At 39.9% G+C, this 288,358-nt stretch overlaps 4 protein-coding genes and 3 pseudogenes across 16 annotated transcripts in view; 2 read left to right on the forward strand and 5 right to left on the reverse strand.

Moving 5' to 3' along the window:
- Nucleotides 1-2,942: 2,942 nt before the first annotated feature.
- STRN3 (striatin 3) lies at nucleotides 2,943-71,174 on the reverse strand. 2 transcript variants are annotated; one of them, XM_080928147.1, is made up of 17 exons: nucleotides 70,690-71,174; nucleotides 45,535-45,638; nucleotides 45,065-45,138; nucleotides 42,611-42,692; nucleotides 39,870-40,043; nucleotides 37,987-38,113; nucleotides 36,323-36,464; nucleotides 25,024-25,164; nucleotides 20,978-21,111; nucleotides 19,383-19,558; nucleotides 19,186-19,233; nucleotides 18,786-18,907; nucleotides 14,551-14,718; nucleotides 13,139-13,279; nucleotides 11,440-11,547; nucleotides 4,698-4,784; nucleotides 2,943-4,617 (listed from the first exon to the last, which is right to left on the reverse strand). In XM_080928147.1, the coding sequence occupies exons 1-17, from the start codon at nucleotides 70,966-70,968 to the stop codon at nucleotides 4,448-4,450; spliced, it is 2,277 nt and encodes a 758-aa protein (XP_080784273.1). In that variant the 5' UTR covers nucleotides 70,969-71,174; the 3' UTR covers nucleotides 2,943-4,447. The 2 variants fall into 2 exon arrangements, with proteins under 2 accessions (XP_080784273.1, XP_080784274.1); XM_080928148.1 differs by lacking the exon at nucleotides 25,024-25,164.
- On the forward strand, nucleotides 70,263-114,360 carry AP4S1 (adaptor related protein complex 4 subunit sigma 1). Its single transcript, XM_080928164.1, has 6 exons — nucleotides 70,263-70,591; nucleotides 97,512-97,723; nucleotides 100,775-100,861; nucleotides 103,247-103,315; nucleotides 108,129-108,140; nucleotides 113,962-114,360. The coding sequence occupies exons 2-6, from the start codon at nucleotides 97,586-97,588 to the stop codon at nucleotides 114,088-114,090; spliced, it is 435 nt and encodes a 144-aa protein (XP_080784290.1). The 5' UTR covers nucleotides 70,263-70,591; nucleotides 97,512-97,585; the 3' UTR covers nucleotides 114,091-114,360.
- LOC308417140 (U6 snRNA-associated Sm-like protein LSm2) lies at nucleotides 93,123-93,414 on the reverse strand (annotated as a pseudogene). Its single transcript has one exon. The product of its transcript is annotated as a U6 snRNA-associated Sm-like protein LSm2 (transcript).
- Nucleotides 101,393-101,966, reverse strand: LOC308414872 (large ribosomal subunit protein uL22-like; annotated as a pseudogene). The gene has a single exon. The product of its transcript is annotated as a large ribosomal subunit protein uL22-like (transcript).
- Nucleotides 114,361-121,214: 6,854 nt separating the features above from the next.
- On the reverse strand, nucleotides 121,215-205,024 carry HECTD1 (HECT domain E3 ubiquitin protein ligase 1). Of its 7 annotated transcripts, none has more exons than XM_080934537.1 (43): nucleotides 204,893-205,024; nucleotides 203,244-203,405; nucleotides 182,724-182,958; nucleotides 179,775-180,002; nucleotides 178,610-178,891; nucleotides 178,241-178,511; nucleotides 177,036-177,112; nucleotides 176,856-176,954; nucleotides 174,689-174,803; nucleotides 173,724-173,898; nucleotides 170,749-170,887; nucleotides 170,428-170,598; nucleotides 167,281-167,503; nucleotides 166,426-166,689; nucleotides 166,229-166,305; nucleotides 163,813-163,947; nucleotides 161,887-162,033; nucleotides 160,416-160,510; nucleotides 158,666-158,771; nucleotides 153,415-153,549; nucleotides 152,329-152,468; nucleotides 151,666-151,989; nucleotides 150,063-150,229; nucleotides 149,792-149,968; nucleotides 145,612-146,307; nucleotides 144,766-144,987; nucleotides 141,255-141,382; nucleotides 140,125-140,247; nucleotides 138,023-138,179; nucleotides 136,032-136,254; nucleotides 134,622-134,676; nucleotides 132,218-132,400; nucleotides 131,549-131,756; nucleotides 131,377-131,462; nucleotides 131,075-131,202; nucleotides 129,217-129,418; nucleotides 127,484-127,621; nucleotides 125,877-126,484; nucleotides 124,186-124,264; nucleotides 124,007-124,100; nucleotides 123,272-123,422; nucleotides 122,246-122,390; nucleotides 121,215-122,140 (listed from the first exon to the last, which is right to left on the reverse strand). In XM_080934537.1, exons 2-43 carry the CDS (start codon nucleotides 203,381-203,383, stop codon nucleotides 122,003-122,005), a joined length of 7,686 nt encoding a protein of 2,561 aa, XP_080790663.1. In that variant the 5' UTR covers nucleotides 203,384-203,405; nucleotides 204,893-205,024; the 3' UTR covers nucleotides 121,215-122,002. The 7 variants fall into 7 exon arrangements, with proteins under 7 accessions (XP_080790663.1, XP_080790662.1, XP_080790661.1 ...); XM_080934536.1 differs by having other exon boundaries at nucleotides 141,249-141,382; XM_080934535.1 differs by having other exon boundaries at nucleotides 145,612-146,448.
- Nucleotides 205,025-253,370: 48,346 nt separating this feature from the next.
- Nucleotides 253,371-288,358, reverse strand: part of HEATR5A (HEAT repeat containing 5A) — a gene marked incomplete at its 5' end in the record, with an annotated part of 91,344 nt that continues 56,356 nt past the window's right edge. For 2 of the 3 annotated variants that reach the window (XM_080931569.1, XM_080931567.1), the window contains 15 exons: nucleotides 253,371-255,021; nucleotides 256,239-256,452; nucleotides 257,893-258,047; nucleotides 260,769-260,993; nucleotides 265,787-266,059; nucleotides 266,497-266,644; nucleotides 268,659-268,786; nucleotides 269,574-269,819; nucleotides 273,430-273,652; nucleotides 275,585-275,764; nucleotides 277,927-277,995; nucleotides 279,023-279,204; nucleotides 280,255-280,491; nucleotides 284,613-284,792; nucleotides 286,360-286,495. In XM_080931569.1, coding sequence (XP_080787695.1) covers nucleotides 254,717-255,021; nucleotides 256,239-256,452; nucleotides 257,893-258,047; nucleotides 260,769-260,993; nucleotides 265,787-266,059; nucleotides 266,497-266,644; nucleotides 268,659-268,786; nucleotides 269,574-269,819; nucleotides 273,430-273,652; nucleotides 275,585-275,764; nucleotides 277,927-277,995; nucleotides 279,023-279,204; nucleotides 280,255-280,491; nucleotides 284,613-284,792; nucleotides 286,360-286,495 — 2,901 coding nt within the window. In that variant the 3' untranslated portion in view covers nucleotides 253,371-254,716. The remainder of the gene's footprint in view (nucleotides 255,022-256,238; nucleotides 256,453-257,892; nucleotides 258,048-260,768; nucleotides 260,994-265,786; nucleotides 266,060-266,496; nucleotides 266,645-268,658; nucleotides 268,787-269,573; nucleotides 269,820-273,429; nucleotides 273,653-275,584; nucleotides 275,765-277,926; nucleotides 277,996-279,022; nucleotides 279,205-280,254; nucleotides 280,492-284,612; nucleotides 284,793-286,359; nucleotides 286,496-288,358) is intronic. The other variant, XM_080931568.1, reaches the window with a different exon arrangement.
- On the forward strand, nucleotides 277,256-277,590 carry LOC308436552 (small ribosomal subunit protein eS26-like; annotated as a pseudogene). Its single transcript has one exon. The product of its transcript is annotated as a small ribosomal subunit protein eS26-like (transcript).

A 288,358-nucleotide genomic window follows, 5' to 3' on the forward strand; every position in this document is an offset into this window, starting at 1 on the left:
AAGCTTCTTTTGTAGTGTTTTCATAACTTAATGGCTGAAATATCACACTGAGTAAAGATAGGATTGCCTGGTATTTTTCTATTTATATCCTTAATTTTATGTGTATAGACAGGCATGTACTCCAAGGACTAAGAAAATGTTTAAGTAAGTAACTTTTTTTTTGTTTTTGAAAAAGGATGTTACAATAGGAAACATACATGGCATTATAGCTTGGCAACGTTAGCAATAAAACTGCTAGTGACTAAGTGCCTATTTATTAACACTAGTGTTTTTCCTTTTAAATTTATATTTACTATACATTGGTGTTTTGACTGCATGTATGTCTGTGTGACAGTGTCAGACACTCTGGAACTAGAGTCCAGACAGTGTTGAACTGCCATATGAGTGCTGTGAATTGAACCTGGGTCCTCTGGAAGAGCAGTCAGTGCTCTTAACCACTGAGACACCTTTCTGGAGTGTATGACAAAAATCCTACACTTGTTAACTTACATGGAATGAGCAATCTGAATTAAGTCATGCAATAACATCTCTTTCAATTACATACTGAATGCCTAATGGAGGCATCACCGCAGTCACTACCAGGGTAACCACTAGGGCATGCTTTTGAGTACTGCTTCAAAAGAAATGTAAATAATACTATTAAAAACTTACATGTCTGAAGCTGATGTCAAGCCAAATCCAACTCCTGAATTAGAGATCAGAGAGGGACAGATCTTACTTTAGGGATCTATTACCATATCTTGCCTACCTCTCCTTACCCAACTGTGGATCTATTTACTACCAACTGACTTGGTAAAAATACTGGTTGTTGATTTGTGGTTACTCATGGATACCCAAATGTCAAGACCTTGCAGAAGGATTGTGTGTGTGAAAAGACAGAACCTGAATATCTCAAAAACTACATAAAAATTGATTAAAACATTCCTTTTTTTAAAAAATAAAACAATTTGGGAAACAAGCTTTGACAGATCAGGAATTAAGAAACAGAAAATCCTACAAGTTTAGACAAGTTTTATATTGAACCTAAAGTTTTGAAATAATCACCATGAAATCAGTCCTTTCCTGAGACAGTTTCAAACACTGTTATCGTCATTTTTTTAAATTAAAACATCCCTTTCCCCCCTTACAAAAGGCTGCAAATGATTCATTGTAATCCAGAAAAATCTTACCATAAAAACAGATTTAAATTAACCCGACTTCAGCTCTCCTAGGAATAAATGAAACCCCCAGCATCTCTGTAAGTGTACCAAGTATTAATAATAAGGATATACAATAAAAAACTTAACTTTTAAGACAGACTAACCTTGGCCTCGACATTCTCCTCCTCATCCTCTTCAGTACTGACTCACTGGCATATGCCACACTACACCTAGCTTTAAGAATGAAGTTTTAAAAAGACATACTGCAATCCAATTTCAGCCGACACATCTGAATTTCAAATGTGCTAGCTTAATTTAATAAGTTTTGCTGCACTTATTTTGAAGTAAAGTCACACATATCCCAGGCCAGCCTTGAACTGAGGATCCTGCTGACCTCACAGGCATGAGAGCCAAACTACCCGTGCCTGCTTCAGTTTGTAACTTTCAATGAGTCAAATGTTGGTTTTCATATTTTAAAAGCTTGAAATTATGAAAGTAAACACAATCATGAGAGATGCAATGATTAAAAATCAAGAGAGGAAAAAAAAACACTAACATTAAAATACCATTAAAACTTAAAACATTGAGCCAAATGATTTTTTTATAAATCACAAATGGAAACTCAGAACAAAAATAGGACATTACTTTATTTCAACCTTTTAGTGTTTTCTATGTTAACCATCATCAAAAATAAATATATATATATATTTTAAAGTCCATCATAGGTTTAGTACAAATATTTATGGACCACAACGAGTTCATTACAGTTAAACGGTTATTCAATGACTTCAGAATGTTGCCAGAAATAGAACTAGCTTTGGGGGAATGTTAAAAACAGGGGTATGGGAGAAGAATATCCCTTTCGTGTTTTCATTTTTCAGCTCAGAAACCAGGAACCATTTAGTGTCTCTCTGGCATAAGTGGCACATGCAAGTGTGTTTGTGTGCCCCTGTGTGAATGCAGAGGCTGGAGCAGCCCATTTCCCTCCAGTACTTTTCCAGTGGGGAAGGAGGTAGAGAGGATGCTCTCACTCAACCAGAAACTCACCATTTAGGGCTAGGCTGGCTTGTCAGTGAGCTCTCAGGATCCCTGTCTCTGCCTCTACATTGGGGATGTATACATGAACAGTCATACCCTGCTTTTCACATGAGTGCTAGAGGTTTAAATTCAGGTCCTTATACTCACTCACTAAACCATCGCCTGAGGAACAATTACTTTTTACAAATTTTAAGTCTTAGTTGTGTTTTGCTTTTTAAACCAGGTGCAACTGAGTCATCTGAAATTTCTCAATGTATAATTTTTAGAGCAGGAATCCAAATAGAATTTGCATGTAAGTTCTGAATTGTCTAATTTAATTCCATTTTACACTTTCTTTTGAGAAAGAGAGTGCTAATATCTTGAAACATTTTCTACTAGTAAATCATGCAGTTTATTCTTCGCTAAACGTGTCTGTGGAAACAGGTCTAGCTAAACAAGACAACTACTTCTTATGGAGTAAAACTCACATTTTAAAGCAACAGGCTATCTAAACAGATTATTGAAATTCATCTCTGAAATCTGGGGGATGGGGACGACACTGGATGCGTGTTTTAATAGCTAACCCTGGTGGTGCAAAGTACTTTGAAAAGTATCCTTGAGTGTTTCTGCTGTGTCCTCACTAGAGTATCATTAAGTACTACAACATATAAAAAGAATAACAAAAAAATAAAGAACTCACTAAGGAAGCACCTCCATTTTCTAATTTAATTGTGGAGAGTATTGCACTTTATTATTCAACATGAAATGATGTGGCCAACAGCAACATACAGGTACACAATTTAATATTTATTATATGCATTTTATATACATTATTTTTCAACAGCTGTATGTTTGCTCTGTGGTACAATCTTAAAAATTTGCTGATTCATAGTCTGTAAAACAAAAACCTTACAAAACTCATCAAAACTTGCAAACTGATCAGAAAAGGCTTCTGGAAGACTAGAAAAAATACTTTATTGTCTTAATCATGCATTACACAAAGAAAATGTTTAGTTACACCATAAAAGTAAGCACATCTAAAAAAATAAAACAGGGGAGACTAGTCCAAATCCAGCAGACTTCTGTATCCTGATTCAACTGTTTTAAAATATTTGTAATGGTAATAAAATATCCTCCAATTTTTTTTTTTAACTAGATCATTTTGTTTTGGAATCATGGTAAATCAAGATAATATCTTGGGGAGAAATACCTTGGTTTGTAACTTAACTACAAAATATTCCATTTTTTAGTCTATTTTAGACTGTTCAACACGAACAAAATAGATTCCAAAATAGATATACAGGTTCCTTTAGCACATTAATAAAAGGATATAAAGACCAACAAAAAGGTAAAATAAATAATAGGCCATTAGCAAGATGGATAATCCTTGATAAATAAACTTGTAAATACAGTAAGATGTACAAAATATCACATAGTGATAGGATGTCAAGATTAGTTTTAAGAGTTCATTCGGAGCACTAAACTCCACAGCTTTGCTTTAATACACTGGATAGTCCTTGGTTCATGAAGACATGTAGACAGAGGTGATTTATCATCTTTAGGAAGGACTTAGCTGAGCTGTATTAGGCAAAAGGAGGAAAGAAAGTGGTTATAGGTGGCAGGTTAGTGAGATCTCTGTGTTTTAGGGTTGTATAATGCAGAAAAACATCAATATGATCTTGAGCACTGTTGTGACAGGCTAAATATATAAAAAGACTTAAAAAACTAGAATTTTATCCAAACATTTTGTGCAACTAATGCTAAAATATTTTAAGTTAAATTTTCTTTTCTTTCTTTTTTCTTTTTCTTTTTTCTTTTTTTTTTTTAAAGCAAAATAAGTTTAAAAGGGAATCTGTGGCATTCAACTGATAAACATAAGATCACTAAGAGATGAAAAAGCTACCCTTGGAGCTTGCTTCCCCACAAGAGCACCACATTCCTAACCCTAGGGCAGCACACAGAGCCCAACAAAAAGTCCTTTTCCCCCCTAGGATCAGACTCCACATTGGCTTAAACACCTTAAAAACAAAAACAAAAACTGCTCAGTTCATATCCAGTATAGGGCAGAGATACCGGAGTCCTTTTTCTTCCTGTCCCACAAAATACAGTTAATTACAGTTAAACTAATAAGCCTGACATTATTAGGATGTGATTCCCTTCTGCCTGCCCCCAACAGCTTTCACCAGGCAGATCACGTGTAGTGTCATATCAGTAACCTTCGTGATGGCAGTGATGCAGACCCCCTTTCTGACCAAGTACATCTTTTTCCCACGACGTGAGTCTATGTTGGTTCACACAAATACTTTGGCAAGAGCATCAGCTCCTGCACTGGCGATATATGCCTTTGATGGATGGAAAGCAACATCATAAATTGACTCATCCAATTTCTTCCTATGAGCTGTTATTTCTTGTACACATGTCTTGCTGTCCAAATTCCATAATCTAATGGAACAGTCATGGCCTGTAAAAGACAAATAAGCTTGTGACTAAGGAAAAATTCTTTTTATAAACTTTGTAGGTTGTACTGAAGTTCAAACTTACTTCCAGACATCAAATAGATTCCATTGGGATCTACTGCCAAACTTGTAACAGCATCCAAATGAGCTACCATAGAATGGATCATTTTACCTATAAAACATAACAGAAGATTAATGTTAAGAGGCAGAAGGTAAAATGCACTACCACATAAAACAATCACCACAATATATAATATATAGAGTTTGGAAAGTATATTTACAACATACAAGTTAGTATTTAATTATTTAGAAGCATAGAATTCACAGTGGGCAACCACTACCTATATCATCAGTGAGAAAGAAAACCTTGTTCCAAGTATATAACCCTTGCCCAATCCCTATCAACAATAGTCTTTTTTCTAGAGACTGGCTAATTCTAGATGCTTTACACTAGATTCTGAAAAGGCAGCTTTTGTGTCTGGCTTCTTAACTTTTTTTTCAAAATGCATCTACCATATTAATAATCCAAAAAATGTTTTTAAAGATTTATTATATATAAATACACTGTCACTGTCTTCAGACACACCAGAAGAGGGCATCAGATCTCATTATATGGTGTGAGCCACCATGTGGTTGCTGGGATTTGAACTTAAGACCTCTGAAACAGCGATCAGTGCTTTTAACAGATGAGTCATCTCTCCAGTCCCAAAGAAAAATTTTAACATTAGTTATTCTTAAAAGATTTTTGCTCCTAAATGAAGCATTCCTCTACAGGGGAGGTATGGGGAGGAAGGCTCACTGGAGTCAGTAGATGTCTGAGGAAAGTAGAAACTTCAAGATTCTGGAAATCCTGTTCCATCTTCATTTCTTTTTTAATTAATTTTTAATTGCTGTAAATGCATTGTATGTGTGTCTATGTATATGCAGGAAGTCACAAAGGTGTCGGCTCCCTGAAGCTAGAATTTCAAGACGTTGAGAGGTGCCTGATGTAGGTACTAAGATGTGTTTCTGTAAGAAAAGTATGGGTTTTTTAGCCACTAAGCCATTCCTCCAGTCCTTAGTTTTCTAGAAGCTGTAAACAGCTGCTTGGGAAGAAGCCTCTTTTCAGAGATTTCTCCTATTTGCAAACCTGTCTACAAGCTGTATAGAGAACTCTACCCTCACTCACACTGGGGTGAGCCTTTCTCTATTACAGCTGGTCTTTTTGATCTATTCTGTAAGTAGCTCTCACCCATCCATACTCCTGTTAGGAAACTGCACTAAAACTTTACTAGTTCACCAATTAGGACTTAGCTTTCATCATCCACACTCCTCTTAGGAACCCTAATAAGACCTTTTTGGATCAAAGATCTCCATATTAAACCAGGTACACTGAAACTATTAGAAGAGAAAGTAGGGAAAACCTTAAAACACATAGGCACAGGGGAAATTTTCCTGAACAGAACACCAATGGCTTGTGCTCTAAGGTCAAAGATCGAGAAATGGGACTTAATGAGACTGCAAAGTTTCTGTAAGGCTAAGGACACTGTCAAGAAAACAAAACAGCAGCCAACTGACTGGAAAAAAATCTTTACCAACCCCACATCTGATAGAGGTCTAATATCCAATGTATACAAAGACCTCAAGAAGTTAGACGCCAGAGAATCAAACAATTCTATTAACAAATGGGGTACAGAGCTAAACAAAAAATTCTCAATTGAGGAATATTGAATGGCTGAGAAGCATCTAAGGAAGTGCTTTACATCCTTAGTCATCAGGGAAATGCAAATCAAAACAACCCTGAGATTACCAGTCAGAATGGCTAAGATCAAAAACTCAGATGACAGCAGATGCTGGATAGGATGAGGAGAAAGAGGAACACTACTCCACTGTTGGTGGGGTTGTAAACTGGTACAACCACTCTGGAAATCAGTCTGGTGGTTCCTCAGAAAATTGGACATAGTCCTACCTGAAGACCCAGTTATTCCACTTCTGGGAATATACCCCAGAGATGCTCCAACATGCAACAAAGACACATGCACCACAATGTTCATAGCGGCTCTATTTATAATAGCCAGAAGCTGGAAAGAACCCAGATATCCTTCAGTAGATGAATGGACACAAAAATTGTGGTATATTTACACAAAGGAGTACTACTCAGCTATTAGAAACAATGACTTATCAAAATTCCTAAGAAAATGGATGCATCTAGAGAATATCATCCTGAGTGAGGTAGCCCAGTCACAGAAGAACAGACATAATATGCAGTCACTGATAGTTGGATACTAACCCCAGAAAGTTCCGAACACTCCAGAAATAACTCACGGGCCATATGAAGCTCAAGAAAAACAAAGGCCAAAAAACAAAAGCCTTGGTTCTTCTTAGGAAAAAATAAATGCATAGCACCTTCTCAGAGTGTGGTACACCTGGACTTTAAACCATTAATAACCCTAGAGCTAAGAATATAGCCTTGTGGCAACTTTTGGCATTCAAAGATCATTATGCTTAATCTATACTCACCAAGAAAACTGTTTCCATGTTATGTCCTGTCCTACATGTACTTTATGCTTATGGTAACTAGTGGGATTTCTATGCCTGCTATCAAACCTCTAACAGAATTAAGTACTGACAAAAAATATTCATATAGTGTTATGCCAAAATGCCTTTACAGGCAGAGGAGAATATTTTATCAGAAGGATTAATTTCCATCATTATGGGATGATGTAACTCAATCAAGCAATCAAATAAACAGTAAATTGAACAATAAACACACACACACACACACACACACACACACACACACACACACACACACGACTTTTTTTGTTCACCAAGTAGGACTTAGGCACAATCAGTATTTTGGTCTGTCCTGTATTCCTTTCCTGGGTTTAATGTTGTATACCGTTTTATCATAAAAGTTCATTATACAATAAAGATTCACTTATTTTGTGTGTGTGTGTGTGCAAGTTTAAATTTGGGGACACTGTCAATAGGATAAAATGGCAGCCTACAGAATGGGAAAAGATCTTCACTTATCCTACATTCGACAGAGAGATCATATCCAAATTATATAAAGAATGACCCCAACAAACCAAACAACCCAATTAAAATTAGGGTACAGAACTAAACAGAATTTCCAACAGAAGAATCTGGAATGGTCGAGAAGCACTTCAAAGGAAATGCAAAGAAAAATGACCCTGAGATTCAATCTTAAACCCTGAGAATGACTAAGATGAAAAGTTCAAGCAACAGCACATGCTGGAGAGGATGTGGAGCAAGGGGAACACTCCTCCATTGTTGGTGAGAGTGCAAACTTATGCAATACAACCACTCCAGGAATCAATCTGGAGGTTTCTCAGAAAATTTTGGAAATAGTTCTGCCTGAAGACCAAGCTATCATTCCTGGACATATACTCAAAAGATGTTCCACCATGGTGCTCCACAGTGTTCATAGCAGCTTTGTCTATAAGAGCCAGAAATTGGAAATAACCTAGATGTCCCTAACCAAACATTTGATACAGATCCAATGTGGTTCATGTACACATGTAATACTATTCCGCTATTAAAAAAGACATAATACTTTTTGCAGGCAAATGGATGGAACTAGAAAATATTGTTCTATGTGAGATAATCCAGACCCAAAAGAACATGCATGATATGTCCTCGCCTCTAAGTGGATATTAGCGACAAAGTAAAGGATACCCACTCCACAGACCCAAAGAAGCTAAACAAAAAAGAAGGTCCAAGTGAGGACACTTGAATCTCACGTCTAAGAGAGAATAAAATAGCCATAGGAGGCAGATGGAAGGAGGGATCTGGGTGGGAGAAGAAATGGATAGGAGAATGGGGAGCGTGTTTTAGAATCATGTGTGGGGAGAGACAGGACAGAGAGCCAGGAAAATACATGGTACTCTGCAGCTGATAGGGTGGGGGTCATCTCTAGGATGTGCCAGAGACCTGGGATGGGAGAGGCTCCCAGGAGTCTTTGGGAGGTGAGGTTAGCTGAGACTCCTACCGTGGAGACATGAAACCTGAAGAGGCTACCTCCTGTAAACATGCAGGACTCCCAGTGCAGGATACCAACCTATCCAAAAAACTTTCAATCCAAAATTTGTCCTCTCTACTGTAGCTGCTTATATTCTCATGCTAATTAGGTTTCCCCAAAAACCTGTTTGCAGTGCCCCATGTGTAAGACTGATGAACTCTGCCCTCAGTTGGTTTTGATCGGTAAACAAAGTTGCTGGCAGGCAATGGTGGGGCAGAGAGAGACAGGGCCAGGACTTTAAGGATTCTTGGGCAAGGGCCTGAGGAGGAGGGTGGAGAGTTCTGCCACTCCTGAGAGATGCAGAACAGAGAACACAGCCATTACATAGATGACAGGAAATGTAGCACATCTGGGTCTGGGGCAACCAAGATGGAGGTTTTAGTAAGTAATAACTTGGAACATCAGAGAATGGATTAGCCATGTGGAGGTTAGAAGCGGTCCACCCATTGAGCTGTTTAAGGAATATAAAAATATAAAGGTTGTGTGAATGTATCTTTCATTTAGGAACCCAGAACATTAGGGTGGGCAGCAAGGATCGAACTGAGTCAACTGGGTACATCTACGGCCTACAAGAAATACAGGGATGGGGGATGGAGCAGAGATGGAGGGAATGGTCAACCAATAACCAGCCCAACTTGAGACCCATCCCATGGGCAAGCACTCATCTCTGACAGTATCAACGATACTGTTATATTTGCAGATAGAAGCCTAGCATAATTGTCCTCTAAGAGGCTCCATCTAGCAGCTGACTAAAACACAGGCAAAGACCCACAGCCAAATACTGGACAAAGCTCATGACTCTTATATGGAAAAGTTGGGGGAAGGATTGGGGACCCTAAAGGGGATAGGAACAGCACAGGAAGTTCAACAAAATTAGCCTGAGCCCTTGGGAGCTTTCAAGAGACTAAACTACCATACATGGGCAGGACCTAGGTCCTTTCCATGGTCACCAAAAATGATATACACATACATGGCAAGCAAATACTCATACATATAAAATGTTTTTTCTGTTTATTTTGCTTTTCAAGACAGAATATCTTTGTGGAGTCCTGACTGTGCTGGAACTCTGTAAACAAGGCTAGCCTCAACCTCAGAGATCTACCTGCCCCTGCCTCCCAAAGACATGCACCACCACTGCCTACCATAAAATACAAACCTAAAAAGAAAAAAAAAAAATACGGTAGATAAATGTTTACTCACAAACAAGTTCCCAACCAATTCAGGCCCCTTCTTCCTCAAATTTCTCCTCAGTTCTCCCTCATACAACACCCTTTCCTAGTATCACACTGGCACAATATAAGAAACTCAAAATTATTTTTGCAGCACTGATGACCGCGCCTAGGCCCTACTCATGCCAGTCTATTCTCTGACCTATAAAGCTATCCTTCCAAATGCTCCTTCCTCCTCCTCCTCCGGAGTGGTGGGATGACAGGGATGAACCATTGCATTCAGTTTATGTCATGCTGAGGACTGAATTCCGAGTGTTGTGCATGTTAAGATAGTATATATTCACTAAGCTACATCTGCAAACCTGCACTTACTTTTTAGTGTGTAAAATCTTATCAACTCATCTATTGATTTCTTCCCCCCCCCAAAAAAAAAAAAGCTCTAGAGACACTTTTTGTTCACCCCCCTGGGGTATTTTGAATTAGGCGCACATAGGGTAGTGTATTTGAATGCTTAATTACCAGGGAAAGAAACCCTTGGAAAGGATTAGAAGGACTCTGTTGAAGGAAGTGTGTCACAAGGGTGGTTTGAGGTTTCAAAAACCCACACCAGGTCTAATCTCTCCCTTCCTCCCTCCCTCCCTCCCAGTTGCCTTTGTCATTGTGTCTCTTCACAGTAACAGTGACACATCCCCCTAAAATATAAGTTTCTCTTAGGATAGTTACTAAAAGCAGAAACGTAGGCCACTTTGTCAGACTTCCTGAAAGGCGCAGTATTTTTTTTTTTAAAGACTTTTTTTGGGGGGGGGGGGCGTGCCTACAAGGGGAGCGGGTGTCAAAAGTATTGGTTCCTCTGAAGCTAGAGTTACATGTTACATGCAGTTGTGAACAGACCCATATAGGCAATGGGAATTGGACTTTGATTATTCACAAGAGCAGCACTGAGTCATCTCTTCAGCATCCACAAGGCAGTATTTTATGTAATATTCTACACGGCAACAGAAAAGCAGTCCTTAAAAATAAATACAATGGTTCAACAGGTAAAAAATTTGACAAGCCTGATGGCCTGAATCTGATACATATATCCTATATAAATGAAGGCCAGAACACTCCACAAATGTCTCCTATGACTTCCACATGTCTGCTGTGACACTCATGCATTAACTACATATATCATATACACAATAGATTTTTAGAAATTAAATACTGTATATACATCTATGATTCAACTATGAGCCAATCAATAAAGATGACAACAAACAGTACCCACTATACCGGCATTTGATCCCCTGAGAATGTTTTAAGAACATACTTGAAATGCCAGTAAGTAATCTATTTTGTTATATTAAAACATAATATAAAAAATTTTCAAATTAAAGAATGTATATCTAATGAAAATGGCAAAGAATTATGTATAGTCAAAAATGAAACTAGGACATTTGAGAGTGCTATATTAAGTAAGTAAAACTGAGTTATAGTAGCTTAGCAGAAGAACAGATCTGTGGTGGGGTTATGAAGCACTTCATGAATCCCCAGCACCTCAATAAAAGCTTAACTTGATTATTTCATAAACCAAAAGACAATATGCTTTACATAAAAGAACAGTGCTTTCAATAATCTATAATCAACAGTCTTACCCGTTTTATTGTCAAAAAACTTGATGTGTCTGTCTTCATGAGCAGTTATTGTAACAGGAAGGGTAGGGTGACTTACTACTCTGTTAATGTGATTACTAGATTGTAAACCTGAAAAACAAAGGAACACATTACTTTAAAATACAAACTACCTGGGTTGAGGCTCTATTAATAACAGCTCAGCAGACTACCCCATGTTTGGATCTTCAGCACAAAACTGACCTACAATTCAAACCTTCAAGTAGGACCTGGAACTCACTGTGAATTCACATTAAAAATCCTCAGACACTAAATTTAAGCACCCATCTATCTTATTCACACTGGGTGATAAGGGAACCAGGAAGGACAGTGGCTATAACATGGAGTGTGTTTCTAATTGTCATGCGTAACTGAAACACTTCGTATTTTAAAAAGCAATAAACTTAATCCAGTGAACTGGTGGTATAATCTCAAAAGAGAAGTATTTCAAGCATCATAAAGTGTAGTGACTACGAACACAGGCCCACAGGGAATATATGCTAGGTACGGACTACTGTTGAGCTGCTGGAAGTTGCAATGCTGACAGCTGTGTGGGAATTAGAATATGTATCAAATGAGAATGGCAACATGAGGATTCTGTGAGAATCCTGAGTTTGAACCACGAGTCTTTTACAGTAAAGACAACAACAACAAAAACATGTTTCCTAAGTCTGTTTATAAAAAAGACCAAACAGTGAACACTCCTAGAAGGAGAAGCCAGAAAGACTTCTGATAGAAGTGAGAATGATAGGCTAGGGAACCAGCCTGTTGCCAATCATACTAACACCAACAACAGTTTCTTAGGAAAGTGGATGAACTCAGACCTGAGGTACAAAGTGGGCAAGATGAGCTTACACTGTTTTGTCATCCTGAGAGAGCCACATCAGAGACTGAGGAGCCAACCTGAATAATAAGCTCCCACGGGCTAAACTGAGACCATCTGAACAGTGTACTAAAGGGAACACTTGAATGAACTAAAAACAAATACATTTTTAGATATGAGATATTTTAATACTAAAAATACTTTGAGAAACAAAAGAAAATTTCTGAGAATTTAATTAACAAATAGGGAAGAAATAAAAGCCAATTTTCCAGTTAATGTAATTAACCTAGACAGAAAATCACAAAAAGATAAACAGATAATATACATCTATGATAAGAAGAGCCCTCTAAAAATATTACCACAGGAATACAATCAACAAAACCTCCACCGGGAAAAATCGATAAACTGCCCCCCAAACTTCCACTTAAAAGGTAACTTGTAGGTAAACAGACTTATAACTAACCACAACTCCTAGACTCCTGTGGATTCTTTAAAGAAACTATAACATACATCGGGTGCAATACTTGGAATGCTGCTTGCAGATAACTTCAGAAAATGGGTAATGACTCTTCATCAGTTTCCTACTGGTTTTGTTTGTTTTCTTGGAAACAGGGTCTCTCTATATAGGCCTGGCTCTTTCTGTGTGTGTGTGTGTGTGCGCGCGTTTATTTCCTTTGCTTTCAAGTTACATTTTTGTTTCCATATACCCACGCTATTTGAGCAAGCAGCAGAAATGATGTTCAATAATATAACAAATTATTTTCTAACCTAAATTCATAGCATGAAAATTAGCTAAAAGATCATCCTCCTTCATGTAATAATCTTTTAAAAGAAATTTAAAAGAAATCCAAGAAAACTTACCTGAATCTACCTGTGAGTAAAGCATCACTAATGACTGTGACGTTTCTAAATCATAAATTACCGCACTACCAGTGTTGAAAGAGGTAACCATATGAGCTGGATCACAGCCTAGGAAGTCAACTGATGTAGGTATTCCATGTTCTGTAAGGGCCCAAAATAGATTCATATATATTTATCTGAGTACATAAATATATATATTTCTCTACTACTCCTCACTTGTTCGCTCGCTCGCTCGCTCACTCACTCACTCACTCACTCTAATAATGAAAACGAAAGCAATGTGTTGGGGTAAGGTGGTAAGAAACCCGTCTCAGCTACTTAAAAAGTATAGAGTAATACGTATCCTGTGATGCATTTTCTTTTAAAGAAAAGAAATTGGTTCATTTGAACTATCTGCCAATTTTAAGGAAAACAAAATTTAAAAACAACCAACCAACAATAAAACACAACCAAAAAGACAACCAAAAATACCTCAAAACATCCCTTTCTCCTAACCTGGCACTCCTATATGATTTTCTGGGGAGACTCTTGCCATATGTGTAAGCCCTACCAAGGAGTTAATACAAGTCAAATTCTGGATCTACAGAAATTACACTTGGACCTGGTCCTAGCAGTAGACGACTTTAATCTCAGCATTATGGAGGCAGAGACAGAAGTGTCTCAGTGAGTTTCTGGACAACCCCATATATAAAGTTCTAAATCAGTTGTCTACCTTAGTGTTTAATGCAAATGTTTATTTTAAAAACAGAACATGTTCTAAAAAGTGCCAAAAAAGCATTGAGGTTCATTGTACATCTTCAAGATACTTCCAATTTAAAAAAAAAAAAAAAAAAAAAAAAAAAAAAAAAACAACTCAAAACAGGACTAAGTAAAAAGATCAAAGTGAGTTTTATAAAATTCCTTAAATATTTCTCTTAGACTCAGTAAAGAAATATTTTGTCCTTTTCACTCTCCAGTTTTTAATAAAATCTTCTTGGGACAGCAAGATGGCTCAGCAGGTACAGGAGGTCCTTTCAATCACGCCCAACAATCTGAGTTCCACCCCTATGACCCGCATGGTACCCACATGGTAGAAAAACAGATCCCTGCCAGCTGTTTGATAACCTTCCTCCACCTGTATGCCAAGGCATTCCTATATGGGTACATACACATACATAAAATATATGTAAATCACATATATTAACTAAAGGCTCTTTGGGCATAGCAGTTAAGAATGTCTGCTACTTAAGACTTTTGTTCCTAGCACTTGTCAGGTAGTTCACAACTGTCTGCATGTAACACTAGCTCCAGGGGATCTAAGGCTTTGCCGAGGGCACCTGCGATCATGTGACATAAACAAGACACATATATAAGTGACAAATCTTAAACAAAAACAAAAACCACTGCTCTTGGTAGAGGCAAATTTGACTTACCCTTGTCTCCATTATAAGTGCAAATACATGGCAATTTTTCTTGTGGATTCCATAACCTAACAGTGCCGTCTGCTGAACAAGAGAGTAACTGATTTTTTATGCCACTATAGGCAAGACCCCAGACTGCATCTGTATGAGCAACTAAAGTGCCAGCTAGAACATTTGACTCTGTGAAGAAAGAAAATATTAATTAAAAGAAGTCTGACAAACAATCTATAACTTACCATGTAACAAAATATAAAAATACATGTAAAGCTAGGCATAGTTGCATATGCCTTTATCCTAGCACCCGAGAGGTCCTGAGAAAACAAAGCACAGATAGTGAATATCTCTAAGTATGGAATTATGGTGATTCCTATCATTTATTCCAACCACCCTACAGTAGTTTCACAATTTCTATAAGTTGTGTGCAAAATAAATCAGACACATGGAGGCATACTTTACATAACATGACTGTACTGAGTTTCACAATATTTTAATTAATTAATTTACTGATTTGTTTACTTATTTTGGTTTTCAAAACCCGGTTTTCCTGTCTAGTCCTGGCTATCCCGAAACTCATCCTGTAGACCAGGCTGCTCTTGAACTCAGGAGATCGGCCTGCTTCTGCCTCCTGAGTGTTGGGGTTAAAGGTGTTCCAGCACGTCCAGCAACTTTCAGCATACATTCTGATTACCTGTTAGCCATTCTGCTTCCAATGCACCTTTACTTTTCTAAAGACTCTGACTATGAATCCAGTGGACTGGTGCAAATATGCCTACTTTCCAACATGATGCATGAAGAGAATCCTACAGAATGGGATTTTTGCCTAGTTTCTTGTTATCAAGGTCATCGACTTTATAGCAAACATCAGTACTTCATTATTTCTTTTTACTGCCAAGTAGCAGTCCACTCTGTTCTAACCTTATCTGACCATTCACCTGAGGGCTAATTATGAGTATCCTATTAGGCCATCCTCCATTCCAGTTCACTCTTCATTTTATTGCCATTCTCACAGCTCCCAACTTTCCTTTTCTACATCTTAAATGACTACATCTTACACTATACCAAGAAAACACATTCTAAAACAAACAAGCACACAAACAAACCAAAAACCCTCTTCCATACTATATCCAATTTCGACCAATGTCAAAAACCATCTTTTCACTCCCATGAGGACAATGAGACAGCTAAGAGGGTAAAAAACACTTGGCACAGGAACCCAGAAACCCCCCACCCCGCCCCAGAATCTGTCTCTGACTTCCACAGGTACACCGCATGGCACACATGGATCACAGACACAAACAAAATTAAGCCCTATTTGTTTCTGGAGACAAATGAAGAATTATCCTTCCTATTAAGAGTAAAATCACCCCAGAAACAACTCACAGACTGTGTGAAATTCAAGAAAAAAAGAAAACAAAACAAAACAAAAAAAACATTATGCTCAATCCTTACACACCAAGAAAACATTGACTAATTCTGGGTTACATCCTGTTTTACATGTACTTTTTGCTCATTGTAACTAGTAAGACCTTAATGCAGAGTATCAAACCTTAAAAAAAAGGAAAAAAAAAAAAAGCCAAGCACTGACAAAAATGTATTTGTATACATTTGTGCAAAAATGTTTAAATTTTTTTTCTTTTATCTTTGTTTTTTAAAATAAAGTTTAAAAAAAATTTAAAAAAAGAGTAAAATCTACCAGGTACATTTTAGAATTTAGTCAAACTCATTTTTTAAATTTCACACATTCTATTAGACCAATTCTTTGCCATAGAATAATTAATACAACAAATTAATACTTTTAAAAAGTAATGTATGTACCAGATAAACTCTTTCAACCTAAACAATAAAAACATTATCCTTCTCACCACCTTCTGTAAAACTGCTGAAAAGTAAATAATCTTTCATCTCCCATGTATCCTTCAAATCACTACAATGAAGTTTCTGAAACTATTACTACACCAAAAAGTTCATGCCAAAATCAGCAATGACCACAATTCTAACCAAATACAGTAAGTACTTTTCTTGGATAATGCAAAACACATATTCTTTCTGGTTTTAATACTGCTTTTTATTCATAAAATCAAATGTTATTGTGGTTCCTTCAGTGGCCAGTACTCTGCCATCTGACTTCCAGACATCTGTCCATGAATGAGCTCAGTGACCTATATTTAGTACTATATTTAGTATATTTTATAAACATAAAAATATTTAATGATTTTCTTCGGGTATGTACCCATAATGCGATTCTACTGAATATCCTACTACTTTCAGCCAGTTAGGTCTAAGCAAAAACTTCAGTCTCAGGTTATCATCTCTTGATTGATGCATCCATAGGTTAATCTCATTCATATTCTTTCTCTCTCTCTTTTTAAAGATTTATTTATTATGTATAAATACACTGTAGCTGTCTTCAGATCTCATTACAAATGGTTGTGAGTCACCATGTGGTTGCTGGGAATTGAACTCAGGACCTCTGGAAGAGCAGTCAGTATTCTTAACCACTGAGCCATCTCTCCAGTCCCTCATTCTCTCTGATAGTCTATCACTATTACAATGAGTGCTACTATCTACACAGTACGTCTCATGTCAGAATTCTTAGATTGGTGGTGAAAATTATTCAATTAGAAAATGCTGATGACAGTACAACAATAGAGTACACAGTAAAACTATTATATTAAATACCTTAAAACAACCAATTTAGTCAGACAGCGGTGGCACATGCCTTTAATCCCAGCACTTGGGAGAAAGAGGCAGGTGTCACTGTTAGTTCGAACCAGCCTGGTCTAAAAAGTGAGCTCCAGAACAGCCAGAGCCACACAGACAAGCCCAGTCTCCAAAAGCAAACACACACAATTTTATGGTGTCAATAAAACATACTAAGCCCACTCCCTTAAAAATTATTTTATCTATATGAGTGTATTGCTCACATATATGTATGTATACTACATGTGGGTCTTGTGCCCCTGGAGGTCGTAAGTGGCCATCAGGTCATCTAGAACATAGGTTATGAATACTTGTGATCCATTAAGAAGGTGTTGAATATTGAACCTAGGTCTTCTGCAGCAAGTGCTTTTAATTCCTCAATCATCTCTGCCAACACTTACCCTACTTCTTACCCACTCTACTGTTATTGTGTTTCCAGGTAACGCCTACTTTTTCCTGTCACTGCAGCTTTTATCAGCCCCTTTCTGCCTCTGTAGGCCTACTATAACTTGACTCCTTTACCCTTTAGCTCTTAGCTTGAAAAATCATTGTTGAATACAAACCACTCTTGAGTTTTCATGTAAAAAAGGTCATAACTGATTATTCTTATAGAGTACTATACTTTATTATTACTTAGCAAAAAAAAAAAAAAAAACTTTTTTTAAAAAAAAAGAAGCATAACCCCTCCCCTAAGACCTTGCTTATTTTACATCCATCTTATTTCTTTGAACAAAGTATTCACCATTACTCCTTACATCATGGCAATGTGGGCACCAAGCATGTTAACCAAAACAATGAGAACTCATTGTTTTAACAGTCACGTACAATTCCCACATAATGTATTTGAATATGCAGTTTTAGGTTTTAAACAAGAACAAGTATGTGAAAGTGGCACTTATAGAAGTCAAAGTTTTGTTTTGCTCTTCATTTTGAAATTAAATAATTTTTTGAATGAAGTAATGAATCAGATCCTGGCTATTCTTACTGTTTCTGTTGTAGTTTATTTAATATTAATTAAGTATTAATCATATTGTCTTTTGAATTTAAAAATGGTCTACTTCAACTAACTTTATCCTCTTCTTTTTGCTAAATAAGATTAACATTTAAGAAATATGTTTTAGGCTGGAGAGTTTGCTCAGTGGTTAAGAGCACCTAGTGCTCTTCCAAAGGTACCGAGTTCAATTCCCAGCAACCACATGGAGGCTCAAAATTTGTAATGGGATCCAATGCCCTCTTCTGGTTTGTCTGAAAACAGCTAAAGTGTACTCACATAAAATAAATAAATTAAGCTTGGGAGGGGGGCAGGGGAAGTGGAGGAGGAGAGTAATTAAAAAAAAGACTAAGTTTTAGACCCGAGACAAAGTACCAATTGATGCATTAAAATACTCCTAGCATGACACTTCTCTTTTAAATAATGAAACTTTCTAGCAAGTAGAAGAACTAAATGAACAAATTAATACATGTTTGAACAACTTTGTAGTAACACCTGAACTACAGAATTCTGTCAGTTCTATTAACTAAAAAGATCATTGTGCCCATTTACTTACCATATGTATCATAGGGATCCACATTAGGACTAGGCATATTCCACCACTGAATGGTTGCATCAATACCTCCACTAAAACACTGTTCTCCATTAGAACTAATAGCTAATGATAGGACAGGGCCACTATTAGAGAAAAAGAGAGAAAAATTATTTATAAATTCTAAAACACTCAAATCCGCCATTCCCCTCAATCCATTCATTTATGTGTATCTAAAAACAATTTTAAGTAAAAGTGTACAACTGAAAAATACTATTATATTCAAGTATAACTAATCAAGTGAGGCATTTTTCAACTAATTTATCTTCTCTAATGTCAAATGTTGAGAAAATTAGGTTTGAAGGCAGACTGCTAACTATAAACAATAACTGTTGCTCGTTAAATACTAATTCAAGAAACTTACATGTGGGCCCTAAATGTGTAGATAGGCTCTACATCTAAAGAGGCACTCCTGAAAAGAGAGGAAAGAAATGGGGAAATAACATTAAATCATCATAAATCATTAGATGCTATTGCAGATATAATAAACATACAAGATACTAAAGAAGAGTGTTCATATGAGCAAAACTAGAAGAAAAAGGTCAATATTAAAATACTTGCTTTTTGGCAGGAACTGTCTTTTGCAAGTTCCAAAGTTTCAGGGTGTGGTCCTCAGAGGCAGTAACAAGCACGGGTTCTACAGGATGAAAAGCTAATGCTCTCACTCCATCAAAATGACTACGTAGTGTATATTTGGGGTTCCAAGTCTTTCGAAAGGCATCTTTATTGGCAGGCAACTAAAACAAAAAAGTGTACTTTACAGGTAAAAGTAATAAACTCAAAGGCATGTGGACTTTTTCTGTTTTCTTTTTGATGTGTTTAAAAAACATATTTAAAACTGTTTCACAAAAATATCCAGAGGCTTTTAAATGTACCTTAAAAACTTCAGAGCAAGTTTCTTTATATAAGGATTCAGAAAAATAATTTTGTTAGACTTCCAAATACCTAGATCAAATAAAAAGTTCCTTAATGTTTTCATCTTATTATCAAGCTAAATCCAAAGGTTATATCAAATGTTAAGATGAGAACAGAAAATTGCCACTGCCATAATAATTTACACGAAAGCAAAACAGGAATATAAAAATTACCAAATACAAGGGTACAGTAAACACAATAGTTTCCATTTACAAAATTACCAGCACATAAAAAATTTCAAGGCAAAAAGTTAAGGAACTTTTAAAACAATAAATTAAAAATAAAAACCCTTTAAGAATATTTTCCTACTTTCTTTCTTTGTTTCCTTTTAAGAAGAGTCTTCTGTCACCTATTCTGGCCTTGAACTCACTATGTAGTTATCCTGAAGTTACAATCCTCCCGATTCTGTCTCCCAAATGCTACGATTACAGCACTGCCTACCAGGCCCAGTTTATGTGGTGCTGGGGATCAAACCCAGGGATTCGGGCGTGCTAGGTGAGCACTATTGCTAATTCTTGATATTAATAAAGGTTAATCTTTTTATCTTCATCTTTGCATCAGAAAAGATAGGCTGTAAAAACAGTTCTAAGGCAGTTAAGAGTTTACTACAATTTAGCTGAAACTATGCTTTAAAATTAAGCCCACCAAGGCAAGTATCTTTTAAAAAGCATCCCAACTTTAATATAATTTTTAAAAAAGCTTAAAAGAAATTTGCTGAAAAATTAAAGTAAATGTTAAAATATCTAAGCAGTTAGCTTTCAATTGAGTGTTTATGCTCAGAAAATATTTAATCAACACTAGTCTAATATTAACCAAGTTCCTCCCATGTCTTTTTTCTAGCCCTCAAGTGATGTTAAACAGTTGGGAAATGATAAAAGCTATTGTGGTAGACAAGAAAAAGCTCAAAATCAAAACATAGCTTTTTTCTTTAAAGACTTATCCTGATAGCAAAACCCAGATTTCTATTTTGTTATCTGCAAAATATGGCTTCAACTGAATTAATAAAAGTTAACAACAAAATGTATTCATCAACCAATATTTTGAATAACTTCTGCCTAATTCACCAAAATTCCTAAAATGTAAACACAAAATTACAGCAAAACTACATGTTACTACAAATCAACACAGACACACTTATCTTTTCCATGCACCTTGACATTAATTCTCTTTTACAAATGATTCCAAAGAATAAGGAGCCTTCTATTAAATCATTAAAAAATTAAAAATAAAACTGCACTTACATCATAACTATAGTCTGCATCATTTGTTACCGTCAAGTCTGCAAGGTCTCCAAGGCCCAGTACACTTAACAAAACATCATCAGAACCCATAATAAATGACTTGCCTCCTCCAGATGGAAACGTTATTGGTTCAGCTATAAAGAACAAAACCGCTTCTTAAATGCTGAAAAATCATACAGTACAATACAATATTGTGGGGAATTTAAGCACCAAACAGTTAAAAATTCAGCAATATTATGAATTCTATTCCCATTTCCACACACAAAAAAACTATTACTGAATAGAAATAAACAAATGTATTCAAGCTACAATGTAGTAGTTTTCGTCCACAAACTGAATATAAACTGTATATATATATATATATATGTATGTATATATACATACACACACACACACACATATATAATCCCATGTGGAGACTGAACACAAAAATGTTGTCTATTTAGATCTTTTACAAGTTTGGTAAACTGTGACTGGACAGTTTTGATTAAAAACTCAGATTTCAGCCACTTTTGAGGAATAAATGCCTCCCAACATTGAGTTAGCTCATATAGTACTTTTTTTAAGTTAATAAATGACTGCTAAGTCCTTTAGTCAATGAAGAAGTGAAAGAATACTCATGAGTTTCCAGACACTGCCACACCTCCTATGAGTGCAGTTACAGTCTAGGAAACAACTCTACCAGTAAGTGTCCTAAGGGAAAGCTTTTCAACTCTAAAACTTTCACTATGGCTTCATTTTAATGCCTCCTTTTATTTATCATGATGTTGTTAAAGTAAAAAGCAACTACTTGACATTAAGTGTAAACTGTTAAGTTCTGGGTCAGAATGAAAGGAAAGCTTTAGCCACCTCAGCTGTCTTGTGGATGACTGCATTTCCTATACTGATACCACAGTTCGATTTCCCAATTCAACTGCCATCACTTGTATAACTGACTGTAACAAGACAACTCAAAGTGTAAAACAATTCTCAATATCATTTTAAGTATTTGCTTTGGAATCATAGTAGAAACATTAAGATGGCAAGAAAGAAATAATTACAAAATGAGTTAACCTAAACATTTAAAATTCAGAAACTTAAAAAAATATAAATTCAAAAACTCATGCTAATGAATTATTAAAAAATCCTACAAAATAGTATCTATTTAATAACTACAAGTAACAGGTGTAATAAAATATACTAACACTAATTTACTAATAATACTGAAAATAATTCATTCAATTCATATATACTATTGCCAAAATAAATTTGTTAATTTAGAATTTTTAAGATTTTATTTGATAGTTTCTAGACTCAAGTGGTTCCTTAAATGAAAGTGTAATTCAGCAACTAATCTAATTTGAAAATACTTTATAAAACATACACAACATGCGTTAAAGATGCTAAGTATCTCACACATTAAACCATTTGTCAGTTACTGCAATTGTTGAGCCATCAATCAATGGTTATACTTGAATATGAACAATACATAGCACTAATCTCTATCAGTATTAGTACTTAGTTACTGATAATGCAAGATGCAGCTAAGAACTGTAAGATCAATAGTTTTAAAAATCACATTAAAACCAGTAAGCAAATTTTTTCATAACTTTTACCAGTACAAAAAATTATTTAAGTTCGTAATTTGTTTCTAAGATAATTTAAGACAAAATGCTACAATGCCTTTCACTACCAACTATACAAATATTCACGAACACAAACTTAAAAGTGCAATAAAAAAAAACTTTACCATCACAAACCAACTGATTTTTTTTTTTATAAATTCTTTTTGTGAGATTATTTCTCATCAACCACTGACCAACTTCAGCTGGGTTATTTAACAAAAAATATTATACTCATTTCTAAAATTAGTAATATAAACTACATTTCTGAATCTTTTCTATATAGACACACACGTGTCTGTAGCAAGCTATACTAACCTTGATACTTATTTACATGTCTATATGCAAAAGATATTTTAAGTCATTTCTTCTTTCCCTATCACTGCAGCATGCAGTAATCACAGTAAATTCTTAATTTTTTGCTCTAGTATCTCTGCTGAAAGAATTATTTATTTAAAAAAAATCAACCTAAATTTATATGTAATTACCTACAGCAGTACATAGCATAACAATATAATCATCAAATTAAAGTAAAATTAAAATTATTAAATGAATAATTTATTGTACTTTTTATTTTTATACAGGGTTGTTCTATACAATCCCGGTCAACCAGGAGCTTGCTATGTACAGCAGGATAGCCTCAAACTCACAGAAATCCTTCTGCCTCCTAAGCACTGGGACCAGAGGCCTAAGTTTTATTTTAACGACAGTTTTTTATTAAGCAGAATTGTCTTTTATGAAAATCCTAGGATCCATAAAATAGAATCTTTCAAAAAGGTCCTTTTTTAAGAATTCTGTAACTAGTTCTCCTTTTAGACACAACCAAGGAGAGCTGTAGCTCATATCAAACTCCTTTTTCTTTCAGAGTGGTGTGTGTGTGTGTGTGTGTGTAAATAACATTGTTAGACAAGCACTCCTTCACTGAGTGCTTCACTGAGTATGAAAGGGACGTTCACAGTCCCTTTCCTCCAATTTTATCAGACCTAAAGAACATGCAGGCCAATAACTGATCCCAGTTTTGCAAGTGACAATACAGAATCGGAGAATGTAATTTGGTCTTTAGTAATAGTAGTTTAAAATGCTGTAATAATAGACAACAGGTATTTGTTCTTTATAAACTGAAATGTAACATTTTTTCCCCAAAAGCACCAATTATTTTGTTGACAAAGTCACTAAAATAGACTGTACGAAGGTCAATCAGTTCATTTACCCCACCACTATGACAGATTAGTGACTTACTTTCATCCAAAAAACACACTCACACTTGACAAACACACGGAGAGAGTTCTACAATAATTTTATACAGAGTAATCCTACTTACTGGCTTTTCCCCTAAGTTGGTTTTAAACATTAAAAAGGGTTCATATCATTAATCTGACTTTTCCTTAAACTGCAAATTCTGCAGTCTAAAACACAAGTAACAAAAATTTTTAGTAAAAAGCACCATACATTACTCGGAAAAAGAAAATCCCAAATCAAAACAATAAAAATAACAGAGCTCGTATCTGTATTTTAGAAAACAGTAAAAGAACATAGCATAGTAGAAAGTACAGAAAAAAAGAGATTATTTTAATTTCCATTCTTTAGCATTAGTTTTATTACATGATTTTAAAAAATTTTCTTAAAATTCCGTGAATTATAGAAAAAAAAGAAAAAATGGCAAAATTGTTAAAACTTCATTGTAAGAAAAGTATGTCCAGAAAAAATTAAAACATATATGCAAAACATAGATACAAAAATGGCGAGTGAACAAATTCCCTTGCAAGCATAAATAAAAACAAACCTACATAAAATTACTAATGTGTTATTATACATGATCATACTAAAGTAATTTGGATTAAAATTGAGATTACTTAGAAGTACATTTTCACCTAGAATTATACATTAGTTAACTATATCCAAGTATCTTTAGGTAAAATCAGTTTTAAAACTTAGGGAGTATTTTCACTGCCTATGTACTTCTGGCCTGGATTAATTTTAGAAACCTCTTACTAGGTCATGAACACTTGCTACAAAGTTGAAAAATGCTGTTCCTTATCCTAATATGATTAACAGTTACATCTACTTTTAGGAATAATGTATGAGATTAAGTGGTAGTTACTAACAGCTGCTACATCTGAATCACACTAAAAAGAATTAATTTAAGTCTATTTATTAAAGTGCTCTTTTTTTTTAAATACTAGATTGTAGAGTAAAGTTAGATTTAAGGAAGGTGCCCTGATGACCTATGATGGAAACAACTGCATCTACAATGAAAACAAAAATAAAAAAACTAGAAGACACATTTCATCCCTGAGCAATTATACCAAGAGCTTGCCCAACACCTCTAAAGATCATGTGGATGATCTTCAGCATTTTCTATAATAGCATGTCTGCAATATGAAGAGGTGGTTTGGCATTAAGGAACTCTGCAATACAAACAAACATGATAGCTAAATGCTGTACCTTCCTCTGCTCTTGCACCTTCATGATCAGCCATTCTAGTAGAGGCTGACCTAGACTGATTAATGATTCCTGAAGGGATGTGGGGCAGCTCATCATCTCCCAGATCAGTTATCATGTCGCAGAGGTTTGTCCTGTTGACCCCTGTAAATTAACGTCAGCAGTAGAGATTCATTTAATAGCTACCGCCTGACTTGCTAGCAGCCTTATGAAAGCAATTTACTAACAAAGCAGGCTTTTAAGAAGTCCAAGTTATTAACTATCATCTTATATACAATTTTTCAAAATACACTAAAAACATTTAAATATGTTGTACAGTCACTATTTTGTGGCTCTTTGTGGATTCTGGATAGATTAGTGAATAAGACTGTATTTGAAACATATAGGGGGGAAAGAAAAAAAGAAAAACTATTACTCAACTTGGAGTTTTTAAATTCAGCCACAGAAAATGCTATTAAACCAATGGAAATAGTACTTAAGCTGACATTTACTAGTCCATAAAACAAAACATGGGCCTTTCAACTTTAATCATTGTTTTAAAAAGTCAAAGAAATACATACAAAATGACTTTTATGAGGGTGCAACAAACAATCAACTTTCCCTGTTGTTTTTAATGAATATTTCTCCACCATATTAGTACAAATATATCATTCACAATTTAACCCAATTTGTTAGGACTTGTTTCTTAGAATTGTTTACTTCAAATTTTCACCTTTCCAAATTTAGAAACAGATTGATACTTGAGTTCTTTGAAATTCTTGTAATGATAGAAAAAGTCAGCATTGTCATAGACCATAAATTTAAAGAATAATTTCAACTAATGCCTAGATAATTTAGATAGAAAACACAAAACTAAAAAGCTTCAGCAGCTATAAGCTTTTTAACTAGGAATTACATAACTGAGTTACATAGTATACTTTTATAATGAGCTACACAGGATGAAACTTAGTTTTAAGCATGTCAAAGAAAAAATTTAAAAACCCATTTAAAGTTAGTATAAGATAAAAGGAATTAAAATAGATCCAAGGTCAAATATCATGTGCTCATATTAATTAGTATGAACACTAATGAACTAACTAAATAAGGCTGCTTATTAAAATCACTGGCAGGTATCTGAGTATTAGGTAGTCTACAGGGAACACCATTTATCTAGGTATCCCAAATAGAACGAGAGGCAACTAGAGGCCAGGATGGAAACAAATGAAACTTTACACATTATTTTATAATAGTACAAAAGTCAATTTTTGGATGTGTGTAATATAGGATATCCTCTAAATTTTCCAAAAGAACTATAATGGAGAATCTGTGATCTGAGCATTTTCCTTGCCAGTGAAACAATAGTAAATTCTCTACATAAATGAAAAACACAAGAAAAATGCTGACCAGATATCCAACAACTGCATATTCAATGTGAAAGAAACATATACAAAACACTTCATTGTAACTTTCTGACTTGTGACTAGTATCACTACTGATTTAATTTCTACAGTCAAAACTCTGCAATCAAATAATTCTACAACTTACATGATAAAGAGGAAAAAAGCTATTTTTTACAAAAGAACTTTCTTTTAAATTTTCTTTAAATGTACTAGACTCAATTTTTTAAAAAAATGAGCTTCACGCCCCATTTACTATCTACCAAACTTGAATACTACCAATTAAATTAAAGCTCCCAAATTCTTGTTTATTCTACCGCTTCCTCACTCAGCAGTGCCAACTTAGTACTTCTTGAATAGAGACTCCTAAAATTATCAACTTAACCTTATCCATGCTTCATGATGTGAGTTTTTCTATTCCATCCTTTACCTTGACCCACAACACAAATTTTCTTAACGTTCTGTATAGTAAGAGTTATTCTGCATTCTGCTTTATTTGATTGAATCTACCCTCTCCAACTCTCTCTCGCTCATTCTCTCTCCTTCCCTCCTGCTTGTTCACATGCACACACACACATACACACATGCACCACAAACATACACATGCTTGAACTATACAAGACCTATGTATTTCTCTAACCAAATATTTTATTGATTTTTTTCTGCTTTAAGAATTTAGTATGTGTCTGTGTGCCTTAGTAAGTGCTTAAGTATGGTTTTTAGTAAATAAGTGTATGATAGCTAAAAACAAATTTCTAAAGCTTTGTTTTAGAAAATATGGAAAGTAAATTCCTAAGTAGACTTGGAAGTACAGAAGGGAGCAGAGATGAATATTAGAGTCATTGCTTAAATTTAGGATCCAGAATTACATAATATTATCTTTACATACTTACAGTTAAACATTAGTCTTTAAGTAGCACAATGCCAAGTTTAGGCCTTATACTTTTCAATTAAAGAGGCTGCCCCTTTCCCTCTTCATTTCCTGTGCATCCATTCATTCTTTTAAGACTAGCCAATCAAGCAAGACTTCAATCGGACACAGTCACCACCTGCGTTGAAATAAAAACCAAGTATACTTTCTGTCTCAGTGTATTTTGCTCTTCGGAGAATTATCCTCTTGACCAAGAGTAAAGCCTGCTTGTCCAGATACTTCACTTTGAATGGTGGTGGTCTCTTCCTCTGCAATACCCTCAACTTGTTTCTAACATTAGTATACCTGAGGTTAACTAGGAAAATTAAAACAAGTTGCTCTGTTTAAAAAAATAAGATTGCAAATATATGTACAGTCTCAAAATATGAATCCATGAAATCCAGAAAGGCTACAAATCTTTTGAAGAAAACAAGTTAGAGACAGGATCTCATGTAGCCCAAGTGGGCTTGAGACTCTTGCCTCTCCTTGAGATTGCAAATATATTATACCACACTGTGTCTATGTGGTACTGGGAGCAGAACTTAAGACTGCACAGATGCTAGGGCAAGCATTCTACTGCCTGAATTACATTCCACCCCAGTATGTTCTCAAGTCAACACAAACTTTATGTAGCACAAAAGTAACAATTGGCTAAGAATAAAGACAATAATAATAGAGTTTCATTCTTTTCATGTTCAAAGAGAACAACAAAAAAATGTTTGAAAGACTTTTAGTTCCTCTTATATTTTAAATAAAAGGTTCCAGGTTTTTTATGTGAAACAATCAAGTGTATAATGCTCCCAATGCTATAAACCATATGCTCTTTAATCATTATCTGTTTATATAGCTTTACTGAGCTAACATATGAAGCAAAAAAATAAAAAGTGTCAAATGCTAGAAAATTCTATGAAACTGAGATTTTGTTGCTTTTTTTTTTCTGAGACAGGGTTTCTCAGGTAGCCCTGGTCATCCTGGAACTTACTCTGCAGACCAGGCAGTCATGGAATTCAGAGATCTGCCTGCTTGGGCTTCCCTTCCCCCAGTGCTAAGACTAAAGGTATATGCCGCCACCACCTGCCTGAAACTGAGATTTAAAATAAAACTATTTTCTCACTCTCCCTCCACTCTCAGGTACACACACCACTGACCTTAGCTCTTAAGCTAAGCTTTCTGCAACTGCTCTTTGGTATATTTTGTCATCTCAATAAAAAACTGACCAGCAAAAGTGTCTATATAAGTGTGTATCTTTAAAAAGATATACCTGCAATATACGGGGTTTGGTGCTATTCAAGGCACTGGGTATCTACGAGGGGTGGGGGGGTCTTGAAGCATTCTCTAGCTAGGATACTACTATCTTTCCTTAAATCACATCTACATGACAGATTTACAGTTAATGTTTTTATAATGAACTCTGGAATTCAATTTTTAATTTATAAATAATCTCATGAAAAAAATATGGAAATTAAATAATTTCTTGTAGAAACCTAATTCTTCTGCTCCCCCAAGATATGTAGCTGATATTTATAAAACATTTAAAAATCAGAAAGAACATTAAAGTTGAACTAACAGAGAGCAGGTTAAATGCACAGAAGTATTACATGAGCACAAAAGTTTAGAGTTCAGAATTTAGAAAGTAAAAGAAAGGCTAAGGATGTAGCTGAGGAGCTACATCTACATGTGTAAATTTAAGGTTCTATACTCAACATGGTGAAAAGCCAGAGGTTTCACTTTGGATGGATGTGGAAGAACACATCTATAACCCTAGCACTAGGCTGAGAAAGAGAAACAGAAGGAATACAGTTCAATGATAGCTTGGGCCAACTTGAGGTCCTGCCTCAAAAGAAGATTCTCTCTTAAGAGAAGCCTATGAGCAAACTCTTAGGTATTTCCTACTTTTATTTCTGAGCACCTCCCTTTCTCTTAATCCTCATGCTTAAATTAAACCTATATTAAAATACCTTTGTAAAATCCCAACTTCATGTCTGTCTGGATGGATAGGTAGATAGATGCAAACAACAAAAAAATAATAAATTAAAACACATAAAATTAAAAAGGCTTATATATAAAAGTATTTCAAGGTTTTAGGAAATATTATTACATGCAAATATTATATGCAGTTAATTTCTGACCAGTAAGTAACAGTTAAATTTTACTTTTGCCTTTATATCTATAAACTTTAAACAAAACACAGTCTCACTAATATAGCTAGCTAGACTGGACTTCAACCCCTTATATAGTCCAGGCTGGCAGTGAACTTGTCAGGGCTATACATATAAACCCTGTCTCAAAACAAACAAACCAAACCAAACCAAACCAAAAAACTTTGAAAGGCTAGATATATTTCTACTTACTCTCAAAAATATCTAGGTCTATTCAGAGTATATAGACTCTACATCAAAATATTTAGTAGATTAGCATATGTAATATAACCTGAAATTATTTTTAAATAAGATGTTTTCTTTCACTCTTTCAATTTTTGGTTACTGTTGTTTAAAATAAGGTTTCTTTATGTAGCTCTGGCTGGCTGTTAGCTCTTTAGACCAGGCTGGCCCTAAACTCAGATCCAGTCTCTGCCTCCCCTGTGATTAAAGACATAAGTACTGCCCAGCTATCTTATTTCTTAAAAAGAGTGAAACATAAATCCTAAAATTTAAATGTGATCGTATCTAAACTGAAGTCAACCATGCAATAGTGCCTTCATACTCAACGTACATATACCATAGGTAAATGGTGTTAAAACTCAACAGTACTCCAGCCTAGCACTTAATGTTTTAAAATATAAGTAATTCATAACACAGTCTGAAACTTCCTTTTATTCCCACAAAGTTATAAAATAGTCAGAAGGTGGGGATTTAGCTCAGTGGTAAAACACTTGCCTAGCAAGCATAAAACTCTAGTTTCAGGCCCCAATACATACCAGTGAAGAGAGGAAAGTTAAGAAAAGGATGGAAACAAAGGAGGGAAGGAGAAGAAACTAATAGGTAAAATCCTCAGAACTCCATTTAACTCCACAATAAATTAAATGATTCAAAAACTGCACTATTGAAGAAAACACTACATCTGATATCCCTGCTATTTCATAAGCTAACATATCTGTCACTAGATACAGGACCAGGAAGAAATGTCCCTGTCCTTGATACATTTGTTACTTTACTGTTTAGATTTCATTCATTCACTTACTCACTCATTCATTCATTCACTTGAGGGTCTGTCTCATGGCAACCCTGGCTAACCTGGAGCTCCCCAGGTAGAAAAGTCTGGCCTTGAACTCTCATAAATCTGCTTGCCTCTGCCTCATGAGTAAGATTTATTTTTATGTGTATGAATGTTTTGCCTGTGTGTATGCTTGTGCATCACGTGAATGCAGTACATCTAAGGGGCATCAGATCCTCTGAGATTTGAACTCTGTAGCTGGTTGCTAGCAACCATGTACATGTGGAATCCAACCCAGGTCCTCTTCAAGAGGATCAAGTACTCTTTTAACTCGATACACTTAAAAAAAAGTTGGACTAGAAGTCAATAGTCAATTCTAAATAAAAATTTTCCAAACAAAATTTCAAGTTTATTAGTATCACAGGTATGAGGATTTTCCCTGTGTACTCTCAAGTATAAGTCACAAAATAGAAAGTTACCTGTCTGAGAGGTTCTACAAGTCATACTTGTACAGAAAAGAACACATATGCAGGCATCCAAAGAGAGCCAATTATGGACCAAACAGCCCTTATGATCACTACCTTACCTCTGCCAAGTGTAGTCCAGAAGATATTACCCAGAAAAAAATATGGCTGCTAATTAAACCAAAAGCAAAAACCTGGGGAAGGATTACCTACCCCACTTCCTTACAGATTCTCAAACTAAAAAATGCTGTAATAAGGAATACCTTTAAGTAGAAAATAGAAGAATTTGTATTTTTTTTCTTCTGAAAAATCTCTATTATTTAGAATTCCAAAGTCAATATTTTTTAATTTGACAAATCTTTAAATTTTTAAAAATCTTTTCACCTTTATCTTACATATTTGAAGTAATTTTCTATTTTACCAATTGCAAACTTTATGTTTCAATTACACAACAGACAAAGTTTAACGTTAGTTGCTCCCTTTATGACACAGAAGGTAAAATTGCATAAAGGCCTTGTCATCAATATCAGCATACAAAAGTGGTAATAGTCATAACTGCACTTACTCTTCACCCCTTTCTTCCCCTTTCGCTCCTTCTTGTACTGTTCCTTCAGTTTACTTATTAGCCCCTGGTCTACATCCCAAACCTCAGCAGTTGGGGAGAGGTCATCTTTATCTACATGCAGCATATTATTAAAAGAAAAGAAATCAGCAGTTGGCAATGCAAGCTGTTGGCAGTAAAATGTTAAAAGCTTTACATCATAATAAAGATATTATAATAGCATATACTCAAAACACTTTAAAGGTGCAGTCTCAGTTTGGTACTCACAACTCAAAGTAAACGTTCGTAAGTTCCTAAGCATTTCATATCAACAGATAAACAATACTTCATTTTTTAGCTGACAAATTTGAGTATTCTTTCATAAATGGACTAACATTAAAATCTAATATTAAAAATAGATCACTGCATCTTTATAAAAATGTTAATAAAAAGTATTCAGCCAGCATCATATAAGCAACAAATGAATTACATGCAAATTAATAATATAAAGTGCAAGCTATAAATGTCAGTGCCATTTCCTTGATGAAATTAGTCATGCATCCTTGTCATAATAGTTCTGCATGCACAGGGTAACTGTACTATGACAGAAAGGTCCAACATAATAGTTTCCAAATACAATGTTTCCGATAATTTACACAAAGCATTCAAAGACCACCACCTGTCCCATTCCTTTGTGACAGTTCAACATTTCATTACCTGTTCTCCATTGGACTACAACTACAGATTAACAAAATAACAGAATAAAAATAATAGAGTAAAAATAAAACAAAAAAATTTAAATTTTGCTTAAGTTTTGATTTGAGCTGATTTTTTTTTCAGGGTAAAATAGTGACAAGCACAGAGAAATTAAAACACACATTGCTTTATACGTGGTAGTATTTTTCTTGTGTGTTTTCAGCAATATTTAAGTAAATATTTATGCTGCAGAGGGACAGATCAACTCAGAAAATTAGAGAAGTCTTTAAATAATGTAAAAATAATTTTCTTTATTCATGAGAATTTCCCTTCATTGGGTTTTAAGGCAACCTAATTATTAGATTTAATAGTTACAAAGTAATTGTTTTAGAGTCTTGTTAATAAATAAAAAACTATATCCAAGCTCCTAGTTCTTATATAAATTACACTAAATAATAAAATTTTAGCTTTAAATTTTGGTAACTAAGCATATTCTGCTTTCTAAGTTTCCTAGGCTCCCTAGGCCTCAATCAATCACAGAGAGTAAGAGGCCTTCTTGCCCCTCTGGATTGATGTGTAAAGCAAGCATAACACAGTCTCATGTTTTAATACCAGAGAGAAAAAATTCAGAGTTCCTATACCTTGATTCTTTTCTATGGTTGTTATGCATTTTCACTATCATCATAGGTGGGCTGGTATATGAAAAGATGTTAATTTGCTAAATTGTGTTGCTTGAAACATTAATATTTTCATGAATTGTCAAATATGTGATTATAGCAGTTTCATGAGGTTTCCCAAAAACTATGCTATATCAGAAATCTTGTCCATTTACTGAAAAATATGACCTGAGTCATTTGTTGGAGGACTGGGTCTAGGAATATATCACCAGAGAGCCTGGACTCATGTTCCTCCTGTCTCAGTCTTGCTGTGAATTATGGACTTGTACCTCAAGACCTCATATAGTAATCTTAATGCAACTAATGATTTCTGTTGTCAACTACATACAGTAAAACAAACTGACACATCTTAAAAGAAATGTTTTACAACCCACAGACTAAAAGTAAGTAAGTAAACCTTAGGTCTTAAGTGGCACAATACTTTACATAGGAAAGAAAACTAATTATAATGCAATTTTCTAAAAGTCCTGAGTAGCAAAAATGAAGCTGTGAATGACTATGTACAGTAGCAAAGAATAGAGTGAAAAAGCAGAGAAAAAAAGTTATTACTTGCAAGATAACCTCAAATCTAGAAAACAAAGTAAACTAAGGAGGTGCAAAGAACAGGTTGGTGGATGCATATGTGCACAAAAACATCCTGGAACTTGCCTGGTAAGCAACAGATGATTTGATATTGCTTATAAGAAATAGGTAAGAGCAAAAGGGAAGAGGCAGGATAATCTTCTATATATTAATTCTGTTTTAAAAAATCTAGGAGGGGAGGAATACCAAGAAATGAAGTTGAATCAATTATGGGAACCTTTTTTTTCCTTAAAAGAAAACACAAACATGCACAAAAAGTTGGTTCCTAACAACATGAAACCAGAAAACAGTAAAATTCCATTATGGTAATTCTATTACCAAAGTAGAATGCCTATTAACCATAGTATAAATTTGAAACTAGTTTTACATCATGAAAACAGCAATACTTTATCACTTGTTTGTAAATACCAATATTCAGGTATTAATCATATTTTGTGATCCTTACTAAGTCCAGAGATCATAATTTCAAAAGCTGAAGACAATTAAGTAAATGTTTTTAAAGATTTATTTATTTTATGTATGTGAGTACATTGTCACTGTCTTCAGACACACCAGAAGAGATAGGATCCCATCACAGATGGCTATGAGCCATCATGTGGTTCCTAGGAATTGAACTCAGGACCTGTGGAAGAACAGCCAATGATCTTAACCTTTGAGCCATCTTCCCTAACCCCTAAGTGAATATTCTTTTTTTTTTTTTTTTGTGACTATTCTTAAAACACCACATATCCATCCCCATGAGAAAAAGGCAAATGACAAGCCTGCTAATAATTGTAATTATATAAGGAACATAAGCTGCTAAAATTAAGCTATATTACCTAATTAAATAACAGAGAAACAAGATTTAACAGCTTCTTTTAAAAGCAATGGTTTCATAAGATAACAAGACTGAAGAGTATGTTTAAGACTCTTTGAATTAATGTGAATATAAAAACCTTCCCATTTAAAAAACCATTATAAATTTGACTAAATGAATTAAATATAATGGTAGTGATTTTTACATGAATTCTTTTAGTTTCAGAAAAAGTGAACACAATAGCTGTTGAGTAAATAAATTTCACAAACACTGCATAGATCCTTTTTGCTTTTATACAGAAACTGCTTAGATCACCAAGCACAGAACATGGTTTACAGTTCCAGTCTCATTTTGGTACTAAAAGGCTTTCTTGGTTATTTCAACTTAAGTAGAAAATGAAGATCAAGAACTCACAAAGGTCCTCTTTACAAGTGCACAGCCAAAGTCTCTGAACAAAGTACTAATCACTTGAATATGACATCATTAAAAAATAATTCCACTTCACATCAATTTCTTAAACGTTTGGCCTAAAATTATAGTAACTTTAGTTAACAGATGTTCTACAAACTTTTAACTAATAAGTAAATCATACATACATACATATATGTATATATATATGTATAATTCATATACTTAATGTCTCTGTAATACTGTAGGTGATTTCTAATTTTATATCTGACATTTATGGTCCCTAAAATACACTTATGCTATAAAACATTTGTATAATTTTACATTTACAAATTTTCTGAAGAAAAAAAAACCTAGTACTTTTGAAGTTATAGGTATAATACAGTCAAAAATTTAATGGGCTGGATATAAACTTAAAATTTTTTTCTTTAACTGTAAACAAGCAATCTCCTAAAATATAGCATTTCAGGAAAGTAGACAATAACTTTAGCTTATATTTTCAATTAATGTGCCCCCTCTATTTTCACTTAAAACTAGAAATGATGCTTTGAGCTATATATGAAACACAAGTAAATAAAATCTTTTAAGTAATTTTTTTTTAATCTTAAGTCAATAAATACAGTTACTTTCTTTTTAGGTTTGTCTCTATTAGTAATATTCCCCTTCAATACATAAAAAAGAATCTCTAAAAAGGTTTACTTTATTTTTATTTATTTGTGTGTGCATGCATCCATGTAGGTCCCTGCAGAGGACAGAAAAGGGAGTAAGATCTCTGAAGATTAGAGTTACCAGATGTAAGCCAAATATATGTACTAGGAACCAAACATTGATCCTCTAAAAGTTAAATGCTCTTAACCACTAATGTTAGTCTTAACATTAAAAAAACAAAACAAGCAAAAAGACCTGAAGTATTTGTTTTTTCTGGTTTACTGAGACAGGATTTTTCTTGGTGTAGCCTTAGCTGTCCTGAAAATCCCAGGCAGCCCTGAACTCAGAAGACCTGGCGTCCCACCACCCCATCCAAGTGTTTTTCTTAACACATCTATATAAAGTGTATTAAATAAACCCCAGGAAAGCGCTATAAATACACTTGAGTTCTACCACCTACTAGAACTACTACCTTGAACTATTTTAACTACTGACAGAACTTTTCTTTCCTTTGATTATGGATGGTCTACTATTAGCTTTATATATCACTTTCAAAATTTAGGCCCCTAACATTCATACAGAGAATATTATATGCAGTAAGTGTAATATCCTCACTAAATCTTGCTCATTGTTAGGACTATGAGTCAGAATTAATAACTTTATTCCTACCTAGCACTTAAAACAGGTAACACCATAGGAACATACAAGGAAGTAAGTTCTCTTAAAGCCTTGATTACCTAAAATCAAATGATGAATATAAATAAAAATGAATGATTCTTGTTTTAAAATAGTCTGTTAGAAGAAATAAACTTGTAAAGCAACAGAACACTTCAAGATACACTTCAGAAGTCAAAAGCTACATAGTGAAAATCTCAGTCTCAAAATCTAATAAACTAGAACCAAATAACTCTGGTTTTTAATGCCACTTATCCTTGCTCTTAATTTGCCTGATACCATACACTCAGACACACAGAGCCCACACAGTATTTAGTAATAAGCCACCCGAAAAGGCTAGATTTCCCCCCCACCCCAGATTTCTTTGTCCCCTTACCCCATTCTGTACCATCCCCTGAACTCCGTGCTTCACCAGCCCCTTCACCATCTTCTGCAGTCACTAAAAAGTCGAATTCTTTCAGTGCTTCCTCAGTATCAGGATCATCAGTTAAGTCGGCAGCTAAACCTTCATTACCTATCTGTAAAGAAATAACAAGCCAATAATTAATACTTTTTATTCTACATTTTAAAGAGGTCCTTTAGAATTTCTACCCAACAAAACTTACAGATCTACTTTGAAATTATTCACACAATTGTCCTTTTTCCTAGGATTGATAAGTCTCAAACAATTTCCTAGCTAAACAGTTCAACACTGTTGTATGAAGATTACTTGTAACATGTGATGCAAGTGAGGAGGGTGCTGGAAAGGCCAAAGTTTCAATCCTCAAGCGTTTTCTTTAATTAGGTCCACAGATGATCCCTACTAAAGAATTATCTAAGCTATCTTAAATTAGCTGAAGACACTGAGAAATGTGTGCTAGCTGTGATTCACAGAAACAGATAATAACCATCAATAAATTTATGTTAGTTGTACAACAAATAATAAAAGCCAACTATCTCTCAAAACAAATCAGTAGAAAAAAGTCAAAATCTCAGGTTTCTGAAATGGCTCCGCAGAAAAAGCAGCTGTCTGAGGACCTGAGTCATCAAGTTTATCCTTATAAACCAAATAAAGGTCGAAGAGAAAACTGACTGCAAAGTTGTCCTTTGACTTCACATATGTGCTGTAGCACATATACACTCCTCCATACACAGTATATAGCACATAAGTTTAAAAAAGTAAGCCTCTATCCAACAGAGAATTTCATACATGTAAAAAGCTGGAGAAAGGTTAAAACTTCTTTTGTAGGCTGGAAGCTTCTGACAAACACGCGTTTTTTTCTATATTGCTACAAAATCTCCAAGTAGTGTAATTGAATTTACTCACTTTTTTTTCCTTTTATTGATAGACAGGGTATCAAGGGTACCAAGAAGCCAAATGACTTCAAACTCACTATATAGGTGACAACATCCTTGAACTCTCTATCTTCCTGCCGGCACCTCTCAAGGTCTGCACCACCACATCCAGTCTATATGGTGCTGAGGCTGAATGCAGGAATTGGTGCATACCAGTCAAATGCTATTACATACAACCTCAGTACTCATCATTAAACACTTGTAGTATTCAACATTACTACTCTAGTTGATTACAAATGGGGCACAGTCTACTTGTGGTCCAGTAGAGTCAAGTCCCGTCTACTACTAAATTACACCAAGTCTGTTTCTTAGTGCATGAGGAAAAGTTACCTTTTATTAATCCTTAGCAAATAACCAGAATGCTGGCACATATTGATAATCCATATATCAGACTTTAACCCAAGGTGGGAGCATCTACACTGCGGTTTCTGTTCATTTACCCCCCCATGTGATACTAGACATGAAAACAAACTTGGGATAGGATTGAGGAATGCTACTTAAAACAAACAAACAAAAAAAAATTGCTGAAAACCACTGAACAAATACTTTAAAAACAGACCTTCTCTCAGATCATTTTAGTGAATAATACATGAAATGAAAATCTCTGCCATGCACATCAACTGAATGGGAGATGGCAATATTATAAACCTTTTGAGGAACAACTAAAGAAAACTGCGGTGTACAAGAATAACATAAATCTCCTACTTTGTGCTTATGGATCCGAAGTTTGTCTTTTCCTTCTGGGACGCCCTCAATCATGTCGTTTTCTTCTTCATCACTGTCATCGGCATTTTCTAAGAAATTGAATGTCTCAAGAACATCACCAGAGGGCCTGTAAAAAAGGGAAAAGATAATTCCAACTATTTCAAAGATTGACTCTGATTTTTCTTCCTAGTTCCTGGATCCTTCTTGTTGTCTAGTGATACTATGACATGAACCCAGGATGTCGCACAATACTATACACGTGTTAAATCAATAAGCCACATCCTCACCCTTCTAATTCCTAGTTTAAAAACTACTTGAAGGTAACATTTGCAATTCAAACACAACCTAATTTTGTTGCTGTGAGACAGATCTTTTATAGTTCAGATTAGTCTCCATTAATTATGTAGATGAAAATAATTCCCGATCCTCCTTCCAGTAGGCTCCTGGTTCAAGACACCTTAATTATAATGTACTGCCAAAAAGTTTTATTCTAGAGTATCTTTAAAAATTATTTGTGGTATACAATTAAAATAAGAACTGTTCTGTACTTAATAAGTTTCATCCAAAGCTTTTTGTCTAACATTTTAGGTAAATGCTATAAAAAATAAATAAATAAAATTTGGGGACTGGGAATGGCTAAGCAGCTGATACTACAGGTAAGGGATCTTTCAGGGACCTGAATTTGGGTTCCAAAACATCAGGTGGCTTACAATGGTGTGAAACTTTTTGCTCTAGTGGATATAATCCCCTCTTTGGACCTCTGCATGCACTTACATTTATATGTGCATAGCCCAACACACACAGCAACATAACTAAAAAAAAGTCTTTAGAAAGTAAAACAATCTACTAAGATTAAATGATCAAATATGCTATCATCTCTAAAATTACCAGAAAAGGCAATTTAGAATTTTTTTTACTACAACCACTTATATTTTAGTCTAAATATTTGAAGACTAAATAGTAAAACACAAAAGCTAAATTTATTAAAGCTGTCTATATTTAAAACTATAAAACATATATTACACAAGATACACCAGTCTGTGGGTAGCAGAGAAGTTCGGAGTAGATGTGCATTGTTGACATGAGCTGGCCAGGCTTGGTGCGCTCATAAACGCCTTTCTTTGATCCCAGTGGTTGGGTGGCAGAGGCAGGAAGATCTGCAACTTACAGGCCAGCAGGGCCACCTAGAGAACCTTGTCTCAAAAACAAAACAAAAAGCCAAATAATAAAGACGCGAGTGATGTCAAAAGACCAAATCCACAGGATGAGGCTCAGTGTGGTCGCAAAACCTTTTCTGATCCAATTGGTAATGTTGACAGTTTGTATAAATGCCCATAGTAGCTTTCTAACCTCCAAACCCAGAAATGTATGTCCTAAAGACTGCTCCCCATGGAGACTGCTCCTTGATTCAGCTGCACACCATAAACCCCTGCTCCCTTGTTCAGTTTTATATCATAAACACACCAAGATTCCTGAGTGCTGCACTTCTCCATCAGAGTCCAGGAAGCCATCTCAGTTTTCTGTGTATGTGTCCAATGTCTGTAATTTCTTCATTCCCTCTCCACATCTGGTTAGGGTTCTGGGACCCAAGAGGTACCAATCCATTTTATAAATTTCTTACATAGCAAAAAAAGTATCTTTAATCTGTTAAAATGTTTTCAAGTATTTCAAAACTACTCAGGTAACAGGTAATAGCAACAATCTATTTTACTAAAAGTTAACTTTCCATATTTAAAAAAGTAGATTTCCTAGATTCATTTAATATCTAACAATAAATACAACCATAGAAAATCTAGCAAACGTGAGACTCCCAATGAAAAGTCTCTGCTGTACCACTGATTTTGATAAGTTAAATGGCGTTAATCAACAAATACAAATCATACCTTTTGATTTCTTGTCCTTTTTGTTTAGGAGATTCACCACCATTCAGGATCTGTTCTAAATTCTTTGCTTCTACGGATCCATTTGGCTCTGAATTAGACAGTCCAAGCAATGACCTTACCCGCTGAGATCGTACATCTAATATTGTATCTGTGTATCCTACTTCCTGAAGATACCTATAAAGATACAATCAAACACTAAAATTTAACATACTGTCAACATCTGCCACCTTCAAATCATATTAAAATTTTTTTAAGTCCACAATCACACAAATTGCTTTTTGTCTCAATAGTTTCCCTATAGCCTAATTCCAGGTCTAATTCCAGTCAAGATGTCAACTTTAAGTCAAAATTGAAATGTGGGTGCTGGAGATATTACTCACATGGTGGTTTCTAACTATCCATAACTCATGTTCCAGGATATCCTTTATCCTCCTCTGACTTATGTGGGCACCCAGCATGCATGTGATGCACATGCATACATCCAGACAAAATTCATATACATAAAACAATCTTTTTTAAAAATAATTTAAGGCAGATGTAGCGCACACCTGTTATCCCAGTACTTAAGATATGGAAGCCAGCCTAACCCATATGAGTTCCAGGATAGCCAGGGTTACTCAGAGAATCCCTGTCTTAAAAAAGCAGAAAGAAGGAAGGAGAGAAAGGAATGAAGGAAAGGAAGGAAAGAAAGGAGGGAATCTCAATACCTATAAAAGCCTCAGAGTGTTGAAAAGATTTTGAGATACATACACACATGTGGCATGCCTCTATATAGATGCACATAAATATCTTTTAAAGAATAAATATGTGAATTTATACAATACATATATGCACAAATACATAATTTTCAGATGTTCAAGGTATGAGAGAGAATAAGTTCTCAGCTAGGGATTGATAGATTAATCCCCCTTCTAGGATCTCAGATTCCAGACTGTTCAACTGGATCTGTGGTTTTCAAAGTTCACTCATCTGGTTTTGTGTTATCAACTTGACACAAGCTGGACTTATCACAGAGAAAGAAGCCTCCCTTGAGAAATGCCTCCATGAGATCCAGCTGTAAAGCATTTTCTCAATTAGTGATGTGTGGGGGGTGGGGGGATGGTTGTAGGTGGTACCATCCTGGGCTAGTAGTAGTCTTGAGTTCTAGAAGAAAGCAAGCTGAGCAAGCCAGGGGAAGCAAGCCAGTAAGTGACATCCCTCCATGGCCTCTGCATCAGCTCCTGCTTCCTGACCTGCTTGAGTTCCAGTCCTGACTTCCTTTGGTGATGAACAGCAATGTGGAAGTGTAAGCTGAATAAACCCTTTCCTCCCCAACTTTCTTCTTGGTCATGATGTTTTGTGCAGGAATAGAAACCCTAAAACACTCATCTAAACCAAATACTTAGCCTAGGATCTAGTATTGGATCCTAGTAAATTGGAAAATGGTAATACATAGATAATATACTATGACTTTAATTTTACCAGGGTTATCAGTAGAATACAAGTAGCAAAATTAAGTATAAGAAAAAGAACCGTGCTGGAGAGATGGCTCAGTGGTTAAGAGCACTGACTGCTCTTCCAGAGGTCTTGAGTTCAAATCCCAGCAACCACATGGTGGCTCAGAACCATCTGTAATGGGATATGATGCCCTCTTCTGATGTGTCTGAAGACAGCGACAGTGTACTTATATATAAAATAAGTAAATCTTAAAAAAAAAAGAACCACTAGACAAAAGGCAATAAACAGGATGTGCCAGTCATCTCTACATTTCTAGTACATCAATAAAGAAGTATCAAAAGGTTTCCTCAAAAATTTTAACTAAGGTCTAGAGCAAGAGCTCAGTGGTTAAAAGGACTTGCTGCTCTTGAAATGGACCTGTGTTGAGTTTCTACCACTCATTAGACAGACATACAGACACACACACACACACACACACACAAACAGGGAAATATGCAAAAATACTCATATACAAAATAAAATATTAAAAAAAGAATTTCAACTAAAAAAATTTGGCAAGCCATCTCTGAAGAGTTAAATGATCAATTAATACTTCTCTATATCTTTCATACACTGACTTAAAAGAGAACCCATAGTGTAAACTTCATAGTAAGAGTGTGTGTGCCTTACACAAGTGTTTATTTTCATGTATGAGCATTTTTCCTACATGTATAAAAGTATACCAGGCACACAGTTCCTAGATTAAGACGACCAGTAGTGGCCAGATAAGGTTACCTAATATCTCAGAATTAGATTTATAAATGTCTGTGAGCCACAATGTGGGTGCTAAGAATCAAAACTGGAATCCTCTGCAAGAGCAACCGGTGCTCTTAAATGCTCAGTCATTTCTGCAGCCCAACTCCATATACTCCATACTACTTTAGTTGAAGCCTTCATCCAGTTTTTTTTCTGATTTTATACCACATAAGAAATAAAAGAGAGGAGAGGGGAGGGGAGGGGAGCGGGGTGGGGCAAGGAGAAAAGAAGGAGGGGAAAGAAGTCAAAGTCATCCTTGAGTAACAGCCGAGTGTGTAAAGTGACCTAACAGCCAAGCCTGATGCCAGGGATCCTAACCCTGTGTCCCAAAGGTGAAAGGAGAGTCAATGCTGAAAGCTCCCTCTCATCTCCACAAGCAGCTGTGCTCATGCCCACATACATACAAATGCACTATGAAAACAAGATGGTAAAGTGAAGTATGTTTTACTTATAAGTTGACTCAATATAAGAACTTTCATAATTTTTTTAAAGTTGAAATCATTACTCACTGTCTTAACAGCTGTCTGCCTTGCTTCCATGTTAGCTGGCTATTCTGGGGTGCTGGAGGAGCCTCTGCATCTTTGGTTTCCTCTGGAAATGAAAGAGGGGAAGTTTTGCATTCATTATTTCAACTGATTATTAGTGTTCAAATTATTTCAAAAATAAATTTACACATGAAAATATTTTATGTAAGACAGGAAAAAAGTTAAAGATTTACTAAAGATCATTTCTTCTTTAATGTTTGGTCAATAACTCAGGTACTCTTGATTTTTAAAGACAAGGTGAACGACAAAGCCACTGGTGGCTTATTCTACTTACTTGTAGTCAAAGGTTGTCTGCTTAAAAAGCCTAGCTGAGGAACTTAGACCCAAGTCAGAGACAGACTTTTGGCAGACATCCAAAAGTGAATACTTGTCTCCTCAATCCACTGATCCCTTATAATTTATAGCTTAGAAATAAATATCTTTTATATGCACAAAAACAGAAAATGTGTTTATTACTTTGGAGCTTTTGTCTGCTTACTGAGACAGTCTTATTTGTGGATATAGGCTGGCTGGCATCAAATTGCTCTTCCTATTTCAGCCTCCTAAATGCTAGGATTAAAGGCATGTGTCACAGTACTCAACTAGCACTATACAACAGTTTATACAACAGGTAAAGAGCCTCATTTAAGTCTCAGATAATAAGTGTTTATCCACAGGTTTAAGCATAGCAGCATGCTTCCCATGTACAAAATCCTAAATCCAATCTTCCTCATTGAATTAAAGATGTTTAGTAAGCAGTTTAAGTTCAGTTGAATTAAGTTTTCAAAAACATTCCTATGTTTAGAACATGGATGGCATCTAAACCTCAGTTTGTGAATCTGAAAGACAAAAGGTTCTGCTGCTAAAAGCAATAAATAAATAAATAAATAAATAAATAAATAAATAAATAAATAAATAAATTCAGGTGGTATTCAGTACTTATTATTAAACCAAAGTCTAACCAGTATTTTAAAATTTTACTATTAACATCAACACCTATGTAAGTTTTATTAGGTGTAAGTTTTATTGTCTTACTATACACTTTGAAAAACCTAAAGGAAACAAAATTATATTGAAATAAAGAAAATATGGTTGCTTTAGGAACAAGCTACTAATAACGTCACTGGCTTCTATTCGACTGCAATGTTAAAAACGTCTGAAAAGCTGGGTACTCTCATCTGTTTCTGTAATCCCAGCACTCTGAAGGTGGAGTCAGGACAGGCAGATGTTCAAGGTTATTCCTATGGAGTTGAAGGAATCCTAAGATACACAAACCCCTGCCTTCAAATAAGAGGAGGAAATGGGATAACCAAGATCCACACACTCAAGAAATAGAAAACTGCTAATACGGTTCCCAAAGTCTGCTTACATTAAAATATTCTTCATTCTTTTATATTCTATAGTTATATGGACCCCTAAAACTAAACTTTTTCCTATATCCAGTCTGCTCCAGGGCACACGTTTATGAACTATTTTTCTCATATTTACTACTTAATACAGAAGAAAGCTAACTGGAAACAATTTTCCTCCTCTAAATTTTACATAGCTGCTAAAAAAGTCCAAATCTAGCCAAATTTCCAGTATCTTAGAACCACAAGCTACTTAGAACTTCTCCCGATAAAAGGACCTTTTTAAGTATTAAAAATTAGGCTTGAGCTGATGCTTGCTGCCACAAACAACCTGAGCCCAAAACCCACATGAGAGAAAGTCAGAAGAAATTCCCAAGTGGTCCTCTGACTGCCTCCCCACACACAAAATAAATACAAATATAAAAAAACACTGGAGAGGGGACAGGAACTCATTATGTAGCTCTGGCTGGCCTGGAGTTCAGAACAAGTTGGTCCTGAACTCAAGAGATCTGCCTGCCTCTGCCTCCTGAGTGTTAGGATTCATGGCATGTACCACCACACCCAGCCAAATATAAATACATGTAATTATACATACATAAGGGACAAAATTGCTTATAGGTAAAAAAAAGTTAAAATAGCATGTTTTAATTTTAATTACTAGCAAAATCGTAACCACAATTTTATATAGGCTTCACTTTGGAGAAAATAGGATTAAGAGGAAGATGAGACAGTTTTTATTTGTTTAGTATTCTCACCAATGGCTGCAGAGATGGCTCATGGCTCTTGCAGAGGATCCAAGGTCAGTTCCCAGAACTGATACTGGGTAACTCACAACTATCTGTAACATCATCTCCTGAAAATTTAATGCCCCCTCTTCTATACTCTGGATACCAGCACTCATGTGCACATACATGTATACTCATGCACATATATATACATAATTTTAAAATAATAAAATTATATTATTAAAAATGTTTCCATCAAACTTTAGTTTATTCTAATCATTCATCTGATGTTATAAAGTCAAAATCATAATAAAGAATACATGCCTGTTACATAAAGATAATTTTTTTAAAAGAATAAAGTTTACCTGATTCAAAGGTAGGCATTTTCAAATCACCTTGGTTCAGTTCTGTGCCATATTTTAATTTGTGATACTTTGCCCTGAAAATGTAACAATTGTCAAAAAATAATTATTTTTTTATAACTGGGTACTGATATGCATTACTCTAATAACAAAGCAATGTGTCCATTTTAAAGGTTTTTTTTTTTTTTTGCTAAAAACACCGAAAATGTATAAGTGTAGATAAAATATACAAAAAAATTACCCAAGTAACAAATGTGTAAAAAGATATTTAGGTATGTAAAAAGATAAATTTCTCCTTGTGCTTAGAGAGAGAAAACATCTGAAATATATGGCAATATTACTTCTACTTCTCATTTTTTTGTTTTCTTCTTCTACACACAAACTAAAATGTGAAAAAGCTTTCAATAAAGTGTACAATGAATGATATAAATGGGGATAGCACTGTTCTAGTCACATTAATCGCATATACATACCTTTCTTGTTTTAATGCGTACTCTAACATCTTTATTCTTCTCACTAAATCCTTCTTCAAGTTCTCTTGACCTTTCCTTTCTCCTTGTAAAAATGCAATTCGTGCCTAAAAACATTAAGATGCATTTATTTCATTTTTCTTAATCAACCACAAAAAGCGAATTAAAATATGGGGAAAAATCATAAATGTAAAATGCAGTATTTTTATGAATGACCTAAGACAAAACTCATAGAAATGGTCAACCAGATTTCCACTAAGATAACATAATTGCTTGAATATAAAAATAAACGTACAGAGGCCATTTCCTTACGTTTAATCTTTAGAACCCTGCAAGAAATTTTATGGGTAAAAATTAGCATAATTAAAAACCTCTGCGAGTAGTAGAAATGCACCGTAGCCATGGAGAAAGAAAGAGGGTTATAGAGAGAAGTTCTCTGGACAAATGGAGAGGACCTAACATCTACTTGATTCTGTTATTTTTTTTTCCCCTATGACTTAATTATAAATTAGAGATCTGAAAATAAGACTGAACTAAGGCTGTGGTTTTACTCATACTCTCCTGAGAGTGATCAGTAGCTTAAAACTAAATAAATAATATTAAAAACAAATTGATCATGAGGTTTAATGTAGAGCTAAGGACAACAAATAAACCAGCCACAAGGAGATGAGATAAAGAGAAAAATGAAATGACTAAGTGTCTAAACATCAAAGTATAGTGTATGTGTGTTTGTGTGTGTGTGTGTGTGTGGTGTATATGTGCATAATATAAAAAACTAAAATTGTTCACACATAAGATCGTTCAGAACAATAAGAAACTTCAAAGTACAGAAACATCTCAAAGCATCTTTTCTGAAATAATTATAATTTGATTTTGAGATAGGGTCTTATTTTAGACACCAGACTGTCTTTAAACTCCATTGGCCTGCCTCTGCCTCCTGAGTGCAGGGACTGCAGGCATACGCAACCACCATGCCCAGCCAAAACATTTCCACTCTACCATGCCATTCCAAATGTGGGTCAAGTCTTGAAAATAAATCCAGCTAAGTTCAGCTACCATTTTTTGGGGTGTCATATGTTTTTGTTATCACTTCCTACTATTTTTTAAAAGTTTTTCTTCTTTAAAAAAAATTCGAAGGCACCGTGGTGAATGCCTTAAACCCCAGCATTTGGGGAAGTAGATGCAGACAGATTTGAATTCAAGGCTTGCCAGAACAGTCCTGGTTTCTGTCACCCCGACAAAGCTAGAGGTATCTGGCTACCTGTGAAGTGGAACCTCAACAAAGCAACTGCCTCCATCAGACTGTGTTTTCTTCTTAATGATTAATGTGGGAGGACCCAACCCACTGTGATTGGCACCACAGATGGTTGTGAGCCACCATGAGGTTGCTGGAAATTGAACTCAGGATCTCTGGAAGAACAGTCAGTGCTCTTAACCACTGAGCCATCTCTCCAGCCCACAAAGTACTTTTGTAGAGGATAAAATATTTAGGAATTCATCAAGTATATACAAAAGATTTACACTTTCCCTGGTGAATGAAATTACAGAGGATATAAACACACTGTGTCCATGTAAGGCAATTTTAATAGTTAAAAATGTCAACACCACCCAAAGTGATCTACAATTTTGTTTTATGTACCTTCTGTACATACAGTCTGTGACCTTTTTATTTCTTTGAGGGGTTATCTCACTATTAGAATCCTGCCTGGTCTAGAACTCTTTATCTAACCTTTCTATCTAACCAGTTTGTCTGTCCTCAAACTCAGATGTCCCGCGCAACCGTCTCGCCTGCAAGAACGACACGGCACACGAAATAGGATCCTTCTGCGGTAAACTTTAATATTCTCGAGAACCAGCACTTGCTACACGTGACGAAGAAGACGAAGAAGACCAAGAAGACGAAGAAGGAGACGAACAAGACGAACAAGACGACCAAGACGACCCGAACTATCTAGCCCGTCCCCTTATAAAGGGATCAGTCCTTGCCTTGGACGTGGAGCCCCCTGATTGGTTGAAACTCATCAGGCCCTATGACGCCACGGGAGAGGCAGAGCTCAAGGAGTGGAAAGTTACCCAGCACGTGCGCACATGACTTGTTTACTGCTAACTCCAGCCGGATGTCAGCGCCATCTTGTAATGGAGAATGTGCAGGCGGCGCCCCACACTCAGAGTACTCTAAAAGTGCATATTAGCATGCCCAAACTTGTATAAATACCACCACCACAATCATCATCATGTTTATAGAGACAAGGTTTCTCTGTGTAATGGAGCCCTGGCTGTTCTGGAACTTGTTGGTCTTGAACTCACAGAGATCTGCCTGTCTCTGCCTCCCAGGGGCTGGGATTAAAGGTGTGCAAGGTAAGAGGGATAAGGGTTTACCTGCCTGAGCCACATGATGAATTCCAAGTACCAAGACCTGTTTCAACAAGCTAAAAGTAGGGGAAGAGTGCCCTACAATAGAATGTGTGATTGGTTCAATGAAGGTAGGCCTTCCCATTTCTTTTTAACTAGAGTGTGAGGTTTGAGTCCAAAGCTTCACATTTGCAAGGCAAGTACTCCAATGAAATGTTTTCCCCAACAGAAAAACAATTGTTGAGCACCAGCAAAATTCTTTATGTGTTGACATCGATTGATGTTTTTAACTACCCTGATCTAAAAGTAGAAAGGTAAGCCATGCACAGTGGTGCATGCCTTTAATTTCGTCACTGAAATCAAGGTCAGCCTGGTTCACACAGTTCCAGGGCAGAAAGGGGCACACAGAGAGACCCTGTCTCAAATGAACAAAATAGAAAGGGAAGTAGTTAACTCGACACATTACCAAAGCAAAAATGTACAAACTTGTTTTTCATCTATCCAATTTTAGTTAACAACTCAGCATAACCCAATCTTGTTCCTGAATTTCAACATCTGGTACCATGTTTTATGTATCTCCTGAATTCATTCAACATTAAACAAAAGAACTATTTAGTATTTGCTGATGTTTGGTGACAACCACTAGAGGTCACCAGCATAAAACTTTCAATATTGATTCAAGCAGAATCAATCTAAATGATTTACAATTACTTGTTTCCCTTTCTAGTATCCTTTACTAAAACAAGATTCAGTTATAAATAATTTCAGGATATTCGGGTGAACCACTAACATATAAAGTGAATACTATTCTCTCTTCATACACACACTGTATATGTGCATATATATTATAGATATCATTCAAGGGCTGAGAAAAAATGATTCAATGGTTAAGAGAGCTTGCCATGTAACTGTAAAAACTAGAGTTCAGATCCAATACCCATATCACAAGCCAGGCAGCTTGTGCATGACTTCAATCCCAGCTCCAAGAGAAGCAAACACAGGATTGCTAGGACTTGTTGGTTTCCAGCCTACCTGAAAAACTTAAGTTTCAAAAGAGCCCCTGCCTCAAAGGTCAAAAGAGACAGAGAGACAGACAGACAGACAGACAGACAGACAGACAGACACACACACACACACTTGGGGGGGTAACTAGCAGATTCACCATTGAGTTGAGATTATTTCTAAAAACCACACATAAATGATTCATTCCAAAATTCAGTGTTCTGAGGCAGAACATAGAAATCTTTGTATAATATATCATGTAATAAAAGTCAGTGTCCAATTCATAGGGAGGGCACTCTATTTTTATCTTTTCAAAGAAAATACATCAACAAAAAGCTGTGTTCAATAGCTTACAACTTTTTTATTAAAATATTTTATTGATGGAAAAGAATTCCAGGGAAAAGAGAAACACCAAGAAAAAAACTAAGAAAAAAACAAACAAAAGCAAGTAAAACTTGAATCCCCCCCCCCCCGCCCTTGGTTTGAGACAGGGTTTCTCTGTATTGCCCAGGCTGTCCAAAAATTTTGTAGACCAGGCTGGCCTCTAACTCAGAGATCAGCCTGCCTGTCTTCTGAGTGCTGGGACTAAATATGTGTGCTGCCACTGCCTGGCTTCAATCTTATTTTTTTAACCCTTCTATGCAAAACAAAATTTAATGAATAATCAAAACACCACCACCCTCTGTGACCAGTGATTCAGAGCAAACCTGAGAATACAAGTTCAGTTTCCCATGCTGAGCAGCAGGTCTACTCTTTACAGAAGAGTTCAGAGAAGTGCACTGTTAAAGGAGATTCTTCTGCGTTTCCCAAGAGAAACAGCACCACTAAGACCCGAATCTATATAACTTTACTTCAGAGTACACTCCTTTGTTTATGAAACAATAAAGCATCTATAACTAGTAGGAAACGAAAATCAGTTAAAGTAGTATGAGTTGGCTATCTCATGACAGTATTAATTACATTCACATCTAAAAGCCTACATTAACTTCATTTCTGAATTAGAGAATTTTTAATTTTGTTTTGTCTGTACAGGGATATGGTGACTATGCACATCACTGAGTACAAATGATGGTCAGAAGACAACTTATGGGGGACTTGGTTCTTTCCTTAACCATGTGGGTTTGCATGTATATAATTCATACCAACCTTGGCAGCAAGCACCTTTTCCTTGCTAAGCCTTCTTGCCTATCCTGAATTAGAATTCTTAATATTAACAAGCTCCAAGTCAGTATAACAAAACTAACTGAATTAGCAGGCAGAATAAAAAATACTTGCCGGCTCAATTTCAGGCCAAAAATATTGGAATCTAATCTTTTTTCATCATTAAATTATGTGAGTGCCACCAGAACATAAGTTCAAATAAGTTATGAATTTTCTATCTTTTGTTCAGTGATATAGTATTATACAATAACAATGCTTGACATGCATGAAATTATTTAAGATTTATTATTATATGCATAACTATTTGTGTGCACATATGTGATGCAGCTCAGAAGGCAGCACTGGATCCTCCCTTGAAGCACCAGATACAAGTGATTTTGAGTTGCTTGGTGTGAACTTGGGCTCTCTTAAGAGCAGTAAGTGCTCTTAACCATTTGACCATCTCTTTAGGTCCCATTTTTGTTGTTTTTATAAGACAAGATCTCAAGAGCCCAAGCTGACCTCAAACTTCTTATTCTGCCTCAATCTCTCAAGTGCTACAGCTGTAGATTTATAGCAACACATCTAGTTTGATATGTATATAGAGGATGGAACCCCCTTTGGGCTCATTCATGCATGCTAAGCAAGCCAGCACTCACTCTATGAACTGAGTTACAACCTCAGGTGAACACCTTTTCTCTTGTTGAACAATGTTATAAATTACAGTTCTCAGCTTTCTCAATTATTAAATATGGGAATAATCTTTTCTCAACTACAAAATATGGGAATCATCTTAAAACTATAATTCATTTGCATAAATTTTTTCTTTAATTTTATTTTTAATTTTATATATTTATCTTTATGCATATGAATGTTTACCCAAGGGAGGGTGTAAGATCTCCTAGGAATTAAACCTGAGTCCTCTAAAAAAGCAGTCACAGCTCTTAGCCACTGAGCTGTCTCTCCACCCCCACACGTACAATTCCCAACAATTTTAGCCTAAAAGTACTTATTCTAATATTTGATACTTTACTTCAAAATAAGGCAAAATTGTTTTATATGATTAAAAAGAAATTCATTTGGTCCAAATAAGTATGTTCCTAATTTCAGACTCTACTAATCTACTGCATACTAATTCAGAACACTCATGATCAAATTAAGAATGTATTTATTTAAAAATCTGAACATGAATAAGATGAAAGAACTGTAGGTTTCAGGAACTTGATATTTCAAAAAACTTATACTACAGTATAATCAACATTTATTCATGTAACCTACTATTAAAATGTCCAAGGGGGCTAAAACCTGAACACAATCTCTAAACTTTACCTTAAGAAAGTCAATGAAAAAGAAAAAGAAAAAAAAGTCAATGAAGAAGAGAACCATGATGATGTACTCCTGCAATCACAACACTAAGGAAGATGAGACATAATGAATGCCAGAAATTTGAGGTCTAAGCTACACAGTAAACAAGCTAACTAGAGCTACAAACCCTACAAAACAGTTCCTTTCACTTGACACACAACCATCTCAAGATAACCTAGGCTTTAAGTTTCTTAAATTCCAATAACCTCTTCCCACAAAAATTGCCCAAGAAAAGATATTTAAATCTAATTCTTTTCATAAAAAAAGTATAAGACTTTAAAACTTACCAATTAATAAAGTCACTGTCTTAGTTACTTTTCAATTGCTGAGATAAGACACCACGAACAAGGCAATGTATAAAAACAATGTGTTTAATTTGGACTTACGTTTCAGAGGGCTAGATTACATAATGAAGCATAGGAATAGCAGCAGAAACTGCTAGGCGCTTATATTTTGATTTGAAAGTAGGGAGAACACCAGCAGCCTTTTAAAACCTCAAAGCCCAACCCCAGTGACACACTTCCTCTTCCAAGACTACACACATCTAATCCTTCCCAGTTTTACTAGCTGGGGACCCCAAGTCTTCAAATATATAAGCCTCTGAACAGTTATTCTATTCAAACCACAACAATCACTTAATTCATTTTGTGAGGAGTTGGTTTTAAATAATTCAGGAAGAAAATATATACTGGTAAGTAACTAATTTAAACCACTTAGAAATTAAATTTTTATGGAGTACACTGTTTTCATAACTTTGAGAGATGAATTTGAACCAACCCTTCAAGAATTAACAGATACTTAATAATCTGAACAGCCATTTAGAAAAGTCCTATAAAGACAGGAAGCAGAGACACTTGGGGAGTTGGAAGCCAGCCTGGTCTACCGAGTGAGTTCCAGGACAGCCAAGGCTACACAGAGAAATCCTGTTTCAAAAAAACAAAACAAAACAAACAAACAAACAAAAAAGCATAGAGTCTAACTCACAGAAAACAGTCTGTTCCAGTTCAAGTTATAGAACAGCATCATAAAACTTCTTCCTTCGAGACCCAGCCTGGCATCTGGTATACACACTACCCACAAGCCAGACTGACCAACTACAATTTGAAAAGAAATGTCCTCGTCTTTAATATAACAGCATGTATACCAAGAGAAGAGACCTCGACCTGCCATCAAAAGCAACCTTCCTCATGGTAGTCCAAGGAATTCAGAGTATGGGTAAACAGAATGGTAGTACATGAAACAAGAACACAGGATTTAGCTAGCACTTGGGGGGGGGGGTGAGAAGCAGAAGGTCTCCAAAGGGAGTTTCAGGACAGCCAGAACTACACAGAAACCCTAACCCCATTGTAACTAAGATTAGACAGACAGACAACCACATAATTTACAAACAGATGGCAGATTCCAATTCATATTCCAATGCTAACTAACATTTAGAATTGACTCTAGGCAAATTATCCTGGAATACCAATAGAATACCAACACTAGAGAGTATGCAAGGATCTGTGGACATTACAATTCACAAGAATAAATTTGGAACCATGAATACACACACCTATAATCTGAGAACCTGGGAGGCAGAAGAACAAATTAGGGTCCGTCTTAACTATATAGCAAGTTTGAGACACTCAAGAAAAGAGAAGAAGAATCCATTTTCAAAACTACAAGTATAAATGAGCTAGTCTTTCTGTGCAGTGAAATTCCATTAGTATAATAAACATGGGAGTTAAACTATTTGTCTTTATTACTAGGTTATAATCAATGAGAGTAGAGAGATTATATTGACCTTCACAGGCAACTCTAAGTAACTAAGTTGAAAATATGGACACTGGTCTAAATATTATTTAAATGAACTATCGTTTTTAAGGAACTCTGAAGTGATACAGAGTTGAACATACATTATTCTATTTGGGTAGCTTATAAGTTTTACCATTTTTTAAAAAAAAGATTTTTGTTTTGTTTTTGAGGCAGGGTTTCTCTGTGTAATTCTGGATCTCAACAGGCTGACCTTGAACTCAGATATCTGCTTATCTCTGCCTCCAGAGTGCTGGGATTAAAAGCATGCACCACCATGCCCAGTTAAGATTAAAAAAAATAACCAAATTATATGTGTGTGGGGTATCTGCATCTGAGTTTGGTTGCCCATGGAGGCCTAAAGAGAGTTATAGTTAGTTGTAAGCTACCTAGTGTGGGTACTGAAAGATAAATTTGGGATTATAACCTTACTAAACCACTTTCATAATTTTTATGAGGGTTTTGCTCCATTGTATCTATGCACCACATCTATGCTTAGAATCCTTGCAGTACAGAAGAAGGTATTAGATCCCCTAGAACTGGAGTTATGGACAGTTGTGAGCCACCATGTAGGTACTGGTAAGTCAAAGGACAAATCTCTTCTGCCATGGGATCCCTTCTTAAAAATAGCCATCTAGGGAACAAGAGAGATAGCTCAGTAGTCAAGAGCACTGACTGCTTTTCCAGAGGACCCAGATTCAATTCTGAGCACTCACATGGCAGCTCAGATGTGTGTGTGTGTGTGTGTGTGTGTGTCCATCATGTCCAGCCCATCTAGGGGATTCAACACTCTCACAAAGACACACTCTAAATTACCAATGTATACAAAATAAAAATAAGTTATTTTACAAAAACTGTCATCTCTCTAGCACCTTCTCAAAAATACAACTACCATGTGACCCAACAATCCTACCCCTTGGCCTTATCCAGAACTGAAAACACTCTCAGACAACTGCACAGTTCATAATAGCACTAATCTCAAAAGCTAACAAGTAGATCTGAATGTCCATCAACAAACTAACAAAGAAGCAAAAAGTCATATATACATACAATAGATTATTTGTGCAAAAATAAAATTATGGGCCAGTATGGTAGCATAGGTCCATGATTCTGGCCATAAAAGAAAAAAGGATCAAAAGTTCAAGGCCATCTATCTTCAACTATTTGGTCATTTCAAGTCCATTGGGCTACATGAGAATCTGTTTCAAACTTAAGCTTGAGTGGGTATACACACAATCACAAAGTTGGGGGACAGGCCGGGGGAGCATGAACGAATAAAAGAAAATTTTGGAATATGACACACAATGCACAATTGAACCTTAAGGATAGTGTAAGTGGAAGCAAATGTCACAGGAAAAATATTGTGCCATTCCACTTGTATGATGGAGCTAGAGTAGCCAGATCTGTGTAGACACAGCACATTAAATAACTCAAAACAGAATGTAAAATGAGGGCTGGCAGGAGCTTGAGAAAGAGGAAACTTTCTGGACACTGGTTGTATAACAGGATGAAGTATTTAATCCCACTAAACTGCATATTTATAATGATGATAAATTCTAACTGTTTACAGGGTCATATGCATTCCTGGAGATGCAAGGAAATCATTAGTTCAAAACCAAACTGGGCTACATGGGCAGACCCTGTCTCAGAAAGCAAAAACAAACAGTAAGAATGATTCTAAGGTTGGAATGTTTGTAACTCATAACAAGACGTCTAATCTTCTGCCTTTTATTACACAATTATTCCATTAGAAATAATTTCAACTTCACTTGAAATGTCTTAAAACTACCTCTACGATTATCCTTAATATGAGTCCTTAACTATCAAAGACCTGTTACTTGACATGACCATGAAGTAAAATGCAAATTGATAGAAGCAATAGTAATGACATAGCTGATCTGAGGCCAAACAATCGACCACTGATATTATAGTACTGAGTCACTGCACACTGGGGCTTCTTAGACTGATTCTGCCAGCAAATGAAGTTTCCATTACCTGCTAACTCATCACAGTCATTACAAGTTTCCAAAGTTAACTGTGAAATCATCTTCCTGGAAAGTTAAAAATACATCAGATCCATCTGTCCAAAATGCTATCCCTCTAGAAACTACTTGTTGTTACTAAAGTATCTGTGTACCGTTTAACATTGCCCCTACGAACAAGATGATTCCAAACGCCATTTTTAAAAAATGACTTAGTTTTAGAACTCCAATAATCTTTTCTTAAGAATTATAAAAAAAAAAAAATCAGGTGAAGAAATAGATATTGATCCAAGCACACTAGACTAGCCTGGATATCTAAACAGGCTATACATTTGACTCCCTCTTGTCACTAACTAGCTTTATAAATGCCCAGTAGCCTTGTTCCTAGCTTCTTCAGTTCTTGAATGTAAAGGCTGAATTGGACGTCTTCTTAAGATATACTAACTCTAGGGCTAGAAAGATGGCTTAGGGAGTAACACCAAGTTTGCTACCTGAGTTTGGTTCCTGGAACATATGACAAAAGGAGAGAACCAATTCCTACAGACTGTCTTTTTTGTCTGTCTTTGCTCCTCCTCTACACACACACAATGTATACGCATTGATTATTAATTAGTTGATTAATTAATCTGAGAAAAAAACATAGTCCAGGCATGCAGGATTTGGAACTTTGACTAACTCATTAGTTTATTCTTGTACCACGTTCACCACACTACACAAAGAAGTCAGTGACTGCACAACAATACAGAATCAGTTTAGAAAACAAGAAAGAAGGTGAGCCTGACTTTCAGAGTCTCTGTTAGTAAAATATTATTTTAAGCGAACCAAAAAGAATATAGAACTAAGCATATAATGGAGTGCTTGCATAAAACTCTGAGTTCAATCACCAGCAATACAAGTGAAACAAAAAATTACTAAGTATGCAGCAAAAAGTATAACGTGAATCAATATCATAAAACATAGGTGAGAAAGCAAAATAATTTAAGTGATGTTCCCCAAGAAGGCTCAAACACAGATTTTATTCAGTATCTCAGTTACATTTCTGTTGCTATGACAAAGTACCATGACCAAAAGTACTAACTTGGGAGGAAAAAAGTTTATTTCACTTTACAGCTTATAGTCATTCATTCAGAGAAGTCAGGGCACGAACTCAAGACCGGAATCTGGAGACAAAAACTATAGCAGAGGCCTTGGAGAGAAGTTCTGGTTACTGGCTTGTTTTGCCTGGCCTGCTTTTATTCATCTGCCCAGAGATCCCATAATGAATGGATTCGTTCACACTCTAGCTGGGTTTTGCTACTTTGTGGGTTCTTCTTTTTCCCACTTTTTTTTTTTTTAAAAGATTTATTTTATGTATGTGAGTATACTGTCATTGTCTTCAGACATAACAGAAGAGGGCATCAGAACTCAGGACCCCTGGAAAAGCAGTCAATAGTCTTAACCTCTGGGACATCTCTCCAGCCTGGTTTCATTCCCTATCATTAGACAAAAGAGAAAGGATAGAGGAGAATGATAGAGATCTCTGAACTTAAATTTCTTGCTTCTTCTTTGAGCATGACTATGACTACTAACAAACATCAACCACCAACCACCAATCACCAATCCTGACTCTCATTGCCCCTAGCATTTAGAAACCCTCTAAAAAGTTCCCAGAATTCCAAATGTCACAAAATTGCAGAAACTATCTGTACCTGGCAAAACTACACCTCTGCCATAGCATGAAACAAATCATACTCAACTTCTGCAGACAGTGCAAAGCAGCCCCATATTCTCACACCTAAGATTAAAACAAAAACGCTTTCTTGTAATATTTCTGTTTTTTAAAGAAACCAATTTTTCAGAATTTTCACTACATCCTACCATATCAATCATTAATCAAGGAAATGTCCTACTGGCCAATCAATCTTATAGAGGCATTTTTTTAATCATTTTTTTGATGTTTTTGTTTTAAACTGACTAAAAATCCTAGAACTGGACTGGAAAGGTGTTATACCAAAGAAGTGCAATCTCTGATACACAGAAGTACAGAATAAACTTCCACATACATGTCATTACATTCACACATATGTACACACTGTAGCTCAGTTGGTAGAATGCTTATCTGACATGTATACAAGGCCCTAGACTGGCTCCCTACCCTACTGCATAAAGTGTGTGTGGTGGTGCACAGCTGTAGTTCTGGCAGTGGGTGAGGAAGCTAGAGTATCAGAAGTCCAAGACACAACTACAGAAGTTCTAGTGTGATATATAAGGCACTGTCTCCAGAAAAGAAAAAAAAAAAAGCGGATGACTGAAAAGTGACAAAAAAGAAAAAAGAAAGAAAAACTCAATAAACTGATATAAAGCAGATAGAATAATCAATTTGAAATTTTGTATTCTGAGAAATGAACAACAAAAAAGAAAATAAACTAAGCCACAGAATTCAGTGGGGGAACAAATAAGCCAATTACTGGACAAGAAGAACAAAGAAAAGATATGGCAGAATAATTATTTGAAAAAAGTAAGAAACGTTCTACATGTGATGAAAATCTACTCAATGAATTACTAATAGAATAAACTTAGAAATTATCATGATATACCAGAATCAAACTGTCAAAAGTCAATGAAAAACAGAAACTCATAAAAACATCCAAAGAAAAGTGACTCATCACAGATGAATTCCTACCGGAAATAATGAAGTACAATGATGAATTAAAAAAGATGAAAGAAAAGACTGACTGCTTGCCCAGAGTAGTTTCAAGCCTTGGCTTAATATGAAAACAGAGAAAAAGACTGTCTAGGGCTGGAGAGATGGTAAAGGTGAGTAAAGGTGAACCCAGAATCCACTCAACATGGAATGAGAAAGATTCCATAAAGTTGGTTTCTCACCTGCGTACACACACACACACACACACACACACACACACACACACACACAACGATAATAATAACAAAAATTGGCAGGGTAGGAGTGGTGCACACCTTAGATCCCAACAAACTTAGGAGACCGGAGAAGGCAAATTTCTGTGAGCTAGAGGCCAGCCTGCTTTACAAAGTCTGGGCTACACAATACGACTCTGGTTCAATCAAGAGAAGAAGGGGATGGGAGAGATGGCTCAGTGGTTAAGAGGACTGACTCCATGGCAACCCATGACCCCAGTGTTCTGTAACTCCAGTGCCAGAGGCTCCAACATCCTCACACAAATATGCATCCAGGCAAAACACTAATGTAAAATAAAACAAAAAGTTTTTTTATTAAAAAGGGGGGGATGAGCTGAGTGGTGGCACCCCACACCTTTAATCCAAGCATGCAGAAGGCAGAGGCAAGTGGCTCTCTAAGTTCAGGGCCAGCCTGATCTACAGAGAAGAGTTCCAGGACAGCCAAGGGCTTCATAGAAGCCCAGAAACTGAGGGGAGTGGTGGTTTGGGAAAGGGGAAATGGAGGGATGGAGATGGCATAGCTCAATGGTTAAGAGCTCTTGATGTTTCTGATGTTCCTGTAGAGGACCCACATGACCAGCTCACAACTATCTAACTCAAATTCCAAGGAATCTGGCACCCTCTTCCAGACTCCTCAAGCACCAGATACATAATTTGGTGCATAGACATACACACACCAAAATACTTATACATAAAATAAATAAAATGAATAAATTATAAATAAATAATAAAGCTGTCTTTAAACAAACAAATAAAAATAGTAAAAAGTCGGGCATGGTGGCACATTTTTAACCCCAGTGCTGAGACAGAAGCAGGCTGATCTATATGAGTTTGAAGCCAGTCTAGTCTATATAACAAGTTCCAGGCCATCCAGGGCCACATAGTAAGACCTTGTCTCAAAAAACAAACATGCCTTTACTTCCAGCACTTGGGAGGAAGAGGCAGGCAGATCTCTGAGTTCAAGGCCAGTCTGATCTACAGATCCAGCTCTAGGGAAGCCAAGGTTGCCTGGTGAAACCCTGTCTTGAAAAACCAAAAACAAAATCGCAAAAAGAATACTAAAAAGGAAGTGGACTGGAGATGCAAATTAGGAGAACAACATTTCCTTGTCTAGCATACTTGAAGATCCTGAATTCAACCCCCAAAACAAAAACATCCAGGCACCCCCTCACTAAGGAGGTTGAAGCACAAAGATTATAAAAAGCTAAATTGAGCTACATAAGGAAAGTATCACTTAAAACAGCCAGGGAAGGTGACAGCGGCACAACTCTTATTTTTTCAGTAGTTGGGAGGTTCAGACAGGAGAATTGAAAATTTAAGGTTAGCTGTGTAACAAGACCTTGGCACTTAATAACTTAGACATACACACACACACAAACAATACTCAAAGGAAAGTCAATGGTAGTAGTAGCACACACCTTTAATCCCAGCACTCAGGGGGCAGAGGCAAATGGATCTCTGTGAGTTTGAGAACAGCCTGGTCTACAGAGTGAATTCCAGGACAGCCAAGGCTACACAGAGAAACCCTGTAACCCTATCTTGCACAAACTTACTCCCCACCCAAAAAAAAGTAAGAAAAAAGAATGGAGATTAATGGATGTGGGGAGCCAAATTCGGACGCCATTAAAAGATGGCGCTGGCTCCCTCACCGTTTGAGGTAAACAACTCCATATATAGTAATGCTCTTGTCAACTAAGGCGCTGCACCCTGCACCCTGCTCATGCGCAGTACATAACCTATCTCCGGCCAATCCCGAGGCCTCTGGTGTCAGCAGACTGGTGACAACCAATCATGGCAAGCCCGTATGCGCTTCTCCCTATATAAGTGGACAGCTAGGGTAGTTCAGGGCCCCTCACTTCCTGCTCTCCCCTTCAACCAAGAGGCTCCCACAATAAAGCGTGATCTGAGAAAAATCCTCTGGTGGTGGTCGTCTTTCCTCGCTGGTCGAGGAGCACGCAGCAAATGGAGATTGAAAACAAACATCTATTTTACTGTGTTTGCTCAATCATTTTTAGTAAGGAAAGGAAAGTTAGGTTGCCAACCTGACCACCCAAAAAGACTGCTTTTTTTAAAAAAAAATTTTTGAGACAGGGTCTCATGTATCCCCATCCTAGCCTCAAACTCACTGTCTCCTGTCTCCATCTCTCTAGTGTTAAAATTGAAGGCCTGTGTGGCATCCACCCAGTTGATGAAGAAGACTCAGTCTAGGACTTTGCAAATGACAGACAAGCACTCTACTAACTCAGCTACATCGTGGCTGCAAAATTACAAACTATTTTAATTAGTATTTTCCTGAATGTAGTTTTTCTTGTAGATGGTGGGGGAGTACTAGCTAGTGAATCTAAGCTTTCCCAAATGCTAAGCTCTACCACCAAGCTATATACAGCCCCAGTTTTTTTTCCATGTATTTTTAGAAATATACTTGATTTGCAGCACATAACATGGACTATTTTCAGTTAAGTGCCACCTGCTACTCATTAAGCACTTCAAAAATGTTTATTTTCAAGGGAGAAAAGCTCTTGCATTCAGTCTAAAGAAATATATTCAACTGTAGGTAAGATTCCTCTGGCACTCAATTTGTCAGAAAAAGGAGACATACATAATTTTAAATCAGGATTGGTGTCATCCTACACCACTACCACTGATACATTATCTCCATTCTGTGGACTTCCCCAGTCGACAACACCAAAATTACAGTTTAATGAAATACTCTCAGCACTCTATTCATTTAACAATAATTTAACCAATGCCTGTTATCATGTGCCAGGTCCTTCCTCCCATAATGAGTATACAAGTGAATTAAAACACCTAATCCCTTCAAAGAACTTATAAACAATCTACTAAAGAAAAGGACAACAAACTTAAAACGACAAATTTTATGAGGTGCCAGAAAGGAGTAGCAGAAGGTAACAGTATGTCCAAACAAAAACACACACATACAGAGGTGTTACAGAATCTTGGGTCCTACTTGTAGTGGTCTGAATGAGAACAGCCACCACAAACTCATGCTTGCTTAGTCCCCAGCTGGTAAACTGAAGGACTGGGAGGTGTGGCCTTGTAGGAGGAAGTGAGGTCTTGTTGGGGGAGGTATGTCATTGAGATGTTGGGGTCTCAAAAGTCCACGACAGGCCCAGCACCTATGTCTGTCTTCATCTATCTGCCTCTTGTCTCCTTCCTCCCTCCCACCTCCTCTCTGCCTGCTGATCAGGATGCAGCTCTCAGCTTTTTCCGGCACCATGTATTCCATCTGTGCCATGTTCCCTACCATGATAACAGACTAACTCAATGAAACCATAAAAAAAGCCTCCAATTAAATGTTTTCTTTTCTAAGACCTGCTATGGTCATGGTGTCTCTTCACAGCAATAGAACAGTGACTAAGACTCTACTCTCACCTGCTTTCTAAATGTGTAAGCTATATATGTCCCAGTGTTAATGGTTCTGGAAAAAAGCAACACAATGAACATAAGTATTTTAAGAAAAACTAGGTATGGAGGCACACAACTGTAATAACAGCACTTGGAAGGCCTCTGAGGCAGGGCTTCAAATCACCTGGGCTGCATTACAAATACCAGGTCAGCCTAGTGAGACCCTTACTCAATAATGACATAAAACCATAGTCTAGATCACTATAAAAGCTTTATCTGACATAACTCATACACTTGAATGTTTGGTTCCCAGATAATAGACTATTTAGGAAGGATTAGGAGGTGAGGCTTTGTTGGAGATGTGTCAGTGGGAATGCCAGACAGGCCCAGTTTTACTGTCTCTTTGCCTCCTCTTTGTCTCTTACACTCTGCAGATCAGAATGTAAGCTCTCAGCTACTGATGCAGAACAAGCCTCCCTGCTTGCCTGCCTGTCACCATGCTCCCAGCCATGATGGAAATGGACTAACCTACTCAAACTATAAGCTAATCCAATTAAATGCTTTCTTTTCTAAGTTGACTTGATCATGGTGTCTCTTCACAGCAACAAAACGTAAAAACATCAGAGCCATTACATCTCCATTAACAAGTAGCTTCATGAGTTAGACAGAAAAGTTATAATAACTACCCAAAAAGTGCATTAAAAATAACGATGAAAATGTTCTAAATATGTGCAAGGCAAGTCGTTGAAATTTCAAAAAAAGTAATATGATGGTTAAAACTTCAAATGCCATTAGAAGAAAGAAAGTTAAGAGGCTTCTTTAGGAAGTTAAGTAAGACATGGACCAAAAAAATAAAATAAAATAAAACTTTTAACTATACACAAACTTGTAAAGCACAATTATCAAACAAGGATTTTCAAAATACAGATTTTCAGACTGGTGGGATATTCAGCAGACAAATGAATTTGTCACTAAACCTAACAAGCTGAGTTCAATCTCCAGAGAACTGACACCTAAAAGTTCTTCTTTAGGTGTCACATGAGCCTTAACACACACACACACACACACACACACACACACAAATATAGATTCTATCTGAAATTCAAAGAATGAAAGCAGACTCTCTTAAGTGACTTACTATAATAAGATTACATCTGGGAGCCAATAAAAGTTTCATTCTATTAGGAATTTTACAAATATCCTTAAATCATGTATCTGTTGTCTTTGGTAACAGCATCAATAGGAGAATGATAGGCAAGTTGATATTATCCATGCCTTTAAATTAAGTCATTAAAGAAAGAACATTATAAATACATATATAAAGCCAGGCATAGGTCTGTAATCCCAAGGATTTAGAAGACCAGATACACAGTAAACTTGAGGCCTATGTGACCTACATGAGACCCTATCTCAGAAAAGAGGGAGGAAAGGAAGGAAGGCGGGGGGGGGTCTTTTTATTATTATTAACAAGTAGTAACTAAATATTACCACTAACATTTACTGAATACTTGCTTGTAACTGACTTGTAACTTGTAATTTAAAATAAATACACAACAATATTCCATCCAAAAAAATCAAAGCAAATGTCAGAAAGAAATTTTCTAATTTGCAAAAGTACTGAATAGATACTCCATCGATACAAATAAGCATAAAAAAGATTGTCTAACTTAAAGACTGAGAAGGTGAGTGGCCTGGGCTTATTACGCTTTAAGAAAAAAAAAAAGATTGTCCTTATAAATGACCATTTCTAAGCCTTAATATCAAATAGCTGGTAACACCACAAAAATAAAGCTTATGACCTACGACATGCCTTCTGGTCAAAGACCTCACCACCACTTGGAAAACTGGCTTTCCTTCCTCACATTCCTCCCTCCATGAAGAGAAGGAAAAAAATAAAACAACTCTGATCAAGCTCCTAGAGCCAACAAATCAACTTTTCAGAGCAAGCAGGGCAGGCAGTACAAGAGACAAGAACTACAACACAAGGGTAGTGCTAAACAAAACCCAGACACTGGAAACCTTTAAGACACAATGGATCTGCGTCCTTTCCTCCCTCCCTCTGTGTGTGTGTGTGTGTGTGTGTGTGTGTGTGTGTGTGTGTGTGTGTGTGAGAAAGAGAGAGAGAGAGAGAGATACATGAGGTCAAAGAACAACTTAAAGCAGCCTATTCTCAACTACTATGTGAGTCCCAGAGATTGCACTGTCTTAGCAGCCAGTGCTTTTCCCAGCTGAACAATTTCCCTGGCCCTTGTCTAATTTCTTGAACAATAATGACTGAGATGGAGATGGTCCTAGCCACAATATGGACCCTGATTCAAAGAGACACCAAAATATCTAAGTTGGAAATCTAAGTATGTATTTGATAAAACCAAGGAACTAATAACCTATCTCAACAATACAACATACAGTAGTCATACTCAAGCTGTGTTTACTAGCTCTTATCTTTAAAAATATATATTACTTTCTTTATCTTGTTGGAGACAGGCCCTCCCTATCATCCAGTATAGCCTAGAAATCATGAGCTAACTAACTACACTGGTCTCAAATTAACAGTGATCCTCCTGTCTCAGCCCCTCTCTCCAAGTATTAGGATTACAGGCATGAACCAACATACAGGCTTTATATTAAAATGTCATGGGTGAAACTGCGTGGTTCCTACTTCAAAATAATGACATGTGAGCAAATGGACAGAAAAAAGTTAAAACAAGATTGATCAAGCTAAAGGCTATAAAGCTCAGTAGGCTGAGTGCTTACCAAAAAGCCCTGAGTGCACAAAGCCCTGGGTTCCATCCCCAGAACCATGTAAAAACCAGGCACAGTGTTACACTATAATCCCAGTATTATCACGAGCTCAAGATTATCCTCCTCTACACAGTAACACAAGCCAGCCTGGGGTACAAGAGTCTCCGTCTTGGGGGAAGAGACCAATCTTGGGTTATACTTTAAGATGAGAAACAGTATGTGGGAGATAACAAATTGTATTTTCTAAGCATATATTTAAAACACTCCACAAGAAAACACTAAAGCAAGTTTATAACAATACAACTGTAGTTGCAATATAAAAGATAAACTTAAAAGATGGGTCACATAAAGAAGAAATTTTAGATTACATTAGAGAATTCAGACAAGAGGACCACTATGAACAAAGACGATGGTAACAGTTTAACGGAACACACAAAATAAATCAGGGCTATTTCCGTAGGCTAGTGGTCAGAAGCCACAGGCTAACCAGGCAAATTTCCTTACTCTCTTCCTTTTTAAGCCAAAAGAGATCCATATCCTTGTATATGCAGAGGACTATAAGCCACTCAAATGAAATATTAGTCAGATAGACATTATTTTAGAATGAGCCTGTTTTTACCTGGCCCTTTCAATCTTTAGTATAGTTCTCTTTATTTCCAGTAGACTCTTTCCTGCTTCAGGACAGTCTATTAATGGTGCTCCTCCCAGGTGCAATGTTCTTAATATGATTCAGTATTTCTTAAACTTAAGATCTAAAAAGGAAGGGGCTGGAGAGATGCCTCAGTAGTTAAGAGCACTGATTGCTCTTCCACAGGTCCTGAGTTCAATTCACAGCAACCCACATGGTGGCTCACAACCATCTGTGATGAGATCTGATGCCCTCTTCTGGTGTGTCTGAAGACAGTGACAGTGTGCTCACATACATTAAATAAATAAATAAGTCTTTTAAAAAAAAAGATCTAAAGGAAGATTTGGCGCAGGGGAGTTACACAAACAAACAAACAAACAAACAAAAAAAGGACTAGGGATACAACTCAGGTAGAATTCTTGCCTACTCTGCATGAAGCCTTGGAGCTTGGGTTGGACTCACAGTACCATACAAACCAGTTTACACCTATAATTCCAGCACTGGGGAAGTGAAAATGAAGTTTAAGGTACAACCTTGATACAAGGGACCCTACTCATAAAAATAAAAGTAGGGATATAGTGAAAAACTTAATATCCAGAGTTTTGGGGAGAACAGACTGTATTTTTAAGCATATTCTGAAACATTAATCCAGCACACAGGAAATACTCAATAAATATTAAATAAAAACTCATGTTTCTTTAATCTCATTATTTAATTTCATTATTTAATCTCATTAACTTTCTAAGTTTCCTTTAATTTGCCACTTGAAGCATTTTATCACTTCCAAAACAAGCTCTCTAAGGTAAAGTCTTGGTTCATATGTAATTATATATCCAGAGAGCAGCCCAAAGCAGCACACATTTTCTGAATAAAGAACTGGGGGGGAATCAGTAAAATTCAAGAGACTGAATACACTATGAAAAGGACTCAGTGACTAAAGTCTAATAACAACATAATCGGAACAGGTTTAGTGTGGTTATAGGGAGAATAGGGATACACAACCAGCTGAAGGGATTAACAGTTGAATTTGATATAGAAGAGTTAAACAGGAAATTTACAAGTAAGTCTGGAAGTTAAAAGCATGGCCCTTGATTAAAGTTTAAGCCCCAGCTCTGCTTTCTGCTGTCTTCAAATGCATATTTGAGCACATTACTTAAACTCCGGGTGGACTCCAGTATTTCAGGGTCAGAAATTTAAATTCCACCAACTTCACAAACCTGTGCATTAGAATAACAAATAGTAAGACTGGGTACTAAAATGGTAAGCAGGAGCTTAACTGGATTATGTCCCTGGAGATGGCTCATATTCGCATCTATCAACTACTATACCTGCTGGCCTAAATTCAGTACCTAGGTCCACATGGTCCTCTAACCTCCAAACATATGCTTTACCCATGCACATGTCCACATAATACCAGCACACAGAAAAATAATCAAAATATAATAAAAACTGTTTTTGGTTTTAGTAAAATACAGTGAAAACACAAGGGGCTGGAGAGATGGCTCAGCGGTTAAGAGAACTGACTGCTCTTCCATAGGTCCTGAGTTCAATTCCCAGCAACCACATGGTGGCTCACAACCATCTATAATGGGATATGATGCCCTCTTCTGGTGTGTCTGAAGACAGTAACAGTGTATTCATATACATAAATAAATAAATCTTTAAAAAATAAATAAAAAAAAACACAAAACAATTAGAACGTCAGACAACTAAAAACAGAAGAATCTATTACAAAAAGTGGGCATGAATGGAGGTGCCCACACTATTCCTTTTACTGAAAAAGGTAAGGCAGGAAGATTGCCATTAGTTGAGGCTATCCTAAGCTACAGTTGAGCACCACACCAACCAGTAATGCAGAGCTAAGACCTTGTCTCAAAAACCAAAAGAAGATGAAACAGAAAATGAAATAAGTAATGAAGAGAACAGAAGCCAAAGAAAGAGTCCATTAAGACAGTCTCTATATATCTCTGGTTGTCATGGAAGTCAGAAGGCGGCCACCTGCTTTTGTCTCCCCATTCTAGGATCAAAGCCCCAAAGGAAAGAATTTGGGGGAAGAAACAGTTAACTGCAGAAAATGTAGTTTAAGCCCAATACAATGTAAAAGCCACAAGATTTGGAAATCTGAAGGCTAATCATAAAGGGAAGGGTGGGACTTGTGTTATTTGATGTTGATAAGGGACAACACAACAGACCAAGGATAGCAGGTAAATTGTATGATAGTGAAATGGCTGGGGTTGGGGATTTAGCTCAGTGGTAGAGCGCTTGTCTAGCAAGCACGAGGCCCTGGGTTCGGTCCTCAGCTCTGAAAAAAAAAAAAAAAAAAAAAAGACAATAACAAAAAGACCACAAACTAGGGCTGGAGAGATGGCTCAGCGGTTAAGAGCACTGACTGCTCTTCCCAAGGTCCCGAGTTCAATTCCCAGCTACCACGTTGTGGCTCACAACCATCTGTAATGAGATCTAATGCCCTTTTCCAGTGTGTCTGAAGACAGCTACAGTGTACTGATATATAATAAATAAATGCATCTCTAAAAAAAAAAAAGTTACATCTAGTGAAATGGCTGAGGGGTAAAGAAGCTTGCCAACAAGCCTGACAACTGGATCCTCAGGACTCTGGCGGTGAAAGCTGACTCCCACTAGTTGTGTTCTGACCTCCATCTGTGTGCTGTGGGAGATCACAAAGCACAGACACACTAAATAGAATGCACAAGGCTCAGGGTTCAATCTCCAATACAGCCAAAAAGTGTGTGTTCCCATCTTAGTCCCCACTACCTAGAAGGTAAAGGCAGAAAATCACTTAAACCCAGGAGTTAAGGTATGGATAAATGTAGTATATTCAGAACTAGATATAAAAAATAGAAGTTGTCTTGTTTTTAAGAAAGTAACAAATAATTTTAAACTTACAGCTTAAGGACAACACATACATTTTTTTAAAAGATACTTTCAACACAAAACTTTTAAGTATGTACTCACAAGCAGTTTTAATTAAAAACTAACAGCATCCAAGGCCAGTGTGAGCCACCTTCCAAGGTCCAGGCAGCTTTTGCTAAACAGTTTTGCCCCCCACCCACACAGAGTGACAGCACTTGAAGCACATTCAATATTCTAGAAACAAATCTGAAATGCTATTAATTAACCCAATAAAACAATTTTAAAAATATACAGCACACACAATCCAGTCATAAACATTTTATTCTAAAAGTATCAGTATAAAATAATGAAAATGTCTCTGGATAAAACAGAAGCAGAGAACACCATATAACATTCTTTAAAATGAGTTAACAGGCTGAAGAAATGGCACACCTCCAGGGTACCTGAGTCCCAGTCCCAGCACCCACAGCTGGGAGGCTCACAACACCTGCAACTCCAGCTCCGGAGAAATCCAACACCTCTGGCCTCTGAGCACCTGTACTCACGTGCACATGCACATACACACACAATTATAATAAAAGTGTTTAAAAGAAAAAAAAGGCAAGTTAACAAAGACTATCAATCTAAAAGAAACCAAGCTACAGAATCTTTTAAAATTCTTTTCTGTTGCAGTTAAGATCAGGAACAATGAAAGAAAAGAAAATGGAAGAAAAACCATGTATTTCAATAACGTAAAACTTAATTTGAACACAAAATGCTTTCTTAGCTAGTTACATTAACCATGCCTCAGTGACAAATTCAATCGCTAACTGAAAATCAAAACAACAGTACAAGGATCACATACTATATAAGGACCTAGTGTTTTTATCAATCCAGCAAAAGCCTCAAAGCAATTTTGTAATTGAAAAAGTCAGTATCACAACATACTAAAACATGAAAAAGTCAGTATCACAACATACTAAAAAGCTGTATGCCAACAAAACTCTAAATCCAAGAATATTAATTAAAGTAGAGTCTACAAATTTAAAAGAAACCACAGGCAATTTTGACTATAAGCTTTTTGAAATTTGTAATTTCTAAAACACAAATGTATTTTTAAGCACAATTTTAAGACTACCAAATCAACTAAAGGTGTCATAATAAGTATGTAGAATTCTGTTGTTTTAAAATTTAACTTCACCCACTTTGTGGAGTTCAATAAAAGTTTATTGGCTGGCCAGGTGAGGTGGTGCAAGCTTTTATTTATAATTCCAGCACTTAAAGAGGTAGCATGTGGACCGACAAGAGATCTAAACCAGCCTGTTCTATACAGTGAGTTCCAGACTGATCAGGACTCTCAAAAGCAGCCTCAACACTAGATGGTGATGGCACACACCTCTGATCTCAGCACTCGGGAGGCAGAGGCAGGTGGATCTCCGAGTTCAAGGCCAGCCTGATCTACAGTTACTTCCAGGACAACCAGAGCTACACAGAGGAACCCAGTTTCAAAACACAAAACAAAAATTAACAAAAGCCCATAACCAAAAATGTTTACTGGCTCAGTCAATTATCTTGCAATGCTTTTGGCAGCGAAACAACCTTATTTTTCAATTTTTTACTTTTTTGTTTAAGATGAACTCTATGTAGCCATGATTGTCCTGGATCTCTCTATTATATAAACCAGGAGGGCCTGAACTCAGGGATACCAAACCTCCTCTCCCTTCCTGATCAATGGGATTAAAGATCTGTGCCACTACACCTGGGTATTTTTAATTTTTGAACAAATTTGTTTATATTGTTTGTAAACAATCAGGTCAGAAATAAATTAATCTATGTAATTAAAAAGTTTACTATTCGAAACCAAACTGACGATTCATATTTATTTGAGGATACCTTTTCTACATTCACTAACCAAGCTGTTGTTTCAACATTACTTCTTCCTAAATTCACCAAAGGAGTTCTATGTGTGTATAATAACAATACTGCTTATGACGAAATTTGTTAGTCTGAAAAACAGGTGCAACGTTTAACCCACGCTTTTTTTTTCTTCTAAGCTTAAATTATAACCTGAAAAGAAACTTAAAAGCAAATGCAACTATCCTACAGCTTGAATAATTCTTTCAAACAGATGCAGCAATTTAAAAAAAAAATCAAGGCATGAAGCCGCAACTGCCACCTTCCAAAAGTTAGGATAACTCAAGTCTGTCAGAGGTTACATTTAATGGACATTTAGCTCCGTTTTAGCTTGTACCCAAAATAAGTAGGTTCTGCTTCAAATTAAGACCAATTTTTTCCGCAGACGTCTCATAAATACAGTACAGATAGCCCAGTTTTGCTTTGTACCAGTAAAACCATGAATATAGAAGATAAATCTAGTGAAGCCGACTCTAAAGAGAAATATTCAGTTAAAAGTTGATGAATTGTTAAAAGCGCTAAAGGAAGTCCAAGTGAGTAGAGCCGCATCCTGGGTACTTAAGAGAGTTGAGGATGGAAAGGCAAACTTCGCCGGGCGGCCGCAAGCCATTGTGCCCGGTCGTAGCCCGAAGCGGCGTGGCTGTCAAGGGGCAAGTGCGTACCGAGGCGCGGGGGAGGGGGCAGGACGCCACATCGGAAGGGGGTGCGGGAGCCAGGAGCAGGACGCTCATCCCAGGCCCTCTCCGCGTGTTCTCACCCTCAAGAGGACCAACAAGCGCAAACTCGGTGCCCAGCGGGCCCACGCCAAACTCTCGCTCAGAGGCGCTGGGCCCAAACCCGGAGGCCCAGTAGGTGCCTCCAGAGGAGCCCTGCGGACGCCATGCTAAAAGCCAAAATGGCTGCCCCAAGGATGCCCGCAGCGCGCCGCCTGTGAGGAGGGAGCGGGCCTCTGCGGGAGCGGGGGAGGGGGCTCCGGGAACGCCGTCACCGCTGGCCGGCCGGAGCCGCTCAGGTAGGTCCCCTCCGCCCCTTAGGGCACGAGCTTCAGTCCCGGCCCCACCCCCCGGCCTGTGCCCCGGCCACAGCCCGCAGTCGACCCGGGTGAGGTACCTGCAGTTCGGCCCGCTCCACCTCCCAGTGCGCCCGCTCCATCTCGAACCGAGCCCACTCGTGCTGGATGTAGTGCAGTATTCCCGGGATGGTATACTGTTGCGGCCGGGACAGCTCGGGGCCTGCCGGGGGCCCCGCCGTCTCGGCGGCCGGAGGACCCCCACCGCCGGGCGCTCCGTTCGCTCCCGGCGGAAGACTCAGGTTCCCCCCGGGTCCCTGCTGCGGCCGGGGAGGGGCCGCCATCCCCTGGCCGCCGCCGCCTCCGGCCAGCTCGTCCATTGTGTGCGGGGCCCCAGCCGGGGCGCAGAGCGAGACACCGACAGCTGCGGGAGGGCCGGGACGGTGGCCCCGCGCTGACGGCAGGGCGGGGGTCCGGCCGGGAGAGGGCCGGGGAGGGGGTCGCTGCCGTGAGCTTGCTGCGGATCAGAGCAGGGAGCTGCCGGCCGCCGCCATTACAGTCCCTCCTCCATCTGCCCGTCTCACTCACTCACTTTGGGGAAAGGGGGGCCGCGGCAGGAGGGGGGGGGAGGGACGGATGAGAAGGGACGTAGAGCCGCCGCTCGCGCACAGCACGCTGGGTAGCGAACGCCGCGGCAGCCGCACTCCGTATAACCAAATAGAGGCCGGCCTCACCCTACGCAGGCGCACTAAGGAAGTACTGCTGCGGGGGGGGGGGCGGGGGGGCGGGGAAAGGCCTGGGTCCGCCCCCACTCGGGGGCCGAGCCCCAACTTTTCTACACCCGTGGAATCCGGAATGCTGCGGTGACTTTGGGGAGCGCGTGGGCGTCGGGCTTCCGGGTCGTTTTGTTCACGCACACATCCTTAGGAGCAGCCTTAGGAGCAGCGTGGGGGTCTCAGCCCAGGGCCTTGGCTTTGGAGCTGGGTTCAAGCCGACCTTCGTACTGCCCTGGAATTCCTGACGTTTCTCTAGAATTCTTTGCGCGTTTTGCTCAGTCCCAGAGGGTCGGGCTTGTCACTCACTTGACCTCTGGTTTCGTGGCACCAGTCAGTCTGCAGGGTTCGGGAGACGTTTACTTTTGGCAAATAGCCCAGATTCTTCCGGACATTCTCACTGGTTCCTGGGCTTCGTCGCGACCTGCTTCTTTGGTCCCACTTCAGTGCTCCTGGCTACCAGTTGTAACTTGTCTTAAGTCTTTATTCTGAGATAACCTGTGTTTGAGGGAATTTGAGCTATTGCTTCTTCTTATTATTTTTTTTTAAACTGGTAGAAGTAGTGATGTCTTCTTGAATCTTGAGAATAGCGGATTGAATGGCAAACAATTTTCAAAGAGACTGATGTTTAAAAGTGAATGAATGCAGATGTTGTCATTAGTGGCAGAAACTTTGCTCGAAACAAAAGTATTGTGAGTAAAACTTTAAATTAACTGAATCAACATAACGATATCTTCATCATTAAATGGTTTTGGGGTAAAATACTACACACATAAAAGGTCAGTTTTTTAAGTACTGTAGTGTGCGTTTTTGTATGCTTGGTTTCACAGGAATTATCCTCATAAACTCATAAGTTTTTAAAGTAAATAGAGCTAACAACCTGGCTGCCGGGCTTGGTGACCCATGTCTTTAATCCCAGCACTCGGGATTCAGAGGTAGACAACCTGATCTCTGAGTTTCAGGCCAGCTTGATCAACAGAGTTCCAGGACAGCTAGGACAACACAGAAACCCTGTCTGGAAAAGTCATAAAAGGAAAGAAAAAAGAAAACTAATAACAATTTGGTAGTACAATAAGATAAAAGGAATATTTAACAGCAAATGAAAAGAAATATATACAGTATTTACAACTATACAGAAAATAGTATATAAGATTGGATGTGTTTTTTAACGTTTATTTTCACTATGAAAGCCTATAATTTTTTTTTTACTTTGGAGCATATAAGTGACCACTCAGTATGTAACTTTGGAGACAAAAAGAAACACATTTGATTTTGTCATGTCTGCTGTGTTATTATTTTGTGAAGAACAGGTTGGATCTGTTATACTTATTCTTACTACCATATTTATGTATGAAATGGGATCTTTATTAATATGAAGAAATGGGCTGGAGAGATGGCTCAGCAGTTAAGAGCACTGACTGCTCTTCTAGGGACCCTCCCTGAGTTCAATTCCCAGCAACCACATGGTGGCTCACAACCGTCTGTAATGGGATCTGATGCCCTCTGCTGGTGTGTCTGAAGGGAGCAGTAGTGTACTCACATACATTAAATAAATAAATCCTTTTAAAATATGAGGAAATAGTATTGTTATTTAAGAATACTGTTTTCTCAGATATTGACAATCAGCATACAGCTGGTTCAAGCAGTCCCATTCCTTGAGGGAGGACACATGGAAAGCTCAGAAATACACACATCCTCAGGACCATTTTACAAACACACAAGGAAGCATTTTTAGGGTGAAGCCCACTTGGTGATTATACCAAAAGAGCAAGGTGCACATTTATCTCTTTCACTTCAGCTCAAGGTAAGGTTACCCTCCACCTACCCTGCAAAAAGAAAACTGTTGGACTTTTATCTTCTGTCTTAAGTGGACACAGGCAGACCTGAGTTTGAGGCCAGTTTCTACAAAGCAAGTTCCAGAATAGCCAGGACTGTTACACAGGTAAACCCTGTCTCAACAAACAAACAGAAAATACAAATAGCAAAGTTTTCTCCTCTTTTGAGATGATGTTTTACACTGTTAACATGCTTCCTGCCCACTACTGAGAATACTGGAGTGAGTTTCTAGAACTTTTGGAGAGCGAGTTCTCCAGGTTACATTGTCACAGTTGAGCTTACCTAACTGGAATTCTCTCTCTGATCTCTGGCTGAGTCACTTCCTCCCTTCAGCCCCATTTGAAGCTTCTATTTGTTCTGTGTTCTCACCAGTCACTCCTCCCTGCTCCCTGCCCGGATTCTCCTCCTTCACAATGGTTTGGGGTGGGCGGAGGGTGCAATGATGTGCTGCCCTTGAGCGTGAGAATCTCCTGTTCTGCTACCCAGGTGCTGGGATTGCAGATGGACTTCAGCTTGCTTAGTTCATGATTATCTTCATGAAAGTCTATTTAAGCCATGTATGTCGGCTCCATACTTTTTGCACTGGGGAGGCTGAGGCAGAATTATTGCTGGGAGTCTGAACCCTAAAGTACATGATGAATGCCAAGCTAGCCTAAAGTACACAATGAGACCTTGCTTTGTTGTTTGTTTTGTTTTTACAAAAAAATGCCTATATTTTTTTGATAAGCTTAGTTTTTAGGGCACTTGTTGTTTTCTTTCCTACACGTAGAATTTGAAACTATGTTTATTCAGGTTTTACCCAGCTGGACTTGTCATATTTAATTTACATATATTCTATAAGCCAAAGTGTATCAGGGAATTCCTGGCTTTTAAGTAAGTTGGGAATAAATAATACTCAGATACCTTCTTATCAGTTATTACATATACGGCTACGAAGAGTTTGTACTCTACTCTGCCTTTGAGAACCAAGTAGAGACTTGTCATTAAGCACTTTGTCTTGGTGACCACACACCTGTCATCTTTCCACTGAGAAACTCAAGCAGGTTCATAAATCGTATTTTAGTTGTTGTTTTTCCTCAGCATGAAGGATATGACAAGAATTCTTATTTTCGTGGCTGGGAGAACAAGTCACAACACAGTTCCTGATGACTTTAGCAAGTCCTGTATAATAGGAAGTGGTCCCCACCCCTCCATATCAGTGAGTGTGCATTTGGAAACAAGGAAATAAAATCTCCCTCGACAATTTGCTCACTGTCCTATGACTAGGCTCAATATTCATCATCAACATGTTTGAAATGACAGTAATTTCAGGTGATTCAGTTACTCTGGGAAATAACAGGGTATTTACACCTATAAAGTAAGAGAACAAACAAATATTACAACCTACAGAAGGTTTGATAAGAACTGACATGAGTTCACACCAAAGCTACAACCTTATTACATAGCTACAACCAAAAAGAAGAAGGCAGCTCTAACTTGCACTGAGACCTAGCCTGCCAAATGAGATCAGATAATTGATTCATTAAAGAAGTTGCTTCTGGCTAAGTGTCTTAGTTTGCTTTTTACTGCTAAGAACTGACACCATGACCAAGACAACTCTGTAAACACATTTAATTGTGCTGGCTTACAGGTTCAGAGGTTCAGTCCTTTATCATCAAGACAGGAACATGGCAGTGTCCAGGCAGGCATGGTGCAGAAGGAGGTGAGAGTTCTGCATCTTCATCCAATGACAAGCAGAAAAGACTAGCTTCCAGGGAGCTAAGAAGAGGGTCTTAAAGCACACACCCACAGTGACACACTTACTCCAGGGTTACACTTCCAAAATGTGGCACTCCCTGGACCAAACATATTCAAACCATTACATTATGAAAATTACAAATATACACTTTATATATTATGCAAGCCAAAGTACCAAATACTAGGGAATTCTGGGCTTTTAAATAAATTGGAAGTATGTAATACTCAAATACCTTCTTATATATTTGCAGGGTACTTGAATCAGGCAAATAAAATATTGTGTGTAAAAGAAAATGAACACCAAACCTTTAAGAAACCCATGATACTATATAAAATTCTAGTCCAAATTTGTTCCGCAATTGTCTCCTGAGTATTATGAGTCAGAAAAAAAGTAGGCTGTGGCAATATTGTATAATAGCTATCTTACAGAGATATCAAAATTGAAGAGAGAGGGAAAAAAAAACCTCCTGGAGCCAAGATCCTCCTGTACATTGGCTAAGAGTGTACAACCAAGTCTCTAAACATGAGAGCAGAATAATTGGAACATATGGGCAAACAAGAAACTGGCCAGACTCTCCAAGGTGATAATTTGACAAGCTTAAGAGTGGGGCTTGTCTCCCAATGGAGCATCAGGGTATATATATATATATATTTTAAAAAATGGTGCCAAGCAAGGGGCCCCTGTGCTGAGCAACCTGTGTAGGACGGTGCTCTCCTTTGGATACTGCTGTGGTTTGGTTTGGTTTGGTTTGGTCTGGTCTGGTTTGGTCTCACATATATAATGCACACCACTGAGGCCATACCTTCAGCCCCTTGAAAATATATAACAGCATCTTTCAACCACCTTTAATTGTGTCTTTCTGTTAACAGCCTAACCTAAAGTACATAAAAGTTACCCCACAGAAGAGGATGGAACTCTTTTTTTCTTCTTCTTCTTTTCCAGGACTATCTTACAGAGATGAAATTACAGTAATTTTTGAACCCAGGGCTTTGTGCATGCTAGGCTGGCACTGCTGCTATCTTCCCTACCTTTCTTCTTTACATGTATTTATTTGTGTGGGGGGGGAGGTAGTACACATGTTCACACACACAGACATACGTCAGGGCACACATGTGCAGGTCAGAGGGCAACTTAGTGGAGTCATTTCTTCTGCCATATGGGTACTGGGGTTGGGGTCAAATACAGGTCATGAGGCCCATCAGGCTTCACCCTCTGGGACATCTTGCTGGCCCTTCTTCTTATTTTGACAGTGTGTGACTAAGCTGCCCAGACTGGCTTCAGACTCTCTCTGTGGCCAGGACAGGGCTTTTATTTGTGAGTCTCTTGCTTCAGCCCCCCCCCCCCCCATTAGCTGAGATTGGAAAATTCTTTAGAGACATTTAAAATAACTCTTACTGAACTTAGTTTCTTTTTGTTGTGGGTAGCAATAAGAATAGTTTGTTTTTGTAATACTGAAGATTAAATTCATGTCTGCCATTGAACTAGACACTCAGCTCATGACTGATATTCAAACTTATGTCGTAATGGATTGGTTTTAGATGGTTTGGGGAATGGGAGTTAGTTCGGAGGATTGAACCTACTTGCATATAAAGCACATGCTCTGTCACTGACTGTACCCTACCCTAATAACGTGTTAATAGTTATCAAGATCTTGCTACTTTATTGCATCTATTGTATTTTTCTTTCTGAAATCTTAAAATATTTCACTGGTATATAAAAATCTCCATATTTTCCAAGAATCTCCACATTTGCCAGCCCCTGCTTACTTAAAGTGTCCTTGCTGTTTCCATACACTACCCTTAACCTGCCCACCTCCCTCCCACACATGGACTGTTCTCCTATATCTTCACTCAGACTTTTCACTGGCTCTTCTTGAGTGTGAATATGTTCTTGCTCTATTCTGCTGGCTCCCCTTGGTTTCTATAAAGGGATCCACTCCACTTCCCCAACCTCAGCTCTCCTTGTTCTTTTAGCTTTTAGTGGGGGATGGAGAAATGACTTAGTATCACAGATGCTTAATGCTTTCTACATGAATCAGTGTTTAGATCCCAGCACCAATGATGAGCAGCTCATAGCCCCCTATAACTTCATTTTCAAGGAATCTGATGTCTTTTTCTGGCTTCCACAGGTGTGCATACAAATACACAGATAGCATATAAATAATAATGAAGATAAATCAGTTTATGTGCTCTGCTGACAATTGACAGGCTCTTACTCTGATAACTTTAATTTCCTCTTTACATTTCAGCAGGAATTATATAACATTGCCACAATTTATTATGAACTACAGAGTAGCAATAAATGAGCTGCACAGTGCAAGTGCCTTTGATCTCAGCACTCAGGAGGCAGAGGCAGGTAGATTTCTATGAGTTGGAGACAACATGGTCTGCAGAGCAAGTTCCAAGACAGCCCAGGCTATACATAGAGAAATCCTGTGCCTTATGGTTTTATTGCTGTAAAGAGACCATGACCAAGACAACCCTTATAAAGGCAAACATTTCATTGTGGCTGGCTTACAGTTTCAGAGATTTAGTCCATTATTGTCATGGCAGGAAATATGGGAGACTGGAAGATGTGGGAGTACTGGAAGAGCCAAGAGTTCTATATCTTAATCCAAAGGCAGCTAGGAGGAGGTGTCTTGTGTATAGGGCAGTGTTTGAGCACAGGACATCACAACCAGTCCCCAAAGTGACACACTCCCTCCAACAAGGCCATACCTACTCCAACAAGGCCACACCTTCTACTAGTGCCACTTCCCATGGGTCAAGCATATTCAAATCATCACACCCTGTCTCAAAAAATAAATAAACCAGGGGGGTTGGAGAATGAGATGATAGTCAAGTCAAATACATGGCTAAAATCTTCTCGGTCAGTTTTTACCTGCTAGATTTTAATTTTTAGAAGTAGAAAGAAAGCTGGGGATGATGACACACAACTTCAGTCCCAGCACTTGGGAGTCAGAGCCAGTTCCAGGACAGTCAAGGCCACATGGAGAAACGCTGCCTCAAAAGACAAAGAGGGTATGAGAAGAAGAAAGAAGAAAAAAGACGGAAGAAGATGAAAGGAGGAGGAGGAGAAGAAGAAGAAGAAAGATAGGTTAGCTCAGCTTTCTCAAGGAGGAAACTAAATAAGAATTTCAGAAATATGTTAATCAGAATATTTGAGGATTTGTTTCAGTTGTTTGTGACTGGGTTCTCTGCAGCCCAGACTGAACTTCAGCTCACTATGTAGCTGCGAACGGCCTTGATGCTTCAGTTTCCACCTCCCCAGTACTAATAATACTGGTGTGTGCCACCACATCTGGCCCTAATCATGGATGGAAGCACACTCTTACATGGCTTCAGAGGAGAACCTAACTATGGTATTGAGGCAATGAAGAAAAGTCAGACACAGGGGCAGAAAAAAATGGGATCAGGTGAGCTGACCCCTCAGCTGGAGAAACCATAGCATCCCTGAAGTACAGTGTGTTTTGAGTTGAACAGAGATGCAGCATTAGAGCTTACAGCTGGACAGGAGGCAGAGTTGTTATGCAGATAAACAAGGGCGGGGGCTTATGGCACAGCTGGATAGAAGGGATAAGTTTAGGTAACCTCAGTAGGAGCAGTCTATGGCGGGAGCTGTGTTCAAGCAGTAGATATCTAGGTGGGAGAAAACTTTGGTGGACATTTTCTGCACACTGTCAATATCCACACTTGGACAGGAGGAAGACTTTAGCATGTCTCTGCATGACTTGTTCCCGCCCCCCGTGGGAGGGGGTTGCTTCCCCATCCTCCATGGGTCTGAGGCTCCAGGGTCCTTGACATGCCTACGCCTGTGTCACAGCACATTCACTCAGGACTTACACCACTCAGGGTTGCCTCCTCTCCCTACACTGGCAGCTTTGGCTTTACTGTCCTAATTTTCTCATTACATAATTGGGTCACTTCTTGGACATTTTAGGTTTCATACTGTCATTTTTTTGAAGTGGATAGAGAAACTGTCTCAAAAAAATAAGTAAATAAATAATTTAAAAAATGGCCAGTTATGGAGGTACACATCCTGTATATCATATACAATTACATTACAATTCACAACAGCAAAATTACAGTTATAAAGTATCAAGGAAATAAATTTATGCTTGGGGTCACCTCAACATGAGGAACTGTATTAAAGGGTCACAGCATTAAGAAGGTTAAGAACGAACCCAGAGATAACAAATTCTGAAAGGAACACATAAATTGAAGCTAGACCAGCAGAGATTGGATCCTTCCTCCATTATTTTATGAATAACTTTGACAAGCATATTTCCATATATGTAAAAGGGAGATGGGGATCTTTAGCTTACAGGGCTTTTAAAATAGAAGGAAGAAGGTAGATCAAGTGTTCAAAATGCCGCCTGGCACCTAGTAAGCCCTGCATAAGCCCGGTCTGTTTCATTTCCTGGGTTAACTGTCTATTTATCCTATAATGTATTTATATACATATGGATTTCAGATTTTGTGTTATAGCGTGTCTCAGTAAAATTTCAGTTACTCTAGTTCTTTTGGCCCACAATTTGAGGACATCCTGGCAGAAAAGGCCTGATGGCAGAAACTTATGAATGCTGATCATATTGCATCTGCAATCTGGAAGCAGACAGTAGTGAGTGCTGCTGCTGCTGCTGCTTCCTCCTGTAGTGTATGCAGGACCTCAGCCCAGGGAATGGTACTGCCCATTAACCCACACAGGATAATCCCTTTAAACTTCTTTCTTTGATTATTCTAGATTCTGTCACATTGACTATATTAACCACCATATAATAGGTATAGCTTTGGCCATTGAGAGATCTTCCAGATTGTTTGGTCAATCTATAACTTCTTAAATAACTTTATTTAATAGCTTTATTTCACATACTGTAAAAGTGAATGGCTTTGACTGGGATTACATATTTATATAACCACTACCCTATATCCCTGCCTTTAAGAAATCACCTTCCATCTCCCTCTGGTGGTCTGAATGAGAATAGTTCCTAAAGGCTCACATATCTCAATGCATGGGTCTCACTGGAACTGTTTGGGAAGGATTGGGGGTATGGCTTTATTAAAGGAGATGTGTTACTGGAGGTAGGCTTTGTAGTTTCAAATGACTGCCCCAGGCCCAGTGCCTTTCTCTGCCTGCCTTCCTGCTGCCATGCTCCCTGCCATAATGATCATGGACTAACCTCTGAAACTGAAAGAAAGCTTTTAAATGCTTTTATAAGAGTTGCCTTGATCATGGTGTCTCTTCCCAGCAATGTGACATTAAGACACTCCCTAACCCCTGAAAACCCTGAATCTTCTGTCTCCTTAGATTAGCCCACATTGGATGTTTCATGTAAGTGGAGTTTTATAATAAGCCATCCTGTTTACTAATTTTCTTCACCTAGTGATTACAAGATTCATCTGTCTGCTTTATTTTTAATCTAGATATTCTTTTCATTTAACTGTTATGTATGTGAATGTAAAATATGGTATTCTGATTTTATATTTTCATTATCTTTATTCATTTTTCCCATCTGGTACCAAACCCAAGGGCTTGCACTTTCTAGGCAAAAATGTTACCTCCAAGCTAAATCCCCCAACCCCATTTTTCCTTTTTTTTTTTTTTTTTTATTGGCTATTTTATTTATTTATATTTCAAATGTTATCCACTTTCCTGGTCTCCCTTCCAGAAAACTATTCTCCTTCCCTTGCTTCTATGAGGGTGTTTCCCCACCCACCCACCCACTCCCAATTGCCTCCTGCCTTGGCATTCCCTGACACTGAGGCATCAAGCCTTCACTGGAACAAGGCCTTTCCTTCCATTAATGTCCAACAAGGCCATCCACTGCTTCATATGCCACTGGAGCCATGGGTCCTTCCATGTGTACTCTTTGGTTGATAGTTAAGTCCTCTGGAGCTCTGGGGGATCTGTTTGGTTGATGTTGTTCTTCCTATGGGGTAGTAAAACTATTCAGCTCCTTCAGTCCTTTCTCTAATTCCTCCACTGAGGTTTTCATGCTCAGTCCAATGATTGAATGTGTGCATCCGCCTCTGTATGTCAGACTCTGGGAGAGCATCTCAGGAGACCGTTGTATTAGGCTCCTGTCAGCAACCACTTCTTGGCATCTGCAGTAGTGTCTGGGTTTGGTGTTTGTATACGAGATGGATCCCCAGGTGGGCAGTCTTTAGATGGCCTTTCCTTCGGTCTCTGCTATACACTTTGTCTCCATATTTCCTCCTGAGAGTATTTTGTTCCCCCTTCTAAGAAGAACTGAAGCATCCACACTTTGGTCTTCTTTATTCTTGAGCTGCATGTGGTCTGCTAATTGTTTCTTGGGTATTCCAAGCTTTTGGGCTAGTATTCACTTACCAGAGAGTGATAACCATGTGTGTTCTTTTGTGACCTCACTCAGGATGATATTTTCTAGTTCCATCTATTTGCCTAAGAATTTAATATAGTCATTGTTTTTAATAGCTGAGTAGTACTCCATTGTGTAAATGTACCACATTTTCTGTATCCATTCCTCTGTTGAAGGACATCTGGGTTCTTTCCAGCTTCTGGCTATTATAAATAAGGCTGCTATGAACAGGATAGAGCATGTGTCTTGTTACATGTTAAAGCATCTTTTGGGTATATGCCAAGGAGTAGTATGTACCAGGTAATAAATACTATGTACAATTTTCTGAGGAACCACCAGACTGATTGTACCAGCTTACAATCCCACCAACAGTGGAGGAGTGTTTCTCTTTCTCCATATCCTCGCCAGCATCTTCTGTCATCCTAGTTTTTTATCTTAGCCATTCTGACTGGTATGAGGTGGAATCTCAGGGTTGTTTGGATTTGCATTTCCCTGATGACTAGGGATGTTGAGCATTTCTTTAGGTGCTTCTCAGCCATTCCATATTCCTCAGTTGAGAATTCTTTGTTTAGCTCTGTACCCCATTTTTAAATAGGGTTATTTGATTTTCTGGAGTTTTATATATATTGGATATTAGCCCTCTGTCACATGTAGAAATGGCAAAGATCTTTTTCCAATCTATTGGTTGTTGTTTTGTCCTAATGACAGTGTCCTTTGCCTTACAGAAGCTTTGCAATTTTATGAGGTCCCATTTGTTGATTCTTGGTCTTAGAGCATAAGCTATTGGTGTTCTGTTCAGAAAAATTTCCCCCGTACCTATGTGTGCAAGGCTCTTCCCCACTTTCTCTTCTCCTAGTGTCAGTGTATCTAATTTTATGGGGAGATCCTTGATCCATTTGGACTTGAGCTTTCTATAAGGAGATAAGAATGGATCAATATGCATTCTTCTGCATGCTGACTGCCAGTTGAACCAGCACTATTTGTTGAAAATGCTGTCTTTTTTTCACAGGATGGTTTTGGTTTCTTTGACAAAGATCAAGATACCATAGGTGTATGAGTTCATTTCAGGGTCTTCAATTCTATTCAACTGATCTACCTGCCTGTCTCTGTATCAATATCATGTAGTTTTTATCACAGTTGATGTATAAAACAGCTTGAGGTCTGAGATGGTGATTCCCCCAGAAGTTCTGAGAATAATTTTGCTATCCTGGGTTTTTTTTTTATTCCAAATGAATTTGCAAATTGTACTTTCTAATTCTATAAAGAACTGAGGTGGAATTTTGATGGGGATTGTATTTTAATCTGTGGATTGCTTTTCCAAGATGGTCATTTTTACTATCATGCCAATCAATCCATGAGCATGGGAGATCTTTCCATCTTCTGAAATCCTCTCCCATTCCTTTCAACAGAGACTTGAAGCTCTTGTCACACAGATCTTTCATTTTCTTGGTTAGAGTCACATCAAGATATTTTATATTCTTTGTGACTATTGTAAAAGGTGTCATTTCCCTAATTTCTTTCTTAGCCTATTTATCCTTTGAGTAGAGGAAGGCTACTGATTTGTTTGGTTTAATTTTATATCCAGCCACTTTGCTGAAGTTGTTTATCAGCTGTAGTTCTCTGGTGGAATTTGTGGGGTCACTTAAGGTTATGACTGTAGCATCTCCAATTAGTGATATTTTGACCTCTTCCTTTCCAATTTGTATCCCTTTGACATCCTTTTGTTATGTAATTGCTCTGGTTAGTACTTCAAGTATTATATTGAATAGGTAGGGAGAGAGTGGGCAGCCTTGTCTAGTCCCTGATATTAGTGGGATTGCTTCAAGTTTCTCTCTATTTAGTTTGATGTTGGTTACTGTTTTGCTGTAAATTGCTTTTACTATGTTTTGGTATTGGCCTTGAATTCCTGATCTACCCAAGACTTTTATCATGAAGGGGTGTTGAATTTTGTCAGATGTTTTCTCAGCATCTAATGAGATGTTTTTCTTTGAGTTCGTTTATGTAGTGGATTGTGTTGATGGATTTTTGTATATTGAACCATCCCTGCATCCCTGGGATGAAGGCTACTTAATCATGATGGTTGATATGTTCTTGGATTCGGTTTGCAAGAATTTTATTGAGTATTTTTTCATTGATATTCATAAGATAAATTTGTCTGAAGTTCTCTTTCTTTGTTGGATCTTTGTGTGGTTTAGGTATGAGCATAGTTGTGGCTTTGAAGAACGAGTTGGGTAGTATTCCTTCTGTTTCTATTTTGTGAAATAGTTTGGAGAGTATTGGTGTTAGGTTTTCTTTGAAGGTTTGTAGAATTCTGCACTAAACCATCTGGTCCTGGTCTTTTTTTTGGTTGGGAGATTGTAATGACTGCTTCTATTTCTTCAGATGTTATGGAACTGTTTAGATGGTTTCTCTGATTTTGATTTAACTTTGGTACCTGATATCTGTCTAGAAAATTGTCTATTTCATCCAGATTTTCCGCTTTTGTTGAGTATAGGCTTTTGTAGTAGGATCTGATGATTTTTTGAATTTCCTCAGGTTCTGTTGTTATGTCTCCCTTTTCATTTCTGATTTTGTTCATTTGGATACTCTCTCTATGCCCTCTGGTTAGTCTGGCTAAGGGTTTATCTATCTTGCTGATTTTTTCGAAGAACCAACTCCTGGTTTTGTTAATTCTTTGTATAGTTCTTTTTGTTTCTACTTGGTTGATTTCAGCCCTGACTTTGATTATTTCTTGCCATCTACTCCTCTTGGGTATATTTCCTTCCTTCTGATCTAGAGCTTTTAGGTATGCTGTCAAGCTACTAGTGTATGCTCTCTCCAGTTTATTTTTTGAAGTCACTCAGAGCCTCTTAGTACTATTATCATTGTGTCCCATAAGTTTTTGTATCTGTTGAGGCCTTTTTTGTGACTGATTATGGTCAATTTTGGAAAAGGTACCATGGTGTGCTGAGAAGAGGGTAGGGTATATTCTTTGGTTTTAGGGTGAAATGTTCTATAGATAGCTGTTAGATCCATTTGGTTCATAACTTCTGTTAATTTCACTGTGTCTCTGTTTAGTTTCTGTTTCCATGATCTGTTCATTGATGAGATTAGGGTGTTGAAGTCTCCCACTATTATTGTGTGAGGTGCAATATGTGCTTTGAGCTTTATTTAGTAAGGTTTCTTTTATGAATGTGGGAACCCTTGCATTTGGAGCATAGATGTTCAGAATTGACGGTTCATCTTGGTAGATTATTTCCTAGTAAATCTGAGCAGTAAAAGGTGTCTTTCCTTATCTTTTTTGATAACTTTTGGTTGAAAGTTGATTTTATCTGATATTAGAATGGCTAGTCCAGCTTGTTTCTTAAGACCATTTGCTTGGAAAATTCTTTTTCCAACCTTTTATTCTGTGGTAGTGTTCGTCTTTGTCACTGAGATGCATTTCCTGTATGCAGCAAAATGCTGGGTGCTATTTATGTATCCAGTCTGTTAGTCTAGGTTTTTTTATTGGGGAATTAGATCCATTGATATTAAGAGAATTAAGGAAAAGTGATTGTTGCTACCTGTTATTTTTGTTGTTAGAGGTAGAATTATGTTTGTATGGGTATCTTCTTTTGGATTTGTTGAAAGACTATTACTTTCTTGCTTTTTCTAGGATGTAGTTTCCCTCCTTTTGTTGAAGTTTTTCCATCTATTATACTTTGTAGAGCTAGATTTGGGGATAGATATTGTGTAAATTTGCTTTTGTCCTGGAATAGCTTGGTTTCTCCATCAATTTTAATTGAGAGTTTTTCTGGGTATAGTATCCTGGGCTAGCATTCTTTTCCTTAAGGTCTGTATGACATCTGCCAAGGATCTTCTGGCTTTTAGAGTCTCTGTTGAGAAGTCTGATGTAATTCTGATAGTTCTGCCTTTATAATTTACTTGACTTTTTTTTCTTACTGCTTTTAATATTCTTTCTTTGTTTTGTGCATTTGGTGTTTTGATTATTATGTAAGGAGAGGAGTTTCTTTTCTGGTCCAATCTATTTGTAGTTCTGTAAGCTTCTTGTATGTTTATGGGCATCTCTTTCTTTAGGTTAGGGAAGTTTTCTTCTATAATTTTGTTGAAGCTATATACTGGCCCTGTAAGCTGGGAATCTTCACTCTCTTCTATACTTATCCTTAGGTTTGGTCTTTTCATTGTGTCTGAATTTCCTGGGTATTTTGGGTTAGGAGTTTTTTGCATTTTGTATTTCCTTTGACTTTGTGTCAATATTTTTATGGTATCTTCTGCACCTAAGATTTTGTCTTTTATCTCTTGTAGTCTGCTGGTGATACTTGCATCTATGACTCCTTCTCATTTTTAGGTTTTTTGATCTCCAGGGTTTTCTCTTTTTTGTGATTTCTTTATTGTTTCTATTTCCATTTTTAGATCCTAGATGGTTTTGTTCAGTTCCTTCACCTGGTTGGTTGTGTTTTCCTGTACTTTAAGGGATTTTTGTGTTTCCTTTTTAAGGGCTTCTACCTGCTTACTTCTGTTCTCCTGTATTTCTTTAAGGGAGTTATTTATGTCATTCTTAACATCCTCTATCATCATCATGAGATGTGATTTTTAAATCCTAATCTTGCTTTTACGGTATGTTGGGGTATCCCGGTCTTGGTGTAGTGTGAGAACTGGGTTCTGATGATGCCAAGTAGCCTTGGTTTTTGTTTCTTGGGTTTTTGCACTTGCCTCTCACCATCTGGTTATCTTGGTGTTAGTTGGTCCGGTGTTAGTTGGTTAGTGGTCTTTGACTGGAGTTTGTCCCTCCTGTGAATCTGTGTAGGTGTGTCAGCACTCTGGCAGGATTTGGGTGTGGAGAGTTGTGTCACAGGGTTAGCTCTGTGATGCTGATCGAAACCTGAAGGATCCTGTCTCCAGGTGCTCCGTGGTTTCTGTGTTCTGAGATTTCCTGGCAGGTCCCTCTTTGGCCAGTTATTAGAGCAGAAGTGTTGGTCTCACCTGTAATCTCAGGAGTGATATAGCACTCCTGAGACTAGCTCTCTCTGGGTGGGATTTGGGTATGGAGAACTGTGCCCTAGTGTTAACTCTGGGCACACAATGAGACCATAAGGAGCTGATTTCTTTTTTCATTCTTATCTATAACCTGTATATATTCATTTTTATTTTCCTGTTTTCATTTTATTTATTTATATTTATATGGTTCGTTGCTGCTGCCACTGTTCTTTTGAGACAAGATCTGATTCTATAGCCCCAGCTTGCGTGTCACTACTTATGTAACCCAGGCTGGCCTGGGATTCACGACAATCCTGCCTCTGCCTCCCCAGTGTTAGGCATATAGGGATGGCCTGCCATACCTGCCTTGACTACTGTTATTAAATGGTAAAAGACACCAAGATTGTGTTCACTTGATTAACAAGGGAGACTTCTCCCTCTTTTCACTATCATAGTATTATAGACCTTCAGGCACACTGTTAATTATTCCTTAGATAAATTCTTAGGATTTGAATGCATGACTTCAAAGGCAGAAAATCAGTTTCATATTTTTGTTGTTTTTACATTCTATCAGATCACTCTGATAGAAAATATAACAATGTAAAAGACTACTGAGTTTTGAAAGTATAAATGTATACCTTTTTTCCATCTTATTAATCTTTTCTGACTTATTCCTCATGAAAGGAGGAACTTAAATTCAGCACAGATAGAGGCATGGTGCAGCCAGCAGTAGACACAGGTCTGAAGCAGGGGGATATTGAATTCCTGGCCATCATAAACTAAACAGTGCGGCCTTAAAAGAAGTAAACATGCTACCTGTGTAAGAAGAAATTACCCCATTTCATTTAATCTTTGTCTCCACTCTGTAAGATAGCTGTTTTCCCTTTGATAATGCAAGAACTGGTCCCAGAGGCTCCACAGGTTATATATAGCCAGAGCTAAGTGAGGAAGAGCCCAGGTACTGGAACCGGAGAAGACAAAACCACAGGAATGCCTGAGAGGGTTTTTAGATGAATCCCAACACCCATAGACCACTCACCCTTTCCCTTTGTTGTCTGTTTGTTGAGACAAGGTTGCACAAATTGGCTCAAAATTCACTGTGTAGCCCAGGCCGGTTTCAGCTGTCCAAGTGTTGGGTTACAAATTGTGCCACCATCTCTGGCAGCAGTGGCAGCTGGTGGTGCCTTACTGTTCCTGATTCTTCTTCCCCTCTGCTGGCCTCTCCCCCTCTTTTCTTTCTTTCTTTCTTTCTTTTTCTTTTTATTTATTTATTTTATGTACGTGAGTCTTCAGACACACCAGAAGAGGGCATCAGATCTCATTGCAGATGGTTGTGAGCCACCAAGTAGTTGTTGGTAATTGAACTCAGGACCTCTAGAAGAGCAGTAAGTGCTCTTAACTGCTGAGCCATCTCTCCAGCCCCTTCCTTTTTTCTCCTTTGTTATTTTTCTTATGAAACAGGGTCTGGCTGTATAGCTTTGGCAAAGCTACAGACCAGTCTGTGGCCACACTGGCCTCTTTCTTTCCTTTTTATTTTTATTTTATTTTATGTTTTGAGTCATGGTCTCATGTAGCTCAGGCCTACATTTGTATGTCAGGCTAGTCTGGAAATCATGGCAGCCCTAGCCTTTCACGTCCTGGATTCTAGGCATGACCTACCACACCTGTCTTCAACTACATTTTTTTCCAAAATAAGATGCCATTTGAATAATCAGAGTACAGGCCTCTGAGATGGATTAAGATTCCACAGACAAAGCAGGGGGTACGGGGAACATGTCTTTGATCCCAGAAGCAGGAAGATCTCTGAGGCTAGCCATTTCTCCAATCCTGGAAGTTTATGCTCATTAACTTTAAGCAAACATTAAATGACACTAGTCCATGGACTAAGGCAGAGTAGCATGGTGGTCAGTGCACTCCATGGCAAGATGGTCTCTGCATCTCTGATTAGAGTTCCCCACGCACAGACTGAAGGCAGTGCTTAACAGGAAGACAAACACAGGACTGTCTGCTGCCCTCCCTGCTCCACTCCCACAGACAGAGCTCCAGGAGTCATCCCAGGTCCTTTGTCTTGAACCTGAATACAACTTCGTCATCTTTAGTAAAGCAGGAGTTCAGTTAGTCAAAACTGACTGCCAACGGAAACCTATTTGCTATTTGAGAGCCCGACAGTCTGTGAAGTCTTCAGTTTGGTCCCTCTTCTCTCTGGGTGTCAGTTGACATCCTATAGGACATGGATGTGTTCAGGCAGCTATGAATCCACCTACTCTCACAAGTCTTGAACTCCAAAGCTCGTCTGTGCTAACTTAAGGCAACATCTTTTTCAGGAACTGGTGAGAGGGCTCAGTCAGTAGTGTCCCCTGAAGGTTAGCTCCAGGTTCACTGAGATACCTTGTCTCAGAAAATAAGGATGCAAAAAGCACTTGCTGTGAAAGCCCACTGAGCTTAATTTGATCCCAGGAACCACAGTGGAAGGAGAGTACTGACTTGTGTCTTCTCACTTCCCCAAGCACTATGACAAACATGCCTTCACACACACACACACACACACACACACACACACACACACACACACACACACACACCAGTGATAGTAACTAACTAAATAAAGATAAGTTGAAAGCAATTGAGGAAGATACCCAGTGTCATCTTCTGACCAGATGTGCACACACAAGCTACACAAACTTTTTCAGTCTTTCTTCCTCTTGAGCTCTTCCCTGTTAGGACATCCTGGCACCTCTCTGTGTTGTTTTTACAGTGGAGTTTCCATTCTCTGTTCTTCTTGGTTCACACAACCTTTTGTGTGTGGAACCGCTTACCTTTGTTTCCACATCAGAACATCCTCCACAGCTTTGTGTATTGTCGAACACAAAGTTCATAAACACAGAAAGTTCATCCCTGTTCCCTGACTGCGCCCATTATTTGTCTAAGCATGTGTGCTTTATTGTCTTACTTCAGTTTCATTAGGATTTGACCTCCTTCCTCCCTGATGACTTACCAAGGATCAGTGCCTACTGCATGCAGGTTTGCTTCTCAAACACATTTTTTAATCTTGTTTATTTAATGTCTATGAGTACACTGTAGCAATCTTCAGATATACCAGAAGAGGGCATCGGACCCCATTACAGATGATTGTGAGCCACCATGTGGTTGCTGGGAATTGAACTCAGGACCTCTGGAAGAGCAGCCAGTGCTCATAACCACTGAGCCATCTCTGCAGTCTTCAAACACATTCTTATCTCTTGAGTCCCACATTCTTTGTTCTTGCCTTGAACAGTAACAGCTGAGGGCTCTGCTTTGTTTCACGGTCACTCCTACAGTCCTGGGATTGCGAATGAGCAAACAAAGAAAGCAAGACCTCGTACAGCTTCAGTGGTCTTGGAAAACCTGCATGCTGACGAGTATCACTTCCATTGTCCTTGTGTGCCATACCTTACTGAAGTCTGGAAGGGAAAATCCTGGTCTGGTAGAAAGTAGCTTGATCTCTTGATGTGAATCTCAGCAGGATCTGTTTTTCATCTCATTTTACCACCTGATGCAACCCGGACATTTAAAGCAAAATGGTAATCATGGGTATCCGTTTGAAATATTTTTTTCCTTTTGCCTGACCATGGAAATGCAGGTATATGTTTATAATTACTAAAAATTTCAAAATTGTCTTTGTGTGTGTGCAATGCAATATACATATGCCATATCTTTTTTTTTTCCCTAAGACAGTGTTTCTCTGTGTAGCCCTGGCTGACCTGGAACTCACAGTGTAGACAAGGCTGGCTTTGAAATTCAAGATCTGCTGCCTCTGCCTTCAGAGTGCTGGGATTAAAGGTGTGCTGCATCCATACCTAGCCATCGGCCATCTTGAGTATAAAGGTCAGAGGACAACCTCTGGAAACCAGTTCTGCCCCTCTTCAGAGTAAGTGCTAGAGATTACACATAGGACATCAGGCAAATGCCTTTACCTACTGAGCCATCTCTCCACTACATGATTACAATTTCTAGCTATTATAAAGTTGGCTTTCAAATAACTCTGGAGAGGTGACTCAAGAGCACTTGTTCTGGCAAAGGACCTGGGTTCAATTTCCAGTACCCAAGTTATAGGTCACAACTGTCTACAAGGAGGGCATCCTCTGCACAGGTACACATGTGGTGAGCAAATGCACATAAAATAAAGTAAGTCATCTAGTTAGTTAGTTAGTCAGTCAGTCAGTCAGTTAGTTAGTCAGTTAGTCTTTTGAGATTGGGTCTTTCTATGTGGCCCTGGCTGTTCTGAAACTCACTATGTAGACCAGACTAGCCCTGAGCTCACAGAGGTCCACCTACCTCTGCCCCTCAAAAGCTGGGATCAAAGGTGTTCACCATCACTTCTAGCCAAATAAAGAAATCTTTTAAAGATAAAAAGGAATAATTTTGCTGAGTAATAACCAGACTTAGGAAGACAAGTACTGGGTGAAGGAGAGATGGCTCATTACTTAGGAGCACTAGCTGCTTTTCCTGAAGAACTGGGTTCAATTCCCAGCACCCGCATGGGAACTCACAACTGTTTGTAGCTCCAATTCCAGGGGGCCTGGAACCTTCACAGACATTCACGCAAGCAATGCATGGAAAGGAAAGGGAAGGGGAGAAAAGGAAAGGAAAGACCAATGCACATAAAATAAACCTTTTTTAAAAAGAAAGATAAATACTGCAATTTTCCATATACGCAGAATCTTGATTGTGTGTGTGTGCATTCATGCACATGTATCACAGGGGTAGAAAGAGGACTGAGAAGGGAAAAGTCAATCCACAGGGTGAGGAGGGGACAGAAGATGGTAGTAGAATGTGTATGTGTTGAAAGCCGGAGAGCTTGTCTGGAGGAAGGACTCGACTAGCGAAAGTGTGGGGGAGGCACAGTGGCAAACAGGAAGTGCAAACAGGAAGTGCATTGGTGCTCGGGTGAGCTCATACCTGTTTCTTGCTCACTGGAAGTACTTTTCCTGTCTTAATCAACTGTTTCTATTACATTAAAAACAAATCACAATTAATTCTATGTGTCTGTATGCTAATCATTATTGTTGTTTGAGGTAAGGTCTCATTTAGTCCAGGCTAGACTTGAACTCCTAATTCTCCTACCTCAGCTTCTGAAGTGCTGAGACTGTAGGTGTGTGCTCTCACATTGGGCCCCAATTTATTTTAGTTACTCATTAAAAATAAAAATAAGGATGCTTGTTACAGGTATAAAAAATAAAATAACAAGGCTGGGTGGTGGCACACACCTTTAATCCCAGCTGGAGGGAAGTAGGGGCTGAGGGGTGGGATTTCTGTGAGTTCAAGGACAGACTGGTCTACTGAGGGAGTTCCAAGGCAGCCAGGACTGCTTCACCGAGAAAACCCTGTCTTAAAAAAACAATAAACAAGCAAACAAAGAAAGCAAGGCTGCTGGAAGGATGATAATTTTTTTGTTATTGTTACTGTTTTGACCCAAGGTCTCATGTGTCCCCAGCAGGCCTTGAACTCACCACGTCACTGAGGACAACTTTGAGCTTCTGATCCTCCTGCCCCCGCCTCCCAAGTGCTGGGATTCCCTCCCTAGTGTTGGGATTACAGGCATGCCCTGCCACACCCTGGCTACTGGCAATATTTTGTAAAGAGAATAAAATTTAACACCACAGCCTGTGTGATAGTTCCACCCACCAGAGAGTTCATCTCCCTGGACAAGGGGGTGAGTGAACACAGCCTCCCACTGGGCCCAGCTGTCATATTCCTGGGTATGACCTGTTCTAGATGGCATCCTGTTGTTTCTTCAGTGAATGAACACTGCATCCCCAGGCTTGCTACGCGGAGCCCAGCCTTTCATAGCACGATCTCGGAAGTGACTGAGGTACCCACCTGCCTGATAGGGCTTAGGAAGGAAGAGGTGCCCTGGGAGAAGACATGAAGCTTAGCACGTGCTCTCGGGATGAAGCTCAGAAGCAGAGTGTTTGCTTACCATGTGCAGGGCCTGGGGTTCAGTCCTTGCACTGTGGGTGTCAGGGAGCTAAAAACACAGGGACATAGTAATAATCGCCAGTCATAGAGTGAAGAGTTGTAGTAGATGAGACCCTTTGCCTCTGTAAGCAGCCGGCAACTGGGGATCAGATCCGGCAAACCAGAGCAACACTGCAGGCATGTGGCAAAGCCACAGCCTGAGAGCTTTGTCATCCAAAAACTCAAGCTTTTAGGTAATACAGTCTCTTAATCTCAAGTGGATAAAGTCCCCAGTAAAAAGTACTTTACTAGTGTCTAGCTTAATTTAGCAATTTCACCTAAGCTGCAGCTAAGTAGAGTCTTTGTGATGGTGTGTCTCAATGTCTGTCTGTCTGTCTGTCTGTCTGTCTGTCTGTCTCTCTCTCTCTCTCTCTCTCTCTCTCTGTGTGTGTGTGTGTGTGTGTGTGTGTGTGTGTGTGTGTGTGTGTGTGGTGGTGGTGGTGGTGGTGGTGGTGGTGGTGGTGGTGGTGGTGGTGATAGTGGTATGTCTCGGCCTCTAACTTGTCTGAAGTTCTGATGAGTCTTAGTGTCAGAACTGCTCATTTGCCAAAGGTAGAATCCAGCCTATTTCAGAAGGGCTGAGCTTATTGTAGAGGCCTTTTTTTCCTCCAGTTTGCATCATACGTTTTATTCCCTCTGCGGGGCACATCTTGACATCCCTCAAATGTATTGCATGTCACCGTGGAAGGACCTAGGATATTACTCAGATCTCCAGGGACAGTGAGGAAAAGGTACAGACCGGGAGCCAGTCCAGTACTGTTCTACAGTTCCTGGTTCTCTTACCCTCCCTCCTCTCATCCATTCAGTTAAAAAGAAAAAAACAATCATTAACAAACAACACACACTGTACTATTGGGCAGGGGTGTCCTTGTCCTTAGTTGGACATCAAGTTATTGGTCACCAGTGGGGAGGTGGGGGGGTGCCATCACTGCTTCTGCTGAAGGCTTCCTTCCTTGCTGCACCCTGTAGCGCTGTGTGGCCTCCTCACCTGCTGGCTGCACATAGGGGACAGCGGAGTCCCTGCTAAAACAGTTCTCCATTGATACCGTGTGAGGGTATTTCTCAGGGTCTGTAACACTGATGCCGGTTAGATTGATTTTGAGGTACTGGTCCACAGAGGGAGGCGTCCACAGATGCTCAGGTCATTCTTGAGTTCCACAAGGGACTTGAAAAAGGAGTAAAAGAGCATGGTGCTGGCGCCACGTGGGGTGGCCTGGACCAGGAAGGAAAGTGCCAGGGAATGTGGACCAGAGGCATGGGGAGAGCTGTAGTGCAAACCCAAGCTTGGAGCAGGACAAGATCACACAGGCACTAGGGAACCACAAAAATGTCAGCTGAATCAGGGAACAAAGAGCTAAAGGCCTATTATTATTATTATTATTATTATTATTATTATTATTATTATTAATCATCATCATTTTATTTAAATGTGTCTGTGTGAAAGAGAGATTGGGTGTTTTATTTGAAGACAGCTACAGTATACTTATAATTAATTAATTAAAAAATATTATTTACCTTTAACATCTATGAGATACAATGGGATGACAAGGGCACTTCACTTACTTTGTCGTTGGTTTTATTTATGCATGAATTTAATTTGTATGTTTTATTTTGTGTATATGATGTGTACATATGCATATGTATAGATGTATACATACATATAGTGTGTGTGTGTGTGTGTGTATTTGTGTATCACTTGTATGCCTGGTACCCTGAGAGGCCAGAGTGGGTGTCAGATCCCCGGAAACATGGTTATAAATGTCATGTGGGTGCTGCCAGTCCAACGTGGATACTCTAGAAATACAGTAAGTGTTCTTAACTGCTGAGCCATCTCTCCAGCCTATCATTCTGTCATTTTGGTTTATTGAGACAGTCTCACTGTACTCAGACTTGCTTTGGTTTTCTTGTCTCTGCCCACTTAGTACCGGGACTAGGACTCTAGGACTATGCCACCAGGCTTCATGCTTCTGTACTTTTGTGTTTTCAAACATCTAATCAAAGAAAGCATCAGGCAAATCTAAATTGGGAGCCTGGATTCATTGCTTTTTGCACTGCCATGATGAAATAGCCAACAAAGTCAATTTAAGAATAGAAGATTTATCTTGGCTCACAGTTTTTTGAGTCCAGTCTATCGTGGTAGGGAAGATGTGGTGGTGGCTTGTGGTTCTGGCTATGTGGAAGCTGCAGTCAAGAGTGGAATGCAGTGGTTGCTGAGGTCGCATCTCCTTCCTATTTGGCAGACTCGAGTTCATGGAAGCTGCCACCCACATATAGAGCAGGTCCTCCGAGCATTTAGCCTCAGCTAGGACTCCCTCTGAATGTAGTCAGGGTTGTTTCCATAGTAATTCTAAATCTCATCAAATTGGCCATTAAAATTAACACCACAGGGACTTTCTATTGGGCAGGTGGCCGTATCAAGATTATCAGCCATGAGTAACAGTGATTGGACGCCATAATGAGCGTTCCAGGTGGATACAAGAACAAAAGGAAGTCTAAGGGAAAATGGGTGAACCCCAAGGTGAGCCTGTAGTTAATCACCATGTGTCAGTCAGTACAGCTTTCTTTAAGATCTTTGGATTTTATGTTGGGGAGGTGGGTAGTGGTGGTGCACGCCTTTAATCCCAACACTTGGGAGGCAGAGGCAGGTGGATTTCTGAGTTCAAGGACAGCCTAGTCTACAGAGTGAGTTCCAGGACAGCCAGGACTACCAAGAGGATAAACAAGTTACTGGATTTGTAAATTATGAGGTATGTATATCTTTGGGTGTAGGAGCACTTACACGTGGTGGTTGTAAGCTGTCTGATGTGGGTCCTCCAAGAGCTGTGTGCATTCTAACTGTTAAGCTATCCCTCCAGCTACCTAGTACTGGTTTCTTAGTGTTTTAAAAATATGCCTTGATCATGTCTAACAATAACTTTGTGTTAGAAACAAAGAAAAAAGTGAAAGTAGTTCAGCAAGACAAGTCCATTTTACAAAAAAAGGATGTACCAGCACACAAACCAGTTAACACACTGAGACCAACATAGCTCCTGGGTTTTGTCTGTGATGTAGGTGATGACTGAGTCTCATCCCACTGGCAGGAGATCAGATTCACAGTCTGAGGTGCTTGGCTAATGGGTGCAGAAGATGAGGAAGACTCAGGAAATATGAGCCCTCGCAGGTTAACTACTTTAGATTAGGGGAAAAAGAGCTCCTCACCTGTGTGGCTTCTCTACAGCTCTAAAATTATGCCAAATTTCAAATGGTGATTAAAAAATTGTTAAGCCCAGTGTTTTCCTTGATTTTTTTTTTTTTTTTAGTTACTACAAAATGTAAATGAATGTGGTATTTTCCAGGGACCCCATAAACAAGATCTGTTCATGAAAGAAAGACCAGCTTTGGTCAGTTGTGTGGTCCTTGGCATTCATTATTTCAGAATCTCTACTGAGTGTAAGGGGGACGGACAGTTGTGAGGCTCAGTACAAATGGCCGAGAAACATCTGAGGAAGTGCTCCACATCCTTAGCTATCAGGGAAATGCAAATCAAAACAACCCTGAGATTCCACCTCACACCAGTCAGATTGGCCAAGATCCAAAACTCAGATGACAGCAGATGCTGGTGAGGCTGCGGAGAAAGAGGAACACTTCTCCACTGTTGGTGGGGTTGCAAGCTAATACAACCACTCTGGAAATCTGTCTGGCGATACCTCAGAAAATTGGATATAGTACTACCTGAAGACCCAGCTATTCCACTTCTGGGCATATACCCCAGAGACACTTTAATACACAACAAAGATATATGCACCACAATGTTCATAGCGGCTCTATTTATAATAGCCAGAAGCTGGAAGGAACCCAGATGTCCTTCAGAAGATGAATGGATACAAAAATTGTGGTACATATACACAATGGAATACTACTCAGCCACCAGAAACAATGACTTAACCAAATTCTTAAGAAAATGGCTGCATCTAGAGAATATCATCCTGAGTGAGATAACGCAGTCACAAAAGAACAGACATAATATGCAGTCACTGATAGTGGGATGCTAACCCCAGAGGCTTGCACTCCCCCAGAAACAACTCACAGACTGTATGAAGTCCAAGAAATAAAGAAAACAAAAAAATATATATATATTTACAAAACAAGAAGACTTTGACTATTTCCATGTTGCATTTTGTTTTGCATGTACTTTACACTTATTGTAACTATTAGGTTTTCAATGCATACTGTCAAGCCCTTGAAAAAAATCAAGTACTGACTAAAAAATATATTCACATGGTTTTATGTAAAAATTATTTTAATGTCTGAAAAAACAGTACTGACAAAAATGTATAATTTTAAGCAAAAAAATGTTTAAAATCTTTACATTTATGTTTGTTTTGTAAAATAAAGTCGTTAAAAAAAAAAGAAAATATCTTCAATAAATCATGCTGATTAAGCTTGAAAAAAAAAAGAAATAGAACCTCAATCACAAGCCCCTGACTGACGGTGAGTTAGGGAGTCGCAGCCTCTGGCCCAGTGTGATGCAGACTTCTGTAGTCCTCACACTCCTGTGTCCTCACTCTGGGGTGAGGGGATGACTTCAGGCTTCAGAGCATAGTCAAAGGAGCTTGGCAACATTCGCTACTACTTGTTCTACTGAGAGAAGAAGCACTTTAGATCTTCTCCACTGCCAGTAATAAAGCTCAGGTTCCTTAGCCTGACCTCTGGTTTGTTTTTTGAGAGTTTCTCACTGTTAGTCCGGAGTGGCCTTAGACATGTGGCAGTTTTCCTGCCTCAGCCTCCTGCACACAACATCCAGCTCCATCGCGGAACTACTAAAGCTCTTTCTATCCTCTGAGAGCCACTGAGAGAATAGGTCATCCTTCAAGATACTGCTACTGTGCCCCTTCCCTGGGATGTCCTTCCTAACCTTTCTGTGATGGTTCCTCTGTGGGCCCTTGAAGTTGCACCCATCACAGTTATGATTTATCAGTTTGTACTTCTGTTATTGACTTCTCAGTCTAGCATCTTTTTTCTGTATATAAAAACAATGATGATCGCGTCTTCGTGTCCTTCTTGTTCTGGTGCTTGGCATACTTGGAACTTAGTGAACAGGTTGGCTGGGCAGGAATAGGACTGGGTACGTTTTGTGGTAACTGATGAAAATTGTGTTTGGCTCTTATTTCTTTAAACCTCGTTTCATTCTTAGAAATGAGCTGAGTGTGTCCAATATTTTCTTTACTTCTGGCTCATGTATAAAACAGACCCAATGTGAATGTGAGAAATGTAATCTTGCCTTTCGGTTGTTTGTTTATCCCCCAGGTTCTGGCTACAGTCATCCCTTGCCATAGCTTTTAAATGATATTTGGGAAGAAACTGGCCGAAGGTGAAAAAAAATGATAAAGTTTTTCCTTATGGTGAATAAACAGGGGCAGACCCGACTGTCCAAGTACTATGAGCACGTAGACATTAATAGACGTGCGCTTCTGGAAACCGAGGTCAGCAAGAGCTGCCTGTCTCGATCCAGTGAACAAGTAAGTGCCTGCTGCTCTTTGCTCCCCACGCAGACAACTCTGCCTTCACTGGTTCACTGTTGCCATCTCAAGAGCCAGTATTTTCTCTGAACTCTATTCCATCAAGGGCTGGTGGGAAAGAAAGATGAAAGAGAACAGCAGATGAAGTGTGGCTATTACCATCTGTAAGAGAACAGGAGGCAAGTCTTGGGTTTTATTTAGGTTATCTCAGTATATCATAGAAATAGCTATTATATTTACTCTTGCTTGAAGACATAATCTGTTTTTTTGTTTGCTTGTTTGGGTTTTTTGTTTGTTTTTTGGTTTTTGGTTTTTTTTTTTTTTTTTTTCATATAAATCCAGCCCTTGGAATTCTCAGCACTGTCTGTAGCTAGTGGTTTTCTGTAAGCCAAACGTGAAGGTCAGATGACTATCAGGGCAGCGCCAGTCAAGACCCATGTGGTGCTAGAGGATATTAGTAATGCGGGTTCCATGCGCATAGTAATTCTTTTCTGCTTGCCCTCTCTCACAGCTGTAAAAGCAAATTTTGTTTTCCTGAATTAATTGTCATCTCAAAAGCTTTACTGCCTCTGTCTGCTAAGCTAAGCCTAGTCTTGGAAGCCTCTGTTCAATCTTATCTAGGCCTAGAATGTTTTCAGCCTCTGAGACTTACTGCTGAATAAGCTCACCCTTTCTTGTTCTTTCTGAACACTGGCTGGCTGCTTCAACTCAGCTGTTCTGACTCAAATCCTCTCCAAGATGACTGGTTTAATCTGGCTTCTCTCTGGCCTCAAAGTAACTCAGGGACTCTGGAAATCCGTTCTAATCTTCTGGTTTCTTCCCACTCTCTGGCTCATTCTGTCTTCACCTGTGTCTAGCTTGTTCTTTCTGTACAACCTGTCTCTGTACAACTGTCCCAGTAAAACTGCCTCCTTTCTCCTCTGCACTATGGACATATCCTATTCTGTCAAATCTTTCTCTGATTTGTCACCTTGTCTGCCACTCAATTAGACATCACTTTTAAATAGGGGTGCTTCCTTCTACAAACTACTTTTACCTTTATTGTTTGGGATTAAAGCCAGGTCTGTATTCCAGGCAGAGAGATTAAAGGTGTGTGCTAAGGGCTGAGCCACACAACTAGAAACAGATTCTTTTTTCAGTAAATATACAGTGTTATTAAATATTCTACAACATACAATCAATATAATGCCAGATCTAGTTATTTAAAAACAAACTTGGTTTGAACTTGCTATTTATTATGTAGATAAAGGAGATGGAAGTGAACAGATCATATAAAATAACAAATCTATTACTCTTGCCAGAACCCCGAGGCCAAATATGCTCACTAGCATAATAAAGAATGGCTTTGTGGTGCTGGAGTTTGAGCCCGAGGCCTTCTGTGTGCTTAGTAGGCACTTGTGCTCTGCCACCCTGTTGCACTTGTAGCCATCTTTAAAGACTGAATCCATTCTTTCAAAGAATTTGGAAAATTATTTAACCTGAGTCCTAACTGTCAGCTCCGTTAAGAGAGCACTGGACAGCTGTTGCAAAATCAGAATCACTCTTTTTATTTTTCTCATTCTCCATCTCACTGCCCTGGAGAGGGTGTCATACCAAGTCGCATCAACACTCAGAAGTTGCATGTTGACTTGAAAGTCGGTTTTCCAGTCGCAATCTCTCCTGGCTCCTCTTTGATTACTACTGTGGCCTGCTGTGAGCACAGGCTGCCCAGTGGCATCAGATGGAAACAGGAACTATGAAAGAACTGTGTTTGTCACCACATGTGAGAAACACACTGAGAGATATGCCTGTTGGAGCCTTCAACCATCTACAAGCCTGCCATAATTTAAACAGAATTTTTATCAGTTTACCCTTTGGAGTAAAGATACTGGTAGAGTTTTGTTATGTCAGAAACCCTTGTGAGACTGAAAACTGTTACTTAAGCCAATCATGGTGATTCCCAACCCCAACAAGACTGTATAAAAAATCCACACAACCCAATTATTATATTTATAAGCTATATGCCTAGATTGGGAAGATTTAGTACATGACCCCTCTCGAGGAAGCAGAATTAACATCAAAATACAAACAGCATCAAGGCAACTCACAACATATTTGCTTTTTAAATTTAAGGCAGTCCATATTCTGAATCCTGGGCTGTCTCAGCCTTGGATTAAAGACATGATCCACCATGCTTGGCTCTATTCTAATTTAAATTAAACCCTGAAAATTCCTCCATGGCATATAGAGTACCAAGAACCCTCCCCATGAAGGGATTTACATTGGGTGTCCAAGAACAAAGTTACACTATGTGTTCAGCCTTACATCTCTTGCCTCTGCCCTGTGTACAGATGCTGAAGGAGACAGATGAATGAGAAAGGAGTGTTCTGTCTTCAGGCCAGTAGTGTAAGCTAGTTATTAATTCATAAGAAGCAGTGTTTACAGTGGAAACTCTTGTCTAGCATATGCTGCACAAAGTCCACTATTACATAATTTATAAAATAATCCACACATCCTGGAAAGAGAGGTTACATATAGGTTGATGATGGGTGGATGATAGATAGATAGATAGATAGATAGATAGATAGATAGATAGATAGGTAGACAGACAGACAGACACAGACAGAAAGACACACACACAGACAGACAGACAAGACTTCTTGTGCTGGTTCCCCCATGAATATTAAATAGTACAGAACTGAGCAGATCTAGTTGCTTCCCTAGAATTCATGGGAAGCTAGAACGAAGCTGGTCAGCTTGCTTGTGCTTTCAATCTCTAACCATGCATTAGCTGTGCTTGCTGAGTTCCACAGGGAGCCAAGAGAAGGAAAGGCAGAAGGGGACCCAAGCAATCACTCTCTTTTCAAGTCTTTTTTTCCAGTTTACTTTTCCTCCCGGTGATGCTTCTAGTAGCACACTGGATGTTGTCAGAAACTCTTAAAGGCTGTTTAACATTTTAATGTTTAACAATTTAAATTTCTAGGTACTCAAAATCATAACCTAGGAATTCAGCATGCTGTTTGAAGATACCTCTGTCAACCAGACACTAACATCTAACTATCTTTCACCTAGTGCTCGTTCGTTGAATACAAGGATTTTAAACTGATCTACCGACAATACGCAGCTCTCTTTGTAGTGGTTGGAGTTAATGACACAGAGGTAAGATGCTAACTTTTATTCTCGTCAAGTTGGAGTTTCTTTCGTAAGAGTTAGTAAGCCTGTTCCAGAGACCTGAACTCTCAGCAGAGCTGAGAGAACGGCATGGAAAGAGAAAGAACTCCAGGTGCTCACTGGTCCAGATGAACAGGTGACAGTTAGAGGGGCCAAAAATTACAAAGTGCTTTCCTTTTTATGTGTGTGGTTTGTTGTTGGTTTTGGTTTGTCTCATGTGTCTGAGTTTTTTTTATTTTGTTATTATTTGTTTATTTAGAGTCAGTCTCACTGTGTAGCCTTGGATGACCTAGAATCTTACAAAGACCAGACTGCCTCGAACTCATAGAGATCTGGCTGGCTACGCCTCCTGAGTGATGGGATTAAAGGCCTATACCACCATTCTCAACCATTTTATTACATTTTATTTATTTGTGCCACAGAATACATGTGGGGGTCAGAGGATAACTTGCAAGAATTGATTCTCTTTTTTTTTTTTTTTTTTTTTTTTACTTTAACTCCATTTATTTTATGCTGAATTTATTCCCGTGCCATGAGCTTTTGCTTCTTCAGTTTCTTCTGGGGTATCTTTTTCTTCTGTGCAACCTCCTCTTCTGGCTTTGGAACGATCTGTTCCTTCTCAGTGAGGATGTCTCACTGTGGCAGGGGGAGCTCATGTATGGGTTAATTCGGCATGAGCTCTGTAGGTTCGCCGGCGCATCTTAGGTGCCTTGTTCACCTGGATGTGTTCAGTGACTAGAGAATCTACATCTAAACCCTTAAGTTCAGTATCACTCTCTGCATTCTTAAGCATGTGCAGCAAAAACTCAGCACTCGTTTTTGGCCACCGTCCCTGTGTCCAGCCCCACTGTTTGGCCTGGACGCACCTACCAACGCCACCATTGTAACGCCGGAATGGCACACATTGCTTCTTTAAAGTGACATCCTTCAGATACTTGGTGGCTTTACGGATATGCATACCCTTGATTGCCTGGGCAGTTTCCCGGGTGTTCTTAAAATGAACACGAAGGTTTGAACCTCTGGATTTGCATGATTTTGTGGGGTTTTCTGGGTCAAGGGAGTAGCGAACCATCTTTACAGGTCACCTCTGGCCGCTTACAGGAAGAGCTGATTCTCTTTTTTTATTACGTGTATTCTGGGGAGCAAAGTCAGGTCATCAGGCTTGGTGACAAGTACCTTTACCCACTGAGCCATCTTGTTTGCCCTCTTTGTGTGAGGGGTTCTCTTGTTGTTTGTTTTTGTTTTTTGTTTGTTTGTTTTGTTGTGACAACCTCTTGCTGTGCTCCCCAGGCTGGTGTCACACCTGGAGGCTCAGTCTTCTCAGCTCAGCCTCGAGTTGCTGGGACTAGTATGTTCCACCAAACCTAACAAGGATTGCTTCCTTATCGTCAGCCATACTGATGCCCTCCTTTTGTCCTCTTACACAATGGGGCAGCTTACACTGGAGCCTGTAAATCATAATTTAAATTTGGGCTAGGACTTGGGATTCATTGAATTAAGTACTTGTCATATAAACATGAAAACCTACACCCTACATAGAACCCAGGCAGGTATGGAGGCCAACCTGTAAGGTTAGCAGTCATGAGACAGAGATGGCATTCTGGAGGTTAACTGATCCTACCTTAATAAATAAAGTGTAGAATAATTGAGGAAGACATCAGAAGTTAACTTTGGTCCTTTATGTGTACACACAGATGTATATGCTCATGTGCACACTCTACACATGTGGGAAAAGACATGACTGCCGTGTCAGAAATCACAGCAAGATCTAAGCGTGGCTGTGCTGGGCTTACATCTCCTCAGCTGTGGTCCACCATTGAGTCCAGGGGAAAGGGCCTCATTTGTAAGAAACTCTGAAGTCTCAGTGGACTGCTATCCATGAATCGCTTTGAAGTAATTTCTCCATCCTCACAGATATAAAGTAACAACCATAAAGAATCTGCGAGTTGCTTTCAGAGGTTGATTAAGGTCAGGAGTGGAGCTCTTAGTTCTAATCTATGCTCTGAAATTTCAGTTTGTCCAGATTTATCATGGACTGAAAAAGTCTGAGTGGTTAATATTTTTCTATTTCCTTCATTAATCAGCATTTGTACTCACATTTCTTCTCTCTTCCTTTCTTTTCTATTTTAAGACAGTGTCTCATGTAGACCAGGCTGCTGAGATTACAGGCATGTATCACCGTACCTGGTTTATATGGTGCTGGGGAGTAAGCCCAAGGCCTCATGCATTAGGCAGTGTCTTACACAAGGACCCTACCAACTGAGCTACATCTCAGCCGCAGCACTGTCGTTACAGGAGCAACTGGGATGCTGCTCTGAAACCTTGGAAAACACTGGGCATGATAAAATTAATTACACCTTTCTTTTATTTTAGAATGAGATGGCTATCTATGAATTCATACATAATTTTGTGGAAGTTTTAGATGAGTACTTCAGCAGAGTGGTAAGTCTTAACTCACTTTTCTAGAAATCGAGTTATTTGGGGGTATGTTAATATTATGTGATAATAAAATTAACATGTAAAAGCTAAAATAAATGTTGTTGTATTACCATCCCTTCTTGCTGATCACAGGTTTTACAGACCTATGTGTGCATTAGATCTTCATTTTAGTTTATATTTTAGTAATTATTTTTAATTATATTAACTATATTTTAGTTTACTTCATTGTTGTAGTAAACACTAAGCAACTTGGGGAGCTTACAACTCTCAGGTTGCAATGCTAAGGGAAGCCAGGACAAGAACTGAGAGCAGGATCCCTGAGGCAGGAAGTGAAGCAGAGGCCGTGGAGGAATGTGGGGACTGGCTTGCTCCCTGTGACTTGCTCAGCCTGCCTTTTTATACAACTCAGGACCACCTGCCCAAGGATGGCAGGCATGTACATACACACTCTTGAGAGTGTGTGCGAGCACACACAAGCGCATGCACACGTGTGGGTGGACTGCTATTTCTACACTAATCATCAATCAAGAAAATGCAATAAAGGATTGCAGAAAATGGATGCATTTTCTCAATTGTAGTTCTTTTTCCTAAACAATTTTGGCTTGTGTCAAGTTGACAAAACATAAGCAGCATAAAGTAACTCTCAGAAGGCTGAGTCCCTCTGAGCACTTCACTGTCTGGACATTTTCCCTCTACCTGCTGTTTTTACATTCCTTTGTCTTTCTTTCCTAAGAGAACCCTTTTTACCTAAAGAATCATTTCCAGCCAGATGGTGGTGGCACATGCCTTGAATCCCAGCACTTGGGAAGAAAAGGCAAGTGAATCTCTGAGTTCAAGGCCAGCTTGGTCCACAGAGTGAGTTTTAGGACAGCCAGGGATACATAGAGAAACCCTGTCTTGAATAAAACAAAAAACAATGAAAATCATTTCTAAGCCTGTCATGGTGGCACACATCTGTGTAACCTGCACTGAGGAGGTGGGACATAAGGATCAGGTTATCATTGATCACGTAGCATGTTCAAGATCAGCCTATCCAAGAAGACTCTCACGAGGAAAAATGGTCGGGGCATGACACTAGAGAGATGGCTCAGCGGTTAAGACATGGGTTCTGGTTCCCAGCACACACACAGAGGCAACACAGTTATTCATAACTCCGTTCCAGAGGATCTGATGCCCTATTCTTCATGGATACCAGGTACACATGTAGTACAGATGAGTTATACCACAGACATGCATGCAGACAAAACACCTGTGACATGTAAGCTAAAATAGAAGGAGAATCATTTCTATCTAAACTTTTGATTTATTGGTCAAAAGTCAATTTCCCTATTTAATATATATACTCATGTCTTAATATTTACAATCTTACAGCTATCATCACTGTCCATTCCAGAAAGTCATATCACATGACAGATAAACGTAATCATAACTCTCAACCTGCTCTAGGCCCTAGGTAGCCACGGATCTGTTCTAGAGTCTGGCCTGCTCTAGATTCATCATTGGAATGGAATTTTATGAGTTGCCTTGGTCATGGTATCTTTTCAGAGCAATGGAGACCCTAACTGAGACAATGATTTTCCTGTTGCTTATGTTCTAGTGTTGTGTTTAGAAAGCCTTTAAATCCACCCCCTTGTTTTCTTTCAAGTGTTTTATGATTTCTAAATTTGTCTCTGATTTTTAGGTAATTTTTTCTATGTTGTAAATTATAGATCCTCTTGATTCATTTTGTTTGTATTTTAATTTGGAGAGATATATGACTCCACGCTAGCCTTGAACTCACAATCCTTCTGTGTCTGCTTCCCAAAGGCTAGAATTATAAGCAGGCAGCATCTTATTTTTGTGTATGTTGATATCTATTTATCTCAGAAGCAATTGTTGAAATAACTGTCCTCCCCACCCATGACTGTTTTAGCTTCTTACTCTGAAGCAACTGCTCATCAGAAAGGACTGAGCTAGGCATGGTGGTACATGTGTGAGGTTCAGGCAGGAAGGCATTCTGGGTCATCAGCTGCGTAGTAAGTTCAAGGCCAGCTTGGGATGCAGGAGACCTCTTCTCAGCAAACAAAACAACAATTTTAATTAAGTCAAATGCAAAAGCGTGTTGCTGGTCTCGTTTCTATTCCATTGAGCATAGGGTTGCTAGTATCATCCTGTCCTGACTAATATAGCTCTACAGTAAGTTGGAAATGAAGCCATTATATTAACCTGCAGAAAGGCATGGCGCTGGAGAAGGAGCCAAGAGCTCTACATCTTGATCTAAAGGCAGCCCAAGAAGAGACTGTCTTTTATAGGCCACCAGGAGGAGGGACTAGATCACACTGGCCAGACTTGACCATATATATGAAACCTCAAAGTCCTGCCTTCACAGTGACACACTTCCTCCAACAAGAACACACCTCCTCCAATAAGGCCATACTTTCTAATAGTGCCACTTCCCATGGGCAAGCATATTCAAACCACCATGCCAGGTATCCTTGAACTTCAGATTTCCTCCTGCCTCTACCTCCCTAGTTCTGGGTTATAGATGAGTACTGCCACACCCAGTTGGCACAGTACTGAAATCTTTGTGCTTACTGAGCAAGCACTTTCCCACCCTAGGCTGGACATGCTAGGAGAGAGGAGAGGAGCCTTAAACCTATGTCTGTGTTGACTGTATAGACAGAATCATAGGTAAGCAATGTCTATAACCCTTTCCCAATGCTAGAAATACTGCGAGCCTACCAGCTTCCACTGTGGTCAGCTCTGAGCATGTACAGTGCATTTAGTGTGACTTGGAAATTAAAACGTTATTGGATTGTAGTGAGTTTCCATGCAAATTCATATTGGGCTGGTGGAGGCCATTATCAGCATAGCTCTGGTGCCTGCTCCTCCAGGAGATCCGTCTCATGTTAGAATAGACTGGATTCATGCCAGGGTCTGTGATACCCCAGGTAACCTCTTTCAAGTGACACTCACCCAGAAAGAATATAATTTCCAAAATGTCTTAAAGCAGGGAGGACCAAAAAGGAGGCTCAGACACTGTTACTGCAAGGTTAAGCTATTGCTATATCCAGTCACTAAAAATAAACAGCACGTGTGGAATTATAACTGTAATTTTAGGGAGAGAACCAGTGACTGCATGAACCACAGAAGTGAAGAGTCAGATTTAACTTAGTCCAGGTGACAGTGCAGGGCTTGTGCACCAGGGGTGACCCCGTCAGGATCTAACCAGAGCAGAGGGACAGGAAGAAGGAAGAGCATGGGGAGGAGCAAGGCCCCAGCCCTCATGGAGGGTGCCTTGTCAGCTAAGATTTATTTTTAGCTTTGTGAGTTTTGAGCATTCTTTCTGGGATATTTTTATCTGAGAGAGTTTCAGCAGCTTAAATTTGTAATTCATTTCATGCTGTTGCACCAAGAAAAGCATCTCTGTGTCATACTTTCAAAAACAAAAGCCAAACTGGTTAGTCTCTGGAGGTTCCCAGTGAGCATTGCCGCTGTGGAGAGAGAACCCGGGCTTCCTCTCCCTCCCTATCACATATGATCTCATTTCCATTTCCTGTTCCCTCTGCACGACTATTTTATTGACAAAAAAAAAAAAAAAAAAAAATCAGAACAGAGAAGCAGGAAAACAAAGAGGATAGGTTCGTGCATTATCCACTTGTTAAGACTCAGATTGTATGCCCCCAGAGTGGCGCCTAATGCGCTCTCTGTGGGAGTGATCTAAGCAGAAGGTAACAAAGACCCTTACCGGGAACAGTGATCTGAGCTGTGCATGTGAGAGAGTTCTAGCCCTTCAGCTCACGTTTACTGTGAATCTCAAAGGAATACTTTCAAAGTGGATGAAAGACTGTCAGCTCGCTCATCATATAGGGACATCTGTATGAGGTACACGCCCACCTGTCACTTTGAAACTGGACATCTCTATATACATCTGTCTATAGGATAATACTGACAATTCTGGGAGATGAGTTCCAGGCCCCATCACAGCCCTGTGGGTACCAAATCCCTATAAGCTTAAGTCCCTTACATCCAGTGGTTGGTTGGAGTCAGCTTATAGCTGACACATACTCCCATAAACTCTAACTCATCTAAGTTACCTTTAGCACCTAGCACATGAGCAGTTGTTACTCCTAAGAAATCATGGCAGAGTAAAAGGTGTCTATGTTCAGTACAAGTAGTTTGTTCCAAGTATTTCACAGAGCGCTTAGTTAAATTCATGGATATGGAATTCATGAATACAAAGGAATGATTACATACCATGTTTCAATTTTATTTATTTTTGTGGAATGGAGATCAACCCCGAGCTACATCTCCCCGTGTGCATAGTGCATAGCAGTTAGGTGACCTGTATCCTAGTTTACCACCGCTTGCTAGGAATTAGACATCTACACCATCGTTTGGTGATGGCTGTAATTTACTGACCTGATCCCCCCTTGATAGTTTCTTGGTCATTCTCAGTAGTTGGCTGTTGGAGTAGCTCCACTTTGGCTGTCCTGTCAACATCCCCTCGCTGTCCCTCGGGTAAGCTCTGGAATTAAATCAGCGGGTGCAAGGAGAAGGCATATCCCGAGGCTTCTGACACTGTATCACCCCATACTCTTGTTTGCTTTTGCTTTTGTCTGGTGTTTTGAGACAGGGTCTTACTCTGTGAGCCCAGGCAGGCCTGAGTTGGGGGCAGTCAAACTTTTTGTCTTCACCTTTTTTTCTATCTCAGTTCCCAGCTCTTCCCACTCTGGGCTCCAGAGGTGTAGGAGCCACACTAGCTGCTTCCAGGCTGGGAGTGCTGTCTGCGGTCATCTTCTCACCACATATTTTGTGTTCTTGTTTTCTTTTTCAGAGTGAGCTGGATGTATCCTTTCTCTGTACATTTTCCCTTGGTGTGTGGCAAAAGCACATGTAGGATGTATCAGGTGTTATCACAGTGGAGGACGACTCGGCAGAATCTGGGACACTAATCTGCAACTGCCAGGCCAGTGCCACAGCCAGTGTGCCTCAGAACCTCCCTCCCTCCCCTTCAGAGGTGGTGCTTTGTAAGATTCCTTTTTCTTTCTTTCCAAAGCACTGAGGTGGTGGTATTTCAAAATAGCTGTTATCTGGGGCTGGAGAGATGGCTCAGTGGTTAAGAGCACCGGCTGCTCTTCCAGAGGTCCTGGTTCGATTCCCAGACCCGCATGGCTGCTCACAACCATCTGTAACTCTAGTTTCCAGAGTTTCTGACACTCTCACACAGACATACATGCAGGCAAAACACCAATACACATAAAAATAAGATTTTAAAATGTGTGCCCCACAGATGAAGTGCTTGGTTTTCTCAGAAAGACTGAACTTTCAGGCCTCTAGGATAAATTCCCAGAAAGCTACTCATGAACAGAAGGAGGCATTCTGGGAGATGAGCTGGAGGGCTAAAGACCTTTCCTGGCTTATGTCATTTCCTTTAAAGTTGAAAAAGTTCTTTCTCTTTTACATCTAAACTGTCTGTGTGTGCTGGATGCAGCCCAGTGGTAAACACCTCAGAGCATGTGCTTAGCCCTGGATTCAGACCCCCCTCCTTATAACAGAAATACACCAGGCTCCCAGATGGAGGCCAGCACTCCCTGGGCTTTTGTAAGTCTCCAGACGGATAATATGTTCACTTCTAAGATTATCTGCCTGCTTTGAAGCCAGAGAGAAAGCTCAGTGGTTCAAAGTGCAAACTGCTCCTAAGAGGACCTGGGCTTGACTCTGAACACCTAGGTCAAGCAGCTCACAACTGCCGGTCCCTGCAGTTCTAGGGGTTTCAGGACCTTCTTCTGGACCCTGGATACAGAGAGTGCACATAAATGCACTTCAGACTAGACAAGGGGAACACACCTTTGATCTCAACACTCAGGTAGATCTCTGTAAGTTCGAGGCCAGCCAGGTCTACACAGTGAATTCTAGGCCAGCCATTGCTACTCAGTGAGACACAGTATCTCAAAAAATCTAAATAAATAAATAAATAAATAAATAAAATAAACCCACTCATGCAAACAAACATAAGATAAAAGATAAAAATTTTATTAAAATATGCCTATTATTTGAAAGTAATAAAGACAGCTTTTGAGAACATTCAATATTAAATCTAAAATAATTACTATTAATTTATGCATAATATTAACAGATAACATATATGAGTATAACATGAAGTTTATACATGCATGTATTTATGTGAAGCCACTGCTCGAATCAGTATATCTGTGTCAGCACAGTCTTGTGGAGAAACAGCCATCATAAAATCATTGGAGAACTTTTAAAATCAAGCAGAAAGGTGATTGCCCCCTAGTGGTGAATGACCCAAGCCTATGATCCTTTTGGTCTGAGAGCCAAGATTAGGCTGTGCATGTGACAGTCTTTTTTTTTTTTTTTTTTTTTTTTTTTTTTTTAAATTAATTAATTTAATTACCATGTGGAGGTGTTCTGTGTGTACCTGTATATGCCTGGTGCCCTTGAGGCCAGAAGAGGGCATCAGATCCCTCAGAACTAGAGTTAGAAATGGTTGTGAGCCACCAGGTGGGTGCTGGAAATTGAACCCAGGTCTACTGGAAGAGTAGCCAGTCCTCTTAACCACTGAGCCATCTCTTCCGCCCCATGGCATTTTATCTTAACTAAGCCATTTAAAGCAATTCGGAATAAATCTGCTTCTAACTGGACAGGAGATCAAAAAAGCTTTTTAAAAATATATTTGAAAGTCACTAGGAAAACAACACGAGCTAGCAGATACTTCTGGAGTTCAAACACTCAAGATCCACTTTGGCCTTGCCACTCACCACCCATGGTGTTGAGCAGGACACACTTGTTTCAGAGGGTAATCAGATCAGAGAAGCTTGAGCGCTCTCTCAGCCTGGCCTGGGGTCCTGCTGGGGCTCCAGGGAAGGAACTGAATAACCTGCCATCTGAAGAAGGGCTTCTTCCAGGCCCAGCTATCCGAGACTGGCCTCAAAGCAGCCATGTATGCACTAAAGTTGTTGCCACATTTGAAACCTGTTTCTCACAATCCCCAGGGTCCTAAGTCTTTGAGAAAGCCTTTCTGTTCTTCTCACACAGAGCTGGTATGAGTCTGGGTGTGGCAACAGGAGAGGGGTGTTAGAGCCCCGGCAAGCCCTCCAGAAGCCCCCTTCCTGTCTATGCTGTTTAAGGCTGAGGTTCCCTGCTCTGAGCTTTGAGAAATAAAGCAGGCCATTTACATTTCTCCTCAGTACGCACTACTGTTCTACTTCCTGCTGAGACTTACAAAACCAGACAGATGGGATTTAAACAGAAATGACCCATGCACAAGAAATCAGTTCAGGAATTCTGGCTTCATTCCAGTATGTGGAACCCCCTTGGCGTCCAGTGAGCAAACTGTCCCCTTGAGACTGAGCACCACAGTGACCAAGTCACCCCTATGGAGAATAAGTGTCTCACAGCATCCTCCCACACTGTGAGTCACCACTTCCAGCTCTACCTTCTCTGACCTCCAAGGCACCATATCCTTCAGCTTCCATCTTGCAAACCCCTCTGTCTTACCCAACTCACTTGTCCCTTGTGGTTTGGTTATTTTAGTCAAAAGTAGTAACAAGTTACAAGAAGCAGCAGGAGTTAGGGCTCATTTGTCCTAGTGCTGAGCCTGGGGTGTGGGTCATTGGGAGAGCACTAGCCTAGCATTCTTAAAGCTCTGGTTCAATTCCAGGAAAACATGCTAGAAAGAAATACAGACAAGCCACAGCTTACATTCATAGTTTTAAAAAGTTTTTTTAGATTTATTTTGTGTTTGGATGTATTTCTATGGGTCACATCCATGTCTTAACACCCAGAGGAGTTCAGAAGAGGGTGCCACATCTGGACCTAGAGTTGTGGATGGTTGTGAACTGCTGTGTGGGTGTCCTTAACTGTTGAGCCATCCCTCCAGCTCCCTAGCAAAGCCACTTTGGCATCTAGGCCAGGCTGTGCCTTGCAGTTGTTCTGAAATTCCTTGGACCCTGGCTTGTTCCATTTTCTCACTAAAGATGATGAACCCATCATATTCATATTTAAAATCCTGTAGGCCTGAGTATGGTTTGAAGGCACAGGGAGGAGGGTCAGGAGTTCACAGCCATCTTCAACCATAACAAGGCCAAGGCCAGTCAGACTACCTAAGATCCTGGCTCAAGGATAATAAAACAGAGCATATACGGAGCGTGTTTTAGGAGCTGGAGATCAGCTCCTTGTGTAGGTCACAGCTAGTGTTCCATTACAGTTTGCCTTCCATAGAAATCCATACGCTTTTGGGTTTCCATGTTGAGAAGCAGGATTTAGTGAGTGTCCTTCATGGAAAGTTGTGTGTGAAGCCCTTTCCCTGCGTGCTTGAGTTAATGGAGCACAGTCCAATTCCTTCTTGCTTCTTTCTGTTCAAAATGTCAGAGCTGAAGTATTTGCCTGTGTTTATTGCCTTGAGGCTTGGCATATAGGATACATCTTTGGTCCCTGGCATATGGCCCAAATGCCACTAATTTTGGCTCCACCAGTGTGTACAAGTTGCTCATAAACCAAATCAAGATACGAACAACAGCTGGATTCCTATTTTAAAGGAGGCATGTGATTTAAGGAGCCATCAGATTTCAGGCCTTCACTTTGCATTGGGAACTGGTCTAGGTTTGCTCATGTGGTGCAGAACTGGGTGATAATTAGGGTTTGAGCCAGATACACAGATAGCCAGGCAGTCATGAGCCCACAGTACATGACCTCACTGACTAACTTGTGTTTCCAGGAGGTTGGGAAAGTCAGACTTGCCAAAGGACCTTGTGGGGGTGCCAGTGGTTAATATGATTCAGCAATAAATTCTGATTCGAATTTCAGAGCAGTCGGCAGTTGCTCAAGGGGACATCCAGACAACAGCTGTTTATTTGCTGAAGATGTAAGTTTGATCAGTGAAACAATTTAAACAGATAAAATGCGGTTTTCAGATTCAGAGATCAGGAAAATAAGTCAGTAAAGCCCACGGCCCTCCATACCTACAGAGTCCAAAGATCTGTTTCATTCAGCCACCTGTGCTGCTTAAGTCCTTTTCATTTCCGAGGTCGGCTGCTATCTACTCCAGGCAGACCTCTAGCCTGCTTCCTAGTGGACGATGACCTTGAGCTTCTCCTCCTGTCCTTCCTCCCGAGTGGAGATTAAGGGTGTGCATTCGTCCCCTTGTTCACAGGTGCTAGAGAAGCACTGCCCACTGAGCTGGCCCACTCCTGACTTCAGCTCTGTTTGCCTGACTGGGTTTCCATTTTGTCTCAGCTTGTAAACTCTGGCCACCGGTTCTGATGAGCAGGGTGGAACCTAACTTCATTCCAGTCCTACTTTGGCTGAGGACAAAGCAATCATCTATATAATTGGAAGACATTATTAATAGGTATATCAGAGCAAAGGGTTGGTTTATTTTTTCTGGGTCACTTAGGGACAGTTCCCATCGGCTCCTGAAAAAGTTTGTTCTGCTTGAGGGCTATTTGTGCAGAACTTAATGAGATGTTAACAGAGTCTAATGGAAACTGAAGTCATTCACAGACTGTCCCATTCTCTGTAGACAGACTTCACTGAACAAGTACAACAGAGACTTTGAATAACATGAATTGAACAGTATTAGGTAGTGATTTGTTTTGCAAATATTCACTCATTACAAACTCACTGGTGTTCATAATCACCTGTTTGTCAAATGAAGTTTTTCCATTTGAAGCAGCTGTTTCTTTCTTTCCACACAGCTCCTTAAAAACAGAATCTCAGGTTTCAAATGTAAAATTAAGAAACATCCAGCCATGGCAACCATCTTGCTCCATATTTAGATGCTCAGATGAAAGAATTCCCGGGGAGTCTGGCATTCTGGCTCCTCGCTGCCAGTTTGCTCTTCCACTATGGAGACTAGCTCTCCAGTGTGCACTTCACCATGTTAAGGCTTCAGAATCTGAAAGTGAGTCCACTTAGGAAACTCAGAGCTTGGGTCCTGGGGGAGTTTAGTCAGCCTCTGCTTTGTTCTTTTCTCTCTGGGCTGGCAGAGAAGACAGCTGATGCTGCAGGCTGAGGAGACATTTGTGGGTTGGTAGAGCCTGAGGCTTCTGGAGAACAGAGCACTCAGTCCAGCCCAGCTCTAGCTTGTACCTGCCCTGGGATGTTGGCCAGACTTTGGACTGTTTACTTCTGAATGAGGATTGTAGAGCAGACTGAAATATACAATAAGGCATTCATCACAGTGCCTGGAACCTGAGCTTCCAACAGACATTGCTGCTGTTCCCGAGGCTGAGCTGTTACTTGCTGTGTTCTCTGACACTTAGACATTCTGCCCCGTGTGCTCTTGTGCATTGGGATGTAGCTCAGTGCTAGAGTGTTGCCTGATATACAAGGCCCTGAGTCCTATCCTAAGCACAACATACACTTGTATGTGGACACACTCACAAGCACATGTTCATGCACACATGCTCACAGACACATATAATTTAAGTAGCTGTTTCATTTTAATATCTTATCCCACTTTCTTAGCCAAGATGACTATAGGTATGTATATGTACAAGGAGGTAATGTTTACTAGGATTTAAAAAAATAAAATAATAAAACCTTCATGTTTAGGTTTATTTACACCATGAGAATTTCAGGCTAAGCCATGTTACTATTTATACTTATTAAATTCTACGACTAATTTCCTTAATGTGACCTAGATAATGTTTAATTTGGATAAAGTCCACATCATTTTGGATGAGATGGTATTAAATGGCTGCATTGTGGAAACTAACAGAGCAAGAATTCTTGCCCCTCTACTGATTCTCGACAAGATGGCGGAAAGCTGATGAAGACTAAGGAGGTTGGAGTGATGTGAAGGCCAAGGAAGACATCAGAAACAGCAGCCTTCTGAAAACTGCTCTAGCTGTCTCCCGTAGTTCCTAAAGAGAAAACAAAGGAGTCCAGTTCTTGTGTACAAACAAAATGCTTCTCTTAACAGAGAACCACAGTTTACTGGAAACTATAAGCTTGGTTTTGCCCCTGCGGGAACAGCAGGGTTGCAGTGTGAAGGATGCACGGCAGTTGTCCATCAGCCAATAAACTTCACATTTACTTGACCACATGACGTGGGAGTAAAGTCCTTCTGCTTGCTACCTCTATCCTTAAGGCCCTGAGTACTCTCTCTTTCCACCGTGCTGTATGCAGCCCTAGGCATACCACCATCTTTCCTAAAGAGTGTGTGTGTGTGCGCACACAGAGACTAGAGGCCAACCTTGGTGCCTTCCACAATTGCTTAATTTGTATTTTAAATTGTTCTAATTTATTCTTTGAGAACATATGTGTGCAACACCTTTCACTCTCCATTTTTTGTTTTTCTGAGTCTTTCATTGAACCTAGAGCTCATTGACTGGGCTAGAGTGGCTGGCCAGCAAGCCTCCAGGATCCTGTCTTCAGCTTCTCAGGGCTGGGATCACAGACATGTGCTGCTCTACCAGACTTTAAGTTCTAAAGATCTGGACTTGGGTTCTCAGAGTTGTATAAGCAGGTTTACCACCTAAGCCTTCTCTTCGGACCTATTTGATTTGATTTGATTTGATTTGATTTTACAAGGTTATTTGCAGTGCCTCTAGCTTGGAACGAATAGAGGGAAGACCTTGTAAGTTCTAGGCCTACCTGAGCTGTGTTGCAAATTTTCTCAAACAAACAAACAGCCAAGAACCTTATACACACCTAGGAAATTCAGTTTTATTTGCCAGTTTCTGGATGTGTTTGATACCCAATTTAAGGATATTTAGCAATTAGGATGCCAGCATGTAATTAGCTTCATGGTGCTGTTAACACCATTAAACATTATACAGTCTCCAACAGCTATTATGATGCCACATTTTACTATTTTTTGCATATTTAGGCAGGGTCTCTCAGTGTAGCTGGGGTGGCCCCAAAATTACTATGTAGCTGAGGATGACCCAGAGCTCCAAATTCTCTTGCCTATACCTCACAAGATCGGGGATTACAGGTTATGGCATATTCTAAAGTGTCTTCCTACTAAGCTCATTAATAAAATTTACTTTAGTTCCAAGAAATAAAACAAGACAATTTTATCAGGCTAGTGCAAAATAAGCACTTTCCTTCCTCTTATTCTATAAAAGTTTTGTTTTTAAAATGAACACACAAGGTATTTTATAGGAACTGTCGTGTTGTCACAGGCTATGCTAATCCCTGCACCGTTCCAGTTTCAGTATGTGTGCTGGCGAAGTGAGCACAAGACATGTCTATGTTCAGGGTTTTAGAAACAGTCTAGAGAAGAACCCCTGCTCCCCGTACCCCTTCAAAACCTGCCACACAGAGTTGTCTTACCAAGGACATATGTGTGCACATTGGTGTGGAGGACTGCATGGGGCAGGGAGGGGAGGACTCCGAGAGCTCTTCCACCTGAACCAGTCCTCCAAGAGGCATGGAGGAGACAGTTCTTGGTCTAAAACTCTACATACAGATTGTAGAGTTTTAATCTATAAAGACCAGAAAACTAGGCATACCAGACTGTAAAAGCAAACATGGATTGTTCTGAATTCATTTGGAAAGGCATAGAGAAGGTTTCTGGCCCATGGGAACAGTGCACATTACATGTACTAAGTCCTCAGGATTTGGGGAAAGCCCCATCTAAATCAAAGACTTCGGATGTCCAGCAGAGATACAGCAGCAGGAAACGCTGTCCCAGTTGGTGGGCACTTAATCAGCAGCATGTGGAGTAGCTGCAGAAACTGGTGCACCACGAGCAGCTGGGGAGTGGACAGAATTAATTTCTGGGTCACACTAAAATAGTAGATGAATTATATCTTGGCACAGATTCTAGTACCTTTAGAGAATATTAAAGTCTTAAAAAATATTAAGTAGATACCATAGCCAAATACACTGAAGAGTTTTAACTGTACTTGGAGACCCTGGAGTGTCTGACAACACCTGACTCCAAGTGAACTGTGATTCAGCTGTCGGCTACATGCTGTGTGACCACCTCACTTCAGCTAAGTGCCTGCAATAACTTTGAGACTGATCTGAAAATCACAAGATAACCCACTGGAGCAACTTGCTAGACTAGGTAGGTCCTGGCACAGCGACTCAAACAGGCAGGGGTTGAATATTTTATGGTATGTAAGCTATCCAGTCTCGGCTATCTTCCTCACTCTGTTGTGCAAAAGCAACCACACATGGTCCATGACTGTTCTATTAAGACTATGGACATCCCAGGGCTGGGGGTATTGGTAGGATGTTTTTCTAGAATCCATGAGGTCCAGGGTTTGAGCCTAGCACTGCAAAAAGCAGGCATGGTGGTATCTGCTGTGATCCTGACTCTGGGAAGACAGAGGCAGCAGAGGAAACAGAAGTTCAACATCACTCTTGGTTAGATGGAGTTTGAGGCCAGTCTAGGTTAGAGATCTTGAAAAAAAAAATTCCCGTCATAAAATACTACCTTTACTTGTATTTTTAACCATCTAAAAACATGGGGCCAGTGAATAAACACATTTGTCACATAGTCTGGTGGTCTGAATGTGAGTCCCAGCACCTATATGGTTGGAGACCAGTTCCTTTTTCTCTTTCCAAGACAGAATTTCACTGGCTCCCCTGGATGGAACTCAGAGATCCTCCTGCCTCTGCCTCCCAAGTGCTGGGACTGACTGTGTGCCACCACACCCAGCTGGAGGAAACTGCACTTCCAAGTTGTACCTCCATCGGAGTAGGGGCGGGCATGCCACTATCTACCCTCCCAACCAGTGTTTGAAAGCAAGAGAAACCATTTAACATCACACTTAAACGATGGCAGTCCTGGACACAGAGTTCCGGTTCTAGTACGGAGTGTTAGTTGTACAGCCATGACTTCACTGATAAATCAAAACAAACAATAACAAAATCCCTTTATTTTTCTGATTCAAACAGTCTTAACTTTCAGTCTCACAGTCAAGCATAAAGTATTTTAATACATAAAGGCGGGCTCTACACGTTCACAATACTGGTTCCATGTCCAGGGATTCACCGGAGAACAGGTTCACAATCTCTGGAAAACTGCCTGTACTGAGAACTCACAGGTGTTTCCTTAGGGGGCGCTGACTCAGTGTTGGATATAGTAACATAGAATGATTTCTAGCCTCCAAGAGGATGTGGGCAGGACATACGCAAATACTATGGCATTTATGTAAAAGACCATCCTGCAACCAATCCTCTGAGGCTTCTGACACACAAATAAGAGCACTGACCGTAGTCTGGGCTATCCCCTATGGTATAGTGTATCTAGTACTGAGCAACCTTGAATATGCTCCAAATGCCTTCTAAAAGCCACTGTGGGGAGCTGGCCTAGTAGTTAAAGCATTGCTTACTCTTCTGAAGGACCAGCACCCACAAAATGGCTCACAACCATCTGTAACACCAGTCCCAGGGTAATCGTATGTCCTTTTCTGGCCCCCACAGGTATTACACTCATGGTACAATCATTTGTGCAAGCAACATACACACACAAAATAAAAAATAAGGGTTATTGTTTTTATTATTATTGGCTAAAGGCACTGTGGTAACTATTGAGTATGGAAATTAGAAATACGCTCCTTTTTTAAAAGTTAAGACTAGGGGCTGGAGAGATGGGTCAGCAGTTAAGAGCGCTGACTGCCCTTCCAGAGATCACGAGTTCAATTCCCAGCAACCACATAGTGACTTACAACCATCCGTAATGGGACCTGATGCCCTCTTCTGGTGTATCTGAAAACAAATGAAAAAGGGTCAACACTAGCTCGGCGTGGTAGCTCATGCCTGTAGTCCCATTCAGGAGGCACAGGCAAGAGGAACACCAAAAGTCTGAGGCCAGCATGGTCTACACTAGGAGTGCTAGACTAGTCTGGGCACTAGAGTTAAGACCTCAAAATAAAATTAAAAATTAAATAAACATTCATTTCCGGCTGAAGGGTATATTATAACCAAACATGGTAGGTGTTCCATATACTTCTCCAGGTTTACCAAGTATCTTCCCTGTAGAAAAGTCTATTTCTTCTCGTATTTTCATATAACTGAGTGTCTTAGTCAGGGTTTCTATTCCTGCACAAAACATCTTGACCAAGAAGCAAGTTGGGGAGGAAATGGTTTATTCAGCTTACACTTCCACATTGCTGTTCATCACCAAAGGAAGTCAGAACTGGAACTCAAGCAGGTCAGGAAGCAGGAGCTGAGGCAGAGACCATGGAGGGATGTCACTCACTGGCTTGGTTCCCCTGGCTTGCTCAGCCTGCTTTTTTAAAGAACCCAGGTCAACCAGCCCAGGGATGGCACCACCCACAATGGGCTGGACCCTCCCCCCTTGATCACTAGTTGAGAAAATGTCTTACAGCAGGATCTCATGGAGGCATTTCCTCAGCTGAGGGTCCTTTCTCTTATGCCCAGCTCTGCAGCAGAGCACTTCCCCCTATCCTGTCCTTACCTCCTGCAGACTCCACAGATCTTTCCCTTCTAGCTTTCCTCCCCTATCCACTGCTTTGTCCCAGCTCCCAACTCCAGCAGCACCTCCTTACTAACCCAAGAGCTGTGCCTCCTTCTGTTCATCCAGTCTCAACCCCTACCGCTGTCCCATCCCAGTTCTGTAGCAGAACACCCACTGTGGTCACCCACTTCCTCTCTGACCCCATGCCCAAGAGATCACAAATATTTTCTCCAACTTTCCTCCCCTACCCCAACTCTCCTCCTTCCAGCCTCCAACACCAGTAGGAATTCCCTGCAAACATAAAAGCTGAGCGGGCCAGGGAAACAAGTCCACAAAAAATTTCCTACCAAGTAGTATGCAGCAAACACACTCTCTTTAAATCCAGGGGGGAAGCAGAAGCCATGGAACAGAACATTAGCCCAAGAGACAAAAGCAGGTTAACAGTACCTCGATCTGTAGTCATCCCAATCCCAGATCTCTGATGCCACAGTAAAAACTCAGTAACATTCTGGACAATATGTCTCCACTCAAGCCCAGATATCCCCACCTCAGCAGGCCCAAGTCGTCCATATAGCTGAAGCATAAAAAGGGCTTAAAGCAGTTTTATAAATATAGCAGAGGTCCTTAAAAAGGGAGAAGAATCCCTTCAGGAAATACAGGAAAACACAAATGCACAGTGTAAGAAAATAGACAAAACTGTCTACGACCTGAAGACAGAAGCAGATGGGTGAGAAAGACTCAATCTGAAGGAACTGTAGAGTCGAGAAGTATGAATTCACACAGAAACCGCAGACAAGCTTCACCAACAATACAAGTGACAGAAGAATCTCAGGTCCTCACGACACGGTGGAAAAGGTGTGTGTGTGTGTATGTGTGTGTGTGTATATATACATACATACATACATATATATATATATATATATATATATATATATATATATATATATATATATATATATATGTATGTATGTATATATGGTTAAATCTAAAAAACTCTTCTTGCCAGGCAGCAGTGGTGCAGACCACTCATCCCAGCACAAGGGCAAGCAGATCTCTGTGACTGAGGCCAGTCTAGTCTACAGATCAAGTTCTAGAACAGCCAGGGCAACAGGAAGAAAAAAACCTTGTTTCAAAAAACAAGTAAAATCAAAAAAGTCTTCCAACCAAAAAAAAATCTCAGGGCCAGATGGTTTTAGCACCAGACTTTCAAACAAACACTCCTCAAATTATTCCACAAAATAGAAACAAAAAAAACATTGCCCCCCCAAAAGTCAAATAATCCAATTTAAAAATGGTGTACAGATCTAAACAGACTTGTCAAAAGAGGAATCACAAATAGCCAAGAGGCTTTTAAAGAAATGTTCATCATTCTTAGCCATCACCCTTCAGAATGGTGACAATCAAAAACACAAGAGCAGGGCTGGAAAGATGGTTCAGCGGTTAAGAGCACTGACTAATCTTCCAGAGGTCCTGAGTTCAAATCCCAGCAACAACATGGTGGCTCATAACCATCTGCAAAGGTTGTGATGCCCTCTTCTGGTGTGTGAAGACAGCTACAGTGTACTTACATACATAAAATAAATCTAAAAAAAAAAAAAAAAAAGCCTACAAGAAAGACAGCTGAGGATGTGGAGCAAGGGGAACACTCCTCCATTACTGGTGGGTGTGAAAACTTGTCAACTACTATGGAAATCAAAATGGCAGTTCCTCAGAATATTGGGAATCAATCTACCTCAAGATCCAGCTGTACCGCTCCTGAGTATACCCAAAGGACACTTCATCCTACCACAAGGACACTTCCTCAACCATGTTCATTTTGCTGAAACAGCCAGAAACTGGAAACAACCTAGATGTTCCTTAACAGAGGAATGGATAAAGAAATTGTGGTACATCTATGCATTGGAATATTACTCAGCTGTTTAAAGGAAGGAAAAAAAGAACACCATGAGATTTGCCAGCAAATGGACAGAACTAGGAAAGACTCATCCAGTGAGGTAACCAGTCCCAGAAGATAAATAAGGTGTGTATTTGCTTACATGTGCATATCAGCCATTAAATAAATAATAACCCAGCTACAATTGGCAGAGCCGGAGAGGTTAGGCACAGAGGAAGGAACTAGGGAGAACACGCACAGATATCCTGGGGAAGGGAAAGAGATTCTATGGCTGGACTGGTGCCGCACAACCCATATGAACTCACCAGGACTGAAGCAGCCTACACAGGTCTGCATCAGGTCCTCTGTATATCAGCTTTGCATTTAGTGCTCTTACAGGACTTGGCAGTGTGTTGATGAGTGGGTTCCTGGTTCTCATGCTTTCTCCCGGGGCTCTTTCCTCCTGTTGGTTTGCCTCATCCAACTCTGATTTGACAGTTTTTGTTTAAGCTACACACACACACACACACACACACACACACACACACACACATTTTTTAACTGTGAAGAGTTAAAGCATCTGGTTAGTTCTTAGGTCTGGTGGCTGCAGTAAAATTGTGACAGGACACAGTTTCCTACGCTGCAAACATTTTAATGATTATTGTTGAGCATACATTTCAGAAATTTACTTCAAACTGCAACAAGTTAAATAAATGTTTATAATATACAAAGAAAATACAACCAAACATAAAAGTTGCTGTGACTGTGCCTTGCACCTAGACCAGTGTTTGCCCCTCCCTTAATATATCTTTATTTTTGAGCTGCACAAACACACTTTAGAATTTCATCTTTATAGAATGGTATTTATGAAAAAAAAATATACTCCCACCGTAAAGAAATGACAAGGGTGTGCATGATTATATGCCGGACAAACAGAGCACTGCACACTCTGTAGTGCAGGTGTCATTAAAGAGAAAAGAAAAGGCTGAGATGCTCAGTAACACTCTATGTTTTAAGGAAGCAGTATTTTTGACCAAGTAGCTAGAAAGCCAGCAAAACGGAGGTCAGTGATGGCAACTGTAGTGTATGGAGTATGAAACGATGACAAACTTGATACAAACACGGTTACATTTACAGTGAGCACTGAAGATCTGGGAGGCTGCTCTGTGGAAGAGTTAGGTAGAACCACCTTTTCCAGTCACATGAGCCCTTGTAAAGCAACACAGTGTCCTGTGCTGGATACCTGCTGGCTGGGTAGTTAAAGGATTTATTTTGTCATTAGCAGCTAAGGAACTTATTCCACGTGTTCTCAAAGCCTTAATGGTGGAGAACAAGGCAAATGTCATTACTGTGGAGAATCATACACTTTTCTGCAAACAAACTCAAGAGGCTTCACCCGGACTTCAGTCTCTCTTCTGCATTTCTAAACTCAGTTGAGATGAAAGCCTTTCTCCATTGTAGCAGCTAACAAGCGCTCTCTCATGATTTCCTCAGAAGAATATTCAGGTAACTTAAGATAGTGGACACAAGTGTTGACGGATGGATAGCTCGAGTCAGTAGCATCAACCTACAGTAAGAAAGGGAAGACATAACAGCATGAGTTCATCGTGGTTATTCCTCTTATCCTAATGTGGTTAAGTTCCCGCTGGATTCTCCACTAGCTAGTGTATACCTTTCGTACAACTGTGAGCCTCGGATGCAGGTTAGCCAGTCCACCTGGGGGTAGAGTTGAACAGCCAGTGGTAAACTGCAGGAATGCTTTCCTTTCATCTGAGGACATGCCACATAAAACCCTCACAAACCTAAGGAAGCCAGGGCTGAGAGAACAAAAATACAGCTGTATTGATTTGACCATGGACTGAAATGAAGACAAAGCTCACAACTACTGCTGCTCGTTAAGTCAACAGTAACCTCCCAAACAAATGTGCATGCCAGAAACAAGACTGCCTAGAAAGTGAGTTAGGAAAAAATGGGCTGGCACAGCTCAAAGTTCAAAGGCTGCCTCACACACACAGTAAGGATGCAAACAATGAGGAGAGTAAACAGGCTCAAAACCAGACTTTTAAAATACACTTGTCTACTTAACAGACAAGGCTAAATTTATCAGAATATATTTGATCTGTTTTCAGTCAAATCTTGTGGTACCTTCTACTAAAGTATAATGGAATGCTACCTATCAGTGAAATACCACTACTACTGTATATCACAATGCAGATGAATTTTATAATCATATTGTTAAACAACCAGACCAGAGAGAGTATATATACGATTGCATGATTTCACTTATTAAAATTCAAAACCAAGAAAATGAATTGATGGCTGTTTCAATGACTAGAAACGAATATAGTTAAGACCGAGGATGTCTACAACTGTTTTTTATTCAGGCTCCTGTTACACAGGTGTGATTACTCCTGAGAATTCCTCAAGCCAGATAAAAAATCTGGCGCTTCTCAGTTACACTTTAGTAAATCTAAGGGCTTACAATTTTCATGGTTAAACTCAGTGAGAAAAGGCGTCTGAGCAGTGGCTGCGACCTGGTCACCTGTAATCTCCTTAGCCTCCTCAATGCACTACCTCACAATCCCTCTGCTTGCCTACGTATTATAAATGTAGTTATCTAAATCATAGTTTTTTAAAAATCTGTCAGTTGATTTTTAGACATGAAAAGGTCTGTACCTTAGAAGTTATGAATACATACCTGTCACGTGTATAGCCAAGCTTAGGTTCAGTGTAATTGATAATGTCCTCTGCTGCCCATGACGGTGACTGATTTCCACAAAGAATCATCTGGACTTCCTCATGGCTGAAGGAACTTAATTTCTCCATTGGAAAAACTTTATTAAACCCATCTACATTACACACACACACACACACACACACACACACACACACACACACACACACACAAAGAAAGAAAGAAAAAAAGAAAGCAAAGCACAGACTCAGTTCCTAAGTCATGATTCCAAAATCACAAATACAAATCTTTGTAGAGAAAGATGGGCTATGAGATCAGTCCCCAGCACTCCACCCCTCAAAATGCAAAGAAAATCAATGCTTAATATCACAAATGTGAGCAGAAAGAATATTTGGTCTCTATAGTCAGTAGCCAAATTCTCATTTATTGTAACTATTAGTCTGACTCTTTGTCACAACAGCAGCCAAGGTTGTATTCACGTTTTCAAGTGACCTACAGTATAATTAATTCACTCTCACTGTGTTATAGGTTATGTGGATAAATTTATATCCACTTACAAATGAACAAATGAGGGTGAGAAGTGTTCATTCCTCCAGAGCAGGAAGAGGAAAGAATAATACAGTGTGTTCAAACCTGTCCTGACTACTCTGCTAGAGCAGAGCCTAGGGGCAAATTTGATGATACGCAGTAGTGTTGTTGTTAGTCAAAGTACAAGGAAATGCAGCTCTTTAAAATTACCTCGAAAAGCCTCCATCTGTTTCTGAATACCCGTGTGCATACAGAAGTCAAACATCAAGTCCACATATTCCTCTGCATTATCCATTGTTATCATCTGCAAAGCAAAGTTTGGCAGTATTAGTGCTTTGCTAAGAGGACGTGTTAGAGCTTAGTGACTGTACAAAGATCAAACGCTTTACCTCGTCTTCCCCACTGGGCTTGAGATCCACAGCTGTGAAACCATATATTCTTGAAGATGGGCAAAACTGGAAATTTAAACTGGAAGTTCAGAAAGATTTGATTACTATTCAGCAGCTGTCTGAGTTTATAACGGTGCAGCCCAAACCTCAAGTGCTCTCACACTCCACCAACAGAAACCGGCATACCAGTTTAGAGTAAAATCAGCCTACTTATGCTTTCTTACCTATTTATTTGAAACACTGGGCTCAAACCTTTTATGAGAGTTTGAGTTTTTAAGGGCAAAACCTTGTGCATAAAAACTATTAAGACAACTGTTGCAAACTTTTTGGGCTGTGCAAAGACTACATAAAAACATAGCCTGCCATGAATCACTTTTTAAGGAAAAAAATTATCCAACTGAAAATTTCTATATGACTTTTTATAGGAGAATGTTTATAATGCTTTTCTCCCTCAGAAGAAATAATTGCTTTGTTATTCACAATGTATACAAAGTGTGTGTATATTCAGAGGGAACAAAGAAATCCCTTAACATATAGTTATCTCATACGTCTTGGTTTTTTATAGCATGTAACTATGTAGCCCTGGTGGCTAGCCTGGAACTCACTATGCAGATCACAGGCTTGCTGAGCTCACAGAGACCTTGCCTCAATTCCAAGTTCTCAGTTGAAAGGCATGCACCACCACAGTTAGCTCACATTTAATGATGGAGACACAATCTTAGAAGTGTGTCCATCAGGCAACTCTTCTGCTATACAACATGAACTGTACTTAAATCTAAATGACACATTTTACTACACATTCAGATGCTATTACAAAGCATATTACTAGGCGGCCTCAAACTTGTACAGCATGTTACTTTGCTGAATACTGTAGGCAGGCGTATTACAATGCTAACCGTTCCTGCTTAAAAACAGGTAAACAGAAGCTTGAGACAGCACTGTCTGCTTTTCTGAGTTCAATTCCCAATAACCAGATGGTGGCTCACAACCATCTGTACAGAGATCTGATGCCCTCTTCTGGCATGCAAGGGTACATACAGATAGAGAGCACTCATATACAAAAGATAAATAAATAAATTTAAAAGAAAAAAACAGGGAAACATAGGAAAGATTCAATGAAGAGATCAAATGGCAGAATTTCAAGTCCATGTTAACTGTATGGGAGCAACCTTGTTCATGTGGTCCATCTAGGACTGAAACACTCATGTAGCATATGAATGTATAGCCAAACACTGTTTCTTACAATTACTAGCAAACATTACAAAGGATATATGAAAGTACTTAAGTTATGACAATTATATATACAGGAAAGAAATTTATCAATGGCTATAGTATTGGAGTTAGCTGATACAGCCAATGAAGGTTTTTATGCCAATCATTTCTGACCTTTGCATGATAAACTGGCCTCAAACTTTCTGTATAGCTAAGACTAACCTTGAACCTCTGATTCTTGGAGACCCAACCCAAGACTTTATGGACACTAGAAAAATGCCATACCAATCAATGTTACATACACTTGACACAATACTATCTTTTATAATAACAATAAATCAAAGGTTCAAACAGAAAACCAGCATTTTCTATAGACTATATAGACTTTACTGATAGACTACAGATCTACAAGGTCAGAAAAACAGAAACCATTAACTTTCCCCATTTGTTAGGTTGAAGACTGTATACAAAAATCTTACCCTAAATCCTCTATGCTAAGTGGAGGTCCAGAACCTGATGGATTCTTGAGCACTAGTTCCTGTAACTTTGTGTTCTTCTCATCTTCAGAAAGACTTTTATTGCCTAAAATCTGGCGCCTCTTAATAGCAAGGTCTTTAATTTCTTTTAAAAATCTGGCCCTGTGTGGATTTACAAGTTCAAAATCTTCCCAAGTTAAAATTCCATTAAACCAGGCTGGGGGTTTGGGCTTAGGGGGATCAAGGATAAATTCTGATTTTGAATCCTCTTCAAAGCTTCCTACTGAGAGGGAATCATGACCTTCTTCCGTAGAAGCTTCAGACTGACTTTCAGTACAGTGCAAGTCTCTGTCGCCTCGGGACTCATAGATCAGTTTGCTCATATTGCTTTTAATGTCGCCCATGCACATAAGTTTAAAGAAAGGCTTAGAAATAGGTAAGTCCACCAATCTATTGTCTTGGATACATTTGGCTAAGAAAATCCCAAGGAAATGGAAGAGTTTGGTGATCCTTTCAAGCTCATCACTGTCTTGTGGAAATGGTGCTGTGAACAGTCCACATGATCGCTGCACATAATATCCAGGAGGCTTCAATCCACCTCCAAGATCAACCTTTAGAAGGAAAAATGACAAATCAATAAATATTTAAATAAATATAATAGTAACCAAACCTTCCATTGCTTTAACAAAGAATCACAAACATGAAACATCTTTCAAATTTAGTCATCAGAAGATGCATGCATGTTAATTAATTTGGAAACCAAATTTAATCCTTTAGAAATATTTCAATGGCACTAAAATTATTTAGTAATTAAAAGTAGAGGCCAGCTTGGGCAAAATAGTAATACCCTCTCCAAACACAAAACAAAATAAAACAAAAAACAACAATTGTCTAACTGGCTAAGAGCTATTGTTCTTAAAGTCAATCGTGACCTGTAGAGTAGAAGCAAGGAACAGACCCTTCCCACAAGATGCTTTTGACATGCAACATGGCATGAGCGATACAAACATACACTTGTACACACAGATGTAAGAGAAAGTTTAAAAGTGAATAAAAAAGTGTTTAAGGAAACAAAAACCTGGCTGGCAAGATGACGGTAAAGCACTCACCATTAAACCTGTTGGCCTGAGTTTAATCCCTGGATTTTACAGATACTAGCAGAGAACCAATTTCTGCAAGTTGTCCTCCTGATCTGCATCATGCTTGCCGCCCCCACACTCTCACACACGTTTAAGTTAGAAAAGGGCTTTCCTAGTGGCAGTACTGGGGACAGGGATGAGATGGGAATGGAGAGCTGGCTCAGCAGGTGAAAGAACGGCTCCTCACTTCAGTTCCCAGCACCCACACAGCGGTCACAACCGCCCATATCGCCAACCTCAGTAATGCAATGCCTACATCAGATCTCCCCTGCATAAGCATGCATGTGGTGCATATGCATACATACAGAAAATACACTCATACACATAAAATAAACTAGATATATTCAAAACAAACAAGCAAGCCAGCATGTATAGGCAGAAAATCTGGCTCATGTTCTAAAAGCATAGCCTATTTTAACATTTTGTGAAAGCAGTCATAACTCAAAACACAAGACAAGAAATCAGTCTCACATGACGAGATTCATCATCTGGAAAATTATCATCACAAAGCCAAGTCCCCAAATCAGTCCTCTGGAATTCTGCTGCCACAAGAGCATAAAACTCTAACGTGGGTCCCAAGCCAGTTCCTTCTTCTCCGAGAAATTCAACCTACAACGACAAAAGAATGATAAAGAAAGGGTCACTTAAGTGTAACAATTTGAGGTTTTTGGCTGGTGCTTTTATTTCAAGACAGGGTTTCTTGACCCTGTCTTGTTGTAGTCATGGATGTCCTAAAACTCTCTGTAGACCAGGCTGGCCTTGAACTCAAGAGATGTGCCTGCCTCTGCCAGTGCAGGATCAAAGGTGTGTGCTGCCACCACACCTTGAGCATCTTGTCACATGCACCAGTTCACGGCATCTGGTCAATAGATCAAGATGGACTATGATAAGCAACACAGACCTAGGCTTCTGTGCTTTCATAAAGTTTCTCATTTGATACTATTGGGCTGTCAGGCACTGCACCGAGTAAAGTGCAAACATTAATTACTTCTCATAACTTTGGAGAGTATATCTCACACCTCAGCAGAATAATTAAATCTGACCTTTCCATCAGAGAAAATCAAATCTCTTTTGATAAAGATAAAGTGGTTCTGTTATTTTCTTGAAGAAAGGATGATATTTTTTTTCTACCTGGGTTTTTGTGACCTAAAGCCTAAAATTCTTCCAGTTATTGTGACTTTAAGCAATTATCTTGAAGGTTTCTACACTCTGATACAAAAATGATAAGGAAAATTTCACAAAAACTAAATATAGCACATCTCAAAACAAAAAAGTTAAAAAGCATTTAATAAGGAAAGATGTGATGAAAGAGTAGGATAAAAGCGAACAAAGTCGTATATAAAGGAAAAGTAACAGAGCCGTGTACATCAGACTTAGCATCTGATGTAAAGGTTAAAGGAGCTCCATTTTACACTAGGTGCCCACACTGGTACTCACCAGCCACTGGTCTCTGACTCCAGTCCCTGGAAGGGAAGTTCCCAGTAACCCTGACTCAGCAACTCTCACCCAAAAATGTACAAGAACGACGTGTACTTGTTATGAGGTAACTGCTTTTTTTTACTTCTGTAACACAGTTACACAGATAGATGCCCAGAGATTGTTTCAAGATACCTTATCACTTACCCTGGGAGAACAGAGCAGCTTTTGCTGGCTGGCATGGATACTGAAGGTCCTCATGTGCTCCCCTTTAAAATCCCTTCCCTATACTTGTGCTGCACAGCACTGTCAAACTTGGCTCACGGGTTGTCTGTCCTACTAGTATCTAGCCAATAAGTCTTTAAATCCATAACTGGATTGACTAGGGTCTTTCCTCAGGGTTGAAAAGCTCCATAGCACCCCGCAGCGGCATCTCTGCAGTATGTGATGCGTGCCAGTGCAGGCAGCTCGACCTAGCACAACTTAGGGGAAGTAATACTGCGCACCATCTGCTCCCAAACTAGATCATCTAACAGCACAGCTTCATAGATGGGTAATGTTCAACCGACAGAAAGAATTCAGCCCGAATAAGGTAAGTCACAACCCAGACTTTGATATCAAGAGAGGTGGGGAAGCATTCTGAGACATTCTGCCAGGGAGAAAGCATCTGCAAAGATCACAGAAGCCCTCTCCTTGTTTTTCTGCCATGGTTTTACACGGATTACCAGGTTCCCATGCATCTTTTTCCATAAAACCAAAAACAAGACTCCACCTCCAAGGGAGGGTACCTCAAGAACTGACTTCCGGTCTGCGTGTATCTGCATGGCATTCTCAGCCCACTCCATCAGAGACTCTCCACGGGGAACTTTGACTCTTTCGTGCTTGAGTCGACCAACCCTAAATTCCCCAGGATCATCTCGCCTCACACTGCTCGTGGTCCTCGTTCGCTCCACGGTGGCTTCCCGTCGGTTCTGTAGCCACACTATGGCTCTGAAACACAACACCACAGTCCTTAGAGCAGCTGAATGGGCTGCTAAATTATCAGTAGAAGAAAATGTTGGGAGGGGTGGTTTTCAATTTTTTTTAAGTGTTGTTTTGAAGCAGGCTTTTCTATATCCATTTCCCAGTTCCCAGGATTACAGTTACATAATGCTGTACTCAGACTCTTAAGAATGTGTTCAGTTAGGTAATTTTTTGTTTGTTTTCTTGATACAGTGTCTGATGATATCCCACGATGGCCTGGAACTATGTAGCACAGGCTGGCCTCTTGTCCATCCTCTTGCGTTAGACTCCAGAGTGCTGGAATTATAGCTGTAAGCCAATATGCCTAACTAGTTAATTTTTTAAGCAACAATTTATTTTTTTTAATATTTATTTTATATATATGAGTACACTGTAGTTGTCTTCAGACATACCAAAAGAGAGCATCAGATCCCATAACAGACAGTTATGAGCCACCATGTGGTTGCTGGGAATTGAACTCAGGACTCTTAACTGCTGAGCCATCTCTCTGGCCCTAAGCAACAATTTATTTAGACAGGCACTAAGCAACCACCATTATGGTAGTTAAAGACCTTTTTTCCTGTGTGTGTGTGTGTGTGTGTGTGTGTGTGTGTGTGTTTTCAAGAATACGTGGGGAAATTAGCGAGCACCTCTCGGAAGTCAGCTCTCGGGTTCTCAGGTTTGGTGCTGAGCATCGTTACCTACTCAGATAACCTGTTCTTTTAATTTAATGTTATTAACTGCGTGTGTGAAAGTCAGAGAAGGTGCCTGTGACTATGAGTGCAGGGAGAGCATGTGCACACATGTGCACATACATGCAGTGGCTAGCAGACAACTAGGGACTTTAAGAATCTGCTTCCTTACCTACTTCATTTTCTAGAAATCATAACCAATGCCATTTATCACAGAAGCCCATAGATTAACATGTATAAATGCTTTTTGAATGTTATTTAAAGGTAGAAATTGTAACTTAGTCAGAATAGAGATACAATCACATTTATGATTTTATATCTACGTTTCCAAAATAGGTGAGCTAAAAAAAAATCATTCCACAATATATCATTACACAAACATCTGTAATACACCCTGTTTCAGGAAATTCAACTACAATAGATAACAAAAGGGTGTAAAAAGCCCTGCCCTCGCGAAACTGGTCTAGAGGAGAGATAGAACAAAATTAATAAAAGTACATGGGGCAGTGGAAAGAAACAGTGTCAGTTAGATCCCAACAGTATCTGCAAAAAGAGGGGCTGCAGCTCAGTGACTGAAAACTGCCCAGCGGGCACTGGCTGGGCCTGGGGGAGACTCTAGCACTAAAATAAAAATGAAGGGCCATTTGCCAGCATTCACTTTTATGTGGCTAAGAATTCTGACAATTAATAATCTATGTAAGTTATGAAGAACCTGAAGTATTAGGAAATAAAAACTGATGCTACAATCTACACTGTATCAGTTCGTGCAATCCATGTTGCACCAACAGCATATGTATTCACCTGAAAACAGAACTTTTAGGTGTCGATAATGCATCACAAAAACTAAAAACACTATATTCCCTCCATCAATCTTAGCAGTGTATTTGCATATTTTAAAGTTTTATAATGAAAAACCTCTTTATTCTATAAACGTAAAAGCTTCATTTCCTACCTGGATGCACCAAATGCAGTACAGGTGAAGTAAAGCTGTCTGGTTTCGAATGGGATCAAGAAAGGACACTTGCTGGTTAACTGCTCACACCAGTCTGGCAAGGCCCCACTTGCCAATGCCAATGGTTCCTGCAAATTAACATGAAACACAGTAGTGCTAAGAGGCATTAAATATACTTTATAGTGAACACAAAGACTATGTGCACTCTATTGCTAAAGAACAAATGAAGACATAATCAGAGGCAGAAGAGGAAAAGGCAACCCAAGAAAAGCACACCAAAGGTCCCCATGCAACTACATTACCTCAATCTGCTGTAAAATTTTTGTGGTAATTTTTTTACTAGTAAATTCATCAGGTGGAAAGGTAAACTGAGGCTGCTCATCACCATCTGTAAAATTAATTAACATCATTAATAAAAATTAAAAGTTACTGTTTTCTATCTGCTATAGAAATAGAAGATGGTTTCTTACAGACCTTCTTGGGATATCCTTGAGTAAGGATCACTTGCGACTATATACAGAATGCGCAGAAGCTGAAGGACATCCTCTACTCCACAGGGGTTCTGTCCGTTGCCTGCTTTAGCCTGAGGCTGCTCTTTTGTCGAATTAAGAATATCACTACTTTGAAGACTAGAAATAGCCCCCTGGTTTAATCCAGACTTTGTTCCATGCTCACAAAAATCCTAAACAATTAACAAAATTAGCAATCAATCACTTTTCAAAAAAAACATTTATTATTCTTAGTATTAATACGACTGTTGAAGTTTTTTCCTTTTTTGAAATAAACATTATTACACAAAACAAAATTTAAATTATATTCAAACCAATTCACAGTACCAAAGATAATGAAACTAACATAAGCTTTGGTCTACTCAGACCCAAGGCCACAAGCAGCATTTGTAATTTTAACACTGACACATAAACCATGCTCATTCAAACTTAAAAAAAAAAAAAAATCCCAAGGACCATTCCTTTATGCTGTTTTTCTTTTCTTCTTTCTTTCTGGTACTAGGATCTAATCCAAGGCCTTATGCATGCTGCGTAAGCACTCTATCACTGACTGTACCCTAGCCCCTCAAGTTTTCAAACTCAAACAACGTTCAGAGCCATTCCACTGAAACCAAGGTTTTAATGCAATATATACCTTATATGCAGCTATAAGCTGAGAACAATTTCTGTTTTTCCTAATACTTTTATTAGTGCCAGTTAATTTCCAGTGGCGCAGGAAAGCGGCGTCAGCATTCTTCTGCAGGTAGGTTATCAAGTCATTCTTTGGTAATTCGTCAGTGCCAAGGTATTGTTCCACATGCTCTATAGACCAGCAACCCTACAATAGGAAAAACCAAACATTGGCCTTTCCCAGTGATGAGGTCTATGATGTGTCACATGCATTACATGACTAGCTTTAAGATCATGCACTTAATCTATCTTCAATAACTCAGTGTTAGCTCCTTTCCTCTTCAACTGTTTCTCTTTGTGTTGGTTTGAATTAAATGGCTCCCATAGGTTCCTATATTGGAATCCTTAGTCAATGGGGAGTGGACCTCTGGTAGTATTAGAAGGATTAGGAGGTGTGGCCTTGTTAGAAGTATGTCACCAGGGATGGGCTTTGAGGTTTCAAAAGCCCATGCCAGGCCTTATATTCATTCTCATTCATTCATTCATTCATTCATTCATTCATTCATTCATTCATTCTCTCTCTCTCTCTCTCTCTCTCTCTCTCTCTCTCTCTCTCTCTCTCTCTCTCTCTCCCCTCCCCTCCCCTCCCCCCACCCACTCCAGTCTCTCAACTCAGGAAGTCCCCTTGAGGGAAATAATATTATTAAGTGGAGCACAGACTGTTTTGTGATAGTTTGACTAACAATGTAGCTGCTTTTTGTCCTTCTCCTTAAAATCTGCCTGAGGCAAAATTAAAGTTTTAGATTAATGCCTTCCCAAAGGAGATTTCAATCTAGATTACAATCTAGCATTGAGTCCGTCCTATAAATATTAGTAATCATTCCTATGCATATCTAGAATGAAAAGAAATAAGCTGGCCAAAAAGAAATACAAAAATGTACTGTTTGAGAACAGGAGCATCAGGAAGTATAACAGGGCTAAATCCATTGCTCAAGGAAATAAAAATGTAAAGAAAGTCTGATGCTAAATGGAATAAAGGAAGTGGTGAGCACAAGGCAAAACCCCACCCTACTAAGTTTCCAACCTGTGAAAATGAACTAAAAGCTTAAGTACTGAAGAAAACAATTAATAGAAATTTGATGTAAATGTAATTGGACCAGGGGGCTAAATTCCTGCCCATCAATGATCAGACCTTGGCAACTTCAGGTATATGGTTTTAGAATCTCAAGTACAAGAAAGGGGTTGTGGATCTCCCTCACTGACTGAAGAAAGCCTCGAGGCCAGGTGTGTGTCCAACGTATCCCTGCATGAAGGTTCAGAGAAGACACTGAATGAAGCCTGGATTGCCTTGGAAACCTCAAGATGTGGGAGATGCCAGCGCTGTGAGATACCCGCCAAGGAGAGCTTCAGACTGGGTGTGGGACCAGCCCAACAGAAACAAGTATGTTGCAGTCAACAAAGCTGAAAGGAGTTAGAGACCTGAGGACCACTATGACATCAGACATAGACATACAGGATTTGAACTCTGCCCTGCTGGTTTTCAGCCAGGCTTTGGTCCAGAATTTACTCACTATGCGCTTTCTCCCTTTCCAAATAGTAATATATAGTCTGAGCCATTGTATGTCAGATGTGGCCTGTATCTTGACTTTCCAAAGGGTTACAGTTAAGACTGTCACAAGCCTCAGAGACTTTAAACAGTGTGGAGACTTTTAATAGACCATGGGAACTTAAAAAAAAAAAAAAAGATTTATTTATTTATTATATATAACTACACTGTAGCTGTCTTCAGACACACCAGAAGAGGCATCAGATCCCATCACAGATGGTTGTGAGCCACCATGTGGTTGCTGGGAATTGAACTCAGAACCTCTAAAAGAGCAGTCAGTGCTCTTAACCACTGAGCCATCTCTCCAGCCCCCATGAGAACTTATGTTGGACTAAATGCAGTTTTGCATTACATTAAACAAAGCTATGGGGCTGGGGAGTGGAATGTGTTGGTTTGACTAAGATAGCTCTCATAGGCTCATATAGTTGAATGCTTTGTCACCAGGGAGTGGAACCCTTTCATAGGATTAGGGGGATTAGGAAGTGGGCTTTATTGGATGAAGCAAGTCACTGGGAGTGAGTAGGTTTTGAGGTTTCAAAAGCCCATGCCAGACCCAGTGTCTCCTCTTATCCTGCTGCCTATAGAACAGGCTGTAGCTCTCAGCTACTTCTCCAGCTCTGCTCCTGCTAGATGCCATGCTCAGCGCCATAATGAAAATGGACTAAGTCTCCGTAAGTGTAAGCAAGCCCCCTCATAAATGCGCTCTTTGTAAGAGGTGCCTTGGTCATGGTTTCTTTACAGCAATGCCACAGTGGCTAAGATACCCTTTTACTTTTTTTACTAAGTAACTAAAAACAGAACCCACTTTCTAAAAATAACTTACCATTTTCCCATTTTCCTTTTCTTTATCCGAATCCTTCATTTCTCTATACATGATTCTAAACATGAAGACATTATTCAATTAATTCATAAATCAAATGATTTAGTTATTTCTAATAAAGCTATAATCTTTAAAAATATATGTTAAAAGGTGATTCATTAGTTATATACTAATATTAAACATTAAACTCAAGGAATTGCTAGCAAGTATTCTACCACTGAGATAGCTTCGACCCTTGCTCTTTGTAACAACCTTTGCTGTATAGACTAGGCTGAACTCAAAACTGATTCTTGTGACTAAGATTCTGTCTCTACCTCCCAAATGCTGGGATTATAGCCACATGATACCTGGTCTGGTTCAAATAGAAACTTTAAGACAAAATATCCAAAGAAAGCACATATCACCAGGTGTGGTGCCAAAGGCCCAGTACTCAAGAGTAGGAGAGCAGGGGCAGGAGGGTCATAAGTTCAAAGTCACCCTTTGCTACATAGACAGTTGGAGGCCAACTTAGGCTACATTAGACTCCACTTTAAAAACAAAAATAAAACATACAAAGGACAATGAAAATATGTGTCAATTCTAGAATTTTTAATTTAATTTTTAAAAATTGCTATTATCTGTGTGTGCACACACATGTGCATGTGTGCATGTACATTCACATGTGCACCTAGTAAATGCACATATACCACAGAAAGCATGTGGAAATCAGAGCGCTAAGAGTCAACTCTCTCCTTCCATCGAGTAGGTTTGGGGATAGAGCCTAGGCAGCCAGGCTTGGCACCAAGCACTCTTTAGCCAGTGTCCTATCTTCATCCCCAAATCTAGAGGGTGAGGATATGAATGCTCTCTATCCTAAGTGTTCTGGCCTCCTTTAGGGTTCCTGTGACTAGAAAGGATAGGACAGCAGTGATAAGAAGGACTTTGTATTATCTGTCTCAGAAAGCTCTACTCTTATCAGTTATCATCCAGGATTAGGACTATTAAAAGAACATCATAAGCCAAATTAAAATGTGAAATTAAATATCAATCTCTGTTATAAAATACTGCACTTAACTATGCCTCAGAAACAACACCTTTACATGTTGTTATGTGTTATGAGAAATAATACTTTATATAACTCACTAAAAGAACAAATAAAGTATATTTAGTGCTTCTGTCACATGAAATTATAAAAATCCAATTGTCATTCTTTTCGAGCCTGAACCTAGATTAGTATGGACTATTTCTCAAGGTTTTTCTAGCTCTGAAGCTGAGCCACCCTGCATCTGGACTCAGAAACAACCTCATTGGCTCCTGCAAAGCAACAAGCAAACAACAGCACATCTTTTAAGTTCCTGTAATCCAAAATACAAAGACTCATTGTTCCTTGGCTCAGAGATAATTTTGCTTAAATATCAAGTTGAAATCTCTTACGTGTAAGTTGGCTCCCAAATACGCCTAAGTTTATCTGACTTCACATTGCCATTACAAGACAGCTGAAGCAGTTTCTGTACATAATAAAAAATGGTTGATCTAAAATTGGTAAGTGGCAGTTCAACTTCTCGAGTTGTTCCAAGCCCAGTTACTTTCAATGTGAGAGCCAGTCGAGGTGATGGAGTACATTCAACTTCTTCCAAGAGCTCTGAGTGAGGAGTTCCTAAGGATATCAAAGATGCAAAGACAATCTCACAAACAGCATTGCACTAGGAGACAAGGCCATACATTCACTAATCTATGTCTACTTCAGATTCTCCTGGTGCCAAGATCTGACTTACTATGTCTGGTTTGTGAGAAAAGGTCTTCTCAGTGGGGATCAGGACGCCCTGAATGATACAGCATGCTGCAGGCTACCCTTTGAACCCATCACAATCTTTTTCCTGAGCCTCTCAAGTACTGAAATAACATAATCCCTGAATGTTTTATTTAAAAATAAAAGTAAAGGATTAAATTCTCTTCAATTCATAGCCTGCATAGATATGTGTGTGGACCACGTATCCCACACGGTGCCTGTGGGGACCAGAAGAGGACATCAAGGCCCCGGGGCCACAGCTCCAGAGAGTGCTGAGAACAAAACCAGTTTAAACTGGCGTGCCATTCTTCAGCCTGCTTCGTTTTGCTTTTCAGTGGGAATTATTATACCTAGGTTACTTAGAAACAGAATAATAGAACAGGATATATTTAAATTTTTACTTAATGTAACTATGAAGACAGTTAATGTTTAATTTTATAAATTATACACTAAAATTATCACTGACCTAAACTCAGGAAATATCATTTACTCTAAGCCGATGATCTGTCAAACTTTTATTTACAGTAAATAGATATATTTTAAGATCAACACAAATATAAATAGACTGATGACATAATTAGGAAAAACTCATCTTTTTATTAACTTATCATTTTTCTTCTTTATAGCATACAACTCTTTCTTTTTTTATCATTAGACACTCTGTATTTACATTTGAGATGTTATCCCTTTCCCCCGCCCTGCTTTTATCCCCCTCCCCCTCCAGTTGCCTTCACAAAGGTGCACTCCTTCTGATCCCCCTCTCCACCCCATTGCCTCGTCATTCCCCTGCATTGGGATTCATACAACTCTTGAAATAGTTTTTATTTGCTGTAGTGCATTCCACTGTACCTTTTGTTGTTGTTTTTTCAGGACAGGGTCTTACTATATAGCTCTGGCTGTCCTGAACTCACTCTGTAGACCATGCTGGACTCAACACACAGAGAACCACCATGTAGAAAAAATACTGATAGAGCTGATCGATACAGAAAGTCTATTGCTGTGGGTTCCCCATTAACTAACTGTTCTTATGTCAAGTTCAGAACATTTTATTCAAGCTGTATCTACCTTCGCATAAAATATTACATTACAAAAATATGTGCCTTTGTATTGGACACAGTATCTTTATATCAATAAAACATACTTAGTGACTAATCTTCTTCAAGGAACATAAACTAGAATACTTGGCATTTACTTACTGAACCACAATCAGGTACCATGATAAACTACCTTAAATGTCTTACTTCATTTAATCTTTTAAATGAGAAGTGAAGATTCATTATTACTATAAAACAGATGCTCTTACAACACAAACTTATTAACTCATAGTTTCTGAGATTTGAAGTTTTACTTGGGGTGGGGATGCCACAGAGCATATGTGGAAAGTGTGGGATAATTTATTAGCGCTTTTCTTCTACCAAGTGGATTCCAGGTTTGATCCCAGTTTGTCAGACTTCGCAGTAAGTTCCTTTACTCATGAACCCTATCACTGGCCCCAATATCAATACAACTTAGGGTTTTAAAAAACTGTTTTATTCATAACCTACAGATACAAGTGGCCCTTTACTTTTCAAACTGTATATAATCATCTCATTTGTTTTCAACTAAAACTACAACACAACACTTAAATATACTGTACCTGGGGGAGGAATTTCTAGGTCAGTTGTCTGTTGGACATTCGTACGACCAGGTCTAGGATCAAAAGCGGGAACCAGTGCAGAGAACTGCCGCTTTAGCACATAGTCATCATCCCAGGTTCTTCGGCGACCTCCTTTGGTTTCATACTCTTCTTCTTCCTAGTACAAAAGGATTCCACAGACAGTTGCAGTTGAAGGAAAAAAATTCTTCCTAAATTGACTAGCCATCTACCAAATAAGGTAGTTACATGTTAAGTAATTCTTCAACTTCTAAATTACACTTATTTATATGTCTATTTTTATGTCTATGTGGAGATCAGAGGACAACTTGTGGGAGGCTGATTCTCTCCTTACTACTTGTGCATCTCACGATAAATCTTGAGTTTGTCACACTTGGTGTCAAGAGCCCTTTTTTTTAAATTGGATATTTTCTTTACTTACATTTCAAATGTTATCTCCCTTCCCGGTTTCCCCTCTGGAATCTCTCTAACTCATCCCTCTCCCTCTGCCTCTATGAGAGTGTTCTCCCACCCACATTCCTCTCACCTCACTGCCCTGGCATTCCCCTACACTGGGGCATTGAGTCTTCACAGGACCAAGGGCCTCTCCTCTCGTTGATGCCTGACAAGGCCATCCTCTGCTACATGTGCAGCTGAAGCCATGGGTCCCTCCATGTGGACTCTTTAGTTGGTGTTTTAGTCTCTGGGATCTCTGAGGGGTCTGGTTGGTTGATATTGTTGTCTTCCTATAAGGTTGCTCCTTCAGTTCTTTTTCTAACTCCTCCATTGGGAACCCTGTTCTCAGTCCAATGGTTGGTTGAGAGCATCTGACTCTGTATTTATCAGGCTCTGGAAGAGCCTCTCTGAAGACAATTATATCAGGCTCCTGTCAGCAAGCACTTCTTGGCATTAACAATAGTGTCTGAGATTGATGACTGTATATGAGATAGATTCCCAGGTGAAGCACTCTCTGCTCCACATTAATCCACTGAGCCAACTTACTGTTCTTTAGTTCTTTATAGGGACTGTACTTCCTTTACTTGAACTGACTGCTAAAGCATAAAATAAGCTAAAACTAATGCAAACATGTAAAATCCATGTTTATCAAATGTATACTGTTCGGTTGTTAGAGAAATCCACACTATATTCAACCTCTATTTCCTAGCTTTGATATCACAATTTGATAGTATAGTACTAACCACGGGGGGAGGGGGGTGGGGGGATGGTAAAGTGGCACATGCAATCTTTTGTAGTACTTTACCAATTTCTATGAGCCTATTATTTTAAAATAAGTTTTTTTTTGATGTCACCTTAATTTCATTCTGAACTATTCACAGAAAATAGATGAGTCACTTGTGAGGTACCTTAAATTTCTACACTACAAATAGATGAAGTGTTGGCTGTTAAAATCAAAATGACAAACATGCCTCTCAGTTTAAACACTTGACTGACATAACTTTTTCAAAAGATAATGTGACACTATATACTTATGGTGTTAGAATATCTAGGTTTGCATCCTGAACCCCAAGCTACTACGGATGACTTCCAGAGATAGTTCTCCTGATAAACACAGTGAATAACAACACGTAAAGGGCCCTTAGAAAGAAGAAATAAGGTACTTCATGTAACAGAATAACAACTATGCCTACCCCTTAGTGGTCAGTGTTTGCTAATAAGATTACTACTATAGGGCTGACAAGATGGTTCAAAAGATAAGGGAGCTTTCCACCATATCTGATGACAAAATTCGTTATCTTCAGACCCACAGTGCAAAGAGAAAAAGCAACTCCAGGACTTCAAGAAGAAAGAAATACTACTACCTCTATGAGAAATGCCAGAATTACGACTACTATAAACCTCAGCTGTTTTAATATATGCTTATGTTTACTCAAAGGCCAAGATGAAGCAGTTTCAAGTAAGAAACTGTTTTATAACAGAATAATCGGAGAGTCTCTGTAAAGTATAGAACGTAAGCATCAGGGAAAGTTGGTTTCTGTAACCAAGAGCTTCCCCTCCTCCTTGTGGCACATAATTATAGGCATTTTGGCTGATGCTTTCCCACGAATGTAAAACATATATGATAGTCTTGGTATACATGTTATTACCTGTTCCCCAATAGGTCGGCTCCCTGCCCCGGAAGGAACCTGTGGTAGCTGTGAAGTGACAGCATGGTGTGTTACGTCAGAGCGAGAGCCAGCTCGACGTTGCAGGGATGGACGTCTCAGAATCTAAGATTAAAAAGACACCAAGAGACTTATGTTCAATTATTTGATCCACACTCTTCAATCAGTCCAGCCCCCCATAACTGTTACTTAAAAATCTCCTTTAGCCAGGCAGTGGTGGTGCATGCCTTTAATCCCAGCACTCAGAAGGCAGAGGCAAGTGGGTCTCAGGGCTCCAGGACAGTGAGGGATACACAGAGAAACCCTGTCTGGATGAAAAGAACATAAGAACAACAGTTCTCTTCATTGGCCATCTTCAGCAAAGATGGAGTGTTTGGGGTTTTTCATTTGTCTTGTATTATATATTAACCTTCTTGTGTTTTTTTTTTTTTCTTTTTCACTATAGTAGATATTGAACCCAGAGCCTTTATATGTGCTAAATAAGTACTCCACCATTGAGTTTCACCCCCAGTCCTTTTAGTACAAACTTTATTCTGAGATCAAATTTATTATATAGCCCAGTCTGGCCTGGAGTTTACTATGAATCCCAGACTGCCCTCAAATTTGGTTTAAGCTCCTAAGTGCAGGCATTTGTCATCTAAATTTTTAAAAATATATACTATTTATTGTGTGTATGTGTGAGTACATATGTATGTACCTGGTGTATAAATGGAGGTCAGAGGACAACTTGTAACAATCCAGTCTTTCTTTTCACTGTACGAATTCCAGGGACCAGGCATAGTGGCACATAGTTTTTACCTACTGAGCACTCTTATGTGCTGCAGGCACACACCATTAAATGATACATACTAAAAAGCATTTTATAAAGCTCTTCATTTAACTAACCAAAAATTTTTGGCTTTTAGTAATATTTTATCCCATCTATTTTATTTTTGAGACAACTTTCTATGCAGCGCAAACTAGCCTCAACTTCCCAAGTATTGAGGATGACCTTGAATTCTTAATATTCCTGTCTCTACTTCCCAATTGCTAGGATTACAAGTGAGTACCACCATGCCTGGCTTTCAATATCCTACATTAGTGAAGGGAATGAAGATTCTCTCTACCATAACCTCCTCGTATTCTTGGTCCTCCTGATTGTCATCTTCATTCTCATCATCTTCCTCATCAGGCTCAGGCAAGTCCTCGTCATCATCAAGCTCAGCTAAGAGGGTACTGGCACGACAGCTATCAAGGAAGTCTAGGAAGGAACAAAGCCAACAACCTTAGTGTCAATCAATTAGTAAAGGTCAGCAAGCTATCTTAAATCTGGGGCTATACAAACCAAAGGTAGATTCAAAAGGCTCAAACATAAATGCCAGTTAATGATGCCATTCATTTATCACAATTCATATAACATAATAACAACTGAGACAATCACAAGCATGGCAGAAAAAAAAGGATGATCTATCAAAGTATATTTCAGTCAACAAAATCTATGAAAGGGCAATCATGAGATAACACTTAAAACAAAACAAAACAGGCCCACCTTCATTCTCTGAATATTATAGGAAGTGCAATTTGGAATCATTTATTTTACCCACAGATACCTACTGAGCATATGCTATATGCCAAGAACTCTTCCATCACATATATACCATTGGAAACAAAGCTAGAATGTCCATGGCTCTAAGAAACTTAGAGGACAGACAATTCAATTAGTCAATCAATCAATCAATCAATAAACAAATAAACTAGTATCTATAAGCACTAGCTTTTATATGACCTTATGAAGACATACAGACTTAAAACCAATCAAAAAGAATTAAGCTTAGACATGGCAAGTAATTTAATGATAATGACTACATAAGAATACTATGTATTTGTTACAGAATAAGCATATACTATCTTTCACATTATACATAACCAAATTCAGTAATCTTGATTTCCCTTTATCTTCTTTCTTAGGATAACTTTCCCAGTGAAGACTGGGTCATGCTACAGTGACAGTGCATACCTGTAATAGGAGCATTCAGTAGGCTGAAGCAGAATCATGAGTTCAAAGCCACCTTGAACTATGCAGTAAGATATATTCTCTTTAAGGAAAAATAAAAATAATAAATAACAAAGGGCTGGAGAGATGGCTCAGCAGTTAAGAGTAACAACTGCTCTCCCAGATATCCTGAGTTCAGTTCCCAGCTACTGCATGGTGGCTCACAACCATCCAAAATGGGATCTGACACCTGTCTGGTGTGTTTGAAGAGAATGATAGTGTACAGTGTACTCACATACGTAAAATAAATCTTAAAAAACAAAAAACAGCAACAACAACAACAACAAAAAAAACATAGCAAGGACTACCAAGAAGGTTCAATAGGTCAAAAATGCTTGCCACATAAGCCTGACAACCCGAATTCAGTCCCCAGAAGCCACAAGAGAAGGGAAAATTTGTCTCCTGGAAGTTGTTCTCTGACCTCTACACACTCACATATACTCATACAAAAAAAATAATAATAATAATTTTAAATATGTCAAGTTTATATAAAGCCATTAACAAGCTGATCTTTCTGAGAGCTAAAAAACAAAAACCCAGAATAATTAGATTAAACAAGATAAGTTTTTACTAACTGTATAAGAGAAATACAAACTCAATACTAGAACTAAACAAAGGTAGAAATTCATATTGATTAAAAACATCAGATTATCTACAATTATTTAGCAATTTGCATTTACAGACCCTTAAACCAAAAGTCTTTTAATCAAAACTTAGTAGAAGAGTCATGATATCTACTTAATTTCAAAGGCAAATGTTTTAATATTGTAAAGTCAATGTGTGCATTATAGTGACTGGTAAATCCCAGAATGACAGGAAGCAACATGGCTTTCAACTCATCTTGGTGGTAAAAAAACTTTTTTGGAAGTTAATTACTTTTAAAGAACCAAACCTGAGGCAATCCAGACCAATACAATTCTAAATTGTATATTCCTGCTTATGGGTAGGAAAAAGTTGTAACTATTCTACAAAGTAAGTAACTTATAATGATGACCCCATAGTAGAATATTGGGTAGTAACTCCCTATGTTGTAGAACACATCAAGCAATGGGATATACTTTCAAATGTACCAAGTAAAAGAAACAGCTAAAGAACATAATTCCCTTTAGCTTAAAACAAACAAACCTATATACATAGGCATGTACCTGATCAGGTTTGAAAGGTAGGTAGTCTACATTTTTTTTCTAGTTTGTTAAAAGAGCTACCTAATTTTTTAAACACATTTTAAAAATGTGTATTACTGTTTAGCCTGTATGTACGCATGGTTATGTGCCACACGCATGCCCAATGTCAGCAGAAGGCAACAGCAGAGGGCATTTGTTCCTCTGGAATTCCAGATGGTAGAGAGCTGCTGTGTGAGTGCAGGGAACTATACCCAGGACCTTTGAAATAGCAGCAAATGCTAGTAACTGCTGAGCCATCTCTCCAGTTCCTTTTAAAAACATTAAGAGAATCAAATAATTTTTTGTCTCTGACTACTATATTGAAGGCATGAAGATAAAACGTCAGAATTTTCTAAATGCCTATAATCCCAGTACTCAAGAGACAGAGGCATCAAGACCACCCCAAGTTCAAGGTCAGCCAGCTCTTCCTACACAGTAAGTTCACGCTAACCAAGATTACAGAGCCAAACCTTGTCTCAAACCATTCAGCCACATAATTATTTCCAAAGTGTCCTATAATTGTATATAAGAAGTACCACCCTGCGAAAAGTACTCTTCTGCCATACTTCTTGTTTTACTGACAGGTACCAAATACTTTGCTAAAATGGTTATTAAAACTTATAACTGTGGGGGCTGGAGAGATGACTCAGTGGCTAAGAGCACCAACTGCTCTTCCAGAAGTCCTAAGTTCAATTCCCAGCACCCACATGGTGGCTCACAACTATCTGTAATGAGATCTGATGCCCTTTTCTGGTGTGTCTGAAGACAGCAACAGTGTACTCACATACATAAAATAAAACTTAAACAAAAAACTTATAATTGACAGGAGGCAACAGAAGATATGAATATTCTTAGATATCTACTTTGTTGATAATTAAATACTTTAGGTTTTTAAAAACTCATTTTATGTGTATAATTTTTTTTTTTTTTTTTTTTTGCCCATATTACATCCATGTTATATCCTTAAAAGTCAGAAGAATGTTGGGTCCCTTGAAACTGGAGTGATGGATGGTTGTAAACCACTAAATAAAACCTGGGTCCTCTGTTAAGACCAACAGGTGCTCTTAACCGCTGAGCCATCTTTCTAGTCCCTATAATCAGATAATTTTTAATTCTCCTCTACATCATGGAGTTTTTCCATTTTGTACACTTTATCATTTTATATAAAAAGTTAAAAATATAAGAATGGACAAACATAGTGGTGCACACCTTTAAACCAGCATTCAGGAGGCAGAGACAGGTGGATCTGAAGCCAGTCAGGTCTATACAATGAGATCTATATAGCCAGCTAAGGCTACAAAGCAAGACCGCACCTCAAACTCCATTCCCCACCAAGAATTCCAATGATAAAGCACAATGTTAGATATGTATGTATGGGTGGATGAATGAATGGATTGGATTTTTAATAAACTTTAACCTGTAACTTACCATATAAGGAATATTCTGCTTCCTGGCCTGTGTCACTCTCACTAGACGTTGATGTGAGGCTGGTGGTTAAAGTATTACTTAATGACTGACCCACTGATAAAACTGTGGTTGCCGTAGCAACATTGCTGCTGCTAGTAACACTTGATGTTGACATTGTCACTGTCGATGTAGTACCAGGTGTGGTCAAATTAGGGAAACTCTGAGCACCCATAAGAGGAGAAGCTAAAATAAAAATGAAGCAAATCAGTTAAATACAAAGTACTGAAGGAACCTTAGAAAAAAAGAATCAAGATATAAATTTTTTTTCATGAAACACATTAAGAATGAAAACATTGAACAGCAACAACTTTGGGAACCAAACTGAAAACCAACTAAAATTTACTGTTTTTAAAAATGTTAATTATCTTCAAAACATTTAAATCCTAGTTTTCACAAAAAAAAACAAAGAACAGGTATAATTTTACTGTAGTTTTTATGGGAATTGTTTTGACCCATTAATAACTTAAAATTAGACGTAGATGGTATTCAGAATCTCAAACATAGAGCTCCCCAAACATAGAGCTAAATGAAAGCTTGCCACAGAAACATGACTATTTAACACTTAACACTATCTAACTTGTCCTGTAATGTTGTTTAACCATTTATTGTAAATGCAAGCTACTCTGACCTCTTACACTAGATTCTTCAGAACTTGACTTCACAGATCCTAGGTGCTGTGTCTGGTGTAGGTTGTCTGACATGGCTAGCATCAGCTAAAGGCTGTATGTAGCCAGAACTGAGCAACAGGACTTCCTGGGGGTCCCTCAGAAGGGAGGCATTGGGTCCCAGAAGGAAAAGCTCACTTACTTGCGGTGCTCATCACATTCCTCCCCAAAGTATTAGTGTTGTTATCACTGCTGCTTCGGCTTAGGTTCATGTTGTTCGTGGCATTAGTCCGTGCTATGTTTGCCACTCTCCTTACAAAGCTCTCCAAGCTAGATGTTTCTCTTGAGGACAGGTTAGGTACACTTGCACTAGAGCTCATAGGGGCCCCAGCTGCCAACAGAGAGCTCACGGACAGTCTGTTACTTGCTGAAGAGCTAAGGGGTCGTTGTGAAGCTGCTTCCTTATTAGTTAATTCAGATACTGAACTAACATCAGGAGAGCTAACGCTAACAATTCCCATGGATATTGCACTAGACTCCCCAGGAGCTCGAACAGAACTATCAGGTCCTAACTTCCTTTCAGCATTTTCACTTCCCGTTTCCGCTGTTAGGGTGCTGGTGCTTGCACTGGAAGATGACCCTACTTCTGTTTGAGGGACGTTTTCAGCAGATGAAAGAACAACAATTGGTTCATGGACATCAGCTCCTGAAACTATACTGTGTTCCATTACAATTTCTGATCTCCGTTCCGTTTTGGTCGAACCCAAGCTGATGTCGCTGCTACTGGCCACGCTACACACAGAACTGCTGCTTCCTTTTCTACTTGAGGAGCCTGCAGCAGCAGACGTCTTGTCTGGACAGTTGTTTTTCACCAAGCTGCTCCATGATTGCGTTGTGCCTGAAACAGTGGATGAAACAGGTTTGGGTGATGCCACTGTATCAGGGTCGTACCCTGGTGCAAGCTTGAGGTCAAATTTTCCTTCTGCGCCCATACGGTAAGAGTTTGAGCCACCAGCATCCCAGGTGACATCAATCCAGCCTGGAAAGGGACAGGAGTTTGTGAGACCCAGCAGAAAGCAGAGAGGAGCGTTAGACAGTAGCTCCACAACATGGGATCAGTGCTTCATCAGCACTGTACTTCCCTTAATCACTAACCAATAGGTTTGCCAACTAAAAGATAAGCTTTGAACTCAAATTAATTAAAATATTATTTGATATTATATTAGTCTATCTGAAGATCTATACTATTTAATTCGCACATAATAAAATTAAGAAGTATGCCCTATATACAGGTTTCTGGGATAGCACTAAAATTCTTCCTTTTATTAGATTTATCTCTGGACAGCCAAAGTCTGGTAAATTTTTTTCTTTTATTTAAGACAGGATTTCTCTGTGTAGCCCTGGCTGTCCTAGAACTCACTCTGTAGACCAGACTGGCCTTGAACTCAGAAATCCACCTGCCTCTGCCTCCGAAGTGCTGAAAATAAAGGCATGTGCCACCACCACCAGGCCAACTAGTGATATATAAAAACACTGTAAAAGTAATTATTTACATCTATTCTGTTAAAAGGAAAAAAAAAACTTTTAAAAATTGGTGAATTCTAAGGCCTGACACATGCAGGCATCTACCACTAAGCTACATCTCCAACTACAGAAACAATATTAGATATAAAAGAATAAAATTAATGAAATTTCAACAAGTAAAGACTTTTGAACTGTTAAATATGACTATATGATTATCAAATGTTTCTTCTTGAAAGAAGTATTAACCATTAATTTCCAAACTCTAAAAAATGACAGAAAAAGCAAGCTTATGTCACTTATAGAAATTTTACATTACTAGCTCAAATAAAATAATAAGTTGGCATTTCAATTGTGTTCTCAAAGTTTAGTGGTTACTTGATTTTACAATTTAGTTCACTAGATTTGAGTAAGCATAAAAATACCTTAGAATAAATTTGAAAGCAAGTTGAGTTCCTTGAGAATTTATATACTAAAGCTAGTAACAAACTAAAAGATACTTGATCTATACTTATATGTGAAAAAAATGTTAGTTTTTGGAAAAGGGTAATAAAATTCTAAAACCAAAAAAATTTTTAAAAAGTCTGACTATGAAGGAAGCTAATAGAAAATTCAGTTTTACTTTAGTTAGAAGGTAGCTAACCAGGGGTAAACACACACTAAAAACTTCAACGTGGAAGTGAACTAAGCTTGTAAGAGCTTAAGTAGGTTTCAGCATACCTGAGCACTGACCAACTTGCCACACAACCACCACACACTAAGTTCACGTTCATAAAGGGGCTCAGGAGCACTGAGCCGCCTGCACATAAGTTATGTGAAAGGAAAACTGACTGCTCCAAGTCTACATAAGCTTAAATATTATACATATTATAGATAATATAAACATATTATGTGTTTTGTATTTGTATGCTGCAATAATTTTTGAAGAACCAACATTTAACTATCTCTTTTGCTACACAGAAAAGCATAAAAAAGGTTCAAAAATATATCCCAGTGTCAAATAAAGCTGAGATTTGTACTGCATTGATACCAATATATACTCAAATGACAAAACTATACATACATGAATATTATTAAATATAAACATGTATTTGTTTTGCCCATCAAGTCCCTTTACAGTCTGGTAGAATAATGAGATAAATGGGAAGTTCTACCGACACACAGACTCTTCAGAAGAGCAATGGATATGCCTGATGCAATGTGAGAGTATACTACAAAGTGCACAATGTTTATATCACCTTTGAAAAAAGTTTTAAAAGGTGAACATATTTATACCTAAATATAAAATATTGCTATGCTCCAAACGTAAATAATGTCAGAGTTAGTAAAGATTCCCTATGGTAGGAAATGTATTGGAAAACTCAAAACTCTGACATGTTTGAAGCTAAATCTGAATTTCAACATTTGGAGGATCAGAAACATGTATCTTTCTTGAGTTCTAGGTTCTGAAATTAAAAGTCTAATTTCATATGTGGTTGTTTCAGCTGACTCCTTCCAGAGGAAAATGAACTGTATCGCATATTACTGGCTACCATCCTCTATGTAAGATAAACTCTTCAATTTATAAGACAGAATATGAACTTATTAACAAGAATAAGACACCTAAAATTTTAAAATATTTTTATTAGAATGTTCTTTTATCTCAACCATTGCTGGTATACATTTTATCTCACTGTAAACTTGTATACGTTTTTAGTTGTCTGCAACTGGGGTTCAATGCTATGAGAAATCTGTTTAGTAATTTGGTAATTTTCAAGGAATTGGAACTTTAATAGAATTTACTAATTTATTAGCTATTTAAATGAAATGCTTTTAACCATATAAAAATAAATGCATTAAAATAACTACTATTTTCCTAAGGTCTACCTCCCTTTAACTATGTTTTAGAGACAGGCCTCTAGCCTAGGAACAGCTCCAGGCCAGGATTTATACAGTGGGACTCAAACCCAGCTTCATATACATAGAGCAAGCACTCTACCAACTGAGCATAATCCCAGCCCTACAATTTTTATTATAGCTCTTTAACTATTAGAAAACAAGAATATAAACATTTTACAGTTTTAATGCTCAGTACAATTGATAAGGAAGAACTTACTATGATTCAAGCAAATTACCTGCTTCTAAGTAAGCCTTGTAAATGTTCCAAAATAATAGCCAGGACAGCTGCTGTGGGAGTTAACAGTAGCTTATTTTTGGGTAAGAACTTTTGCTAAAATCTACAGCACAAAGATTAAAATGGATTTACCTTTTTGTAAAATAAGCCCTACTACAAAAAAAAATTTAAATCCCCTCCAGAGCCTGGTAGACTGTAATAATCTAAGAGATCAAGAAAATATTCCTTATTCCTTACTCTGTAGAAAAATAACTGAGCACTAATCCTTTCTCTTCTCTATGTCTTTAGTACAGTAAAAAGGCACTGCCTAAATTCTGAAATTACCATGAAATTTATATATGAAATTAATGGTAACTTGAGAACAATACACTAAGAAAAAAGAGAATATATCTTGAAATACTTTATATTAGCTCAATAATCACTTTACAATATTAGCAAATTGATTCTAGTCCAAATCCAAGATTTTGTTTTATTTTAATTATTTATTTTAAGTAAATTTGTTGTTAACTTTTTAGAAAGGGTCTTAACCATGAAGCTCTGATTGGCCTGGAACTGTTACTCAGAGAGATTTACTGCCTCTGCCTCCAGCTGCTGAGATTACAGATGCCACTACTTCCAGCTCTTTTCATTTTAATGTGAAGTCATTATTAGTTCTCCTAAAAAGGTCTGCTATATTTACACAATTTACAAAGTATCCAAAGACAAAAGGAAGACACATGCTCCACAGCAGGTGCTGACACCTCCTCACCGTTGTGCAGCTCTCCTGTGACAGTGCCTTCTCCCTGCGGGCTGCCATCCTGATCCCGCCACTTCCAATCAAGTCCTCTGATAACACGTGCTCCTGGAACCATGTACTTCAGGACCTGAGAACGCACCAAGCGCCTCTGCCTTCTAAGATTAGCCTCTGCTTCTTTAGCTGCTTTCCCTATGAGATCAGAATGATAGAACATAAACCAAGTCACTTAACAGTCTACTAAACAGCTGTAGAAAGTCAGAGAGGCCTCATGTCCTTTCATTACCTAGTTGGTCTTCACACACGCCATTTACAGTGCCATAGAGTTCAAAGCCAGAGAGCGAGAGGTAGTGTGTCTGTCCACTCGCGTTCTTCCCCATCTGCTTCAGCCTCACATGCCGCCACCCTTGTTTTTCATCCTTTGCTGGGTCAAGTGGCCACGTTGCAGTTGACCTGTAAATGCATTAGACAAAAAGTGTTTTAAAATGATTTTAAAAAAAACATGAAAAAAGACAGAGCAAGAACATCTTTTTAATAACAATAACAAACTTTAGAAAAAAGAACATACCCTTAAGTGCCACTTAAAATTCTATTACAAAAAATCGAAAAGCCAGGCATGATGCTGTATGCCTTTAATCCAAGCACCCAGGAAAAAGAGGCAGCTAGAGGGCCATAAGTTCAAGGCCAGCCTGGAATACAGACTGAGTTCCACGCCATCCAGGGCTGCACAGTGAGACTTTATCTCAACAAACAAACAAACAAACAAAACAAATTGATTACAAAAATAAATAACACATTAAAAATGAGATTTAAAAAATATTTCTTTACAGTGTCAAATGATTTGATTAATGCAAAATGTTTAAAAGGAAAAGAAGTACTTTTAAAATGAGATTTCTTTGTAAATCCTTGCCATTTTAAAAGTATTAAATTTTTTAACTTTAAAACTCAAAAACTTTGCTTATTAACCCTAACAATAACACCACTTTCTTTCATGCTATAGAAAATATGGAAATCCATTTAGAAGAAATAATTTCTTTAATCTAATTGTGAAAAAAAAGATATACTGGCTGGGATTATAGCCAAGTTATATAACAAGTCTTCTGCTCAATTCATAGTACCACACATACAAAATTCATACCTACACCTACGGAAAAAAATTAAGAATTCATAAAAACAAGAAAGTTTTCAATTAGTCATATTGGTACAACAAATAACTACTACTAAGTTGAACATTTGTTCATCTTGTTCCATTACATGATGATTACATTTTCGTGGGGAGCACTTAGACATTGTATTTTATTTAATTTCTATTTTTATATTAAAATGTTATTTTAAGCATGTTGTGGCTGCCTGTATATGCACTATGTGCATGCAGCATCCTCAGAGACCAGAAGAGGATGTCAGATCCCAAGAATAATCCGGAGAATAAAGATAAACAATGTTATAAGCTGCCATGTGGGTTCTGAGAATCAAACCCCAAATTCTCTGAAGAGCTCTCCAGCTGCTAGTGTGTGAGTGCATGTGCGTGTGCGTGTGTGTGTGTGTGTGTACGTACATGGGAGCACATGTCCAAGGACATATATCTGTTGAAAAAGAGCTTGTAGGAGTTGGCTCTCTCTGTTCACCATGAGAACTCAAACTCAGATTATCATCCTGGACAACAAATGCCTTTACCTCACTGCTACCTGGCTGGCCTCAATCTGATCTTTTTCATTCAGTAAAACCAGTTATTTCTAAGTTTCAATGCCTAAACTATATATCAAGTGATTTGTTTTTAGAAAAAATATCTTATTTCAGTATTTTAAAAAACAGAGCTCTATAATATACAATCATAAAATAACCACGGCTCTTTATGGATTTCCCCAATTTTCAAAGACTCCTCAACTAACCCTGGTTCATTGAGACTGCAGTCATCAACATGGGTATACAAAGAAGTCCAGTTCTGTCCATCTTTGGATACCTGGAAAACCCAGTTTCTCAGTGCAGACCTTCCATAGCCACGAGCATGACGAAGTGTGTATGCTGATGGTATTACCCAGACACCCAGATCTATGGCAAACCAGGCATTTTTATCATCGTTGCTGTGACAATTTAAAGCTGAATTATCTCGACTTAGTATGTCTTCCAAGCGGCCATAGGGCAGATTTCTTCCTTCTGATGATGTTACAACTACAAGTCCATAAGCTGCAGGATTCACCCATTCATATGCAGTTCTACACAAAAAAAAAAAAAACATTTTAAATTAAAAAAACAAAAACCAAGAAGAAATCGGGTAAAGGCGATTTGCATCTGTTCGTATTAGTTCTTAATTCCAAGTCATAAACTGAGAATGGCAGTACACCTCTTAATCAAGGTGATGGAGAGCAATAATTAGGATCAACATCACCCTGGGCTACATAGCAAGCTGAGGCCAACCTGGGGTATAATCTTAAATTTAACACATAAGTTAAATTCATTAAGTAGAAGAATGTTCAGTGAACATCTAATTATTCTACTAACTGAAAATTTTCCCAGGTAAGCATTGTCACTTTAACTTAAATGAAATAACTTACTTTGCATTTGTTCCAATCCAGTAAATGATTCCATTTTCATCAAAATCATGCTGGTGCCGAAATATAAAATTTTGGCCTTCTCTTAATTTTCGAACAAAAACAAATGAGGAGCGGTCAAAGTCGTACCACTGCTTGGCTACCTAAGCCAAAGTAAACACAGAAGGCTTCCACTGAAGAACTCTGTTTTAAAGACCATTAACCCACCCTTTCCAACCGTTTAAATGTCAATTGTGTTATGACATATAAATATTTTTAAAATAATCATCTAGCCAAGAATTAAACACTTGAAGACTATACTAAATAAATAAATAAATAAATATCCCATGACCAAAGAGCTTTGCTAACAGCAACACTGTTTGCCTGTATTTGTTTTGCTTTGTTGCAATGCTAGAGAGGCACACCCAGAGCTTTCCATGTGCTACAAACATCACCGATACACACATTTAGCCAGAGTACTTCTCACATATTTTAATAGAAAAATAGAGTTGATCATAAAATAATATCATTATAGTCAACAAAAACATTTTCTATTATCACTCATCTTCAAATACCTTTAAAGCTATATAATATTCAAATTAAAATAACTGTAATTCTTTATTAAAACTAAAAACTTAGGTGCAGTGACTCGCAAGTATAATTTACTACGTTTTCAATACAACATTTTAAGATGGGAATGGTGGTTTGTTTCTGTAAGAGCAGCAGGCAAGAGGTGAAGCAGGAGAACCAGAGAGTTCAAAGACAACTCAGCTGCATACTTAGCAAGTGCAAGATACCCCGGCTATTATATTAGCAAAACAATATAATGCTAATACAGATTTCCTGAAAAAGAGATTGCCTACTCCTGTAAGTAGCAATATCTTTATTGAATGGTACTAAGATTTTTGCCTACTATTTCAACATTAAATGAACATTAATACATTAATAAATACCCTTATGTTGAAGATATTGTTAAGACATGTTTTCTAAAACAGATTTCTAAAAGCAGAATTACCATACCTCTGGATATACATTTATGTGACTTTCTACAAAGGGTTAAAGTAACACAGGGAACTCCTATTTCATGAAGCCCTGCCACACAGAGCTCACCATTTTCAGCAGATACTGTTCCAGAGATTCAACTGTAGCTAAGGGTTCCATCTTCAGCATCCTGCCTGTCCGGTCTATTAGTGCAGTTTCACCAGGTGCACGTTCCAACCGAAAGCGTAATCTTCTTGTAAGTATCTATAAAAAAATGAACAACATTCTTCAGAGAAGACCTTGTTTTGTTATTATTGTAAAAATTATTCATCAACATAAACACAAACAACTGAGATTATTATAAAGTAAAGCCACCATATAAACCAGGATAAAACCAAGTGTGGTGGCATATCTGCAATACCAACAGTTGGGAGACTGAGGCAGAACTGCCACAAGTTTGAAGGCAGTCTGAGTGACCTGTAAAACCTGGTCTCAAAAAAATAAAAAATAACATAAGGAATTAAATCAATAAATGTTTCCACATGGCTTGTAAAAAGGTTCAGTGACTGGCATTGGTTATAAAGAAACAAGTTAACTCGCTAGAATTTCCAAACTCTAAACATACATACTTTAAGTGAAATTATAAAGTACTTTCTCAGGTGAGCCAGGATTGGTAGCACAAGCCCTTAATCCTAACGCTTGGGAAGGAGAAGCAGGTGAGTATCTGTGAGTTTGAAGCCAGCCTCATCTGCATACTGAGTTTCAGGACAGTCAAAATGAGACCCTACCCCACCCCCACAAAAACCCAAAAATAAATGAAATGCTTTCACAGAAATATATAGCTAACAAGTCATAAATTAGTGAAATTTCTTTAAGTACCTAATCAACTTATTCCTTTGAAGCAATAACATATAATAAACCTTTCATAAATGTGTATCTCCTATTATTTGCACACACACACACACACACACACACACACACACACACACACACACGAGCGCTCGTGTGTGTGTGTGTGTGTGTGTGTGTGTAAGTGCACATTTGCACAAGTAGAAATTATGAGAACAATGCATAGGACTTAGCCTCTCCTTCACCATGCTAGGTCTAAAAGTCAAGCTTGGCAGCAAGTACTCACTGGCTATAGAAGTCAGGTTTTTGGTTGTTTTCTTTTTAAATACTCTTATCATACTTTATTTATTTAGTTGGGGTGGGATGGGAAATGTGGCAGTCAGAAAACAACTGCAGAAATCAGTTCTCTCCTTTTATACGTGGGTCCTGGGGATTGAACTCAGGTCCTCAGGCTTGGTTGCAAATGCCTTTACCTGCCATCTCTCAAGCCCAAAAAGTTAGTTTTAACTGTCAGCTAGCTTACATTACATTCTAGAATTTAGAATCACATATGAGGAGAGCCTCCACTGAGAGGTCTAGATCAGTTTGTCCTGTAGACTTGTCTTAATTGTAGATCTAGCCAGTTTCAAGAAGAAATGTAGCCAGATTTCAAGAGTGAAGAAAGCTACCTGAACAAGCAATCAGGCAGCATGGGCACATTTTCTCTGCTCCTGACTATGATGTGATTTGTCTCAAGCTCCTGCTTCTGTGACTGCCCCACAATGGTGGACTGTTATGGTGGTTTGAATATACTTGGCTCAGAGAATGGCACTATTAGGAGGTATGGCCTTGCTGGAGTAGGTGTGGCTTTGTTAGAGGAAGTGTGTGACAGTGGGAGTGGGCTTTGAGACCCTCCTCCTAGCTGCCTGGGAGACAGTCATCTGGCTGCAGTTGGATCAAGATGTAGAACTCTCAGTTCCCTCTCGATCACTATGTCTGCTTTGCTTCCTGCCTTGATGATAACGGAATAAACCTCTGAACCTGTATGTCAGCCCCAATTAAATGGTGTCCTTTATGAGACTTACCTTGGTCATATTATCTCTTCACAGCAATGGAAACCCTAAGACAACTACAATCTGGAACTGTAGTCAGTTAACTTCTTTCCCCCCTAATATGCTTTTGATTAGTGGATTTTATCACAGCAATAGAAATTATCTAAAATACTAGATTCTAATAAACTTAAAAATGAAGATAATTTTTCACCTGATACATTTTAGCATGTAACCAAGTTCAGTAAGTTTTATTTCTGCATATTCTTAATTCCTACAGAAACATTGCTAAGTATTTAATTAGGCATTTGGCACATTTCTGACCTTGCTTCTTTGGGTTTTATACCAATTTTTGAAGTGAAACTGTACATATGGCTAGAGATGTAATTCATCCAACAGACTACCTGCCCTGGGTTCAATCCTAGCACCACAGAAACCCAACATGGTGGCTCAGAATTGTGATCCTAATCCTTGGGAGGAGAAGGAAGATTTGAGAGTTCAAGGTCACCCATACCTACATTATGGAATTCAAGGCCAGTCTGGGTTGTATGAAACCCTGTCTCAAAATCAAATAAACCAACAAACAAAAACAAAAGCACTAAATGAGTGTAAAATAAAAGACACTGGGAGGCTAAAGAGATGGCCCAGTCTTTAAGACCACTTTCTGCTCTTCCAAGGGACCGGGATTTGTTCCCAGCATCTACACGCAGCTTACAACCTTATCTTCAGCTCCAGTTTCAGGGGGTCCAACACCCTCCTTTGGTTTCAGCTGGCATCAGAAATACACAGTGTACAAATAGATGCAGACACAATACTTATACACATAGAAATTATTTGAAGACATTAGTAATCCTACATAGATTTGAGGAAGTGAGTTTCTAGTCTTTGATACTATCCTCCAATACACTCAACAAGGATAAGGCCAAAAATCAATGGATCAATATCTTTGTTCCTATAAATGGTCTACCTGAAACACAAAGTAGCCCTCCATATCTTTTTCAGTATGTTTATAACACAGAGACGCCCTGGATGGATGAGCTTTGTAGTGCTGGACTCTAGTGGCTTTAGCAACTTAGGTGAGTTTTGCTTGTTTGGTTTTTGGTTGGGTTTGGTTGGGTTTTGGTGGGGTTTTTTTGTTTTGCTTTGTTTTTTTATTTGCTTTTTTAAATAGGATCTCACTATGTAACCAGATTTGGCAGTCACAAAAACTTCACTAGAACTGAGTAGACCCTGCTTTGACAAAGTAAACCATTAGCTGATTATTAAATGCCAAATTTAAAAGAAACCATTTTATACACAGTAACTATTCCATATAGAATAAGTTAAATAAAGGACCTTGTAGATAATACAAAGTCAATCTACAGAGTAAATGATATAGATTGTAGCTGGGGTATCAGCAGTAAAATGTGGTTTTGTTGTTGTTTGGGGTTTTTGTTTTGCCATATCTAGATCTTGACTATTAGCAAAAGAATGGAATGAATTATTGGGATATATCATATCTCTAGCTATACGTCTAAAACCAGGTCATAAAAGCACGTGATTAGTAAGAACAGAAAGGCTTTTGAAGGCTCTAACCAACGATACAGAAAGCTGTGAGGAGGCTGAGCATGCTGACACACCTACAACCCAAGCATTTGATGGACATAGGAAGATAAAGAGTTCAAAGCACTCAGGGCTCCATCCAGCACTCTCTCTTCCTCAAAGAAACTTACTTTGCAGTGGTCAGAGGTTAATACAAAGAACCACAGATCATTAAGGTCCCCAAATGATACATCGGTAAACACTGAGGAACAGAGGTAGAAGAGTGTAAAAGCCATAGGTCAGGATGAACTAATGAAAGATGCTTCTGGACATGACAGGCAGTTATACTCATGAGCTGACAGCAACTGTGGTTGCCTCCATAATGCATGCACAGAGATCAATCTAGTCACTACTGCAGCGTGGAGTGGGAGCTCACAAGGCCCTACTCCTAGTTGCCAGACTACAGACTGTCAACAGCTATTGGGAGATGTCAGTTTTCCTCCGGGATAGAGCTGCTGGTAGTCTGCCTATGTTATAGTGGACAGTTCTCTAAGGACATACATGCAGGTAAACCTAACTACTTGCAGTAGGTTTTTTATCTATATCTTGTATCTGACATGAAATCAGGAGATACAAGGAAGGGGCCCAGGAGGAGTAAGGGGAGGTAAAGAGAAGGCATTTGATCAAAATAAAATGAATTAATGTATAAAGTAAAAAAAATTCTAATACAATGTTTTAAGAGTTTAACTAGAAGCTAGGCAGTGATGGAGGCATGTATCTTTAATCCCAGCACTCAGGAGGCAGAGGTAGGTGAATCTCTGAGTTTCAAGGCCAACCTTGCCTACAAAGTGAGTTCCAGGGCAGCCAGGGCTACACAGAAAAACTACAAATAAATGAAAAAATTTAATTTGAACTCATGGGGTTGGGAGAGTTCAAGGTCATTCTCAACTATATAGTGAGTTTGAAGAATCATTAACAATATGAGACTCAAGTCTCAAATTAAAATCAAAACCTAAACCTCCCTGTTTAAAAATATTTTCAATTTTTCTTTTTCTATATCTTAACACAAATATGCACTGAAAAGACCTGATAGAGACTATAGTCTAAATGTGTAAGTAGAACTCTGGAAGGTGATTAAGTCCAGGGGTACAGCCCTCAAAAATTAGTGAGAAAAAGGAAGGTGAACATGGTGACTCATGGCTGTGTACCCAGTATGAGAGAGGCAAGTGATCTCCTTGAGCTCCAGGCTAGCCAGGACCATAGAGTGAGAAACCTTATCTCAAAAGGAAGTACCACCACCACCAACAAAAGATAAAAACCTACTAAAGTAGCCTTTCTCTTTAGCATTCAAACACATGGTTAGAGGAAGCTGTAAATTAGACGCACCTGCTGATGCCATTATATACAAATGCTCAGGCCCCAAAACTGTATATAGTATCTATTTTTTCTTATAATAGTGCAACTGCACTAAGACTAAACTCAACTTATAATTTTGAATCTTTTATCTTGATTTTTCAACTTTAAAAATACTTAGTCTATAAAATGTAACTTACTTATAATGTTTATTAAATGTAATATATAATATGATCATACAAAGCATATTTGAAATAACACATATAAGAGCCTTTACAAGGTCAATTTAAAAAATCAAATGGGATAGAGATGGTTCAATAGCTAAGAGCATTTGTTCTAGTTCCAGTTCCCAACACCCACACGGCAGCTCGCAGCCATCCATGATCCTAGTTTCAGGAGATTCAATGCCATCTTCTAGCCTCCTCTGGTACTGCATACATGAAGTGCATTTAAATAAAACATTCATACATATAAAACTTTCTTAAAATATCACGTTATTTAAACTAGAATCTTAAAGATTAAAATGAAATTTTCCTTAATCCGATATGAAAGTTTTTTTTTTAAATAAAAGCAAAGCCTATCATCATTCCTACATACACTTGGTTCTAACAGCCATGTTTCTTACTTACCTGGAGGTTATATGTGGATCCTGGTGTATCATACAAATGGAGAGGTAGTCGTTCAATTGATTCCAGTACAGCTATTAACTTTCGAATTAATGCAACTGCTGGTCTACTATAAAGACAAAAGTAAGAGCTTTTATGTAACTCATGTAAATATTCATGTACAAGTTCAGTCACCAACTTCATATAACCTCTGCTTTCTTTGGGGTGCAAAGATAGGGTGCATTAGACACCTCCCTTCCTTACATCTCTTTGTTTGTGTGACCAATAAAGAGGTCAGATAACAACTTGCAGGAGTGGTTTTCACTTTTCACCATGCGAATTTCTGGGATTGAACTCAGATTACAGGCGTAGTAACTTCTGAGTGGTACAGGATACTCTCCTAACTCACATTTCCTTCATTTAAGATTAAAATATTTGGGCTAGAGGAATGGCGTAAAAGCTAAGAGTATTTGCTGCTCTCTCAGAGAGCCTGAGTTTGGTTCCTAGCATCCACATCAGGGGCTACTAACCACCTATAACACCAGCTCCAGTGGATCTGACGCCCTCTTCTGGCCTTTGAGGGTAGTACCTGTGCTTATACATACCCACAGACATACAATTAAAAAGAAAAAAGTGAAATAAAAAATATTTAAATTTCATAATAAAAATTTTAGTTATATACAAAGTACATGTATATTTTTATATTTAGACAGCTATAATATTTGTTATATTTAGTAATGTTTTGGGTTTTCTTTTTTTCATTTTTTTCCCTTTGGGGATGTATGGTGACAAGGTTCCTGGAACTTGCTCTGTTGCCCTGGTGAGCCACTTGGTGCAGTCATTGCCTACTTAGTGCAAACATTACATACATGTCGCCAATATAGAAGTATTTAAATTGTTGTCCCCAAAGAATGTCACCTACTGTAGAAGAAATTCTACCACATTCAAAAGTAGGATAAATGATGCAATCAACCAAAACCACAGCTTAAACAATCTGCTAGTAATGGCCAATCTACTTTTGTTTAGACTCCTAGCAGACCTCATTGAATTTGATTTTGAAGAAACTGACAGTGTGCTTTAACTATATGTCCATACACAGGATCCCTGTCACAGCTGAAGAGCTAACGATTACCAATTATAGTCCAACATTTAGCCAATGCTCAGATTCTATTTTCTTTATCTTTATTTTTAAAGAGAATATGACAGGAATTCTTTATTCAGCCCAGGTTGGTCTTGAACTCACAATCCTCCCGCTGTCGTTTCCTTAGGCAGAGGACTGCAGGTGCGTGTGAGACCCAGTTTTTTGTAATTGTGAAACAAATGCTTAACTATGTAGTCCAGGCTGCCCCAAAAAAATTATGTAGCTTGAGTGTATCTTAAACAGCAATGTACCTTAGTGATCAGCTGAGGTCCTGGCAAACATGTCTTACTTTCTTCTACTAGACTGAAATTTTATAAATTTTATATTTATCAAGCTACTTTCATTGAATAAAATAATTCCCTATGTGAATAAACACAGACTTGTTTAAAGGAAGTATATCAAGTATAGGAACATTACAAGTATCAAAGTAAAAGAAATTTGGGGTTCATTTTATTTTGGCACTAGGTATTAAATCCAAGCCTTGCACACAACAAGCATAGACAAGCATGTGGCAAGCATGTGGCAAGTATGTGACAAGCATGTGGCAAGCATGTGACAAGCATGTGGCAAGCATGTGATGAGCAGGTGGCAAGCATGCCTGATGGCTGCACACTCCCTGTCTCTGCAGTTTACCTTTCATCATCTTCACTTTCACTAAAGGCTGTTTTGAAGACATTTATTCTTTCTACCAGTTGACTACAATCTTGCTTCATATCCAAATCTATACTCTAAAGAAAAACAAAAAGTAGGTCAAATAAAAGTATATCTATAGATTTTCTGTAAATTATTCAAAGCTTATAAAACACAAATATTGTAAAATTATCAAGACAATCCCAGTAAACTCATTACTCATTCGATGTTTAAATTAAAGAGACAAAGGTTCCTGTGAGCTCAGCAGACAGTGTGACATGCAGGTATCTTCTCACTGATGTTAGCTACGCTCTCGTACTGGTGACTCCCAAAGAAGGCCCAGTGACTTCAGACTGAATGATAAGCAATAATTTCCACTTTTACTGTATTAGTACAATAAATTTAAGTGAAAGAAATCAAAACCATGGCTTAACAGGTATTAATAAATGATATATTATCAATTACTACTATAATTTCAAAAAATAGAAATACAAAAGGTAAACTTCATGAATTTGAGACCCATTAAAGTTAAAGAGTTTAAGAAAATTCAAACTTTGTCAAAACATACAAATATAAGAATTAAAGATTAAAGTGAGATCCTGGTGATGGTGGCACAAGCCATTAATCCTAGCAATTTGGAATCAGAGGCAAGTAGATCTCTTATGTTGAGGCTAGCCTGGTCTACAGTGTGAGTTTCAGGACAGCCAGGGCTACACAGAGAAACCCTGTCTCAAAAAGGCACTTCCCCAGAAAAACAAAAACATAAAAGAGTTATGTGAAGGAGCTGAGAAAGGGCTCGGCAGTTTATGCACCGCTGCTCTTCCAGAGAACCTAGACTCTATTCCCAGCACCAACATAGCTGCTCAGATCTGCCTACTCCAGTGCCAGGGGAATTCAATGCTCTCATGTGGCCCACATGGGCACAGCGTGCATGTGGTTGTCATACATGCAGGCAAACACCCACACACATAAAATAATTTTAAAATTTCAAGTTACAAAAAGGAATTAAAATGGCAAGTAGGACTAACATAAGAAAGATTTTCTTTACTGAAAGAAATAGGGGAAGATATTTTTATAAAAATATTTACAATAGCTCAAGTATAAGAAAAATATAATTAATAAATGGTCACATTATGCTAACACTTTTAAAAAGTAACTTCATGCATATAATTTAAGTACTAAGATACCCTATTTCATGTTACCTATGAGAATATTAGAGCACTAAATGTTTAGTCTTATAATAAAGTGATTTTTCAACAAACCCATCACGAAAATAAAACCGAAAAGCTTAAAAATCAAGTAAGTTCAATTATTTCATTCAATTGGTTTAATGTAATGATGCAAAGTAATTAGAAATGCTAACATTTACTTAGTATTGAAATATTTCTTGAATAACAATACTTAAAATCAATCTACCAAAAGCATGGCCACAAACACTTGGGACTTCACTTGTTTTGTAGTACTGACCACTTACATTGTTTAAAACAGTAAGAAGTGCTTGGACTAAGCCACTACTACACATTTCATATGGTGAAATTGTGTTCTCATCCTTCAGAAGTACAATTAGGTTTTCTAATGCTGTCTTCATTAAGTCTCGCCAAGTGTTTTCACCTTCAATACACTGGAAAAAATATAAAAACAATGTAAAACTATACAGTTTTTTTAAAAAAATAACATATAACAACACCATGAAAACAGAATAATATAACACTAGATTAAAAGCTTCTATTACTAAATCAACTTATTTTGAACAGGCCAGTGTAACAGTTTTCATATGCTTGGCCCAGGTAGTGACACTATTAGAAGGTGTGGCCTTGTTGGAGGAAGTGTGTCACTCTGGGGGTGAGCTTGGAGACACTCCTGGCTGCCTGAGGTTGCTTAGTCTGTTCCTGGCTTCCTTTGGATGAAAATGTAGAACTCTCAGCTCCTCCTGCACCATGTCTGCCTGGATGCTGCAGTGCTCTCATCTTGATGATAATGGACTGAACCTCTGAACTTCTAAGCCAGCCCCAATGAAATATTGAACTTATAAGGGTTGCCTTGGTCATGGTGTCTGTTCACAGCAATAAAACCCTAAGACAGCCAGCAATATTTGCTTGTAAAAAGCATGTGGTAAATATTTTAGAGGGTTTTAAAAAAATATTTTAATTATGTGGGGAGTAGGGATTACATTGTATGCTGGAACCTATAGAGAGCCGGAGCAGAAAATCCCCCCAAAGCTAAAGTTACAGGTGGTTGTGAGCCACCTAACTTGTATGCTAGGAACTAAACTGAGGTCTTCTACAAAAGCAATGTATACTTTTAACCACTGAGCTATCTCTCCAGACCTAGCATTTTAGGTGACATTAAGTCATACACTTTCTGTTCAGTCCTGCTGAACTATATAGCACCTCTATTAAGCCTTGCTTACTGCAATACTGCAAAGCACTCACAGGAAATGTCAAAATGAATAAGCATGGTATGTCATGCTTATTCAAATCAAACCAGTTAAGCAAAAGTAACATTTGATCTTCATATAGTTGTCATGCATCATCAAAGTTCCCCTTTTAAAAACAGAAGAACTGGGGTGAGAGATGGCTCTAGTTAAGAGCATCTATATCTCTTGTAGAGAACCTGAGTGCACTTCCCAGCGTGTAAATGTGGCTCACAGCCATCCATGACGCCAATTCCAGGGAATCCTATGGCCACTTCTGACCTCTACTGCAGTGTACATACATGACGGTAGACATTCATACACATAAAATAAAAATACCTTTAAAAACATAAACATAAAAATTGTTCTTGCCTCACAAAACCATGCTGAACTAGTTGTAAGAAAGATCTGTTTGTGGAGTATAACTTCTTGGCTCTTACTACTCAGAACATAAGTTACGTGGTAAGGGGCAGACAAGAAGAGGACATAACACAAAATAAAATTCATTATTCATCTCAAAATCAAGAGATGGTGACTAAACATACAAACCTAGAAACCCAAGCACTTGTGAGGATGAGATAAGATTATGAGTTCAAGACCATTATAAACCATGTAGGTGAGTCAGACATGGTGGTCCACGCCAGTAATCTCTGCCTGTGGGAGGCCTTGGCCAGAGGACCTCCTAAAGTTTGAAGCCAGCCTGGCTAGCCAGGGCTACACAGCAAAACCTTACCTCAAAAAATAAAAAGCAGGGGCTGGAGAGACTCGGCGGCTAATAGCACCTATTGCTCTTGCAAAAGATTCAGGTTCAGCTCCCAACACACACATGGTGGCTCACAGAAACAACTATCTGTGACAGCAGATCTAGGGCTGTGATCAGTGACACTGTGGGTATCAAACACACATGTGCTGCACAGACATATACATATAGGCAAAACACACAAACACATTTTTTTTTAAATCTGAAAACAAAAGAGTTTGACCTACTTGTCTATTTGTATGAAGCTCCCAAGACGACTCTAACTGAGTTGCTATATTTCTGAGTGTTACCACTACTCCACGGGGCATGCTTTCAACAGCTTTAAAGTGGTCATCATACAAATCTCGAGCCATAGTTCGTACCTATCAAAATAAACAAAGCAATTATAAATTTCACTACAATTAACAGCTTAACCAACTCTTGAACTCGTTCTTCCCTCACCTCCTCCCAGGCACTTGTTCACAGACTGTTAGGAAGTGAGACTGAGGCTGCAGGCACAGAGCTCAGCATTCTACCTAACCAATGCACCAGTCAGTCCTCACCAGCACAGACACATGTCACCTTGCACACTGTTGTTCTCACATGTTCTAACTGCTGGAAAGACACTCTAATAGATTCTAAATGTTTGTTAAAAACTCTTTAGAATGTCCTGTAGTGTCCTTTCTTCTTAAAAAGTAAAAGTAACTTATTCACGATTAACTAATTAGAAATACAAATTAACACTAACCTTCCCCTAAAAATGAAAATCAAACCACTTATAATTAATTCTAACAATGAAAGCTTTTAACACTCTGGGATATAACAGATTTTTAAATCTTACATATCATATGCATTATACTTAAGAATTTACAGATTTTACCAAAAAAGGAATGATCTATCAATTGAATATTAATAATTTATCATTGAGGCTGGAGAGATAGATGACTTAGAGGTTAAGAGCACTGACTGCTCTCCCAGAAGTCCTGAGTTCAATTTCCAACAGCCACATGGTGGCTCACAAGCATCTGTAATGAGATCTGATGTCCTCTTCTGGTGTCTGAAGACAGTCACAGTGTACTCATAACATAAGAGAGTAAACAACAACAACAACAACAACAACAACAATAATAATAATAATAATAATAATTTATCATAGAAGTAAAAGTCAAAGTGCCTGAGAAACATACTAAGACATAACAACCCATAAAAGATCTAGTAAATTTTAGTTCAAGACACTACTCACAAATGTTACACTACTGAATAATTTTACAGCCTATATAAATTACTTTAACGGAACAACTATTTGCATAATTAAACAAATGCACATATAGAGTTTAATTTTATTTTAATTATAACTCTAATGCAAAAGAAAACAAAATATCCTTCAAGTACTAAAGGGACTGGAACTGTAGTTCAGAGATCAAGAGTATATACTCTTGCAAAGGACCTGAGTTTGGTATACAGTACTCACAATGGAGGAATCTGAGGCCCTCTTCTGGCCTCCATAAGTATCCACATACAGGTGGTGGGGACACACATACCAACTAAACAAATAAAATATGTCCCCCCTTTTGAGTCAGGATTTCTCTGTGTAGTCCTGGCTGTCCTGAAACTAGTTCTGTAAGGGAGCTGGCCTCAAAGTCACAGAGATCCACCTGCCTCTGCCTCTGCCTGCTGAGGGCTGGGATTAATAGCATCCACCAACACGCCAAGCTTGAATCATTCCTTCAAAGTACTTAATAATACCTTTCCATTTTATTTTGGTTTAGCTTTCTATATTAAAGGATAGCAAGGCCCAGATTATACTATGTGAAACAGTGTATTAAATAAATAAATAAATCTGATGTTAAAATCACTCATGCCTAAAATAAATATATTTCAAAAAATACTGATGTTATGTGCCAATAGCCCACTGGTTTCTAACTAGTCAACTTCAAATCAAGAAACTGTGGTTGATGCCTGTAATCCCAGCAATCAGAAGGCTTGAAGCCCAAAAACTGTCAAGAGTTCAAGTCTGTGTGATACACCATAAGGCCTTGTCTTAAAGGAGCAAAAAAAAAAAAGAAAAAGAAAAAATAAAAAGAAATAAACCAATCAAGAGCTAGCATGCAGCTCAATAATAGAATGCTTTCATAACACTGCATAAAACTCTAGGTCTTATCTTCAGGAATTAGAAAAAGGACAAGGATACAGATGGAGTGAAATATTATTAATCCTGTCTAATTTTATAAGAATAAAAATGTAGGAGTGAGCCAACACACTCACTGACATATAACTTTTTTTGTTGTTGTTGACACTTCTTTTTTTTTTTAAAGATTTATTTATTTATTATATATAAGTACACTGTAGCTGTCTTCAGACATACCAGAAGTGGCATCAGATCCCATTACAGATGGTTGTGAGCCACCATGTAGTTGCTGGGATTTGAACTCAGGACCTCTGGAAGAACAGGCTGCGCTTTTAACCACTGAGCCATTTCTCCAGCCAGGGTATAACTTAATGATCAAATTTTCAGCTAGTTGTGAATCTGACGTGGTTGACAGATACACCATATATAAGCCCAGCATACTGTTCTTAAAAACTAGACTCCAAAACCTAAAAAATTTTTAACTAACAATGTAACACAACAAATTAAAGTCATCATATAAAAAGCTGGGGACAGACCTTTTGCTTTGTTTTTTCCAACTTGGATTTTAACTTTCTGCCTCTCTTGCCAGTCCAGCCAGTCACAAACTCTGAACCTGAGAAGGAGGGGACAGCAAAAAGGTCAAAGCTCATTTCACAGAATACATTTTCCTGCACTGACAATATCTGCCCTTATTCTTGCTGCAGAACTAGCACATAGCACAGCACACACTTACCCAGAGATGTTTCTGCCGTAAACGAATGTTTAGTTCCTCTATTAGATTCAAATACAAAACCAGGCAGATCTTCTTTTAGTATTGTAGCTTGCTGGCCATCTGAGTTATGAATAGCAATTTCTCCTTCTTTCAAGCATGTTAATGACCAGTTCCCTACGGTGAGTTTAGTGGGCCCCGGTGCCGACAGTATGGGCTGACTTGAAGTCGATGGCTTGACTTGACCTCGAGCTCTTTGTAACTTCTCTAAGAACTCACTTCTGCTTTCTATAAAGACAAAATACTTGCTTTAAAAAATCCACAGTTTCAAATCTTAGCTTACTAAAATGTAACTTCTAGAAAGTCAGTATTAAGAGTTTTGTTCTTCGGCACCTTCTGACTCTTTAACCTATACAGGTTCAGGCTTAAAGCAACTGTACAGACACCTTTTGGGGGGTTGTTTTGGTAACTACAAATGAGGCTTCTGAGAAAAAAATATAATGAGACATCTATATACTCTTGCAATTAGCCATATCATAACATTAAAAGATTAAAAGAAGCTACAGCATTGTTTCTTAGCACATAAAAAGTAATTTGTGAAATATTTTCATAATACATCTTTTTTTTTTTTTAAGCAGGGCTTTAGATAGCCTAGACTGCCCTCTAACTCACTATGTAGCTGAAGATGATACTGAATGCCTAAACATCTTGCCACCAATTCCCAAATGCTAGGTTACAGATATCTATCACCATGCCCTGCTACAGTACCATGATTTTATCTATTAAAAAAAAAAAAAAAAAGACTGACAACAGGGGCCAAACTATGAGCCATAAAACTGAATTGTATAAGCTAAGAAAATACTTTAGTTAAAGTCTTACCTGAACTATCCGATCCACCTTCAGGACTACCACTTGAGTACATGGTGGCAAGTTTTCCATCCAAGATAAATCTGAACCATCCATTACTGCCATTAGATAATTCCAAAGCTGCAGCATCACTCCAAATATATAAGCAGTCCCTTCCTCTAATTATTGACCAGTCTCTCCAATGATAAGGTTTACCTTGCTGCAATTCTTTAGCATCTTCCTGTGGTTCATCTTCCTAAATATGTAGAATGATCCCATGAAATATGTGAAACAGTTTAATTTCAAATATTCACAAGCATTTAAAAAACATGAATATGAACCAGGCTTATAATTAAAACATATTAGCTGCCTGTAGTTCAATACATATTATAGTAAACTAATTACCTATTAACTAATTCTTAAATAATATCTTTAAATAATAACAACGTAAATTATATCATATCCAGATTGTACACACCGGTATATTACTCAGCTACTAAAATAAACAGAAATACCATGGATAACAGGAAAAGGTAGAGTTTGTTAAGTGAATAAATCTGACACAGAAAAACATGAATGCCATGCACTCTCCCTCCTGTGAAAGTTAAAGTAGTATGTGAGAAGAATAAAATGGCCTCCAAAGGACAGAAAGGGAAAGAGGGACTGGGAACACAATGAAGTTGGGTAATAGGTACAACACACAGGAAGTTCTAATTTTCTAAGCACAACAGGGTGACCACTGTCTACAACAACTTATTAGAATCAGGAGTCTGAAGGATATCAATATACACAAATGTCCAGCGTTTGAAGTAAAAATGCTAACCGTGCTGATCTGATTATCACACACTGCATATACTAATCATTTTATCATGCTATACCCAACAAAAAGTAATTATGTGCCAGTTAAATATGAAGAAGAAATCAAAGCCTTGGGGGCTCTGAGAGACTGAACCACCAACCAGAGCATACATGGGCTGGAGCTGGGTCCTGGACACGTATGTAGCAGATGTTCAGCTCGGCCTTCATGTGGGTCCCCCAAGAACTAGAGCAGAAGTTGTCCTTAAAGCTGTTGCCTGTCTGTGTATCCCATTCCGCTAACAGGGCTGCCTTGCCTGCCTCAGTGGGAAAGGATGCGCTTAGCCCTGCAGAGACTTGATGTGCCAGGGTGGGGGAATTCCCAGGGGAGCTTCCACCCTCTCAGAGAAGGGGAGGGGTAGAATTGGGGAGGAACTATGTGATGAAAGGATTGGGAAGGAGACAGCAACTGGGATGCAAAATGAATGAATGAATGAGCGAGTGAATGAGTGAATACATAAATAAATGTGAAAAATAAATAAATGACTGAAAGTCGATTTTAAGCCTCAGTTCCTTGTCAGGTAAATCAAACATACTATTTCTAACAAAGGGTCTACCTCAAAGGCTAGGTATCCAAAGATGACCTTAAATTCCAAGCTTAGAAAATGCTTTTCAGCTTAGAACTGAAATAAAATTAATCTATAACCACTTTTTACTACAGCCTAGGAGCCACACTTTTTATTGACATCTAAAGAATGAGAATAGAGCTGGTGAAATGGTTCAGCAGGCAAAGGTTGTTGTTGCTAAGTCTGACAATCTGAATTCACTCACTGGAACCCACATGGTGGGAGGAAGAGAACCAACTTCTGAAAGCTGTCTTCTGACCACCACACATTAGTGTCCACATTCAAATAAGCACACAATACACACATAATAAATAAATAAATAAATAAATAAATAAATAAATAAATATTAAAAAGTAAAATTGATAATACTGTCAGGTATGACATGTGCCCATAATCCCACCCTTAGGATACAGAAGCAGGAAGATCCAAAGTTTAAGAACAGCCTACATTACACAGAAGTTCAAATCCAGCCTGAATTCCATTTTGAGATGCTCTGTCAAGAAACCAAGAGCTGAGATGGTTGACTGGGTAAAGGTACTGGCTGCTAAGCCTGAGAACCTGAGTTCAGTCCTGAACCCACGAGGAAGGAGAGAACTCAGGGTTGAGAATGAAGTTCAGAGGCAGAGCATCCTTTGGCATTAACAACACCATTAAGCACAGCTCTAGTAGAGCACCTGGACAAAAAAATTACATTCTTACTACTTAGCTTATAGAACCACCCAAAATAAAATAAAGCACATTTTCTCCATCTCTATCAACTGCCAGTGAACTTTAGTCTAACATTTAGTGGAAAGTTACTATAAATGACATAGTACTAACATTTTTTTTGAAACTGTAAGATATGAATTACAGTTGAAAGGAAATTTGAAGTTCATCAATTATAGTTTGTAATTACAAAAAGTACCATATGGGATGCCTTTCTTTTTTCTCTTCTGTTGGGATGGGGTGCTGTGGACAGAATTCAGCCAGGGCTTTACACATGCTAAGCCCAAGTTCTGCACCCTTAGCCTCATCTACAGGTCTTTCCTTCAAGAAACTGGTCCCAACAATCCTAACCAAGGCCCTGACATCATTTTGTAATTAGCATGCATGCCTGAATTCCAGTTCCAGGAGATAACAGAGGCACTGCTATTAAGAACAAGAGCCAACTTTGAACACTGTCTTTCTATTAAATATTAATTGTAGATAATGACTTTTTTGGCAGTGCTGGGAATCCAACTCTACACACCATTCATATTAGGCAAATGCTATATCCCTGGCCTATACTGAGACAATGTATGTGCTGGGGTGTTTTGGTAGAGTACTTAGGTTTAAACAGGAGGATGCTGTGTATAGTTTGATCACTAAATATTTTTTAAATGTACATACACAGGCTGGCTGTGGTGGCTTGTGCCTGTAACTTCAGTACTTAGGAGGCAGAGTTCAGGTTCACCCTTAACAAAAGAGATTTGGAGGCTATATGAGATCTTGTCTCCAAAAAATTAACACACACATAAGTACCTATAAAAAATGATAAAGCAAATGGGACAAAATGTTACCAATGAGTGGATATAACAAGAGTTCTTACATTCTTTAACTACATTTGAAACCTTGCTCCACATTTAAAATGATAACAAAAATTTTAAAGGAAAATTTACCAAAAAATTACATATGTAATGCTACTTTATACTGCAATTATTTTGTCTAAAACCATCCTAAGTTAAAAATGTATTTCTTTAAAACAAACCCTGTTCTCATTATAACAACTAGGACGACTCACCTTTTCTGGTTTTGATTCCTCTTCATTCTCATCATCAGAGGAAGGACCTGCCAAAGCTGACACTTTGCTAATGACACCAAGTCTGGCGAGCTGATCCAAAAAAATATCACCACCTTTATCTACTAAATCCCTTATGATCTGCAAAGCTAGCAAGTGGCCATCATCATCATCCTGGGGAGGAAATAGGGAGTGTATGAGATCAAAGAATCAAGGGAAAGTGAGTACAACAGATCGGGTCGCCTGAACAGGGAAGAACTGTCATCTGAACAACACAACGTCTTTACTTTACTGATGACTCTCCAAAGAAGATGAGAAACAAACCTCTTGATCAAGGACAGTTGCAGTGATTTCCACTAGTGTTGTGGGCAAATTGTGACCAACGTCAGAATCACAAACTTCTTTTAACAGTGCTTCAGAGCAAAAATGAATCATTTTTCGGATTAAAGCAAGACTGGCTTTCCTTAAGAAGGGAAAAAAGAATTTTATGGAATGGAAAAGCTCAAATTTGATAATCAGCTATGCATTAGTAAAACATTTTTTCCAAGAATTTTATAAGAACTAATAAAAAGAGTACACTTGAGAATACCAAAAACTTAAGATTATACTATGACAACAGTTTATGTTTACTTTTTAATTGGCTTTTCTACTAATACATTGTTAATCAAAATTAATTGTCCTTAATAATCTTGTTAAGTGCTATTTTGTCTATCACTTAACCGGCCTGGCGCTGAAGCAGCATGTTAATTTTAGAAAAGAGGTAAAAAAGCAAAGAGAAATGGTATAAGTTGTAACTAACTTAAAATTTCCTATAACTCAAAATACAAAGCTCTAACCAAATATTTTTAAAATTACTTTTGCTCTTTAGCAACTCCATACTCACTGTAGCTATTTCTCAAATAAACAAAGATACAAGATACTAATCTTCAAGTTATAAATGTTTTGTTAACACCTGTCCTTCATTACTGCCACTGGGAACACAATAGGCACCCAAAGCCACACAATAAAGTTCCATTTTATAAATGGCCTATTCTTTTAAAATACATGAAATTACAAAAAAAAAAAAAAAAAAATTATTTCAACACATTTTAATGCATTGAAAAATGCTATCCTGAAGATTAACAATACTCTAGGCACCAAATTATAGTACTGTTATCCTTGAGGTGACCACAGAAGGCTAGAGTGGCACAATATGCTCTTGACACCCCAGAGTGGCTCCCTCACTGCCTCTTCCTGCACCATGACCGCCACCACCCCTCGCTTTTGATTGTTTTGGTTGCCTTCTCTTAGTTTTTCAAGACAGGGTTTCTCTATGTAGTCCTGGCTGCCCTGAAACTCAATCTATAGAACATGCTGGTCTCAAAGTCAAAGATTCACCTGCCTCTGCCTCCAGAGTGGAATTAATGGAATTTCTTTTCTCCCCCTCCCCCTCTTTAAAATTTTTGCAGCACTAGAAACAAGTGCTTTAACAGAGCTACATCCCTGGTCCTTCTGTCTAGATGAATTCTTAACATTCCATTTTCTGTAATAAAATCTAAATTATTACAAACTTAACTAAAAAAAAAAGGTGAGTGGACAGAGGTCAGACAATTTTACTGGGATTAATCAAAAACTGTTACAGTTTTGAAAAAATTACTGAGTAGAGTCATTTTAGATAATGATTTTAATAAGTAAGAACAGTATAAGAATAGGTCTTCTGTTCTCTGGCTCTGTGTCTGTCTCTCTCTCTTTCTCTCTCTCTCTCTCTCTCTCTCTCTCTCTCTCTCTCTCTCTCTCTCTCTCTCACACACACACACACACACACACACACACACACACACACACACAGACACACACACAGACACACTTGGACCCTTTATGAGGCAGGAATTTTTTCTGCCTCATATTTGAAAACATTACAACTCTTTAAACCATACAGCAAACCACATGAAGGTAGGTTTTGTTATCTCAGTTTTACAAAGAATGTCTGAGAAAACAGATATAACAAATCCATCTGAATTCACTTATCCCTATCAGAATATTTTTATGCAAGCATATAAATGTTATACTTACAAACTTCCTAATTAACACTGTTTTATAAGTTACATTCTCCACGAAGTATTTTCTATTACATTAAAAATGGCATCATTAGGGGAAAGCAGATCTCTTTTAATACAAAGAGAAAAGATTTATCCATCTAAGCACCTACACATTTTTATACAGATTGAATGCATATGAGTACAGCCTCCAGACTTGTAAACTGATTCTAAAAAGGCCAGGAAGCCAGGTGTGTTTGTTGGCTCAGACCTATAGTTCTAGTACATAGTTAAAGGCATGAAGGTTGCAAATCTCAGGCTAGCCTGGGACACCATGAAGCTAAAAAGCTTCTGTACAGCAAAGGACAACTTCATTTTACTGATGAGACAGTCAATGCTTTTCTAGGTATATATCTGACAGGGTTAGTATCTAGAATATACAAAGGAAAAAACACCTAAACATGAAGAAAATAACTCAGTTAAAAATTGGAGCATGGAATTGTTTAGAGTTCTCAAACTATAGAAAAACAAATGCCTATATGGATGTGTGAAAAGGGAAACAATTATTTGCTGTTGGTAGGAATGAAACCATGTATAACTACTGTGGAAATCAGTTTGGTGATTCCTCAAAAAGCTAGAAACAAATCTATCATATGATCCACCTGTACCAGACCTGGGCAAATACCCAAAGGACTCTATATCATACTCTCGAGTGATTTGCTCAATTGCTGTTCTATTTGTAGTAACCAAGAAGTGCAAACAACATATATGTCCATCAACTGGTGAATGGATAATGAAAATGTGGTGCATATACACAATGGAATATTATTTAACAGTCAAGAAAAATTAAATTTGCAGGTAACTCCAGGAACTGTCAACAATGGTTATGAGTGATAGAACCATGACCTAAGCACACAGACACGACATGTGGTTATTTGGGGACACTAGCTTTCAAGACTATTAACTTTCAAACATTTTTCTCGTAAACCAGAAGACAGGTGTGGTGTTGCACACCTTTTAAGGCCAGTTTTTTGAGGTAAGAGGTAGGCATACAGATCTCTGTGAATTCAGAGAGAGCCTGGCCTACACAGTGAGTTTCAGGTCTGTGAGGGCTACATAGTAGGACCCCATTTCAAAATACAAAATAAGATAAACCAGAAGAAAAGATGATCCCCATTTCCAACCTAATTTAGTTTTTTTTCAGACATCAAACAAATCCCAGGTCTTCTGAAAAGTGAGACGTAATCACACATCAGTACGTTTAAGTGTAGTATGAAGAGTTACCTTATCGAAGGCAACATAGTGTGCTGAAATGTTTGTGCAAACACAGGCAGTAACCTCTTCAAGTACATTGGTGCCATTTCTGGATCTCCTTTGGGTTCATTACATTCCTCTTCATCTTTGTTCGTATCTTTCTTTTTTTTGTCATCCCCTTTATTAACTGGACACATCCAATCACCTACGAAATATTATTTTAAAGAATGGTTTTTGAAATACAGTTTTCTTCAAGGAAAAAAAAAAGATTATATATTCACTTCAAACTAAATTGCCTAGAGAACAGGATCCAGTCTTAAGCACAACAAAAGCCCTACCTACCCTGAAAACTTAAAATTTTTTCAAATAATTTTCACAGCTTCTAATTATTTGTTATATGACAACTTCTTAAATTTTTTTCATTCTGGATTTATACATCCAGTCTCAAAAACATAGAAAAGGGGCAAGATAGAAGATTCAATATTTAAGAGCATTTCTCTTCTGGAAGACTTATTTCATTTCCCACGACCATATCAGGCAGCTCACAAATGCCTATAACTTCAACTCCAGGGGGTCTGACTTCTGGCCTGCACAGGTACTGCACTCGCATGCGCAGACACACACATATTCTAAGGATATAGAACAGTAAGATGTTGAAGATTTCTCCACTGCTCTCCCCCCCCCTCTCTCTCTCCCTCCCTCTCTCTCTCTCCCTCTCTCTCTCCCCCTCTCTCTCTCCCTCCCTCCCTCCCTCTCTCTCTCTCTCCCTCCCTCCCTCCCTCCCTCTCTCTCCCTCCCTCCCTCCCTCCCTCCCTCCCTCTCTCTCTCTCTCTCTCTCTCTGTCTCTCTCATTTTCTCTTACACAATCTATCTATGAATAAATAAAAATTATTTGGCTTTCTAAGAACAGTACATTCATATAATGTTAGGATGTCTGTGGAAATGAAGCTCAACAGCAAACCCAGATGTTTTAAAAGAAAGAGCACACGGCTAACCTGGAGACTGAAGAATTGCTACTACTTCACTATGGCCTCTTTCTCGAGCTTTATCCAATGGTGTTTTCCCATCTTCATCTCTGAGATCTGGATTTGCACCATGCCGTAACAGAGTCTTATAAAGAAAAGTATTTCATTTAAATACAACATTTCTTATATCATACAACTCTATAATTTAAAGGTTTTCTACTAGCTGGAGAGACAGCTGAGCAGTTAAGATCTCTTACTGCTCTGAGAGGACCTGGTTGAGATTCCCACAATCACATGGTGGCTCCCAACCACCTCTAATTCTAGTTGCAGGGTTTCCTCTTCCCTCTTCTGACCTACAACACAGTGGTACACATACAAACACTGACACATAAAAACTAAAAGTAAAAAAATAAATTAAAAAATCTTTAAAATGGCTTCCCAGAATCAAAAAGGCAGATACTAATACAAACCTCACCTTGTACCTATCACCTTAAAAGCAGATGTTCATATCTCAAAAAATTATACACATTTCACTTAGTGATTTACCATCCCTAAATTAAGTCAAATCTGATTCTGTCGCTTCTTCAAACTCCTCGTCATCTTTACTTAACAGAAGTGCTGTTGGCTTATGATAGGCAATCAGTCTCGGCATGTTCTATAACACCACTTACCAATTCTTTGACCAAAAATGCATCAAGATTTGTCTCTTTCCTCATTTTCCTATTAAACGTTTTATAACTTCATTGTGAGTCTATTAATCATAATGGCACAAACGGTTTCTATAATGATGGAATTGATACAATTTAAAAATAGCTGGAACAGAGTAGACCCCAAATGTTCCACGCTAGGTCTGATCCCCAGAATGGGAGTGCAGAGAGAAACTATTACTTAAGTACCATCAAGGTCTGGCTCTCTCTAAAAACTAGCCAGCTCAAATTGCTAGCCTCTGGGCATGAAGAGACAACCTTTCTCTAGTTACAAAGAAAGCCACCCAAAGATGGCTATCAGAATCTGTATCAGATAAGATGGCAGATAGCAACAGCAGCTTCACTCCAACACCTGGGATGTGCTGCCCACCACTGGGATCCACATACATCATATTTTTCCTAGTTCTCCCAAGTCTGACAGTAATACCACCACTGCACAGACAGGACAGCAAGACAAACTCAGTAACTTTTTAAAACATGGGCTGAAACTTGAATCCAGTTGCACCTGACTTTAGAGTAGACTAATCTTTAATTCTGCCAAATTATCTCAAATAAACAGACTTGAGTCCCATATCACACATCTGACAGGAACATTTTCATAATAATAAAACACTTTAATGTTTTATTATTATTTTATACATACTGGTGTTTTACCTGTATGTGTACATGTGCACCATGTGTGTGTATAATGCCCTAAGAGACTGTCAGATCCCCTGGTATCACAGTGACAGATAGTTGTGAGCAGTATGGTGTCAGAAATTGAACCTGGCTCCTCTGAAAAAGGAGCCAGTGCTCTCTCTAACTGCTGGCTCTAGCTTATAAATTTCAATTTCTCAAAGTATAGAGAGGAATCTCAAAAGTAGAAGATACTATATATTTTTGCTTAAGAAGCACTGAATTTATTTTTTTTAAGATTGATTTATTGTATTTATATAAGTACACTATAGCTGTCTGCAGACACACCAGAAGAGGGCATCAGATCCCATTACAGATGGTTGCTGGGATTTGAACTAAGAACCTCTGGAAGAGCAGCCAGTGCTCTTAGCCACTGAGCCATCTGTGCAGTCCGAATTTATTTTTAAAAACTAATTAAAACCAGTTATAGTGGAAATGGAAGGAACAATGTAGGTATCATGGAAGTGTATACTTATCAGAATGAAATCCTACCATTCTAGTTTCTGACCATGTAATTGTTACACTAATTCTTTAACACTATGGGGCTGTTAAGATAGCTCAAGGGGTGGAGGTGGTTGCCACCAAACCTAGTAATCCGAGTTCAATCCCTGAGACTGCCATGATGAGTACAGAACTGACTCCTGCATGCCATGGCATCCACACGCACACACACGCACACACACACAAATACACACATACAGTAAGTGACTACAGTGCATGCCATGGCATCCACACGCAAACACACACACACAAACACAAATACACACTTACAGTAAGTGACTACAGATAATTTTTTTTTTAAATCCAGATTTTACCTTTGCTACTTGAGGTCTTCCAAAACATGCAGCATAGTGTAACGATGAGGACCTTTGGCCTCTATTAACATCAGCGCCTCTCTCACAAAGAAATTCTACCTGTAATAGAATAAAGAATCACAAAGTTGCTCTATTAATATTTCAACGCTGTAATTAAAACACCACCTTTTATTAGCTTACCATTTCCTGAGTTCCAAATGCAGAGGCCCAATTTAACAGAGTCTGACCCACATCATCCATAAAATTTACTTCAAAGGCTGAAAGTTAAAAGAACAAAAAAATATTTTATTTTTAAGCCAATAACACTCAACTTTTCTAAGGTTTAAACAATTTTAAGATTGCTATGAAATTTTTATTAAGTACAGAAATAAGGTATTTTACATATTGAGGTTAACTATAAATAATCAGCAAACATAAGGCCAACTAAGAAAAAGTAATATTAAACTTTAAACTAGCACGGTAGCACACACCTATAATCCCAGCCATCAGGAGGCCTCCGCACTGAGAGAGGCACTACAAGTTTATGCCAGTGTACTGTACATTCTCAAGCTCTAGGCAGGCCAGAGTTACAAAGTAAAAAGTGTTGAGAACTGGGGAAGATAGGTGGATCAAATTACTGATGAATTATATTGTTTAAACACTAAAAATAAATGTGAAATAACAATGGAAAAACTATTTCTCTCCTTTGAAAAGCTCTCATGTACCTAACAAGTGTCTTACATTCTTTCTTGAGTACCCCTTTTCTCAGCCCTAGTACTTAAAATCTGTATTAAAATTCCATAATAGGTGCTGAAGAACTTAAGAGCACTTGCTGTGCTTGCTAAAGGCCAATCAATTCCCAGCACCTACACAGTGGCTCACAGCCACCTGCAGCCCAGCTCTAGGGGATCCAAATTCTGACCTCTACGGGCACAAACATAGCGTGCACATACACAGATGCAGGCAAACACCAACTCACATAAAATAAAGTGTAAATAGATTATAGACAGACAGACAGAGGCACAGAGAGAGAAGAGAAAGAACTGGCCAGGAAACTTTGCTTCAGGCTTCTGTCAACAAACCCAGACTCAAACATTACTGGGCATCAGGCTGACAATTCTGCATCTATACATACAAGAAGAGAAATATCTAAATGGTTAACAGCAAACTTAGCCCAAACACTGCCAACCAGAAATAACCTATACTTCCTTATCTTATGGTGTTTTTTTATTTACTGATTTGTTTTGTTTTGTTTGAGATAGGGTTTCTCTGTGTAGCCCTGGCTGTCTTAGAACTTAGTCTGTAGGCCAGGCTGTCCTTGAATTCACAGAGATCTGCCTGCCTCTGGGATAAAAGGTATGCACAACCTGGCTATGATTTTTATATTTAACAGAAAGATTTCTGACCTCCTGTGTCAATTGCATCTATGAGAGCATCGGTATCTTTACTTCGAATACAGTCTATAAGCTGCCGATGGGAGCGTTCCCCAGAACTGTCCAACCTCCGCAGTCCTGGGATTCTGCCTGTCGATCCAGCACTAGACTTAGGCAAAGCCTTTCGTCCTTCAAATAACAGCACCAAAAGGAGGTCAACCAGACGCATGGTATCAAGCACACATCTTTCATCACCCTGTAATGCACTTTCAATTGAATCTGGAAGCTCTGACCTCAGAAGATCCTAAAAAGAGAATAGGAGAAAAACACCTAATATATTTGCCATTATACAAAAACACTTTTTCTAAAAGATCAAAAAAAAAGACCAAAAAAAATCCTTACGTGTGTTACTAGTGGAGAGCCTCTGCAAAGTGTTGAGAGAAGACTTACAATTGTCGACACCTGGTTACTCAATTTGGAGTCTGCAGCTGTAGAGGGGGCGCCTGTGGTACTGCGACCTGGTTTGCATGCTGAAGATGGTCCTGATACAGTACCACCAGCAGCTGCCATTCGAGATAAAAGCTCCTCAGTTAATCCATGCTTGGCCAATGGAGCTGGGTCCACTCCACGTCGAGTAAATCGGTCAGCCAGTGATGCAAAACACCGCAGAGCTCCATCGGAAACCTAATGGTGGAGAACAATAAAAATAAAACTTCCCTCCAAAGAGCTACAAACACCAATGAAAAGCAGCTAGAGCACAGTAGTAAACTACATGCCCTATGGGTATTTGAGTGACAGCTCCATATTCTGTTAACTCCATAATCTGAAGAAGTTACATACCTGTCAAAGGCCTGTTTCCTCATTTGTTAAACAGTTTAAAAATACTACCTATGACCCACTGTGTCTACTTAGAAGTAGGACATAGAAAGGATGTAAATAGTTAGTTAGTAAAAACTTAGAAAAATTAATTCATTATGTACAATTTGCCATGATAATCTATGAATATAAGGTAATGTAATATCTAAATTTAAAAAGGCATGAAAATTCTAGTTTTATTTCCTAATATATGGTAATTCACAAAAGCATACAAATAATATTATACCAATACTAGATTCTTTTATTTCTAGCCTATTGTTTTCAGTAAATATTGCACTAAATTTACAAAACGTGACTGAATACAAGTACAGCTATAAAAATGGCATTCCCCTAACATTTAAATTTTAAATATAGTACTTTCATAATTAAATGTTTTGGTTTGTCTTTTTGGACAGGGTCTCATTCTATAATTCTGTCTGGCCTGGGAGCTTAGTGTGTAGACTAGGTCAGCCTTGAACTCACAGAGATCTGTTTGTGTCCGCTTTGAGTGTTTAGGATTAAAGGCCTTCGTCACCATGCCTGCCTCATAACACATTCCATTGCCTTCCAAAGGCTTACAGTGTAGAAATATTAGATAAGTAAATCAAATCAAAAGTTTAAATTGTAATGTATCTAAATATAACATTCTAAAGAGGGAACATTTATAGAGCCCCTTTTGAAAATTAAATGTATATCATAGCAATTTACTTACCTGATGATCTTCATGTTTTAATAAACTAGATAGAGACTCTACACAAATTTCTAAAGAAGAATCCTGAGGTTCCATTTTGCCACAGAGTCTCGATACCACAGCCATTGCAGAGTGTAATGTATCTTTATGAACCAGGTGTCCACTGTCACGAATGAAGGTGAGAACACAATTCAGACCACCAGCCTCAAAGACTGCTCCTGACTCACGAGTGCATATCAGCTCCAGCACCTACAAGAGTGACACACAATTAATAGAGGACAGCAACACAAAAGTGAACCTGTCAGAAACACAGAAAACATCAAATGCTCCAAATTCAATAACTACATCCAAATAGTAACATGTAAAATTAAATTTTCTATCAACCCAGTTTTTATTACTCCAATATATGAAATGCATTATAAATGCAACCTATAATCAATGAAAAAAAAAAAAAAGCCCTGATCTAAACAAGGTAGATTCTGTCTGTCATGCCAGCACTTGAGAGCAGAATTAGGAACTCAAAACCATCCTTGGCTGCAAGTGAGTACAATGCTAACCTAAGCTACATGGGGAAAAGACAAAAGAATAAAATAAGTCAATATAACAAACCTCACCAAGATCCAAGCTTAGAGCTCTAAATAAATGATGTCACTGGTGTTTTCAGAGAGTTCAACAAACACAAACCTGATTTCAACAGGCTTGAGAAGTACACCTTTTGCTACTCTCTCCAGGAGCTGGTTACTCCAGGAAAGTGGCTGAACTGGAGTCGATCATCAAACAAGGGTCTTTGGGTGTTTTTGGTTTTGCTTTGCTTTGCTTTGTGTTAGTTTTTGTGTGGTCATTTTGCATTGTTGGTTGTTGTTTATGAAGTAGCAAACTACCAATAATAGTTTACAATATATACCTTCCAATGCTACACAATATAAATTATGCCACAAAAGCAGCAGCATAACACCTTGCAAATAAAGTTTTTAGAAGGAAATTAGAGGCAGGGAGTTCTCTGTGATTGTGAGGCAAGCTGGGGCTAAGATAGTGAGACCCTGTTTCAAAACAGACAAAAAAAAAAAAATGAAATTAATCACAACCAAACCTAAAATATAGATGATCATAAAACATAAGTGGTCTGGACTCTGCAAATAGGATGTATGTGTTACAATGTTTGTATGCTAGTTGTGATGAACACAACTCATTTTCAAGAGTTCAGGGAGAAGGCTAGGGGAGAGAAGGAAGTGAAGGGAAAAAAAAACTGTTAACTGGCAAATCTGAGAGAATATCAGATGTTAACTGTACCATCCTTTCAACTGTAGGTTTAAACTTTATAGAACAGGCTGAAAACTGGTAGAGCACTCACCTGTAATACTCAAAGTTCATAAAAGGGGGGGGGGACTTTCAGTTGGGTATAGTGGGTACACACCTACATGCTCAATACCTGGAAACAACACGCAAAAAAATCTTTTGAGGGCCGGAGAGATGGCTCAGCAGTTAAGAGCACTTCCAGAGGTCCTGAGTTCAATTCCCAGCAACCACATGGTGGCTCACAACCATCTGTAATGGGATGTGATGCCCTCTTCTGGTGTGTCTGAAGACAGCTACAGTGTACTCATATAAATAAAATAAATAAAAATTATTTTAAGTTCAACACCAACCTGCCTACATAACAAAATCTTGTCTCAAGAACCCCAAATAGAGAACTATGATATAATTCAGTTGATGAATTCAAGGCCAGTCTGGGCTACACAGCAAGACCCTGACTCAAAAATACAAAATAAAACAATCTAAAAGTATTCACTAAATATTCCTAATAAACTACTTACTTGGTACTAATACTTTTAAAGTTGCATAAAATTTACAGTTATTCTTACAAAATATGTGTGTGTGTTTATGTTTACACATTGCTCACACAAATGCAGGTGCCATGGGGACCAGAGAAATTAGATCCTTCTAGAGCTGGAATTACAGGTAAGACAGCCAATGTGAATGCTGGAAGCCAAATTCCAGTCCTGTGCAAGGACAGCAAGCTCTCATAATTGCTGAGCCATCTCTGTGGCCCGTAAAACAGTTTATTCATGAGATAATAAAATAGTTGTACTGGCTGATTTTATGTCAACTTGACACAAGCTGGAGTTATCACAGAGAAAGGAGCCTCACTTGAGGAAATGCCTCCATGAGATCCAGCTGTAAGGCATTTTCTCAACTAGTCATCAAGGGGGAAGAGCCCAGCCCATTGTGGGTGGTACCATCCCTGGGCTGGTAGACCTGGGTTCTATAAGAAAGCAAGCTGAGCAAGCCAGGGGAAGCAAGCCAGTAAGTGACATCCCTCCATGGCCTCTGCATCAGCTCCTGCTTCCTGACCTGCTTGAGTTCCATCCAGTCCTGACTTTCTTTGGTGATAAACACCAATGTGGAAGTGTAAGCTGAATAAACCCTTTCCTCCCAAACTTGCTTCTTGGTCATGATGTTTGTGCAGGAATAGAAACCCTGACTAAGACAATAGCTAAGTCTACCAGTCCTAAAACTAGACTTCCTAATCTTCAAACCTTTGCTGTCACTACTATATGCTCAATGTTCTAACTGTGTTGCATCTGTGAAACAGCTATATTAAAAGCGCCACTCACAGAATGATCCTTAAACGTGCTCAGGAGACTGCCTATTGGTGCTATGATGATTATCTGTCATAATGAACTTTGTTACTATTTTTATATACAATAACTCAGGGTAAAAGCATGAATAACTTCTCTCAAGTGCCAGTGACTACCAGAACTGAAAACCACAGAAGCAAAGCAGGAAACATATCTCTACTTACAGCCATCATCCAGAGATTTCATTTCCCAACCCTTAAGGGAACTTTGATACCACAATGACTGTCACTTCCACTATTCCACAACCACACTCAAAGAAAAATGATGACAGAATTTTACTTTTTCAGTAAAATGTACTTTTTATTCTACATATAATGTAAGTAATGCTTACCTTTACACACTGTTCAGCTAAATCTCTGCTGGTCCTATTGTTAAGTTCAACTACAACCAAGCGATTACAAAGTGCTTTTATAGCTCCATCTACCCCTACAATCCTTCGGGTGCATTCTGCAGATACATCCAGGTAGTATGTTATGGCACGCGCGGTCACCTCTAAGACATTGTCTGGAGCACTTTCATCAAGAAAAATTTTGCAGAGAGCTGGTAGGAAAGTACGAGGTGGACATCTACAGTGAAATAAATCATATTACAATTAGGATTACTAAACAAAATATAAACATCATTTTCAATATTATATGTAAACATTAGGTAGTATTTTCACATTATTTTGTTTCCTCTACAATACTCGCACACAAATTTCATCATTGGGCAAATACCAAGCTGGACCTGTTTAAAGCAACAGCACCAATTTGAAATCTTAATCTCCTCCAAATAGTTAAGTATTCCTTGTTGCTTAAACCTAATAAAACCAGTGCATGTAACATTCAATGTATCTCTTTAGTTCAAGATCAGGCACGAGTACATGTGTGTCTATGTGTGTCTATGTGCACGTAGGTGCCACAGTGTGTATACGTGCAAGAAGATACATACATGCCATAGTGCATGTGGACATGTAGGCGCACACACACTACAATGTTGTTTGTCTCTGTGTGTGTGCATGTAGGTGCACACATTCCACAGTTCAGGAGTTGAGGATTAGAAGACGTTCTGTGGGAATCAGGTCTCTCCTTCCACCATGTGGGTCCAAGAACTCAAATTCAGATCATCCGGCTTGACAGCATGCACCTTTCCCATTAAACCATCACACCAGCCACAGTTCATGTTTTATTTAAGCAGGCACTTCTCTGAAACCTCAACAACTGGGTTAAAGCAGAAAACAGCTCTGTTGTCTTTCTAAGCCTATTTCCTCCTTAGAAAAGCAAAGACACTATCTAAATAACACCTACTTTACATGGTTATCATAAAGGAGAAATTAACATTAAAGTTAACTCAGCACCTGTAGAATCTAATCCAGCAACATGGCGGTTCTGGCAAGGGATCACATCCAAAGACTTTCTAGGTATGTGTGATATGGATGGAATACAGACACGCCTTTCTTTAATCACAGGAGGCTGAGGCAAGGAGATCTCTGAATTCAAAGCCAGCCTGGTATAGAGCAGGTAAAGAAAAGTTTAGGACCAGGCATGGTAGTCATGGCTTTAATCCCAACACTCGGAAGCATGAGGATCACTGAGTTCTAGTCAGTCAGGCTGAGTCAGTGAGTAGAACAGCAATGCAGTGTGCAGTGGAGGCTTTGGCCATTCGTTCATAGGCAGTTTTTACAGAACAGTTGTACAGAGACAGGTTGCAGAAATAACAAGCTAGACACAGGTGAAGACAGAACAAGCCAGAGAATGAGAAGGAGTCACAAGATTAGAACAGATTACCAGAGTTAGTTTGAGACCAGGCAGAGCAATTCAGTGAGAAGCTGAGAAAAGTCAGATTGAATCAGTCATTTTACCAAGGGATTTGGGCCAGAGCAACTGAGTTGAACCAGCCACCCAGAATTCAGAAAGAACTAGAAAGGGTGAGCTTATTTAGCAGTAACCTCAGAGACAACCTCAGAACTCTAATTCAAATGTCCTCTTGTGGATGAACTCTGCAGGCTTCACACACATATGGTACACACACATGCATGTGAGCAAATACACTCATTTATCTAAAAACAATTTAAAAAAAAAAAAAACCACAACCAGAATCAGTGAGGTCTGAGTAAGATTCCCTATTTTATGAGGCTGGAGAGATGGCACAGCTATAAGAGCACTTGTTCTGACAGAGAACTGAGGTTCAACTCTTAGCATCCACATGGTGGTTCATAACCACTAGTAATGCCAATTCAAGGATCTGATGCCCTCTCTGACCTCTGCAAGTACCAAGCATGCACGAACTACTTATTTCAAGAGAAAAAAAGAAATGTTTACCACACACTTGTTGTGTTTTGAATGAGAACAGACTCTAGGCCCATATATTTGAATATCTAGTTTCCCAGTAGAGCTATTTAGGAAGAACTGGGAGGTGTGGCCTTACTGGAGGAGGTGTGTCAGTGGGGGTGGGATTTCAGGTTTCAAATGGCCCATGCCAGGCCCAGAGTCAGTCTCTCAGACTGTCTGTCTGTCGGTCTTATCCCTTCCTCCCTCCCTCCTTCTCTCTGCCTACTGCCTTGTGGATAAGAAGTAACCTCTCAGCTATTGCTCCAGTGGCATGCCTACCTACCTGCTGCCATGTTTCCCACCATAATAATCCTGGATGAACCTTCTAAAACTGTAAGCAAGCCAATTAAATACTTTCGTTTATAAGTTAGCTTGGTCATGATGTCTCTTCACAGCAATAGAACAGTAACTGAAACATGTATTTAATAGGGAAACAAGAGGTTTTGTTAATTTAGGAAATGATGATGTGTGTTCTCTAAAATGTAAAGACCAAGATCAAGCACTGTGAGAGAACCAGTTTAAAAGAGGTAAGACTAGGAATATACCTAGCCAGAGAGCACTACCTATCTGCATGCACATGACCCTGGCTGGGTTTGATATCTATAACTGAAAAAAAGAAAAGAAGAAAAGCTCACCAAGTTTTAACCTCATTAGTCTCTAATTTTCAATGTAATTAACTTTATTTCTGAGGAAAAAAACAAACAAGCCTAAGATGCTCTACATAATACAGTTTATTTTATGCCAACTATAATAAAAATCTACTTTCCATACTTTTTTTTCCTTTTGGTTTTCGGAGACAAGGTTTCACTATTAAGCCCAGGCTGGTCTGGAATTAGCCATGGGCTGAGATCCCAAGGCTCCAGGGCATTCTTCATCTAGGCATTTTGCTTTATGAGATTTTTTAAGTGAAAGCACAAAACCCCTGATGTATAGTTGATTTTTATACATGGCAATGTTTTTTTTTTCTATCTACCTATCTCCATCTCTGTCTCTGTGTCTCTATCTCCTTCCCTTCTTCCTGAAACAGGGTTCCTCTATATAGTTCTAGCTGTCCTGGAACTGTATCTGTAGAACAAGCTGGCCTTGAACTCAAGAGATTCAGCTCCCTCTGTCTCCCAAGTGCTAGGATTAATGGCGTGCACCACCATATTACCTTTCAACCCTAAGGCATTAGGAGTATATCATAAGCATTTAAAATGACTGAATTGGGAGACTGGGGAGATGGCTCAGTGGGTAAAGTGCTTACCACACAAGCATGAAGCTATGACTACAGATCTCCACCATCCAAGTAAAAGGCCTGGTTCAGTGGCATGTGGCTATAATCCCACTCAGCATTGAGGAGGGCCAGGGGGACCCCCAGAGCTCAGTAGCCAAACAGATTTGCCAATCATGGGTTATTTTTGAGACTGTCTCAAAAAATAATGTAGAGAATGACTGGGAAGACTCCCTATGTCAGCCTGTGGTTTCCATATGCATGTGCCCTTCCGACATGTACTAACATTTTTAAAGTTATTTATTTGATTTTATGTGAAAGGGTTTCTGTCTGCATGTATCATGTTTACCACATGGGCACTTGATGCTCATGGAGGCCAAGAGTGTTGGAGGTCCTCTAAGTAGAGTTATAGATGGACATGAGCTGCCATGTGAGTGTTGGGAATTGAACTGATCTGGAATAGATCCAGTGCTCCTAACCGTGGAGACATCTCATACAGACTAACTGAAAGGACTATAGTTATGTTAGTTTAAAATCATACAAACCTAAAACAAGTAAGTAATGCATATTCCTCCCTGATGCACTCTGCTTGACTTCCCTATTCCTTTTTTTTTTTTTTTTTTTTTTTTTAAGATTTATTTATATGAGTACACTGTGGCTGTTTTCAGACACACCAGAAGAGGGCATCTGATCCCATTACAGATGGTTGTGAGCTACCTTGTGGTTGCAGGGAATTGAACTCAGGACTTTGGAAGAGCAGTCAGTGCTCTTAACCACTGAGCCATCCCTCCAGCCCAACTTCCTGATTTCATACTACTTCTGCAGAAGACTTTTACTGGCTCTTCAGTTCTTGGCTGATGAATTTCTTTTTTAGGTTTTTTTATTTAATTTTACTGGGTTGCATAAAGTGGTAAGGAAGTTTCTTACCCTCATTTTAGAGAAGCCCCTGGCTGTTGACAGATAACTAAACTTCAGCTGTATTATTAGTCATCTAGTACTGCAATACTATCTATCCACAAACAAGCAACCCCTTCAAATACCATCCCTCATTTCCTGACTACAACCACAATTCATTTTCTGTGGTCTGAATCCACTGTTAAAAATACACTGTTAAAAATAAGTTTATGACATGAATATTAAATGTCTACTGTATGAAAGATTCCTCACTGTCTACAATAAGTATTTAACACATCATTTTTGCCTCTGGTTTGTCCATTCTAATCACTAAGACTTCATTCTCCTCTCTCCTATTATTATTTGACTGATTTGTTCACTTCCTGTGTTTATTTTAATGTGGATATGTATCTAACCCTAATCCTAGCTCGAACCCACATACCACAAGGCTCACAAAGTGAAGAGCTTGCTCACAAAAATAATCGAGAGCTTGTTCAGTAACCATAAAGCTCAGGCTGGCTTATCTACCTAAACAAGGCCTCTTTGAAAATGCTAAGAAATTGCCTTTCTCTCTTTAGACCAACTCCCTATCAGGGTCTCACTAGAATTAGCACAGATATCTTGTGTAAGTACATCTAAAACACAGTCCCTGCCTTATGTCTCTACAGGCCCAAATTTCCCTCACAGATAATGTCAACTAACCAGAAAGCCTAAACCTGAGAATCATCCTCTTTTTCTCCTGTTCCCCAAAATTACACAATTTGCAATCAAGCATCCTATGGGCTATCCTTGTAACAGGATTCTCAATCTTGTTGCTTCTCTCCATTCTTTTAAAGCTGTAGCACAGTACCATTTCAACCCTTAGACATCCATATAAAAATGTGCCTAGCACTAATGCTGAGAAGGATACCCATGGAGGTGAAGGATGCTATCTGGTACAAGGTATCCGAGGAGACACAAGGGGAAGAGGACAATCATGCAGGAAGTTGATCATATAAATATACTAAAGATAACAGGAGCTAAACTGGGTCTCTAGTAGCTCATGCCTATAATCCAGTATTTGAATGAACGGCTACAACAGAAAGAGACCCTGTCTCAGAAGACTATTTAAAGTGGACTGTAGGGAGCTGAGGAGATGGTTCAGCAGCTAAGTCTTTATATGTAAGCAAGATGGTTGGAGTTTGGATCATCAAAACACACATAAATGCTGGTTGAATATGAAGGCTAGCCTGTGATCCCAGGAGGAGACTGGATCCCTGAAGTAAACTAGCACTAAAGACTAGTGAGTTTGGGCTTTGATTGGGAGACCCCGCCTTGAAGAATGAGGTAGAAGAGCCACTGAGGAAAACTGGCAACATCAACACTGGGCCTCCATTTGCATAAAGGTTTTTAATATAGAAATGAACAGAAACTAAATATTCAAGTCTTAAAATCAGACCTTGAATGGAGGCACACACCTGTAATCCCAGCACTTGGAAGCAGAGGCAGAAGAATTGGGTTTGAGACTATCTGGGCCTACATTGTGAAATCAAAGCTAGCCTAAGCTACACAAGACATTGCTGTTTCAAGAAACAAAACATTTTGGGGCTGGAGAGATGGCTCAGTGGTTAAGAGCACTGACTGCTCTTCCAGTGGTCCTGAGTTCGAATCCCAGAAACCACATGGTGGCTCACAGCCCTGTTCTAGTGTGTCTGAAGACAGTGACAGTGCACTTATATATAATAAATAAATAAATCTTTAAAAAAAAAAAAAAAAGAAAGAAACAAAACATTTTGACCACAATGGTATGAAAGCAATACATATTCATGAAAAAGCCTAATGCAATTTTTGAATGCTGACCTTTTCCTGGGCTACAAATATCCTCTCAAGATCTGCAGTGGCAGCCTGCCACATTTGCTACCAGGCAGCCACAATACCACGGGGGGGGGGGGGGGGGGGGGGACGACAACCTACTCCATACAGTGCATCCTTTATATCAAAGTAGTTAGCCCAACAAGACCCCAACAAGGGATCTCTTCCATCTCCTTTGTGACAATCTCCCAATTACCTCTTGTTGCAAAGTAAGCTGCCACCAACAGAATGAAACAATTATCACCTAAGTCAGAAATAAAAACTAAAGGCCATTTTGGCCAAGCATACTTGCTAGCTGGTATGGGTTGAGCATACCCTCTTTGCAAATAGATTGCCTTGCTAGGTGACTTTCACCCTGATGTGTTTCTTTGTATAACATCAAAAATTTACATTCCCAACAATCTCTTTGCTGAACTATGATTTCCAGTTTAAATGTATTTCTATTTGACGTTATTTTCAACTAACAAGAGATTTACTGGGCTATAACCCCATCTTCAGTCAAAGACTACCTATCAGTCACAAAAAATAAATTTAAACATTGGTGGTTATCAATAGTGTAAACTTATTAGAACCTTCACATCCCATGATTATAACCAGAGACTGGGTAGACTACAAAAATTACCTATTTGAAGGCTCTGAAACAGTATCCACTAGCAGATAGACTAGAGATCAGAACATAAATAATAGTATTACAAAGGTGGATTTCAACCTTTCTTTTCTTACTTTAAAAATAATTTAGTGTGTACATCTCATAGGGCTGGATTTACACATGGTACTGAGTCACTCAGTGTAGAAACTGGGAACTGCTAGATCCAAACTCTGTTCCTTATAAGGGCAGTACACATTCATAACCACTGAGCAGCCCTTCTTCCCCTTTCTCCTCTCTCACATTGGCCTCTGCTGATAGCTTAGATCTGGAAGTCCCCCAGGGGTTTATGTACTCAAAGCAGACTCAGAGCTGTGTCAGGAGTCGTCTTTGGGAAGAAAGAGCTGCCAGAGAAAACGGGCCATCCCCAGCAGGCAACAGCAGGATAGAAGGACTCCGGTCCTTTCCTTTAGCTTCTGGACTGTCACATGGTGAATAGCTTTGCTACACCCTAAAGTAATAAAGCCAAATGAATACACACTGAAACACTTAAAACCATCCACTGAAAGGAATCTTTCATTTTGTCATAGCTATAGAAAGCTAACATACCATAACGAAGCCACACACCACAACTGTGAGGCAGAAGCACACAACAGAAACTGAGGAAAAAGGAAAATATGGGGTGATTCCTTGGGGATTTTCCCTCCTGATCTAGCCCCAGAGCTGGGTCTAGCACATGCTTCAGCACACCCCACCCCTTTCAGGACCTTAGAACAAGGCTCCTGTGACCCACAGAGCCCAGGAAAGTCCTGTCATCAGGTGTTCTTGTTAACTCCCCACACCCATTTTCTCACCACTTTCATCAGGAGGGTAGTCCAAGCATAAGAACAGTCAATAACAACCAAGATAATGCTCAAGGTTCAATTCCTATGTTCAATTTCCAGCACCTAAATGGCAATTTAAAATCATCCTATTTCCAAAGATCTGGTACCTTCTTCTGGCCTCCCTGGGTGCCAGGAAAACACACACACACACACACACACACACACACACACACACACACACACACATTTTAAAAAGTGAGCCAGGCAGTAGCACATGTCTTTTATCCCACACAGCATCCCTATGGCAGAAGCAGGAGGATCTCTTGAGTTCAAAGTCAGCCTGGTCTACAGAGTGAGTTCCAGGACAGCCAGGGATACACACAAAAACCCTGTCTTAAAAAAACAAAACAAAATCTTTTTTTAAAGTATTTTAAAGAAACACAGTAGTGAAAACATTCAGACATTGTGCTTTAACTAGCTGACTGATATATTTGCCTCTAATCCAACTGCACAAAGGCATCTTACATGTTCTTCTAGTCTTAGTGCTTTTGTGTTACACATTTATGTCTATAATTTTGTATCCATTTTTATGTATTGTATGATATGAATTTTATTTATTTATTCTTGTTTGTTTGTTTGTTTGTTTTTTGAGACAGGATTTCCCTGGGTAGCCCTGGCTGTCTCAGAACCAGGCTGGCCTTGAACTCACAGAAATCTGTCTCTTGAGTGCTGGGATTAAAGGCATACACTATTACCACCCAGCATAATGTCTCAGTCCCATGGAAAACCCTTAGGCTGGTGGTGCAGCTCAGTGACAGTGTGCTGAATATGTGTAAGGCCCTGGGCTTCATTCTCAGTACCGGGGGAAATTACCCTTTTCCTACTCAGCTGTCTTTGGTTCATTTGTCAGACATAAGTTCTCCAGTTAATGCAGTGGCAACACCATGTAATCCCAGCAATCAGAGGTAGAGAGAGGAGTTATTCAAAGTTATCCAGGCTACCCAGTGGTACATAAACACCGTGTTCCAGAAAAATACAAAATAAAGGCAAATTTTATACAATTCCATTTCTTAGAATTATTTCCTGAGTTATTTGAGTCTTTTTCAGAAATTCCTTGCCTATGCTTATACCTTTAAGTGGTTTACCAATAATTACAAGTAGGCCTACCCTGTGGCCTGATGCAGGTAGGGTAGCTATGAATGTGGCTCAATGTATTTGTAGATCACAAAGTCATGTTACAATGTCAAACAGCTGAACATCATTGTTACTAGCTTCAGAATTTCAGGCCTTCTGATTGATGATGCATTTGAAGTGACTTTTGTTCAAAGTAAGAAAGATGGATGTAATTTCATCCTTCTACATGTTGAAAATAAATTTTACCAGCATCATTTATTAAAGAGAACATCTTTTTTCCAATGTATATTTTTGACAACTAGGTCATACATTAGTTGGTTGTTTGGATAGTTAATCTGGTGATCAACTTAACCAGACCTAGAACCAACTAAGACACAAACTGCTGTGCATACCTGTTAGGGGACTTTCTTCATCATGGTATGCAAAATGAGAAGAATTTCATGTGAGTGCTACTCTCTGACGGCAACTAGATAAACGGTAAAAAGACAAGAAAGGTTCTGCTTTCTGCCTCAAGGGGGCCTTCCATGGGGCTGGCAATTCACCTCATCTACCTGCTGCTACTACTGCCATTTTTGCTGACACCAACTTCTCTGATGAACTAACAAACTGAAAAGCAGTGCTTTCACAGAAATCTGCCAGGGCTTCAGGCTAGACTGAGACTGCTGAAGAAACTAAGCAGGTCCTGGTTCTCACCCTGTCTGCTGTGAAGACAACTCTTGTAGTACCAGGACTATAAGTCCATCTAACAAAGCCCTCTTCTCTGCTCCTACTAGCCTGGAGCTGTGTAGCTTTGCTTCTGAGTCCTCTGGTCTCTACCTCTCTATGTCTGATTTCGTACCAAGACCATGCTGAGTTTGTCACTATGGCTCTGGAGTATAATTTAAGCTCAGATGCTATAGCTCTCCAGCCTTGCTCATTCTGTGTAGGAAAACTTTAGCTCTTAAGAATTTTTTTTCTTTTTTTCTTTTTTCTTTTTTTCTGGGAGATGAGAGACTGTCAAGACTTAAAAGGAGAGACCTTAGATGAAACGCCCTACAGGAAAGAGAGGGAACTTGTGGAGCCCACATCCAGCAAAAAGACAGGGCATCAACTGAGGGATGGGGTTGCCATCCCGCAGTCAAAACTCTGACCCATAATTGTTCCTATTTGGAAGAACTGCAGGGACAAAAATGGAGAAGAGCCTGAGGAAAAGGAAGTCCAGCAACAGGCCCAAAGTGAGATCTGGCTCAAGGGGAGGTCCCAAGGCCTGACACTATTACTAAGCTATGGAGCACTCACGAAAAGGAACCCATCACAACTGCCTTCCAAAAGACCCAACAAGCAGCTGAAAGAGTCAGATGCAGATATTTGCACCAAACCAATGAACAGAAGCTGACCCTGTGGTTGAATTAGGGAAAAGCTGAAGAAGCTGAGGAGGAAGGTGACCCTGTAGGACCAGCAATCTCAATTAACCTGGACCCCTGAGATCTAGCAGACACTGGATCACAAACCAGGCAGCATACACCAGCTGATATGAGGCCCCCAACACAAATATAACAGAGGACTCTTGGGTCTGGGTTCAGTCAGAGAAAATGCACCTAACCCTCAAGAGACTAGAGGCCCCAAAGAGTGGAGAGGTCTGGTGGAAGGAGGGCATCCTCATGGAGATGGGGGTGAGTCATGCAGATCTCTGTGAGTTCAAGGTCAGCCCAGTCTACACAGAAAGTTCCAGGATAGCAATGGCAACAAAGAGACACCCTGTCTCAAAACAGAAAAACAAGCAAACAAAAAAACCATAATGAAATCCATTATTATATAAGAATGAAAACACTAAAAATACAACTATATAAATGCAAAAAACTTTTAAATTTTCAACTAAAAAATATTAAATTTGGCTTGTTAACTGTCCTTTAGTGTATTTTGAGACAAGTGTATCCAAGCTGGCTTCAACAAACTATATAGTTGAGGATGGCCTTGAACATTAAAATAAAATATATACACAAGCTGCCTATTTAACTTTTGGGCATTCTATGCATTTGTCTTATTAATCAATATTCCCTACTCACAGAGGGAACCAGAGCAATTCCACTCTCTGTCGGGTGAATGAAGAGACAAGAACAGGGATAACACAGAAAACCTAAAACTTTCTCTAGCACTCTCCCAAGCAGTGTCCAGACTCAGGAAATATGCTGCACATAAATTTCAAAATTAAGTGGAAAATATATTCAATAAAAAGAATGTCTAGGGGGCTGGAGAGATGACTCAGTGGTTAAGAGCGCTGACTGCTCTTCCAGAGGTCCTAAGTTCAAATCCCAGCAACCACATGGTGGCTCACAACCATCTGTAATGAGATCTGATGCTCTCTTCTGGCATGTCTGAAGACAGCTATAGTGTACTTACATATAATAAATAAGTAAATCTTTTTTTAAAAAGTCTATAATTCATTCAGCATTTACATTTAATTATTTCTGTGCCAAGGGAGGGGTAAGGGGCAATGAGTTCATAATCCAGTGAAAATCTTTTTCTTTAACCAGTACATCTGAGATTTGCCACCCAATAGTTTATTTCATTTGTTTTTGAGCCAGACTTGCTGCATAGCCCTGGCTGACCTCAAACTCTGGTGATCCTCTTGCCTCGGCCTCTCAAATGCTGAGATTACAGGTATGTCAACTTTTCTAGTGAACTGTCTTTGCATTACCTAGAAGCATATTAGGAATATAGACCAGGCCTGGGGAGATGCTTCAGTGGCTGAAAGCCCTTGTTGCTTCTAGAGGACCCAGGTTTGATTCCTAGAACCCATATGGCAGCTCATAAGTGTATATAAATTCAGTTCCAGGGAATCCAACGTTTTCTCTGGCCACTAAGAACACCAGAAACACACATGGTACACATTCAGGCAAAACATTCACACATATAAAATATTTGTTTTAAAAAAAATGAATATTGACAACTCAATCAGAATACTCATTTTAGCAAGAGCCCCGTGACTCTCACTGTGAACATTACAAGTTAAAGCTCAGGGTTGGTGCTAGAGCTCAGTGTACACGGCTCTTACCTAAGACAAGGCCTTAGGTCCGACCCCAGAACTGAAACCAGCAGTGCTGCCTAGACAAAAGCCAATTCATACTATGGATGATTTATCCTCTGACCTACTCCTTTCCCCTTACAACTCAAAGCTTTCCCTAAGTTCTATCTCCACAGCTTCGTTTCCCAGTGACTCCTCAGTCCGTTCAAATGTGCCCTCGTTGCCAGAACACTTGAGAATGATGCTGAAATACAAAGAACACCTTTAATCTTCATTCTACTTGACCTCACTGGGGCCCAGTGAAACTGCTTTCTCTTCCTGAATCACTGTTTCTGTGCAGACAAGTGCACTAATAATGCAGGAGCAAGACGGGATAACACTGCTGGAACTGGTGTTCCCACCTTTAACCACAGCACTTAAGAGGCAGAGAGGCATGTACGCCACTGTGAATTCAGCTAGCCAGGGAAACACAGTGAGACCCTGTCTCTAAAACAAACAAAAAACTGCCAGTGCTTTACCCTGATGAGGTGGTAGCTAAACTGCAGCTAACACTTGTAACCGGATCCTTCACTGTAGGAACTGACAGGGAAATAAAGGCCAGTCTCCAGGAACAACTCTGATGAAGCAACAAAATTATTAACTTTACCAATTCTGAGCCTTTCAGATATTAATATTCTACAAAGAAAATGTGAAATAAGCACAAAGCACTTCCACATAAGTGTCAGTGAAAATGCCTGCTCAACTGAAGACTGAGCCAGTGGCTATTTTCTTGAAATTTTTACTCAGAGAACAAACAAATTATACAGGCTCAGTATCTGGCAAACAGTTGGTCAGATGGTTAAGCAAGCAACAAAACTTGCCACCAAGCCCGATAACCCGAGTTCAATTACCAATAACTCATGTAGTAAAAGAATGAACTCCAAAAGTCATACTCTAATCTCTGCGAGACTCACTGTGGCAAACATACACATATATGCACACATGCACACAAGCATGCATTCATGCATGTGAGCAAGATCAATCAATATAATGTAATAAAGATACCTGGTAAACATTTCCTCAAAAATTAATAATGAATACCTTTTGCTACAAGTAAAACAATTAATATAGGACTTATTACCAACTATAAAACATTCAAGCAAAAATTACAGAACATATTTGCAACAAAGAGCTGACAGCATCCTTAAGATGATAATTTTGGGAGCTGGAGAGATGGCTCAGTGGTTAAGAGCACTGACTCTTCTAGAGTTCCTGAGTTCAAATCCCAGCAACTACGTGGTGATTCACAACCATGTGTAATGAGATCTGATGCCCTCTTCTGGTGTGTCTGAAGACAGATACAGTGTACTAATATATAATAAATAAGTCTTTTTAAAAAAATAAAAATGCTTTTGATATAAGTAACAAATGTTAGCTTTTTATACTGTTAGATTGAAATATGTCAACATTTAAAATATCTGTACAACCCGGTGGAAAGTATTTTCCACATGTCCAATGGAAGATTTTATAAAAGTAAATAGAAGTTATTCACTTAACATATAAGACACACCAAACAGATCTGATGGTTCAAGTCTGCAATCTCTGCTTTGTGAGGCTAAAGCAGAGAAATCAGCTCGAGGCCTGCCTGGGCTGGAGTGAATTTATGGCCAGCCTAATCAGTAAATATAAGACTCTTTAAAAGACATGCTTTTTAAAAGGAACTGGAAAGTTGGCACCATAGCTCAGTTGGTAAGCCACTTGCCCAGAACACACAAAGCTGAGTCCATTCTTCAACTCTACAGAATCCAGACATGGCTGTGTACACCTATGATCACAGCTACACGAAAATGAGTCTAGGGAATTTAAAAAGGTACTTACAGTTTAAAATAACCCCTGGCAACTCTCCAGCATGAGCTTCCCATACTTACAAATGTCTTACTCTTTTTTTCTGAAACAGAGTTTCATTGTGTAGTCATGGCTGTCTTAAGCCTCACTCTATAGACTAGGCTGGCCTTGAACTCACAGAGATCTGCTGCCTCTAAGGTGAGTACCATTTCCACTATGATATATGCCTGATTCTTTTCCAGAATATCCATGCTTAAAGTTTGTTTAAATGTCTTTTAAGGGCTAGAGAAATGACACAGTGATAAGAACCAGAGTTTGGTTCCTGTCACATCAGTTTTCAACTGTCTGTAGCTCCTGCTCTAGAGGATCTAACTGGCCAGTGAGAGCTCCTGCACTCATACCCACATTCAGACACACATCCACAAATACATTGTAGAATGGCCTGACAATCCAAGTTTGATTCCTGAGTCCTATGTGGTAGAACAGACACAACTCCAGAAAGCCATTCTGACGTGCATTTACGACACACACACACACACACATAAGCACCCAATAAAATATAACTTTTCTTAACTCAAAGAGAAAAAAAAAAAAAAAAGCTGGGCATGCTGTGGTGGGTTTATATTCCCAGAACTGTTGAGGCAGAGAGTGGATAGCTAGAGGCGAGTGTCATATTCCACTGGGAGACCTTGTCTCAAAACAAAGGGTGGGGCTGGTGAGATGGCTCATCATTTAGTAAAGGTGTTTGCCTCACACGCCTGATGACCTTAGTTTAATCCCCAGAACCCATATAAAGCCAGGAGAAAACACCTCTATAAAACCGCCCTCGGACTGGCAAATTCATGCCATGGCAAGTATAGGTACTGCCCCTACCATATATACTCACTCCCAATAATAAAGCTTGAATCAAAAATGTGGATGGCTTCTGGGGGGCCTCCACAAGTACCCAAACACCCAGAAATGTCTTTAACAAAGTGTAACTCTCTTTGAGAAGTCTATTTCAAAGGTCTAGGTGTATCCTCACAAATGCCTCCTTTCTCCTAACCCTCATGCTCAAAATTGCTATTTTAAAAGTCTTTAAGCCAGGTATGATGGCACAGACTTTTAATCCCAGTACTTAGGAGGCAGAGCAGGCAGATCTCTTTCCTGAGTTTGAGACCGGCCTGGAACTCACTACATTCCAGAATCGTGATAAGTTCCAGGCAGGACTACATAGTAAGATTCTCACAAAAATGAAGGTCCTTAGCTGTGACTCAAAGCACTGGAGATATGGTACCTGAAGAAGCCACCTCCTATAGCCAAGCAGGAACCCTAATGGAGTATGGAGACACCTACCCACCCACAAAACATTCTGCCCAAAATGTATCCTGTCTCCAAGAATGCAGGAACAGAGGATAGAGTAGAGACTGAAGGAACAGCCAACTAATAACCAGCCAAACTTGAGACCTACCCCATGGGCAAGCAACAAATTTGTGACACTATTAATGATACTCTGTTTTGCTTGCAGACTGGAGCATGTTGTCCTGAGAGGCTCCACCCAGCAGCTGACTCAGACAGATATAGACACCCACAGCCGAACAGTGGCTGGAGCTTGGGGACTCATGAAAGGACAGGAGGAAGGACTGAAGGCTCCAAAGGGGAGAGGAACTCCACAGGAAGACCAACAGAATCAACTAACCTGGACCCTTGAGGTTCTCAGAGACTGAACTACCAACCAGAGAACATGCACAAGCTGGACCTAGGCAACTGTGGGGGGGGGGGGGGGGACTGAACTATCCCAAAAGCTGTTGTCTGTATGTGGGATATGTTCTTCTAACTGGGCTGCCTTGTCTGACCTCAGTGGGAGAGGATGTGCCCAGCCTCACAGAGCCTTCATATGAGAGGGTGAGGAAATGGAGGGGGGGACCTGCTATCAGGAGAGGGGAGAAATGATGGGGGTGTAGTGAGTAGAATGTAAAATGAATAAGTAAAAATAATTTATTTTAATCTTTTCTTTTTTTAAGATTTATTTATTTATTTATATGGTTGTAAGCCATCATGTGATTGCTGGGAGCCATCTTTTTATTCTTTTTTTTTTTTTTTTTTAAGTTTAAAAAAAGGCTTTTATAGCAAGCTAGCTGAATGGACCTACATGATGATAGGAGAAAACAGAACTGTCCTCTGACCATCACCAGCATGCCATGGCCCATATACTCATACACATACATACATACATATATACATACATACATACAATGTACATACATACACATGTGCACGCATACACACACACACAAAATATCACATGTAGTAAATAAAATGTAATGTAATAAAAATTTAGAAAAAGTGGGTCTGGAGAGATGGCTTATCGGTTAAGAGCGCCGTCTATTCTTCCAGAGGTTCCAGATTCAATCCCTAGCATCCACATGACAGCTCACAACTGAAGCTCCAGCTTCAGGGGATCTGACACCATTATACTGGCATACATACATTAGCAAAATACCAAGACACATAAAATAAAAATAAATAAATCATTTTTAAAAAATTAGGAAAAGCACCAACTCTGCTTCACTAAATAAATAAAACTGAAAATAAGATAGGCTTCTTATATGTCAACTTAACATAGCTTGTAAAAAATAAAGTTAAGATAAAAATAACCACATAACACATTTGAGAGAAGAGCAGAAGTAAGGCAGTAATTAACATCTTTATAAATCTCTAATGTCTGCCTAATAGAAGAGAACTTACCCTCCTGTTTGCTTCTGCATGTGGTCTATTGCATTATGGGCTGTTCTATGTTTAAGTAGATTTGTGTACTTATGTGTGTGATGTGTATGCTACTGTGCATTAGTGGAAGTCAAAGGACACATGCAGGAGTCAGTCTTCTCTTGCAGTGAGTTCCAGGGCCACACTAAGGCCTCCATTCTTAGCAGCAGAGTTTTTCACAGTGCTGGAGACTGAGCGCTAAGTCTGGCACATGCTGGTTACTATGGAGTTCAACCCCTAGCCTATGGCTTGTTTTTTTGAGACAAGTTCTTGCCTTGGCCTCTAGACTGTTAGGTTACAGGTAGTTCTGCCATACCTGATCTAAGTAATCATCTGAAAAGACAAATTTAAGGACTGAGTAGGAACTTGATCCCAGAAGCACAGAAAAACAAAACATAAAAGACCATGAAAACCCTCATTGACAGCATTTCAATGCCCTCCCCATACTCCTGTATAATCAAATCCAAAGCCTGTGCCACACACAAGACTCACGAGGTGCTCCTGCACCGCCCCTGCCTGGATGCCACAGCTTCTTCCCAAAACTCCTCAGCCCTATAATCTGAATTAACCTCGATCAACTTACTTCCTTTTTCCTTTGTCTTTTAAGACAGGGTTTCAGTCTTAAGGCTGAACCCCAGGCTGGCTACAAGATCATGATAATCCTCCTGCCTCAGCCTCCCAAACACTGGAATTATAGATGTGAGCCAGCAAACCCAACAAAATCATTTCCTCAAAGACCACCCATTATCTACTGACTCCTATCATATTTGAGAGGTTAGTGATAATTACAAAGGAACCTCCAGCTTATTTTACTTGGTAAATTCAGGCATTATTAAGAAGCAGTGCAACATCACAAAAAGCATATCCTTTCACTCCAAAGGACAGGCAAAACCAGACCAAAGAAATTCAGAAACAATTCAAAGGGGAAAATCATTTGCAAAAAGCACCTGATAGCATTTCACGGGAATAAATCTCACTTGATCTTCATAAAAAGCCAAGAAAAATTAGGAATCAGGCTAAAAGCATGACTACTCAGCAGTGAAGGCAGGATTCTGAACTCAGCTCTAGCCCATCTCAAAGGCCATTCACTACATGCCTTTTCTAACTAAACAGAGGCACACATTCCATACAAACAAATCAAGCAAATAAATGTATCAAATATATGAACATGATTTATTAGACATAACCAAACTATTAACCTTATAAAATTCAACTAGAAGATTTCCTCTGGTATATTCGAAATATGTACATTTTGTATTTTGTTTTCCCTATTTGTTGACTTTAAAAGATTTTAAGAACTGGATGTGGGGGATTCGTCCTGAAATTCCAGCACTGAGGAAGCTGAGGCAGAAGACAGGTGTGATGAACAACTGGAATCCCAGTGCTCAGAAAGTTCTCCTTGAGCTGGAAGACAGCCTGCATTACTTGGAGAGCTCTGGGCCAGACTGGAATAGAGAGTTACTCTCCCCACCCATCTCAAAAAGCAAAAGAAAGCAATGCCAGCATGGTAGCACACACTTGAGAGGTGGAGGAAAGAGAATCTAAGGCCATCTTAGCTAGATAGCAAATTTCAGGCCAGCCTAGGTTACTTGAGAACCTATCTAAAAACAAGAGAGAAAGACTCCCAAATTAGTTTTAGGAAATCAAGTTCCAAAACATTTGAAACATTTTCACTTCTTCACTTGAAACATTTTTTTCCATATATATTCTCTCCATTAATCCCCACAAGAAATCCACTAAAATAATAGTCATTTTACAGAGGAACAAGCTAAGGCTCCCAGAAGCTAAGTAGACAAGCAGACTACAAGAAGTTGAACCTAGGGGCTAAAGAGATTGCTCTTTGGTTAAAAGCACTTGCTGCTCTTGCAGAGGACACAAGTTTGTTTCCCAGAATCCACATGGTCCTTCACACCCATATGCAACTCCAGTTGCAGGGGATCTGACATCCACTTCAAGTCACATGTCCATACATACAAGCAAAACACTCATACACATATAATAAAAATAAATCTTTAATAAAAAAAACATGAACCTAGGACCATAATGTCATAACCAAAAATAACATAATAACTTTGGAGGAGTGTGGGGAGACTCAATACAAGGTATTCTGTGTACCATGGCTGTCCTAGAACTCCCTCTGTAGACCAGGCTGACCTTGAACTCAGAGATCCACCTGTCTCTGCCTCCTAAGTGCTGGGATTAAAGACATCCGATACCACCCAGCCCAACAAGATAACTTCCTACAGAAAATATATAAGACCATGGAATGATGGAAACAAGCCAAGATTAAAGGGGAAACAGAGCCCATGAGCAGTAAAGTCTAATTAACTAAAAATAATTCCCAGAGCACAGAGGGAATGGACAGAACTAGATCCTGCAAGTTAACCTTTGACCTCCATATGCACCACTGCATAAAGGCAAACACACACACACACACACACACACACATTCACACACACACTCACATATCACAACATATATGTAAATTTTAGAAAATAAAATAAAAATAAATGGGAAAACAAAGATTAATAAGAGGGATAGTTAGAAAAGAAAAGGTCACAAATTCTAAACAGATGTCTACTTTGAATACATAGCTGCTATGTCACATGAAACAGGACTAACCAGTCTAACTGACAATATCCTGGGGCTGAGAGGTGGCTCAACGAATAAGAGATCTTGGAGAGGGCCCAGATTCAGTTGCAACAGCACATGGCAGTTCACAGCTGCCTTAGTTCCAGGGGACCTGATGCCCTCTCCTGGCCTCCAAAGGCACCTACACACACATGAGGCACATACAGACAAAACTCTCATATAAATAAAATAGAAAAAAAATACATCTTTAAAATTTAAAAGTAAATCTTCATTCCTTTACGTAGTACATCATATCTGAATTCATTTTAATTTATTTTTATTTAAAATTTCATTACATAAAAAATTGAGAAAGGAATGGAAGAAAAATAGAAAATGTAACATAGCTGTTTTGTTTAGTTGTAGAATTTTCATAAAAACCAATTTTACATTGTTAAAATTTCCTTTTAAAAAGTTCCTTATATATATATACATAAAATAAATAATTCTTTAAAAAAATAAATCTACTGATAAAAAGGAATTAAAGCACTGTGATATGGATGGTTTAATCACCTCTGCATTTGCCAAGATGCTAGAAATGTTAGAAAACAACTTTTATCAGAGCTACTTCTCTCCCACAACATAGGTTCTGGGCACTAAACACATGTCCTCAGCCTTAGTGGTAACATCCTTCACCCACGGAGCCTGGCCTGGACCATACTATGTAGCCAAGGGTGGCCTTTAACTACTTTCTTCTGTCTCCACCTCCCAAGTGCTAAGATTAAAAGCATGAGCCATCATATCCAGTAAAAATAATACTGTTTTAACAAAAATGCAAACTATTACTTAAAAATCAAAAGAGAAAACACTTTGAAAAAAACAACATAGGTTTAACAAGTAATATAGTCTATTTCCACCTCAAAGACATTAATTATACTGAGCTTTAAGCCAATATCTCAAATATTTTGTAATTATCTTTAAACAGCATTAAAACACATATAAAAGGTTTTTGTGACTTACTGGAATTCACAGCTATAATATAAATGGACTCAGAAGAATGCTTATAACTTTACTGAACCAGAGTCACATGGCGGAAAAACAGGGCCTAAGTGGCCTAGCTAGCAGAGAATTTTCTTTTATATTTTTATGCAAACTCTCTAATATCATCTCTGAATACAACTGTTTAAAACTCTGAGTTTGGTCAGTGCACTGGCTCAGCTGGTAAAGGTACTTACCATGAGACCTGATGACCTGAGTTCAATCCTGGGACCCACATGCTAAAATGAGAAATCAGCTCCCAAAAGTTGTCCTCTGACTTCCACTTGCACAACATGGCACATATGCACGTGCTTGCTCTCCCTCCCTCTCTCTGTCTGTCTGTCTGTCTCTGTCTCTCTCTCTCTCTCTCTCTCTCTCTCTCTCACACACACACACACACACACACAAATATAACTTCAAAGCTTAAAAAGTATGATAGATAGATATCATCCAAACTGAAATTTATAAACCAGAACATTATTTTAACAAAAGGAATAACATGAAAACCAAAGAAACAGGTAGTTCTAATCTTATTCTCCAAGTCATATAATATAGAAACAGCTTTAAAAAAGATAAACACTTATAATCTTTGTAATTTATGAGATGGTTCATAACTGACTCAACCAAGCTGTGGGTTAGTATTAGTATTCCTAATCCATACTCACTGAACAAATATGTATTTACATAATTACAATTATCATTACTAGGGTTCCATTAACCACAGACAACTACAGAAATGTCTGTCTAAAGGGATATTTTAAACTTCCCAAGCAAAGTTTTCACACAAACTGAATCGCAAATGGCTAGAAACAGATGTCAGCACAGTGGCCCTGGAGGAAGGTGATGGAGGAATGCACTTACGTTTCAAAACACCGATCCACATTGTCAGACATCAAGAGCAACATGCATAGCTGTTCCAGGGCTATTAGCTGCATGTCCCTTTCATCTCCCTGTCCCATCTGCAGCCATTCCAGCAACGTATCAGGGTCCACATCTGCCATGGTCTTTAAAATGCCCCCTTGCCTAAATTGAAAAAGGGAAAAGTGTTTTTCAAACATTTGTTCAGAACTGATCAGCCTATGGATACACTTTTTTCTTGAACATCTGCTAGAACCAAGTTTCTGTAAGGTCCTCAAGACACACACACACACACACACACACACACACACACAATGTATGTGTCTATATACATACTAAACTATTTTCTAATTTCCATACTGCACTGTGGCATGCACACACAAAATAAATATACACAATTTTTTTTAAAACTTTCAAAACTGCAAGTATTACGTCAAAAAGTATGCTCTATATGCAGCAGTTTGGACTTCCCTTTACTTCCTGGGATTAATGCAGATACACAAAACAGTTTAACACAAGAATATATGCTGATTAGGTTGCTAGTTAACTAGAAACCAGAGCTGTCTTGGTCAAACACAATGAAACAAGTTTTGGATCCCAGTACTGTTATCACCAATGTCTGTGCCAAAAGGCAAAGAACATCTACAAAAAAAGTTTTGTTTTTTTTAACCAGTGAACTTCTCCCTGCAACCTCCCCGAAACCCCGCCAAAATCGGGGCTTCAAATACAGGTTAGATCCAGTAGTTTTAAAGACCACACTTTCCGATCCAATTCCCCTTCAAATTAAATTGAAACTTATTCTTAAATATGTCCAAATACAACCAGTAATTTTATATCAAATACTGGTAAGAACTTCTGGCAATCTTGGCAAATGTTCTTCAAAGTTTGTTTGGTTTTTTTTTTTTGTTTTTTGTTTTTGTTTTTGTTTTTTTGGTTTTGATGCTAACGTAAATGCAACTAACAGGACACACACACACACACACACACACACACACACACACAACATTCTCGGTTCCCATAGATGAGGCAGTTAGTTTTTATTTAAAAAAAAAAAATTGAGAAGTAGTCTAGACAGGCAAGTTATTACAAAAGCTCCTCGGTGCCTGACCAAAGGACAGCTCTGGGTCCCACACAATCCACCTGCCGCTGTGGAAACCTAGAGGCGGGTCGCGGTGGGCACACATCGGCCGCGCCCGGCCGGGCTTGCCCCACCGACCTCAGCCTGACCAAGGCCAGAGCCGCGACGCTGACACCCAACCTGGCCAAGTTCGCTACCTGCCAGTGGGAGGAGGGCGAAGTTCTGGAGAAGCAGCAAGCCTGCGAGCTCGAGAGGAAGCCGCCGAGCGGCCAGGGTGCGGGTCTCCCGGAACTCGGAGGCCCAGCGGGACGTCCCCGGTCCCCGCCGGGCAGCAGAGCCTCACCAAGGACAAGGCGAACGTAGCCGGGGCTCCGGAGCCAGCAAGCCAAGCCCCGTAGGGCCCCGGGAGGGGAACAAAGGGCCAGAGACGCAGAGGCGACGGCGGACGACCGACCTCACCGCGCCGGGGTCCAGCTCCGCGCCCGCCGCTGGGCTCGGCGGCCCGGATCCTCGCGCAGGCCCAGCCAGCCGACGGCGCCCAGCGCCCCCGCCTACCCTTACCGCAGGCTCTTACCCCGGCTCGCCGTCCCAAACAGCTCCGGTCCAGCTCCAAGCAGGCCGCGGGCAGAGCCTGGCCCGGCCGCGGCCCTCGAGTTCCCAGGAAACCGCAGGCCGCGCAGGTCGAGCCAGGCAGGCGGCACAGGAAAAGCCGTGTCTCGTCCCTCCCCTTCCTCCGCGGGGACCCGGTGACAAGGAAGCGAGAGGTTCCCCCGAGCGGCGGCAGCCAGCGCGGGTCCCGACTCCAGCACGCGGCTCCTCAGCCCCTGCGGTTCAAAGCCAGGTCCGCGCGGAGCTGCCGGCGGCAGCGGGGAGAGGCCGCGTCCATCGCCAGCCGGGCGGGGGCAGGAGAAGGGTCGGCCGAGCGCCGGGCGGGGAGGCTGGCGAAGGCCGCGCCGGCGGAGGCGGAGCGAACGCCTCCCGGCCGCCCTGCCCGCGGCCACCTGGGGCGCTGCGGAGGCCGGCCGGCGGCGCGGGGCGACGACGGGGGCGCCGGGCTCCCTCGGCGGTCGGCTACGGCTCTCCTCAGCCAGGCCTCCGGGCGCCCGAAGCGCCGCGCTGTCAATCGGCGCGCGCCGCCAGCAGCTGGTTCGCGCACGCTCCGCCCGTCTCGCCCGGCGCGAGCCACTCCGGAGGCCGGCGGAACGGAGGCCACCGTCAGGCAGGCGTCCGGCCCTCGGGTCACCCCCTCCTCTGGATCTGTCAGGAGGAGTGCCCTGAGGTTTAACGGAAGGCTTCACGGCGAGCCTGGGAACTCGGTGTGCGCTGCCCAGCCGGACGTTATCGCCTCGGCGCAGATGGGAGAACTGAGGCTGCAGGAACTCAGCCCACCTCGGAGTCCCAGGAAGCAGCAAATATCAAGGACTTTAAAGACATTTGCCTTCGGCTTGTGGTCACAAGTATTTCTGGAGTTTTTCCCGTCAAACTTTTATTTCATGGGCATTGAAAATCAAGCGCTAGCCGCTGCTGGTGGTGTCCTCGTGTAACTGTGACACTGAGAACTGGAGGCTGGAGTTCAAGGTCATCCTTGGCTACAGAATGAGGTCAAGACTTGTCTGGGCTACCCGGCTGAAGTGACGGAGGAGCAGCAAGGGGAGAGAGAAAGAGGAAAAACTCCTTACTGAACTCTCATGTATTCATCCTTTGAACACAAAATACCAGTAGATACCTAGTTTTAGAAAGAAACTGTGTGTGCAAAGACCGAAGCTAGTATTTTTTCAACCGTAGCAACACAATAGATCCACCAGGAAAAGTTTTCTTTAGAAGAGTTTTAGGTTCACATCAAACTGAACAAAAAGTACAGAGAATAAATTAGGGCTACCTTGTTCTGTATGATGTGTTCCTGGCCAGGTAGGGCTAAGGACAGAGAGTTCCCACTGGTCTCTTTGTTTACGGTTTTGCCCTTTCCATATCCAAAATATCTCGTATAGTTAGAATCATACTGTACTTTGCTAACACTCTTTAAGGATCCTCTGTGAGTTTTTATAGCTTGGTAGCTTATTTATTTGGTGTTTTGTTTTGGTATACTGGATTTTTATTTTGTTTTGTTTCTGCCTTTAGTTTTATTCTTTGTTTTGAAATGGGTATACTTAGGTAACCCTGGCTGGCCTCAAATCATTATCCTCCTGCCTCAGCTTCCTGAGTACAGCAACAAGAGTGCATCACACGTGGCTTGGGAGCTCATTTCTTCTTAATGCTGAATAATAGTAATTTGTGTAGATGTAATACGTGTTTATTCATATACAGATGCCTGGAATCTACCTTCACAGATGATGAATGGCTCACATATCAGAAATTTCCAAAGTTCCCCAACAGGAAAATTACTTTCAAGTATGTCATAGCTAATACAGGACTGTTGCTAGAACAAATGAAAAACTCTTCAAACCCAAGAATAAGAAAAACCCCTTGATTAAAAATGGTAAAAGGCCCAAAGAGACATTTAACCAAGAAGACATACAGGTGACAAGTAAGCTTATGGAAAGATGCTTAATATCATCTGTCTTTGAGAAACTGAAGATACTCACAGGTGGTATGTTCATACACAAGACCTGCGTTTGGTTCCCAGTACCCATATTAGGCAGCTCACAATTGCCCTAACTCCAGGTGCAGGGGCCTCTAATGCCTCAGGCCTCTGCGAGCACCTGTATTTACATGAATTTACCTACACACAGACATGCACATGTGCACATAATGTAAAAATAACACAAGCAAATCTTTGAGGAAATGAAATTTAAAACTACCGGGCATTGTGACACAGATGTACTTATTCCCATCACGGGCACAAAAATCAGAAGTTCAACATCATCCTCAGATACACAATGAATGGAATTCCAGCCTAGAAGGCATAGAATGACCCAGTCTCGAGGAACAAAGAGGACAGAGGGGAGGAAGGGAACACGCAATACTTCTAAACCTCATTAGGAGGGTGAAAAACCAAAGCCCAATGACACCAAACACTGGGAGGGTGTGATTCAGCCAGAGTGCTCTATCGGTTCCCATTCCCTGTGTAAGATATTTTGGCTGTTTCTTAAAAAAAAAAAAAAAAACTGAACAAAAAGGCTCTGGTTTTATAAAAGCAGTGATGAACAAAGCCAGTGACTTAGAACCCACCGGAAAGCCGCTGGCAGTGACAGGCACCTGCAATCGCAGCACCTCTAAGGAGAGCTGAGGCAGGTCCGGAAGAATCACCTGAAATCTCACAGGCCAGCCAGATGATGCTGTATGATGCAGAGCAGAGCAAAGGGAGAGAAAGAACCAACTCCTAAAACTCCGTAGGGCTTCGTGTTGTCCTTGCCTTAGAAGTTGTTTCACTTATGAGTCAGGCGTGGTGGCACTCACCTCTCATTCCTGCACTCAGCAGTCAGAGCAGGAAGGTCACTGTGGGTTGGAGGTCAGCCTAGTCTACTGGCCCCGGGACACCCAAAGCTACATAGTGAGACCCTGTCTCCAGCAAAACAAGTTTGTTATGTACAAATAACAGGCAACCTTCTATCCATAAATTCTTTTTTCTAAGACCTTTTTTTAAAAAAGTAAACAGACAATACATTTTAAAAGGCACCAAGATTATTCTGCTTCTAGATTATTGCTGGGCTAGAGGGAGAGGCGAGTTTGTTGAACCAAAAGTCACAACTTAGAACTGCATATTCTCCAAAACAAAAATAATAAGGTGCTGTTTGGGGGCAGCTAAAAGTACTGGCTGCTAGTCCAGAGGGCAGGGTTTCAGTTCCCAGCACCCACACATGGAAGCTCATATCTGTAACTCCAGCTCTGGGGTTACTGCATAGCCAATAGAAGACTAATATTCAATATGTACAAAGAACTCAAGAAGTTAGACTCCAGAGAACCAAATAACCCCATTAAAAATGGGGGACAGAGCTAAACAAAGAATTCTCAACTGAGGAATCTCAAGTGGCTGAGAAGCACCTAAAGAAATATTCAACATCCTTAGTCATCAGGGAAATACAAATCAAAACAGCCCTGAGATTCCACCTCACACCAGTCTAAATGGCTAAGATAAAAAACTCAAAAAAAAAAAAAAAAAACCAGAAAAACAAAAAACCCTAAGGTGATAGCAGATGTTGGCTAGGATCTAGAGAAAGAGGAATACTCCTCCATTGCTGGTGAGATTGAAAATTGGTACAACCACTCTGGAAATTAGTCTAGTGGTTCCTCAGAAAATTGGACATAGCTGAGGACCCAGCTATACCACTCCTGAGCATATAACCCAAAGGTGCTCCAATGTATAATAAGGACACATAGTCTATTATGTTCATAGCAGCCTTATTTATAATAGCCAGAAACTGGAAAGAACCCAGATGTCCTTCAGCAGAGGAATGGATACAGAAAATGTGGTACATTTACACAATGGAGTGCTACTCAGCTTTTAAAAACAATGACTTTATGAAATTTGCAGGTAAATAGATGGAACTAGAAAATATCCTGAGTGAGGTAATCTAGTCACAAAAGAATACACATGGTATATACTCACTGGTAAATGTATATTAGGCAAAAAGCTCAGAACATCCACAGTACAACTCACAGACCATATGAAGCTCGAGAAGGAAGACCAAAGTGTGGATACTTCAGTCCTAAGGGAAACAAAATAATCATGGGAGGTAGAGGGAGGGAGGGACTTGGGAGGGAGAGAGGAGATGGAGGAAAAAGGGGGCAGGATTAGGTGTGAGAGGAGATGGGGAAATGTACAGAGGGTCAGGAAATTGAACAAAGTTATGTAGGAGTGGAGGATGGGGAACTGGGGATAGCCACCAGAAAGTCCCAGATGCCAGGAAGGCAAGAGGCTTCTAGGACCCAACAGAGGTGCCATCAGCTGAAATAACCAACAAAGGGGAGTGAAAACTTGTAGAGACCATATCCAGAGGTTAGGTATGAACTCTGGTTGAGGGATGGGGCCACCCGCCCCATCTCAAAAATATTAACCCAGAATTGCTCCTGTCTAAAGAAAATACAGGGACAAAGAGTGGGACAAAGACTGAAGGAAAGGCCATCCAGAAACTGCCTCACCTGAGCATCCATCACATATGCAGACACCAAACCCAGATCCTATTGCTGATGCCAAGAAGCGCTTTCTGACAGGAGCTTGATACAGCTGTCTCCTGAGAGGCTCTGCCAGAGCCTGACCAATACAGAAGCAGATGCTCCCAGCCAACCATTGGACTGAGCATGGGGACCCCAATGGAGGAGTTAGGGGAAGGACTGAAGGAGGATTTCCAATCCCATAGGAAGATCAACAATATCAACCAACCAGATCCTCTGCCCCAAGAAGCTCCCAGGGACTAAACAACCAACCAAACAATCATGAACCACCATGCTTAGCTTGCTTATTTATTTATTTATTTATTTATTTATTTATTTATCAATTTTGATAACCTTAAACTTACTTCAGAATAAAAAGGTTTTGATGACAGTAAGTTTAGCTTATAATGGCTAATTTTATAACTGTCTTCTCAGGATCATCATTATTTTCATAAACACTTCTTAAATGATGCACTTAAAATAAATCCTAGAATATTGATAGTTTGTTACATGACTCACTATAGCCACCATATCCCTTTGTAGTAGAGACAAAGACCAAACAGTAGTTGTAAATGCTGAGTTCTCTGTGTTCCTAGTCAGTTGTTTCTGTTCCAAGGCTAACATACTCTTCCATAATTTGCTAACATCCTGTTCCTTTTGTCTTGAGAAAAAATTTTTCCTATCAGTAAATAAAAGCCTGTTGTCCTGCTTTAGCAAACTTAGATGCATGAATATTACTCAATAAGCTTAGGTAAAGGAAGAATGGACCTAATTTGCAAAAGTAGAAATGTACTTCTACAGTAAAAGTAGAAATGAGAAATGTTCTACAAAATGTAGAAAACTTTTGGTAACTTTTTATGAAGAATATTATTATCAATTGCAAAATGTGTATTGGGGAAGTTGCATAATTTGTGCACAATTTTTAAAACTTCCCTTCTGGATATATGAAGTGATTACTATTAGTCTTTGTCTCTGATAACCGTAGAATGGGTTTCTAAAAGAATCCTAACTGCTTAGAGATGCATATTAAAATATTTACAGATGAGGCCTGGGAGTGTAGTCCTGTGGGCAGAGTGCTCAGATAACTAGCACAAACAAGCCTTGAGTTTGATCTTCAGCACTGTGTAAAACCAGGCATCATGACAAAGGCCTATAATTCCAGCAGGAGAACCAGAAGTTTAAGGACAAACTTATCTACATCCTGAGTTTGAGGCCAGCCTGAGATATGTAAAACTCTGTCTCAAAAAAAAAAATTGTATATATATATGGAGAGATGGCTCAAGAGCACTGGCTACTTTTCTATAGGTCATGAGTTCAGTTCCCAGCAACAACATGATGGCTCACAACCATCTGAAGTAGGATCCAATGCACTTTCTTTTGGTGTGTGTGCTGAAGACAGCTACAGTGTATTTATATAAATAAAAATAATTAAGTAATATTTTTTTAAAAATTAGAAATACTAAGTCACGTAAATACTAAAATAATAAAAATAAACAAGTCATACTATATCTATATCTATATATAGATACATATATACACACACATATATATATCATACTATAATTATAATCTTATGTTAGCCAATATGAAGAGAGTATGATTAAACTAGACTTGAAACCCTTTCCTTGAACTTTTTAAAACTTTTTATCTATTTTTTGCCCTTGGACTTTTTATATTGTCCAAAACCATGGGCCAATCAGCATCTCAGCTCATCTGTTACTCAGAGAGCAGTGAAAAGGTAGATATGTGTTCATTAACATGAAAATTATATTTCTCCTCAGATCATTGGTCTGCAATAGCAGAACAGAATGATGAGTGGCTATCTAGGAAAGCTGCTTAGGAGAAAGAATCTATTTAGGTCTTGCAAAGCCCAAATTACCACTTCCATGGTGTGTGTTAGACTTACAATGATACTAACAGGCCAAGTGCTTGCTTCACACTGAGTTTAGATCCCCAGCACGACATAAAAATACTGACACCGTAAGCTATCTGTAACCCCAATGCTAGTGTTATGGAGACAAGAGACTTCCCTGCTCCTTAACTGTCCGGTATAATCCCAAACAGTGGGTCCCCGGTACAGAGAAGTGCAGGGACCATAGAGATGTCTCAGTCGGCCAAGGCCCTTGCCACCAAGATTGATGACCTAGTTTGGTCCCTGAAGAGAACCAGCTCCTGCAAATTGTTCTCTCTCTCTCTTTCTCTCTCTCTCTCTCTCTCTCTCTCTCTCTCTCTCTCTCTCTCTCTCACTCTCTCTCTCACTCTCACTCTCTCTCTCTCTCTCACACACACACACACACACACACATACACACACACATACACACTAATACACATGTATATTACACTCCCTCCTTTCTATGAACAAAGACTTAGACCGGACAGTCAGAATTTAATATTTAATATAAATTCAGCCAAGGGACAGGGTTTAATATTCTAGGGAAATCCCAACCACTGGTAACAGCTACAGACTATGTCTGTCCTAGTAACATAGAAATGTGTATGCTCAGATAATCTAAAGAACAGGGCACTTCTTCATCAACTAAATGAATCCCCAAAAGTTTTCTTTGACTTCCATGTATTACTCAATTTCACTAAATTTATATTTAATTTTCAGTTATATATATGACATATAGATACAGACATAACTACTTTATTAAAATTATTAAATAAAATTCAAATACCGTGAAGTTTATCATTTTCTCTTTTGTTTGTTTGCTCTTTGTTTGCTTTTGAGATTGGGTCTCCTTTAGTCCACACTGGCCTCAAATGTACTGTAATCTTGCCTAAGACTCCAGAATACTGAGAGTGCACCTATGTTTGCTTGCTTTCAGGGTTTTGTCTTGGTTGATCTGGGCTTTTATGTAACTTAGACTGGCCTCGAACTAATTTGTAGTTGAAGATGACTTTGAAACTCTTTTTGTTGTTGTTTTTTTGGGGTTGGGGTGTCATGGAACTCACTCTATAACCAGGCTAGCCTTGAACTCAAAGAGATCCACCTGGCTCCGCCTCCCAAACGCCGGGATTAGGAGCAAGCGCTGCTTACATCCGGCCTCCATTCCATTTGCATGCTGCTCCCCTGGCTTAATTATGATAATCCTGGTATGTGTTTTGAAATTAGGCAGGGAGAATTCAAATTGGTTTCCCTTTTCAAGATTATTTTGGCTTCCTGGGTTCTTGGCGTTTCCTTATGTTTTTAGATCAGCTTGCCAATTGTGAAAAACAAAGAAAAGAAAAGCTATGATTTTTAAAAACTTAATAAGTTTCCTCATTGCTGTTTGTGTACATGTGTTTTGTCTGCATGTTTGTCTATGTAACATATGTGTGCCCTGTGCCCTCATAGGTCAGAAGAGGGCATGGAATCACCAAAAAACAGTAGTGAAGGGTGGTTGTGAATTACCATTAGGAGTTTGAGAACCTAACCACAGTCCTCTGCAAGAGCTGTGTTTTTCCTGCCCTCACAGCAGAATTTAATAGGGCTTACATTGAGCTCATCGTTTAATTTGGAAAGTGTTAGCACTTATGGTATTGCTTTCAAATTTATGGGCATATAATGCCTTTTGTTCCAGAATATCCTCTAGGACAACAGTCCCAGTGTCTAGAACCAGCCCTGAGGTACCATGAGACTGAAAAGCAGGCAGACTGGCTAAGACTGGCAGACGTACATGCTATGTGACACAGGCAGAAAGGCCTGTTAATGGGTCTGCACCGTGATTTTACCCTCACTGGATTGCACCTGATTGCTCTTAAAGTAATGTCACAGCTCAGGCACATCTTCGTATGGAGGGTCCGTTTGTAATATGTCACATACCAATCTGACGCTTTTTTAAAATGACTTATCTTATGTGCATTGCTGTTCTGTCTGAGTGAGGGTGTCGGGCCCCTGGACCTGGGGTTCTAGCAGTTGTGAGGTGCCATGTGGGTGCTGCTGGTGTGATCTGCATCTTCTCTCTCCTTGATCATTTGCCTAGACATTGTAACAATGACTGAAACCAAAATATCACAGTTCTCCACAACTATTGTTGATTTGTCTAGTACTCACCTCAATACTGTTAGCTTTTTGTTATTTATTTATATAAAGATTTTTTGTTTATTATATATGGGTACACTGTCGCTGTCTTCAGACACACCAGAAGAGGGCATCAGATCCCATTACAGATGGTTGTGAGCCACCATGTGGTTGCTGGGAATTGAACTCAGGACCTCTGGAAGAGCAGCCAGTGCTCTTAACCGCTGAGCCATCTCTCCAGCCCCTATAGTATTTGTTTTTGCTGCATTTATTTTTCTGGGGGTGGTTCATGTGTGGCGATCAGAAGACAATCTATATACAGCCCATTCTCTCCTTCCACCACGTGCGTTCTGGAGACTGCACTCTTGTCAACTGTAGTAGCCTGTGCCTTTATCCTGAGACTCCAACCCAAGGTAAGTATTCCAACACTAAGCTATATTCCTATCCTCCTTTCATTTCATGAACATATACACACACATGCACACATACACACACAAGCACATACACACACATGCACACATACACACACATGCACACATACACATACAAGCACACATACACACACATGCACACATACACACACTTGCACACATACATACCACATGCACACATACACACACATGTACACATGCACACATATACACACATACATACACATGCACACATACACACATGCACACACACATGCACATATACGCACACATGAACACATATACACATACATGCACACATACACCCATATGCACACACATGCACACATATATACATGCACATATATCCACATGCACACATATGCACACATGAACACATATACACACATACACACACACACACACACACACACACACACACACACATACTCAGGCACATACCATTGCTATGTTCACCTGATATACGGAGCCATTTATTATTACACTATGTCCTTATTTGTATCTAGTAACATTTATTATCTTCAGATTGAGTTTGCCTGATATTATCAGTCACTTCAGCTCTGTTCTGAGTAAGGCTTAAATGACACAACTTTTTCCTTTCACCCTATTTGTGTTTAGAAGCTAAAGTCTATCTCTAAGCGCATAGTTAGGTGTTTTGGTGAGTGCTGGACATTGTCTCCAGGGCCTTGTACTTACTAGGCATGTTTTCTTTCACAGAGCTACATCCTGTAAGAGTCAGGAGTCATCAAAGAGTGATACCCCAGACCCAAATAGTGTGTATATGCAGAGTGTTTTATTCTGCAGAAGTCCAGCACGCTGGGGTCTCCCATTACCAAGACAGAGAGACAACTAAGTGAGCTCAAAGGCCTGATTTAAGCACGTTAGGGGATTTGGGGATAGGTGACCTATATCTTGCTCCATCTCTAGGGGCATTCTGTTACCCTAGTGCAGGGGCTAGAAATTGTTGCTGAGGAAGTCCGGGATAAGTCACCTTTATCTCACTCTAGGGACATTCTACTACTAGGGCACGAGGGCTGGAAACTGTTGCCCACCCATTGTCCTTGTTTCAGGCCAGGTAGCTGGGTAGCTTCTGATGGCAGGGCAGTTTCTGATTCAGAAGCCTGAGTTTTTTGTTTTTTCTAGTAACTGACCTATCTGGGCTTGTCTGGACTTGCCCTAGTCTCCTAAACTGCCAATTTGAAGCCTGTCAGTGGAGTCAGCCTAGCCTTCTTAATTCTAGCCAAGTCATGTAAAACACGTCAGGTGTGGAGGCACATACCTTTATTCTGGAGGAAGACGCCAAGCAGTTCTCTGTATCTGAGGCCAGTCTAGAGATCACAGAGGAAGTTCCAGGTCAGCCAAAGTTACACAGTGAGACACTGTCTCAATAAACTGAAAACAAACAAACAGAAAGGGAAGATAAATCTGTTCTATCGCACTTTGGCTTTGTTATTGAACTGTTGGGTCCATTTACACCTAGCAAAGGGGCTGTCTGCACTGTTCCTGGTTCGTTAGCATAGGGGCCGCCTGCACTGTTCCTGGTTAGTTTCTGTTTCGTGTCTGTTTTGCTCCACTTTTAAAAAAAGACTTATTTGTTTTTATTTCATGTGTGTTGCTGTTTTGCCTGAATATATGTCTCTGTGAGGGTGCCAGATCCCCTGAAGTTGGAGTTACAGACAGGTGTGAACTTCTTGTGGTTGCTGGGAATTGAACCCTGGTCCTCTGGAAGAGCAGTCAGTGTCCCTAACCACTGAGCCATGTCCAGCCTATTTTTTGGTCCATTTCTATTTCTCCATTGTTGCTTTCTTTTGTTTTAGATAATTTTTTCATTTACTATCTACTCTCTTTGTTGTTTCCTTTTTAAAAAAAAATTTTTTACATATTCTTTGACAATCGTATATGTAAACCTTTCTATTGTGTTTTAAGTTGGATTAGCTTTAAGAAGCTGGCCTTCGAACAACAATTAACATCTTTTTTTAAATTAAATTCTTTCTTTTGGAGATTATAATTATGTTGTATCTCACTTTCCTTCCCAAACACTCTCCTATATTCATCCTTGTTCTCTTTCAAATCAGTGAACTTTTTCCCACTAATGTTACATGCACCTATGCAAACATACATACATATATACGCCTAAATATAACTTGTTCGGTCTGTATAATGCTACTTGTATGTATATTTTCAGAGCTTGTGTATATACTTGTATTTATATTTTCAGAGTATGTATATATTGGTATGGGTCACCTATTCATATGCTTTTCCCTAGAGAAGACTATTTCTCTTGCTTCCCACATTCCTTACTGGCCTTTTCTTAGTTCTGTGTGTAGGATTGAGCTCTTAAGATCTTTCTTCACCACCATGGCCAACCGTCTAACACCCCCACCCCCACCCACTTTAGTTTGTCCACTGATGTCATCTTTATTCAGTTCCAGTTTAGGCCATGTACTGGCTAATCTCTCAACTTGACACACAAACTAGAGATATCAGAGAAGAAGGAGCTGAAATTGAGAAAATGTCTCCATAAGGTCCGAATGCAAGGCATTTTCTTTCTTTCTTTCTTTCTTTCTTTCTTTCTTTCTTTCTTTCTTTCTTTCTTTTCTTTCTTTCCTTCCTTCCTTTTTTTCTTCTTTCTTCCTTTCTTTCTTTGTTTCTTTCTTTTTTCTTTTCTTTCTTCCTTTCTTTCTTCCTTCCTTCCTTCCCCCTTTCCTTCCTTCTCCCTTCCTTCCTTCCTTCCTTCCTTCCTTCCTTCCTTCCTTCCTTCCTTCCTTCCTCTGCCTCCTTCAGCAAATCCTACCGGCCTGTGCCACCAGAACCGGTGTAAGGCATTTTCTTAATTAGTGATTGATGGGGGAGGGGGAGGGCCCAGCCCATTGTGGGTGGTACCACCTCTGGGCTGGTGGTTCTGGATTCTATAAGAAAACAAGCTGAACAAGCACTCCTTCATGGACTCTGAATTAGCTCCTGCCTCTAGATTCCTGCCCTGCTTCAGTTCCTGTCCCGTCTTCCTTCAGTGATAGACAACTGATGTGCAAGTGTAAGCCTTTCTTCTCCATCTTGCTTTTTTTTTTTTTTTTGGTCATGGTAGTTTGTCCCATCAATAGAAAGCCTAAATAAGACAGGCAGGTCATGGCTTCTGACATTACTAGGAGACACAGTCTCACAGCAAAACCCTGACCCTTTGGTTTTTATAGTCTTTCTACCTCTTCTGCAATGTTCCCTGAGCCTCAGGTGCAGAAGTTTCGTAGAGGTGCCCAATGGGACTGGGGTCCACAACCCACAACTTTGCATTTTGTTTGTGTGTTTCTGTAATTGCTTTCATCTGCTACGAAGAAAAGTTTCCTTGATGAGGTGTACAATCAATACTTTAATTTAAAAATAACTTAGAGTGCTGGGTGTGGAGCACTCGGGGCTGGCAGAGGCCAGCATATCTGTGACTGGAAGACCGTATGGTGTGCACAGTGAGTTCCAGGCCTGCCAGGAATGAGAAGTGGAACCCTAACTCAAAAACAAAACAAACAAACAAAAACAGCAAACAACCGGCAAACGGAGACAACAACTCAGAGTTACAGGTGTCATTCAGTGATAAGGCACTTATTTGCGCACTATCTCCAAGGCCCTGGGTTCAATTCCCAGAAGGAAAAAAAAAAAAAAAAAACCCAGAAAAACAAAAATAAAAACAGAAGACAAGCAAACAAAGCCCTAACCAGATTAAAAATCAATTTATTTTTAGTATAATGATTGAGGATTTTTATAAAGTTACAAATATTACATTTATGGATTTGCCTTTACTCACCCTCTGTACATCACTTATTTGTTCTAAAATAAAGTTTCCTAAATATTGACATTCTATCTTCTTTGCTTCAGGGGCCTGTCCATTTGCGGTAGTTTTTACGCAGTGATCCTCTAAAGAAAAGTGGCTTAGTGGAAGGACTCATGGGCTTTATCAGAAGCCTTGGTATCCACTAATGGCTCTTAGTCCAAAACGGACTCTCTAATCTGGATTAAGCCACTGAGTTGCTGTCCCAGCCTCAGCATCCTTCCCTCATTGGTGGAGGGAATGCACCTAGCAGTGAATGAGCGAATGTGACTTCCTCTGTGTCACTCACCCGCCCAGGTGAAGCTTTGTCATTCTAGTCAGTAAGAGCATGTCCTGAAAGGAGGTCAAAAGCTTTGTCATATTCTCAACTGGTAACCCCACGACAATGATAAAAATAATTAGGATTAAATAAAAACTATGAAACGTACCTCAGGATGAGCCACTGTTGTTTGTAATATGCTAAAAGAAAAAAATCCTTCATTTCTCAAATTGCATTTTTATGAAGAAAATGCAACTCAAAGACATCTCTGATTGCTCAGCAATACAGTATATATCCAGTCATAGGCCAATCTTTGGAAAAATATACTTATAGTTTTCCAACAAGGAGACATAGATGACTCTCTAAAATAGATGTAATATGCTGTCTTAATGTCGGTTTCACTGGGTCTGATGTTGACTCTATCAGGTTTTAGTTTCTAAGAGACTAAAAACAAAACAAAACAAAACAAAAAAAAAACCCAAAAACCAAAAAACGGTGATGTGGCCCAGGATATCCCTGAACTCTGAATGTTCTCACATCCACTTCCTGAGTGATTTTTTTTAATGGACCAGATATTGACTTTTAAGGGATAAGACCAGTATCATCTAGAGTCTGCAGCCCAGTGAGCTAGCTCTATTCAGGGCTAGCAGTGGAACTCAGTGGTAGAGCACTTACACTCACCCAGGCTCTCTAAGTCCTGGCTCTGATCCCCAGAACTGAAAACCAAACAACAACAGCAAACACTGTGCGCCAGAATGCTGTCCCAGCACGCAGATGGACAGAAGGACGGACTGACTACAAAGCAAGGTCTAGGCCAGCCTGAGCTGCCGGTAGTGAGGCCCTACCACAATGAGCAACAAAAGTTAAACTAAACAGGACCGGAGAGGGGTGAGGAACGTGGCAGAAAAGAGAGGGTGGGTGGGGAAGAGCGACGCTCAGAATGTAGAAGGGACGCCATTCACACTCTGAAGTCGGTGGTTCATCATTCAGAAAGATGAACTTGGGCATTTTACTCCTGCCCACATTGGAAGCATGTCTGTACCCAGGAGTTTTGTTCTTGCTGTTTTGGACGGCTGAGGCCGGTGTGTTCTCTAAATATTAATGACGTGCACGTGTAAAACATGAACTGGTTGGTCCACGGGCACACTTTAACTGGGAAGTGATTGTTGTTCTAAAGAGCCCACAGTCTTGGGGAAAGGCAGCTGGATGAGAATGTCCCCTATGCAGGCTGGGGACTAGCTCAGGGACAGAATGCCAGCCTAGCAGGCAAGGCCTTCAGTCCCCATCCACAAAGCAGAACCAAACACATTTCATATGAACCTATTTTATCAGTGGCTAGCCTTCTCTTCCTCTCTGCTGACTACTCAGAGAACATCTTTTTACCAAGGAGAGGAAGGAAAGAGTATCCTGCTCTTACTTTTAGGAGCTGCATCCTATAGCAACCTTGCTTTCCTAAGCCAAGGCAAACTGCCTTTTTATTAGTGGTCTGGTATCATGTTAGCAAACAAAATGGTTGAAGGCCTTTCCTAGTCTTATTGTCCCACCTGGACTCAGATGCAACAAACTTAGACTCAACAAACAGACAAGACCTGATGTTCTTCATATTCCCACAGATGTCAAGATCTCTGTAAGACATATTTATTCCTGAAAGAAACCACTGAAATCCCTCCTTGGCAATTAGTTTTCCTCCTGTAACTTGTGTGAAGTACTGGGGTTTTAATCTCCTCTTGCCCTCCCTCCCCCTCCCTCCCTCTCCACCTCTTTCCCTTCTCCTCCCCCTACCTCCCCTTCTCTCTCTCCTTCTCTCCCTCCCTCTCCACCTCCCTCCTCCCCCCTCTCCCTCCCTTTCCACCTCCTTCCCCCCTCTTTCCCCCTCTCCACCTCCTTCCCTTTCTCCCTCTCCCTCCCTCCCTCTCCCCTCTCTTCTTCCCTCCCTCTCCACCTCTCTCCCTCTCTCCCCTTCCATCCCCCCTCTCTCTCCTCCTCTCTCCCCCTCCATCCCCCCTACCTCCCCCACCTCTCAGTATTCACTGTCAGAAAACAAAGCACAGAATCTTCTTTTCACAGTATCTTCGATGCAGCCTAACATACACCACCAATTAAATTACAGAATATTTGAGTACTAGGACTGTTTCTTTTCCTCTTTGGCCTGTTCGGGGTGGGCGGGGGTGGGGTGGGGAAATACCTGCCCCAGTCAGAGATTGATTTGTGATGGGTAAACGGACACATGTTAGGGACTAGTTTGTTTTAGCTCTTAAATTCCAGTTTACAAAATGAGTTCCTTCGAAGTGCCAATCCACCAGCCTTGCTCTTCACTTCCTAAACAGAGAGCTTATTTGTAGCTTCCTTCAGCTTATTTGGAATCCTCCCCTTCCTCCTCCACCCCCTCCCCAGCTTCACACAGGGCTCAGAAGGCAGGACAGAAAGTCAAGCCTTTCTAAAGGAGTGGGTGCTGTTTACAGGCTCCGGCTGCTGGCCCCGGAGGTGACTGGAGTCAAATGCAAACCTGGCGTTTATCTCTTGAAGTCAAACATGTTGTGCAACCGGGAGCAGTGGGCACTGTGTGAAAGGTTGCTCGGGCAGCACCCCAGGTTCAGGATTACTCAGCTCTTCCCTATGAGCTATGTGGGACCAAGATACTGGAGGTCACCGGTGATGGAAAGGCCAGCGGGCCAATAAGAGGAAGCAGGAGGCGGGGAAACAGTTCTTGGCAAACACTGCTGCACAGGGCAGAACATCTGAAGGAAAGTTGTTTTGTGACCTTTATTGTTTCCCATGAAAACTTTCTCAGGCATGAAAGTCAGTGAAGTTTCTGGCAATACTGGTTTGTCAGGAGCCAAAACGTACTTTTTTTTTTTTTTTTTTTGGAAAGCCATTTTTTTCTTTTCTTCTTCTTGAGACAAGGCCTCATGCAGCCCAGGATACCTGAGAGCCGAGAATGACCTTGAACTCTTGGTCTTGCCTCCGCCTCCATTACTGGCTTGTCCTGCCAGATCCAGATAACAGTCTATTTCCTTTTAGCAAATATTATTAGTTAAATGTTTAATTGTTAAAAGTAACATCATCAGCCCAGGCATGCTTTGCATCCTGTGAGTCTGGGACAGGAGTGACTTTGAAGCTAGTCTGGGCTACAGAGTAAAACTGTATCCAAAAGCCAAATACAAACACCTAAACAAAATAACAGAAGGTTAGGAAAACGAAACATAAGGGGAGACAATTGTAATCCATTTTGCTAAGAACCAGCTCTATTATGTTTGAAGTCATCATATGCTTATAAGATTTTTGTCACTTTTGTTTTGGTAACTTATAAGCCTTTTCTCCCTTACCAGGTTTTAAGCAATTAAGTAATATTCTATTCATCATATTTTTAACGGGGCTTTCTCAGACCTGCCAGTTATATAAATAATAACAGAGGTGTATTAATATTTTAAAGTTTAGGTCTCAGCTGGCAGTCTTGCAACTACTTTAGTCTGATTAATTCTGGCCTACACCCCAGCACGTGGCCACGTCTACCTTTCTGCTCAGATCTATCCATCCACCTTCGCACATGCTAGTGAATCTGCATCCCAACTCTTCTCCCAGAGTCCCTACCTCTGCCCTTCCTTCTGCCTTCCACTTCCTGCCCAGCTATTGGCTGTCAGGTCTCTATTAAAGTCAAGCAGATACAATTCTAGATTGCCTTAGGCAGGTGATGAAGGAACACATAGTTACAAAATATGAGACCAGTGAAAAGCCATAGAAATAACAATACCTAGATCCTGCTAATGTTTAGCAAGTACAGCATTAACACTTGAATACACAGAGAAGCACGCCACCACATGATGGATCTCAATAATATTTCACTTTAGTTACTTCCACAAATAGACTGTTTTCATTCTATATTTCTATACACAACTCCAAAATGATCATAATTGAAATACAGTTTCCTATAAGAAAAGTTGTAAGTCCAGTGCCTTGTAACAACACATACAAAACCTATGTAAAACCGGGAGGTGGAGGTGGTGGCAAATGCCTTTAATCCCAGTGGTAGATCTCTGAGTTCAAAAACAGCCTGGTCTACAGAGTGAGTTCCAGGATAGCCAAAGCTACACAGAGAAACCTTGCCTTGAAAAAAACAACACAAGAACCCAACTTATATAAAGAATATATGGAGCCAGGCTCGATGGTGAATGTCTATGACCCACACTTGAGAGCTAAAGGTGCAAGCTGGAGGGTCAGGTAGGGCTTCCAGGTTAGGTTTGTCTACACTGGAGGGTCAGGAAGGGCTTCCAGGTTAGGTTTGTCTACACTGGAGGGTCAGGTAGGACTTCCAGGTTAGGTTTGTCTACACTGGAGGGTCAGGTAGGACTTCCAGGTTAGGTTTGTCTACACTGGAGGGTCAGGTAGGACTTCCAGGTTAGGTTTGTCTACACTGGAGGGTCAGGTAGGACTTCCAGGTTAGGTTTGTCTACCCTGGAGGGTCAGGTAGGACTTCCAGGTTAGGTTTGTCTACACTGGAGGGTCAGGAAGGACTTCCAGGTTAGGTTTGTCTAACATAGAAGTTTGGAGCTAGCTAGAGCTACATGAGAGTCCATCTTAAAAACAGACAAGCAAAAAGGTATATATGAGTAGCTCAAGGAGCAACAAAGAACCAGCTGAGTGACCTCTCTGACTCACAAGATGAAACATCTCCTGTAACTCAGAAGCCTACAGCTTGCTTTCCTTCTCACATCCTTCTTCCCTGCTGATAATTGGCAGCCTAAATGTTCTGTTTATTACATATATCTTTTGGGTATTAGTTTCCATTCAGTTAGAATTTGACAGATAGGGTGAAGGCTTCAGGTTAGGAATGAACAGGACTCTGCAGAGGACTTGAGTTCTGTTCCCAGCATCCATATTGAGAAACTCACAACTGCCTGTACCTCAGTTCCAGGGGAACCAGCTTCTTTTTGGGCCTTCCCATGTACCTGCATTCATGTACACAAACCCACACTTATAAACATATACCTGTTCCTAATTACATAAATCCTGAAAGGGAAAGAACTTGATAGTGATGTAAGTACCTTGCATGCTTGTTTAGCTGGTTTCCTGGTGTTTGTGGGAAGCATTGGCTTCTATTTCTACTCCAGATATTATCAGGCTTGACACACTCACATAGGGGGCTCACAGAGCAGGGAGCCACTGTCTAGAAGTGAGCTCTGGAGTGGCAGTTCTTAGCACTGAGGCATTAGGACTTAGTTCTAAGAAGTTGTACCCTAGAATGGTGTCAATCTGGTTTCCTGTGTGAGGTTTCTCTCTTCCTCCTCACTTTTCTCTACCAAGAATTTGTTTTGAGTTTTTAATTTGTACGTTGTTGTTTCTCTACTTTTTTAAATGGGTAGTTAGGGCTGGAAATATGACTCACTTGGCAGAGTACCTGCCTAACATATAAGAAGTTCCCCAGCACCTCATAAAACCAGGCATGCTTGTAGTCTCAGCACTTGGGAGATGGAGGTAGGAACATCAGACATTCAGAATCATCTTTTGCTACATGAGACTTTCAGGCCAGCCTGGGCTATGAGGCCTTTTCTAGAAGCAAAACAAAGTCAAATCCTAACTCAAATCCAAACAAGCAAACAAACAAAAGACATTTCTCTTAGCTGAGCATATTATATTGACAGCTGACCTTGGGGGTAAATGCCAACATAATTGTCTTCAGCTTTATATGACTCCAGAAGTCAGATTGTTCAGATTCATCTCGGCTCTAAAAATGTAGAAGCTAAACTGAATTTTAAAAAGCTGGGCTAGCTATTGATACACCCTCCCAGGACTTGGGAGGGCGAGGTAGATAGATTAAATGTTTGAAGCCAACAGCTAGCCAGATGGCTTAGTGGGTAAAAGTGCTTGCATAGCAACCTTGTCAATCTTATTCAGTCCCTAGAGCTCATACTGAAAGGAAGGATGTCTAAAAGTTGTCCTTTGACCTAAGACTCATGCTGAGGCATATATGTATCCCCACCATCACACACCTTAATAGTTGTTGCATAAAATAATAAAAAATAAAAGGTACCCTGCCAGGCTAGTGCCAGCTACTCTGTCCCTGGTGGTCTTTCTGCCTCCATGGCTAGCCCCATGCAGTGGCTGCCTATCTCACAGCTCCCCTGCGGCAGATTCTGCTCACATTCCCAGCATCTGCACCTTGTGGTTATAGTCACAATTCCCAGTAAGCTAGTAAAATCAAAACTCTAGAGGCTTGTAATTTATCAATCAGATTTGTATCAGTAAATTCTTTCCCCACAAAACGTTTGTACAATAAACTCAGAGCCAATTGATATTGATATAAACTGCCCACCTAGAAAAGACAAATTGTCCTGTAATAATCCATCCCTTATAAGATATTCATAGCTACCCGTGGCTATTTAAAGTCACATTCAGGCCATCCTTCTCTTTCTCCATCTTGGTTTCTTCTCCTCCCTTCTCCTATCTCTCCTGACTCTCAAAAACTCTGTGCCTACCTTTTTCACGGCCCAATCACAGGCCTTACCTTACTTTGTGCCTGCCCTCACCTGCAACATAGACATCAACTCACAAATAATAACAATAATTCTTGAAATAAAAGTGTTAGAAGATTTTTCTTGACGAGATGATAAATGCTTTTACTCACAGCACCTGGGAGGCAGAGACAACCAGACCTCTGTGAGCTCCAGGCCAGCTACGGATACATAATGAGACTGTGTTTCAAAACTAAAACAAAAATATAAATAAATAAGAGTTTGAAGTTAGTCTGGGTTGTACAAATAGACTGTGCCACAAACAACAACAAAGCAAACACAAACAGCAACCATAAATACAGTAATCAAGCTGGGGTCCAACACAGTGGTTATATCAGATAGTTCTGGCTACACTACTTTGAGCTCCTGGCAAGTCCAGTTGCTCACCCACCCAGGAGCTATCTCAGATCTGTGGATGAAAGAGACACACACATTAGCTCATTTTTAATCTGCCTTACTGGCTCAATTGTTGGGTCCGTCTAAGCCTTCTGCTTTTTAAGCCTCCCGCAGCTAGTGTGCCCTTAACTTTATTCCTAGCTTAACATCTCTTAAGTCTGCCCTCAGCTTAGTTGCCTGGTTACCTTCTGTGAAGCCCACTGGTCTTGCAGCCCAAGACGCTTTCCGGCTGCTCTTCTGTGAGCTGCTTTCCCTTTCCACCTACATTTTGGAAGATCTTCCCTGTAGCTCTGACGTTCCTTCTCTCTCTCTTAAGTATCTGATCCCCCACCTCCTCTCTCCTACCCTGTGGGAACCTAGAAGTTCCTTCTCTTTCCACCCAGTTATTGGCTGCTGACACATTTATCGATTAATCAAGAACCAATTGGGGACAAGGACTTTCAGCATCAAGACTCAAAGATTCTCGATTAAATCAAAGCATCAGAACCACTCCTCTCTAAATGGCAGAGCACATGTATAGCATACACATGGCTGTTGAGTATCTAATACCTAAAATACACAAGCACACACTAACTGGGCAGTGATAGAGCCCGTAAGGATAGCTGGCTTTCAGGTCACTGGTAGAATCCACTAACAAGTAGATTCATTCAGTTGTAGCAGCATCCACTGAGAGAATAAATTAAGACGCATGGACCTTACTTCTGAGTCAGATTGGCTGGGATTGTTACCCAGGAATCTGCAGTTTGGTTAGCACCACAGAAAGATTCCCAGCATTCCACAGTGCAGAGGAACTCTAGGGTTAGTGACACAAGAGAAGCGGTAAGGTTCCTACAGCTGGAGCCTGCTCAGTTTCATGATTGACGTAAGGGAATAAGGAAATGAAGAAAAGACAAAAACGTGGACAAGATAGGACTCAGGTGGGTTATGTTCACTCTGTGGAGGGCACCAACTATACCAAATTCATCAAAGTTATCTTATACACCTGGATTGAGAAGGTGGACTTGTACATAGCTGAACAAGGAGGCAGGTTTAGCTCATCTTGAGTACGAGGTCTCTGTAGGAGAGGCGTCTTCCAAGAGCAGCAGTCTCGGATTGCAGTTATCTGGGAGGAAGAGGCTGTGATAGTTTTTGAGTATCTAAACCAGGCAGTTCTTCACAAACACTTACCTATGGCCAAGAGGAAGGCTTTGCCACGTGTCTGAGCCTTGGATGGGGAAGGTGAGTCTGAGGCACTGGGGTCCTCACCGTGGCTGTGACCCTGTGAGCAGTACGCGTTCATCCAGCGTTCCCTCCTCTCACTACAGCAGAGTGCATGCCTAGCGCTGAGGCCTGGTAGCAGCATCCACCTAGGGAACCTCTGTATACAGTCCATTGTGCTATTTTGTTGGAGGAGAATGGGGAAGCCCAGTTCTTTATCCTACCGTGACTTTGAAGTGTTAATGTCCGAGGAAAAACTACATGTCAAGATGTTCCAAGAACCACCTTAATTATTGTTTCAAATTAGTGGTAGATTCTTATTGACTATTGGCCCAGAGCAAAAAAAAAAAAAAAAAAAAAAGATTCAAGATGGCTGCCGCCTGGAAGCACAAGCGAAGTTTCAGTTCCAGAATTCTCTCAAGAACAGTACCCCTTCCTAGTGTTTTCTGATGTTCTATTTGTTTTGGCTCTGGGACCCTCCAAGCCTTGTGTAACTCAGGGCAAGCACTCTATCAGAGATCTATACCATCCCCAGAACTTTTTTCCTCAGTTTTGACTAGTGCTCCGTCTGTGACCTTTGCATACATCCACTGGCCTGCATAATACTGATTACATAACAATTACCTTTGCTTCTGGAGTCAGGAAGCCTACCGGAACTTATAAAGAAGGGAAGTAGGGGAAAGGAGTGGTTGAAAAGCTAGAAGATAGGGGTTGTATAAACAAAATAGAAATCGAAAACCAAGTCAGAAAAATCTCATTAGCAGTCTGGGAGGCACTGTCTTTATCAAACTCACTCGTTAGTGAGGCTTCCGAGACAGCTGTAAAACAAACAACTGTCTGGAAATGAACCTGACTCTGTAGAAACGCTTACCTGCTGCCTGCCACAGAGAAGGAATTTTCTCTAGCCGACACGTTCATGCTCTAAAATAGTTATTGCCGAAACACTGTGATATCTGACTTTTTTTTTCTTCTGGCTTCTATTATCTCATCCTTCTACCCGGACTGTCAGAAATATACTGTGTTTAAAGAATCCAGCAATGATGACTAAGGGTATTATAATTCATAAATCTCGAAAACATTGGCTAATATTACCCATGTGTGGCTCATGGTTTTAATCCCAGCACTTAGGATACAGAGATGAAAGGGTCTCTGGAAGTTCAAAGTCAGCCTGGGCTGTATGGTGAGACTCTTATCTCAAAAAAAATTTTGCTTTTTGAATAATATATAATCCAGAAAATTTGAGAAGATAAATTAATTGGCAAGATGTCAAATACTTCACAAATATATTAGGGACTTTTTAATGTTGGAATTGAATAATAAACAACATTGCCATTAAAATAATGTTTTTAATAAAAATTGCATATGCAGGTTCTTTTTGATGAATTGTTGGTGATTAATGCTTTGGGATAAGTTTTGCCTCCGGAATGTAGAAAAATGTCAGATTAATTTAAAAATATTTATGAAGAAAAACTTTAAAGATATGGCAGGAAAAAAAAAGCTCTTTTACTCTGTGCAGGTAATGCACATAAAAGAATAAGTAATCATAAGGAAGGGGTGGGAAGATGGCTTAGCTGGTAAAGTGCATGTTTAGCAAGCTGTAGGGCCTGAGTTTGAACCCTGGACCCCAGGGGCATGGTACAAATATAAAATGCCAGCACATGGTGGAGTGGGGGGCTGGGGGAGTGGAGCCAAGAGATTCCCTGGGGCTCACCAGCTGCCAAACTAGCCTAATCAGTGAGATCCAGGCCCGGTACTTTTCTAAAAGAAGGAAAAAGCAAGGGTGGGGGATGGGGGTGTTAAAGAAGGAAGTAAAGAGAAGAAAAGAAAGTGAACAACTCTAAGGAATCATACCTGAGGTTGTGTTACTCCCACTGAAATGTATTTAATACTGTTTCATACTATCCAGAACGATGGACACTGGTCAGGCTCACAGCTGGGCTTCCCCGAGGCTGTGAACTGTTAGTCCATGGACATGAAGGCAAACACCATGGTTATTTACCTCTTTCCTGCCTTCTCCCCACTGGGGCAAGCAGACATCCTGATGTACACAGCCCAGTGCGGTTGGGACAACTAACCTTGTTGACTGAAGTGACACTTGTGGCTTCTTATCTTACATGAACAACAACCTCCAGCATTCCAGGAAGTTATCTGTCCTTGGGCAAGCACGGTTTACAGGTTAGAGGCATTTTTGTTTTATAGAGCTCTTAAGCATTTAAAATATAACTTTAGCCCTCACAGCTGGCCTTTGGTTTACACACACACACACACACACACACACACACACACAGAGAGAGAGAGAGAGAGAGAGAGAGAGAGAGAGACCAGTGGCTGAGAAGTAAGCCAGGCCAGCATAGTCTAGTTAGAATAGCTTTGAATCTGCCCACCTTAGTGCCTGAAGCTTATTAATAAATATAAAGATGTCTGTGTTATTTATTCAGACAAAGGGAAGGCATAGAAAATTTTCTGTATTTTTTCACCCACATACATGTAAATGCATACATATACACACATACACATACAGACATATGTACATGAACACATGCACACACATACAGTATTATTCAGGGTTCTCTAGGGCAATAGAACTTAAAGAATGAGTCTCTCTCTAAATATATGTAAAGGGGATTTATTAGACTTATAGGCCCTGGTCCAGCTAATTCAACAATGGCCTCCTATAACTGGAAAGTCTGAGGTTCCAGTAGTTGTTCAATCCACAAGGCTGCTGAATGTCTCAGCTGGTTTTCACCATATGCTGAAATCTCAAAGAAGTAGGTTCTAATGCCAGCGAGGGAATGGAATTGCTAGCAAGGATGAGATCAAGCAGGCAAAGAAAAAAGCTTCCTTCTTGCATGTCCTTGTATAGGCTCCCAGCAGAAAGTGTGATCCAGCTTAGAAAAGAGTCTTCCCACTGGAAAAGATCTGGATTGAAGGTATGTCTTCCCATCTCAAAGATCAAGATTAGAGCTGGGTATGGTGGTATATACCTTTAGTCTTAGAACATGGGAGAGGTACAGGCAGGAGGATCTTTATGAGTTTGAGGCCAGCCTGGTCTACAGAGCAAGTTCCTGGACAACTAAGGCTACACAGAGAAACCTTGTTGTGGATTTGGTTTACTGTTTATATTATGTTAATTGGGTTCCCAAATTACAGGGAAAATTGAAAGTCTGCATGTAAGACACCGAGGGTCCCTGCCCCCAGTTGACTTCAATTGGCAAATAAAGTCGCTGGCAGTCAATGGCTGGGCAGAAAGACAAGGAGGCAGGACTTTAGATTTCCTGGGCAAGGGAACCACAGGAAGGATTTAGAATCACCATGCTGTGGAAACAGGAGGACAGGTTTGGGAGCTGCAGGAGAGAAAAAAACAGCTACTTAAGAGCTGTGGTAAGAGCGGCCTCAGGAGCCCCTCCCCTGTTTGAGTCTGGGTAGCAAAGAGTTTGGTAGTAATATAAATTTTGGGAATATAGATTTTGGTAGGTAATAATTCAGGAGTATCAGAGGGGAAGCAACCTGGAAATTTGAGAGTGGCCCAATCATTGAGCTGATTTAGGCTCAATTAAAAATAGAAGGCTGAGTGTGTGTGTCTTTCATTTGGGAATCCAGAACATTGGGCAGGGGGTAGAAACATGTTCTGTAGTGGGCTGAGTAGCACTAATAATTAACAAATGCAGCAAACATTGTCTCAAAAAGCTGGGGGTGGAGGGGAGGATCCATATAAGAAATGGAACTTCTTGCTCCACTTAATTTAACCTGTGAAAATCTCTCACAGGTGTATTCAGCCTTTCTTTTGGTTGTAGTTAATTCCAGATGTAGTCAAGTTAACAACCAAGAACAGTTATCATATACTTACATTTACCTACACACACATACAATACACATACATATATATATATATATATACACATGTATACATACATACATGTCTATATACACACATATTCACATACACAGACACATGCAAATACACATCCACAGACATGTACACATAGACACATAAATACACACATATAAACACACAAGAGAAGAGACATAAGTAAATTTAGGGGCTAAAGAATTAAGACTAAATCCTAGTGCTCCAGAGGATGCTATAGAATGCTTACTAGTTTGGAGGTAGAATGGATGTAGTGATTTTAATAAGAATGTCCCCCATAGGCTCAACGATTAATGCTTAGTCACTAAGTAATGGCACTGTTTGAAAAGATTCAAAGGTATTGCCTTGTTGGAGTAAGTGTAGAGGTTTTGGAGGAAGTCTGAGACTAAGGGTGAGCTTTGAGGTTTAAAAAGCCCAAGCTAGGTTCAGTGGCTCTCTCTTCTTGCTGCTTTTGAATTCTGATGTTCAACTCTCAGATAGTGTGTCTGCTTTACATACTTGTATGCTCTACCTGAAGATATTGGACTGACCCTCTGAAACTGTAAGTAAGCCCCAATTAAATGCTTTATTCTTATAAGAGTTGCTACGGTCAAGGTGTCTCTTCACATCAGTAGAACACTGACTTAAACAGTGGGCCTCATAGTGAGGCCCTATCTCAGATAGATAAATAAATCTCAGGCTGGGCTGTACCTCATTTAGAAGAATGTTTGTCTAATACACATAAAGCTCTGGGTTCACTCTTTAGCACTGCATACAGGAGGCTGTAATCCTAGCACTCGAGAAGGAAGGGAAGGCAGGTGGATCAGAACTCAAGGCCAGCCTTGGCTATATAGTGAGTTTGAGGTCACCGGCAGCATGAAACAAAGCTGAGATGGAGACTTCTTCTTTAATAAATCTTGAGATAGAAATTTTAAAGCCCATTCAGAACTAGAAATCATGTGTTTATTTAGCATAACTAATAATGAATGCTGCCAAAAAAATGAAAGGAAGACACTCCTAAAATTTATAGATTCAATTACATAAAGTCTAAAAACCAAAAGTTCTACATACATACACACACACACACACACACACACACACACACACATATATATATATATAAATACATACATACATACACACACATATATGCTCACTAGTTTGGAGGTAGAAACATACCTCAAATATATGTATGTGTGTGTGTGTGTATGTGTATGTATACACATATATATATATGCAAGTTTTACTCTTGGTGAGGACTTAGTTTCATTTTCTCTAGCTCTAGGGAAGCACCACCCTCTTCTGGACCCCAGGACTCTATGAAGCACCATACTCACACATGCTTATATACTTCCATACAAACACACACATACATACATAAATTTCAAAATAAAACAAGCCTTTAAAAAGGAGGACTTGTCATGAGCTCAAGGTTGGTTTGAGCTATATGGAGTGTTTCTGTGCAGCTTAGGCTACAGACTGAGACACTGTCTCAAAAAAACAAAATGAAAGGATCAGCCAGATGGCCTGATTGTTAAAAGTGCTTGCTGTTAAATCTGGGGACTTGAGTTTGAACCCCAGGTCCCACATGAGAGAAGGAGAGACCCAAGATCTACGAGTTATCTTGTGAATTCCACCTGTGCTTTGTGGCATGTGCAAAAGCGAGTACACACACACACACACACACACATACAGACACACATGCACATGCACACACTAAATAAGTAAGTAAGTTAAATGTAATAATTTTAAAGTTTTAAAAGATTTATTTATTTTATTTATATGAGTACACTATCGCTGTTTTCAGACACACCAGAAGAGGACATCTGATCCCATTACAGATGGTTGTGAGCCACCATGTGGTTGCTGGGAATTGAACTCAGAACCTCTGGAAGAGCAGTCAGTGCTCTTAACCTCTGAGCCATCTCTCCAGCCAAAATGTAATAATTAAAAGAGTACAAGAATGGAAGAATATAAACTTAAGATGTTAACAGTTTTCTTTAGGTGGTGACACTTTTTAAATTTTTTTTCTAATTTGTCTACAATAAGCATACTATGGATTTAAAAGTATAACAGAGAGACACATGTCAAAGGATTGCATAAGTAACTTCCATAGAACATGTCATTCAAATGATTTCCTTTTTGTCTGTCTTCCTAGGAAATCTTGCTTCTGAGAAGCAAATCCTGATACGGACATTAAAGGCTGTGCTAGTAGATTACGGGGTCCTGGGGAGAGGAGGCAGAAGGTAAGATAAAGACATTCTTTCATCTCACAGAAACTTTATTCCATGCCACCCACTCATGGGGACATGCATGACGCCTGCAGGAGAGGGCATGGAATACACAAACTCTCCTTAAGAGTCTCCCGAAAATACCTTGGTTCTAAAGCTGAAGATGCTCCTTAGCATTATGGTTTTCGTTCCCTTCCTTTGTTCCTCCTCCTTTGAGTCTGGGTCTCACTTAGCCTAGGCTGGTCTTAAATTCTTTGTACTGAAGTTAGCCTTGAATTTCTTTTTCTCCTGCCTCTGCCTCTTGAGTGCTGGTATCATGTCAGCTACCACTCTGGGATTCAATTTCATGATAATTTTCTATGCACTGAAGACAAACCTAAAATATTGTTACTTTTTTTTTTTTTACTGTCTCTGTATTTATCTTTTAAAACACAATAATGGGAATACTCATTTCCACCCATAAGCCTTACTTGCTGACTTACTTCTCAGACAGCTTTTCAAAACCCACAGAAGTGCCTGTAGCCTTGACACCCAGCACTCAAGAGGCAGAGGCAGGAGAATTTCTGTGAGTTCAAGGTCAACCTGGTCTATAAAGCAGGTTCCAGGCCAGTCCAGGCCAAATAGTGAGACCCTGTCTTGAAGAAACCAAAAGGAAGCCAAAAGAAACATTTACAAATCCTTCAGGTCTATTGCTCAATACTCTGGGGGAAAAAAGACCTGTGGGTAAACCCCCCCCCCCATCAAAGTGCTTCAACTTAAGGTACTTATTTCTAGAAGACTAGTGTGCAAGGAAGTGACTAAAAGGGATGGATGGAAAAATCATTTCATTTAGCACAGTGGCTCTCAGCCTGTATGACTGGACCACTTTGGGGGTCTCATACCAGATGTTTATATAATGACTCATCAAATGGTAGCAAAAGTCTACTTATGAAGCAGCAACTTTATGGTTGGGATCACCACAACATGAGAAACTATGTTACAGCATTGCAATATTAGTGGGGTTGAGGACCGCTGATTTAGAAGATGAAACTTAAACGATTTAAACAAAAGTTTATTTTAAAGATCAAGTATAGGTCAGAACACGTTAGTGACAAATCCGTTTGGCTTGGTAAGGAGTCCGGCTTGATGAGCTAACACTTTAAACCACAGAGATAACGGCATCTTGAACATTGTGCCTTACAACAATGTTCTAGCAGCCTGTTCAGCTAGAGATGGGCCCGGGGGGTTGGCTCAGGAGTAAACGTATCTATTTGCTGCTAAGTCTGAGCACTGAAATTTAATATAAGGGCCCCACATGGTAGAAGGAGAGAAATGTTTCCTACAAGTTGTGCTCTGATCTTCATACCTAATCTGTCTCTCTCTCTCTCTCTCTCTCTCTCTCTCTCTCTCTCTCTCTCTCTCTCTCACACACACACACACACACACACACACACACACACACCATAATTAGTAGCCTGGCTGTATCATATTAATTCCAACTTTTCTTTAGAATGCTGAAACCGAGACACACAAACACTGTTGATCTCACTAGAGTTCTTCAGATCTGCTGAGGTTGGCCCAAACTCTCCTGCCTCGGCCTTCTGAATTCCGGGAACACCCTGCAACACTCTCTAAAGTTCCTTTATTTTTAAAATAAAAACCTGGAATTCAGAAGAAAATGGAGCTTAACGTGGGCTGACCGTGACAGAGGACATTCTTTCTCATGAGCACACAGTGCAGAGCACCCAGGGTTTATCATCTGCTGCTGGACACACTCATGAAACTCCTCAGAGCCACTCTGGGGCAATGTCCACTATCCAGTTGATGGTAGTAAAACTGAGCTTTGCGGCCTTCACTGGCCATCGAATTCACCATGATGATATAGTTGAGGAACACGCCATTGTCATTTCTCAAGTCTTTAAGAAACACTGGGGCCGCAGAGCAGTTAAGGCGTTAAAGCAGGTACAGGAAACATCAAGGAAAGGGAGGATTTTGGTTAAACGCATTCAACTGCTTTCTTGCTGAAGGGAGCCTGGGCGGGTGGAGATGATATGAGGAGAGACTGGGAAGAATAGTGGCCGATTTGGAGGGATTTTTGCTAAAACTGAACAATATTTAAAAAAAATGCCAAAAGTCCAAATGTCAGGGTTTGGCTGAAGAGAGAAGGCTCAGAGTAGACTTTCATCAAGGACAAAGCTTTTGCCAATCTATCTTTTGGAGACTGCCCGAACTACTTGGGAAGGAGCCGGGTAATTAGCATTTACAATAAAGCAATCAAGTGCCCTCTTTTCTTCCCTTCCCCAAAGTAGAATTCACTGAACTCAAAGGTAAAAATGTTCAGACCAATAGAAAGAAGCTGGCAACTCATTAAAAATTCATATGGCAATTTACCACTATTTCTAACTTGTCTGTGTGGGTCCCTCACTCTGGTTGTCAAGTCCTCATGGAGCTACTTAAAACCTGTGTTTTGAGCCTGGTCTGGAGGCAGAAACCTTTAATCTCAGTATCAGGAGACAAACAAATCTCTTGCGAGTTTGTAGCCAGCCAGAGCTACATAGTGAGAACCTGTCTCAAGCAAAATTAAACCGATGGAATTAAGCAGTCACACTTTGCAACAAATAGGTGTCTCCCATGGGAAGTTTTTCAAAAGGAAGGGGTATAGAGCCCTGCCTCTGGGTGGAGGAAGGGGAGAAGGGGTGAGCATAGAAAAACCTGTAGCTGTTTAAAATTAGGCTGTTGCGCATGCGCATGAGACAAGAAACAGGTGCCATGATGGGAACGAGTGGCCTCTGGGCAGCTTGTGATGACGGATCTTATTGTCATTGCATCCCTCAGAGCTGCCCGTGGAGGTGCCTGCTTGCCAACAGAAACCCACTGTTTCTAGATTGGGGATGTAGCTCAGGTAGGAGAGTGGATGTCTGGTGGCACGAAGTCCAGGGCCTGATCCCCAGCCCTGTAAAACCAGTACTGTACTCTGGCACTCAGGAGCCAGAGACAGGAGAATGAGTTCAAAGTCATTCTCACCTACAAGGCAAGTTCAAGGCCAGGCTGTGCTGCAAGGGATTTTATCGATTCAGTTGTCCACGGTAGATATCCCTGAACCCAAAGGGAACCACAAAAGCATGAAGACCCTAGAAAAACAGAAAGCCAGGAATCGCAGGGTGCTTAGAATCCCTGAAGGACCCTAGGGGCTTTCGCCAGCCTTATACCCACTGCCTCAGGTCAAGGCTAGGGCAAGTTCTTTTCTCCGCCCACAGTTCTCGGGAGAAGCACAGAATGTACTGACTGATAGGTCCCAGATAGCGTTCAAATGCCTGTCACATGCTTGCTAGCCAGTGGATTCAAAGGCCAATACGCTTAGCCAATAAATTTAAACTGTAACCTTGCTGATGTAACCTGTACACCTAAAAAGCATAAAAACTGCTTGTTACTGCTTGAGGTCACCTCTCTTCTGGATGTAGGCAACCCCAGTGCACTGTACTAATAAACCTCTTGCTTTTGCATCGATCCCTGATCTCTCATCTCATGCATGGGAGCCTGAAATAGATAAGACTCAATTTGGGTTTTACATTCCAACAGTGGGGAGGCAAACCTGGAAGGATCTTTGAGGATTGCTGACTAAACAGCCTAGCCTATGCTAATTTGCCAGCTCCTAGTCCTAGTGAGAAATGCTATCCCAAAGAACTAGGGGGACAGCTTCTGCAGTATCACACTTCATGAAGTTGACTTTTGGTGTCTGGGATGTTTCTCTCTCTCTCTCTCTCTCTCTCTCTCTCTCTCTCTCTCTCTCTCTCTCTCACACACACACACACACACACACACACACACATGCACACACACATTCACTTCTTATTCCCCTACCCTCACATAAAGTGTTGTGGATCACAGCAGTAATCCTAGTACTTAGGACGTAAAAGAAAGAGGATCAGAAGTTCAAGGTCAGGGGCTGGAGAGATGGCTCAGTGGTTAAGACACTGACTGCTCTTCCAGAGGTCCTGAGTTCAATTTCCGGCAACCACATGGTGACTCACAACCATCTGTAATGGAATCTTGGTGCCATTTTCTCGTGTGTGTGAAGACAGTGACACTGTACTTATATACATTAAACTAAATCTTAAAAAAAGTTTAAGGTTATACTCAGCTATATATGGGCTATATGTATATCAAGGCTAATCTGGGCTACATGAAACCCTGTGTCCAAAAAAAAAAAAAAAAAAAAAAAAAGAGTGACGAGTATACATAGTTTACTTTAAAGCATAATTCTAATAATAAATTAGAAACTTCCTGTAAATTGCAAGGTGCAATATAAATGTTATAGTGTAGATCAATATGTGTTTTCATATTAAATGATGTTTTATGATTATTATACTTAGTAAAATAAAGATTTAACACCATTCAGAGCATGAACCTAGGGCCAATAACCACTTAAATGCTATGGAAAACATGACCATCTTCAATTGTCTTCTCCCTAGGTGTTATGCATTACTCAGAATGTATCAAGAAATTTGTGGTGCTATAGATTATCTCCATACCTTTTGAGGCAGACTCCTCAGTTTGGTTGCCTAGAGGTGGCGTGGAGCCCGTAGGAGATGGGGGCCTGTTGAAACGTACTTGGATCACCTGGGAGTGTTATATGCTGCCCTTGGAAGGTGGTTATCGTTGGACCCCTAGTTTTTCGGTTGTTTGCGTTTGAGACAAGGGTCTCATGTATTCCCAGGCTAGTCTTACTTGAACTTGTGAGCAGAACTCATCCTTGAACTTTGACCCTTTTACCTCCATCCCCCAGAGTGTTGAGATTGCATGTGTACAACTCCCTTCTGCAATGGTAGGTAAGTAACTGCACATTTTTCTTTTTCTTTTTGACTTTTTTTTCCTGTTTCTTGTTTTTTTCTTGTTTGTTTGTTTTCTTAAGATAGAGTTTCTCTGTGTAGCTTGTCCTGTCCTGGAACTTGCTTTGTTTTTTTTTTTTTTTTTTTTTTTTTTTTTTGTTTTGTTTTGTTTTTATAGACAAAAGATATATAATATCATCAAAATCGAAAATACGAATTCTTATAAAACATCTTAAAATAATGTCAGTAATAATCATTAAAGTCACATATGAACAATCTTAACTTAATGAAAATACTTAGTATAAATAGAAATGAGATTGAGTGAACACAAAACCATTGTTGTTACCGAAATTGAAATCCTTTTTTTTTTTTTTTTTTTACAGTCACCGAGGTGTTAAATTATATATCACATTGTCAAGCACATGGCACTATTTCTTCATTCACAGAAGTAAAATCTTTGAGTGTTACTATATTTCTTCTTTGCTTTCTTTTTTTTTTTTTTTTCTCTTGAACTTCACACAGCCTGTGACTTGTTTCTGGTGTGTTCAGAGCTTTCTGGGGTTAGTATCCCATTATCAGTGACTGCATATTATGTCTGTTCTTTTGTGACTGGGTTATCTCACTCAGGATGATATTCTCTAGATGCATCCATTTTCTTAAGAATTTCATTAAGTCATTGTTTCTGATAGCTGAGTAGTACTCCATTGTGTAAATGTACCACAATTTTTGTATCCATTCATCTACTGAAGGACATCTGGGTTCTTTCCAGCTTCTGGCTATTATAAATAGGACTGCTATGAACATTGTGGTGCATGCATCTTTGTTGTATTTTGGAGTGTCTCTGGGGTATATGTGCAGAAGTGGAATAGCTGGATCTTCAGGTAGTACTATTTCCAATTTTCTGAGGAATCGCCAGACTGTTTTCCAGAGTGGTTGTATCAGTTTACAGCCCCACCAGCAGTAGAGAAGTGTTCCTCTTTCTCCACATCCTTGCCAGCATCTGCTGTCATCTGAGTTTTGGATCTGGCCAATCTGACTGGTGTGAGGTGGAATCTCAGGGTTGTTTTGATTTGCATTTCCCTGATGGCTAAGGATGTCGAGCACTTCCTTAGATGTTTCTCAGCCATTCAATATTCCTCAATTGAGAACTTTTTGTTTAACTCTGTACCCCATTTTTTAATAGGGTTGTTTGATTCTCTGGTGTCTCGCTTTTTGAGTTCTTTGTATACCTTGGATATTAGGCCTCTATCTGATGTGGGGTTGGTAAAGATCTTTTCCCACGCTGTTGGCTGCCATTTTGTTTTCTTGACAGTGTCCTTAGCTTTACAGAAACTTTGCAATCTCATTAAGTTCCATTTGTCAATCTTTGACCTTAGAGCTCAAGCTATTGGTGTTCTGTTCAGGAAATTTTCTCCTGTGCCTATGAGTTCTAAGGTTTTCCCTAGTTTCTCATCTAATAGTTTCAGTGTGCCTGGTTTAATGTGGAGCTGGAACTTGCTTTGTAAACCAGGCTGACCTGGTACTCACAGACACCCACCTGCCTTTGCCTCCCAAGTGCTGGAATCAAAGGCATGCGCCACTGTGCCTGGCTTTTTGAAAAAAAAAAATTTGAATTATTATTTTAGAATGTGTATATGTGTGTCTGAGAGTTTGTGCACACATGAATGTAGGAGCCCTTGGAGGTTAGGGGTGTCATATATTCTGGGGCTCCTTACATGGGTGCTGGGAACAGGGTAGGCTCACAGTCTTAATCACTTAGCCATTTCTCCAGCTTTTTGTTTTTGAGTCATGGTCTAGGTGTACAACCCACACTAGCCTTCAACTCACTGTGTACCTAGGCTAGCCTGAAAGTTGCAGTGATCTGTCCTCCTGCCTCAGCCTCCCAAGTGCTGGCAATACTAGTGTGCAACACCAAGTCTGGCGTAGTTTGTGCCTGCCATGGCAGCTCTAGGAAGTAGGAAATAGACAGGTAACTAGGAGAAGGACCTGCTGGGCAGCTCAGCTGCTGAGGTGCTGTTGACAAGTCTGACAACCTGAGTTTCATCCTCTGAACCCACGAGTTACAGAAGGAAAGAACTGACTTCCCAAAGTTGTCTTCTGATTTCCACATGTCCCTATCCATTACACGTGAAAAATAAAACTTAAAATATACATAGAGAGAGAGAGAGAGAGAGAGAGAGAGAGAGACAGAGACAGAGACAGAGAGAAGAAGAGGAGGAAGAGAAAGAGGAGGAGGAGAGGAGAGAGGAATAGGAAAACAAGAAGAAAAGAGAGGGAAAAGGAAGAATATCATGGCACTAACAAGAGGTGGCCTGAAAGAAACAGCTACTCTTTTCCAAAGAGTGTTTATCATTTATTATTACTTATAAACCACGGTCTCATATGTCCAAGCTTGAACTCTCTATATAGTGTGGCCTTCAACTCAAACCCTTGCTCTCTGACTCTGGAGTATAGGGAGTCACATCTATGCACTACCATGGCCAGTAGCTGCTATGCTTTAAAAAAAAAAAAAAAAAAAAAAAAAAAAACACGGCACAATTGTTAAAAGGAAGAAGCAGCCTTCTCAGTGATGAGAACTGAGATAACCAATGGTTCCCAAGTGCTAGATATTACTGCAATGGCCTTTAAATGTGAGCTTCAGGGCACTTGACGTCCCTGGGAAACTGAATCTCTGCTGTCACCTCCCACCCAGTCCTACAGCAAGAGAGAGAAAGAGAGGGTATCTGCACAGTGGTTGGATTCTGTGCTCCTCACAGCTGTGTATTCTTTTGGGAGCTGCTCCTCTCAACACAGAAGCATATTCATCTTGCCCTCCAAAGGACAAGGATGAAAGAAGGAGGAGAAGAAGAAAAGCAAAGCTAGACTAGAAGTGAGAGGAAGGACAGGTCTGATGGTGCAGTTCTATAAAAGCAGCTACCACGGTGGCTGAAAAAGAGGGGTGGAAAATTGAGGATCGCCTGGGCTACAGAGTAACTTCAGGTTCAGGCTGGACAAGTTAACAGGGTTCTATTTCAAAACTAAAACCAACCAATCAACCAAATAACTAGGGGCTGGAAGCTGGGCGATATTGGCACATACCTTTGATCCCAGCACTCTGGAGGTAGAGGCAGAGGCAGATGGCTCTGTGAGTTCAAGGCTAGCCTGGTCTACAGAGTGAGTTCCAGGACAGCCTGGGCCACACAGAGAAATCCTATGTAGCAAACAAACATTAGGGCCTAGAGAGATGGCTTAACAGTTCAGAGCTCTTGTTCCTACAGAGGGTCCAGGCTTCATCCCCACCATGTATATGTTGGCTCACAAGTGTCTAACCTGGAACCTCTAGTTCCAGGGCGTATGATGCCCTCTTCTGACCTGTTTGCGATGTCATGCATGTGTGTGGTACACAGACAAACATTGGAGCAAAACACTCATACACAGAAAACAAAACTAAATAAAAAATAAAGGAAATTAAGACATGATTGAGGATAGCCCAGTACTGGAGCACCTCCTGGTGTGTTTGGTAGGCCCTTGGTCGCTCCCCTGGAGAAAAGAGGGGAAATGGGTGAAAGGCCAACTACAAGGCAACAGACAGACAAGGGAGAGACGATTCAAGAGCAGAGTGCATATGACAAAAATACCACGACTTAAGTAGTGCACATCATATCCTTTTAAACATACTTATTATTTGTGGGGGATCAGGGTGACATGTAAGGTCAAAGGACCACTTGTGGGAGTTTACTCTGCTATCATATGGGATCTGGGTATTGAACTTAGGTCATCATGTTGTCAGCAAGTGCCTTTATCCACTGAGCCATCTCCCTGTCTCCCATCCCTACTTATTAGAGCAGAAAAACAAAAACAAACAAAAACAAAACAAAACAAAAAAAAAAAAAAACAAAAAGAAAAAAAGGAACTTGCAGACATACTGATGTTTAAGAAAGAAATGCTGGTGATAAAACTGTTCCTTGGAAAATAAAGAAAAACCTAAATTCTATACACCAAAACACAAGAGATTTGTAGGGTGTATCTAAAGCCAGTGAGGAAGGAAGTCAAAGACATACACACACACACAAAAAAAAAAGTCTGTGGAGCCCTCTTCTCCTGACTTCAGTGTGTAAGACTCAAAACACTTAAAAACAGGACATCCTGACTTGAACAATAAAGGCAATCACGTCACGTGAAAACTACCAAGAAGGGTCCCAGCTACTACTACCTTTTCCTGTTACCCAAATTAACATCTGCATTTGAAACCTTGCTCCAGGTTTTCACTCTCTGGCATCTTGGAAGGATAAATCTAGATTTGAGGCCCAGGCCCAGTCTCAGAGGAACAAAACAACCAGGAAAGTCTAGAAAAAGCTCACAGAGGATGAACAACCAGGGGCAGTTTTAGGTATGGAGCACAGGGGCCTGCCTTACCACCATGGCTCAGTGGCTGGGTTGTGAATTTTTAAAATGTGATTTATATTTGAATATTTTATTACATGTAGATGGTGTTGCAACTTTTAATTAAAATTTATTATAATTAAATTATAGAGAAACCCTGTCTCAAAATAAAAAATTGCCCTCATTTATTTGTATATATGTGTTTGTGTGTGTCTGTTGAGCAAAGCCAAGGCCTCAAGTGAACTTCTGTCAAAAACTGGGAAGGGCACAGAGATCAGTCTGTTGGACTTAATTTCTGTTTAGTTGCTACCTCTCACCTCTACACTGATCAATTGCTGTAACTACAAAAGATAGTTGGAGATCTTTCTGCCAGGCAGCTAGTGGAACCAAAACCTCACAGGCATTTTCAGACCCGACAAGACAACAGCAAAGTACCGGACAACCTGGGAACCCAGAAAACTGTTGCTATTGGGAGGCAAAGAGTAAATGCAGTCCCTTGCATTTTATTCTTGGCTGCCAGTCTGCTAATGTTTTGTTTGTAACAGGAATACCACCCACATGCCTGTCCTACAATTCTTGGGCTCAGTAGAAATGATGTTTTTCTAGATATGACAGATCCTTGCTCCTGTCTCTGGCTAGTATAGCCACAAGTTAGCCTTCCATTGTCTCATGACAAAATAGTGACTCAGAACAACCCTGGACTCAGAGGAAATCAAAGAAAGGAGTGCAAATTTACTTCGGAAAGAATTCAAGAAAACCAGCTGGGACACGGTGGTCTACATTACTCAGGACTTCTGGATGGAGCCAGGTCCACAGGAGCTCATAATCCCCAAATTTGGAAGCAGAGGCGGGAGATTGAGAGTTCAAAGGCAGCCTGGGCTGCTTGAGACATCTCAAAAAGCAAACAAGCAAGAGATGGTTCTGATAAAGCCAAGCCTTTCTCCTGAAAATCTTGCAAAGTCTCCTCCATCTTCCAGGAAGATGGCCAAGAGTTGGTGTACCTCAGAGGAAAATGTACCTGGCACAGAGTGGGTATTCAGAAGATGGCCCTACAGAGGAAGAAGCGTGCTCCATTCGGCACAGCCCAAACCTGACTGTGTGGACTTGTCCCATATACACCACGCTGCTTCGGTCCTCTAACTTCCTGTCAGAAACCTGACTGAAGTGGGGTTTAAGGATGGTTTCTACCTCTCTTAACTCCAAAGATGAGGAATGAAAGGCTCAAGGGTGAGGAAGCAGAGGGTAGCCCGATCTTGCCGGTGATGAGAACCTTGGCAGCCTGCATTGGTATGCAGGGCAGTGAATACATACCTTTAATATGTTCACAGTGCATTAGTGTTAACTCAGGCTATGCCCCACCCGAGAGATTGTAAAGATGACCGTCCACAGCATTCTCCTTTAACCTGTCTGTCCTGTGCTGAGCAACTGTCTGCAGTTCTCGGTTGTGTGTAAACAAGAATCTTCACTTGAGTCATAATTGGTCTCCAGATAATTAACTCATGGACTTCGGTGGTAAATTTCCCTCTTAGCAGCTTGAGATTTTGCTAACATTGAGTACACAGCAAAGGAAAAGAGGGGACAATATTATGACTTGATATGCTTCTGAAACCAGTTTGGCAGGATTTTACTGTGTGCTTGAACCAGTTTGACTTGCTGCTATTTTTTCCCCCCTGTATTTCAGATTGGTCAGGAGTGGGAAGAGACTTTAAACAGCTGTACTTTAATTTGCTGAGTTACAGAAGTCCTTTGATTTGCTGCGCGGCTCCTGAAATAGCTGGTGCTAGTCTCACTCTTTGACTGTCTCCATGAGGGCGCTATCACTGCTCAATAATCACGGGGCTGGTTTGGGTCCAGCTGCTGAAGGATCTTCTGAGGAGCCAATTGGGCCAGATTTATTCTATGAGGTGAGATTGGAACAGGAGTTGACTTAAGCAGAAAGCCAAAATTAAATCAGGCACAGAGAAAATGAAAAAAAAAAAAAAGATTGTGCAGTTTGCCTCTAAATTAAATATGAATGTGCGGCGAGCAGCGATCCCTCCAGTCAACCGAGGGCGAGCTGGCAGCTACGCTGTAGCTCCTAGCAGCATGAAAAATCTGCTCAAAACCTGACTTCAGCTGTCTTTCCCCTTGATTCCAGGCACCCAAAGAACTTTTGACTGAAGGTCTTGTCAACAGGACAGCAGAATCAGAGACCAACACTGAGCTGGATGCTCCTTTGCCTGTCTCTTCAGGCTTCTGTTAGAAAGATTTTGTGCTTTTCCAGTTGGCTATTCCGGACCAGATGAATGAAAAAGAAATAAAAGAGGAAAGGACATGACTGCTCCTAAATTGGTGGAGGAGATAATTTAGTGTAGACATGTGGGGAGAGCACAGCCAGAGGTAGGAACAACTTGGGGAGTCCAGGATGAACATGGACAGACTGAGCGGGGCCATGTGAGGAGATGGGGGAGGGGAGAGGAGCTTTGCATCAAGATGGGAAGTCAGGGTCAGGAGACTGACCAAGAGTAAAGATTAGACCAGAAAGTCAGGTAACCAAAATGGCTGGATTATTGGGAAGGACAGCTGGAGGAAGGGCAGCTCTTTCCCTGGGTTGGAGAAATTTAGGATAGGGTACAGGGTATGCGGGCCAGAAGGAGCCTATAGCAGGTAGGGACTGAGGAGGACCTGGTGGCTAGTATCAGCTTTGGTATGTTAATGGGCACCTCAGCCATATGTTCTGGGTTTGAGACCTACTGTGGAATATATCTGTATCTGGGGATGCTAAACCTAACTACCAAGGCATTTGAGTACTGTGTGTGTGTGTGTGTGTGTGTGTGTGTGTTTGTGTATGTATGTGTGTATGTGTGTTTATGGTGCCTTCCTGGGGGTGGAAGACCAGTCAGTTGGAGATGGGGCATCAGATCTTACTAGATCACTTGCAAGGAGTCTGGCAGTCACAGCATTTGTCACAAACATATTAGTCAATTGTTTTCTGAGTTTCTTTTATATTGGGAAACCTTAGGGCATTTTTTGCCTGAGTGTTTCATTCTCCACTGATCTCTTCCTGTGAGATGTTAAGAATGGTCTCCTGCCCTGGGTGAGTCAGAGGTCAGGGAGCAGGACATCTTGCACTTTTTTTTTTGTTTTTTTGCATACAACCAACCATCAAACATCCTCCCTGTGTGACTCAGCCCATCTCTTACTAGCTTCTCTTTGAGAAGCATTTATGGTTTAGACTCATAAAAATCAGAACCAGAAACTCTCTGCTTATCTGATACCTAATACATGAACTTCCCAGAGCAAGCTTAGCTGAGACCGAGAAGATCCCTGGAACGCATGAAGCCTTTAGTGCTAAAATTAGAAGCCTTGGGAACCTGAAATGATTGGTCAGCTCTCAGCCCTTCTGCAGAGAAGAAACTAAAAGGCAGAAGGAAAGCTTGCCCAAGCTATCACAGTTTGTCATTGACAGCCCTAGGGCCAGATCCCAGGGTGGCAGGATTTGTGCTCTTTGTGATGCTGGAATGTTCTCTTATTCCAGGGGGAATGTGCAGAACAGGTGCTCACACTTCTACACACAGGGACTTGTTTGTCACAGATAGGCTCCTTCTTAATTAGCAGTGTGTCTCACCCACGTAGTCATTAATCAACAGTGAGATCGGGTCTCTGTTTCTGGAGTCTGAACAACCCAGTGTGAACAGGGAGCAGGAAGCTCCGTGAATAATGACAGCGATGGGTAAGCAAACCGGATTGTGCAAGGATTTGAGAACACAAAGAAATACAGCCCAGGGTGTAAACACCAAAGGCAAGGAAGTATTATTTTCCTGTCCTCAGAGGAAAGCCATGGTCAACAGAAAAGCCTTCTAGTCCTTCCCACAGGAGAAGAAAGGTAACCATGGAGACACCCCATGTGGTAATGACCCCATGTAATGAAAAATGGTGTCACCTGATATTCATGTGCCTGTGTGTTCTGAGGTCTGCTAAGGAAACCAGCAGTACTGTCTGTCTAGATCCGTTTTCCTTGCTCTGTGTTGCCTGGACACAGTTTTCATAAAGTACCATGGATTCCTAGGTATGATAAGCCTGTTAGGGACAGCCCTTCACCATCTACCGTCCTTAACTGAGCACCACCGTACCTCTCTGTGTGTATGTGTGTACCTCTCTGATGCTCTGTGTGTGTATGTGTGTCTGTGTGTGTGTGTGTGTGTCTGCTTGCCTGGAGGGGCCCTGGTGCCGTGTGCACGAGGAAACATTAGAAATGTGATCTGCTGAGGACTAAAGCTGGAGAATGTCTGTTGGCAACTAGAGGTCAGGAACAAACTTTTTATAGTACTTTGGCACTTGGTCTCTTATATCTGGGAGGAGCCCAAGGAAGTGACACATCTAAACGGGGTGGTGTAAACACAGTGGGAGTGACTAAGGTGTTGTGACACTTGTTTTGGGTGTTACTCCTCAAGGGGAAGTTGGGTACCTCCTTTTCCATGCCACACCACCTTTTCCTGCTGGTGACCTGAAACAGGTCACCCATTCTGACTAATCTCTGAAAAGGCAGGTAGACAGAGACCAGGTTGACCTACTTTGTAAATGCCTGGGATGCTGTCAATCAGCAAGCTTAGAAGGCAGCTTTTCTGCTTTGGGTTGCTGCCCAGCCTGGGCGCTGACTTCAGAACATTACTTAAAAGAATGGAGTTGTGGGGTTGGTTGTGGTGGTGCAGGCCTGAACTCACAGTGCTCCAGATGGAGGTAGGAAGATCATGAGTCCAAAGTCCTCAGTAAGGTTGAGGCTAGTCTGGGATATACAAGATTTTTGCCTCAAAAAGCTATGAGCAGCATTAAAAAAAAAAAAAAAAAGTGGTTCGGGACTATGTATCACAAGTAAATGGGGTCTGGTGGGTAGTCAGAGGTATTGCACTTGCTTAGCATGCCCAGGCCCTCCCTGAGTTTGATTCCTAGCACTTGGTGTGTGTCAGGGGAGGTAGAGAAAGAAAGATGGGAAATGAAGAGTGAGAAAAAGTGCAAGAGAACAGAACCTGTGTGCTGAGCCAGCACTTTAAAAAGTAGACTTTTCGGGGGCTGGAGAGATGGCTCAGCAGTTAAGAGCACTGACTGCTCTTCCAGGTGTCCTGAGTTCAATTCCCAGCAACCACATGGTGGCTCACAACCATCTGTAGTTTCACGGTATTATGGTTTGGATATAAAATGTCCCCCACAGTTTCATGCATTTGATTGAGTACTCTGTTCCCAGTGGGTAGAATTGTTTTGAGTGGTGGTGAAACCTTTAGGAGGTGAAGCCTAACCAGGTGAAATGGGTTATTGGTGTGGTGTGTAGTTTCTACTACCCTGCTTTAAGCTCTAGACGGACCATGCTACCAGCCACTGCCCTGATTCTTTTGGATCCATGGATGAAACGCACACGAGCACGCACATACACACATACACACACACACACACACACACACACACACATACACACACACACATACACACATACACACACACATACACACATACACATACACATACACACATACACACACATACACACACACACACACACACACTAGCTTATTTTAAATACACTTATTATCTCAATGACTGCACACTTATAAGCCTCCCACAGATAATGTGCCCTTACCTTGACTCCCAGCTCAATACCTCTAAATCCGCCCTCAGCTTAGTTGCGTTTGTTTCTAATCTCCAGGCCCAGGCAGGGAAATAGCCAATGACCACTCTACTCAAGATCTCACATGGCTGGTGGCTCTCTCTCTCTCTTCCTACATCCCAGCCTGCCTGTGGGATCCTGGGAAGTCCCACTTCTGCTGCCCAGGCAGTGGCTGCTAGTATCTTTATTGATTGATCAAAAAACAATTGGGGAACAGGACCTTCAGCATTCACAGGCAGATTCCCAATCAGTGCGTCAGAACACCCCCTATGTATTGGGGCTTTGAGGTTTGTAGTGTGGTCTTCACTTCCTATCCATTTTTCTGCTTCCTCAGCTACCAGTTGTAAGCAAGCAGGTGTGCACCCCTTGTCTTTCTTGCCACAAAGGGTCCTTTATCCAGGTCAGTGTGATAGCTCAGCAGGTAAAGGAGCTGGCTGCTGAGCTTAACAATATGAGTTTGAGAAGACCCATGTAGTAGAAGGAAAGAACCCAAAGGTTGGTTCTATCCACATACTCCATGTGTGCTCCATGGCATGAGCACATAAATACATTTTACAAAAATAAATGTAAAACATTAAAAATGTATAAACTTATCTTCATTTATACTGCTTCTTCAGCAGCATGTGTTAGCATTTCTTCTAGGCTCCACCCCACAGTTACCTGGCAACAGCAGTTATGCCTGACTCACTATAAAAGGGGCAGCTTGCCTCTCTTACTCTTACCCCCTCTGTCTCTTCTTTCCCCACCCACTACCTCCTCTCTCTCCATGTGTTTGTGGCTGGCTTCCTCTTCTCTCTCCCTCTCCTCTTCTCTCTCTGCCTTTCTCTGTCTCTACTCCATCCTCAACTCCCCTTCCCATGCCCTAAATACACTCTATTCCATACTATACCCGTCCTATGGCTGGTACTTCAGGAAAAGGGATGCCTCATCATGGCCCACAGGCACCCCCTTCCACCTTACCACACCTGGCTCTACTAAACATATTTCTAGCTCATTCTTTCTTTTTTATACATCACAACAGTATAGTGGTATATTGATTTAGTCCCAGCATTTGGAAGATAGAGGCAGGTAGACCTCTGAGTTGAAGGCCAACCTTCTTCTTCTTTCTTCTTCTTCTTCTTCTTCTTCTTCTTCTTCTTCTTCTTCTTCTTCTTCTTCTTCTTCTTCTTCTTCTTCTTCTTCTTCTTCTTCTTCTTCTTCTTCTTCTACTTCTCCTCCTCCTCCTCCTCCTCCTTCTTCTTCTTCTCCTTCCTCCTCCTCCTCCTCCTCCTCCTCCTCCTTCTCCTCCTCCTCCTTCTCCTCCTCCTCCTTCTCCTCCTCCTCCTTCTCCTCCTCCTCCTTCTCCTCCCCCTCCTTCTCCTCCTCCTTCTGCCTTTTCTACCTACCCATTTCCAGGCCAGACAAGGACAGTTAGGTCCTGTCTAAACAAACAAATAAATAAATAAAAATATTACCACCAAAAAAAAAAAAAAAAGCTGTTTGATATTCCCTAGGCATACGATGTTTAATAGGCACCAACAGGAATAGACACTATTTGAGGGTATGAACATCACATGAGAACCTGTGCTCTGACCCTTGTACTTGGGAGGCAGAGGCAGGAGGAGCTGGAGTTTCAGCCTGGGCTACAGGGTGAGACTCTCACAAACAAAACAACACAAAACACTCTCAGAAAACAAAACCAACCAAATATAAATGAAAAAAAGTCTCACCCCACTTCTCTGAGCATTCTAGTCTATTTATTAGTTTTGGGATGAGCCTACGATTTAGACTTTGTAACTAATAAGTTAGGCCCTGCCCTCAGGCAGGTTGTGTTGCCCATGGTTTGTTACATTAGGCAAGTCTGAGAATGTTAAGAAGAAAATTCTAGAAATAGACTTTTTAAATAGAGTTTCACTGTGTAGCCCTGACAAACCTTGAATTCACCTGCCTGTCTCTTCCTTTTCAGTGCTGGAATCAAAGGTATAAGCCAACATGAAAATTTTAAAAGTATTTTTGTTGTTGTTGTTGATTTCCTTTTTCTGATTTTATTAGATATATTTTATTTACATTTCAAATGTTATCCCCTTTCCTGAATTTCCCTCCATATCTCCTATTCCATCACCCCTCCCCCTGCTTCTATGAGGGTGTTTACCAACCAACCCTCTCCCACCTCCTCACCCTGAAATTTCCTGACACTACAGCATCAAGCCTTGGCAGGACCAAGGACTTTTCCTCCCATTGATGCCAACCAGGACATCCTCTGCTACATGTGCAGCTGGAGCCATGGGTCCATCCATGTGTACTCTTTGGATAGTGGTTTAATTCCTGGGAGCTCTGGATGGTTGGTATTGTTGTTCTTATGGGGTTGCAAACCCCTTCAACTCCTTCAGTTCTTCCTCTGACTCCTCCATTAAGGACCCCATTCTCAGTTCTACGGTTGGCTGTGAGCATCGGCCTCTGTATTTGTCATACTCTAGCAGAGCTTCTCAGGAGACAGCTATATCAGCATGCACTTCTGTAAGTCAGCAATCTTGTTTGGGTTTGGTGACTGAATATGGGGAAGTCTCTGGATGGCCTTGCTTCAAACTTTGTCTATTTCCTCCTGAGAATATTTTTGTTCTCCCTTCTAAGAAGGATGAAAGCATCCACACTTTGGTTGTCCTTCTTTTTGAACTTCAAGTGGTCTGTAAATTATATCTTGGGTATTTTGGGCTAATATCCACTTATCAGTGATTGCATACCATGGATGTATTTTTGTGATTAGGTTACCTCACTCAGGATGATATTTTCTAGATTCATCCATTTGCCTAAGAATTTCATGAACTCATTATTTTTAATAGGTGAGCAGTACTCCATTGTGTAAATGTACCACCTTTTCTATATCCATTCCTCTGTTGAAGGTCATCTGGGTTCTTTTCTGCTTCTGGCTATTATAAATAAGGCTGCTATAAACATGGTTGAGCATGTGTCTTTATTATATGTTGGAGCATCTCTTGGGTATATGCCCAGGAGTGGTATAGCTGGGTCTTCAGGTAGAACTATGTCTTATTTTCTGAGGAATCACCAGATTGATTTCCAGAGCAATCCCACCAACAATGGAGGAGTGTTCCTCTTTCTCCACATCTCTCTCAGCATCTGCTGTCACCTGAGTTTTTGATCTTAGCCATTCTGACTGGTGTGAGGTGGAATCTCAGGGTGCTTTTGGTTTGCATTTCCCTGATGACTAGGGATGTTGAGCATTTCTTCGGGTGCTTGTCAGCAACTCGATATTCCTAAAGTTGAGAATTCTTTATTTAGCTCTGTATCCAATTTTTAATAGGGTTATTTGATTCTCTGGAGTCTAACTTCTTGAGTTCAAAAGTATTTCTTTTACATTTATTTGTTGATTGCATATGTGTATGTGCATGTATTGAAGCCTGCTTGTTGAAGCCACAACTTTTAGGACTCATTCTTTTCTCTTACTTTACAGGTTCCAGGGATCAGGTGCGGTGGCAAGTGCCTTAAGTTGCTGAGCCATCTCATTGGTCCCTACAGAAACAACTTACACATTTCCCGTGAGCACTGCATTATTATAAATGCTCTAGGTTATTGTGGTTACTACATCACCAAGTCTAGTTTATAAGTTAAACTTTACTGCAGGTGTGTGCACACATGCATATACTGGCTTCAGCACTATGCCGTTTCAGTCATCCTTGCAAAGGACTGCAGCTCCTCCTGCTGGGTGGAGGTGGAACACTGAATCTCCAGGTCATTCTAAGTACAGCCCAACTCAGATAGGTAACTTTAGTTCAGGGTAACTTTTTAGTGCTGTGTGCCAAGTGTTTTCAGATGCACTATCTCAAGGGACCCTTGATATCAAAACATGATTGTGGAAAACGTTTTTGTAGATGAGAACAGTTATGTGGCTTCCCAAGGTCACACGGTTAGTACAGCACTGTACTATGGTCAACAGGCATTGGAAATAGTTAGGGTTAGGGACAAAGGAGCTCTTGTATTTTAGGCTTGAAATAGCATGACTGAGTAAGGTACGTAAAGGTAAGTCATAAGCTTGCTGGTAAGACTGACACTGAAGACTTAGACTCTAGTAAAAACCTACATATGAAATGTTTTTATCTTGCCTAAAACTACAAGTTAGCTGGTTCTGGTGGTATAGGCCTTCAGTACCAACACTCAGGGAGGCAGGTAGATTTGTATGAGTTCAAGGCCAGCCTGGTCTATACAGTGAGTTCCAAGCTAGCCAGGGTTACATAATGAGACCAAACAAACAAACCTACAAATTAAAATCCTGCTGCAGAGCAAGGCCTGATTGGCTTTCACTGATGCTGGCTCACAACTGGCCTCTTCATAACCAAAGGCAGTTAGTTCCCTAAGCTACACAGCCTATCTTTAGGAAACCTTTGTGTTGAAACAGAGGCCAGATGTTGTGTTTACTACTTGACAGTCACTGGGAGGGTGTGGAAATAACTTACTCTGTCAGTTCAAGAAGTGGGGAGTCCCCACCTCCCAATCCCACCATGATTGACTGATTTGCTGGCTAAATGGCTCACAGTCAAAGGCCTTGCTGCCAAGTCTGATGAGTTGTGTTGTAGAGAGAATTTCTTATGTACTGTGTGGAAGCATCACCTGTCAATAAAATACTGATGGCCTATTACCTGAGACAGGAAGTAGAAGGTGGGACATCCGACAGACAGAGATTGGATTCTGGCAGAGTCAAGTGCAGGAGAACATTAGCCTGAACTCAGAGATGAATGAATGAAACCGAGGAGAGGTAACTAGCCACATGGCAGACCCGCATGCTGGCTTGAGTGAGAATGTCCCCATAGGCTTATGTTGCACGATGAAGTCCCCAGTTGATGAGCTGTTTGGAACGATTAAAAAATGGCCTTGTTGGAGGAAGTGTGTCACTTGGGGGTGGGCTTTGAGATTTCAAAAGCCCACTCCATGCCCAAAGTCCTCCTGCAGGCTCCCTGGGGATCAGGAAGCAGCTCTTAGCTGCTGCTCCAGCGCCATACCTGTGTGCTCCCTGCCATGAGGATAACTGGACTAACCTCTGAAACCATAAGCAAGCCTCCAGTGAAATGGTTTCCTTTGTAAAAGTTGCCTTGGGCAAGGGGTCTCTTCACAGCAACAGAACAGTAACTAAGAGAGCTCCTAATGATCAAACCAATAGATATGAAAGAGTGTTATACTTAACGGTCTGGTGGTGGGGGTCCTGCTCTGCTCCTCCAGGGGAAGGTAGCTCCAAGCTGCAGGTCCCAGGGAAGACTGCTTCTGGTGCGCTCTGTCTGGCCCAGAGGAGTTCAGCTGGGAGGTGTGGGAACAAGTCCCAACGGGGTGCCACCAGGCCTATGAACTCTGGAGGGCCAAGACTCAGCCCGGTGCTCAGATTATAGCCCTGCTGGCCAGAGCCATAAACCCCTGCCTGCCTGTTAGAAAAGTGCAGAGCCTGCGATAAGGCTCTGGGATAAAGCATTCACAGAGGGCAAAGGAGTCAGGACCACAAAGGAGCCAGGACGGAGGAGAAGGTTTCAACGTGTGTCTTTATTTTCGTACCTCTCTCCTTTGTTCTGTTCTTTTTAAACAGCCTGGGATCGGGATCCAACCACCGGATTCCCATACGTTTGCCTCTAAGATTGGCCATAATTGACGTGTGTGTGTGTGTGTGTGTGTGTGTGTGTGTGTAGGGGAGGGACTTAGGGAGAGGCTGATCTGGCTAGAGTCTATGTCACTCTCTCCTGTGGAGGTAGGGTTTGGGGCTTGCCTAGAGCCTTGTACATCTGCCCCATTGTGGTGCATCCAGGCAAAGTGGATTTGCAATCGGGAGTTCAGAAAGCACCTGCCGGTTGACAGTTACCTGTCCTCCAGGTTTTGACCGAACTTGACCTCTCACATTTCCAACTTTGGCCCTTCAAAACCCACAAAAGAGCACCTGAACTGCATTTTCCTTTGTAAAGGAGCATGCTTAAGTGTGGCTCACACCTGGGCAACCAGCTGTTCTTAGAAACATGATGGCACGGAGGAAAGATTACTGGACATAAATCTCTCCCTTTGAGGAAGCTGTCTACAAGGGAGGTAAGATGGTCCACAGGACTGACGGACACATTGGCATCACACTGTGGTAGTGACTACAGCAACACAGATGAGTAAGGCGCAAATTAGATTCGGAAGGTCAAGGGTATAACATTTTGTCAGCAAGACTTAGCCCAGGTCCGAAAGCAGGTGGAATTCACAGAAAGAGCTAGGGAGAAGGAAGGGCGTTTTAGTTGGGAACAACAGAAAATATATATTCAAGCCCTTCAGGAAGATAACCGTAACCACTGTAGAGAATGCCCCCGAAACCAAACCTAAGTTAAAGGGGGGCTGTTGCAAATCTGAGAGAAAAAGTGGTCATCTTTCTTAGAAGAATACTTCAAAATACAAAAACATTAAAGAAAATTAGCTTTATTTATGTAATATAGAAAAGTTGATTATAGTGTTAGAGTTTGACAAATGTTTTCATCTCTGAATGCTTTACAAGAGTATTTACATACAAACATAATAAAACAGAGTCCGCCATGTGGCTCCTGGTCTAATCAGTTTTTCTCAATTCTGACCACATCTCTGTCTCTGCAGTCTGTAAATTGTAACAGGAAGCCGCATCATTTTGATATAGTGGTCAGTTCACAGAGTACAATACTGAAGTGGAGGGAAAATGATCGTAAACATAGCCAAAAATATTTTCTACCGGTATGACTTTATCATTATATTTTTTATATTAAAATACATCTGTGTTAAAAAAGTATTTGTATTCACTGAAGTTCTAAATTTGTTGTACTAAATTAGACATTCATATAATCCCATATCGATATAGCCATGACTCTATGTTAAGCTTTCAATATGAATGATTTCCACAAATGAAAACAAACAAAAGGAGCAGAGGTAACAGAAAATCCATCTGAGAATGGGGGTGGGAGATCTTCTATCCTACAGAAGAGCACTCCCTGTGAACTCAGCACAAACTCACAAGATATTGTCATGATCCATGAGAACACAGTCGCATGCCATACTGTGGGGCTGGAGCTGTCCCTCCTACTCTGTGTTGGGTAATTCTAGATCTGGTTCTTTGTTTGAGACAGGGTTTCTCTGTGTAGCCCTGGCTGTCTGGAGCTTACTCTGTAAACACACCCACCTTCCTGTCTCCTGAGTGATGGGGTTAGAGGCATGAGCCACCACTGTCTGGCTTAGGTCTAGCTCTTAGAGTGTCCCAATCACTTACTTATCGTTGGCATTGTTACTGCTCATTACTTTGCTTGGTAATTTATTTTTTGTCTTATCATGTGGTCACTGCTGGTCTGGAGCTCACTCTGTGGACCAGGCTGGTTGGAATTTTCACCATCACCCTATCTCAGTCTCCTCAGGTGAGGTACCCTTCCCTGAGGAGAGCAACAAAGTCCGTTGAGCAGCAGTTTGGTGCTAGCACTGACTATGGCAGGGTCTCACATGGAAAGTAGAATGTGGTGTAAGCGCAGACACTTTGATGTCTCTCAAAGCTGAACATACCGACTGGTAGAGGAAATCCCTTCATTTTCAAAGCAGTGGATTGCTTAGTAAATTTGGATCTTTGGCACTTTTTTAAAATGCCTGGCAAGAATTCTGACAATTCCATGGTCTTAGTAAATGGAAACAAAACCAAATCAAAATTACCAAGAATGTTACATTTCAGTCACTCCTGAAATTAGAAAGTCGACAGGATCTCCAACTGCACTTGTGCCTCAAGTTTCACTTTTGTCCCCAAAGCAAGGAAACATCAAGTGTGACATTCAGGTGCTCAGCGTTCTAGAAGAGCAGCTCACAGGAAATTGGTCTTTAATTGGATGCTTGAGTTCCTCGCCAGGCTCTTGGTGTGCTTAGAAGGCAGCTCCACTCTGACACTTTCCTGATTGCCCTTTACAGCTGCCTCCAGCCGAGCTTTCAGGGCGGGGAAAGAAGCCATGACATTCTTAAACACAGAGGAATACCGAGGCCCAATCTGCATCAGATTTTGCAAAGCAAAGTCGTGAAGATTTCTTGTTACTGAAGTTGCTGATTCCAGAGTATTCTCATCCAAAAGGAAGGAGATGAGGATGGGCAGAAGACAGGCCACCAGCTGAGAGCCTAGGGTGAGAAAGGGCAGGGTTCATTCAGGGAGGAAGGAGCTTCTAGGAAACTCTTCACTTTGGGAGAAACTCACCGTTATCTCTCCTCACATTGTATTATATTGTGAGAAGAGATAATATTAAAATGTGTTATTCTCCTGTCTCTACCTCCTGAGTGCTGGGATTACAGTTTCTGAATGACCAAACTCAGGTCCTAGTGCTTCCAAGGCCAGACCTTTACCGGCTGACGTTTGCTGGCTGAGCTATCTCTCCACTCTTCTCTCTTCCCTGCTTTTTAAGACAGGGCTTATCTGGATACCAGCCCTGGCTGCCCTCAAACTCAGAGATTCCACCTGTCTTTGCCTCTTGAGTCCCGGGATTAAAGGAATGTGCTACCTCCCAGGCCCTCCCCCTCTCTTAAAGAAGATCCATTTATTTGCTATGTATGCAGTGTGTTCTGCCTACATGTATGCCTGCACACCACAAAATGGCACCCAGATCTCATTACAGATGGTTGTGAGCCACCATGTGGTTGCTGGAAATTAAACTCTGAACCTCTGGAAAAGCAGTCAGTGCTCTTAACCACGGAGCCATCTCTCAGCTCTCTCTTTTACTTTAAAAAAAAAAAAAACTTAAAAATGTATATATGTCTACTATATTTATTTCACGTCTCCCTTCTCCTCCTAGTCCCTCCCATGTCCCCCACTCTTTCTCAAATTCATGGCCTTTATTTTTTTATTGGTGTGTGCTATTACCTACAAAAACCACATATATAAATACAAGCTGCTGAGTCAGCTTAATTTTTAGAGCTGACCACTTGCTATTGCATAACTAAGGATGGGTTCATCTCTGGGAAGACCAAGTGTCCTTTCTCAGCAGCTGTTAGTCCTGGAGCTCTTCTCTAGGGCTGGGCTGCATGACACTCCCCTGTCTTCTTGTTTTTGATCAGTGTCATGGTATTGCCTACGTGGGCCTCAGACTCATGGTGATATCTATCTCCATGGCAGGAATGCTGGAATGCCACCACCTCTGACAATCTTTTTTGTTTGCTTGTTGTTTATGAGACAGGATCCTGACAAACCCTTAGCTTCACGAGATCCTGATGCCCCAGGTGCCTGAGAATCAGCCTTTGGCAGACACCATTGTGGCCTCTCATAAGGGCCTTTTGATGAAAGGAACACAGACACCATGTGATTACAGACACTAGAGAGAGCAGGGCTCAGTGTGGACACTCACGGTGCTCTTCTTCTGCAATGGAGACCAAAGCTTCTAAGAGCTTTATTCCTTCTCGACAGAGCTGCAGCTCGGTAGCATCTTCAGGTTTCCTCCTGTCTATTTCCTGCAGTTTCTCCACAATAGCAGACGCTAAGGAATAAATGTACGGGTAGGAAACAGCCGGCTTTGGATACTGAAAAATGGAGTGTAGGAGCTGACAGGTCTTCATCTGTACCTAACCAGGCAAGATGATAAGAAAGTGTAAATTTAAAAAGCTCCTAGAACAAAGAGACACAAAGAACAAAAGCTCCTGCAAACTTTTTGCTGTTAAAGTGGCACAGACTCGTGTTTATTCCAGTTCTCTCTAGTTTAAAGTCCCAGTACCAATGGGCATTCCCTAAATCAGTGGCAGCAGCACAGAGGGGCCCAGCACAGCAGGAGGTTTGCCCTCTAGCCCACTCCTTCCGGGTGTTTCTATACTGTGTAAAACTAGCAGTCACATTAAAAATGAGCCCCAACAACTCCTACCAAAAAAAAAAAAAGTTTTACAGCGAAATTCTATACATGTGATCCATGTCATGGTCTAAAGGTTTCAAGGACTACCTCCGGCCCACACTAAAATGCACCATGACTTGTCAAAGATACCGCCTGGAGCCTGATACAACTTGGGCAGGTAGCCAATCAGAAACCGGACAAATGGATAAAGGACAACTCTACATCTCATCTCTACATCAACTCCTTCAGTTCTAATAGGACTTTGAGCATCAGCATTATTTTCCCTCTGAGAAAATTTGGTTCCAGTGTCTTTGGAAAGAAGAAATATTTCTGAGAATGGACTCCAAATTCATTTTATAATCCACAGAAAAACAAACATTTAATCAAGTCTAACCTAATCTATTATTCCTTATCGTATTTTTTCTTTAAAGAAAATGCGCAAATTATTATAAAAACCCCATGTTGTATCAATGATTTTATTTTAATACATTATGTGTATGTGTGTGCTTCTGTGTGTGGATATGGGCACTTGGGTGTAGAGTCCACAGAGACCAGAAGAGGGGATCAGACCTCGTGGAGCTGAAGGTCCAGGTGGTTGTAAGCTATCCGATGTGAATGCTGGAAACTAAGCTTTGTCCTCTGGTAGGAAGTGCTGGTAACTGCTGAACCATCTCTCTAGTTTGTGTGTTTGGTTTTCTTTTTGTGACAGTCTTCACTACGTAGTCCCGGTTGACCTGAGACACACTATGTGGATGGGCTAGCCTTGGATTAATAGACATTTCTCCTATCTTTGCATTCCTAGTGCTGGAATTAGATATAACCACACTACTCCTAGAGAGTTACACCAACTTTAAGATGCTCTCATTAAAAACAGTACTGTTTTACCTTTTTGGTTTTGGAGTCTCATGTAGCTTAGAATGGCCTTAACTCTCCTGTGATCTCTATCCCTAGCCCCTCGTGCTGACTTACACTACCATGCTAGGATTGTATAGTGCTGGGCATCAAGCCCAGGGTCCTGTGTATACTAGGTGTGCACACCACCTACTGAACCATAGTCTAGTCCCTGGACACTTTTTGTCATAGAAATCGAGATCACAAAGAAGTACAGTGTATGTATCATCAAGGCAAGGCATCTCAGCAGATTTCTACTGCAAACAGCTCTGTGCTAAAAGACACTTACCACAGAGTCTTTACTCTCTAGGGCAGCCTTAAATTTTTCAATGCAGCGATTCTGAAGGCAGGGGACAGTTGTCACTTCTGGACTGGTAGACAAAATAAAAACTGTGATGGCAGTAAGCAAACTGACTTCATCGAGTTCTTGCTGTGCTCCATCTACTGTAGAAAAATGATAGGAGTCCATATTTATGGCTTCATGTCTCTGTGTGAGGCTGTCTTCAGTTTGGTTAGTAACATTATTTTCCCTGCAGACAAACTGATTCTTAAGAACTCCATAGGGCAGCTGGATAGTGGTGGTGCATTTTGGGTGCTCAAAGTCACATGTGTGCTAGTCCATCCCCCCCCCCACACACACACACACATACCAGAGGCATTGCATTCCCACACACACACCAGAGGCTTTGCATGAACCTAGTTCATGCTTTGCATGAACTAGGCAAGTACTCCACCACTGAGCCATGTTCCCAAGGATTAGTTAGAATAAACATTCTAATTAAATGTTTCTAATGAGGTAGCTATGAAAACTCAGTAATTTTGAAAGGGTGATGCTGGGTAGTGGTGGCACATGCTTTTAATCCCAGCAGTTGGGAGGCAGAGGCAGGTGGATCTCTGTGAGTTCGAGGTCAGCCTGGTCTACAGAATTCTAGGGCAGCCAAGGCTATGCAGAGAAACCCTGTCTTAGAAAACAGACAGACAGATTGACAGATTAACAAAACAAAATGAGAAAGAGTGGTAAACTTGACTCACTAAATTAAGTTTTAATTAATTGGTTAATTAATTAGTTAAAAATAGCTTCTTGGGTTTTTGGCTAAGATCATGTGTTGTGGTTGGTTTAAAACCCAAGACAAACCAAACAAACGAAAATCCTCCAGAATTGCAAATAGCCTAGGCTGGCCTCCAACTTGATGTGTGGCTGTAGCCGACTTCCTTGCCGGCAGCTCCTGAGTGCTGGGCTTACAGGCTGAGCTACCCGGCCAAGAGTACGTGAACAGCAGCACCAGTCCTATCACTTCAGTAAGAACGCACACAGCACGTGTGCCGGCCAGCCCTCTTAGGAACGAGAGTACAACTTCACTATAAGGTGGCATCAAATAAAGAATTTATGGTCAGCTACTAACAAGGTCCATGCTTATAAAGCATCAAAATCCATAGAGAGCAGGATGTGGTGTCTTAAATCTGGAATTCAAGGTGATCCTCTGCCACAGAATTCACCATCGGCCTGGGCTATGCAAGACCCTACCTCAGGAAAAAAAATCACTCAAACACCACAGACGGTGAGTCGGGATAACTGACACTGGGTGGGTGGAGAGCTTTGAGGCTGACCCCTGAGAGGAGACTCAGGGAAGAATGTTTTATGGAGGAGTGGGATCTAGCAGAGATAACGTCTGAGTTGTCTCAGGTGAGCTGGACATGCTAACAAAGTGAGCCACACGGCAGTGCCCTGATGACTGTGTGGTGCTTGAACACTTCACCATGGCCGCTGCACGGTCTGGGTCCCTCACTGGACAGTGTGAATGCAGAGAACACCGGCATCCAGGGGCTCTCCTGCTTTACCCCCAGAAAAGTTATTTTCAGTCATGTGGAGCAACTTGAAACTGCAGCAGTCAGCTAGTCAGTTTAGTAAAAATACCTTTTTCATGTCATTAAGGTAAATGTCTCCTGGGTCTCTTCCCGTTCCTCCTAAAATTCCTTTACTGCCTTTTATATCCTGAGGACGGATGAGAAGTCTGCTTAGCAGTAGGAGTCTTGTGAGGCTCATGCAGTAAAGTCCAGGCCCCTTGCCAACAGCTGTCTGAGTGAGTCATCCTGAAACCCAGTCCTCTAGCTGTAGCCCTGTCCAATGTCCTAGTAACTTCATGAGAGGCTAAGGCCTGGGCCTCAGAAACTAATAGGTAACAAATGGTTTTCTGTTTTAATCTATTAAGGCTTTTTTTTTCATTGTTTTGGTTTTTTTTTTTTTTTTTTTTTGAGATAGGGCCTGGCTTGGCTAGGCTGGCCTTGAACTCATTATATAACTAAGGATGGCCTTGAACTCCTGATATTCTTGTTTCTACTGCCAAGTGTTGGGATGAGAGGCAGCATCAGGCCCAGCTGGGAGGCAAGCTGTTGCTCTGCAAACATTTACTCTCAGGATCAGCTCCTATTGACTTATGTTAACAGTTGGTCTAACATCTCTGTCCTGGTTGATACACAGCTGAGACCAACTACCGTGTCTGTGATGAAAGGAGAATGTGTTAGGACAGAGAACATTGCTCTTCCATCCTCATCGCCTCTTCCCCTCTTATGGTGGCAGAGGCTAACACATTCAAATGTGCTGTAAATTTATTCCAGTGTGCTGTACTGTATTTCATCCCGCTGTTCTCTTCACTGTAATTCCAACTCCAGCCATTCTCACCGCCTTTTCTTTCTTAAATATGGATGGCTCGAGAGGGTTGTCTTTAAGAATAAAACCTTTTTGCCAGTAGCAATGACATGGACCTGTAAGACTCAGGGGAACAACATTATCTACCTGCACTTCCTCATCCTAAACTATACAGCTTTCATCTGTACCCTCCTTGCTTGCCACTCCTCTAAGACTCTTTTCCTTTCTTATTTTTCACTGTAGTTGTAGCCCTGGCTATCCTGGAACTCTGTAGACCAGGCTGGCCTGGAACTCAAGAGACCCACCTGTTTTTGCCTCCCTTGCCAATTACAAATAGGACAAACACGTTGGGGATAATGTATAATATATCTGAACACTTTACATATTTGCTAAATACAAAATATAGTCTCTTCTAGGTGAAACGACCAAATACGATCAACAGAATAACTTAGCCAAAAACAAAAACCAGAAACAAACACCATTCCTCTCACTTTAAGACCTCCTAACCTCTTACTGACCTGGGCTCCAGCAGTCAAGCACAGTTGCTAATGCACTTTGGAGGAGGCTGGTCCAAGCTTCGTGGCTCTTTTCTGCCCGGGCCATGGGGGAAGTTAAGATTCCTTTCAGAGCTTGCAGGGAAGCTGTGACTGTGGGGGATAACTGGCCCCCAGGTAACTTCACAGCAGTTTCCCGGAGGACTCCAATGGCAAGATACAATATTGTAGGGAGAATTGAGATGCTTCCTGCAGGACAAAATGAAGACCACATTTGAGCACCTATGCTTTCTCAGGTCATCAAGGAGGGCTGGAAAAATACCTTGTCAGTGAAGAGCACTCATTGGTTTTGCAGAGGACTTGGATTTGGTTCCCAGTACCTACAATGGGTGGCCCACAACAGACTGTAACCTCAGCTTCAGAGGATGTAATGCCCTCTTCTGACTCCTGTGAGAACCAGGAATGCACATAGTACACATACATATGTCCTAGACAAAACACACATACACATAAAATGAAATTAAATCAAATGCACTTAGAAAAGAAGTTGAGTCATCAGGAATAAGACAGTGTCAGAGGCTTCTGTCACTGAGTGACAGAGTGTTTACTGTCATTTCTCTGGGCTGAGGGGCACAGCTCAGTACTCCTGTATGTGTGCCAGGGGTTTATTCTTCAGCATCACCTCATCTTTCCCAAGACACCACCACAGAGAAAAGCTCTGGAGCACTTCTCATAAACTGTAACTATTGAGAGAATTCAGTAATTCAATTAAATTTTTCTTAAAACAAAACTCTGTCTTTGGCCCAAGGGCTAGCCTAGACTGGCTAGCCAGCGTGCCCCAAGTCTGCTCTGCCTTCCTAGTACAGGAACTATAAGTGTGTACTACTATGCCCAGCTTGTAAAATATGGTTCTTGGGCTCCAACTCAGGTCTTCATGCTTGCAGGACAATCCAACAAATTTATCACTTAAGCAACTTCCCTATCAATTAAGACTTTTACAGTTGGATAAAATTCTGATTGTTATAACTGGAAATGTTACTTTGGTTGTATTACTTAGTATCAAGCTTTTGATAGCTACCTGTACTGGCTTTGTGTGAACTTGACACAAGCTGGAGTTATCACAAAGGAGCCTCAGTTGAGGAAATGCCTCCATGAAATCCAGCTGTAATGCATTTTCTCAACTAGTGATGAAGGGGGGAGGGCCCAGCCCATTGTGGGTGGTGTCATCCCTGGGCTGGTAGACCTGGGTTCTATAAGAAAGCAGGCTGAGCAAGCCAGGGGAAGCAAGCCAGTAAGTGACATCTCTCCATGGCTTCTGTATCAGCTCCTGCTTCCTGCCTGACCTGCTTGGGTTCCAGTCTTGACTTCCTTTGGTGATGAACATTGATATGGAAGTATAAGCTGAATAAACCCTTTCCTCCCCAACCTGCTTCTTGGTTATGATGTTTTGTGCAGGAATAGAAACCCTGACTAAGACCCTACCTACCTACCTACCTACCTACCTACCTACCTACCTACCTACCTACCTAACTCCCCCCTCTTTCCTTCCTTCTTTCCTTCCTTCCTTCCTTGCTTCCTTCCTTCCTTCCAATAAATAAATTCTCAGTATATAATACATACCTGGCTGTCCTGGAACTGTAGACCAGGCTGGCCTCAAATGCACAGAGACAGACCTGCCTCTGTCTTCTAAGTATTAGGATTAAAGTGTGCATCACTAAACTCAGCCAAGCTTCTCCTATCTTATTTATTATTGTTTCTTTATGGCTTCTGAAGCAGGATCTCACTGGTTCTTTTGCCTCAGACTGGAGTCTAGTCCTAGCTTCCCATTGTGAGGTCTACAGTCTGGTAGCTCTAAGTATGTTCACAATTTACCTAAAATATGTTTACAAGACTTTTTGTTTTGCTGATGAACCTAGGACTTTACTCGTGGTAGATTAGCACATTTTACTACTGAGCTACATTCTTGGAACTTTCCTCCTTCTCTTCTATTTTTAATTTTGAGATAGGGTTTCACTAAATTGCCCAGGTTGGACTTGATCTCAGAATGTAGCCCAGGAAAGTCTCAATCTCACCATACATTTCTGTCTTAAAGTCCTGAGTAGCTAGCCTGATGTCTGTTCACTTCATATTGTTTGTGTGTGTAGTTATGTGTGAGCACTGGGGGGTGCAGGTTGACACTCTGTCTGGGATGGGCTCGTCACTGAACCTACAGATCACTAGCCGGCTAGACCGGTGACCTCCAGGGTGCTACTGTCTCTTTCCTGACCCCATGCTAAGAGTTACAGTCATATGTCACAATTTCTGGTTTCTGAGTATCCAAACTCAGATCTTCACATTTTAGTGGAAGGCACTTTTCTTAACATTCCAATTTATTTTATATTAAATTATTTTCAAAGAATTTAAAGAAAGCCACTTATGACAAAGTTTTCATGGAGGGCTGGAGAGATGGTTCAGTGGTTAAGAGCACTTTCTGCTTTTCCAGACCTGAGTTCATTTCTCAGCATCCATGTTGGGAGGCCCACATTTGCCTGTTCTCTAGCTTCAGGGGTTTGACATGTCTGGTTACATACATGATTAAAAATAAATCTTAAAAAAGTTTTCATAGAGTCAGGTATAATAGGGATACATACATATACATATGACCCAAGAATCTGGGAGGCTGGGGCAGGGGGATCTCAGGTTGGAGGACATTTTAGGTTACATAGTAACACCTGTCGAAACAACCAACCAACCAACCAACCAAAACAAAAAGAAACAACAACAACAAAAAAGAAATACAATCTTCATGGGCACTAAAGAGTTGAAGTGAGTTATAAGTGTAAGCCACACCTGGTGGCACAGGCTACCTGTGTCTGAGGGACCAGAATCATTCTGTAGCCTGAACTTCAGATGAAGTGCAAGACCAATGTGTGCAAGTTAGTGAGATCCTGTCTCAGAACATAAGTTAAAAAAAAGGGGGATGCTGGGGAATATAGCTCATTGGTCAGGTACCTGTTTCAAACAAAGAAGATGCCTTACAGTATCAGGAAAAAGCAAACAGAAATGTGGAGAAACTAAAATAGCAACTTATTTTTCCTGGCTATTACTTAGTGAGACTCATATTTTTTTTAAACCCAATTCTCTAATAAATTAATTTTTGTGCTGCTCTTAATATATAGAACAGTATGTATGAACAAAGAATTATAGTTTTTATTCAAATTAAAGTTTGAAGTCATTAGGCTAAAAATTAGTTCATAAAATGGTTAGAACATATTAAAACAAATATACATTTATTGACTATGAAGTATCTATTAAGCCCTGTGTTCTTATGTGTTAGTTCTTTAAAATAAAAATCCTCTCCTATTTATTTATTTTGTGTGGGGTGCACATACACCATGGTGTGCAAATGGAGGTCAGACAACTTGTAGGAATTAGTTCTCTCCTTCTACCATATTGGTTCTGGGATTGAACTCTAGTTGTCGAGCTTTGTGGAACACAGCTTTACCAACACTCTGTGACAGATTTAAAAAATATTTTTGGTGTGTGTGTGTGGGGGGGGCTGGCCAGTCTCTCTCTCTCTCTCTCTCTCTCTCTCCCCCTCCCTCTTCCTCTGTCTCTGTGTGTGTGCGCGTGTGTGAGCATGCGCACCCCCTGGGTCTTCCTCTATGGTACCATCTTATTTTCTGTGATAGTCTCACTGGCTGGCAGGCTGCCTCATGAACTCTGGAGATCTGCCTGCTTTTGCCTTCTCCCTCAACCACAGCACTGGAGTTACATGTACATACTGGCATGTTTAGTTTTTATGTGGTTCTGGGCAACTACACTAAGGTCATGCTTGCATGGCAGGAAATTTACTACAGAGCTATCTTCTTGGCTCCTGTGCTAGATTTTGTACAAAATACACATTTTAATTAGAAATACCCTCCCCCACTTCTCTTTTATACATAACAGTTACGTGTAATGTATTTACATGATGGAGAAAGCGACAGACTGTCATGCAGAAACCGTGTTTGTACATGAACAAACAAAACTCGTTAGGATAAGGTGAGACTAGAGTTAACTTGGAAGGGAGAAAACATTAGAGAGCTGGTTAGTGCAGTGTCTGTTAAAGATGGAACTATATAACCAACTTAATCCCTAGAATCCTAACAGAAGTCGGACACAATGGTGAACATCTGTGAACCTAGCATCCCTATGGCAAGATAGGAGGCGAATCACCGGGAAGCTTGCAGATCAGCTACCCACAGGCTGCACTACAGTGACAGGAACAAGAGAGAGGCTGCCTCCACACAAAGTAGGAAGAACTGCCTCCTCAAATAGTGCTCTCTGACTAACACACGCACAGTGGCAGAGTGGGCCTACCTGACCCAGAATTACGTGGCTTAAGCTCACAGAAAGCAGGCACACCTGCAAACAACAGGGTCAGTGGGGAGCCTTCTGGGATGCAGTGGCTTCAGCAGCACGCAGAGGGCCCCTAAGAGCTGGATGAAAGACGGAATGGATTTGCTCCAAAATAGAACAGGGCGTCATCATGGCAAATTTACAATACGGAGTCAGAACGATCCACCAGATACTGCACACTGAAAATGTCTAAGCACTATTAGTTGATTTAAAATAGTTCCAGACAATATTTTAAAGAGATGGTCAGGGCACACTCTCACACGTTCCAAACCTGGGCTCGATGCCTAGAACTAGAAGAAGCCAACCACAGACAGCACACTTGTCTATCACATTTGCTGTCTGTGTATTTTACTTTCTTTCACCTTTTGATGAAACAAATAACATTAGACTGTAAAATTAATCATACAGGATTATAAAAAGTACTCAAATGGGAAAGTGACCAGCAGCTAGGCCAGTCCCCTTCCTCTAGAACAGTGTTCCCAACCTGGAGGTCGCGGTCCCACTGTGGATCACATATCAGGTATTTACATTATGATTCACAGCAGCAGCAACATTACAGTTACGAAGTAGCAATAATTTTATGGTTGGGGTCAGCACAACCTACGACTGTATTAAGGCTGAGCATTAGGAAGGTTGAGATGCACTGTTCCAGGACCACATACCTTCAGGAGAGCACACTGCTGGAAGCTCAGCAAGGATGACCAGGGCAGCGGCAACCAGCCTGCCTCCCTCCTCTGACAGGGTCCTCGGCTGTGAAGCCTTCACCGTTGGGCCACCTGTCAGCTTAGGGTTTAGTTCTGGAAGTTGTCTAACGAGGATGCAGACACAGAGCTCCAGGGTTGCGAAGACCAAAGACTTCCCAGGTACAAGTCCTCCTGTGTCCTTTCCTTCTCCAAACTCTGGTAGGGTTTCCTTTTCAGAGGCTCCATCATCAACTACAACACAGAGGGAACAGTGCTTATGAAATACATGCTGCTTGCTTGGCTGCAAGTAGGTGACAATTCAAGTCATTTCTGGTACAGACAACACATTTAGTGGCTAAAGTCTTAGGTGTGTGAAAGAAGCTCTCAAGGTGAAGTTGTCTGTACTATGAGTTCTTGGTACAACGGGTTAAGATAAAGTCCGTGTAATCTTTTCAGCCTTAGAGCGGTGCCTGATTAAACTCATCTCCTTGCTGTTAAAAATGAGTTTGACAGCAGCAGCTCCAGCAGCGACTCTGTCATCTGATAGCCTGGCTGGGCACAGAGACCAGAACAGGGACACGGCCCCCGAGTGACACTTGTGAAAACAACGGCGCCTGCCCACCGCGCACAACGCATTTGATTCCAGAACTGGGATGATGAGAGATGGTTTGTCACTGAGTTAATGTTACCTTCTGCACTTCGTCTCTTCTCCTTCACATGTTCTTGAGCTGCACAGATAACCTGCCTCACCACTTCAAGTGAAGCCAACTGAATGGCTGGTGACTCTCTGGTCAAAATTACTCGGTGTAGTACATTTAGCAACTCAATACCTAAGTCCTGTAAGAAAATATGGAGAAGACACTATTGAAAATTACACTTGTTTACATCTATCTCTCTCTGTGTGTAAAAATAACAACGTTAAGTGCCATGATAAAAACTTGAAAAGAGAGAATAAAATTCTTTTTCAAAATAAGTATATTACCACAAGTATATAAAGGTATATATCAACAATTCTTTTGTTGGTTTTGAGACAGTCTTATGTAGGCCTGCCTCATAACTTGCCAAGGATGACCTCAAACTCCTGATCCTCCTACCTCTGTTCCTAGGATGCTGGAATTTCAGGTGTACCACCATGCCTGGCTTGTAACATTGCAACCAATTTCAGAAGATTTATCAGCTTATTTAGGTGAGAGATGGTACTATGACAATCATTTTCATTTATGTCTGAGATGATATTGGAGACACAGCCAAAGGCTGACATGTAGATTCTAAGGCTCATATTAAAATTTTCTTGTACTAATAAAGACTGGAGGAGTATTTCTAAAGTAGATCTTTAAAATACGCTGCAGTGTCCCTACTCCATTTTGCCTTTCTTTTTCTCTTTAACATTTTACTGATTTTTATTTTTTATGTATAGATATTTTGCCTGGACATGTGTGGTGCTGGAGGAGGTCTGAAGATGGTCTAATCCCCTGGAACTGGAGTCACAGATGGTTATGAGCGCCATGTGGTGCTGAGCCTGGGTCCTCTGCAAGAGGAGCAAGAGCTCCTAACCACTGACCATCTCTTCAGCTACAGCTTTTTCCTTAGCAATCCTGGTTTCTTTCTTTCATCTCTGAAAGTAATTTGAGTGAGTTTGTCACTAATAAGTACTCATTTGAGAGTTGGAGAGATGGCATAGGAGTTAGTCACACTTGTCAATGCAGAAGTCTGGAATTTGGTTCTTAGTACTTACTCAGAGCTGTTCAGTTACCTCTTAGGGCTCTCTCATGAATATGCAAATATACGCAGGCACACACCCTTTCATAGACATAAGTACAATCTTTAAAAAATATTGATTTGGGGCTAGAGAAATGGCTCAGTGGTTAAGAGCACTGACTGCTCTTCCAGAGGTCCTGAGCTCAAATCCCAGCAACCACATGGTGGCTCACAACCATCTTTAATGAGATCTGATGCCCTCTTCTGGTGTGTCTGAAGACAGCTACAGTGTACTTTTATATATGTAATAAAGAAATCTCTACCAAAAAAAAAAAAAAAAAAAAAAAAAAACTGGTTTGAAACACAAAGAAAATATCCCCGTATAGAGGCACATGCCTTTCAGAGGAAGAGGCCGGTGGATCTCTGATCTCTGAGTTTAAGGTCAGCCAGAGCTACTTAGTGAGACTCTGTCTTGAAAAACCACCCAATCTGGGAAAAAAAGATCATAACACAATTTATAATTGAGTCAAGTTCAAATCAACTCAGATAAAACCCAACTAATGCTTTAAATCTAATTAGACAGTGCTAATTAAGAGCTTAGAAAAATCATAGTACCCACTTGCCTTAAAACCCAGGTCAGTAAGATGGTAAGGATGATACTGGTGCATGTTGCTAAGAGCACCCACCTAACACTATTTACTCCTGAGTGAAGTTAGAGGCAGTATGGTACTTTGTAGCAATCTTTTACCATAGACAGACTAAAAACCAGGAAGAGAACCAGACAACAGGAATGTTTTGTAATGGACAGCATTATACATCAATTATATTGTCTCTCGGGTGAAAATGCAAAATTAGATACAGATGAGTGCCAAGTTTGGGGTTCATAGACACAGAAAAGGAATGACCCCACACGGAACCTATGGCTACTGTGCTGGACAAGGCAGTGTAAGCCCTTCCTTTACTACAGAAGGCAGCAAGAACATGGCTGTCAGAGGCTCACTTACTTCTGGGTTACCAAATCCAAGCGGTACCCAAGGACAAGCTAAGCTACGCTCTTCTTTTGTGACTGTTGCTCAGTTCTGTTCAGTGTAATAACCTGAATACATTTCTGGTCTTTGAAGTCAACAGAGGCCTCCTAAGCACAGAACATCACCTGATCACTGCCAATTCTTGATCTGGGCCAAGGAACATCCAGAAGGGCCTGCAGTGCATGCAAACACGAGGTGATGCTTTCCAAGCTTGCATCTGAGCGCAGGGAACACAGGAACTCTACACTGATTCCTGCAAGAGGCAAAAAGAAGATGCTTCTTGAGATTCTTAATTCAGATTGCTAGATAAGTTTATTGTGATACGATGAATACAGTGACCTAACAAAAGACAGCACAAGTAGACAATATGGTTATAGATTGTGTGCATGTACGCGCTCTGTGTGTGTGTGTGTTTGTGTGTATACATATAGAGAGAAATTTAGAACATCTGCAGAGGCACACTCATCTTTTAAAAAGTGTGGCTTAGCTGGAGGGATGGCTCAGCGGTTAAGAGCATATACAACTCTTTCAGAGGATGTGAGTTCAGTTCTCAGCATCCAACTGTCGATAATTCCAGTTCCAGAGACCCAAAGCCTTCTTCTGGCCTCAGTAGGCACCTACATATGTACATACAGACAAAGCAGGCACACGCGCACGAGTGCACAAGCACACACACACACACACACACTGGATGTGGTGGCATCCTTCTGTAATCTCAGACTCACAGGGTGAGGCAGGAGTTGCAGTCCAGTCTGGCCTACACACCGAGATCCTGTGTCAAAACAACCCCCTTCTCCCACCAACCAAATGAAAATTTTGTAAAAAAGATTAAACTTATAATTTCTGTACTTTATCAACTTGATACTTAAATCAACTTGTAAAGCATTTTAAACTTAAAATTTGTAATTTTGAAATATATATATCTAATACCCAGTTTTATAAATGATGTCACTAACAACTAGCAAAGAATGAGGTGACAGTCACCAGGAGGGAGGCAGTGAGGCACAAGTCAAGAAAAGCCACTAGTACTGTAAGCTGACCTAAAATCAGATGGAACCTGTCAGTGTAGACATCCTCGGGGGACTTTACTGCAGCTCCAGATGTCGATGAGCCCTGGCACATGGAGGTTGGAGTTACAGGCCTTGAGAGATTGGCGCCTCCGTCATCCGGGTCAGCAAAGCCTGTGCTGGTGAGCCATAGAGCTGCCGCGTGGAGGATGAGGGCCCAGGAGTTGTGGTAATGCAGCTTTGCGTTCTTGCTAGTCTCTGCTGTGTAGAAAGTACCACCTACAAAGGAGGAAACAGTCACAGGAACTACAGACACACCTTCCAGGGTGCGTTCTCTTCCTCTGGTAAACGCTGAGCATCTGTAACCTTTCCCGGCCATCTCCAGACCCCAAGGCAAGCACTGTCTGATTTTCATCAGCACAGATGAGCTCTGTTGTCTTGGGTTTGACCTTGGGTTTGACCTTGTGGACCTTCTCACAGTTTCTGTAACTCCTCTTACTCTGCCCCACATTTCTGGACGTGGGTTTACGCTGTTGTGTCACAGGGCTAACATATGTAACTTTATAAGAATTTAAAGGCTGAGCCAGGTGTGACGGTGTCTGTAATCTCTTTGCTGTGGAGGAAGATTGGAGTTCAAGGCCTGTCAGTCTCAGCTATATAAGGAGTTCAGGACAGCTTGGCCTGCAGGACATCATGTTTCAGAAACAACAGAAAAGGGCTGGAGAGATGGCTCAGTGGTTGAGAACAATGAGTTCAATTCCCAGCAACCACATGGTGGCTCACAACCATTTGTAATGAGACCTGATGATGCTCTTTTCTGGTGTGTCTGAAGAAAGCAAGCGTGTACTCACACATATAAAATAAATAAAATCCATCTTTAAAAAAGCATCTATTCTTAAAAAAAAAAAGAAAGAGTGTTTATCCAGTGCTCATGAGTCTTAAGTTCAATTCTCAGTACCATACACACATATTCTCTCTCTCTCTCTCCCTCTCCCTCTCCCTCTCCCTCTCCCTCTCCCTCTCTCTCTCTCTCTCTCTCTCTCTCTCTCTCTCTCTCTCTCTCTCTCTCTCTCTCTCTCATACACACACACACACAGACAAGAAAGAAGGTTCAATGACTAAAAAGCACTTGTCATGCTCGAGGACATGCATTGGACCCCCAAACCCATGTAAGTAGGTAGCATACACATCTGTAATCCCAGGGTGAAGAGGTCCCTACAGATGTCCAGGCAGGGCAGCAAACCACATGAAGAAAGAAGCATGAATAGCCAATGCAGACTGACCTCATCAACCTGGATCAGTAAGTCCAGTTCTATGTGCACAATAAAGCTTAAGAGGTGACCACACAGAAACTCCTTTACAAAGTACCCGCGACCATGAGGGGAGGCTCTAGAGCTGAAAGGCCTAGAATTTAGTGTAGCCTCTGAACTGTAGCATAGAAGTCAGTAGGCCACAAAGTGTATGTGACATCTTCCCTAAGGATGGTTAATGGTCCACTGAGGGAAGAGTCTGGGATTATCATTCTGGGAAAATTGGGTGAGGTCTGCTCCAGAGATACTAAAAAGGTCACCAGGTTGTTAACAAATCTACTCCTAGCCTTCCGTGTGGGACACATGCACACATGCACGCGAAGGAGAACAGGACACGGGATGAGCATGATGACATGACAGGTCCCCCACTAAAGAGAGACCATTCCTGTCTCTTAGTGCTTCTCTGTGAGGACTCAGACCCCTGTGCCCCCAGCGTCAGTGCTCCTATGAGGAGACAGGAGGTCAAGACAGGAAGATAAAATTCCCAGTAACTTGTAGGTCAGCCTGCCTGGAGAGACCTTGGCTTAACTAAGGTGGAAAGTGAAAAACATGCCCATTATGCCTGAGGCTGTAATCTAGCCAGACACATGTGCTATGGTATGTTCCCCCATACAAACTCAGACAGACACTCAGAGTCAAAAAGTAATGAGGAAAAAGTAACTTGGAAAGCTAATTAATCTCCTTTATCTTAAAAGTTTTATCTTTGCTTATTTATTATTTGTACATGTTGTGGGGCATGCAGGGGTCGGACCATTTTCAGGGATCAGTTCTCTCCATTTACTGGGAGACTCAGGGGCTAAACTCAGGGAATGAAGCTTGGTGGCAAGTGCCTTTACCCATCATGCTACCTTGCAGGCCCTGGTGTTTAATTTGGGAGAGGGGGGGCAGGCGCACAGTGTGTGTGTGTATGTTCCCTTAGGCACTATCCTCTTCAGTTTTCCCAGGCAGGTCTTTCTTCAGTCCGGAACTCACCATGTTGGCTAGGCCAGCCAGCCTGTGAGCCTCAGGGAGTCCACTCTCCAATGCTGGAGTAAGTGCTCACTGTTGTGCCTCACCTTTTTTATGTAGGTTCTTAAAACTGAGCTCAGGTTCCCATGCATACAAGGCAAACACTGCTAACTAAGCCCCCTGCTCAGCCCAGTTAGAAAGTTGACCGTGAAATATTTTTAAACAAACTGTGTACATGTATTTGAAAGAAGTACCAACTTATATTTACCTAGTTCCAAGATTGACATTAATATTTTGCCTTATTTTTTAAATCTCTTACCTAAGCACATCAGAGAACAGAGAGTCAGTGACAGCCACGTGTCATTTGGGAATGACACGAAGGTGAAGGACGGCTACCACTATCTGACACAAAAGCACACTATTAGTTATAGCTGAAAAGTAGATCCCTACCTCTACTACTTACAAAACAAACTCTAGTTTCATTATTGTTCAAATTAACAGATAAAACTACAAAGCTTATAGGTATTTATGATCTTAAGTGAAAAACAATGTCAGGCAATACACAAAATACATGAGACTTGCTGTATTAATTAAATACACACATGTTAAGAGTCTGAGAAAGAATGTACAAGACATGCATCACAAAGCAACTGCACTGAAACCTATATATAAAGAATTAAGGGGGCTGGAGAGATGGCCCAGTGGTTAAGAACACTGACTGCTCTTCCAGAGGTCCTGAGTTCAAATCCCAGCAACCACTTGGTGGCTCACAGCCATCTGTAATAGAATCCAACATCCTCTTCTGGTGTGTCTGAAGAGAGCAACTGTGTACTTACATAAAATAAATAAATCTTAAAAAAAGAATTAAGAAGCTAGGGAGATGGCTCGGGGGAGCATCTGCTGGGCTAGTCTAAGGCTGGAGTCTCAATCCTCAGACTTAACTGTTGATGGTCTCAGCACTCAGGAGGAGGAAGTGGGATTTCTAGCTGAAATGGTGAACGCTAATTCAGTGAGAGACCCCCTTCCCTCTCCATCACATGAAAAGTGATCAAGGAAGACATCTGCTGTCAACCTCTGGCCTCCTCACATACCTTTGTACATACTTACATGCAAACATGAACACAGATACATATGTACATCACACACATGCACAAAACAAGCAAATCCAACCAAACAGTGAAAAAGGAGGGCGATTAATGACTAGCAGAAAAAGGACAAACATAAACTAGAAGTCCAGAAAGGTCAGGGTCGTTACAGAATAAGCAATTTAAATGGCTATAAACAGAAGAAAGACTCAAATAAAAATTTACAAAGATTATTTTTTACCCTCTAGATAGGTAAATTAAAGAACAGGTTAAGTAGGAAAGGTGAGAGGAAGCAGACATGTTTTTAGGCACTTAGGCTATTGAAGCTACTCTGGAGAGCATGTGATAAGTCCTCTCTGTGAGGGCAGATGACTATGACCTAGGGAATTAAAGTCTGGCTCTACAACAATGCTACTCTTAGCTGCTATCCCAGCTATAAAAGTTGTCTGGGGGCAGTATGTTTCATCTGAGCATCACGTATGACAGGAGAAATCTTGGAATAGAAGTTACTGTCACTCTAGGAATTAACTTATTTTACATTCTTACCTTCAACAGGAAGCTGGGAAGCAAATTCTGCAGGCAAAGTTAAGAGAGCAAAATCCTGAAGTGCAGCCAGCCAGAGTCTGCTTAGTGTGGCCAGGTCTGTGCAGACTAAATCAAGAAGACCAGCAGCCGAAGGGGACCCGCTTCTCATACTGTCTTCAGAATTAATAGGTGCCTTCAAGGTTTGCTTGTGGTTTTTATGTCTTTGTACAGCAATTATGTAGACCTGTTAAAAGTTTGCAAGTAGAAGAAAAATCTTGTGTCTTGATGAAATGATACAATGTTTTATGCTTTCCTGAAGGCAGAGGGTTGCCTTTGAGCATATCCAACTTGAAATGCACTATCGAATCAAGGAAGCATGTGGGGCTGAAGAAATGGCTCTGCAGTTAAGGGCTCATGCTGCTTTTTATCAGAGGATCTGAGTCCAATTCCCAGCACTCATATTAGGTCACTCAACACTGTCTACTGCTCACACAGGGGTGGGGCAAGTGAGCAGTGATCTCACTCCCTCTCTGACATCTACCATCACCTACACATGCATTGGCAGTATACATTCAAGACACACACACACACACACACACACACACACACACACACACACACAATCAATAAAGTGCTAAAAATTATTTGAAAAATAGTCAAGTATGTATAAAAACATACAGATGGTAGAAAGATTAGACTGTCTGTGGCAGGAGCATTGGCTTAGTGAATAAGAAGCTATTCTTGCAGAGGACCTGGGTTCAACTCCTAGAACCCACATGGTGGCTTGCAACCATCTGTAATTCCAGTTCCATGAGATCAGACACCCTATTCTGACTTTGATAGGTACCAGGTACATATTAATATACATGTATACATGCTGGCAAAACATTCATACATGTAAGATGATTAAATAAAAAAATTTAAAAGAAAAATAATTTCCAATGAGAAGCCTCAGAGATAATACTGGTAAACACTATCTGTATGTACTTCAGTAGCCATGACAGCTACAACAGCACTCTAGCAACACAACCTAATAATTCATCTCACCATTTGGCTGCAGACAGACAGTTCTCAAATGAACTAAAAATATGCTTATTAAAATTACCACTAAGCCACAGTGAAAATGTTTACTGAAACAGATTCATGGACTAAAGAATGGCAAAGCAGTTACACAGCATGTATTATCACTTACCTATAACTCCAAAACCTACAAAACTGACCCTGAAACAAAGCAAGTGAAAATCCTGTGAAATATCTATGTTCTATTAAGCCAAAACCATAGCAAAACTGGACACATTTAACTCGCTTTCTCCACATAGCACAGTATGAATACGCAGACACATTACTACTGATTTGCTAATATGCTTGATTACAGGGTCTCTATTATTGCCCTCAGCTTCTAGACAGATCACAGGACACTCACTCTGCTACTCTCACTCCTAAATCTGAGTTCTACATGTATCTGGCTCCAGGGGATTTAGACAGGGATTATGGGCTTCTATTAGATAGACTATGTTGATCAGTCTGATCTGAGAAAAAAACTAAGAGAAGGTAATGATTTTAATGAGAAACAAGATTTAAATGACAAATAACACGGTGACTACAAAGTTTTATAGAAAAATGTATTTTACAATTTAAAGTTCTTTAAGGAACTCAGAAAAGCTGGGAGCCAGAGACGTGGTACTCTTCAAAGAGCACCTAACTGGTTGTCCAGTGCTGAATGGTCAGTTCTGAAAACATACATACAAGTAGCATCATACAGACCCAATAAGTTATATTTGGAAACATATGTATATGCAAATATATTTGCACCCAATAACAGTTAGTGAAAAAAGAGGCTATGACTTCAAAGCAGAGTGGGAAGGGGATAAGGGGAGTTTTGAAGGAAAGGGAGAAAAGTTGTAATTATAATCTCAAAAATAAAAATAGTATTTATTGTTATTATGTGTGCATGTATTGTGTATGTCTGTCTGTACACACATGCACAATCTCAAGGTCAGTGGACAACTCTGTCAGGCTGATTCTCTGGGTTCAAACCCAGGCAAACACATAAAAGACTTATAAAGAAAACCTCTCCTGCCAACAGGACTTACTGTATAATCCTACTGTGCATCCTTCAGTGTTTACGGTGTGTGCTAGCTCCCATAATTCCTACCGTCAATGAGAGAGCACTGACCTCTGCCCAGGCCTTCAGCACAGCTAAGATCTCCATGGTGGAGGCACTTTCATTGTACAGCTGGCTGAGAGCCTCTTTTCCAGCCTGTATCTTCATTAGCGAGGAGACAAGTAGCTGATGAACTCTGCGGAGATCACTAAGGTCACTAACAACTCCACTTGCTATCCAAGCACTGCAAACCTGGTTTTGAGAAGACCAAAGGTTAGAGTTTAAAATGTTCTATTTCTTGTTTTGAGCTTAGCAGAACCCACTCTAATCTTCTTAGAAATCTAGCCACAGAAATAATTTCTAAAGAAAAATTAGTATATTTTTACTTTATGGGCACTGGTGTTTTGTTTGCATGCCTGGAACTGGAGTTATAGACAGTTGTGAGCTGCCATCTGGGTGCTGGGAATTGAATGCTGTCCTCTAGAAGAGCAGCCAATATTCTAAACAGCTCTCCAGTCCTGGATTTTTTTTTTTTTTTAACCAAGAAAACTAATAAAAAGTAGTGGGAGAAGAATCAAAAGTCAGGACTTCAAAAATGAACAGGGACTATGGCTGAAGCAGGCTACACTGCGTTTTAGTGCATAAGATGAAGTGTGTGGGAGACAGCAGTAGGCATAAATTAAACTATGCGTCCACAGTCAAAAAGTCATTCACAATATTTTATTTTAAATAAAATTTTAAATAATATTTTAATCTTGAGTATCTCATCTCATTACTTAAAATTAAGAGACTGTGTGGCTAACTAATGTGAGTTAGACTTAATATCTCAGATTCCAATGAGGCTGGGTGTGCTAGTGCATGTCTTTAGTCCCAGTGCTCAGAAGGCAGAGGCAGGTGGGCTTTTGTGATGCCACCTTTGTCTATGTAGAGTTCCAGGTCAGACAGAGCTACACAGTAAGACTCCAAGAAACAAGGAAAATTTTATTTTTATTGTTTGCAGTTCTGGGGACTGACTCCAGAATCTTACATATGCCAAGCAAGTGTTCTTCTATTGAGTTACATTCCCTCTGAGAAAGATTATGATCTTTCTAATAACAGTTTAATTTTACTTAGAAAGCAAACCAGTCAGGCAGTGGTGGCTCATGCCTTCAATCATAGCATGGGAGAAGCAGGAGCTTCAGGACAGATTTGGCTAGTTTAAGGCCAGCCAGGGCTACAATAGGCCTAGTTCCTAAAGACATGTAAAACAAACTTAATTTTGCTTGAAATTTCAACCTGTCCTCTCCTGACATGCAGTTTTTAGTTATGAGTTTGGTAACTCACAATGCTGCAGATAATGTGGGGAAACAGGTATTTGCACACGTCATCAGTGTGAGCTCTATCAGCTAAGTTCCTCTAATACACCCTTTACGTACTGACTGAGAGGAATCTACCCCACAGACAGGCTTGCGTTCAGTGAAAGGACCCATGCAGGGTGATGGCCACTGTGGCAGGACTTGTATTTTACTTTTTGGTTTTTCAGGACAGGGTGTTGTTAGCCTTGGCTATCCTAGAATTTAATCCGTAGACTGAGCTGGCCTCAAGCTCACAGAGTTCCACCTGCCTCTGCCTCCTGATGCTGGGACCAAAGGCCTGCGCCACCACACTCAGCTGTGGCAGTATCTGTAACAGAAACAGTTGAAACCCTGACAAGTTCATCAATATGAAATTGTTCCAGCTCCTCTTTTGAGTCTTGGCTCCAAGATGACCAAAAAAAGAAAAAACAATGGTTGTGCCAAAAAAGGTCATGCCGTGTGCAGCCAATTTATTGCAGAACCGCGCCCACTGCGCGCCCAAGGATAAGGCCATTAAGAAGTGTGTCATTAGTAACACTGTAGAAGTGCTGCTGTCAGGGACATTTCTGAAGTAAGTGTCTTTGACGCTTACGTGCTTCCTGAGCTCTATGTCAAGTTGCATTACTGTGTGAGCTGTGCAGGATTGCCAGGAACTGATCTCGTGAGGCCCGGAAGTACCGGACACCCCCACCACGATTCAGACCTGCTGGCGCTGCACCATGACCTCCACCAAAGCCCATGTAAAAAGGGTTTCATAAGGATGGAAAAAAAATGCCTTGGAAAAATAAAACAGATGTTATACTAAAAAAAAAAAAAAAAAAAAAAAAAAAAAAAAGAAACTGTTCCCACAATAGAATCTGTAATTTTCACAAACTGGGACCCCATGCAGTTGTGGGTAAGAAGCAAGGCAGTTTCCCAAATGTCAAAAGGAAAGGAAAAGATGTTGAGATGACTCTGAGACTAAGGAAGACCCTTAATACTGGAGCTTAGCATGTAGCCCAGGCTGGCCTTGGACTCATGGTCTCCCCAGTGCTTGGCTTCTAAAGTTGTGTGTTCAGTTCTGACTTTGTACCCACATACCTGACAGGCTTTGGCAGTGATGTCAGGTGGTGTCTCTGAAGTGAAGGCTGGTCTAAGAGCGGCTCCAACCTGTCAAGGAATTACACAGTACTTCAATGGTCACTTTAATGTTATTTGGAAATCATTCATTAAGAATAGGTTTCATGGGCCTTGCTATATCCCTCTGTCCTGTACCTTTTAAAGGTAATGGCAGCACATTGTGCCTTGGGGGAAGCACCCTTCTCTACTGTCATTCTGTGCCCTTTCTGCAGAGCTCGCTAGTAACTGGCTCCTGGGTACCACACACTAGGACAAAAATCTCAAGATTTTTGTGGCAGAGGGGCTGTTTCTCTGCAAGGACACGAGTGTGGAAAGAATCATCTCCTTACCACCTAGAGAGGTGGGGTTCTCAGAGTAGAGCCAGTTTGGGGTATAGTGACTCCTCCATTTTCCTGCCTCAATGAAATATAAGTGCTCAGCCCTACTGGGCTGAGTTACAGTGTCTATTATACATCAGCACTTCCCTTTGCTATGCTGGCTTGCTTTGCTGGGAAGAAGTGATAACCAACTAAAGATCTGTGGAGAGGGTCTCCTTGTTTCTAACCCATCAACACACTGCCTGTCACTCAACAGATAGGTCACAAGACAGGCGACGGTTTCCCTTTCATCCTTGGACTCTTAAACACAGTTGCAAAGATCATAAAACCAGGACAAAACCTGGCCCTTTCCTAAATCTAGGAAGACCACTGAGGGAGATTTTATGTAGCATTCTAATCTAGAAGTAATAAAGATAAAATGTGTTTGGAGCCTGATTATTTACTTATTTACTGAGTAGCTTATTCTGACACTTTGTAAAAGATTTTCCTACTAAAGACTCCCTGTTAAAATCAACCCTTAAGAATATAAACTCCTGTTTTAGTATATCATTTTGCTTTTACTTGAGGCTTTATAAAATGCTAGCTATTAGATTTGTTCTACATGTTTTCTGTGCAAGAATGGTAAGGGCTTGCATTAGAAGAGAAAGTCTTACGTACTAAAACGTGACATGACACTGTTTCGTAGATTTTTATCAGTGTTGTTTAATCACACCAGAAAAGTTCCAACAGAAAATGCTTACGTTGGCTTGATACTGTTCTAGAATCACATGACCTGGAAACTCTGGCTCTGCAATATCGGCAAATCGTCGAATGACAACTAAGAGTGTGTCAAGGCCAGAGAGACGGAGCTGGTCACTATGGTCTGTGGCAGCCATAAAAGCCATGCGAATTAAGTCAGCAAGATGGAGCACCAAAAAGTCATCTAGATAAAAAAGACGTTTTATCATGAACAAGAACAGGTTGACACTAGAATTTACATTATGTGATAATATTCTCTCCTTATTTTATAGCTTAGGTTCTCTAGTTTGTTCTGTTTCATCCTCTGTTAAATAGACTTTCAGGCAAAATTTAATGTACACTCAAAACCAAAAAATTTTATAGAGCTATTCAAAAGCCCAAAGCAGAATTGGCATCCTTTAGGAAGGAGAGTAGCAGTTTCCTTGATAAACACGTCATCTAGACTGTCTGCCAAAAGCACAGTAATTACTTAGCAGAGCTTGGTCTGCGATGAACTTGGCAGTAACTTATTCTCTTTATGTCAAGTTAATGCCAAACTAAGAAACAGAAATAAAGTCTCTAGAAATAAAAAAAAAAAAAAAGGTAATTCCTTTCATTCCTGAAGCACACTCTTGCTATAAAAATTCTGAAAAGGAACAAACAAACAAAAATCATTTAAAAGTGGCCCAGTAGTGTTTCTGGAAATCAGCGTTTACCTAGAAAACATGAGACAAACTCAGAGTTGGAGTCCACAGGAAAAAACTACCACATCTTAGTAAAAGCCAATTACAGTCTCAGTGAGTATGGGAGTCAGGGAGCACTAGTGAATGGCACATATGGGAATCAGGGAGCACCAGTGAATGGCACACTGATTTCGTGTTGTTAGCATCTAAAACAATACTCATCCCAAACATATTTCAAAATAAAATGCTTGCTTGAAAACTATTAAAATCAATATGTATTCAGACTGGCAATACCAATATCTTGACTTAAAAGACTATGTTTACTAATGTGCATGTGTGCATGTGCATGTAGGTATCATGCACATGTGTACCACAGTGCATGCAGCCACCAGGAGGCTATAGGTTCCAGGGATTAATCTCATACTTTTTATTTATGCTAACATAACACAAATCACAGCTTGCTGAGTACACTGCAGGAGGCCTGTCCATCGAGGAAGGCCCGCACTGCTCTGCTTTATTGTGAAATGGAAACCACAGCGACAGTGCTTTATTTTTATTGCCTTGCCACTTACTTCCTGCATCCCTTTTTTTCATTTCTTGTGCTAAAGCAATGTCAAAGTGAGCGCGGTCTGCATTTTCACACTGGTTGATTATTCTGCACACACAGTCGGCAGCGAAGACTCTGGTGGCCCACCGAGGATTACTGAAAGGGTGTGGTTTGTCATCGCCTCTGGTCAAAACCGAGGCATCATCACCTCTATCGCCTTCTTCCTCCTGCATTGTGTCCACGCAAGTTACAGCGGTAAAATCTTCACCAAGGGAAACATGAAATCATAATTAGCAGGAAGATTCCACTATTAAAGAACACAAAACACAAATCCAAATGCAGACCAGAATTACTATTAATCAACCTTTATGATAACTTAAAATAATTAGGTCTCATAAGCACTGGTAACAATGTCAGTTGTCACGCTGATCACACATTTGCTGTTACATGTGTACCCCCACCATCATACATACACACACATCAGTAATAATGAAGTTAAATTACCACATGCTTTGATAATTATCAGTCCCTTGCATGAAAATGACTACACTTAATGAAATTCAAAATCAAATAATGAGGCTGTGAACGGAAGGTTCTCAAACCTATTGAAATAGAGCACACACGTGTGTACACGTAGACGTGTACACGTAGACACACACATATACACATAACTTTTAAAATATTTTTGTTAGGCCATTCACTGTTATTGTTATAGCTTTGAAGTTGTGATTTTAGCCATCAGTTAAAGAATTGACTCATTAACCCTTTCTTTTGAGACAGGGTCAGTTTTGAACTCCTAGAGATCTACCCTCTTCTGCCTGCAGAACGCAGGGATTAAAAACATAAATCATTCCTAAACCTGTTAACTTGTTAGCTGCTAACCTTACAAACCAAATGGAACAAATGCCATAAAACAAAACAACTTTTTCTTTTTGGAGACAGGATCTCTCTGTGTATCCCTGGCTGTCCTGAAACTTGCTCTGTAGTCCTGACTGGCCTCAAACTCAGTGATCTGCCTGCCTCTGCCTCCTGAGAGCTGGGATTAAAGGTGTAAGCAACTATGCCTGGAGTAAGACACTATCTTTAAAAGAAAAAAGCCCACAGAAAGACATTTTCCCAATAAGAAAGAATGGAATCAAACTACAGAGTATTAATGTAAACCAAAACCAAAACCAAATCCAACAAACAACATCGACAGAATAAATCAGACCTGCAGGATCAGAAGTCAAAGTAGAAGGCAGTGTCTAAAGTCTCCTGCCAGCATATGTCAGAACTACAGAGAACATGGCTGCACCAAGAGCAGTCTGCTTGAGCCACAGACCCAGACACTGACCTTTCAGTCCCACTGTGCCAGCAACTTGCTCTTCAACTATTATTTGCACATGTGATTCCCCGTTGTTTAACATCCACTATGACATGTATGTGGGCAAAGAGGAATCCTGTCCACTGTTGGCAAAACTGTAAACTGGTACATAAGCTGTGGAAATTAGCATGGGTGTGTCTTACACTAGAAGACAACCAGCAGATGGCCCAGCTATTCCACTCAGGCACAGACACCCAAAGGACTCCATGCCCCAGCACAGACGTGCCTGCTCAGCAAGTTCACTGCTGCTCTGGCAGCCCAGCAGCTCATTAGCTGGTGAATGGGTGAGAAAACGTGGTACATACACACAATGGGGTTCTACTCAGCTAGAGAGAAAAATGGCATGATGAAGTCGGCAGGAAGACAGATAGAACCGGAAATGTACTGAGTTGACAGAGGCCCAGAAAGACAAAAGGCTGTCTCTCCTACGGGTCCTAGTTTCAAATTTCTAGATCTGTTTGTTTAATTTGGAGTGTCTGTAGCAGCTAGAAACCCAGAAAGGGCCCATGAGAGGGTGAGGGGAGAAGAGTGGGACATATGCCATGTGAAAGTAGAGGTGGGAAGTATTGGGGCTAAAGAGTTGAAGTAGGTATAGTAGATGCATATCAGGTGAATGCTCTTCTTATATGTTAAACGGTTGTGCATTCTCGTGTGTGTGTGTGTGTGTGTGTGTGTGTGTGTGTGTGTGTGTGTGTAAAGGGGTCTAAATGAAGGTACTTTGCTTATACTGGATGATACCACTCCCAGGTGTCACGGGCTACTGAATGAAAATCCAGTGCCAGGAATGGGATCCGAGATCCCCCTCTGAGTTCTCAGGTACGGGATCTGAGATCCCTCTCTCTGAATTCTGGTCAAGGAGGTGCCAGAGGCAAAAAAAAAAAAAAAAAAAAAAAAAAAGAAAATACAACTGAGTCAGGAACCTCAGGGAGATGAGTCTAAAATCAAGAAGGAGCATGGTGGGGCACACCTACAATTCCAGCCCATAAGGCATGGAGGCAGAAGGAATTAAAAAGAAAAAAGAGAGAGACAGTAGAAAAAAAATCAGTCTAATTATGTATGCACTGAAAAAATTATTTTGACATAGAGTTACATGTGGCCCAAGTTGGCAGTGAATCTTCTATGTGGCTGAGGATGGTCTTGATCTTCTAATCCTCCTATACTACAGGATAGGTGGCTTGTCTTCTTTTTCTGGGGATTGAATTTGGGGCCTCTCATGTGTTAGACAAGCACTCTATTGCTAAATTATATCAGACCCTCAGCCAGAAAAAGCATGTGCTCTTTTTCTTTTAAAGTAGACCTCCTCATAAATCTTAAGTTGCAGACAGTGGATGGTATGAAGACCAGCTACTAAGAGTCAAAGCAGACAAAACAGAACAAAACCTAGAGGGATTTCAAAGTACCTTCTCCCTTAACACATCTCTGTTAACTAAACTGGAAGGTACTGAAACACTATGAGAATATGCAGATTTTAAAGCTAAACAGATGATTGTTAGTCTTGAATATGTGTCTTCAAGAGAAAATAACATGCTTTTTAATACGATTCAATTCTTAAATTTTTAAACTTTTTTGAGGCAGTGTCTCTCATGTATCCAAGGCTGGCCTCAAACATACTAAGTACCTAAGGATGGCACTGAATTTCCAGTCTTGTTGCCTCATCCTTCCAAGTGCTGACATCATAGGCATGTGCCGTCATACCAGTTTGTTCTGAGGTCGTCTTATGTAGCCCAGGCCGGTCTCAAACTCTATGTAGCTGAGACTTCAGAGCACCTTGAGTTCCAGAGCTTTCTGTCAATATCTCCATGGGCTGGGGTCGCAGCTATGCACTCTGGGAACACTGAGGATCTGGGATGCTATTCTTGGTTGTAAACCTGACTATATCTGGAATTACCTAAAGCCCCAAATGGAGGACATTCCTGTGGGGTATTCCTGCTTTACTTGAAGTAGATCCACTTCCAATTTGGATCTTTGATGTAGGAAGACACACCTTTAATCTAGATCTAATCTGGACCATGTCTTCTGCAGAAAGCCTATATAAGGGCATGGGAGAAGAACACGTTCATTCTTTGCTTGCCTGCTCTTGTCTTGCTAGCAAGTCCTTTCCTTCACTGGCATGAGAGTCTACTTCTTTAGAATTCTGTCATATACTGAAGATCAGCTGAGACATCCAGCCTTGAACTACCCATTCATAGTCAAGCCATTGTTGGATTAGCTGGACCACAAATCATTCTAGTAAATCCTCTTTTATATATGTATATGTATATGTATATGTATATGTATATGTATATGTATATGTATATGTATATGTATATGTATATGTATATATATATATATATATATATATATATAGATAGATAGATAGATAGAGAGAGAGAGAGAGAGAGATAGAGAGAGATTCATTATTTAAGTTCTGTTACGGTAGAAAACCCCGATTAACACAGCATCTAACACCATGTGAAATTAACATTATCAACTGTGGGGAGACCAGATGCTCAAAAATGTCAACTATGGAGGCGGGGGCAGAGGTGGAGGCACAGTCAGGCGGATCTCTGAGTTTGAGGCCAGCCTCCTTTATAAGGCCAGTTCTAAGTATGGTGGTACACATTTTTAATTCAATACTTGGGAGACAAAAACCAGGTAACAGTTTGCTATGAGACCAGCTTACATAGTAAGACTTTGTCTGAAAACAAACAAACAAACAAAACCAGAGGCTGGAGAGAAGGTTTAGCAGTTATGAGCACATACTATTCTTGAAGAAGATTCAAGTTTGGTGCCAGCACTCATATGGTAGCTTATTACCCCTGTAACCCCAACTATAGGAGATCCAACGCCCCCTTCTGGGCTTTGAGACCACTGTTCTCATATGTGCATAAATCTCACACAGTCATGTATACACACAAAATTAAGAATAAGTCTTTTTTTTCAAAAAGCCAAAAATTGTTACAGAAAAACATTTAAGACATTTCCTACTAGGTTTCCTTCTTATGATTTTGATGCTGTAACTGGCCACTCCCAGTACTTACCAGCGGATGCAGCAAGCACATCTTTACAAAGCTTTAGCCAGAGGGAGAGCTTCTCCACCGCCATAGACGTCAGCATATGGTGTAAAGTCTCTCTGATATCCTGGCACAGGCTTGCGTCTGTCTCTCTATCTAGTAAGGCTAGCAGTGCCCCTTCCAGGCCCACTTCTCTGAAGTTAGCGTCTGAGGAGAAGAACAGGGGTACTCAGTATCAGAAAACAGCTGCCATATGGGAAGCACACAGTTCAGAGGTTTTCAAACACCACACATCCAGTGTGCTTTAAGGTGAGCTGAGATACTGTGCTCAATGTACTGAAGTTGATAGTAACTCACAGCTGATCTGGGATTATTGTGATCCTGTATAGGATCCTTAAAACACACACACACACTATTATCTCTCTCAAGAGTTGATGACATCAGGCTGTCCTGATGTTTCAGTGTAAAGATCTTGCTGCTAAGTTTGACCCCTGGAACTTTGCCTACATGATGGAAATGAGAGGACTTCTCCGACTTCCATATATGTACAACCCCCCACATAAGAAATAAATGTAATGAAAAAAAATTAAAAGTTGTTAATGTTACGCTAAGTTAGGTAACTATCATCCAATTAATGTTCAATATAGCAATGTGAGTGTGTATGCACATGAAACCTCTTATTAGAATTCTTTTCCTTGGTCTAAAGTTAAATTCAAACAAATAAGCATAATTCTTCTTATTCTAGTGTAAAGGCTCTGATTTGTTGGTGTTGGATGCTACTGGAGAGTGAATCCACCTATGCAGGTAGTTTTTTCAAAATCTAATATTTTTATTAATTTTTAAGAAGTTCATAATGCTGTCCCAATTATGGTTATTATTGCAGTGATGAAGCAACTTGCAGAGGAAAAGGTTTATTTGTTTTACATTTCCACATCATAGTTCATCATCAAAGGAAATCAGGACAGAAACTCAAACAGGGTGGGATCCTGGAGGCACAAGCAGATGCTGAGGCCATGGAGGGGTGCTGCTCACTGGCTTGCTCTCCATGGCTTGTTCAGTCTGATTTCTTATAGCACCAGGACCACTAGTCCAGGGGCAGCCCCACCCACAATGGGCAATGCCCTTTCCCATCAACCACTAATTAAGACAGCGTTCTATAGGTTTGTCTATAACCTGATCTTAAGGAGACAACTTCTCATTTGAGGTTCTCTCCTTCCAGATGACTTTGGCTCGTGTCAAGCTGACATCAAAGTAGCCATCGCACACACATACTCTGTTTTACAACGGAGGAAGGACAGAAAAATCTTTTAACATGTAGCAGGACTTATGCCCATTTTATTAAAATGTTATTTTGATGGAAGGCAAGCATTTATGAAAAATTATTTTAGGATTAAATCTAATTTATTTTTAAAATTCTTTGAACTGTTTTGGTGTCTGGACATGGACATGTATGGTAGCCAGAGGGAGTGTGGGAGTCAGGTTCTCCTTCCACTGGAGTGCTTCTGAGGATCAAAGCTGGGACATCAGGCTTCCTGGCATGTGCTTTTCTTCAGGTATCTTGCTGTCAAGAACAAGCCTTGATGTAAGTCAGGGTCCATGAACTTCCTATCAGTAAAGGGGTTGTAAAGACAGTTCATGAGAACACAACTTGGAACTTGGAGTCTCAGATGTCTAGTTCAGATCTGGGGTAAGAACTAATAGGTATTTCTGACAAGTTCTCACGTGACATGTGCATTGCTACATGGAAATGTACAATGCTGAAGAGAAGAATCACCTGCAGCAGGGCCCCTGCCATCCCTGGCCAGCGTGACAGCATGCTCTGAAACCTCAGCTGCTTCTCTCTGCACCAGCTGCCGCAGACACGCCAGAACCGCTCTTCTTAGCAACAGGTAGGGGCTGCAAAGATTCACCTGAAAATGACATTTGGGGAATGAATCTAAGATTCTTGGTGGCACTCAGTAGTCTAATACATATAAGATCTTGGTGTCATTCAGTCTAGATTCACTGGTATCCTGATTCTTGTTAGCTCACTAATAGGCTGGACTCAAGTTATTAAATGCAGTGAAACTTCAACTGTTTTATAACTGCAACTAGAAACAGCTTAAGAAATAATACACATACTAAATTATGTGATATTTGTACACACACTTGAGCGAAGGGTCGACAAAGCTAGATGACAAAAAGTCTGGGTAACAGCGTTGAGACAGAGACTCCATCTGTACTCACACAGCTGTGATTGCGATTCTCTACAGCATGCGCACAACTGCAGCAATGTCGGCAAAACAGCACGGTGTGTGTGAGCCCTCCATCCGTCACTCACTGGCTGTGTGACCCTGCGCAAGTTATTTAACCTCTCTGGATCTTAGCTTCCATGGAACTGATGTGAAGTTAGCTGGAGTTTCAGATGGCTGTGAGCTGCCATGTGGATGCTGGGAATTGAACCCAGGCACTCCGGGAGGCAGCCAGTGACACTGAGCCACCTCTCCAGCTCCTCAGAAAATTCTTTAGCAACACTAAAGAGCAACAACTTTTACGTACATGTCTTCATACATGTAACATATGTCTATACATATGTAATACATGTAAATTACAATGGGTTTGGCAGCAGCTTTATCTACAGCAAATGATAAACTTAGCAATGTGTTTCAGATGACTATTTACAAGTCAGAAGTTTCTGGATAGAAATTTTTAAATTTCTTTCTGAGTGAGAATTTTGCTATGTAGTCCAGGCTGTCCTTGTCCAATCTTCCTGTCTCAGCCTTCTGCTTAAATAACTACATGTACAACTATGCTCTGATCATAGATACAAATTCTTATTTAATGATCTCTTAAATAATATAAAATGTAGTTTTCCTTTCATTAGACTAGTTAAGACCAATTTGGTATGGCCTACAATAATTTTTATGATTTTCGGGGGAGTGGGAGGATGAACCCAAAGCCTCATATGTATCTTTATGGAGTGTCACCCCAGTGCCCTATGTACTGTCATAGTGATTTTCAAGTGAAACTTGAGAAAGATGGTACAGCTAAGGTAGTGTTCTGATGATTTGGTGTACACGGCAAAAACAGGATCGAAAAGGGTGGTGCAGGTACTGTCCACCATATAAGAAATAAATGAAAAAAAAAAAAAAAAAAAACAAAAAAAAACCAAGGCTAGGTTCTCAAGTTATAAGCCAAAGATATTAGGTAGGAGGGCATCAGTGAAATACAGGGGAGGAATTAGCTTTGTAAGTATTTTTATTACACATCCACATTTCAAACTTAAAAGTGGAGGAAGAAAGATGCCATACACAGAATCCTCAAGGTAATGTCACCACAGTCAGGTTTAAGAATTTCTACTATTAGAAACTAGTATACAAGATCACACAGAAGTTAAAATATAAAGAGTAGGTTTACTAGTGCCTAAGACTACTGTTGTAGTTAATGTCAATTAAAAACAGCATTTTACATGAAGGATTTAAAGAAAAATGAATGAATCTATTAGTTGTTTAATTGGAATTTTATAAGCATGTAATACAAGGAAGATGCAACATTCATTCAGGGTAGTTAAACAATCCTTTTAAAAGAAAGCATGCTTAGGAGTACTCTTTGTATGTTTGGTAAAAGGTTGGGCTGTCACACACAGCAGACAGAGGCTTCACATTGCCATGTCATTCTCTAGCATGTCAATGGGAAAAGGATTGTAGGCTGGGTTAAAGCAAGCAAAGCAGGCGGAAAACAGACATCAAATCAAACTGTAATTATGATTTCTTTCTGAAATGAATACATTAAAT

The sequence above is a fragment of the Micromys minutus genome, assembly GCF_963924665.1.
Source record: "Micromys minutus genome assembly, chromosome: 1".
In the NCBI taxonomy this organism is placed as follows: Eukaryota; Metazoa; Chordata; class Mammalia; order Rodentia; family Muridae; genus Micromys; species Micromys minutus.

Excerpts from the sequence above, each read along its gene's own strand:
- HECTD1 (XM_080934534.1), bottom strand. The coding sequence starts at position 203,383 with ATGGCAGATGTGGACCCTGATACGTTGCTGGAATGGCTGCAGATGGGA. Across the intron at positions 167,504-170,427 it reads AGGAATCAAAACCAGAAAAG|GAAGATGAACCACAGGAAGA; the intron begins GTGAGTCGTCCT and ends CTACATATTTAG. Across the intron at positions 158,772-160,415 it reads GAAAGTGAAGATGATGAAAG|TAGACCAGCAGTTGCATTAA; the intron begins GTAAACTGCAGA and ends TTGTCTTTATAG.
- STRN3 (XM_080928147.1), bottom strand. The coding sequence starts at position 70,968 with ATGGACGAGCTGGCCGGAGGCGGCGGCGGCCAGGGGATGGCGGCCCCT. Across the intron at positions 19,559-20,977 it reads ATGCAGACTATAGTTATGAT|TTGCCTGCCAATAAAGATGC; the intron begins GTAAGTGCAGTT and ends TTTTTGTTTTAG. Across the intron at positions 19,234-19,382 it reads AAGACAGTTCCTGCCAAAAA|GAGTGCCTCTTTAGATGTAG; the intron begins GCAAGTATTTTA and ends CTCTCTTTTCAG.
- AP4S1 (XM_080928164.1), top strand. The coding sequence starts at position 97,586 with ATGATAAAGTTTTTCCTTATGGTGAATAAACAGGGGCAGACCCGACTG. Across the intron at positions 97,724-100,774 it reads TGTCTCGATCCAGTGAACAA|TGCTCGTTCGTTGAATACAA; the intron begins GTAAGTGCCTGC and ends TCTTTCACCTAG. Across the intron at positions 100,862-103,246 it reads TTGGAGTTAATGACACAGAG|AATGAGATGGCTATCTATGA; the intron begins GTAAGATGCTAA and ends CTTTTATTTTAG.